Source organism: Macaca mulatta, chromosome 10, assembly GCF_049350105.2.
Source record: "Macaca mulatta isolate MMU2019108-1 chromosome 10, T2T-MMU8v2.0, whole genome shotgun sequence".
NCBI classification, from domain to species: Eukaryota; Metazoa; Chordata; class Mammalia; order Primates; family Cercopithecidae; genus Macaca; species Macaca mulatta.
In genome coordinates this window covers 955048-1176313 of record NC_133415.1, presented here as the reverse complement: position 1 = coordinate 1176313, position 221266 = coordinate 955048, and the positions used below count along the sequence as shown (strand labels likewise).

Sequence of the window (221266 nt, the reverse complement as noted above, 5' to 3'; positions counted from 1 at the left end):
GGCCAGGGAGGCGAGGCGGGGCGGGGGGGGGGCGCTCAGCGGGTCAGGTGAGCGTGTGTGTGGGGGGCGGGGGACAGGACCCTCTCCCCACTGAGCTGACCTGCCCCGGGCATTAGAGGTCCCACCCATGCGCCTACCGGGGACAGTGTGGGGTCGTGGCACTGCCGAGGAGTGACCACTGAGGAGTTTCGGGTGGTGCGAGGACCCGGAGGCTGCCTTCCAGTAGAGGCACCGTCAGAGCGCGGTGGGGGCCAGGGAAGCCCCCCTGGAGGGAGCTGCCAGTGGAGGACAGTCCCAGGCCCAGAGGGGAAGCAGGCTGGTGGTGACAGGACTGCCCTGGGTCAGGGGAGCCGGGAAGGGCAGGTGGCAGGGCAGGAGTGAGAGGCCCTGGGCCAGAGGCACCTCCTACCCAGCTGATTCACTGTGGTCCCTGAATACAGCAGACCACCCCTCCTCCGTGCTCATCCCCCCCATCCCACTGCCTGCTGGTCCTGGCTACCCCTCCTCACTGGAGGGGTGTGACAGCCCCTCTCTGATCCCCCAGTCCCTCCCAGCTGGCCTCTTCCTGCAGTCAGTGAACGTCCTAAAAGGCAAATCTGGCCTTGCTCACTGGGGGACCAGGTGATGGTGGGTGCGGAGCTGATTTAGCAGAGGACTTGTCCTGCCGGTAAGAAGCAAGCAGGATGTAGCCCTGGGCTGGTGAGCTACCCACTGCCTCTCCTCCCACCACTCTGGGAGGAAAATGGGACTTGGAAAGCACCAGGAAGGACAGGCCACCCCTCGTCTGTCCCCAGATGATCACTCCGGCCCACCCATGTGCACCCCAGCAGCTATGCCCGGGTTTTACCCATGCCGGCCCCCACCTGGGTGCTGGACTGCTGGGCCTGCAGCCTCTCCCCAGCCCCAAGTTTCACGTGTGTGGGGTCTCACTGAACCTTCCCTTCTTTCCTGACTGCCCAGTGAGACAGGGGTCTAGTACAGAAGCCAGGCCTCCAGGTCCCCAGCCCCCTGCACGATGGTCTGCAGGGGTCTAGTACAGAAGCCAGGCCTCCAGGTCCCCAGCCCCCTGCACGATGGTCTGCAGGGGTCGAGTACGGAAGCCAGGCCTCCAGGTTCCCAGCCCCCTGCACGATGGTCTGCAGGGGTCTAGTACGGAAGCCAGGCCTCCAGGTCCCCAGCCCCCTGCACGATGGTCTGCAGGGGTCGAGTACGGAAGCCAGGCCTCCAGGTTCCCAGCTCACTACCTGAGACCTGCCACTCAGCACTTCAGACTTCGGTCCACCCCCTTGCTCTGATCTTCTGACCAGCCATGTCTCTGGGAAGGGAGGAACCCAATGTCATTTCAGGGGTCCCTAGAGCAGGGGATGTCAGTTTGCCTTGTACCCCTTTCTCCTGTGGGGGAGAGAAGGCCACCCGTTTTTCATCGTGGCTTGAATGGAGGTGCCCCAGTCCAAAGGGGACTCGAGCAGTGGAGGCCTTGCCCATCAAGAGACCCTGGCCTTGATGTGCCCCAGTCGGGGAGACAGGCTGGGGCTGCCTGAGAACGGATCCTCGTGAGTGGGTCAGCAATCCAGACCAGCAGAACCTCAGGATGTGTGCCTAGATCCAGCCACATCTGAAGCTGGGCCTTCACTTTGTGTCTGGAGCACTGAATGCCCCTCTGCCTGGGCTGTCTGTATTCTTGGTGCACAGGGGAGGCTCCGAGCCCTGCCTGTCGTGGTTGTTGCTGTTCCTAACGCTCAAGACAGTGCATGCGTGGTGTGCAGTGGCCATTTGGTAAGAATGTGTTGCATGAAAGAAGCAGGAGGCCATGGAAGCCACCAGATGGCACCAGAAGCAGTCCTACCTTCCAGCACCCCCCACCTCCCCCAAGCACCCCTATTAGCCCCCTCCACCTCCCCCTAGCACCCCTCCCAGCCCCCTTCACCTCACACGAGCACCCCTTCCAGCCCCCTCCACCTCACCGCAGCTCCCCTCCCAGCAGGGCCCACAGAGCCCAGGGAAGGGGTGGTGAACAGGGGCACCGCAGCCCCAGTAGGAACTCAGCCAACCCACAGAGTGAAAAAGACGACTGTATTTGATTTACAATGAACAAGATTTACAAAAAGGGGTAGGGTGGTCTTGGTGGAACTGCTCCCAGTCCCACTGGACTGGGTGGGGCTCTAGGGCAGCCTGTCTGACAGACCAGGACCCCAGGATGTCTGGGCCCCGATGCTGGACTTGACCTACGACTCGACCTTTGACGTGGGGCCCAGCAGCCGAGTCCACCCAGAGTGCCGGCACCCTTGGGAGGCCGGTGAGGTCAGCAAGGCATCGTACCGCTTTTTCTCCTCCTCCCATCCCGAGGTGGACAGACGGACGCAGGATCTGGGAGCTTGCCCTGGGGGCCACAGGCCCTCAGATCCCCAGGGGCCCAACCCAGGGGCATGGAGGCGGCTGCTGGTGCGTGGGCGGAGGCGGAGGCCAGCTGCCCCCAGCGTGGCAGCGTAAGGCACATTTTCAAATCACTCGAGACTCGACAGTGAACACCCGATGCTGGTTCTGCCGCCGGAGGGAGCTGGGGCTGGGGCCGGGGCTGGTGCTGGTGCTGGTGCAGCGCCCAAGCGGTATTGCTCAGAGGAAGATGCTACAGTCTAGACGTTGGGTGGGTTCCTGCTGCACCCACTCCCGCATGGGGCGCGTTCTCCGGGGGAGGGTGGGGGCCTCAGCCACAGCCACTTGGCCTCCTCCCCTGAGGGGCTCTCAGGTACCTTGGGTACCTATGCCCCAAGGCAGCACTGGAGATTGGAGGTCAGAGGTCAGTGACCTTGTTCTCCAGCGCAGCCGCAATCTGCTGCAGGCGGAAGGCCAGCTGCATCTTCTGGGCGGCGGGGTCCTCCTCCAAGGCATTGATGATCTGAGGGAGAGTCCCATCAGAGCACATTGGGGGATCGCCCGGCCCCCCCCCGCCCCCAGGGGCCTGACCCTACCTCGTCATAGTACTTCTGTGTGTATTGGTAGAGCTGGTGTAGTGCCACGAGGGTGTTTAGGGAGTCCGTGTGTGCCTGCGGGGTGACGGGACGGTCAGGGCAGAAAAGGGGCTGTGGGAGCCCCAGGGCTGGCAGGGGTAGTGCAGGACGCCCAGGACAAGAGGCCTCCCCGGGGCAGCAGCTGGGGCCTTGGGCACAGGCAGCACTTAGGGCCCCCCATGTGGCGTGGCCTTAGACACCCACACAGACAGAATCCTGCACACACAACCATCTCAGTGTCTTCTTGTGTGATGCACGGCTGTGGGTGGAGTCACAGGGAGGGGGCGCTGTGGGCATGGCTGTGGATGGACCCACAGGGAGGGGGCGCTGTGGGCACGGCTGTGGGTGGTGGAGCCACAGGGAGGGGGCGCTGTGGGCACGGCTGTGGGTGGTGGAGCCACAGGGAGGGGGCGCTGTGGGCACAGCTGTGGATGGACCCACAGGGAGGGGGCGCTGTGGGCATGGCCGTGGGTTGAGCCACAGGGAGGGGGCGCTGTGGGCAGGGCTGTGGGTGGACCCACAGGGAGAGGCACTGTGGGCATGGCTGTGGGTGGACCCACAGGGAGGGGGCGCTGTGGGCATGGCTGTGGGTGGAGTCACAGGGAGGGGGCACTGTGGGCATGGCTGTGGGTGGAGCCACAGGGAGGGGGTGCTGTGGGCATGGCTGTGGGTGGAGCCACAGGGAGGGGGTGCTGTGGGCATGGCCGTGGGTTGAGCCACAGGGAGGGGGTGCTGTGGGCATGGCCTGGCTTCAAACAGCTCACACTCCCCACACACAGCACGCTCAATTCACATGGCTGGGCCCACCTCGAGGTCCCACCCCACCCTCTCTCCCCCTCAACACCATTTAACCCCTGCCCTGCAGCTCAGGGCCAGGCTCAGCACAGGTTAGTAGGAGCCAGGAGCAGGGGACGGCCGTGGGTGCGTCCCTGGTGGCCTCCTTACCCGGGAAATCTCTGCCAGGTGTGTGTTCATGTCCTGGTCGCTGACCTGCACCATCTGCCGGATGCCCTTGTAGTAACTGCAGGGGTGGGAGCATCACAGTGTGGGCAGCGGGGGACACAAAGGGGGTGGTGGGAGAAACCAAGGCCTGAACCTCCCCGCAGGGGGTCGAGGGTGGGCACGGGGGCCTGGCCTGGAGGGCGGGCAGCACTTACTCCTCCACCATCTTCTTGTAGGTGGAGATCTCCTTGGCATACAGCAGCTTGTTGCTGGGAGAGTCCTGTCGGGGAGAAAACCCAGTGATGCCTGGCCAAGGGGCCCAGGCTGGGGCCGCTCAGAGTCCCCCTGGGTAGCCTCCCCTGCCCTGAACTGACACTTTCATCAAGAAAAGTATAGGCCGGGCACAGTGGCTCATGCCTGTAATCCTAACACTTTAGGAGGCTGAGGCGGGCAGATCACCTGAGGTCAGGGGTTCAAGACCAGCCTGCCCAACATGGTGAAACCCCGTCTCCACTAAAAATACAAAAATTAGCCGGGTGTGGTGGTGGGCACCCGTAATCCCAGCTACTCGGGAGGCTGCGGCAGGAGAATCGCTCGAACCCAGGAGGCGGAGGTTGCAGTGAGCCCAGATCGCGCCACTGCACTCCAGCCTGGGCAACAGAGCAAAACTCTGTTTCAAAATAAAAAACAAACCAAAACAACTACTTATTTTGTGATCTGTAGTAAAACTCAGTTTCTCTGCTTGGGTACTGTGGGAGAGGGCAAGTGGTCTCGGGATCTCCCAGGCTCTGCTGGGCGCCTGTGCCCCCAGCCTCGGCCACGCGCCACCCCCTCATCAAGGGCTCCAGCCCAAGATGTGCAAATCCACACCCCAGACAAGCTCCCAGCTCACAAGATGCTCCTGGGGCAGACCCAGGCCTCCCTGCCCCGACCTGTCCCCACCCCACTCACGCGGCTCAGCTTATGCTCCGTGCGCGTGCAGGCGTCCATGAAGGTCTGGGCGATGACTGACAGCGAGGCGTCCACCACCTCGTGGACGTGCACGTCGAAGATGAAGTGGGGGTTCTTGAGGATGTTCACCCAGAACCGGAGCGGTAAGCTGAGGCAGAGCGGCGGGAATGAGAGCGGGGCTGGGCCTGGGGGGTGCGGAGCCTCCCAAGAGTGAGAAGTAGCGGAGCTGGGCTCGGCTGCGGGGGGGGGGGTGCGGAGCCTCCCAAGGGTGAGAAGTAGCGGAGCTGGGCTCGGCTGCGGGGGGTGCAGAGCCTCACCTGTTTGTCTTCCAGATGTGGATGGTGTCCTCATCCTGGATGTTGTGCTTCTCCGCCTGCTCGTCCAGGAAGTCGAAGAAGTACTTGACTGCGGGTGGCACCGCGTGCCCGGGCGCCAGCACGCTCTGGAAGAAGTTGTCCACAAACTGCTGCAGTGTGCCCTGTGGGGGTAGGGTCTCAGCGTGGCACCGTGGGCGCGGCCCCTGGGGGGGAGGGTCTCAGAGTGGTGCCGTGGGGGAGGAGGGTCTCAGCGTGGCGCCGTGGGGGGGAGGGTCTCAGCGTGGCGCCGTGGGGGGGAGGGTCTCAGCGTGGCGCCGTGGGGGGGAGGGTCTCAGCGTGGCGCCGTGGGGGGGAGGGTCTCAGCGTGACGCCGTGGGGGGGGAGGGTCTCAGCGTGGTGCCGTGGGGGGGAGGGTCTCAGCGTGACGCCGTGGGGGGGGAGGGTCTCAGCGTGGCGCCGTGGGGGGGAGGGTCTCAGCGTGGCGCCGTGGGGGGGGAGGGTCTCAGCGTGGCGCCGTGGGCCCAGCTCCTGGGGGGGTGGGTCTCAGCGCGGCGCCATGGTCCCAGCTCCTGGTGCCAACCCACACACCCACAGGGGCCCACCTTGACTGAGAGCAGCCGCGTCAGGTAGATCTCAGTGATGGCCTTCGTCCGCTCCTTCTCCTTCACGCTGCCTCGCTTGGACTTGCCCTCATCCACCTCGTCGGTCGGCCGCACCAGGTGCCACACCCGGTTCTCCTCCTCCAGGAGGGCATGGCCTGTGGGGAGCGGGCACTGAGACACCCCCACCCAGGTCTGGGGCATGGGTCCCACGGGGAGCAGTGGTGGCGGGGTGGGTGGGGGTACATGTTTCCACGGCGGACGTGGTCCATGCCGACCACCTGGGGCTGGAAGGAAACAGGCAAGAGGGAGGGACTCACGCTCCCCAGGCAGGTCCTGCTGGCTGTCCTCCGGCTGCTGGGAGACCCCCACCTTGGAAAGGATGAGGGTGGCTCCGTCCCGGACCTGGAGAACACGGTGGTGAGAGTGGGCTGTGCCCCGGAGTGCCCAGTTCTCGCCCGCCCCCGCCCACACGCTCACATTGTAGTGCATGAGGGTGTTGACGCGCTTCCACCGGCCCTCCCGCTGTGACGTCAGGTCCAGGTCCGACAGGATCTGGGCTGTGGAGCCCGGACGCCACTCTGGGAAGAGACAGCCCAGCTTGGGCCCCGGCCACCAAGGTTCCTCCCACTGCCCACCACTCCCACATGAGAAAGTCGGCCAGGCAGGATCCTGCCCCAGGACACGGGCCAGGCACATGGGCGCCTGTGTGCAGACGGGCAAGGACCGTGTGCAGACGGGCAGGGACCGGCACTCACCCAGGACCACGCTATCTGGCCTGGGCCAGCAGGAGCAGGGCTGCCCGCGGTACACCTGGTCAATGATCTTCTCCTTGACCTGGGAGATGGTGTCACAATTGAGGACCTTCACCGGGATGGCATCAACTCCCTCGTCCTGCACGATCACGCTCACCGTCTGCCGAGACATCCAGGATGAAGTCGGACGGGGAGGCCCTGCTCTCACCCGCACCACGTAGGAGCCACTGTCTGCCCCGCCAGCTCTGCCCACCACAGCGGCACCCTCGGACAGCAGGCCTCCGCCGGCAGGCTCCGAGCCCCCGAGGCTTCCCAGATGACCACACTCTGCCCTTCCCCTGCCTGCTCTGGCTCAGCAGAACAGAAAGACGGGGACAGTTCAGAACCGCTCACTCAGGCTGACATACAAGCTCACGGAAGCACATGCACACACACGGAATACACACGTCTCACGCGTGCACAGGCTCCTGCCACACCCACCGGTCACGTGTGTACGGAACCCCGGACACACCTGGTGTGCCAGGCCCCTCACATGGCCTCCAGGAGGTGGGGGTGCCCAGGAAGAGCTGACGGAGGGCCCGCACACTTAAAGCCTCCAGAGCCCACAGCCACCGGCACCCAGGCCCCTCCCCGAGCCCGAGTAAGAGCAGGCTGTAACTCGAATCCACAGAGGAGGTGGACGGCCTCTAGCCTGTGGGTCCCGTCTGTGGCCAGGGGATGCCCAAGCTCCTTAGCCCAGATCCGAGGCGCCCATGGCGGCCCCCACCCCAGGAGCTCACCAGAGGCGCATACTCCACATCGTCCCCCAGCAGCCCCGTGTCGTTGAGAGTGTACTTGGCCTTCTTCTGTACCGCATCCACCGGGCCCTTTTCCACCTGATGTTTGATGGCCTTGAAGAGCTTGTACAGGGGCTCGCCGGCACTGTCCTGGAGTAACATGGAGGGGAGGCTGGGAGGTCAGGGGACTTGAGGCCTGGAAGGGGCCCCCGGAGCCCTGGCCAGAGGCATGGACAGGGTTGACCGTGTCAGGGGCAGGAAGCAAACCTGTCCAGGCAGGGCCCACCTCAAGGTGCTGTACAAATAGGGGGGACACTGGAGGGAACGGCAGCAGTCTGCCTCGCCCCTCAACCCCCAGCCAGGCTGCAGTGTAACCCACCTTAAGATACTGGTACAAGCAGATGGACATCCAGTTGGACAGCATCCTCTCCACCACAGTCTCAGACCTGGGGGTGCAGGGAGGCCTTGTAGCAAGTGACCCCATAGTATTCCTGAGGCCCAACTGACTCCTCCAAGCACCTGGCCACGCTTGCGCCAGCGTCGCCCGTCCAGGCCTGGGTGTGGCCTGCAGTGAGGACTGCCCGGTGGCAGCACCAGCCCTTATGGGAAGTCCGCCACCTTTCTCCTGTTCTGCAGAGGACTTACGCTGTGACCAGCTGAAACCGCTGGACAGGAAGGGCTAGAGTCCGGCTTTGTGTTTGCTGCCAGGGACATCACCCCTAGGCTGCCCCCCACCACCACTGCTGGCTGGAACCTGCCGGCTCCTGGGTGCCCAATAGGCCTCTGTGCCACCCGCCACCAGCCCCTGTGGTCGCCCCGCTTGCGGTCCCGCCCATGTGCACCTGCGCAGCATCAGCTTAGGGTTCTTGGCCACCACATACTGCTCCAGGAGCTCCAGGAAGAGCGTGCGCATGATGTCGGTGTAGTACTCCAGCTTCCCGTGCAACGCCACCGTCAGCAGGGACGCGAAGTAGACCTTGGCGCGGGCCGAGAACTCCCGCTGGTTCTCCAGGGTGTGGATGAACTGTGGGGGCCGGCGGTCAGAGCCTGCCCAGCGCCGCCTGTGCGCCCTCCCGCCCGCCCGCTGGCCACCCGGCTCACGTTGATGAGGAAGGACTTGCTGTTCAGCAGGTTGGAGAACTGGTAGAGGGCCTGCTCCACCACCGGCCGCCGCGGCTCGGGGATGTCCAGCTTGCCAGTGATCATCACGTCCTTGTCGCCGTCCTTGGAGGGCAGGAAGAAGACGCGGTCGGTGTAGGTCTTGTAGTCCAGCACGGGGATGCCAGCCTCGTGCACGTCGTTGGTCTGGTCCTCCATCTCGATCATCAGGTCTAGGGGGAGGCTGGCGTGAGACGTCCCTGGCCACCTGGGGCCCTGATCCCCACACCACACACAGCATTCCCGCCGTAGGAGGAGCCCAAGCACCAGTCCCCGAGCGGCCGCCGCCGAGCGGCCCCTACCCGTGAATTCCTTCTTGCAGCGGTCCCGCACACTCTCCTCCAGGCCCTCCAGCTGGGACTTGATCTTCTCATACTCTCGTTCGGCCTGCTGGCTCTTCCTCCTGCGGGGCACAGGGAGGCTCCTGGGTCCTGCCGGGCCGACTGCTCAGCTACCCGGATGAGGAGGTGGATCTACACGCCTGCCTGTGCAGGGCGGCGGGTGAGGCCAGAGGGGCCGAGGCGGGAGGGCTGAGGGCTGGGGGTGTTGGCACAGCCGCGGGGCGGGCTCACCAGTAGCAGTAGACAGACACCGCGATGACAACCACCATGGGCACAATGACCAGCGGCAAGATGAGGCTGAGTGGCACATCGCTCACCCGTGTGTCATACTCCACGCGGCCCAGCACCCACTCGCGAGAGCCGAACTTCACCTGCATGGGGGGCCAGGTTCAGCGCGGTCCCGTGGGGGCGCCTCCCGCCCGCCCCGTGCACGCACAATGAACTCAGGCAGGTTGTGTGTGGTGTCCCGTTTCTGCCGCCGCTTGGGCGGGGGCTGCACCTCCGGGGGCTCGCAGTACAGGTCGGTCTCCGTCAGCGTCTTCATGGTGCAGCGCTCGGCACCCACAAAGGCCTCGGCCTCCTGCAGCGTCATCGCCTTGTTCAGATTGGTGCCCTGGGGAGGGGGCAGCGGCCAGGGTGAGCAGGAGGGAACTAGGGACGTGTGGACCAGCTCTGAGCCCAGACCCGAACGGGACCCAGAGCCCCGGGGCTGCACCATCCTCACCCGGGCGTGGATGAGCTTGTTGACCTGCTTCTTGACACCACCTGTGAAGTTCTCAAAGGTGGGGTCAGGCACGTACTCGAAGGCCCCGGCCTCCGTCCTGAGCAGGGCACGGTGCCCGTCCATCTCGATCAGCACCGTGAGGTTGTAGGCCTCTGGCTCCTCGGGGACAGCCGGGGACAGGAAGACAACCTTGGTGTCGTTGTGGAACACGTAGTCCATGCCCACCACCTGCGGGCAAGTCCCAGCCGTCAGCCCCCGGGTGAAGACCCTGCCCTTCCTGGCGCGATCCCATTGGCCGGTGCCAGAGCTGAGCCCACACCAGGACTGACCGTCACAGGCTGCAGGGATTCAGCCTCCCGCGGCGGCTGCCAGGACTGCAGGGGCTCCGCGATGACCACCATGGCAAACCTCTGGATCAGGCTGAAGCCCTGACCCGTGACGTTGATGCTGCGACCACCACTGGGGAGGGCAGTGCCGCTGTGGGCTCGGCCGGCAAGGGTGGTCCCTGCAGGCTTTGCCCTCCCGTCCCCGCCCACCCTGGCTCTGCCCACACAGGGCTTCCAGGTGCATGTGTGGGTCTGGGTGGGCAAAGGGGCAACACGGTGGGCCGTGCTGAGCACGGGACTGTGCCACCGTGGGCGGGGGGCACGCGGGGCCTGGTGAGCATGGAGCCCTGTGGTGTGCCCGTCTGGGTTTCTAGGAGGAAGTGGATCTGGGGTGCAGTGGGGTTTTCCAGAGGCTTCCTCCCGCTGCACAGACCAGCCCCACCACATTCCTTTCAGCACAGTCAGCCAAGGGCACTGAGGAGGCAGCTGGGTGTGGGCAGAGTGGGGCGGGGCGGGGCGCACCAGCCTCACCTGGCAAAGCTTCGCAGTGGCTCAAAGGCTCGCAGTACGGGGTTTTCACGGTAGGTGAAGAAGATGCTAGAGCTGGGCACCGGGGAGCCCCCATAGGAAACCTCCAGGGGCATCTGGCCCCGGGTCGCCTGGGGGCCTGTGACACACTGGAGCTGCGCCCCAAACTTCGTCCTGGGGAGGGAGGGTGCTAGTCTGCATCAACCCCTCCCCCGGGACCAGCCCCAGCCCAACCAGGCTGGCCCCGCCATCCCTTAGGGCCACTCAGGTCTCAGGAAGTGCCCCCCTCCATACCCAGGGCCAGGGCCAACCAGACTCAGCAGCTTGGCGGTGACACCCACACTTTACACGGGATGCCGTTGAGGGTCACCCGCACGTCCTCCTGGGAGCCCGTGTCCAGGTAGGTGCCGTGGATGGTCAGTGTGGTGCCGCCCGCCTGCGGTCCCTGCTGCGGCTCCACACTGAGAGGCTGGGGCTGCTGAAAGAGCCGCAGGGGCAGTCGGGTGAGGACGGGGCACAGGACACCCTTAGCCCTGGGCTGGATGGTAACTGTCGTGGGGAGGTGGCGGGCAGAGCCCTCCTCCCGGGTTCGGCAGGTCCCCGAGGCCAGGTGCTTACTTGGAAGGTGAACTGGACGTTGGGAGGCGAATGACCGAGTTTCCCAAAGACGTCCACCTCGACACCCCCAGTGAAGGGCGCCTCTGCAGCCTCAATCACACACACGATCCTGGCGGACGACAGGCAGGGTGGCCCAGGCCCTCCCGACCCACCCCTACCCTGACACCCTCACCCCCTCCGCCTCTCCACCCACCCCGTCACCTGAACCCCAGCGTGGGTACTGACACGGCCGACGGGGCCCGGGCCAGGGCCGTCCACTCACCGGGTGGACACGGAGTAACTTTCCGGCTGAAAGGCGCAGTTCCGGCCAGCCACGGAGATCCTCTGGATGTCCTCTGCTCGGACACCCAAATTGGACCCCAGGATGGTGATGCGGATGCCGCCACCGAGGGGGCCTGTCTCAGGCTGGATCTGAAACCGCAGAGCCGGGTGAGCAGAGAGGGGCTCAGGCCAGGGGCACGGGAGGGTGTGGGCCAGGCTGCGAGGGGCTCACCCTGGTGATGACGGGCGGCGGGCACTCGGAGGTGGCGTTGCACAGGGCCTCATACACGCACCTGCTCTGGCCCCCGCACCACGCACACCTGTAGTCAGGGTGAGCGGCCTGGCACAGGCTGCAGTCGCTGCGGCCAAAGGAGCAGTTGTAGAGGGTCACTGCGGGGAGAGCTGCCATCAGCGGTCACCCCGTGCCTGCCCGGCCCCCACCTGTCCCCACGGTGCCCACCTGTCCCCCTGCCCACCCCCCACTGCACCCGCCCGTGGCCCCCACCATGGAGCTTGCTGTCGATATTCTTGCCGTAAGACTTGACGTAGAGATGCAGAGGCAGCGTCTCGTTGGCATCGTGGGACAGCTGGGGAACACACAGAGGCACACTGCACTTCCCGCCCCCACAGAGGGGTGCGGGTCGGGGGTCACGAGGGCAACCACCCTGTGGCCACCGGGTCCCTTCCCAGCCAAGGGCAGCAGGGGAGGCCTTCAGGTGTCGGAAGTTGGGGAACCCCACGGACACTGCTCTGCGCCACTCTGTCCCCCGGAGGCAGAGGGCAGAGGGGGCTTCTCCAGCAGCGAAGGGCACGGCAAGCCCCTGGCTGGGTTCTGGTCCCTGGGGTCTCCCTGCTGCCCCTCCCCTCACAGTCCTGGAGGTAACCCGCCACCCCACCCTGGGCCCTAGGGTCCAGCAACTGAGCCGGCCTGCCCTGGAGCCATACCTTTGGGGTCCGAAAGACGAAGGTCCCGGATTCCTGCATGCTCACTGGCTCCATGAACTTGAGCAAGTCACTGCCCACGTGCAGGGAAGAACCCTGCAGACCAACCCATCAGGACCCTGGACGGGCGGCTCTGGTACCCTGGCCCTCCTCCCAGAACCCCCGCAGTCCCTCCTCAGTGTCTACAGTGTGAGCCCTCTCCTCACCCCACACGTGCCTGTCCCTCAGACTCTCCCATGCCAGCTGACCCCTCGGCCACTCCAGAGTCCAAACACCTGTGTCTGCAGAAGCCTCTGAACGTCCTGTGTGGGTGTCCCCTGGTCACCTCCACCACTCATCCACCTGAGGGCATCGCCCGGCCCACCCGGCATCGTGGCCCCCACAGCTCCCTCCTCGGGAGGTGGCACTGGCCCCTCAACCTCCGCACACCTGCCTCCTCCACCACCTCTGCTCAGTCCCATCCAAAGGCCCCCGCATGCTCCCTCCTGGCTTCTGTCCCCGATATATCCTATGCCCTCTACCTCATGTGGGGGTCCCGAGTTGGGGAGCACAGGTGGAGCTCAGGCTACCACACACCCATCAGCACCGGCCTGCCGCAGCCTCCCTCTGCACCTTAGCCTGCCTGTCGCTGGCCTGCCGCAGCCTCCCTCCGCACCTTAGCCTGTCGCCACCCGGCACCCCTCCCTCCGCACCTTAGCCTGTCGCCGCCTGGCACCCCTCCCTCCACACCTTCACAGTGTCCAGGTTCTTGCCCTGGAAGGTCACATCTGTCTCATGGTTCATGGGGATCACCAGGGGGCTGGGTTCCAGGAACTGGGGACAGCTGTCCTCCTGGGAGAGCAAAGCTGGTCAGGTGCTGCCTGGGCACAGCAGAGCAGCCGTGCCCTGAACAGTCCCCCGAGGCCCTGAGGCCCCTCACCATGTCCCCGAGGCCCCTCACCATGTGGGCACGGATGATGCCGTCCTCAGGGTTGGGCGAGGCCTCTCGGCACTCATGGTAGCGCAGGTCCCACTGGCAGGTCCAGCGGTTGCTCACGCAGGAGATGCACCTGAGTCCAGAGAAGGTTGTGAGCAGGGCTGGGTGCGTGGGTGGGGCGGGGTCGAGGGGCAGGAGACACTCACGGCAGGTTCTCCTCCAGGCTCATGGCCTGGCGGCAGTCGTAGAAGGGGTACTTGTAGGAAGTGAGGAAGATATTGTCTCGTCTGAGGAGGAGCTGGATGGTCACAGCCACGTGGTCTGCAGACAACAGAGGGGACGGCATCAAGGTGGAGGCTGCAGGGCCGAGGGCCGGGCTGAGCCTCCCCTGGGGCTGACTCTGGGGGCCGAGGTGGAGACGCCTGGTCTTCAGATGGCGCCTGCCAGGACGCCCCGCGCTCACGCTGGGCTGGGCCTGCCACCTGCTATCAGATCTCGAGTGGGGCTGCCAGGACGCCCGTTCACGCTGGGCTGGGCCTGCCACCTGCTATCAGATCTCGGTTCGGGTGTCGGGCCCAGTGCGGGGTTTGCCTTCCTCCCCAGGGCCAGGTTGCTTTCGTACCCTCTGTTCCCGCAGGCACTGAAGGCAGCGGCTCCTTGGAGTCTGGGTAGGACCTGCCAAGTCCCTGCCCACGTCACTGTGTGGCCCCACTGCCCCCAAAACTCAAGGGATATGGGCGTGACGCCTGCCCTGGCCCACATGTGAGGCCCTACAGCCTCTGGGAACCGCCCTGCTCTCTCAGGCTGGGCTGGACACGGCAGGGAGGGGTGAGGGGCGTCTGCCCAGACGACGGGGCCTGGCACCTGGCACCCAGATGCTGCTCTGGACGTGATGAGGAAGCAGGCTGAAGACAAGTCACCCTTGCTTCGGGCCTGGGGGGCGTGGCTGCAGACAGCCCTGGCGGCCCTGCAGCCTCTGGGAACAGCCCCTACTGTCTCAGGCTGGACAGGGCACCCGGATGCTGCTCTGGACGTGATGAGAGAACAGGCTGAAGACAAGTCACCTTTGCTACGGGCCTGGGGGCATGGCTGCAGACAGCCCTGGGGGCCAGAACCTTCCCCACCACGCACAGCAACCCCACCACAGGCTTCATTCAGGCTGGGCCCCCGGAGTGGCCGCAGAGTGTGCCTGTGCCCAGCTTGCACCCAGGGGCCAGCAGAGGCAAGAGCCCACGTGCACAGGGCCCCGTGTGACCGAGAAGGGCCACCTGGGGGCTTGGGAAGGGGCCTCACCCTGGCCTGGCGGCGTGATGGGGATGCTGCTTGGGGAGTTGCAGATGACGGTGCCGCCCTCCACACGGGCTGGGTGTGGCGGCGACTCCCCAAAGAGGCACAGCAACTCATCCTCCTTGCTCAGGGCGGGGAGGGGGCTGACGGTCAGCTGCACCTGAGGGAGGAGCCCTGCAGCTCACACTGGGAACCCCAAGTCCTGTCTGCCCACCTACCCGTGACTCGACCTCCCTGTGTGTGTGGGCGGACGTCCCAGAGGAGCCTCCAGAACCTGACTTCGCATCTTCCAACACAGGCCCCTCTGTGGTCACCCCGCCTGGGACAAGGCCTGGGTCTACCCTGGATAGGGACAAGCCCCACCCCTACCCACCCAGGTCACAGGGATCCAGGGAGCCAACGGAGGGCGGGCTCCATCACTAAGGCTCAGTGCCCGGAGCCCAGGCGGGGGAGACGTGGGGCCCTCCCCTGCCTGTCCCAACAGCTACTAGCCTGGGGGAGCCCCCACCTGGCCGAGCCTGGGTCCGAGGACCCCCACCCAAGCCCCACCACGCACCTCCCCCTGGGCCCGCCGGCTCATGTTCTGTGGCTGGGCGCTGGTGATGGCCACGCAAGACTTGCTCCGGCTCCACAGCCAGTGGCTGGCCTCCTCGGCCCGTGGACACTCGGCCTTCCGGGTGCATCTGCAGGCGCAGGGGGCGGCCTCAGCACTAGGACTCCCTCAGCCCAGGGTGGGGTCTTGTTCTCCTAGGACAGTGCAGTGTGTCCCCCGACCCAAGCCATGACCTACCAGGATCCCAGAGGCAGGCCGTGTCCCCAATCCCCCCCAGGCACTCACCGTCCCTCGACGACGCACCAGCCGCAGTAGGGGTCCTGCGAGTCGCGGCACTGGGTGCAGGTCGGGTAGCTCAGGCACTCCTGCACTGGCAACCGGAACACCTGGGGCAGCGGGGCCGAGAGTGGGACCGTGGCAGAGGCCACACGGGCCTTCCGCAGACCCTGGATGTTCCCAGACCGCCAGCTTGACCCAGCTTTGTCCCAGGGCCTCGAAAGCCTCAGAAACCTCAGGCTTGTTGTTAAACAGTTCTGGCTCTGTGTGGCCCTGGCCTGCTGGCCATGCCACGCCCAGGATCCCGATGGGAGCCCAGGGAAGCCAGGAGGTCTTGGCTGTGGGGTCTCCTGGGGCAGCTCCCCTCCTCTGTACTGGTTCCCTCCGAGGGGTACTCCTAGGCCCGGCCTGAGGGGCTCTTGCACCAACCCCCCACAAGCTTGGGGCCCAGGCCCACGTCCCCCACTGACTGAGCTCACAGAGGCTGTGCCGGGACCCCGTCTTGCCATCCACCCTCAGAACACCCAGGTCCCTTTCATCAGGACGGGGCACAGGCGGGGCCGGAGGGAGAGACCTGGTTGAGACCACACAGGACAGAAGGAGTGGCAGATACAGGGGCAGTGCCAGAGACACGGGATGGAGACGCTGCCCGGGACCCGTCCAGCCGCCCCTCTTCCAGCCCAAGGAGAAGGGCCTGGCTCTGCAGCACCCAGTCCTCCTCTGGCCCCCAGGCCTGTCATAAGGGCACACTTGGCCTGCAGTGCTCTCCGCGGTGCGTCCGGCTCACCTTGTCCTGGGTCATGGCGTACAGGCTGGCCAGGTCTCCAGACAGTACCAGGTCGCGCTTGACTCTCTTGTTTATCTCCACAAGGATAGAGTCGTACTCTGAGGAGGTGCCGTTTGGGGTGAGGTACACCTGTGTGCATGAGGGCAGGCTGGTGAGGGTAGGGGCCTCGTGCACAGACAGGCCCTCCAGAGCCTCCCTGCCCCAGCCTGGGCCAAACCTTGAGGATGCGGCCGTCAGAGGTGCCCAGAAAAGCCACAGTGTGGTTGTTCTCGGCGGTGACCGTCACGGCCGTCAGGTTCAGGCCTCCACGCTGCAGCACAGCCGTGGCTTTGAGCCCGTCGCGGCTGCCCAGTGGGTAGGGCAGGTGCTCCGAGCCACACGGGAAGCTCTGGCTGGAGCCCTGCGGACCGCAGCGTGTCAACGGCAGGCAGACCCCCCGTCCTGAAGGGCCCTCCCCACTCGGGCTCCAAGACTTGGGACAGGCCCTTCCCCTCGGCACATGTGCCCCACACACGTCCCGAGAACAGGGCCCACATGGCAGGGAGCCCCACCGTGCTGTTGTGTGACCCAGTGCCCGACACAGGCCTGGGACTGGTGCCGGCGTGAATGGCACTGAGACACGCAGCACCTACCCATGCGAGCACCCATGCTGGCGAGAACCACGGCCACATTGCTCACGTGCACCCTCCCCAGCAGGCTGGGACACGCAAACCCACACACGGACGCCTGCAGTCCGGGCCCCGCAAGAACACACAGAGGCCCGTACCGGCGCGTGGCCGCCGCACAGGATGTCGCCGTGGAAGGGCTTGTAGAAGATGTCACGGGATTCCCGTGGGGTTGTAGAAGATTCCCAGGTGCCTGTGTAGCAGGCGTTGCGGTTGGCCTCCATCTTGGCGTGCACCTCGTCCAGCGGGAACAGGCAGAGGCCCGCACCAGGCCCTCCACTGCTCCGGCCGTCTCTGCTGAAGGCAGCGTACAGCACCCTGCCAGAGCCAGGCGCGGCCACGGAGGCCGCCAGGCAGGTGCCAAAGGCCGCGGCATTGGCGTCGGGGTCCCGACACTGCAGGTCCATCTCCAGGTAGGAATAGTAGTTGGGGTCCTCTCTGCACATGCGGGCCAGCAGCGTGCGGTTCTGGGCCGGGTGCTTGTCCTGCTGGTTGAAGACAAAGAAGACGTAGGGGCCGTCCTCGAAGGCTGCCACGAACTGCTGTGTGTTGGTGGACAGGTAGCCGGCCTTGTAGGTGGCGTGGTCCGTGTAGGCTTCAAAGGCTTCCCTGCTGTCGGTCCGGTCCAGCAGCCGGGTGCTCACGATGATGCCGTTGTCGTGCGGCCCGTTGCCTTTGCCCACAAACAGCACGCGGTCACCGGGACCCGTGGAGCTCACCAGCCCCACCGTGGCCACGCCCTCGTCATTGCTGGCCACGAAGGACTTCTCGCCGCTGCCGTCCTCGTAGAACAGGCGGAGGGAGATGTTACTCAGGGCACGCAGGGCGCAGATGCCCTTGAAGAGGCTCCCGCACTCCACCAGGCGCTTCCTGGGAGGGTCGAGCAGCAGCAGCTGGTTGACATTGTCAGTCATCTCAGCCTCGTGGCACTGGCTGGCCTCGATGGGCGGCGTGCACTTCTTGTTGTCCAGGGCCGGGCCCGTGGCCACCTGCTGCTCCAGCTGCAGCTTGGCATCCAGCTGGTAGAGGGCATTCACCGCCCCCAGGTACACCACGCCTGAGGCCTCGTCCACAGCCAGGTGGTTCAGCTCTCTCTCGCTGCGGAAGAAGTCCAGCTTGCGGGACCTCAGGCTGCCCGCCGCACCCAGCAGGCCCAGCAGGGTCAGGGCCCAGAGCCGCAGTGCCATTGCCCCCGGCACCCTGTGGGAAGAGTGAAGGGTCAGGGGAGCCCCGGCCCAGAAGACCCCCCATCAAATCCCTCTCCGGGCCCTGCCCCAAACGTCAGAACATGGGACAGAGAGGATCATGCCACTCCACGAACTGAGGAACCCGGAGCTCCGCCCCTTCCTGCTTCACACCCCCGCCATCCTCAAGATCTTGCTGGAGACCACCTCCCAGCCCTCCTCAAGGCCACCTTGACCGACCACTGGGGCCAAGGCACTGCCACTGCCTACTACAGGATCCCTCCCGGAGGTGCTCACAACACCGGCAGGCCTAGTCCCGAGGCAAGGAGTCGACGCCCCCAGAAAGGCTCTCAGCTGCTCACACACATGCCCCCTGACCTGTGACCCCAAGCAGCTCCAGGTGGTCGGGAGGCACTGGCCCCAGCGCATAGGCTCAGGCTGACAGACCGACCCCTGGACGTTGGAACAGGCAGCTCACATATGGGGCGGAGGCGAAGTACACGGGAAATTGGAGGCTCGGGTGAGAGCGAGGGGTGAAGGACACAAGAAACTGGAGAATCGGGTGAGAGTGAGGGGTGAAGGACACGGGGAAACTGGAGAATCGGGTGAGAGCGAGGGGTGTACTGTGCATACCCCAGCAAGTGCACATGCTGTTTACAACTGTCCACCAGAGCCCCAGGCGGCCTGACCGCCTCCAGGCCCCCTGCCCTGGTGCAACAGTGGAAGCCAGCAATCACCCACCACTCCTCGCACTTGGCCCATGCCACCCCCCAGGGCAGAGCGTCTGATGGGGACACAGGGGAGGCAAGAAGGGGACCTGGGGAGCCGTGAGCAGCTCCAAATCCACCAGGTCTCAGAAGGGGAGGCCCCCAAGTGTTCGGGCTAGACAGGCTGTGTCCGTGTGTGTGTAACTGAGCACGTCTCGGTGTGGTGTCTGTGCCTGCGTCCGGCCTGGGTCTGGGTGGATGAGGGGGATGTGTGATGTGACAGGTGAGCTTCTGAGGACCAGGCTGAGTTAAGGGTCTCCCAACAGAAGGACGATCCAAGGCCACCCAGGACATGTGTGGTTCTCCCTCCTTCCTTCCCTACCAAACTCAGGTGGCATCTTGGGGGCTCAGATGCAAGTGGCAGACAGGGCCCTTCTGCCTCTGAGCTCTTCCTCAAGGTGGTCCGTCCCTCTCACGCTAGGGACCCTGCTCCATCCTGGCCAGTGATCCCTGCATCAGCCTCCCTGCCAGTGCCCCCGCCTCATGCTCCCAACCACCCCCACTCCTGGGCCCACTGTCATCTTCCCTGAGTGCACCAACCCTGGGGGCTCCCAGGTGTACAGGGCAGCCCTGACATGGCAGGTGCCAAGGGGGTCCAGACCTGATGGCAAAGGGTCACGAGGGATGCAGGCCCTGGCCTCCCCCACCTCCCTGTGCAGGCCCACGCCGTGCCTCCAGAGGGACTGCCACACCCTCTCGGGCCACCGCAAGTGTCACCTCCCTGCATACGTCTCATCCCCTCGAAACGCAATCCTCTTTCTCACCACCTATTTGAAAGTTCTGCTGGGCCTGGTGGCTCACGCCTGTAATGCCTGTAATCCCAGCACTTTTGGAGGCCGAGGCAGGCGGATCACGAGGTCAGGAGATTGAGACCAGCCTGGCCAACGTGGAAAAACCCCGTCTCTACTAAAAACACAAAAAATTAGCCGAGTATGCTGGCACCCGCCTGTAGTCTCAGCTACTCTGGAGGCTGAGGCAGGAGAATCACTTGAACCCGGGAGGTGGAGGTTGCAGTGAGCCGAGATTGCGCCACTGCACTCCAGCCTAGGTGACAGAGTGGAACTCTGTCTCAAAAAAAAAAAAAAAAAAAAGTTTTAAGTGTGGAAAGAACAAGTCACAAAATGCAAATGTTTCCACATCTCTGTCTCTGACGGCCAGGCTGAGCCATGACAGCCTTGTGACCCATTTCTCAAGTGAAGAAACTGAGGCACGGAGTGAAATTTGCCCAAAGCCACACTGCGGGCATGGGTGGGGCTAGGATTCTGACCTGCAGTGGGAGCAGCTTGGCCTCTGACCACTGCGTTTCTCCACCCTTTGACAGCCCCCGGTCCCTGTGGCCTCTCCTCCCAGGAGGGCAAGGAAGCCCGCTCTGTTGCTCTGTAGCCAGGGGAGGTGTTTCTCCCGAGCCTCAGCTTTGGGTGAAGCTGCATCTACTGGCACAGCCGCCCTCCACCTGCCCGTGGCACCCCGTTCGGATTGCCCTCACGCTTCCTGAAATCTCTTGAGGTGCGACCAAGATGCAACCAACCGACAACATCTGAACAACCCTAGGGCCCGCATGAGTGAGATGGGGCTGCACTGGCCTTCCTGCTCCCTGAGGACGTGCCCATCAGACAGGCAGCTCCTGCGCCACACAGAACCCCCTCCCTGCACCGGGGATTCAGTGCTCAGCTGCTGCCCAACCCCTGGAGCCCCCAGGTGCCCACGAGCGCAGCAGCCGCTGGGAGGGGTGACACCCACAGGCCAGGGAGTTCCTGGCCACTTGATGGCAGAGGCTGGGCAGGGCCAGGGGACCCCAGGCTTCACCCTGACAGGGGTGATCAGCCAGAAGATGCTGGTTTTAGTGAGACAGGAAGATTCTACGAGCCCACGGGAACCTCTGGGCGCGACCTTGGGGGAGGGGGGTCTATGCCCAGCTCAGCCAGGGTCCCCCGCTGTGGCTCAGTGGCCTGTCCAGGGGGAGAGGAGAGGAGGGTATGGAAGTCCCAGGCCTCCAGGAGACGCCCACAGGCGACAGCTCCAGCCCATGGCCCTACCAGGGAGGGGCAGCGCCTGCCCGAAGGCCCCCCAACCCCTGCCGCGCCCCCCTCCCACCCACGGCCATCCGGGGGCAGGTCCCGCAGGCCCCTGCCTTCTAAGTGCACCCAGTGGCGCCAGCGGGGGCAGGCAACAGGCAACAACCAGGCCCCTCGGCCCTGCGCCCAGGCCTGCTGCCCTCCCGTCCCGGCCCGGCTCATCCGGCCCAGCTCACCCGGCCCAGCTCGGCGGTGGCCTCGGCCCTGGCCCTGCACGGCTCCCGGGAATGAATGGAATGCGCCGCAGCCGGGAAGGAGGCGCGGGGGCGGCGCGGGGGCGGGGCCCACGGTCCCCTCGGATCTGACCCGGACTGAGGTGGGGCAGCTTGGAGAACCCTGCGGCGCCCCCAGCCCCAGGAAAAGCAATGGATCTGGGCCCCCACCGGCCACCCCTCACCCGTCCCCATCAGCTTCCACCCAGGGAAGCCACTCACCCACCCACCAGGGCTGTAGGGGCCCCGGTGCCGGAAGAAGGCTCTGCTGTCCCTGCCAGGGGCTGGCACACCCTAAGTGCTCAATAAACACCACCGTGTGCCACCAGGGAAAGCCTGACTCGGCCCGTGCTCCTAGGGCCCTGCCGGCCCAGGCCTTCCAGGGTGGCAGGCGACGCTGGGGTGACACCCTACAGGTAGCAGCTGCCTTCTCGTTCCTGGACAAACAAGGCCTCAGGTGACCTGCCTGCCCAGGCCCAGGAGCAAAGGGCAACCCACCGGACCAGCAGCAAAGCTCAGGCAGTGCAGGAGGCGCCCGGCACAGCCAGCTCCACTTCCTGCTGCCTGTGTTCCTGGAACAGGAGGGAGGGCGGGCGGCAGGCATTTCCTGTTCTGAAGCCCTCCTGGGACCCCCACTTATGGGGCTGGCGGGGATTTCCTCGGGCCCTCTGGTGCCTTCCTCCTGGCTGAAGCTCGGAGGGGCACTTTCAGGAGACCACACCAACTCTGGCTGCTGCTGGCCCACCAAGCGTCTGCACGGGCACCCCCATCACCACACCCCCAACGCCCAAATTCCCAGCCCTAATGTCCCAGAACCCGGTGCTCCAGTCTCACGGCAGACCACTCCACCTGAGCGAAAGCTTGGCCTCAGAGAACCGGGGGGCCTCACAGCGTGCTGTGGGCAGGGAAGCTCCCCACTTCCATCCAGGCCAGGCCATGGGAGGAGCAGCAGAGTGACACGTATGGTTGAAACCTGGCTGGACAGAGGCTTGCAGACACCACATGGCAGTTCTAGATACCTCCAGCCTCCCTGTCCACATGGCCCCAGCCACCCACTGCCTTTCCCAGGTGGGGTGCAGCCCCCTCACCGAGGCTCCAGTGATCCAGCTCAGTTTCTGCTCCAGGCCAGCATCGAGATTCTCTAGGAGGCAAAGGAGAGACGCCGGTCACAAGAGGAGCCCAGTCACAAGAGGAGCCCCCTACCTCTGTCCCATGCTGGTGGGGGCTGGGGGAAGAAATAACCCACAGGACCCTATCTGGCCTTTGCCTTCTTCCTCTGGCTCCTGCGCAGCCCCTTCCTCAGACACCTCCAGGGCTCCTGGCACTCCCCTCTGTCAGAGGCTTTCTGCCTGTTTAAATTAGGTATGGCTATTACTTTGCTTAAAATAAAAGTTGCTTTCTGAGGTCGGGCGCAGTGGCTCACGCCTGTAATCCCAGCACTTTAGGAGGCCGAGGCGGGTGGATCACGAGGTCAAGAGATGGAGACCATCCTGGCAAAGACAGTGAAACCCCGTCTCTACTAAAAATACAAAAAAATTAGCGAGGCGTGGTGGCGGGCGCCTGTAGTCCCAGTTATTCAGGAGGCTGAGTCAGGAGAATGGCGTGAACACGGGGGGTGGAGCTTGCAGTAAGCGGAGATCGCACCACTGCACTCCAGCCTGGGCGACAAAGTCAGACTCCATCTCAAAAACAACAACAAAAAAAGTTGCTTTCTGAAAAATATACACACCCATGACCCCGAAATTTCACTTACTAGCTGTGTGTGACCTTGGGCAAGTTACTTAACTTCTCTGTGCCTCATTCCCCATCTGTGGAATGGAGAATGAATAATGAGCTACCCCCAGGGGTTTATAAGGACTAAATGAATTCATTCACAAAAAAGTCTCAGAGTGTTACACTGTAGCATTCAGCAATGCTTGCTATTGTATCTTCCCTTGTTATTGTATCTTCTAGTTCTGGATAAACACCCACTCTACCCACAGGGAGGCACAGACCCAGGGTGCTTCTTGGCATGGTTGGCTTTAGCGAAAATGTGGCAGCCACCCAGCATCCCACCAGAGGATACTGTGCAAGACTACATGGTAGATGCACGTGCGTCTGTGCTGACTCTGATAGAGAAGTCTGAGTGCAGGGTTTGGCCCCATCCATCTCTGAGAGGCTCCAGAAGGCCTCAATCCAAATTCAAAATAGTGGCTGGCTGCGGTAGCTCACGCCTATAATCCCAGCACTTTGGGAGGCTGAGGCAGGCAGATCACGAGGTCAGGAGTTCAAGACCAGCCTGACCAACATGGTGAAACCCCATCTCTACTAAAAATACAAAAATTAGCCAGGCGTGGTGGCACGCGCCTGTAATCTCAGCTACTCAGGAGGCTGAGGCAGAAGAATCACTTGAACCAGGGAGGCAGAGGTTGCAGTGAGCAGAGATTACACCACTGCACTCCAGCCTAGGCAGCAGAGCGAGACTCCGTCTCAAAAAAAGAAAAGAAAATAGTGGTGAACTTTGGGAGCAAGGAGGAGGCCACTGCACTCCAGCCCGGGCCGGAGTGATACTGTCTTAAAATACATACACACACACAGACACACACGCACACCCCCCCCCCACAACAAAACAGTTCAAGGAACTTGGACTACACCATGAACTGGCCGGGTGTGGTGGTGCAGCCTGAAGTCCCAGGTACTGAGGAGGCTGAGGCAGGGTAGCTCGAGCCCAGGAGGTTTAGGCTCCAGTGAACCGTGATTGTGCCACTGCACTCCAGCCTGGGCAACAGAGCGAGACCCTGACTCTAAGATTAAAGCAGAACACAAGTTTAAGACTATATTTACATATTGCTTGTCTAAAGAAGAAGCTGAGCCAGGCACGGTGGCTCACACCTGTAATCCCAGCACTTTGGGAGGCTGAGGCAGGCGGATCACCTGAGGTTGCAGTGAGCCGAGATCGCGCCATTGCACTCCAGCCTAGGGAAAGAGCAAGACTCTGTCTCAAAAAAAAAAAAAAAAAAAAAAAGGAAAAGGAAAGAAAGAAAAAAAAAAGAAGGTAGGCTCCACTCTGCCTCAGGACGTGACTCTCCAGGCCCTCAACAGCCACCACCACAACCAAGGTTCGGCTACTGAATCCTGCTCAGGCCCCAGAGTCCACTCCAGCCTGGCCAGGTTGGGTGCCAGCAAAGCGCCTCCTCCGGCAGGGCCAGGCCCCGCTCTCCTCCCACCCCACCAGGATCCTCATGTGCCCTGTGCAGCAGGACCCAGGGTTGGACATGCAGTAACACCAGCAGCGGGGAGGCGGGAAGGGAGGTGAGCGTCACAGCTGTGCATGGATTGTGCTACCGTGCCGCACAGGTAAGGGTTAACCCGGCCAAAGGGCTGGGGGAGGATGAGGTTTGATGGGCAGAGAGTGTCCTTTCGACCTGAGACTCAACAGCGCCTTTGTGAAAAGGGCAAACTCCTCTGGCAAACTCAGAAGCCAAAGCACAGGGCAGCACCGGGCCTCCTGAGAAAGCCGGGACCCGCCGGGACTGGAGTGGAGACTGCAGCTCCTGAAGGAGGTGGCAGCCATGGCGGTGGCACAGTGGCCCCAGACCTGCCACCTTGAAGGGACACCATGCCAGCCTGTGTGCTCCTGTGCCCACTCCCTCAGCCTCCTGCAGCCCCCAAACTTCTCCCTGCAGCACACCCCCAGGCCCCAGCCTCCACCAGCCCAGGCCCTGGGGTTGGGGGGATCAGCCAAGGTCAGGGGAGGCTGGCCTCCTCCCTGCCCATCCCGCGCCCCCTAGAACGACCTCCCCCGAGAGATCGATCCACTCAGGAAGCCAGAGGCAGGGCCCATACTTCACTCTCCTGGAGGGGGCTTCCTGCTGTCCTCTCCCCTGGCCCTCACAGTGGAGGAAGGCCATGGATTACCCCTCCCAGAGAAGAACACCAGGATCCCTCCACCCTCAGCCTGGGGCCCTTCCTGGCCCAAGTCTACCTCCTCTGCTCCGCCTCTGGCTTCTCCCACCTCCATCCATCTTGCTCTCAATACTGAGCCAGGCTCCATCTCCCTCTCACAGGATTCCCGCTTAGCTATCCCAGAAAAAGGAGCTTCTTCCTTAGGTGGCTGTGGTCACACCCGAGGCTGTTGCACACACAGACCTCAAGGCCTGAACTCCGGAGCCACACCAGTGAGTTCACACCCCAGGTCTGTCACGTTCTGGCTGGCTCATGTGGGCCATTCAGAAAGGTGCTCTGTGCCTCAGTTTCCCCATAGGTAGTCTGGGGTCATTATGGCACCCACCTCAGAGGGCTGCCTTGAGGTTGAGTGGGTGTGGAAATCTTTACAGCTGTGCCCACTCAGAGAAGGCACCCAGGGAATGCTGCCTCACGGCATTCCCAAGTCTGTGTTCACCGTGCTCCCCAGAAAGCCCCTGCCCATCCTTTAGTCCCAGAGACACCCTCTCTAACCCAGCCCCTGAGGGACTGGCCTTCTCTGTGGTCTGTGGTCTTCACCCACAGGGCGTGGCCACACACCCCCACCCCCTGCCCCAACAAGTCTCAACACTGGATCTGGCCACTAGGCACCTGCCGGTCCAAACTCAGTGAGCCAGGAAGGGGTGGCGACATGCAGGGGTGGGAGCTAGAAAGTACACCTGCACCCTTAGGTCACCCCCAGGCCAACAGAGCAGAAGGGTCTCCTCACCCAATCAGAACTCTGATGGGGGCCAAGGGCAGCCCAGGGATGCTGGGCCTCCCCCCTCTGCCCTAGACAGTCTAGGAGGGAGCAGGAGCTGCTTGCTGGCTGGGCGCCTGTGGTCCCCTCCTCAGGTCCCCTTTTTTTTTCTGACCAGCAGCCCCAGGCCCCTTGCACAGGCTGAGTCTGTCTCCCACCCCCCTCACCAGGTAAAGGTAAACAAGAGGGGGCCGGGCGCGGTGGCTCAAGCCTGTAATCCCAGCACTTTGGGAGGCCGAGACGGGTGGATCACGAGGTCAGGAGATCGAGACCATCCTGGCTATCACGGTGAAACTCCGTCTCTACTAAGAAATACAAAAAACTAGCCGGGCGAGGTGGCGGGCGCCTGTAGTCCCAGCTACTCGGGAGGCTGAGGCCGGAGAATGGCGTGAACCCGGGAGGCGGAGCTTGCAGTGAGCTGAGATCCGGCCACTGCACTCCAGCCTGGGCAACAGAGCGAGACTCCGTCTCAAAAAAAAAAAAAAAAAAAAAAAAAAGGTAAACAACAGGCATCTAAAGGGGAAAGACAGAGCCCTACTCCAGATGAAGTCAAGAGTGGGGGCTGCCAGGTCCCCCAACTCCTGCCAGCCTTGGTTCTGAGACTGCCCCAAGTCTTGGCTGCACTGGGAGACGGTTCAGCAGGGGGGCTAAAATTGGGGGTTCTGCCTTTCAGTATTTTCAAGCAAACAGACTGAGCCATTCTTTTCTTTTCTTTTTTTTGAGACAGTCTCACTCTGTCACCCAGGCTGGAGTGCAGGGGCACGATCTTGGCTCACTGCAACCTCCGCCTCCCGGGTTCAAGCAATTAATCCTGCCTCAGCCTCCCGAGTAGCTGGGACTACAGGTGCACGCCACTACACCTGGCTAATTTTTTGTATTTTAGTAGACATGGGGTTTCACCATGCTGCCCAGGCTGGTCTCGAACTCCTGAGCTCAGGCAATCCGCCTGTCTCGGCCTCCCAAAGTGCTGGAATTACAGGCGTGAGCCACCACACCCAGCCAGACTAAGCTATTCTTAATGCTAAAATCAAACCAGCACAAAGCAGTCAGGCCCAGTGGGAGGAGGGGCCCAGCTTGGGGGTTGCTCTTGGCCAGGCCAGGCTGTGGGCTCTGGCAGGGGAACCAGAGAGGGCAGGGGCCAGAGGAGGGGGCAGAGGAGGTGGATGGGCAGCTGCCAGACCGGGGCCAAGATGGGGACCCAGGCAGCAGCAGCAGCCATGGAGAACTAGGACAGCTCAGGCCTAGGCCTGGGAGGACGGGAGGGGGTGGCATGAGCACAACCCTCCACTGCTGCGGTGCAGCACGCAGGGGTCCTAAGGCTGTGCGGCCCTCCGGGGCTCAAAGGACTGGGGTGGGCACAGGCCCTGCACTGGGGGACCCCGGTGCGGGGGCGGGTGAAGCAGCCTCGACAAAGTGAGCGATTGGCTGCCCCAAGGCCAAGACGCATCTGAGAGCTGCCGTCCGGGAACGGGGAGACAGGCGTCACAGAGAAGCCAGGGAGCCCCCGCAGCCAGCAGCCAGAGGGCCGGGCCAAGGCTAGCGACACACGCAAATCTGCAATTAGCCCAGAGCGCTAAACAAATCAGAGGAAACAAAACAGGAGCGCCGGCGAATCCCAGCCTCCGCCGTTTTCAAAACAAGCTCGAGGGGGGCGCCGCGGGGCGGGGGCCTGGGGGGTCGGCAAGGACCCCGGCCGCCCCTCCCCGCAGCACCGCGCCCGTGGGTAGACGCGGGAGGGACTGGTCCGAGAGCGCGCGGGAGACCCGGCGAGGGCGAGCCGGCGGCCCCGCCACCCAGCCTCACCCGCCGCTGACCCGGGCCAGAGTTCAGCCCAGGAGGCGGGGGCGGTCCCCCCGGAGCCAGCGGGGCGGGGAGGAGTGCCTCCTGGGTGGGTCTGCGAGCCCGGTACCCGGCCAGAGCCAAAGGCTGGCACCCCGGCCTGTGTGGAGCGCCCTGGACTGTTCCTCCCGGACAGACCCAGGTGGCACAGCCCCTCCCCCCGGCGCCGGCGCCGCCAGACTCCCCGGAGGGCGCAGAACGGTTGCCAGGGAGCCAGGGGCAAAGCGCGCCCGGGGCCAGGAAGCGCGGGGACTAGGCCCGGGCCTCCTCGGCGCCGCCCACTGCCCCCCGCAAGCCTGAGCTCCGCGGCCACCTCCCGGGGACTCCGGCGCCCCGTCCGCCCCTCGACCCCGCGCACCTGGCGCGCACCTGGCGGGAGCACGTGGCCGCCTCTGGGACAAACCTCACCAGGCCGGGAACCCAGGGGCGGGTGGGAGCCTGACCCGAGTAACAATGACGGTGGCGGCGACAGTCACAGGAGCGCAGGAGACATCGTCCCCGCGGGGCGCTCACCTGGCGTCAGGCACATCGGAGCGCGCGAACGGCCATTACCTAAGTCCTCCGGCCCGGGGAAGGGGCGCGGGGAGCGGCTCCGCCCTGCCGGTGGTGGCTCCGCCCGTGCCCCGGGTCGGTCTCAGGGCTCGGCCCCTCCCGGCCCAGCTGCCAATCATGCACGACCCTGCCCAGAACAGCCTCCCGCAGGACTCTGGACCCAGGGTCAAGGCCAGACTCACCCGGAGCAAAGGCCGAGCGCTCCCGGCGCAACCCGACCTAGGAGCTGGGGTGGGGCGGGGCGGGGCTCCAGGGACAGACTGACGTCGCGGCCTGAGCCTCGCGTCAGCGTCTACAGCGATCCCCGCTGGACTCTCGGCCGAGGACCCCTCCCAGGTGGAGGCCGTCGCGCCCCTTCCCCGCCAGCCTGGTTCCAGGGCGGGGCTCCTTCTTTGGGGCCAGCCTCCCCTGCAGTCTGGGCTCTGGGTCCCAGCAGGAAAAGTCACCCTGGCTGGCGGCAGCGACGGGGTCACCAGCCCAGGATCCTGGGGGTGCCTCAAGAAGCCCCAGCTCCTCCTGTCACCTGCTCCAGCCGGGCTGGTCACAGGCCCCACTGGTCCACACCTCCTGACGCACCCAGGCCACCTGGTACCCAGGCACTCTGTATCTAGCCCTGGCCCTCAGGCACCCCCTGAGCTCACCTGGCCATGCCCAAGGGGCCTGCCCCAGCCCCCTCCCTGCCTCACCCACCCCAGCCCCCTCCCCGCCTCGGTACCAAGTGAAGTCCCTGTATATGGTGGGTTCCCTAGACCCGGGCCGCAGGCTGCCCTCCCATCCTACACACAGCTTCGAGGCCCTCCTCAGCCTCCTCTCTGGCCACCGCCCACTGGCGCATCTGGAGGAGGGTCCTCGCCAGCCCTGACAGAAGGTGGGATCCAGTTGGCTATGGTGCCCTGTCCCCACATGCGCCAGGCCTGCAGAACCATTCTCCTCAGCCACCCCTTTTGGGGTCCCAGCCCCCATCCTGTCCAGCCTGGGCACAGCTGTAGCCCCCTCTTGCTACACAGCGGTCCTTCGGGTCAGAAATCTGGGCAGCGCAAGGCACCCACCGATGTCCCTGTGCTTCCTGAGGACCTCCTGCGGGAGGGGCGGGCACTGCCAGGTGCTCGGGGCACACACATGAAACCGGTGGCCACTGCAGGAACCACTAGCTCATCAGGACGGGACGTGTGGTCAGACAGCCGGCGGCCACGGAAGGACTCTCGTGGGATTCTGGGGCTCGGTCACTTGGAGTCTCTCCTGAAAGGAGGCCTCCGGGCCCACCGGTGCCCAGCCCCACCTGCAGGCTCTCCTCTGAGTGGCCCCCACGCATCTCCCCCTTTCCAGTTCAACCCCACAGCACCCAGCTGCTCAGAGACCAGGTCCTGCCTGGATGCAGCTGGCTCAGGACCAGCCCCCGCCCACAGCCCCCTTCTCACCCCCGGGGTGGGCGTGGGGGGTGGATGGGTGAGGCCCTAGCCAGTGAGCAGTAAGCAAGGCCTGTAATCTCCCCGTCAGCCTGTCAGAGCCTCAGCGGTCACCCCAGCCCCGCCTCTCCCATCACTGCTGAACCCCACAATTAGCTTGGGGCGCCGCGCCAAGCCTGTGTGCCAGACACCGCTTGCACACATGACCACACATGTGCAGACACACACGGCTGGGTGCTGCCGGAAGAGCTCTGCCAACAGGGTCTCACCCCAACACCCAGAACTCGCCCCCAGTACAAAGAGCCTGGGAGAGATGCCTCAGGCTGGGGCACTTGGGTTGAGAGAGGCAGTGGGTAGCTGGGATCTTGGCAGTGGGGGTCTCAGAGCCTGGCATGCCTGGAGCCCTGAGGGAGGGGCCGTGTGTGGCATGGGGGAAGGGGGCGGGGGCAGGGCCGTCTCAGCAGGGGAGAGGGGCTGCATCTGCCCAGGATGACTTGGGGGTGGCATGGGGGAAGGGAGGGCAGAGGCAGGGCCGTCTCAAAAGAGGAAAGGGGCTGTGTCTGCCCAGGATGAGTTGGGGGCTGGTGAGGCACAGGGTGTTGCGCAGGATCTGGGTCCAGGCCAAGAGTGAGGCGCCCCAGGATGTGGGCTGGGCCCCACAGGGGCAAACACTCAGGGCTTTGGGAAGCTAGAGGGACCGGGATTTCCCAATGAGGAAATGCCCATCTCAGAGTGGGGGCAGGTCAGTGAGTGGGAGGTGTGGCCCGTGGCCGGCGCTGTGTGGGGAGGTGGGTGCCCCTGGAGGCCAGGTCCAGCCCCTTGCTCCACGCGACGGCTTGCTCTGTTAGTGGTGGAGCTGAGGACTTCGAACCCCCCAGGGTCTGGTCAAGGGTCACTGGGCCCTAGGTCTAGATGCGGAACTGGGGGACCCTCCGGCGAGCTTTGCTGGGCCTGGGTGGCCTGCCCGGGGTGCCCCGCCTTCCCGCCCTCCTCCCTAACATCCTTTTCTCCTGAGGTCCCTCAGGGTGGTCACCAGATCAGGCCTGGTGCCAAGATGGGAGTGGGGAGGCCAAGCCCCTCAGCTCCCCTGGCCAATCTCTGAGGCTGAGAGGGACTGGGGGGCCATGCTGGAGCACCTCCCTCCCACCACCTGCCCCTCGCCCCTGTCAACTGCTGGCTCCACTTAAAATAGCTTCTCCCCCTCACTGGTGGGAGGGAGGCCCTGGTGTCAAGCCGGTGAGGCTAGAGCAGGGCTGGGCACGGGGCCTGGGCTCAGCAGTGTTCTGTGCCCTCCATCTCCTCCAAAGCAGGCCCCAGCTCTGAAAACACACCTGGCAGGGCCGGGATCCACAGTCCTCACCTCCTGCTGGTCCTCAAACCCCGTTCTCCATGGCTAGGTCTCTGAAAGACTTGGATTACCCCCAAGCCCCCCGCCATCCCGCCAAGCTGTGGCCCCCATGCCACCCTACCACCTCTGAGTCTCCCTTGCTTCCCCCAGGAGAGACCCCCCACGCTCCTGCTTCTGGCCTGTCCTCAGAGCCCCAGAACTCACCTAGGTTCAAAGCCAGACCCCAGCTGAGGACGGAGCCTGGGCCCCAGGCAGGTGCAGTGAAAATCACAGAGCAGGCTCCTACGCCGGCCACTCATGCGGCCTGAGGCATAGCCCCCTGGAAACTGCCTCAGCCTTTAGCACCCCGCCTCGGACCAGCAGGGCAGGGAGGTTCCTCCTCTGAGAAGCCCTCAAAGCTGCCTGGAAGGAGTGGGCAGTGCCCCCAGCCACCAATCTGACAGTGGTCCAATCTGTCTCTGAGCAGGTGGCATGCTGGCTCGGGGGTCCCAGACCACAGCAGAAGGTCACCTGGGAAGACAGCCCCACCCCTGCACAGGGCTTGTGGGCAGGAACCGTCCCAGCCACGGGGCAGACGCCCTTGCCTGGCCCCTCGGGGGGCCGTGTTCACACAGGAGGCCTCAGAGGTGGACACCAAGCATTTTCCTCTTTCTCACTCTTGCTGTGGGGCCCAGCTGGCGCAGCATCGGGCCCAGAGGTCGGTGCTGGACACTGTGACTCCACCCAGGGCCCCCCCAGGGAAGCTGCTGACCAGCTGTGCCAGAGGGGCCAGGGGCCCTACCCCCAGGAGCCCAGTCCCTGCCCCTGATGCTGCTGCTGCTGGCAGAGCTGGGGGTAGAACTGGGGCAGCACCTACCTCTCCTGCTCCAGGCCTGGGCCAGGACTCAGCGGGCACTGGAATGAGGAACTATTGGCTTTCAGAAGCCAGGAGACCTCAGGGGGCTGAGGAAGAGAGCTGGACCTGCCCCCAGGCACCCTGATCCCAGCCCAGGGCAGTCTCCTCCCTCACCTAGCCTGGGACACGAGGCAGCTCAGGTGTGGCCTCGGCCAGGCCTTGGGGGCCACCCCCAGGGAAGGCCACCAACCACAGTGGGCCCTCGGTGTGGGCCGGTCTCTGGATGTGAAGGGCTCCAGGATCTGGGCTGCAGAGGCAGGACTGTGGGAACTAGAACCCCCGGCTCCTCGGCCAGGCCAGCCCCAGTCTCCTCCCCAGACACAGACATCCCCAGGGGGTGGGGCAGACCTGCAGTACCACCAGGGGCAGCCTGCCCCACCATCCCTGGCTCCACTGGGCCTGGGGCCAGTCACTGTCACAGGTTCCTGAATTTCACAGAGCAGGGCAGACCCACGGCGGGGGGCAGGGTGCCAGCATTCAGGGCCAGACAGCAGGGGCCCAGCCAATCCCTTCACACACTTGGTCTTCAGAGAGGAGGCTTCTGAGCCAGGAGGGCCACTGTATTGGGGCCTGGCTTGAGGCCACACCTGTGGCTGGGGGAGCCCAGAACAGCACAGGCTCCTCCCCTGGTCCGCAGAGAGAGGCAGGGGTCCTTACAATCTGGGGGTATGCGAAGAAGCAGGCCCTGTGTCAAGGGATGTGAAACCACGGAAAGGAAGAAAGTGGAGGAACCTGTGTAGCTCAGAAAGAGGGAAGCGAGGGCAGCTGCCTTCCCTGGGGCCCCAGAGCCCGAGCACCCCCCACCAGCTGTAGGCTCTGACCCACCCTCCCCATCCTGTAATTAGTCAGAGACCCAGTCCCACCCCACCCACAGCCCCACCCCAAACACAAACAGCCACTACTCCTAAGGGAGGGAGGGGCTCGGCCCAGCCCCAACCCCACCGAATCCCCCACCCCCAGAGAACCTGGATCCGCCTCACAGAAGGGAGGTCAAGGCTGGGGGGCCCCTGGCTGGCCACTGGGTGAGTTCTGAGCAGCTCACCACCTCATCCCCAAACCGCATCCAAGGACGGCTCTGGGTACAAGAGGTTCCCCACCAACTTCCAAGGAGGGCGGCCAGGCTGCAGCCAGAGGGACAGAGGCATGAGCTGAGTGAGAACTCCCATCTCAGGGGAAGGCAGCCCTCGTGGCAGAGGCCTGGCATCCAAGTGCCTGCCTAGCTTAGAGAAGGCACAATATGAGGGGCCGGAAGACACAGTCTTTCCCAGCCAGTGCACCCCTGCCCACGCCCATGTCCCAGGGGGACCATCGGTTGTGGCTGGCACAGCATGAGGCAGGGGGCAGGACACAGTGAGAATGGACGACGTCCTGGGCTGGGAGGAGAACTGTGCCATATGGGCCCTCCCCAGCACCTTCCAATCCAATCTCTTCTGCTCCACTTCCCTGGGCCAGGGCCAAGCCCCTGGGCTTTCTGCACTTGGGGCCAGCTGCCGGCTCCACCTCCCCGATGTGGTCCCCATGCAGGCTGCTGGGCACACGCCCCGGGTGCACACACAGCATGGACCCAGAGCGCCCGGCAGCCACAGCCCTGGGCACACAGCGTCGCAGATGACTCCTTACACAGACCCATCTCTGGCTTCAGTCTCCCCACTTGTGGGATGGGCTCACAGGCGCCATATCCACCGGGGGTCGTAGGCGAGGCCTGGCTGTCGGAGGGGCTTGGAGGGAGGCTGATCCATTAGTCAGGAGCTGAACAGGGAGTCAGTTGGGGCAGGAGGGCCCCCTGAGGAAGACCCCAGTGCCGTCCCTAGCAGCCTGGCCTCGCTCCTGCCCGTTCCTCCCTGGCACGCATAGGTCACTGGCACAGGGTGTGTCCCTGAACTTGGGTCTGGAGGGTGCCTCAGAGGCTCTTCAGACTACCGTTGAGGCTTCTCGGGGCGAGGGGGTCCCTGGGTGGGCCCAGAGCTCCTCCCATCCCATGGTCTCCCCCAGAGGGGCCTGGGCCCACTGCAGGCTCAGCAGGGCCTGCTGGGGCCAACCTTGGGGCCTTCTTCAACCCAAAGGTGACGCATCTCCTCCCCGCCCAGTCTGGGCAGCTGCAGTAGAAAGTGGCAGAGCTGCCCGGACTTGCCTGTCCTCCTCCTGGGGCCCTCAACCCACGGCCCGGAAGTGGATCCCTCTCCCACGCTGCAGCCTCCCGCTTCGGGTGACTGGACACGGCTGGATAATCCAAAATAATTCCTTCTTGGCAGGCAGCCGGTGGGGGAGGGGGACTCACATTCCAAACCCTTGTTTTTCTCAGTAACTTCCCTCTACTGGGGCAAGGAACCCCTGGCAAGACCTCAGGCCTCCCAGACACCCCAGACAGAGGTGGGCCCCACATTGGAACCTTGAGAGGACTCAGATGTGCCAGGCCCACCTGCTTGCTCCTCAGTCAGCTCCGCGGATTTCTATGCAACATGTAAAAAGCTGACTCGCCACAAAAAAATGCCCGCTGGCCCTGCCCTCCGGGGGACCCTCACCTCTGGGCAGGAAAGGGAGGGCTCCTCCCACCAGCTGTTCAGCTGTTCCGTGCCAGGGTCATCTGGGCACGGGGCAGGCTGAGAGACCCCAGTTCCTGGCAGCCTCACTCTCCCACCCGCAAAGGGCTCCTGAGGAAGCTCAACTTTAAAGCCTGGCAGGCTGAGCGGAGCCTCCAAGCAAGGACCAAAGTCAGACATTAAGTGGGGGGCGGGGGGGTCCAGGGAAGGTGGGGCCCAGGGAGCCCTCCAGGCCCCCCGAGACCTGCCGGGTTTGGGGCCCACCCTCACCCCCGTCCTGACTCTGCCACAGCCCACAGTGGGCAGACAGACCCCTTTCTTCCTTTCCCAGGGAGCTTCGGGAAGAGAAATCAAGGGCCTGGCAGGAAGCTCCAGGGCTCCCGGGCTCTGAGACCCCCAGATGACAGCGGGAGGCGGGCTCCCCAGATCTGCCGAATAGCCCGACCAGGGGCGCTGGCAGGACAGGGGCTTCCTGCATGAGCAGGGTGCGGAGGGGCACGGTCAGCAGCGGGGAGGCAGGGCCCGCGCCACCGCTTCTAAGACTTTCTGTGTTTCGGGGTGTCCACCCAGACGCCACCCTGGGTACCGCGAGGAGGCCCGGGCCGTGGGGTCTCGCCAGGTGCGGGTGTTCTCCGCCCTGGTCCCCCCGAGCCAAGCAGGCCCCAGGGGTGCGGGGACGGCCCCCGGGAGCTCGGGCAGAGCCAGGCTCCTGTGCCGCTGAGCCTGGGGCCGGCCCGGAGCGCCTGCACCGCGGGACCATCTCCGCTCGGCGCACGGAGCTCGGCGGCTGAAGAGTGAGAGGCAGGCGCGGAGGAGGGATCCGACGCTGCTCCGGAGGGACGCGCAGCCCCCGCCGGCCGGGCCCGTCCCCCGAGTCCCCACCGGGAAGGGCGTGGGGCGGGAGCGGCCCGGGCCTCGCCGATGGACCGACGGACGGGGCTCAGGCCCCGGGAGCCCTCCGCGGAGCCGCAGCCGCCGCAGGTCCCCGGGCCCGAGCGCGGCAGGCCCGGGCGGAGCGGCGCTGACGGCGAAGCCCCCCGCGCCCAGCGCGACGTCCCCCGCAGCCCAGTCCCCCGAGCTCGGTACCTGCACGTCCGCCGCCAAGGCTCGATGGCGCCCGGGCCGCGCTCGGCGCTGCGCTCTGGCCCGCGCTGCTGCCATGGAGACGGGGCCTTTGTGTGGCCGAGGAGGGGCCGGAGCGCGCGGGAGCTGCCGGCCCCGCCCCCGACGAGGGAGAGGAGGGGAGGGCGGGGAGAACAGGAGAACGGGGGAGAGGGAGAGGAAAGCGGAGGGGGAGAGGGAGGGAGGAGGGGGAGGGGGAGAGGGAGGGAGGAGGGGGAGGGGGAGAGGGAGGGGGATGGGAGGGGGAGGGGTGGGAGGGGGAGGGGAGGGGGATGGGAGGGGGAGGGGAAGGGGAGGGGAGGAGGAAACGAGGGGAGGGGGAGGGGAGGGCAGAAGAGAACGGGAGGGGAGGGCACGGGAAAGGGAAAGGAGAACGGGAGGGGAGGGAACAGAGAGAGATGGGAAGGGAAGGGAGAATGGGACGGGAGGGGAGGGGCTGGGCCTGCGCCCCCTGTGCTGCCCCCATGTCTCCCCTGCCCCAGCAGCCACAGCATCGTTGGGTAGGTTTGGGCACCCCAGTTCAGACCCAGGTTCAGCCAGGGCAGCACCCTGCCCACCATGCCGCCGTCCAGGAAGGTCGAGTGCCCACAGAGGCCCCTTGGCCAGAGCACCCCCACAGGAACCCCACAGGTTTGAGGGGAGCCCAGGGCTTGGCGCTAGGGGAGGGCATTACGGGCGCACTTTTGCCTGGCCAGAGGAACAAGGGTCCCTGCCAGTCTTGAGATGGGTGGGCACCAGACCCTCGCCCCCAGACCAGGAGCAGACCAGTCACTCCCCGGCAGGTTTCAGGGGTGGGGGCTGCTGGGCTTTGGCCCTTTCCCAGGGGTCTCAGGCCCTCAACTTCCCAGGGTAAACCGGGCACCTGAGGATGGCCTCCCAGCACATCCCTGGCTTCCAGCAGCACCTCGGGACACTGCACCTGGGACCCCACATTGATCCTTCAGGGCCTGGAGGTGGGTGGCACGAGACCTCTTTCTGGGGTTATGGTTTCTGGGACAGAGCTGGCCCCACTTCTGGCATCCCAGGCCTCAAGTCCCAGCCCCAGTGCTCCTGGGGTCCGCTGCGCTTGAGAAAAGGTGGAGAACCCTCTGCAGGGCCAGACCTTGGAGCATGCCTCCACTGCCCTCCCAGGACTGGATGTGCTAAGCAGGAGACGGAAGCATTCCCCAAGCCCTCACCCTCGCCCCCACCCTGGGTCACCCCTCCCTGGGGCCGGCCTTCCACCCAGACCTGCCCCGTCCTTGCAGCTGGTCGGCTTCCTCCTGTCCCCAGCCAGGCATCCCCTCCTCCCCTGCTTCCCCCACTTGGGATCTGCCCTGCCACATCCTGACAAACTCTCCCAGCCTGACTTAGTTCTTTCGGTCTCTGCCTTCTCTCACCCTCAAGCAGCCAGGCCTTGTTCCTGCCCAAATCTTCCCTTGGGCCTTGAACCACAATCCACATTGCGGCCACCCTCCCCTTCACTGCAGAGGACCCCAAAATTACCAGGGTCTGACAAGGTTGCCAACATTTTATCAAAAAAGGAAAAGACAAGCCCTGTGTCACAAAAGGACATTTTAATACCAAAGCCGTGGGAAGGCCTCTGTTCTAGACCAAAAGGGAGTCTTTAAATAGCCAGCAGGAAGCTTGAGGCTGAGCAGCTGTCCTTCCTGTCCCTGAGCACGCCCTGTGTGCATCCTCAGCCCCCAGCCCCACTCCAGACCTGCTCCCAGCTCTCTCCACCCTCTGGGTTCTGTGGTCCCTGTCCTTCAGGAGGCCTGTAACCACAGCAGTCCTCACCCTTGCCAACAGTTCTGCCCAGCAAGCCCTCTTGCCTGCGGGGGCTGGCACTGTGGCCAGGGGTAGAGCTTTCTGGGCCTTCCTGTCTCTTCACTGCCTGCCCCTGGCCTGGTGTGCGTGGGGAGGGGAGGGCCATGGCCCAGCCCTGGACAGAGGCTCAGCCAACTCAGAGCGGCCTTGACACTGGGGGGCCACAAGAGGCATCGGGACAGATGGAGCTGGCAGATCTCCATGCCCAGCCCTCACCCATTCACCCCAGGCCACATTCCACCCCAGGCCTCTTCTGCATAGGTGGGGACAGGCCCTGAGGAAGAGGGGCTGGGACACTACCCTCCACCTTAGCCTTGGCTTCTGCCCAGGGCAATGCTGGCCGCCTGGCCCAGTGCCCCCCACCAAGTCTCCCACCCGCCCACCTATGTGGCCTTACCAGAGCCCTCCAGGGAAATCTGCTTGTGCGTTTCTGGACAGACAGTGGCCAGGGTCCCTGGGGGGTTCGGAGACTAGCCTGAAGCTCCTCCCTGCAGCCCTGTGGGTCTGCAGCCCTCTGTGCTGTGGGGCAGCCCTCAGAAAGCCATGAGGTGAGACTGTGGTGTGGGGAAGCACATGCCACCGTGGTCCTTGGGGTGCACTCCCCAAAGGGGGGCCACAGTTGTGAGAGGGGCGGATTGTCTTCCCAAGCTTCCTCGACACCTTGAAGTGGTGGTACTCAGGGGACGGGCCACCAGCACAAGGCTTTTGCAGAGGGCCCTGGTGGAGGGCAGCTGATGGCAGGGCCTATACTGGCCCCCAGGCCCCATCTTACGGAGGTCAGTGTTCAAGCTGGTCACACAGGAGGTGCCAGCATCTCTGCAGACCCTCTAGAGACCAAGCCCTCAGTAGGGAGGCTGGTCCCCCCATGCTACAGTTGGGAGGCCCAAGCAGAATTTGAGGCCGGGACCTTTCTCACCCTCAGGTCCCCGGCTTGCCCCGCCACAGAACAGGTTTGCCGCCTCAGCCTCTACGTGTTCTGTTTAACGTGGTCACGTCCTTGGACCCTGCACCAGACATCTGGGCTCGACAGCTCCCCTTTGTCACCCTCCCGGCTGCCTCTGTGTCCTTGTCTGTAGAATGGTGACAGGGACAGGCTGTCCTAGGCGCAGTCTGGCTGGACAAGTTGACATGTACCAAGTTCTGAGAACTACCTGTCGTCCAGACACCTGACCCCGCTGTCCTCGTGGCTCGGTCACGCCCTGCACTGAAGTGGCTGGCAGTGCTCACTCTACACCGCCTGGCTGGAGGATATGGTCCGAGACCACCAATGAGAACACAAACAGTACATTGCGCACGCGTGCTGAACGAAGGCTACCTTCTACAGACTGAATGGGGGCCTCAGAAGAAAAAGAAAAGTCCTTCCCCCAGCCCTGTGTCCCCTGGCCAGCACCTGCCCGGCTTCGCAGGGTACAAAGCCCATTCTCCATGAGTGACCCTCCCAGCACCATGTCGGGCATCTGCACTGCTGGGTCGCTCAGGCAAGGAGTCTGAGGGTCTGAGTGGTCAGGGGACCTATTCCTGGGCACACAGTGTGTGATGCTGAGCGGGGCTTGGCTGTCCGGAGCCCTGACAGTACCGTCACCGTGTGCTGCGCAGTGCCAACACCGTACCCATGGGCCTCAGTGCCTGCAGGTGTCACAGGGGGAGCACATGACCCAGAGGTGGCTCTTAGGGATCTTCACCCCTTACCAAGGAAAGGGAGACATGCAGGCTTCAGCCAAAGGCAGGGTCAAGCCGAAGTCCAGAGCCCCTTGGGCTGCATGTGGGGCATGGACGGACACACTTGGACGACAGGAGCCTTGTCCACCTCCCAGGAGGGACATATGGAGCTGGCGCATGGTGGGGGCTCCAGGACTGGGAACCAGGAAGGTGCTGTGGACCCTCTGAGGGCCAGGCTGAGCCAGCTCTCCTAGCAGAGGTGCTGGGCCCCACACCGCCCCCTGCCCAACCCCTACCTCCCAACAAACCACAGCCCCAAGCAGGTGGGGGCCCAGAGGGGCATCAGGGGTGGTGGGCAGAGCTCTTCACACTGCAAAGCAGTCTCTCTCCTTCTCAAGTTGATGACGGTGTGCAAAACAGCCTCCCATCCCCAGATAAGACGAATCGGTGGCTGGTCAGGAGAGGGTCCCTCCTGTCCTGGGCAGCCTGTTGGGCTGAAGGAACCACCACACACAGTGCAGGGGGCTTGGGGGCCAACAGATGGGCACCGGGAGGGGCAGACGGTAGACGCACCCACATCAGCGAGGGCTCCCAGCCTGTCCCCGCCCCAGTCCCAGCCTAAGGTCTGTGGAGGCCAGGTGGGGCCCAGGAGGAGGCAAGGCTCCGCCTGCACGGAATCCCTACGGTCAGGGCCATGCTGTGGTTCCAAATGTCGCCTTTACTGCTGAGACAATGGAGGAGCCTGCAGTCTGGGCGGGGGGCCAAGGAAGGGGAGCGTGTGCTTGGCCCAGTGCCGCCGCCACTGGGGAGCAGGAGGCTCAGGCAGACCTAGGACCCTGGGACCGTGGCCCTTGGCTCTGTCCTAGGGAGGGCACAGGACGGCCTGCAGGTCTTTGGGCAGGGAGCCGATGACCGTCTCGATGTACAGCTGGGCCCGCTGCAGCGTTGCCTCCTTCACAGGGAGCTGGTGGCCCTGAGCCCGCACCTGCAGGGGCAGCTGTGGTCAGGGCAGGCGCAGCTCCGTGCCAGGCTAGTGGTGCTGGGACAAGGCTGGGAGGCATCTTACCAGCTTCTCACGAAGTTTCAGGACCAGGTCCACGACCTCCACCTCGGACTTGTCTTTCATCCAGGTCTCGATGTTCTGCAGGGTAAGATGGGGTCTGCTGTCAGCAAGGCCCCCCACTGCCCTGGGCCTGTGCCCACCCCCACCATGTTCTGGCCCTCCCCAACCCCCAGCCTCCCTCACCGCCTCACAAATAGCCTCCAGGTGCAGGGCCTCCAGCTTCAGGGCCATCTCCTTGTGCCGTTGCCGGTACCAGCCGTCAAAATGGGGGGACTTGAAAAACCGCCTGTGGGGATTGACAGGCAGGGCCCCGGGGCTGACCCTGGGGACGGACAGGCAGGGCCACAGGGCTGACCCTGGGGACAGACAGGCAGGGCCGCGGGGCTGAGCCTGGAGACGGACAGGCAGGGCCACAGGGCTGACCCTGGGGACGGGCAGGCAGGGCCGCGGGGCTGACCCTGGGGACCAAGGAAGGCTGAGGCTGCACCCGCAGTCCACCCACCTGTAGAGACCCAGCCAGTCGCCCTTGAGGATGCAGGTGAGCTGGGGCCCGGCATGCTCCAGGCTACGCAGGAAGTCATCCTGGCTGAAGGGCCGGATCTGGGGGGGAGTCTGATTGGGGGTGGGTGAGCCAGCATGTGGGAACTCGGCCTCACAGGCCTGCACCCGGTACGCTGCCCAGACACGCTCCTCACCACTTCTGAATACCCCCAGCCCCCACCCTGCCTGGCACAGATCCCAGGATAGCCCTTCCCAGGGCGCAGACCCTGAGCCCCTCCAAGGGTCCCGCCAGCCACCTGCCCTGTGGCCCTCAGTTTCACAACATGATGGCCTTGAGCCCTGTGTCTCCTACACAGCCATGGCCTCCTGCTCCAGACCTTCCCTTCTCCGGGTGAGGAAGGGAACCCGCCCTCCATGGACCCCACAGGACCCCCACCTTCCAGGGCGTGATGCTCTTCTGCAGGGGCATGAGGCTGGCCATGTAGTGCTCCTGGGTGGGGAAGGGAGGGGAGTGAGCCCGGGGACCCATTCCCCCCAGCCCCGTGCCCCCGAGTCCCGTCCTCCCCTGTCCCATCTCCCCCAGCTCCGTTCCCCTCCAGCCCCTTCCCCCCCAGCCCCGTGCCTCACCAGAGGGATGATGAAGCTCTGGGTGAGCTCCAGGAGGTGCCGCCGCAGCAGGGCGCTCTGCACATCTGATGGCCGCTTCTTCTGCACGCCCTGCAGGGAAGGGGGGCCAGGCCCTTGCTGCACCTCACACCACCCCAGACTCCCTGCGTCCCCAGCCCCCTCCCGCCACAGCCCATACCTTGAGCAGCCGTTTAAGCAGCGCCTTGTCGCGGTGGAGGTGGGCTGTGTACGCGGTGTAGAGGCCTGGCGGGAGGGCACAGCTGGCGCCCCGCCCTTCAAGGGCCCCCCTCCCACACTCCTGCAGCCCCACAGAGGAGCCAGGGTGGGGGTCTCATCTGCCTGCAGCCCCATGCCCTTGGCTGCACCTGAAAATCTCACCCACCCCACCCCAGACACAGGGACCCACTGAAGAAGACAAGAAGGCGCCCCCTCCCCGAGGGTCCGAGGGTCCGAGCTCTGCTGCTGAGTCCTGGGAGAGCAGGGGTCGGGGGGCCGGACTGAGGGGTCCGGGCTCTGCTGCTGAGTCCTGGGAGAGGAGCAGGGGTCGGGGGGCCGGGCTGAGGGGTCCGGGCTCTGCTGCTGAGTCCTGGGAGAGGAGCAGGGGTCGGGGGCCGGGCTGAGGGGTCCGGGCTCTGCTGCTGAGTCCTGGGAGAGGAGCAGGGGTCGGGGGGCCGGGCTGAGGGGTCCGGGCTCTGCTGCTGAGTCCTGGGAGAGGAGCAGGGGTCGGGGGCCGGGCTGAGGGGTCCGGGCTCTGCTGCTGAGTCCTGGGAGAGGAGCAGGGGTCGGGGGGCCGGGCTGAGGGGTCCGGGCTCTGCTGCTGAGTCCTGGGAGAGGAGCAGGGGTCGGGGGGCTGGGCTGAGGGGGTCCGGGCTCTGCTGCTGAGTCCTGGGAGAGGAGCAGGGGTCGGGGGGCCGGGCTGAGGGGTCTGGGCTCTGCTGTTGGGTCCTGGGAGAGGAGCAGGGGTCAGGGGACCGGGCTGAGGGGTCCGGGCTCTGCTGCTGAGTCCTGGGAGAGGAGCAGGGGTCGGGAGGCTGGGCTGCCCCACCCGGGAGACCCACCAGGTACAAGACAGGCCCCTCCACCGTGGAGGGGCTCCAGGTCGAGGGGAACACAGACCTGGCTTAGTGTCCAGGGTCTTCAACCTTGAAGGCTTTTTCAGCTTGACTTGCTTAGGAAGGTCTCCTACGAGACATGCCCGGTGGCCAGGCCTCAATGCCCGCAGCTCTGGCCATGGGCTCTGAGGCAGCCCCACACTCAATGAGGCTTCTGAGCATCACCCCCTGCACCTCCCCGGGAGCCTGACCTGACATCTTGGGCTCCCCGACTCGGAGGATGTGGGGCCAGTGCTGGAGTGTTTTGATAAAGAAAGGGTTTGTGACTCCCAGGACCACGTTTGGTCTAGACAGAGAGAGAGAGAAGAGGCAGAGACAGAGGTCCAGGGAGGTGCAGCAAGGACGAGAGAGGTGGGGCGGAGGTGGCACTTACGGGGCCTGCGTGCGTGTGGTGAACTCCTTGAACTCGCTGTCATGGATGGTGAAGTAGGGACGGAAGTCGCAGCAGAACCTGAGGGGCTGCAGGCAGCTGTGGGCAGGAGCACAGGAAGCAGGTGAGGCACAGCCGCGATGGTCCAGTGACCCCAGCCAGGACCGAGCCAAGGTGGTACCTGGTCAAGGCCAGCACCATCTCTGAGGACACGTCGGGCGAGGGTGCCAGGACCAGCAGGGGCTCCCCAAGGAGCACAAGCTCCCACAGTGTCTGCACGTGAGTCAGCACGGGCCGGAAGCACCTGGGGCCGGGCAGGAAGGTCGGGGAGGTCAGGAAGGGGCTGAGACTCCTGGCCCTGGCCCTGCTCTCCCACGTGTTCACCCAGGTGCCGGTGAACACGGCACGCTGCGCCAGATGAAGACAGATCTGTCTGAAGATGTGAGTGTCTCGGGTTATCATGGCCACCCCGAGCTCCGACAGTCCACCTGTGCTGGGCCTGGGCCTGGGAATGGGGGACTCAACCTGGACCCACCTATGAGGGACCAGCTGTCCTAAAGTGGCCCCAGGGCCGGGGCAGGGGCTGCTGACCTGGGATGGGGGGTACCCGCCCGGACCCCTCTGGTCTCCCTGTGCCCATCCCAAGTGCAGCCCTGGCTCCTGTTGGGCCCTCCACAGAGCAGGATGGTCTCAAAGCCCAGCCTCCCTTGCAGACTCGCCCAGAGGCAGTGAAGGCAGACTCAGGCATCCGCTCCTAACAGCCTCTCCTGACACTGCCTTTCAGGACCTCCTGCCCACCGTGCCCATCTCCGCTGGCTGCAGCCACGTGGCACGTGCTTCCTCTTCTACACAGTTCTCCCTTCTTCCTTCCACAACTGTCCCAAGGGTTACTCAGGATGAGCGCTGCCTCCCTTGGGCAGTCCCCACATGGCGCTGGCCATACACACACACACGTGCACACACGCACTCACACACACACGCACACACGTACCTGCACGTGCACAGAGTGAGCTCCCCCAAAGCAGCATGCAGAACCCTAGGGGACTCACCTGAACAGGTCCAGCTCGTGGACGCTAGCAAGAACCATTGGGGCTGGCAGCAGGTTCTGAGAGGAGGGGAGTGTAGGTCAGGGCCAAGGGGGGCTGGCACCCCTTGGGCCCCAAGCAGCCCCTGCCTCACAGCGCAGGGGAGGGTGGAGAGCGCCCAGCCCTACACCAAGGCACAGGCTGTGGCTTTGCCTGGGTTTGACCACCCCGCAGGGTGGACCAGGGAGGCAGGTGTGGGACCACCCAGCCCAGGAGCAGGACTCAATCGGGTGAAGCCCTCTCAGCTCCGCCTCCACCTCAGCTCCCACCTCTTGATCACACTGCTTCGGAGGACTGGACTCGGACTTGTCCACCCTGGATGGGATGCGCACCTGGGAGAAGGAGGGAGCAGCTGCCAGAGGGAGTAAGGCCTCCCCACACACCTGCAGAGCCTGCTCCCCAGCCAGCTGACTCTCACCTGGACAACAACGCCCATGACAGGTAGGTTCAGGGTCTGCCCAGGTGCAGGCGCCGGCCACTGGTCGATCTCACTGCACACTGCGGATGCAGTAGCCGGCGTCAGGACCCTCCCCAAGGAGAAGCTGCTGTCAGGCCCACCAGGGGCCACAGCTGGGATGATGAGACCGCGATGGCCATACCTGATGGCCACTCACCTGCTTCCAGGCAGGGCGCCAGCTTGTCAAAGTACTCAGGGGCAATGAGGCTTAGCAGCGCCTGGAACAGCCGGACAAAGGGCAGGCGGGACACCAGCACCAAAGACTGCGGGGCCACGGGGCCAGTTAGAGGCCCCCAGCTCCAGGCCTCACTCACCCCAGCCACTCAGGAGCCCACGGGGACCCCTGAAGCCACGCTCACCTGGAGCTGGCCCAGGGTAGCATGTCCCACCAGCTCCGCAAGACAGCTGCCCCGGGAACGGCCTGACTCAGACCCCAGAATTATCAGACAGGAGAAAACCCAACCCTGAACTCCCCGGGTGGCGGCTGGGGCAGCTGGACCCTAGGGCCTTCGGAGGGAAACGCATGGTGGCCAGAATTTCTGGAATGATCTCCCCAGGGGCTGAGCAGCTTTTACTCTTGGCCTATGGCTTCCAGGCTGGGTTGTCCTGACCCTGACATGACCCTCCAGCCATCAGTGAGGGGCAGAAATGTCCTGGACCGGGACATAAGGGCCTCGGGTGCCACGCCAGGCAAGGACAGGGCAGAGGGGGCTGCAAGGAGAGCTGGACACAGCCCAGGTGGGGCTGCAGGAGGGGTGGGCACTGCTGGAGGCTCAGGACCCCTTGCCCGCCCCACAGTCCCTCCTGCTGCCTGCCAGCTCCTGCCTCTCTGAGGCGCCAGCCCAGAGTGACCAGGCAGCGCACCTTCTGGAAGTAGCCCCTCTTCACGGAGCGGTCCTTCACCTGTCTGAAGTACACGTAGCCAAAGTAGTGCGCCGGCTCCCTCTGGAAGGAGCAAGGGTTAGCCAGGCCATGCCCCACCCAGACCACCTGGCCAGCCCCAGGGCTGGGAGTGGCAAGAAGCATGCAGGGACGGCAGCAGATGGGAGCCTGGAGAACCAGAAGGCTCCTGGAGCTTCTGACCCTGCCCTCTGGCCACCAAGGCGGAGGCCAGGAGGTCCTGGGCTCAGAAGGTGGGTAACAGCCCTGCTGATACAGTAGGGAGTCTGCTGGTGTAGGGGAGAGGGGTTCAGGGTGCTGGGGACCCTGGGAGGTTCACGTGGGCCCCTGTTCAACTATGCAGATGCCCAGTCACGGATGTGTGGTGCCAAGGGAAAGCTCCAGGGACCCTGGGGAGACCCTGGAAGAGCTGGCCCATCCTCAGTTGGGACTGGTGCCTGGGACTGCAGGGTCAGCGGGGCATGGCCAGCTCCTCTCCTGCCACACAGTGCCCAGGCACTCCGAAGGGGCTTCTCCCACCAGCCTGACCCTGGCAGGACCCGTGGGGAGCAGGGGAAGAGAAGCAGGCCAGAGACGCAGCCCAGTGCTCACCTGCAGTGCCACGGGGGCCCTGCTGTTGTAGTGCCTATCGTCGGCATGCCAGGGGCTCCTCTGCCCTCCACACTGGCGCATGCGGAAGCTGAACTGAGTGTCTCCAAGGCAGCCTGAGAAGGGGGCAGCCCACCACACGTCAGGGCCGGGAGCTGGGGACCGGGGAGCAAGGGCCCTGCGAGCCTGGCCTCTGCTGTTAGCCAGAAACCAGCCTGGCCAACACAGTGAAACCCTGTCTCTACTAAAAAGACAAGAAGTAGCCAGGCATGGTGGCACACGCCTGTAATTCCAGCTACTTGGGAGGCTGAGGCGGGAGAATCACTTGAACACGAGAGGTGCAGGTTGCAGTGAGCTGAGACTGCGCCACTGCACTCTAGTCTGGGTGACAGAGTCAGACTCCATCTCAAAAATAAAAAAAAAAAGCCTCAGAAAGAATGCCCAGCTGAAGGGGCCTGTGTTTCCCAGTGGGCTCCTATTCTGACTCCTGCACACCCTGCACCTACAGGCCTTAGTATATGTTCGCACAGAAACGCACCTTCAGCCTATCTGGGAGATTGGCTCAACATGCTTGAGACAGAAACCAGGCACTAGAAAATGGTTACCCAGATGTCTATGCCCCAAGGCAGGAGCGAGAGGGAGGCCCAGCCCCTTGTGGCCACTGTGTGGGGTGTAGGAGACTGTTGGTCTCTGCAGAGAGACACCCTTTCCACGTGCATCTGGGGACCTGCCTGACCTGCTGCAACGCGGAGATCTGGGTGCCTCCACTGAGTGGGCATGGGGCTGGTGCTGCCCACCCCCTGTGGCACTCTGCACATGGGCAGCCTAGGCAGCCGTGATGCCCCTGGCCTGGGCTACAGGGACGCCCAGCTGGCTTCATGTCCAGCCCCAGTAAAGATGGGGTCACCTACCTGAGTGTGAGTCAGGAAAAGACAAGTAGCAGATGCTGCTTTTCTGAAACATACAAAACCCGGTGAGGGCCGACCCACTCCTGGGTCCCGTCCATTCCCAAGAGGGCCAGGACTCACCTCCTTGTCTGTGAGCCGGAAGTCATTTGGATACACCAGCTGCAGAGGAAGACAGAGCGCCTTGTGACGCCATCTGCCCAAGGAGGCAACACCCCTTGATGGCATCCACTGGACTGGGACCGCCCCAGCAGCTGCAGCATCTGTCTCTGGGGCGCAGGTCAGTGCCATGGTGCTGGCTCGCCCCCGGCTCCCTGCTCCAACAGCGTGCTGCGTCCTCCCCACACCATCTTCTCTGGCTACTGTGCCCAGCTCCTTGCTGACCCGCTCCTCTCTCTGACCTCCAGGCACCAGGCCCCAGGCAACTAACTCCCCTGCCAGCCGGAGGCTTCTCTACTCTCACCTCCCCAGGTCCCTCTCAGTAAGAGGCCAGCACAACGGGGTGGGCTTCCTGACCCCTTTCTCACACCCCTGGTCCTCACAGCCACTCAACCACCTCTTGCCCAGACTGTAGTTGGGCCCCCCTGCCCCTACACACCCAGACATCAGTTCACAGCATCAGACATCAGAAGGGTAGTGCTTCAGGGATCCAGAGGCCCCTCACCCGGGACGGTCACAGGGCCCTACCTGGCTGGTCCTCCATCTCCATCACCACCTGCCAAACCAGAGGGCCCCGGACATGCTGCTCCCCGAGCTTTTGCTCAGATGCAGGCCCGGAAGCACCCCTGCTCCATGATGGCAGCCTGCCGTCAGGCCCTCTCCCCATTGTGCTCAGTAGTCTTCACCCAGCCTCCCCCTGCCAGGGCCTGTGCCCCACCTGCAGTGCCCAGTGAGTGCCCAGCCGGACAAGCCCTGCACCCCCAGGAGTGGACAGTGGGGGAGAGCATGACACTAAGCAGGCGCTGAATGACCTGGAAGACAGGTGTGCACTGACAGAGGCAGCAGGTGGGGCAGGTGACCCTGGGAGCCCAGCCCAGCAGGTCCATGCACACGTGGACCACTTTCCGTCTAGGGACCTCCCAGGGCCCCCATTCCCAGTGGACCCTGCAGTGTCTCCTGGGCTGTCTGAAGCTTGCTGGGAGGGCCTCTGTACACTGTCCCCTCCTCATCCCATCTGCCCAACTTCTCCACTGAGTTGAATTTAGGCTATAATAAGGCTTCTTCCAAGATGTGCCCTGAGCCCCCAAACAGTGAGGAGCCAGGCCCTGGATGAAAGCATCTGCCAATTTTTTTTTTTTTTTTTTGAGACGGAGTCTCGCTCTGTCGCCCAGGCTGGAGTGCAGTGGCGCAATCTCGGCTCACTGCAAGCTCTGCCTCCCGGGTTCACGCCATTCTCCTGCCTCAGCCTCCCGAGTAGCTGGGACTACAGGCGCCCACCCCTGCGCCCGGCTAATTTTTTCTTTTTTTTTTTTTTTTTTTTTTTGAGACGGAGTCTCGCTCAGTCGCCCAGGCTGGAGTGCAGTGGCGCAATCTCGGCTCACTGCAAGCTCTGCCTCCCGGGTTCACGCCATTCTCCTGCCTCAGCCTCCCGAGTAGCTGGGACTACAGGCGCCCGCCCCTGCGCCCGGCTAATTTTTTCTTTTTTCTTTTTTTTTTTTTTTTTGAGACGGAGTCTCGCTCTGTCGCCCAGGCTGGAGTGCAGTGGCGCGATCTCGGCTCACTGCAAGCTCCGCCTCCCGGGTTCACGCCATTCTCCTGCCTCAGCCTCCCGAGTAGCTGGGACTACAGGCGCCCACAACCGCGCCCGGCTAATTTTTTCTATTTTTAGTAGAGACGGGGTTTCACCGTGGTCTCGATCTCCTGACCTTGTGATCCGCCCACCTCGGCCTCCCAAAGTGCTGGGATTACAGGCGTGAGCCACCGCGCCCGGCCAGCATCTGCCATTTTTTTTTGAGAGACGGGGTCTCACTCCGTCACCCAGGCTGGAGCGCAGCGGCGCAATCACAGCTCACTGCAGCCTTGAACTTCTAGGCTCAAGCAATCCTCCCACCTGAGCCTCCTGAAGTGCTGGGAGTACAGGCGTGAGCCACTGTGCCCCGCTTGCTCTGTGAAAATAGCTCTGCTTTTGTTTGCTCTGGGCTTGCTACTGTGGTCGGTCCTGCTTTGTCTCTTCCAACGCAGAGCAAATCTCTTTAAGGCAGGGACCCTGTCCTGGTTACTTCTGCCTCCCAACACCTGGCACAGAACAGACCCTCCCCAAATACAGTGTTTGTGGCATATGTGATGAGGTCTCTGAGGTCTACTAGGACAGGTGGGTGGAGGGGAGCTAAACAGGCACCAAGGAATGGTCAGGAGGAAGACGAAGGAGGAAGCTGGGAGTAGGCTGGACCCACAGGGGCGCCTCAGGATAGCTCCGTGAGGGGCTGGGGATATAGGGCCACTCAGTCTGAGCCTTCATGTGTCCGCACTGAGGAGGGCTGAGGAAAGGCAGGTACCCTCTGCCTCAGGTCAGGACTCTGTACCTGGTCTGCTGGTCACGGGGGCCTGTGGCCTCTGAGCTCCGTGCCCATGCCCGGGGGCCCTCAGCATGTCTGACCAGGGAAACCCACATTCTCAGGCTCATCATCTTTGGGAGTAGCCCTGGGGCCCAGTTACAGCCTGAAGCTGAGTACTGAGCCAGGGGTCAGGCTACCTGGGGTTGGGCATGCCAAGGTGAAGGGACACCTGGAGCTGATCCTGAGGGCATGCAGGCCTCCCAGGCCAGGCTGTGCCCTGCTCGGGCTTCCGCAAGGGTCTCGCCCTTTTCACCTGAGGCAGCCTGCACCGGTCTCTGCTCCTGGTGAGCAGTCACTGAGGAAGACTGCGGGTGGGAGCTTGGCTTAGAGAAGGCACATCCAGGGAGCAGTTCTGAAGGTATGGCCTGGCCACCCTCGGGATCCCCGGGGTCAAAGCTGTTCTCCTATGCGAGAGCCTCCTTGTCTCTCATCTTCACCCTCATGTACAGCATGGCTCCTGGAAGCCAGTGTGTCCTGTCCTGGTGGGCTGAATGCAGCGCTGATGAGAATCCATCTGTTTTCTATTTGGTTGGACTTTTTTTTTTTTTTTTTTGAGACGGAGTCTTGCTCTGTCACCAGTCTGGAGTGTAATGATGTGATCTCCGCTCACTGCAAGCTCCACTTTCCGGGTTCAAGCGATTCTCCTGCCTCAACCTCCTGAGTAGCTGGGACTACAGGCTCCTGCCACCATGCCCGGCTTTTTTTTTTTTTTTTTTTTGTATTTTTAGTAGAGACGGGGTTTCACTGTGTTAGCTAGGATGGTCTCGATATCCTGACCTCGTGATCCGCCCGCCTCGGCCTCCCAGAGTGCTGGGATTACAGGTGTGAGCCACTACACCCGGCTTGTTTTTTGTTTTTTAACAGACAGGCTCAACCTCCAACTCCTGGACTCAAGCAGTTCTCCCACCTCAGCCTCCTGAGTAGCTGAGACGACAGGTGTGTGCCACCATGCCTGGCTCTTTTACCATGCCTGGCTCTTTTTTCTTTTTTTTTTTTTTTTTTTTTTTTTTTGAGACGGAGTCTCGCTCTGTAGCCCAGGCTGGAGTGCAGTGGCCGGATCTCAGCTCACTGCAAGCTCCGCCTCCCGGGTTCACGCCATTCTCCGGCCTCAGCCTCCAGAGTAGCTGGGACTACAGGCGCCCGCCACCTCGCCCGGCTAGTTTTTTGTATTTCTTAGTAGAGACGGGGTTTCACCGTGTTAGCCAGGATGGTCTCGATCTCCTGACCTCGTGATCCGCCCGTCTCGGCCTCCCAAAGTGCTGGGATTACAGGCTTGAGCCACCGCGCCTGGCCGTTTTTTGTATTTTTTAGTAGAGACGGGGTTTCACCGTGTTAGCCAGGATGGTCTCGATCTCCTGACCTCGTGATCCGCCCGTCTCGGCCTCCCAAAGTGCTGGGATTACAGGCTTGATTTTTTTTTTTTTTTTTTTGAGAGCTGCGCTCCAGTTCCGTCACCCAGGCTGGAGTGCAGTGGCACGATCTCATCTCACTACAACTTCCACCTCCCGGGTTCAAGCAATTCTCCTAATTCAGCCTCCAGAGTAGCTGGGATTACAGGCATACAATGCCCGGCTAATCTTTTGTATTTTTAGTAGAGATGGGGTTTCACCATGTTGCCCAGGCTGGTCTCAAACTTCTGAGCTCACACGATCCCCCTGCCTCAGCCTCCTAAAGTGCTAAGATTACAGGCGTGAGCCACCACACCTGGCCTCATTTTGTATTTTTTTGTAGAGATGTGGGTCTTGCTATATTGACCAGGCTGCTCTAGAACTCCTGGCCTTAAGTGCTCCTCCCACCTTGGGCTTCCAAAGTGCTAGGATTACAGGCATAAGCCAGCAAGCCTAGCCTCTTTTTTTTCTTTTAATTTTGTTTTGAGACAGGTTCTCATAACCCAGGCTGGAGTGCAGTGATCATGGCTCACCACAGCCTTGAATTCCTGGGCTCAAGCAATCCTACAGCCTGAGCCTCCTGAGTAGCTGTAACTACAGGTGCACGCCACCACACCTGGCTAATTTATTTTTATTTTTGGTAGAGACAGGGTCTCACTATGTTTCCTAGGCTAGTCTGGAACACCTGGCCTCAAGTGATCCTCCCACCTCGGCCTCTGAAAGTACTGGGATTATAGGCAGGAACCACTGTGCCCGGCCCAAGAGGTGAGTTTTCAAAAGCTGAGAAGGCGGAGCCAGGCCCTTTCCTAAGCTGACCTGTACACTCCAGTCACTCCACAGTCCTGCCCAGCCCCTCTCAAGCCAGACCCCTTGTCACCACACAGCCCTGCTGACCCCTCTCAAGCTGGACGCCTCATCTCACAAGCAGGCTGCACTGCACTCATTTCCACGGTGCCCCCATGTGTACAGTTGCGAGGGTATCCTGTGAGCACTATGGACCCTGAACCACTTACTCTCCATATCACTGGCATATAGTGTGAACTCCTAGAGGGCTAGAGCCTTGTCTTCTCATGTGCTGGGCACCAGTATTGTGGGGCTGGGCTGGTGATAGCTGCTTAATGTGATTTACGGTTTTTTGTTTTGTTTTGTTTTTGTGAGATGGAGTTTTGCTCTTGTTGCCCGGGCTGGAGTGCAATGGTGCAATCTCAGCTCACCGCAACCTCTGTCTCCTGGGTTCAAGCGATTCTCCTGCCTCAGTTTCCTGAGTAGCTGGGATTACAGGCATGAGCCAACATGCCCGGCTAATTTTGCATTTTTAGTAGAAACAGGGTTTCTCCATGTTGGTCAGGCTGGTCTTAAACTCCTGAACGCAGGTGATCCGCCCACCTCGGCCTCCCAAAGTTCTGGGATTACAGGCGTGAGCCACTGCACTTGGCCTTCAAAGTGATTTACTGAATGAGTAACTGAATCACCAGCTCTTTGCCTTTTGCTTATGTTGCCATTTTGGGAGAGGGGTTACCTGAAACAGGACCCCCTCCCCTGTCTCTTCTCAGCATCCAAGACTTATTTACCTAAGCCCATTCCATCCTCTGAGCTGCATGCATCCCAACTAGGGTCTTCCTTCCACGTCGCAGGACCAAGCACAGCCCTGGGACTTTGCAGTGCTTAGCTGGGCTGAGCTGTGACTGAGTGCACAGTGGGTGCTCCCTAAAAGTCTGTAAGTGACTAAAACGACCTCAATCTTCCCTGTGACTTCCACGGGAGGGAGGAAAAGCAAGAGTCAGGCCCCATTGGATCCACTGCCAGGTTTCTGCACAGACCCAGTGATCTGTAGGTGTCCATGTCACTGCTATGGAGGCTTCGGACATGGACCTGGGTCCCCAGCACTCTGCCAGCTGACCATGCCCCCAGTCCGAGCTGGGTATCCCAAGCACATACAACCTTCAACAGCTCAGAAGTAACTTTTCAAATGGGGTTTAGAAAATAACACGAGAATGCCTTAAGGAACAGAGGAACTTCTTAACTTTTTTTTTTTTGAGATGGAGTCGCAGTTTGTCACCCAGACTGGAGTGTGGTGGTGTGATCTCAGCTCACTGCAACCTCCCCGTCCTGGGTTCAAGCGATTCTCCTGCCTCAGCCTCCCGAGTAGCTGGGACTACAGGAGCCTGCCACCACGCCCGGCTAATTTTTGTATTTTTAGTGGAGATGCGGTTTCACTGTGTTGGCCAGGATGGTCTCAAACTCCTGACCTTGTGATTCACCTGCCTCAGCCCCTCAAAGTGCTGGGATTACAGGCATGAGTCACCGCGCCGGGCCAGGAACTTCTTAACTTCTTTTTTTGTTTCTTTTTTGTTTTTTGAGATGAAGTCTCACTCTTGTCACCAGGCTTGAGTACAATGGTGCGATCTCGGCTCACTGTAACCTCCGCTTCCTGGGTTCAAGCGATTCTCCTTCCTCTGCCTCCCAAGTAGCTGGGATTACAGGCGCCCATCCTCACACCCAGCTAATTTTTGTATTTTTAGTAGAGACGGGGTTTCACCATGCTGGCCAGGCTGGTCTTGAACTCCTGACCTCAGGTAATCTGCCCGCCTCACAGAGTGCTGGGATGACAGGGGTGAGCCACCGCATCTGGCCGGAACCTCTTAACTTCTTTTGTGATTTTGTGGGTAACAATCTGGGCAACAGTATTGAACTAAGAAAGTGGGCTCTCAACCCTGGACAGGTCACCACAGTTCTTGGTACTCAGCCCCCACCCAGTGATGCTGTTCGAGACGGTGCACCTGCTGGGGACGTTGTGTGGTGGGAGGCGCTCCAGAGAGTGCTAGAGTTAGCGCTTTTCTGTTTTCTGTTTGGAAGATTATAGGCTTCTTACGGTTTCTTGAGAGTTCAGCAGGGCCTTAGAAAGCATCTCCCAACCACAGAGACACGCTGTCTGGCTTTCCTGATGATGACAATTTGGCCTCACCTTGGACACCTGCAGTAATGGAGCGCTCACTACCTCTCAGGAGGTTCCTCCGCCAGTGCGGGAAAGCCTCCCTCCACCTGCAAGTGGGCCTCCCCTGTGCTGGTCAGCTCTCCCGTGTGTGTCATACAGGACACAGAGGAGATCATCCCGCGGGGCCTCCCTGGAGGAAGGGAGGCTGCGTGCGTGGGTAGGTGAGTGGAGGCCTGCAGGCAGTAGGAAGACCACATCGAAAGCCCACGGGCACAGCCGATGAACAGACCCCCAAGAGCAAGAACACAAGACGCAGGTCGAGGGACAAGGGCCTATGGGGTCTGGATCGGATTCTAGGTGAACGAGGAGGCGCTGCAGGGTTTTAAGCAGGAGAGCAACAAAGATTAAACTCTGGGGTGCAGCTGGGGCGGGGATGACATCAGTGATGGCAGCAAAAGAACGGATCCGAGACCTTTGTTGCAGAAGGAGCCGTCAGCCTTGCCTATGCCCAGAGATGGGACGCGGAGCAGAGGGTAAGCCCGGGACTCTGGCAGGAGCCACTGCGGGGATGAAGGTGTCACTACTCTGGTGGGGAATGGAGTGGGGAGATGTGAGATATTTACTGAGAAAAATCGAAAGAGTGCCACTCAGGAGATGCAAAATTCTCCATCCCAATGTGAAGACAACATCCGACTCCGAGCGGCTGGCCTTGCCTCCTCGGCCTGGGAAGCGCTTTTGAGGCCCGGGGAAGAGGCCCCTCCAGGAGGCGGCGGCCGAAGGCCAGGGAGAGTGCGGGGCGGCCGAGGGCCCCGAGCGGCCCAGCCCTGCCCACCCGCCCGCGCCCGCTCACCTCCAGCGCCTGGCCCAGCTCCAGGTCGAAGGTGACCACGCACACGCACTCCAGCCAGGCGGAGAAGCGCGCCCAGGGCGCCGCCGGGGTCCGCGTCGCGCGGCCTGAAGACCTGGGTCCAGCCGCGCCCAGGCAGCCGCGAGCCCGGCGAGGCCCTGTGCCCAACAGCGCGTCCATGGCGGCGGCCGCAGGTTGCCGGGGGAACGCGGGCGGGGGCGGTGCGCGTCCGGACCGCGTCTCAGAGCAGTCGAGCGGCCGCCGCGGCCCAGTGCGGCTCCACCGCGGCCGCGCGCCCCCTAGCGCCGGAGAAGCGCCAGCGGCCGGGCGCCGCCCAGGGCACCAGCGAGCCGGGCGCGCGCGGGCCAGAGCGGCCGGAGCCCACTGGGGGACTTCCGGGGAAGAGGCCGCACCGGAGTTTTCCACGGCCCTCGCCGTCTGAGGCCCGAGAGAGTCGGGTCGGCCCCGGTGCTAGCGGGTGCCGGCTTGCGGGAGCCTCGCGGCCAGGCCGGGGAGGCAGAGCAAGGCCGCAGCCAGCCGGCGCCGAGCTCGTGGGGCTTCGCAGGTCCGGCCAGCCCGCCTCGCCCCACCGCGGAGCGGCGTCGCGGGCGTTTTCGTGGCGGAATGGCGTCTTCACTGAGCGCCCAGCCACCACCGCGGACTCGCGCTCCCGCCCCATGGACTCCCGCTAGTTTCCTCTGGGGCCGGTGCGGCCTGGGGTCGCGTCTGACCGCCGGTGTCCACGTGGCGCCTCTGCAGTTTCACTTTCCGGGGGAATCGCGGGAACCTGGAGCGCCTTCCCTCCCTCGCGAGGGCCACGGGCCCCGCCGTGGTCCACAGAGCACCTCGAGGCCTGGCGTGGAAGGGCGAGTTTGGGGCTATCGGTAACTTAATGGAGCACGCCTTTGAGTCGTGGGCCTCGTGACGTTTCGGTGGAAGGCGGGCCGCATATACTGTGGTGGTCCCTTCAGATTACCACGTGTTGGCCAGACGCGGGGGCTCACATCTGTCGTCCCACCACTTTGGGAGGCCGAGCGGGGGTGGCGGATCATGAATCCAGGAGTTCGAGACAAGCCTGACCAACATGGTGAAATCCCGTCTCTACTGAAAATACAAAAAGTAGCCGGGTGTGGTGGCTGGAGGGCGCCGTAATCCCAGCTACTCCGGAGGCTGAAGCAGGAGAATCGCTTCAACCCCGGAGGCAAAGGTTGCAGTGAGCCGAAATTGTGCCTCCAGCCTGGGCGACAGAGCGAGACTCCATCTCAAAAACAAATACATAAATAAATAAAAGATTACCACGTGTTGTTCGGATTATCTGGCCTAGGTGTGGGGTAGGCTGTCCCATCTAAGTTTATCACAACAAAATCGCCTAATGACACATTTCTCAGGACGTAGCTTCACCGTTGAGCAGCACATGAACGTGTTGTTTTTTTGAGACAGAGTTTTGCTCTTGTTGCCCAGGCTGGAGTGCAATGGCACGGTCTCAGCTCACTGCAACCTTCGCTTCCTGGGTTCAAGTGATTCTCCTGCCTCAGCCTCCCAAGTAGCTGGAATTACAGGCGTGCACCACCATGCCTGGCTAATTTCTGTATTTTTAGTTTTAGAAACAGGGTTTCACCATTTTGACCAGGCTGGTCTGGAACTCCTGAGCTCAGGTGATCTGCCCCCCAGGCCTCCCAGAGTGCTGGGATTACAGGCGTGAGCCATTGCGCCAGGCCAGACCGTGTTGCTTTTATTTTTATTTTTAGAGGAAAGGTCTCACTCTCTCTCAGGCTGGAGTGCAGTGGCCCATTGCAGCTCACTGCAGCCTCAATCCCCTGGCTCAAGCTGTCCTCCCACTCAGTCTCCTGGGTAGCTGAGGCTACAGGCACACGCTTCCATACCCCATTATTTTTAAAATTTTTTTTTCTTTTTGTGGAAATGGGGTCTCATGTTGCCCGGGCTTGTTTTCATTTCTCTTGGGCATATGTAGAAACCAAATTGCTGAGGCATAGCCTGGGTATATGTTTAGCGTTTCCCAAAGCAGCCATACATTTAAAAACATTCCTACCAGGCCAGGCGAGGTGGCTCATGCCTGTAATCCCAGCACTTTGGGAAGCCCAAGCGGGTGGATCACCTGAGGTCAGGAGTTTGAGACCAACCTGGCCAACATGGTGAAACCCATTTCTTTTTTTTTTTTTTCTTTTTTTTTTTTTTTTTTGAGACGGAGTTTCGCTTTGTGGTCCAGGCTGGAGTGCAGTGGCTGGATCTCAGCTCACTGCAAGCTCCGTCTCCCGGGTTTACGCCATTCTCCTGCCTCAGCCTCCGGAGTAGCTGGGGCTACAGGCACCCGCCACCTCGCCTGGCTAGTTTTTTTTTTTATTTTTTAGTAGAGACGGGGTATCACCGTGTTAGCCAGGATGGTCTCGATCTCCTGACCTCGTGATCCGCCCGTCTCGGCCTCCCAAAGTGCTGGGAATGAAACCCATTTCTTTTTTTTTTTTTTTTTTTTTTTTTTGAGACAGAGTCTCACGCTGTTGCCCAGGCTGGAGTGCAGTGGCGCGATCTCGGCTCACTGCAAGCTCCGCCTCCCGGGTTCCCGCCATTCTCCTGCCTCAGCCTCCTGAGTAGCTGGGACTACAGGCGCCCGCCACCGCGCCCGGCTAATTTTTTGTATTTTTAGTAGAGACGGGGTTTCACTGTGGTCTCGATCTCCTGACCTTGTGATCCGCCCGCCTCGGCCTCCCAAAGTGCTGGGATTACAGGCTTGAGCCACCGCGCCCGGCCTGAAACCCATTTCTACTAAAAGACACAAAAATTAGCCAGGCATAGTGGCAGGCGCCTGTAATCCTAGCTACTCGGGAGGCTGAGGCATGAGAGCGCTTGAACCTGGGAGGCGGAGGTTGCAGTGAGCCGAAATCGAGTCATTGCACTCCAGGCTGTGTGACAGAGCAAGACTTTGTCTCAAAAAAAATAAAAATAATAATAATAATAAAAAGTCCTACTAACAGTGTATAAGTGTTTCATTTACTTCACATCCTTCCCAACATTTGGTGTTGCCAAGCGTCTTCATTGTAGCCAATGAGTGGGTAGTGGTATCTCGTGATTTTTTTAATTTTATATATATTTTTAGAGAAGAGATCTCATCCTGTCACCCAGGCTGGAGTGCAGTGATGTGATCATGGCTCACTGCAGCCTGGAACTCCCAGGCTCAAGGGATCCTCCCGCATCAGCCCCCCCAGGTAGCTGTAACTACAGGCATGTGCCAGTGTACCTGTGTATTCTTGTGACTTGAATTTGCATTTTCCTGATTACTAATGGTCTTACGCATTTTTTTTCCCTGTGGTTACTGCACTGTCATTGTAAGATGTATTCTGGTATGACTAATGGTCTTGAGCATTTTTCCCCCCTGTGGTTACTGTATGCCATCATTGTAAGATGTATTCCGATTTTTTTTTTTTTGAGACAGAGTCTGGCTCTGTCGCCCAGGCTGGAGTGCAGTGGCCGGATCTCAGCTCACTGCAAGCTCCGCCTCCCGGGTTTACGCCATTCTCCTGCCTCAGCCTCCAAAGTAGCTGGGACTACAGGCGCCCGCCACCTCGCCCGGCTAGTTTTTCGTATATTTTTTGTAGAGACGGGGTTTCACCGTGTTCGCCAGGATGGTCTCGATCTCCTGACCTCGTGATCTGCCCGTCTCGGCCTCCCAAAGTGCTGGGATTACAGGCTTGAGCCACCGCGCCCGGCCGATGTATTCCGATTTTGAAGTAGGAGGCCAAACTTTATTCCAGACCAGATTAAAGACTGGCTGAAGGCCGGGCGCGGTGGCTCACGCCTGTAATCCCAGCATTTTGGGAGGCGGAAAAGGCAGGCAGATCATGAGGTCAGGAGATCGAGACCATCCTGGCTAACACGGTGAAAACCCATCTGTACTAAAAATACAAAAATTAGCCAGGTGTGGTGGTGCACACCTGTAGTCCCAGCTACTCGGGAGGCTGAGGCAGGAGAATCGCTTGAACCCAGGAGGCAGAGGTTGCAGTGAGCTGAGATCACGCCACTGCAGTACAGCCTGGGTGACAGAGGGAGACTGTGTCTCAAAAAAAAACCCAAAAAACAAAAAAGACTGGCTGCAACTGGGAAGAGGCAAAAGCACCTCTCCGTGAGACACGCCTGCCAGTACCATCTGTTTCCATTGCCATGGCAATGCCCACAAGTTACTGCCCCTTCCCATGATAACTACCCTAAAGTTAACGCCCTTTTTCTAAAACTTTCTGAATAACTTGCACCTTAATTTGTATATAATTAAAAGTAGTTGGCCGGGTGTGGTGGCTCACACCTGTAATCCCAGCACTTTGGGAGGCTGAGGCGGGCAGATCATGAGGTCAGTAGATCGAGACCATCCTGGCTAGATGGAGACCATCCTGGCTAACACGGTGAAACCCTGTCTCTACTAAAAATACAGAAATTAGCCAGTCATGGTGGTGGGTGCCTGTAATCCCAGCTACTCAGGAAGCTGAGGTATGAGAATCGCTTGAACCCAGGAGGCAGAGGTTGCAGTGAGCCGAGGTCACACCATTGCACTCCAGCCTGGGCGACAGAGGGAGACTCTGTCTCCGGAAAAAAAGAAAGAGAGAGAGAGAGAGAGAGAGGTAGGAGGCTTAGAGTCAGAGAAGTCAATGTGATGCTAGGATCTGAGAAAAAGAACCTGGAAGATGTTCAGCTGCTGGCTTTAAAGATGGAGGAAGACACTATGAACCAAGGGATGCAGGGCAAGCTGGAAAAAGCGAAGATACGGATTTTCCCTGGAGCTTCCCAAAGGAAGCCAACACCTGGATTTTAGTCCTGTAAGACTCATCTCAGATTTGTGAGCTACAGGACTGTAAGGTAATAAATGTGTGTGGTTATCAGCCACGATGTGTGTGGGGACCTGTGTTGGCAGCAACTGGAAACTAATGCATAGACTAGTTTATTCTGCCTGGTTTCTTGCACCTCACATTATGTTTTTGAGCTCATGCATATTGTTGCATGTACTAGTAGTTCATTCCTTCTCATGAATGGTATTTTTATATAACGTTTTCTTGTCCATTTACCATTTGAAGGACATTTGGATTGTTTCCAGTGTTTACTTATTATGACTCATGCTGCTGTGACATTTGTGTCCAAGTCTCTGTGGGGACACACATTTCCACTTTTGGGGGGTAGATACGTAGGAGTGAAAGTGTTGGGCTGTATGGTAAGTTTATGTTCAAACTTTGGAGAAATTATCAAACTTTTCTGAACAGTTTTACATTCCCACTAGGAATGTATAAAGGTTCCAGTTCTCCACATCCTCCCCGATGCTTAGTATTGTTCTAGCCATTCAAGGGGGCGGTCTGCAGCCGTACTTTATTGTGGATGAGTTTGGCATTTCCCTGAAGATTATTGATGTTGAGCATCTTATCATGTGCTTCTAAGTCATTCGTGTTAGCTTCTTTAAATAAATGTTTATGCAGATCTTTTGCCTATTTGTTTATTTATTTTTGAGACGGAGTCTGGCTCTGTCGCCCAGGCTGGAGTGCAGTGGAACGATCTCGGCTCACTGCAAGCTCCGCCTCCCGGGTTCACGCCATTCTCCTGCCTCAGCCTCTCGAGTAGCTGGGACTACAGATGCTGCCACCACACCTGGCTAATTTTTTTTTTTTTTTGTATTTTTAGTAGAGACGGGGTTTCACTGAGTTAGCAGGATGGTCTTGATCTCCTGACTTCGTGATCCGCCCGCCTCGGCTTCCCAAAGTGCTGGGATTACAGACATGAGCCACTGCGCTCGGCCTATTTATTTATTTATTTATTTGAGATGGAGTCTTGCTCTGTTGCCCAGGCTGGAATGCAGTGGTGTGATCTCGGCTCACTGCAACCTCCACCTCCTGGGTTCAAGCAATTCTCCTGCCTCAGTCTCCCAAGTAGCTGGGACTACAGCCGTGTGCCACCATGCCCAGCTAATTTTTGTATTTTTAGTAGAGAATTTTTTTTTTTTTTTTTTTTTTTTTAGAGACTGGGTCTCACCGTGTTGTCCAGGCTGGTCTCAAACTCCTGGCCTCAAGTGATCCTCCTGTGTCAGCCTCACAAAGTGCTGGGATTATAGGTGTGAGCCACCATACCTGGCCTGTTCCTTCTTTATTTTAATTGATTAATTTAGAGACAGGGTCTTGCTCTGTCACCCACATTGGAGTACAGTGGCATGGTCACAGCTCATTGCAGCCCCGACCTCCAGGGCTCAAGCAATCCTCCCACCTCAGCCTCCAGAGTAGCTGGGACTACAGCTGTGCACCACCATGCCTAGCTAATTTTAAAAATTTTTGTAGAGACAGGCTCTCGCTGTGTTGCCCAAGCTAGACTGTCCTTTCTTGAACACAAACTTAACTTTATTACTTTATAATTAATCCCCTTTTGTTGATAATATATTATATATATATGTGTATTTTTTTTTTTTTTTTTTTTGAGATGGAGTCTCACTCTGTCACCCGGGCTGGAGTGCAGTGACGTGATCTCGGCTCACTGTAAGCTCCGCCTCCTGGGTTCACACTATTCTCCTGCCTCAGCCTCCTGAGTAGCTGGGACTACAGGCGCCTGCTACCACGCCCGGCTAATTTTTTGTATTTTTAGTAGAGACGGGGTTTCACCGTGTTAGCCAGAATGGTCTCGATCTCCTGACCTCGTGATCCGCCCACCTTGGCCTCTCAGAGTGCTGGGATTACAGGCGTGAGCCACCGCGCCCGGCCGTTGATAATATTTTATATCAGACTTTCCCTGTTGAAACCATTGTGTGGTTTCTGTCCCTTTATTTTTTTTATTTTTTATTTTTTTTATTTTTTTTGAGACGGAGTCTCGCTCTGTCGCCCAGGCTGAAGTGCAGTGGCCGGATCTCAGCTCACTGCAAGCTCCGCCTCCCGGGTTTGCGCCATTCTCCTGCCTCAGCCTCCTGAGTAGCTGGGACTACAGGCGCCCGCCACCTCGCCCGGCTATTTTTTTGTATTTTTTAGTAGAGACGGAGTTTCACTGTGTTAGCCAGGATGGTCTCGATCTCCTGGCCTCGTGATCCGCCCGTCTCGGCCTCCCAAAGTGCTGGGATTACAGGCTTGAGCCACCGCGCCCGGCTTCTGTCCCTTTATTGAACTGTGACTAGTGATACAATTTTGAAGGAGGAAAAACCAAGCGGGGAAGGTGGTGATGAAGTGTGTGTGCGCGCATGCATGTGCACGTGTGTGGTGTGTGTGCGATGTGTGGTGTGTGTGTGGAATGTGTGTGTGGTGTGTGTGCTGTGTGGGTATAGTGTGTGTGGGGGTATGTGTGTGGTGTGTTGGTGTATGTGTCTGTGTGTATGCTGTGTGTGTGGTGTATGTGTGGTGTGTAGTGTGTGGTATGTGGGGTGTGTGTGTACATGCATGTGCGTGTGGTATATGTGTGTGGTGTGTATGTGGTGTATGTGTGTGGTGTGTGCGGTGTGTGCGATGTGTGTGGTGTGTGTGCGCTGTGTGGGGTGTGTGTGCTGTGTGGGTATAGTGTCTGTGGGGTGTGTGGTGTGTTGGTGTGTGTGTGTGGTGTGTGTGTGTGGTGTGTGTGGTGTGTGGTGTGTGTGTGCGTGCACTTGCATGTGTGTAGTGTGTGTGTGTCTGTGTGTGGCATGTGTGTGCGATGTGTGTGGTGTGTCTGTGTGTGTGGTGTGTGTGTGTGTCTGTGGTATGTGTGCAGTGCACTTGCATGTGTGTAGTGTGTGTGTGTCTGTGTGTGGTATGTGTGTGCGATGTGTGTGGTGTGTCTGTGTGTGTGGTGTGTGTGTCTGTGGTATGTGTGCAGTGTGTGTGGTGTGTGGTGTGTGGTATGTGGTGTGTATGGTGTGCAGTGTGTGGTATGTAGTGTGTGTGGTGTGTGGTGTGTTTGTGGTATATGTATGGTGTGTAGTGTGTGTAGTGTGTGGTATGTGGTATGTGTGGTGTATGGTGTGTTTGGTGTGTGGTGTGTGTGTGGTATGTAGTGTGTGTGGTATGTGGTGTGCATGGTGTGTGGTATGTACTGTGTGTGGCAAGTGGTGTGTGGTGTGTGTATGTGGGGTGTGTGTGTGTGTGGTATGTGGTGTGTGTGTGTAGGGTGTGTGGTGTGTGTGTGGTATGTAGTGTGTGTGGTATGTAGTGTGTGTGGTAAGTGGTGTGTGTGGTGTGTGTGTGTGGTATGTGGTGTGTGTGTGTGTGTAGGGTGTGTGGTGTGTGTGGTATGTAGTGTGTGTGGTATGTAGTGTGTGTGGTATGTGGTGTGTGTGGTATGTGGTGTGTGTGTGTATGGTGTGTGGTGTGTGTGTGTAGTGTGTGTGGTGTGTGAGTGTGGTATGTGGTGTGTGTGTGGTGTGTCTGTGGTATGTCGTGTGTGTGGTATGTGGTACACGTGGTGTGTGGTATGTAGTGTGTGTGGTAAGTGGTGTGTGTATGTGGTGTGTGTGTGTGGTGTGTGGTATGTAGTGTGTGTGGTAAGTGGTGTGTGTGTAGGGTGTGTGGTGTGTGTGGTATGTAGTGTGTGTGTATGTAGTAAGTGTGGTATGTAGTGTGTGGTATGTGGTGTGTGTACGGTGTGTGGTGTGTGTGGGTAGTGTGTGTGGTATGTGGTGTGTGGTGTGTGTGTGGTATGTTGTGGTATGTGGTGTGTGTGTGTACAGTGTGTGGTGTGTGTGTGGTATGTGGTGTGTGTGGTATGTGGTGTGTGTGTATGGTGTGTGGTGTGTGTAGCGTGTGTGGTGTGTCTGTGGTATGTCGTGTGTGTGGTATGTGGTGTGTGGTATGTGTGGTATGTGGTGTGTGTGTGTACAGTGTGTGGTGTGTGTGTGTGGTGTGTGTGTGGTATGTGGTGTGTGTGGTATGTGGTGTGTGTGTATGGTGTGTGGTGTGTGTAGCGTGTGTGGTGTGTCTGTGGTATGTCATGTGTGTGGTATGTGGTGTGTGGTGTGTGTGGTGTGTGGTGCGTGTAGTATGTAATGTGTGTGGTATGTGGTTGTGTGGTATGTGGTGTGCGTGTAGGGTGTATGGCGTGTGTGTATAGGGTGTGTGGTGTGTGTGGGGTATGTAGTGTGTGTGGTATGTGGTATGTGTGTTACAGGTATGTGGTGTGTGTGTGTAGGGTGTGTGGTGTGTGTGTGGTGTGTGTGGTATGTAATGTGTGTGGTATGTGGTGCGTGTGTGTGGTATATAGTGTGTGTGGTATGTGGTGTGTGTGTGGTGTGTGGTGTGTGTGGTATGTGGTGTGTGTGTGTAGGGTGTGTAGGGTGTGTGGTGTGTGTGTAGGGTGTGTGGTGTGTATGGTATGCAATGTATGTGGTATGTAATGTGTGTGGTATGTGGTGTGTGTGTGGTATTTGGGTGTGTGGTATGTGGGGTGTGTGTGGAGGGTGTGTGTGGTATATAGTGTGTGTGGTATGTGGTATATGGTGTGTGTGTGGTATGTGGGGTGTGTGTGGAGGGTGTGTGTGGTATATAGTGTGTGTGGTATGTGGTGTGTGTGTGGTATGTGGGGTGTGTGTGGAGGGTGTGTGGGGTGTGTGTGGTATGTGGTGTGTGTGGTATGTAGTGTGTGTGGTACGTGGTGTGTGGTGTGTGTGTGTATGATTGTGAGTTGAAACACAGTGGCCAGGGAAACCCCCACAGGGAAGGGCACAGTGCAGTCAAGATCCCGGAGGACAGTCCCAAGCACAGCAATGACCGAGGATGTCCCTGCGGGGATGCAGGGACATCACCAGCCAACCATCTGTGGCAGGCAGTCGTGATGGGAGCCATGAGCAAGGGGAGTAGGAGAGGTGAGCTCAGGTCATGTAGGGCGCTGTGGGCAACAGCAGGGACTTTGTCGTTCAGCCTGTGAGGCAAGAGCTCCTGGGGGTAGGGAAGATGTGATCTGACCTATTTCATTTCATTTCACATATTTATTTAGAGACAGAGTCTCGCTCTGTCGCCCAGGCTGGAGTGCAGTGGCGCGATCTTGGCTCACTGCAAGCTCCGCCTCCCGGGTTCACGCCATTCTCCTGCCTCAGCCTCCCGAGTAGCTGGGGCTACAGGTGCCCGCCACCACGTCTGGCTAATGTTTTTGTATTTTTAGTAAGAGACGGGGTTTCACCGTGTTAGTCAGGATGGTCTCGATCTCTTGACCTTGTGATCCGCCCGTCTTGGCCTCCCAAAGTGCTGGGATTACAGGCGTGAGCCACCGTGCCCAGCCAATCGGATCTATTTTAACTGGACCCCTCTGGGTGCTTTGCTGATTACAACAAGCTGACCTACAGCAAGTACTCCAGGATGGAAGCAGGGGCCCCGTAGGAGACTATTGGGAGTCAGGAGAAAGAAACTGGTTTCAAACCAGAATGTTGGTAGTGGAGCTACCACATGTTGCCGTGGAGGGAACACATTTGCTGATGAATCCAGTGTGGGTGAGAGAGGAGGAGAGGGGCTCTTGCTGACCCCAGGTGCACTGGCTGGGCACAGGAGGGGTATCAAGATCAGGCAGAGAGTTGAACGTGCTTAGGGCAGCAAAAGGGAGGTTGGAGCATCTCCCGCATCTGGTGCCCCTGGCCCCAGTCCCCATTCCGCAGCTCAACTCAGCAGCGCCTCCCGCTCCTGCAAAGGAGACCATGGCGAGGGCATGAGAAGGGCACAGCCTACTGAACGCAGGACGTCTCTCCTCTAGGTTGTGAGGCTGAGGCTTCTTTACCCCCACTTCCTGGAAGTTCTCTCAACGGAAATCTGCCAGAAATCTGACCCTTAGGATGCTAGGGGAAAAGCTTTGCTGGGGAAAGGCTCGCTGGAGACATCTGCTATAAAACCGCCGAGGAGGGTGCTTCTGACCAGGGGAGGGGACAGGCGTCGGGGAAGCCCGGGGCCACCAGCCGCAAGGCCAAGCCCTTTTCTCCTGCAACGTCTCTCTGGCGCCCCCTACCGACAAAGCCTAGCAGCGCCAGCTGGCAAAGGAGAAATACCGAATATTTGAGCCGCCCAGATCCGCTTTCCCTGAGAGCATCGGTGAATACTGGGCAATACACTGACAACTGGAAACAACGTTTAGAGATCCCTGAAGTGAGCCATGTTTTCCCAACATTTACCCACAGCTCGCTCTGACATCTGAAATAATAGTGATCATTTTTTGAGATTAGTTTGATGGAATTAAACAATTCCAGCACCTGTTAAATAGGCACATACTTAATTTCCAAAACGCCGAGCAAGAAGTCGTAGGGCACCTGGAGAAAACAGTGTCTGGAGGCGGCTCAGGCGTTCCGGATCCAGGCAGGACGCGAGACGGGGAGGGGCCAGGCCTGGAGCCGGGGACCGAGCCTGCTCCTGCTGCTCTGGGCGTCCATGCCCCGCGGCCTCTGGGAGGGGCCTGTGGCAGGAGGGAGGCCCGGGAGAACAGGCCCTTTCCTGGGCCACGGGGAAACCCCTGCCCCAGGTGTGTGGCTCTCAAACTGCGTAGGGCCTCTCGAGGATTGTTTTGTGGCTACAACAAAATTAACTATGCTTGCACAAAACTTTAGCCATACCTCAAAGGGGAACGTAAAAGAGGAAAGACGGACTCTTACCCCACCCACTCCAAGACAGTGGACACCCCTCCGAGGCCGGGAGCCTAGTGCTTCCACGCGGGCTGCACAGAGTGCTCCGGCTCCAGGGGGCCCGAAGAGCTGGCCCAGGTCCCGGTCCCGCCCACCCGCGCGGCCCCGCCCCCGGCCGCGAGCGTGCGCGCCCCACGCGGAGACCCCGCCCCCTGAGCGCGCGCCCGTGTGCCGCCGCCGCCATTTTGGAGCGATCCGAGTGCCGCCCGCGGCCCCGAGTCGGTCTCGAGCCGCCGGCCGGCCGCGCCGGTGTCCGCAGGCGCTGCGCCCCGGGCCGGGCCCATGTGTGTGCGGCCCTCCCGAGGCCGCCCGGGCTTTGCCTCCACCAGCGCCCTGGCCTCCGCTCGGGCCTCCACACGGGCCTCCGAGGAGCTGCCGCGACGCCCGGCCCGCAGGGCAGGTGAGTGCGGCCGCCCGCCGCTCGGACCCGGCCCCCAGTCAGCCATTGCCTCCCAAGTCACTTCCCCCGCGTCAGTCAGTTCCCCCTCCAGTCAGTTCCCCCAGTCAGTCGGTGCCCCCCTGTCAGTTCCCCCCCAAGTCAGTCATTTCCCCCCAGTCACTGCCCCCTCCAGTCAGTCAGTGCCCCTCCAGTCATTGCTCCCTCCAGTCAGTTCCCCCCCAGTCACTGCCCCCTCCAGTCATTTCCCCCCAGTCAGTGCCCTCTCCAGTCATTTCCCCCCAGTCACTGCCCCCTCCAGTCAGTCAGTGCCCCTCCAGTCATTGCTCCCTCCAGTCAGTTCCCCCCCAGTCAGTCAGTGCCCCTCCAGTCATTGCTCCCTCCAGTCACTTTTCCCCAGTCACTGCCCCCTCCAGTCATTTCCCCCCAGTCAGTGCCCCCTCCAGTCATTTCCCCCCAGTCACTGCCCCCTCCAGTCATTTCCCCCCAGTCAGTGCCCCCTCCAGTCATTTCCCCCCAGTCACTGCCCCCTCCAGTCAGTCAGTGCCCCTCCAGTCATTGCTCCCTCCAGTCAGTTCCCCCCCCAGTCAGTCAATGCCCCTCCAGTCATTGCTCCCTCCAGTCAGTTCCCCCCCAGTCAGTCAGTGCCCCTCCAGTCAGTTCCCCCCAGTCAGTGCCCCCTCCAATCATTTCCCCCCAGTCACTGCCCCCTCCAGTCAGTTCCCCCCAGTCAGTGCCCCCTCCAATCATTTCCCCCCAGTCACTGCCCCCTCCAGTCAGTTCCCCCCAGTCGGTGCCCCTCCAGTCATTGCTCCCTCCAGTCAGTTCCCCCCCCGTCAGTCAGTGCCCCTCCAGTCATTTCCCCCCAGTCACTGCCCCTCCAGTCAGTCAGTGCCCCTCCAGTCATTGCTCCCTCCAGTCAGTTCCCCCCAGTCAGTGCCCCTCCAATCATTTCCCCCCAGTCAATGCCCCCTCCAGTCAGTTCCCCCCAGTCACTGCCCCCTCCAGTCAGTTCCCCCCAGTCAGTGCCCCCTCCAGTCAGTTCCCCCGGTCAGTGCCCCTCAAGTCAGTCAGTGCCCCTCCAGTCACTGCCTCCTCTAGTCAGTTCCCCCCAGTCAGTCGGTGTCCCCCAGTCAGTGTCCCCCTAAGTCCGTCAGTGCCCCCTCCAGTCAGTGACCCCCAGTCAATGCCCCCTCCAGTCATTTCCCCCCAGTCACTGCCCCCTCCAGTCAGTTCCCCCGGTCAGTGCCCCTCAAGTCAGTCAGTGCCCCTCCAGTCACTGCCTTCTCTAGTCCCCCCCAGTCAGTCGGTGCCCCCCAGTCAGTGTCCCCCTAAGTCCGTCAGTGCCCCCTCCAGTCAGTGACCCCCAGTCAGTTCCCCCCAAGTAAGTTCCCCCAAGTCAGTGCCCCCTCCAATCAGTTTCCCCCAAGTCAGTTTCCCCCAAGTCAGTTGGTTCCCCCAGTCAGTGCCCCCTTCAGTCAGTGTCCCCCATGTCAGTCAGTGCCCCCCCAGTCAGTGTCCCCCTCAGTCAGTTCTTCCCATCAGTGCCCCCTCCAGTCAGTGCCCCCCAAATCAATGCCCACTCCAGTCAGTTCCCCGAAGTCAAGGCCCCCCAAGTCAGTTCTCTCTCCAGTCAGTTCCCTGCAAGTCAAGGCCCCCTCTGGTCAGTTCCCTCCCAGTCAGTTCCCCCCGCAGTCGGTTCCCTCCCAGTCAGTCAGTGCCCCCCCCAGTCAGTGCTCTCCTTCTGTTCCCCCACCCTACACCAGTCAGTGTTCCCTGCTAGCCAGTCATTGCACCTCACCCATCAGTCCCCACCCCACCCATCAGTGCCCCCCACCGTCAGTGCCCCTTGCAAGTCATGCCCCTCCCTTCGGTCAGTGCCTCCACACTGGTGAGTGCCTCCACTGTTGGTCAGTGCTCCCCCACCGTCAGTCCAGTCTGCCACCCATCAGTGTTCCCCAGTCAGAGTCCCGCATCCCTGTCCCCCATCAGCCAGTGCCCCCGCCAGTCAGTTATTTTCTTTCTGTCACATCCCCCCCATCAGTGTCTGCACCCCCACCTGTACCCATCAGTCACTGACTGCATAATCCCTCCCCTGCCAGTGCCCTTCCTTGTCAGTCCCAGTGCTCTGTGACCCCTTCTGTCAGCGGTGCCCCCACCTGTCATTGATCTTCTCTGTCAGTGCCCCCCATCAGTGCCGGTGCCTCTGTCGGTGAGCCCCATTGTCAGTAAGTTTCCCTCATAAGTGTGTCCCCCGTCCTGCCTGTTGTGGCCTTTCCCCTCTTTGCTGTCAGCCCGTGTTAGTGCCTGTCAGCCTGTGTTAGTGCCTGTCAGATGTTCCCCATGAGTTCTCCCCTATTGTCAGCGCCTGTCCCCTCTTTCATGCTTCCTCTTTTCTCCCTTGTCTATCAGGGACCCATTAGTACCCTGCCCTGCTGTTAGGGACCCCGCCTGTCAGTGTCTCCCCACTGCTTCTCTCCCGCCTGTCAGTGGGAGAACTTTCAGTGCCCGCTGTCATCACCCCTCTTGTCCAATCACTGACTCCCCTTTCCGTCATTTCCCCCTCTTTCCAACACCACTCCTCTTTCCTGCCACGTTCCCCGTCACTGCGTCAGATATCACCAGTCATCTGCGACCTCACCTTACCCTGCACTGTCCTATTCCTTCCATCCCCATCATCTCTTCCCTCACACCTGTCACCTTCCCCATGCACCTTACTGTCCTCCCACCTGCCACTCTGCGTACTCGCAGCTTCCCTATCTGCTTCGTCCACTCTCTTGTTACTGACGCCTCCCAATTTGCTGCTTATTCCCTGATCTGTCAGCACCGGCTCCCCCAAGTCTGTCACTTCCATTTATTTAGTCCCTGCCTCTCACTGCAGCCCCCCCTTTGTCACTGATTTTGTTCTAGACCCTTCTCCTGTGTCTTGTTCTTTCATCCACCCTTTCCTCATGGCCTCTCTGCCACGCTGTTGGCTTCTCCGTGCCCCGGCAATTGCTGACACTATCGGCTGTTCACCTCTTTTTGATGTCCCTTCCTTTCTGGTTTATCTTCCCGTTGTTTTTATTTTTTACTTTGAAATGTTGTGGGTACACAATCAGTGTATGTATCTCACCCCTTTGACTTTTCTAGCTCATTTCAGTTAATCTCTGGAATGTGAGAGGCAGCTAGCTTTTGAGACAAGTTGGGGGACAGAGTCTCCCAGGCTGAGAGGACAGCACATGCAAAGGCCCTGAGGTGGGAAATTTCGGGTGTGATATCCCCCAGGAACCCAGATAAGACTGATGTGCTTACGGTAAGGGGAGAGAGAGGCAGGAGCCGGGGCTAGAAAGTTGGTCTTCTCATTAAGCCGTTCCTTGCAGCTGTTAGTAGCGGGTTGAACCTTGAATCTGAGTTGTAGGAGAAACCTGGCCTGGAGGTTGAGTTGGAGAGTGCCATGATCATATGGACACTGGCACGTGAACAGGAGGCGGGGGTGAGATGAAATGTTGGGAGGTGGGTGTAGTGATTGTAATGGTTTAGACCTTGGTGGTGGATTTAGGGAGATATTTTGGAGGTAGAGATGTTGGGACTTGTTGATAGATGAGAAGAGAGGTGTGAGAGAACGAGTGGACTCAGGGTAATTTCTGGGCTTCTTTTTTCCTCCCAGCCCCGTCAACCCTTCTAGGCTTTTTGATGGAACAAATGGGTGGATAGTAGCACTGTTTATTGAAATAGGGAAGCTGAATTAGTCAGGGCTGGGGGTGTTATTACAGTTTGGAAGTAGAAAGCAAGGCTTTCTCTTGGCTGAAAGTAGTGGACGTCTGAGAAGTCCAAGGGTCACTAGGGAGAAAGGGATCTGGAACCCAGAGGAGAGGTCAAGCTGTAGGTGTACAACGTCATCATGGAGATAAGGTTTAAAGCCTTGGGAATGGGTATTTGTTAAAAAGCACATGGGCTGGGTGCAGTGGTCCACGTCTGTAATCCCAGCACTTTGGGAGGCTGAAGTGGGAGCATCACTTAAGGCCAGAGCAGTCTGGGCAACATGACAAAATCCTATCTCTACAAAAACAAAAAACAGGGCCTCGTATGGTGGCTCACGCCTGTAATCCCAGCACTTTGGGAGGCCGAGGCAGGTGGATCACCTGAGGTCAGGAGTTCTAGACCAGCCTGGCCAACATAGTGAAACTCCGTCTTTACTGAAAATACAGTAGGTGGCGGGCGCCTGTAATCCCAGCTACTCAGGAGGTTGAGGCAGGAGAATCGCTTGAACCCGGGAGGTGGAGATTGCAGTGAGCCAAGATTGCGCCATTGCACTCCAGCCTGGGCGACAAGAGTGAGACTTCCTCTCAAAAAAAAAAAAAAAAAAAAAAAAAGCTGGGCCTGGTGGTGTGCACCTATAGTCCCAGCTACTCGGACACCGAGGTGGGAGGATCACCTGAGCCTGGGGAGGTCAAGGCTGCAGTGAGCTGTGATCACTCCACTGCACTCCAGCCTGGGCGACAGTGTGAGACCCTGTCTCAAAAAAAAAAAACAATGAAACACAGACTGGGCGTGGTGACTGGTGCCTGTAATCCCAGCACTTCGGGAGGCTGAGGTGGGAGGAACACTTGAGGCCAGGAATTCTAGGCCAGCCTGAGCAACATAATGAGGCCCCATCTATGCCAAAAATAAATAAAAGCACACCCACAAAAGCAGAATGTGGCCAGGCATAGTGGCTCACGTCTGTAATCCCAGCACTTTGGGAGGCTGAGGCAGGTGGATCACCTGAGGTCAGAAGTTCGAGACCAGCCTGGCCAACATGTTGAAATCCCGTCTTCACTAAAAATACAAAAAATTAGCCAGGCGTGGTGGCAGGTGCCTGTAATCTCAGCTATTCGGGAGGCTAAGGCAGGAGAATTGCTTGAACCTGGGAGGTGTAGGTTGCAGTGAGCCGAGATCACGCTGTTGCATTCCAGCCTGGGCAACACGAGCGAAACTACATCTCAAGAAAGAAAGAAAGAAAGAAAAAAAGCAGCTGGGCGCAGTGGCCCACCCCTGTAAGCACTTTGGGAGGCCAAGGTGGGTGGATCACCTGAGGTCAGGAGTTGGAGACCAGCCTGAACAACGTGGTGAAACTCCATCTCTACTAAAAACACAAAAATTAGCCGGGCGTGGTGGTGCATATCTGTAATCCCAGCTATTCGGGAGGCTGAGGCAGGAGAATTGCTTGAACCCAGGAGGTGGAGGTTGCAGTGAGCCAAGATCGTGCCACTGGGTGACTCCATCTCAAAAAAAAAAAAAAAGAAACCGTTTTCTTTGCTCATTCATTAGAAGCAACTCCTCATGTCTTTTATCCTGAGATTGCAGCAATTCAGTCACATCTTCAGGCTCTACTTCTAGTTCTGTTACTATTTTTTTTTTTTTTTTGAGACAGAGTTTTCCTCTTGTTTCCTGGGCTGGAGTGCACTGGTGTGATCTTGGCTCACTGCAACCTCTGCCTCCCAGGTTCAAGCGATTCTCCTGCCTCAGCCTCCTGAGTAGCTGGGATTACAGGTGCCCACCACCATGCCCGGCTAATTTTTGCATTTTCAATAGAGACGGGGTTTCACCATGTTGGCCAGTCTGGTCTCAAACTCCTGACTTCAGGTGATCCACCTGCCTTGGCCTCCCAAAGTTGCTGGGATTACAGGCGTGAACCACTGTACCCGACCTGAAATGTATTTTTCTTTTTTTTTTTTTTTTGAGACAGAGTCTCGCTCTGCCGCCCAGGCTGGAGTGCAGTGGCCGGATCTCAGCTCACTGCAAGCTCTGCCTCCCGGGTTTACGCCATTCTCCTGCCTCAGCCTCCCGACTAGCTGGGACTACAGGCGCACGCCACCTCGCCTGGCTAGTTTTTTGTATTTTTTTAGTAGAGATGGGGTTTCACCATGTTAGCCAGGATGGTCTCGATCTCCTGACCTCGTGATCCGCCCGTCTCGGCCTCCCAAAGTGCTGGGATTACGGGCTTGAGCCACCGCGCCCGGCCTGAAATGTATTTCTTAAATTATAAGACTTAAGAGTCAGAATTACTCCTTGATCCACGGGCTGCAGTATGGAGTATGTTAGCAGGTATGACAACATTAATCTCCTTGTACATCTTTATCAGAGCTCTTGGGTGACTAGGTGCATTGTCAGCAGTAATATTTTGAAGGGAATCTTTTTCTGAGCAGTAGGTCTTAACAGTGGGTTTTTTTGTTTCTTTGTTTGTTTGTTTGTTTTGAGATGGAGTTTTGCTCTTGTTGCCCAGGCTGGAGTGCAGTGGTGTGATCTCGGCTGACCGCAACCTCCGCCTCCCAGGTTCAAGCGATTCTCCTGCCTCAGCCTCCCTAGTAGCTGAGATTACAGCTGAGATTCTCAGCTGAGATTACTGAGATTACAAAGTAATGTAATCCCAGTGCTTTGGCAAGCCGAGAGGGGCGGATCATGAGGTCAGGAGATTGAGACCATCCTGGCTAACACGGTGAAACCCCATCTTTACTAAAAATACAACCTGGGAGCCACCACGCCCAGCCACCGTTTGCTGTTTCACCTTGCATTTTATTATGCTAATAGAGTGGCTTCTTAAGCCTCATGAACCAATCTCTGCTAGCTTCCAGCTTTTCTTCCGCAGCTTTGTCATCTCTGTCATCCTTTGTAGAATTGAAGAGAGTGAGGGCCTTGCTGTAGGCTATTGAAGCCTGGTTTGGTCTTCTCTCTAAACCATTAAAACTTTCTGCAGGCCCTGGGTGTGGTGTCTGACACCTGTAATCCCAGCACCATGTGAGGCTGAGGCAGGTGGATCACGAGGTCAGGAGGAGACCATCCTGGCCAACGTGGTGAAACACCTTCTCTACTAAAAATACAAAAATTAGCTGGGTATGGTGGCACGTGCCTGTAGTCCCAGCTACTTTGGGAAGCCGAAGCACGAGAATTGCTTGAACGGAGGAGGCAGAAGTTGCAGTGAGCCGAGATCGTGCCACTGCACTCCAGCCTGGTGACAGAGCGAGACTCTGTCCCACAAAAAAAAAAAAAAAAACTTTCTGCAGGCTAGGCACGGTTGCTCACACCTCTAGTCCCAGCACTTTGGGAGGCTGAGTGGGGAGGATTGCTTGAGCTCGGGAGTTTGAGACCATCCTGGGTAATATAGTGAAACCTCATCTCTACAAAATATCAAATGTTTAGCTGAGTGTAGTGGTGCTACACCAGCTACTGGGGAGGCTGAGGCAGGAGGATGGCTTGAGTCTGGGACATCAGAGCTGCAGTGAGCTATGATTGTGCCACTGCATTCCAGCCTGGGCAACAGAGTAAGACCGTGTCTCCAAACAGAAAGCAACCTTCTCCATATCAGCAGTAAAGCTGTTTTGCTTTATTATTATTTGTGTGTTCACTGGAGTAGCAGTTTTAATTTCCTTCAAGAACCTTTCTTTGGGCTTCACAACATGGCAAACTGGTGTAGGAGGGCTAGCTTTTGGCCTGTCGGCTTTTGACATGCCTTCCTCGCTAAGCTTAAGCGTTTCTAGCTTTTAATTGAAATGAGAGACATGTGACTCTTCCTTTCGTACAGGATTAATTGACCTAATTTTATTACTGTTGTGTCTCAGGGAGTAGGGAACCTTGAGGAAAGGGAGAGACTCAGGGAAATGGCCGGTCAGAGCATACGTGGCATTGGCTGGACGCGGGGGCTCACGCTTGTAATCCCAGCACTTTGGGAGGCCGAGGCAGGCAGATCCTGAGGTCAGGAGATCGAGACCATCCTGGCTAACACGGTGAAACCCCGTCTCTACTAAAAATACAAAAAAAAATTAACCAGGCATGGTGGCGGGCACCTGTAGTCCAGCTACTCGGGAGGCTGAGACGGGAGAATGGCGTGAACCCCGGAGGCGGAACTTGCAGTGAGCCAAGATCACGCCACTACAGCCTATGCGACAGAGCAAGACTCCGTCTCAAAGAAAAAAAAAAAAACGCAACATTTATTAAGTTTGCCGTCCTATATGGGCACGGTTTGTAGTTCCCCAAAACAATTACAATAGTAACATCAAACATCACTGATCACAGGTCTCCGTAACAGATAAAATAATAACGAAAAATTTTCAAATATTGTGAGAATTACCAGAATGCAACACAGAGACACGAAGTAAGCACATGCTGTTGGCAGAATGGTGCCTGTAGACTTGCTCGACACAAGGTTGCTACTGACCTTTAATTTGTAAAAAACCTGTGAAGCACAATGAAGGGAAGCACGTTAGACAAAGTACACCTGTATTGTTTTGTTTCATAGATGAGGAAACGGAGATAAACAGCAAGTATGTGATAGAGGCAAGATTTGTACCCCAGGTAGTTTGATTCAAAAGCCTCTCCCCCCCCTTTTTTTTTTGTTAAGGAAAAGGCTAACTTAAAATATTTTTTAAAAATTTTAATAGATTCCGCCGGGCGCGGTGGCTGAAGCCTGTAATCCCAGCACTTTGGGAGGCCGAGACGGGCGGATCACGAGGACAGGAGATCGAGTCCATCCTGGCTAATCCGGTGAAACCCCGTCTCTACTAAAAAAATACAAAAGGCCGGGCGCGGTGGCTCAAGCCTGTAATCCCAGCACTTTGGGAGGCCGAGGCGGGTGGATCACGAGGTCAGGAGATCGAGACTATCCTGGCTAACATGGTGAAACCCCGTCTCTACTAAAAATACAAAAAACTAGCCGGGCGTGGTGGCGGGTGCCTGTAGTCTCAGCTACTTGGGAGGCTGAGGCGGGAGAATGGCGTGAACCCGGGAGGCGGAGCTTGCAGTGAGCCGAGATCACGCCACTGCACTCCAACCTGGGAGACACAGCGAGACTCCGTCTCAAAAAAAAAAAAAAAAAATACAAAAAACTAGCCGGGCGAGGTGGCGGGCGCCTGTAGTCCCAGCTACTCGGGAGGCTGAGGCAGGAGAATGGCGTAAACCTGGGAGGCAGAGCTTGCAGTGAGCTGAGATCCGGCCACTGCACTCCAGCCTGGGCGACAGAGCGAGACTCCGTCTCAAAAAAAACAAAAAAAAAAAACAAAAAAAAAATTTTAATAGATTCCCTAGAAGAATAGAGGAAGAATAAAGAAAAGCGAATAAATTTTGGAATCATAACGATAACTGATTATGTATCAGGCATTTGTGTGTGTGTTCCTGTTTATGTTCCAACACAATTTTATTTAGAAAAGCTGACTGGGAGGCTGGGCGTGGTGGCTCACGCCTGTAATCTCAGCACTTTGGGAGGCTAAGGTGGGCAGATCACCTGAGGTCAGGAGTTTGAGACCACCGTGGCCAACATGGTGAAACCTTGTCTCTACTGAAAGTACAGAAATTAGTGGGGCATGGTGGCACATGGCTGTAATTCCGGCTACTCAGGAGGCTGAGGCAGGGGAATCGCTTGAACCCAGAAGGCAGAGATTGTAGTGAGCCAAGATCACGCCACTGCACTCCAGCCTGGGCTACGGAGTGAGACTTTATCTCAAAATAAATAAATAATAAATAAAATAAAATACTTGGGACTAGAGGAGTTTCTGATTTCAGATTTTCTCAGATTTACCAGTGGAACATCCCAAATACGGAATCTGAAATGCTCCAGTGAGCGTGTCCTTTGAGCACCATGTAGATGCCCAACAAGTTTTGGGTTGGAGTGTTTTTTTTGTTTTGTTTTTGTTTGTGTTTTTGTTTTGCCTAGTCAAGTGAAATACTGGGAGTCTGGGAGTGGAGAAGTAACAAAAACATCTGTAGCCAGGCACGGTGCCTCACGCCTGTAATCCCAGCACTTTGAGAGGCTGAGGTGGGTGGATCACCTGAGGTCAGGAATTTGAGACCAGGCTGGCCAACATGGTTAAACCCCGTCTGTACTAATAATACAAAAATTAGCTGGGCATGGTGGCAGGCACCTGTGATCCCAGCTACTCGGGAGGCTGAGGTAGGAGAATCGCTTGAGCCTGGGAGGCAGGGGTTGCAGTCAGTCGATATCATGCCACTGCACTCCAGCCTGGATGACAGTGAGACTCTCTCTCATACACATACACATACACATACCATACAAATCTGTAACTGGTTTTGATCAATTAGTTGTAAAAGCCACTGCACCTGGATCAGCCTTTGTTTTTTTTCTTTGTTTTGTTTTGTTTTTTTTTGAGATGGTCTCATTCCATGTCACCTAGGCTGAGTGCAGTGGCACAATCACGGGTCACCACAGCCTTGACCTGCCAGGCTCCTGAGTAGCTGAGACTACAGGTGCCTGCCACCATGCCTGGCTAATTTTTTATTTTTTGCAGAGACAGGGCCTTGCTCTGTTGCCCAGACTGATCTTGAACTCCTGGACTCAAGCGATCCTTCCACCTCAGCCTCCCAAAGTACTGGGATTACAGGCGTGAGCCACTGTGCCTGGTCCAGGATTTCAGTTTCACGATTTTTGGATTAGAGATACTCCTTCTATATTGGAAATCATGTTATATCCACATACAGCAAGCAGCGTTTTTTGAGACGGAGTCTCACTCTGTCGCCCAGGCTGGAGTGCAGTGACGTGATCTTGGCTCACTGCAAGCTCCGCCTTCCAGGTTCACACCATTCTCCTGCCTCAGCCTCCCGAGTAGCTGGGATTACAGGCGCCTGCCGCCATACCCAGCTAATTTTTTTCTTTTTTTTAGTAGAGACGGGGTTTCACTGTGTTAGCCAGGATGGTCTCGATCTCTTGACCTAGTGATCTGCCCTGCTTGGCCTCCCAAAGTGCTGCGAGTAGAGGCGTCAGCCACCGCGCCCTGCCCTCTTCTTTAAAATGAAAAAAAAAAAAGAAAAAAAGAGGCCGGGCGCGGTGGCTCAAGCCTGTAATCCCAGCACTTTGGGAGGCCGAGGCGGGTGGATCACGAGGTCAGGAGATCGAGACTATCCTGGCTAACATGGTGAAACCCCGTCTCTACTAAAAAAAAATACAAAAAACTAGCCGGGCGTGGTGGCGGGTGCCTGTAGTCTCAGCTACTTGGGAGGCTGAGGCGGGAGAATGGCGTGAACCCGGGAGGCGGAGCTTGCAGTGAGCCGAGATCACGCCACTGCACTCCAGCCTGGGAGACACAGCGAGACTCCGTCTCAAAAAAAAAAAAAAAAAAAAAAGAAAAAAAGAAAAACACCTTTTTGAAAAATTTTTTCTTTTTAAAAAAATATACACATAACACATAATAATTGTACATATTTATGGGGTACATAGTGGTGTTTAATACCTGTAGTGTATGTCCCTCTTTTTAGCACAGAATGTACAGTCTTTCTTTTTTTTTTTTTTTTTTTTTGAGACAGGGTGTCACTCTTTCACCTACTCTGGAATGCAGTGGAGTGATCATTGTTCACAGCAGTCTTAACCTTCCCAGGCTCAGGCAGTCATCACACCTCAGCCCCCCAAGTAGCTAAGACTGCAGGCACACACCACCATGTCCAGCTAATTTTTTGGTATTTTTAGTAGAGACGAGGTTTTGCCATGTTAGCCAGGCTGGTGAAAATTCTTACATTAATACAAGTCTTTTCTGTGGACATATGTTATTTCTTTTGAGTAAATAGGAATAGAAGTGCTGGGTTATAATATAGATGTATGTTTCCCTTTTTTAAGAAACTGCCAGTTTTCGGCTGGTTGTGGTGACTCACCTGTAATCCCAGCACTTTAAAGGAGGCTGAGGAGGGTGGATCACAAGGTTGGGAGTTCGAGACCAGCCTGACCAACATGGTGAAACTCCGTCTCTGCTAAAAATACAAAAATTAGCTGGCTGTGGTGGCCGGCGCCGTAATCCCAGCTACTCCAGAGGCTGAGGCAGGAGAACTGCTTTAACCCGGGAGGCAGAGGTTGCAGTGAGCCAAGATTGCGCCACTGCACTCCAGCTCGGGCAACAGAGGGAGACTCCGTCTCAAACAAAACAAAAACAAACCTTCCTGTTTTCCAAACTGGTGCCGTTTTACACTCCTACCAGATGTGCGAGAGTTCCTTTTCTTCTTGTCTATGACAGCACTTAGTCTTTTTAATTTTAGCCGTTCAGGCAGTGGTGGTATCTTACTGGGGTTTTAATTTGCATTTGTCTGATGAATTATGATGGTGAACAACTTTTCAGGTGCTTACGGGCCATTTGTGTATTTTTTTGTGAAGTATTAATATCCACGCTTTTACCCACTGTTTATTGGATTGTCCTTTTATTCATTTTTAGGAGTTTACAAAAATAAATTCTGGTTACAAGTCCTTTGTGGTGTGTGCATGTGTGTATGTATATACATACATAGTGAGGGGAGGAAGAGGAACGGGGTTAATTTTTTTTGTAATACGAGTTGCCTATTTATTTTCTTTTTCTTTCTCTCTCATCTCTTTTTTTCCCTCCCTCCCTCCCGCCTTTCTTTCTTCTTTTCCTTTCTTTTCTTTTTTCTCTCTGTTTCCCTCCCTCCCTCCCTGCCTCCCTCCCTCCCTCCCTGCCTCCCTCCCTCCCTCCCTTTCCTTCCTTCCTTCCTTCCTTCCTTCCTTCCTTCCTTCCTTCCTTCCCTCTCTTGCTCCCTTTCTGTGTCTCTCTCTCTCTCTCTCTCTCTCTCTCTCTATGAGGTGTCACTCTGTCACCCAGGCTGGAGTGCAATAGTACAGTAATGTCATCATAGCTCACTGCAGCCTCAAACTCCGAGGATCGAGCAGTCTTCCCACCTCGGCCTCCCTGGCTAATTTTTTTTTTTTTTTTTTTTGAGACAGAGTCTCGCAGTGTCACCCAGGCTGGAGTGCAGTGGCACGATCTCCACTGTGACCTCCGCCTCCCAGGTTCAAGCAATTCTCCTGCCTCAGCCTCCCAAGTAGCTGGGATTACAGGCTCCCGGCACCACGCCCCGCTAATTTTTTTGTATTTTTAGTAGAGACGGGGTTTCACTATGTTGGCCAGGGTGGTCTTCAACTCCTGACCTTGTGATTTGTCCTCCTTGGCCTCCCAAAGTGCTGAGATTACAGATGTGAGCCACCGTATCTGGCCCCTGGCTAATTTTTTAAATTTTAATTTTTTGAGACAGGGTCGCACTTTGTTGTCTAGACTGGATTGCAGTGGCGTGATCATGGCTCACTGCAGCTTTGACCTCCAGAAGCAGTCCTCCCACCTCAGCCTTCCAAGTAGCTAGGACCATAGGCACAAGCCACCACACCTGGATAATTAAAAAAAAAAAAAAAAAATTGCCAGGCGCGGTGGCTCACGCCTGTAATCCCAGCACTTTGGGAGGCCGAGGCAGGCGGATTACAAGGTCAGGAGATCGAGACCACGGTGAAACCCCGTCTCTACTAAAAATACAAAAAATTAGCCGGGCGCGGTGGCGGGCGCCTATAGTCCCAGCTACTCGGGAGGCTGAGGCAGGAGAATGGCGTGAACCCGGGAGGCGGAGCTTGCAGTGAGCCGAGGTCGCGCCACTGCACTCCAGCCTGGGCGACAGAGCGAGACTCTGTCTCAAAAAAAATAAATAAAATAAAAAATAAAAAAATTATTGGTAGAGATGGGGGGGTCTTTAACTCCTGACCTCAAGTGATCCTCCACCTTTAGCCTCCTGAGTCGCTCAGATTACAGGTGTGAACCACTGTACCCAGCTTCTATTTATTTTGTTTTCTTTTTTCTTTTTTTTTTTTTTTGAGACAGAGTCTGGCTCTGTCGCCCAGGCTAGAGTGCAGTGGCGCGATCTCGGCTCACTGCAAGCTCCACCTCCCTGGTTCACGCCATTCTCCTGCCTCAGCCTCCCGAGTAGCTGGGACTACAGGCGCCCGCCACTTTGCCCGCTTGTTTTTTGTATTTTTTTTTTTTCCCCAAGACGGAGTCTGGCTCTGTCGTCCAGGCTGGAGTGCAGTGGCCGGATCTCAGCTCACTGCAAGCTCCGCCTCCCGGGTTTACGCCATTCTCCTGCCTCAGCCTCCCGAGTAGCTGGGACTACAGGCGCCTGCCACCTCGCCCGGCTAGTTTTTTTTTGTATTTTTTAGTAGAGACGGGGTTTCACCGTGTTAGCCAGGATGGTCTCGATCTCCTGACCTCGTGATTCGCCCGTCTCGGCCTCCCAAAGTGCTGGGATTACAGGCTTGAGCCACCGCGCCCGGCCGTTTTTTGTATTTTTAGTAGAGACGGGGTTTCACCGTGTTAGCCAGGATGGTCTCCATCTCCTGACTTTGTGATCCGCCCGTCTCGGCCTCCCAAAGTGCTGGGATTACAGGCGTGAGCCACCGCGCCCGGCCCATTTTTTCTTATTTCTTAATGGTATCTTTTGATGAACAGAGCATTTTAAATTTGGATAAAGTAAAACTTTACCAATTTTTTCTGTTATGATTATTTTGTGTCTTAAGAAAATTTTGCCCGCACCAGGTTGTGTAGATGCTGCCCTGTGTTTTTTTGTAGCTTTACAGCGGTAGCTTTTGTATTTAGGTCTGTCATCCATCTTTTTCTTTTTAACAGTTTTATTGAGATAAAATTAACAGATGATACACTATACATGCTTAAAGTATAAAATTTGATAAGTTTTGGCATATGTATACATTTGTGAAATCATCACTATAGTCAGGATAGTAAATGTATTCACTGTCCCCCAAATTTCCTCATGGGCCATTAGGAGTCTTTCCTTCCACTGTTTCCTTTCCCTCTTTCTCTGAGCAACTGCTGGTCTCTTTTCTGTGTGATCCATCTTGCTTTCATTTTTGTGTGTGATGTGAGGTGGGGTTGGGATACATTTTTCTCCGTATGGATAAGCAATTGTTCTACCATCATTTGTTGAAAGGACTCTCTTCTCTGTTTAATTCCATTGGAACTGTTGTTACAAATTAATTAAACGTGTCTATAGGCTTATTTCTGTTTTTTTGTGTTCCATTGGTTTGTTTTTCTATCCTGTGCCAACACCACAGTGTCTTGATTATTGTAACTTAATGGTGTATCTTGAAACCAAGTAGTGTAAAGCACCGCTCACCCCTCCTCCCCACTTTTTTTGAGCCAGAGTCTCGCTCTCTTGCCGGGCTTGAGTGCAGTGGCGCCGTCTCCGCTCACTGCAACCTCCACCTCCTGGGTTCAAGCGATTTTCCTGCCTCAGCCTCTGAGTAGCTGAGATTACAGACGCCAGCCACCACACCCAGCTAATGTTTGTATTTTAGTAGAGATACGGTTTCGTCCTGTTGGCCAGGCTGGTCTTTTTTTTTTTGGGCGGGGGAATGGAGTCTTGCTCTGTTGCCCAACCTGGAGTACAGTGGTGCTATCTCGGCTCACTGCAAGCTCCGCCTCCTGGATTCACGCCATTCGCCTGCCTCAGCCTCCCGACTAGCTGGGACTACAGGTGCCCGCCGCCATGCCTGGCTAATTTTTTGTATTAGTAGAGACGGGGTTCCACCGTGTTAGCCAGGATGGTCTCCTGACCTCATGATCCGCCCTCCTCGGCCTCCCAAAGTTCTGGGATGACAGGCGTGAGTCACTGCACCTGGCCTGTGGAGTGTTTTTTTGTTTTTGTTTTTTTTTGTCATGAAAGAGTGTTAGATTTTGTCAAATGGTTTTTCTGGTCACTTGGTTTTCGTCCTTTATCCACATGTGATATGTTAAATTAATTGATTTTCAGGTGTTAAAGCAACCTTGCATTCTTGGAATTAACTCCCCCATGGTGTGGTGTATAATCCTTCTATATGGTTGGATTTGGTTTGCTAGTGTTTTGTTGAAGCTTTTTACATCTGCCTTCTTGAGAAAGATTTGTGTGTGACTTTCTTTTCTTTTGATGTCTTTGGTTTTGATATCAGGGTAATACTGGGACCTGTGGAATGAGTTGGGAAATTTTTCATTTCTTTTACAGACCAGATTTCTCTCCGGGATCATTTTCCTTCAGCTTGAAGCACTTCCTTCAGGATTTCTTGTAATGTGGGAATGATGAGGACAAATTCCCTCAGCTTTTGTTTGTCTTAAAATGTTTTTATTTATATTTCTGGTTTCAAAGGATATTTTTGCTTGATACAGAATTATAGGTTAACAGCTTTTTTTCCTTTCAGCACTGTTTTTTTTTTTTTTTGAGATAGAATCTTGCTCTGTCATGGAGGCTGGAGTGCAATGGCACAATCTCGGCTCACTTCTACCTCCACCTCCCAGGTTCAAGCAATTCTGCCTCAGCCTCCCAAGTAGCTGGGACTACAGGTGCGTGCCACCACACCCGGCTGGTTTTTGTGTTTTTAGAGAGATGTGGTTTCACTATGTTGGCCAGGATGGTCTTGATCTCTTGACCTCATGATCTGCCTGCCTTGGCCTCCTAAAGTGCTGGGATTATAGGTGTGAGCCACCATGCCTGGCCCTTTTTTTTTTTTTTTTTTTTTTTTTTTTTAAGGAGAGACAGGGTCTCCTCTGCCGCCCAGGTTGAAGTTCCAGTGGTAGGAACACATGATCATAGCTCACTGCAATCTTGAACTCTCAGGCACAAGAGACCCTCCTGCCTTAGTTTCCTGAATAGCTAGGACTCCAGGTACACGCTACCGCACCTGACTAATTTAAAAAAAGGTTTTTAGAGATGGGGTGTCTCTGTGTTGTCCAGGCTGGTCTTGAACTCCTGGCTTCAAGCAGTCCTCCTGCCTGGGCCTCCCAAAGCACAGGGACTATAGGTGTGAGCCACCATGCCTGCCCTGTTTTAACCCCTGTTCACCAAGGAGCTGCAGAGAAGCTGGCAGTCAGCTGCATCGTTAGAACCCGCCTGGCACCTGTTGGGCGTGAGCCAGGGAGCTGGCCTGTGCTGCTGCCCACTGCTGCTGCTCACGCCAGTCTTTCTCAGGTCCAGCACTGTGTGGAGTCTATCAGTGTCTGTTTTCTCTGATAGACGTCAGCTTCCTTGGGGCGTGACTAGGTTTGTCCCACTATTAGCTACATTTGTTGCTGAATGAACTGACTGATGCCCAGTGTCCTCTCTCTCGGCTACTATGGACAGTCAAACCTTTAGGAGCGCTTCAGGAATTTGACTGTCACTCATCCCGTTGACTGCTCTACTTCAAAGACTTCTCTCTCCTCGTGATCCCACCATCTCTAAGCCTATGGAACTCTGCTCTGACCCTTTCTTAGCTCTTGGCTGTGATGTCCTTCTTGGACTAGTTCGGTCGTGGGTGGTGCCTTCCTGTCATCACCCTCAATCTTGGTCATTCCTTTTGGATTTCCTTTGATAACTCCTTTTTTTCTTCATTGACTCAGCCAGAATCTGGTTATCACATGGAGACTGAGAACAGGGACTTTGCTGTCATCCAAACCTGGGTTCAAGTTCTAGAACGGATACTTACTAGCCCATGACGTTGGGCCAGTCGTGTAACTACTGAGACCTCTGCTTTTTGCTTGTGAACTGAGGTTGGTGGGAAACTATCTGCTGCATTAGGCTTTGAGCTTTAGGTGTGCGGATGAAGCCAGCTACTGCCGCTCTCTTCCTGTGGCTGCTGGAATCCTAAAGGCAGTTTCTAGGCTCTTGGTTCTTCTCTGCGTCTTGCTTGGACTTGAGCTTTGTTCACTGCCCCAGTTTCCTCCCTGCTGCTTTTTGCTGCTGTTTTCTGCTTGTTTGACAATGCTTTTTATCTAGCTTGTCTTCAGCTATTTTTCCTTCAAGAGTCTCAGCCCAGAGTATGCCCTGCCCATCTGCCCTTGACCCAGTGACTGTTTGTTCTGGTTCGTGTTTTCCCAGGAGTATATTATTGACAATAAATATAACACAGGCAGTCTGTCTGTCTGTTGTGATGCGGATAGGCGCAGACTAGGGTCTTGCTATGGTTTCCTACAGTTGATTGTTTTTCTCTCTAGGCCCCTTGGAGGCATCTGGTATTAGCCACTGTCCTAGGGCAGTGGTGGCAGACATGAGTGCTGTCTTGGAGTCACACTTTTACCTGCAGTGTACATGCAGCAGGCACTTGCCCAAGGTTCCAGAGCTGCTCAGTGATGGAAACTGGACGTTATGCCCGGACCTTTGTGGTCGGGGAGTGTCCTGATGTGGCCAGGGCTGCCTGTCTCAAGAGGTTCTCTGGCTGCTTGTGGGGGGGTCTGCGTTGGGCTCCAGGAAGGGGAGGAGTGGGGGCCGGGGCCCTTAGCACTGGTGATGAGGAAGGTGCATCCTCAGAATGCTGGCCATCTCTGTCCTTAACTGGGAGAGCTGCCATGGTTGCTAGTGGTGAGCAGATGGAGGTTTTCAGTTTTCTCTTCAGCCTTCATCCTCTGTAACAGCCAGGAGGATACTCTTCTGAATGCCAGGAGACACTGAGAGCCTGGTGTGGGCCTGACAGCCGTCTGGTGGGGCTGTGTGTTAAAGTCACCTTTCTGAGACTTTGGTGGGAGACCAGCTGGGCCTCCACTGCTGGGAGGAGAATTGCTACCTTGGGAGCTTGAAGACTCTTGGAATGTGCAGCGACATAAGCAGGCTGTTCTCGGCCCGTCGCTGGGTCCTCACTGTGTTCCTGTTGCAGAGCACATGCTTTACGTGGAGGCCTCATCCCGTGCTCAGTTACTGGAAGGGCTCAAAGGCAGACAGGGTGCTATGGACTGAATTGTGTCGTGTCCACCCCACATTCCTAACTTCCATTTAGTGGTATTTGGAGGGAGGCCTTTAGGAGATGATTAGGTTCCGTGAGGTCACCAGGTGGGGCTCTCAAGATGGGACTGGCACCCTCATACAGAGATACACCCGAGAGCGTGCTCTCACCCTCCCTGCTGTGAGGACACGGTGAGAAGGCAGTGGTCTGCAAGCGGGGAAGACGGGCTTTCTCAGAAACCTCACTGGCCAGCACCTTGACCTTGGACTTCTAGGCCCCAGAACTGTGAGAAATAATTGTCTGCTGTTTAAGGTGTTGTGTTCTGGCCACCTAAGCATAGGAAGACACCGGGTCAGTGGAGGGCGAGAAGGCGGCTGGCTCTCTGGCAGAGCAGTCATTGCAGACTGGCTCCTCAGCCACTGGTGGCCTGAGGATGTATTTGGCTTGTCCTGCATAGTATTGGCCCACATAGTGTTAAAAAGTTAAATTAATTATAAACGTGAAGATTTGGGATTTACAAAAAAATTAGAATTTTTGTCATTTCTTGTAGAAGCAGACGTGTGCTGGTGCCCTGTGTCCTTGCACAGCTGTGATTGCTGGGGTGGGCCTGTCTCTGCTCCCTTCAGCGGGCACATGCCCGCTGGTGCTGCAGCCTTCACTCGCTGCTGTCTTTTCAGCCAGCCTCCTTCCTTACGCTTAGTGTCTTGCCTTGTTCTGCAGGCCTTTACGTTGCAATCTGTGGTTTAGGATGTGGCAGGAGAATCAGCAGTCGGGTGACTGGGCACCTCTCCATTGCCTCAGTTAAGAAAAGCCTTTACTTCAGAGGTATAATGCTTTAGTATGTTCATCTCTGAGTAGAGCAAGCTTCCTTTTTTCCCTTTCATATTCCTGGTGTCTGGAATTAGCCTAGGCCTGAGTGCTTCCAGTGCTCATGCAAAGCTTTTTCCTGAGGAAGATTCTCCACCTTTTCACTGTGTTTCTTGGCTCTTCTTCTTGAGGGCATATGGTAGAGTCAGGAGCTGGCAACCTGCAGAATGGAGAAGCTAGCTCCACTGTCCACAGCTGCTGCTCATGAGCCTGTCGATCTCTCTCCTGCTTCTGTTCTTGCAGAAGGACCTGGAGCCCTGCTAGAGCTGGGCTCATCTGACCATTCAGCGTGCTCCACGGGAGCCAGACTCGGGGAAGGAACCCGACCATTCGGCTCCACAGGAACTTGTCTCACGATCCAGTCTCTGCTGTTTCCTCATCGGTTTGGTTCCATTTACTTACTTTACTAGAAAATTTTTAAGGGTGAAGAATAACCAAGACAAGTGTGAAAAAGAATAAGAAGGAAGTTGCCATAACAGATTTTCAAACTTTTTTTGTGTTTTTTTTTTTGAGACGGAGTTTTTGCTCTTGTTGCCCAGGCTGGAGTGCAGTGGCGTAATCTTGGTCCGCTGCAACCTTTGCAACCTTTGCCTCCCGGGTTCAGGTGATTCTCCTGCCTAAGCCTCCTGAGTAGCTGGGATTACAGGCATGTGTCACCACTTCTGGCTAATTTTTTTGTATTTTTAGTAGAGACAGGGTTGCACCATGTTAACCAGGCTGATTTCAAACTCCTGACCTCAGGTGATCTGCCCACCTCGGCCTCCCAAAGTGCTGGGATTGGAGGCATGAGTCACTGTGCCTGGCCCAGATTTTCAAACTTATTGTGAGGCCAGTGGAATGGATGACCTGGAAAAGGACCCTGTATAAATGGGAACTTGATATATGAGAGAAGTATCGTACTTGAAATATGTATTTAAAGCAATGTGCCTTTTTTGGGAATATAAGTCGTAAAATAATGAAATTATGGATACTGCAAGTTAGTGATTGTCTCTGAAGAAGGGGATTGCTTGAGTTGCTGCGTATCTCAATGTCCTAGAAACATTAAGAAAGAGGCACATACAAACAAATGTTAGTGTTTGTTAAGTCTCATCACATGGATATTATGCCCTTCTCTAGACTTCAATGTATTTAAAAATTTCATAATTAAAAATATTTAAAACTGAGTTATTTTAATTCTCTAGAAGGTATAAGTAGTCTTGTGAGAGCACTGAGGAGGGACTCAGAAAGTTGACAAAGGTAGATGTAGATGAACTTCAGATAGGAAGATCAGGCACAAGTTTGTCAAATAGAGAAAGTGGGAAGAGGGCATTCCAGTCAGAGGGACTGTATGTGCCAGGGTGTTAGCTGGGAGAGACACTCAGCCTATTTAGATGGTGGGTTTTGGTTACAGAGTCGAGTGGGGATGAGGAAGGAGTACCAAAGTTATATTGTGTGGAGGTCCTATGTAGTTGTCGTCGTGTAGAGGCTTACAGGAGAAGTACAGTGTATTCTTTGTTCGCTGTTTGTCTTTTTCTACCTTCTTTTGGATTAAGAATGTTTTTATGTGTGATGGTATTAGAAGGTGGTGCATAAAAAGAAAAAACATCTTCTGTGATTCTCTTTAGGTCTTTGTATATCTTCCATGTCTCTACTTAATCTTTCCTTTAGGTTTTTGAACATATGAGATACATTTTTTTTTTTTTTTTGAGATGGAGTTTTGTTGCCCAGGCTGGATTGTAATGGCGCAATCTCGGCTCCCTGCAACCTCCGCCTCCCGGGTTCAAGTGATTCTCCTGCCTCAGCCTCCCCAGTAGCTGGGATTACAGGCATGCGCCACCACACCCAACTAATTTTATATTTTTAGTAGAGACGGGGTTTCTCCATGTTGGACAGGCTGGTCTTGAACTCCCGATCTCAGGCAGTCCGCCTGCCTCGGCCTCCCAAAGTGCTGGGATTGATTACAGGCGTGAGCCACCATGCCCGGCGTGAGATAACGTTTATAAGAACTATTTAAATGTCCTTATCAATTCTTTCTTTCTTTATTTTTTTTAGAGACAAGGTTCCGCTTGCTCTGTCACTCAGGCTGGATTGCAGTGGTGCGATCCTGGCTCACTGCAACCTCAAACTCCAGGCCTCAAGTGATTCTCCCACCTTGCTCCTGAGTAGCTGGGATTATAGGCATGAACCCCTGGACCAGCGTTATCTGTTAACTCATCTGTGTCGTTTCTGGGTTGGTTTTATGTTTTTCTCCTCATTGTGGTTTATGATTTTTCTTTTCCTGCTCCCTTGCATGCCTAGCACTTTTTGATCAGATGCCCAGACATTGTGAATTTTATCTTGTTGGATACGGAGCATTTTTGTGTTCCTGTAAATATTCTTGACCTTTGTTCTGGGATGAGGTTCAATTACTTGCAAACAGTTTGATTCTGATAGGTCTTGCATTTCAGCTTTGTTAGGTGGAACCCGGCTAATTTTTAGTCTAGGGCTAATTTTGCCCCGCCACTGAGGCAAACGTCTTCTGAGCATTATGTCCAAAGCCTTGTGAATTACGAGGTTTTCCACTGGGACTGGCAGGAAGAGGAAGTATCCTTGGCTCTGTGTGAGCTCTGAGGATTGTTCCCTCTCATTTTTTTTTTTTTTTTTTTGAAATGGAGTCTCGCTCTGTTGCCCAGGCTAGAGTGCAGTGGTGCGATCTTAGCTCACTGCAACCTCCGCCTCCCAGGTTCAAGCAATTCTCCTTCCTCAGCCTCCCGAGTAGCTGGGATTACAGGTGCCCGCCACCATTCCCAGCTAATTTTTGTATTTTTAGTAGAGATGGGGTTTCACCATGTTGTTCAGGCTGGTCTTGAACTCCTGACCTCAGGTCATCCACCCGCCTCGGCCTCCCAAAGTGCTGGGATTACAGGCGTGAGCCACCGCACCCGGCCCCTCTCGTCTTCTTGAGTGATGCTTTCCCTGGCTTGAACACCTTGCTTACACACGTGCACTGATCAGTGCTTGGCTGGAGACCGGAGCGGGAGGTGTCCTCTGTAGATCTTCAGCATTTGCTGTGAGCTTTGCCCTCTCTGGTGTTCTGTCTGTGAACTCTAGCTACCTTGGACTGCCTGGACTCCCAGCTTTGAGTTTCCAAGTCAGGAGACTGCCATCCTCCCCCTGGTGTTTCTTCCTTGGGCTGTGGCCTGGCTTTTCAGGCTGAGGCTAGACGATTACAGGGCTCCCTCCTGTCATTTGTCTCCCTGTTTTCAGGGACCATTTACTGCCAGTGTCGAGTGTCTTGAAAACCATTTGCTTCCCTGTGTTTTCTTTTTTCTTTTTTTTTTTTTTTAGTTGTTGCAGATGGGAAGGTAAATCTGGTCTGTTGGTCCATCTTGGCCAGAAGCAAAAGTATAAAAAACAGAGGTTTTGGCCGGGCGCGGTGGCTCAAGCCTGTAATCCCAGCACTTTGGGAGGCCGAGACGGGCGGATCACGAGGTCAGGAGATCGAGACCATCCTGGCTAACACGGTGAAACCCCGTCTCTACTAAAAAATACAAAAAACTAGCCGGGCGAGGTGGCGGGCGCCTGTAGTCCCAGCTACTCGGGAGGCTGAGGCAGGAGAATGGCGTAAACCCGGGAGGCGGAGCTTGCAGTGAGCTGAGATCCGGCCACTGGGCGGCAGAGCGAGACTCCGTCTCAAAAAAAAAAAAAAAAAAAAAAAAACAGAGGTTTTTAGTGAAAGCTTAAGTTTGTGTAGAAATACTCATGGGCACCTAGAAGAATGCTGACCCACTTCCTGGCTGGGATGTGGGATGCCTGGACGGGAGAGCAGAAGTCGGGATGCCTGGATGGGAGAGCAGAGGTCGGGATGCCTGGACGGGAGAGCAGAGGTGGCTTTTTCCTGGGTAGACATCAAAGCATTTGGTGTATTGAGTGAAGATGGTGGGGATAGGGCTTGGAAGAAGTTTCCCTAGAAAAATCAAGGGCTGTAGAATGAGCTGCTGAGGGAATGATGAGAAGAAAGTGATTGAAGTCTCCCCTCCTGAGACAGAATCTTGGCTGGAGGGTACGGGCGAAAGAAGGCTTGTAGCCTGCAATAGGAGAGTGTAGGAGGCTGTGATGTTGCCGGGGAAGCAGTGAGCAGAGGATGGGGGGTGGATGCTTAGGATGTACCTGTTAAGGAGTGGGCCTGGAGCTGCCCATCTCTCCTACGCTGTTACAGTTGCCATTCAAGGCACACAGTTAAGTAGAAGACGAAAAAGGGAGGGAATGGACCTTTGCTTCCAGCATTATTAGATGCTCTCACCAGGCTCTCCCATTACAGTCCAATTAAATGCTGGATAAATTACAATAAATATAATTTCTTTATTTTTTTTTATTTTTGAGACAATATGGGGTCCAGCCCTACAGGGCCTGTGGGTTTTTCTCTTCGTGTGTGGACATGAGATCATAGAAATAAAGATGCAAAACAAAGAGATAGAAGAAAAGACAGCTGGGCCTGGGGGACCACTACCACCAAGACGCGGAGACTGGTAGTGGCCCCGAATGCCTGGCTGCGCTATTATTTGTTGGATACAAGGCAAGGGGGCAGTGTAAGGAGTGTGAGCCATCTCCAGTGATAGGTAACGTCACATGAGTCACGTGTCCACTGGACAGGGGGCTCTTCCCTGTTTGGTAGCTGAGGTGGAGAGAGAGAGAGAGAGAGAGCAGCTTACGTCATTATTTCTTCTATGCATTTCAAAGACTTTAGTACTTTCACTAATTCTGCTACAGCTCTCCAGAAGGCGGAGCCAGGTGTACAGGGCGGAACGTGAAAGCAGACCAGGAGTGTGACCACGGAAGCACAGCATCTCAGGGAGACGGTCAGGCCTGCGGATAACTGCAGGCGGGCCTGACTGATGGCAGGCCCTCCATAAGAGGTGGTGCAGCAGAGTCTTCTCTAACTCCCCGGGGGGAAAGGGAGACTCCCTTTCCCGGTCTGCTAAGTAACGGGTGCCTTCCCAGGCCCTGGTGCTACCGCTAGACCAAGGAGCCCTCTAGTGGCCCTGTCTGGGCGTAACAGAGGCTCACACTCGTCTTCCAGTCACTTCTCACCGTATCCCTTCATTTCCTATCTCTATATGGCCTGGTTTTTCCTAGGTTATAATCGTAGAACAAAGATTATTACAATATTGAAAGAGTAATGCTACAAACTAATGATTAATAATATTCATATATAATCATATCTGTAGTCTATTTCTGGTATAACTCTTCTTCTGTATATTTATTTATTGTACTGGAACAGCTTGTGCCCTCGGTCTCTTGCCTTGGCACCTGGGTGGCTTGCTGCCCACAAGACAAGGTCTCACTTTGTCACCCAGGCTGGAGTGCAGTGGTGTGATCATAGCTCACCATAACCATGCACACCTAGGCTGCAGGGATCCTCCCACTCAGTCCTGAGCAGCTGGGACTGCAGGCGTGCACTGCCACGCCTGGCTAATGCTGGTGCTGTTTAGGGACACAGACAGCCATTCTTCCCCCAGCTCACACTGAGTAGAATTTGTTAAGAAGATGCATGCTACAAAATCATTGACTCAAGATTAGAATAAACAGGCCCAAGGTCAACATTGTGAAAACTTTTCCTTATTTTGAAAACTGTGTATAAAATTTTAGAAAAGTGGGCTGAGAAGCCTATTTTGAGTTACTTAGCTTAATAATTTTTATCATGAAATGTTAGGTATAAAAAAGTATTACCTGTTTTAGAAGGTGGTAACTGGGCTACTGGCACCACTTTGAGTACCTTTTTGTTTGATTTTTATTTTTTGTTTTTTAGAGATGGGGTCTCACTCTGTTACCCAGGCTGCAGGGCAGTAGTGTGATTGTGGCTCACTGCAGCCTTTTATTTTATTTTTTGAGACTGAGTCTTACTCTGTCGCCCAGGCTGGAGTGGCTGACTGCAACCTCTGTCTCCAGGGTTCAGGCAGTTCTCTTGCCTCAGCTTCCTGAGTATCTGGGATTACAGGCATGCGTCCGGCTAATTTTTTGCGTTTTTAGTAGAGACAGGGTTTCACCAAGTTGGCCAGGCTGGTCTTGAACTCCTGACCTCAAGTGATCGCCCACCTTGGCCTCCCAAAGTACTGGGATTACAGGTGTGAGCCACTGCGCCTGGCCTTTCACTGCAGCCTTGAACTCCTGGGCTCAAGCATTCCTCCCACTCAGCCTCCTGAGTAGCTGGGACCACAGGTGCGTGCCACCACACTCAGCTAACTGAAAATTGTTTTTTGAATAGAGACAAGGTCTGAATGTGTTGCCCAAGCTGGTCTTAAACTCCAGCACTTAAGTGATCCTCCTGCCTTGGCTTCCCAAAGTGTTGGGATTACAGATGTGAGCCACCACATTCTGCCTTTTGTTTGATTTTTATGAAATGTAAAAATATGCAAAAGTAGAGAAAAAATAATTAACATCTATGTACTCATCACCCAACTTCAACAGTGACTGACACTTTTTTTTTACTTTGAAAGATCTGATTTTATGTTCTGAATCAAAAAGAAGTGTATTCATGTTAAGTTTAGAATGTTTAGCTTTCCATTGATCTCTCAAAATGCTTTCCAGATACTAACAGTGCACAGAACTATGCGCCACGTCTTGTTTGTTTGTTTTTGAGATGGAGTCTTGCACTGTCGCCAGGGCTAGAGTGCAGTGGCGCGATCTCGGCTCACTGCAGCCTTCTGGGTTCAAGCAATTCTCCTGCTTCAGCCTCCCCAGTAGCTGGGATTACAGGTGCCTGCCACCATGCCCAGTTAATTTTTTGTATTTTTAGCAGAGATGGAGTTTCACTGTGTTGGTCAGGCTGGCCTCGTATGCCTGACCTCATGATCCACCCGCCTCGGCCTCCCAAAGTGCTGGGATTACAGGCATAAGCCACCACGTCCAACCACACCATGTTTTAAAGAACAAAGTTTGAATGTAAGACCTATTTCTTTTTTCTTTTTTTTTTTTTGAGATGGAGGAGTCTTACTCTGTTGCCTAGGCTGGAGTGCGGTGGTGCGATCTCGGCTCACTGCAACCTCCACCTCCCGGGTTCAAGTGATTCTCCTGCCCTAGCCTCCCGAGTAGCTGGGATTACAGGCGCCTGCAACCAAGCCCAGCTAATTTTTTGTATTTTTAATAGAGACGGGGTTTCACTATGTTGGCCAGGCTGGTCTCGAATGCCTGACCTCGTCGTGATCCACTCACCTCAGTCTCCCAAAGTGCTGGGATTACAGGTGTGAGCCACCACATCCAGCCACACCATGTTTTAAAGAAAAAAGTTTAAATGTAGGACCTATTTCTTTTTTTTCTTTTTTCTTTTCTTTTCTTTCTTTCTTTTTTTTTCTTCTTTGAGATGGAGTCTCACTCTGGCCCAGGCTGGAGTGCAGTGGTGCGATCTTGGCTCACTGCAACCTCCGCCTCCTGGGTTTAAGTGATTCTCCTGCCTCAGCCCCCCGAGTAGCTGGGATTGCAGGCGCCTGCCATTTAGCCTAGCTAGTTTTTGTATTTTTAGTAGAGACAGGGTTTTACTGTGTTGGCCAGGCTGATCTTGAACTCCTGACCTCATGTTCCACCTGCCTCGGCCTCCCAAAATGCTGGGATTATGGGCGTGAGCCACTGCGCCCAGCCACAAATGTAGGACCTATTTCTAAGAAATCCTTTTTAAAGGTCAGGGTATTGGCAATCCTGATTTTAAAATATTTTTAATCATTATTGGAAATTTAAGTGACGGTGGGCTCAAGAGCTAAAAATCAGAACTTTTAAAACAAATTTTATTTTCTGAGGGACTTCATACCTGACAACACCAATTAAACATAATACTCCACCCATCCCACAAATTATTAAATACATTATTTCACTTGGGACTAGGATAATTATAAAATGGAGTTTTAAAGTTATAATATAGGCAGGGACAGTGGTTTGTGCTTGTAATTCCTGCTACTCAGCAGGCTGAGGCAGGAGGATCACTTGAAGGCTGTAATGTGCTGTGTGAACTGGGTGTCCGCACTAAGTTCGTCATCAGTTTGGTGACCTCCCGGAAAAGGAAGACTGCCAGGTTGCCTAAGGAGGCGTGAACCAGCTCAAGTTGGAAATGGAGCACATCGGAAACTACCATGCTGATTAGTAGTGGGACTGGAACTGTGAATAGCTACTGCTTTCCACCCTGGGCAACATAGTGAGACCCCATCTCTGGAAAAAAAAAAAAAAAACTACCTTAATATATCATTTAAGTGTCATGTTTGTTAGTTGAATTATGAAATCAAAGACAACATTTATATTCAAGGGACAGATGATAAATGCTCTTCCATTGCTCTGTTTTTTAAATTTTGTAATTATTATTATTTTTTGAGATGGGGTCAGTCTCTGGTCACGGAGGCTGGAGTGCAGTGGCATGATCTCAGTTCACTGCAACCTCTGCCTCCCAGGCTCAAGTGATCTGCCTCAGCCTCCCAAGTAGCTGGGACTACAGGCGTGCACCACCACACCTGGCTAATTTTTGTATTTTTTGGTAGAAATGGGGTTTTTCCATGTCACCCAAGCTAGTCTTGAACTCGTGGACTCAAGTGATCTGCCACCTTGGCCTCCCATAGTGTTGCGATTATAGGTGTGAGCCACAGCGCCCTGCCTCCTTTTCCTGTTGTCTGCCATTTTGATAAGTTAACTTTACCAAGGAAGAACTTAAAATAAGATTTTTCCTCTTATTTTTCAGGTAAAGAGATTATCAATCTTCCACTGAATGAAAAAAATTTTCTTAAAGCTGCATATACTCCAAGAAAAAAACCACAAATGTTTTTCTATTTTGCCTGAATACATGATTTAAACAAGAGATTTCCATAGAAGGTAAGCTAAGTTTCTTTTTCAATTTGATTCTGTTTTATTGTGTAATTTATACAAAAGGTCTGTATAGGTGGAAGTTCGAAGATGGGTCACAGCAAAAAATGTAGTTTAGAAGATGTGCTGGCCGGGCGTGGTGGCTCACGCCTGTAATCCCAGCACTTTAGGAGGCTGAGGCGGGCGGATCACGAGATCAGGAGTTCGAGACCAGCCTGACCAACATGGTGAAACCCCATCTCTACTAAAAATACAAAAATCAGCTGGGCGTGATGGTGTGTACCTGTAATCCCACCTACTCAGAAGGCTGAGGCAGGAGAATCGCTTGAACCCGGGAGGTGGAGGTTGCAGTAAGCCAAGATTGTGTCACTGCACTGTAGCCTGGGCGACAGAGCGAGACTCTGTTTAAAAAAAAAAGAAAAAAAATAGAAGATGTATTCATGGTCTCTTTTGGTGTTTTTTGATCCTCCTGTGTCTAGTTTTGAGATGCTCTGTGTGTTTTTGAGCAAGTTACTTGGTCTTTCCAAGCCCAAGTTTAATTCTTTTTTTTTTTTGAGACGGAGTCTCGCTCTGTTGCCCGGGCAGGAATGCAGTGCTGTGATCTCGGCTCACTGCAACCTCCGCCTCCCAGGATCAAGCAATTCTTCTGCCTCAGCCTCCCAAGTAGCTGGGACTACAGGCGCGTACCACCACGCCCAGCTAATTTTTGTAATTTTAGTAGAGATGGAGTTTCACCATATTGCCCAGGGTGATCTCAAACTCCTGACCTTGTGATCCGCCCTCCTTGGCCTCCCAAAGTGCTAGGATTACAGGTGTGAGCCACTGCGCCCGGCCCAAAGTTTAATTCTGACAAAATGGGAACAGTTTTGCACGTATGTAATGAGGTATATATTCTGTCTCATTTGTGGGGAACATGTGAGATACAGCATATACACGGTCACAGCTGCCATTCAAGCCACACAGTTATGTAGAAAATGAAAAAGGGAGGGAAGGACCTCTGCTTCCAGCAGTATTAGATACTCTTACGAGGCTTCTCCATTGCAGTTCAGTTAGATGCTGGATAAATTAGAATAAATATAATTTCTTTATTTTATATGTATTTGTCACCCAGGCTGGAGTGCAGTGGTGTGATTGTAGCCCACCACAGCCATGTACACCCAGGCTGAAAGGATCCTCCCACTTAAGCCTCCTGAGTAGCTGGGACTATAGGAATGCACCACCATGGCTAATTTATTTATTTTATACATATATATATATTTTTGTGTGTGTGTGTGTGTGTGAGAGAGAGATGGAGTCTCGTTCTGTTGCTCATGCTGGAGTGCAATGGCACGACCTTGACTCACTGCACCCTCCGCCTCCTGGGTTCAAGTGATTCTCCTGTGTCAGCCTCCCAAGTAGCTGGGATTACAGGCACCAGCCACCATGACCTGCTAATTTTTGTGTTTTTAGTAGTGGCGGGGTTTCACCACATTGGTCAGGGTGGTCTTGAATTCCTGACCTCAAGCAATCCAGCCGCCTCAGCCTCCCAAAGTGCTGGGATTATAGGCGTGAGCCACCGCACCCAGCCCACCACGGCTAATTAAAAAAACTTTTTTAGAGATGGGGTCTCACTGTGTTGTCCAGACTGGCCTTGAACTCCTGGGCTGAAGTGATCCTCCTGCCTTGGCCTCCCAAAGTGCTGAGATTATAGGTGTGAGTTACCGTGCTTGGCCAAGTATAGTTTCTGTGAACACTTTGATGCATTAAGGCTGGGCGGATGGCTGGCTTGAGTCTGAAAGGTGGAGGCTGCAGCGAGACAAGGTCGTGCCACTGCCCTCCAGCCTGGGTGACAGAGCCAGACCCTGTCTCAAAAAAAACCCACCAAAATTCAATATATGGATTAAACAGATTAAACATAGATGAAGATGGAATTAGTAAAGTGAAACATAGTGGAAGACATTATCCAAAGTGCAGCCCTGAGAGATCAGTGATGGTAGTAAATACGTAGTTGGAATTCTCGAATGAAAAATTCGGGAATACTGAAGAGAGGTATTATTCAAAGTATTAATAACTTTGAACTTTCAGAAACTAATAAAAGACATAAATTCATAGGTTTAAGAATCACAGTATGTTCCAATCAGTATTTTTAGAAAAAAACAAACCCAGCCGGGCGTGGTGGCTCACGCCTGTAATCCCAGCACTTTGGGAGGCCAAGGTGGGCGGATCACAAGGTCAGGAGATCGAGACCATCCTGGCTAACACGGTGAAACCTCGTCTCTACTAAAAATACAAAAATTAGCCGGGCGTGGTGGTAAGCACTTGTAGTCCCAGCTACTCCGGAGGCTGAGGCAGGAGAATTGCTTGAAGGTGGGAGGTGGAGGTTGCAGTGAGCTGAGATTAAGCCACTGCACTCCAGCCTGGGCGAGAGCAAGACTCTGTCTCAAAAAAAAAAAAAAATCAGAAAGAAAAAGAAAAAAACAAACCCACACCCACACACTGAAGTGGTATAGCACCAAAGACAAAAAGAAGAAGATATTAAGGTAAAAGTTAAAAAATAGATTACCTAAAATGGAACATTAGCTAGGTTGACATCATGTCTCATCAGCATGAATGGAAGCCAGTAAAGAGTAGAATAATTCCTCAAAGTGACGAGAGCACATAAGTTTCATTATAGAATCGTGTTATCAAATACATTTTGCAAGAAAAATGGCAAGGTTTTATGTTTTTGGGAATGTTAGGCTAGGTTATTTAGACTACCTTCTACTCCCCCACCCCACCCCAGAAAAACAACCACAATTGTTAGATTAAAAAAAATAAATAAAAGAACTGACAAAAAAGCAAGGAACTTTTCGATCAAAATCTGACTGAAAATAAGGTAGAAAGGTAATTTAAACACCTTTAAACACGGTAGAATGGAGTCTGCTTTTGCCTTGAGGGCGTTTGCTGATGTAGACAAAGTGGGGCTTTGAGTTTAGAGGATTTGCAGGGTGAAAAGAACAGTAGTTAAGCTCGATTCCTCTCAAGGTAAATAACCTAAAGGAAACCCTCCCCACACTGGTGGAGCTCTGAAGGGCTGTATCCTCAAGGTGTGAGGGCAGACTGGAGACACATGTGCCTCACACCATTCCGTGTCCCCGCCTGGTTGTCTTTTTACTAAATGTAGCACAAAAAAGATGAAAAGGGAAAAAACCTGTGTCTGAGAATTGTGGCTATATATTGGCCTTTGTGAGGTTTTTTAGCCCAGGTTACATTGCCTGGTGGTTAAGGGAAATCAGGCATGAATTTAATTCAAGGTGTTTCTACCTTGTCATCTGACAGAAACAGAGATAAAACCTCGCTGGAAGAAGTTACCTTCATCCTAAGATACAAAGAATCCCTGCAGATTTCTTTTTCTTTTCTTTTTTTTTTTTTTTTTTTGAGGTGGAGTCTTGCTTTGTAACCCAGGCTGGAGTGCAGTGGCACAATCTCGGTTCACTGCAACCTCTGCCTCCCAGGTTGAAGTGATTCTCCTACTTCAGCCTCCCAAGTAGCTGGGACTGTAGGCGTGTGTCTGTCTAATTTTTGTATTTTTAGTAAGGACGGGATTTCTTTTTTTTTTTTTTTTTTTTTTGAGACGGAGTCTCGCTCTGCCGCCCAGGCTGGAGTGCAGTGGCCGGATCTCAGCTCACTGCAAGCTCCGCCTCCCGGGTTCACGCCATTCTCCTGCCTCAGCCTCCCGAGTAGCTGGGATTACAGGCGCCCGCCACCTCGCCCGGCTAGTTTTTTGTATTTTTTAGTAGAGACGGGGTTTCACCGTGTCAGCCAGGATGGTCTCGATCTCCTGACCTTGTGATCCGCCCGTCTCGGCCTCCCAAAGTGCTGGGATTACAGGCTTGAGCCACCGCGCCCGGCCTAAGGACGGGATTTCACTGTGTTGGCCAGGCTGGTCTTGAACTCCTGACCTCAGGTGATCCGCCTGCAGTTATTTTTTAAGGACAGTGATTAATAGTACACAGACGAAAATGACTAAGCACACAAGGAAATAAGCCACCCTGAGTTAAACCAGTACAGTTCAGGCATGGTGGCTCATGCCTGTAATCCCAGCAGACTGAGAGGCTGAGGCAGGAGGATGGCTTGAGTCCATGAGTTGGAGGCTGCAGTGAGCTGTGATTGCACCGCTGCACTCCAGCCTGAGTGACAAAGTGAAACCTTGTCTCAAAAAACCCCCCAGAAGCCGGGCGCGGTGGCTCACGCCTGTAATCCCAGCACTTTGGGAGGCTGAGGCGGGTGGATCACAAGGTCAGGAGATGGAGACCATCCTGGCTTAACACGGTGAAACCCCGTCTCTACTAAAAATACAAAAAATTAGCCTGGCGCGGAGGCGGGCGCCTGTGGTCCCAGCTACTCGGGAGGCTGAGGCAGGAGAATGGCGTGAACCCGGGAGGCGGAGCTTGCAGTGAGCCGAGATCGCGCCACTGCACTCAAAACAGAAAAACCAGTAGAAACGCTTTCTCAAAGACTTCAGGTATTGGAATTATTAGAAACAGACCATTAAAATGTGTGCTTTTTGTGTGTGCGTGAGAAGATCTTACTCTATCACCTAGGCTGGAGTTGGAGTACAGTGGTGTGATCTTGGCTCACTGCAACCTCTGCCTCCTGGGCTCAAGTGATCCTTCTGTCTCAGCCTTCCGAGTGGCTGGGACTATAGGCACACACCACCACACCTGGCTAATTCTTTGTATTTTTTGTAAAAATAGGTTTTTGCCATGTGGCCCAGGCTGGTCTCGAATTCCTGGCTTCAAGCCATCTGCCCACCTTGGCCTCCTAAAGTGCTGGAATTACAGGTGTGATCCAGCATGCTGGCTGAGTGTGCTTCTTATTTTTATTTTATTTTTTGAGATGGAGTGTCACTCTGTTGCCCAGGCTGGAGTTCAGTGGCATGATCTTGGCCCACTGCAAGCTCTGCCTCCCGGGTTCACGCCATCTTCCTGCCTCAGCCTCCCGAGTAGCTGGGACTACAGGCGCCTGCCACCACGCCCAGCTAATTTTGTGTATTTTTAGTAGAGATGGGGTTTCACTGTGTTAGCCAGGTTGGTCTCGATCTCATGACCTCGTGATTTGCCCGCCTCGGCCTCCCAAAGTGCTGGGATTGCAGGCGTGAGCCACCGCACCTGGCCTATTTTTAAAGAAATAAATATTTAATAACATAAAAATATTTGTAGGAAACAATAGAAGGTGATCTAGAATATTTGAAAAAGGAGCAAATAGAACGTCTAGAAATAAAGAATAAAATATCCAATATCACGAATTCAGGCCAGGTATGGTTGCTCATGCCTATAATCCCAGTACTTTGGGAGGTAGAGGCAGAGAGATCAGTTGAGCCCAGAAGTTCAAGACCAGCCTGGGAAACATGGTGAAAACCTGTCTCTACAAAGAATTTTAAAAATTAGCCAGCTGTGGTGGTGCACATCTGTAGTCCCAGCTGCTTGAAAGGCTGAGGTGGGAGGATCACTAGAGCCCAGGAGGCCAAGCCATTAATGTGCAAGTGCACTCCGGCCTGGGTGACAGAACGAGACCCTCTCTCAATAATAATAATAATTCAGTGTGTAGGGGTTTAATAAAAAAAATATGTACAGTGAAGTGAAAATCACTGAACCAGAAAACAGGTCAGAAGGAATTACCCAGAATGAAGCACAGAGAAAATGATGGGAAACTGACTAGAACATGGGACATCGAGGGGGAATGTCTAATGAGTGTTTACTTAATGTTCTGTAAAGAGAAATGAGAGAACGAGGCAGATTTATTATTAGGAAAGATAAAGACTAAAATTTCTCAGAATCAGTGAAAGAAATCTACAGATTTAGGCCAGGCGGGAGGATCACAAGGTCAGGAGTTTGAGACCAGCCTGGCCAGCATGGCAAAACTCCATCTCTACTAAAAATACAAAAATTAGCTGGGCGTGGTGGCGCATGCCTGTAATCCCAGCTACTCGGGAGGCTGAAGTAGGAGAATCACTTGACCCTGGGAGGCAGAGGTTGCAGTGAGCCGAGCTTGCACCACTGCATTCTAGCCTGGGTGACAGAGCGAGACTGTCTCAAAAGAAGTCTACAGATTTGAGAAGACAACTGAATGGTAAGCAGGATAAATAAAAAGAAAATTTATAGCTAGCCGAAGGAGAGTAAAACTGTAAAGCACCAAAGACAAAGAGGGATCTTAAAATAAACTAATAAGACAGATCAACTTTATCTGAGCAGCAGTAAGAATGATGGCTGACTTCTTAAGTGCCACAATGGAAACCAGAAACCAGTGGAGTAATATTTTCATTGTGCTGAAAGTAAAATAATTCCTGACTTCTAACTTTATATCAGGAAAAATTATCTTTCAAAAAAATTATCTGCTGTAGGCTGGCGTGGTGGGTCACACCTGTAATCCCAGCACTTTGGGAGGCCGAGGCAGGTGGATCACCTGAGGTCAGGAGTTCAAGACCAGCCTGACCAATATGGAGAAACCCCATCTCTATTAAAAATACAAAATTAGCCGGGCATGGTGGTGCGTGCCTGTAATCCCAGCTACTTGGGAGGCTGAGGCAGGAGAATTGCTTGAACCTGGGAGGTGGAAGTTGTGTTGAGCTGAGACTGGCGCCACTGCACTCCAGCCTGGGCAACAAGAGCAAAACTCTGTCTCCAAAAAAAAAAAAAAAAAAAATTATCTGCTGTAGTTGAATGTTTGTGTCCCTCCAGAATTCATATTGAAACTTAATCCCCAATGCAATAGTCTTAAGAGGTGGGGCCTACCAGCCTGAGCAACATGGTGAAACTCTCTCTCTCTAAAGAAAAAAAATTAGCTGGGCATGGTGGAGCCTGCCTGTAGACCCACCTACTTGGGTGGCTGAGGCAGGAGGATCACTTGAACCCAGGAGATTGAGACACCATGATTGCACCACTGCACTCCTGCCTGAGCAAGAGTTAAACCCTGTCCCAATTAATAATAAAAAAAAATGGTGAGGCCTAGAAGATGATAAGGTTGTGAGGGCCACTCTCATGAATGGGATTAGTGCCTTGTAGAAGGGCTTGAGGGAGTCTGTTAGTCCCTTTTGCCATGTGAGGACACAGTGGAGGCACCATCTATGAAAATTAGGTCCTTATCACACTCTGAATCTGCTGCTGCCTTGGTTTTGGATTTCCCATCCCCCAGAGCTTTGAGAAATAATTTTCTGTCATTTATAAATTACCCAGTCTAAGATACTTTGTTATAGCAGAGAAACAGGGTAAGACACAGTCCTTTACTAAATATAATTCTCAAGAACGGGCCAGGCGCGGTGACTCAGGCCCGTAATCCCAGCACTCTGGGAGGCTGAGAAGGGTGGCTTGCTCGAGTCCAGAAGCTTGAGACCAGCCTGGGTGACATGGTGAAACCCTGTCTCTACAAAAAAAAAAAAAACACAAAAGTTAGCCAGGAGCGGTGGTGCACACCTGTAGTCCCAGCTACTTGGGAGGCTGAGGTGGGAGGATCACTTGAGCCTGGAGGTGGAGGTTGTAGTAAGTTAAGATCACACCACTGCACTCCAGCCTGAGTGACAGAATGAGACCCTGTCTCAAAATAAAATAAGAAATAGAATGGACTTTAGGCGGAAAACTGATCCTAAATGGAAGAACTGAGATTCAAAGAAGAATGCAAAGCAAATATGTGAGAAAATTCAAATTAACATTGGCTGGGTGCAGTGTCTTCTGCCGGTAATTCCAGCACTTTGGGAGGGTCACTTGAGCCCAGGAGTTTGAGACCAACCTGGACCACATAGGGAGACCTTGTCTCTACCAATAATAAAAAAAAATCCTGGGCATGGTGGCACATTCCTGTGGTCCCAGATACTTAGGAGGCTGAGATGGGAGGATCATGTGAGTCCTGGAAGTTGACGTTGCCGTAATCACACCACCATACTCCAGCCTGGCTGACAGACCAAAACCCTGTCCCCTCCAAAACACCCCACTAATTTGTTAGTAATGTAATAATATCTATGGGGTAAAATCAAGGTAGAATTGCATCATATATGAAAATAGTAACATGCAAGTCATGAAGGAGAGTAAATGAAGTTAAAACATTCCAGTCTTTGTAGTAGCTGTGTCTTAGTCCATTTGTGTTGTTATAAAGGAACCAGAGGGTGGGTAATTTATAAGGAAAAGAGGTTTATTTGACACAGTTCTGGTTCTGGTAAGAGTTTCAGACTGCTTCTGCTCATGGCGGAAGTTCAAGGGGAGCCAAAGGAAAGCTAGCTTGTAGAGACCCCGTGGTGATAAAGAGGGAGAGAGAGAAAGAGAAGGTGCCAAACTCTTTCAACAACCAGTTCTCTTGGGAACTAAGAATGATAACTGGCCGGGCATGGTGGCTCACGCCTGTAATCGCAGCACTCTGGGAGGCCGAGGCGGGTGGATCACCTGAGGTCAGGAGTTCGAGACCAGCCTGGCCAACATGGTGAAACCCCATCTCTACTAAAAACATAAAAATTAGCTGGACGAGGCAGCAGAATCGCTTGAACCTGGGAGGTGGATGTTGCAGTGAGCCAAGATCATGCCATTGCACTCCAGCCTGGGTGACAAGAATGAAACCCTGTCTCAAAAAAAAAAAAAAAAGAGTGAGAACTCGGTTACTCCCTCAAGAATGGTACCAAACCATTCACAAGGGATCTGCCCCAGTACCCTAAACACCTCCTACCAGGCCCCACCTCAGCACTGGGCATCACAGTTTAACATGAGGCCTGGTGGGGCCAAAGAAACCATATCCAAACCACAGCAAACTAGGATAGGGATTAGCTGTAGATTTTAATAAGTGCAGTTTACAAGTTCTAAGGAATTATTGTAAGAATAGAAACAGTGTACGATTTCCAAATTAGTGAAGAGAAAATAGTGGACCTTTATTCTTGTGAGGAAAAGTTGCAACAGTTTTTTTTTAGCAACCATTAAATAATAATATATTGAAAACTTAACCTGTGAAAATGGAAAGAAGACAGGGCACGTGCTTTTACCACTTGAGAATAGTGAAGGAAGTCTTAGCCCAATAAATCAGAAAAAGAGGATAAAGAGATAAAATAATTAAAAAGGAAGAAACTATTATTCATTGATGATACTATTGTATATGTAGAAAATCCAAAATGATCCAAAGCTACAATACAGTCAATTCTTTTTTTTTTTTTTCTTGAGATGGAGTCTCACTCTGTCACCCAGACTGGAGTGCGGTGGCGCGATCTCGGCTCACTGCAAGCTCCGCCTCCTGGGTTCACGCCATTCTCCTGCCTCAGCCTCCTGACTAGCTGGGACTACAGGCGCCTGCCACCACGCCCGGCACATATTTTGTATTTTTAGTAGAGATGGGATTTCACCATGTTAGCCAGGATGGTCTCGATCTCTTAACCTTGTGATCTGCCTGCCTCAGCCTCCCAGAGTGCTGGGATTACAGGCATGAGCCACTGCGCCTGGCCTTTTTTTTTGTTGTTTTGTTTTTGTTTTTGTTTTTGTTTTTGAGATAGAGTCTCACTCTGTCACCCAGACTGGAGTGCAGTGTCACAATCTCAGCTCAATGCAACCTCTGCCTCCCAGGCTCAAGTGATTCTCTTGCCTCAGCCTGCCAAGTAGCTGGGATTACAGGGATGTGCCACCACACCTGGCTAATTTTTGTGTTTTTAGTAGAAATGGCCAGGGTGGTCTCAAACTTCTGACCTCATGTGATCTATCTGCCCTGGCCTCCCAAAGTGCTGGGATTACAGGCATGAACCACCGCACCCAGCCTGATTTTGAAATTATATGAAAACGAAGGGGTCCACGAATTCTCAAGATATGACTGAAGGATTCCAATTCATTCCACGTGTCAAACATCTTAAGTTGCTGGTATTTTCGTATTGGTAGGTGCCCATCAGCCCTGGTTTGCCCAAGTGTGCTGGTTTTTCCGGTGGTCCTGGTCTCGTTGAGAATGTGTTTACATCATGAGTCCTTTTGGAAGTCTTATTCTGCTGTTTGGGTAAAGAATTGACTGTATTTTTTAGTTTTTAATTTTTGTTTTTAGGATTGCCCACGTTTTCCCAAATATAGAATTCCACACCAGAGAATAGCATCTTACCATAGTAGAGAGATTGCTTCTCTTTTGGTAAGTGGTGGCCAGGAAGGAGCGCCAGGTAGAATTAAGTCCTGACCCCCAGGCGTGTCTTGTTCCCTCTCTCTTTGCTTTCTGTGAGTTCCTTGGGCCTTCTTGTTTATGATGGAGAATATATAGGACTTAGCCTCCTCAGCTTCCTTCTTTCTTGCAGCCATATGGGGCTGTTATCTTTCTGCCTCTGGGAAATGAGAGGGTGGGTGTTAAAAATTAACTTAAAAAGGAGAAGGATGAGGCCGGGTGCGGTGGCTCTGACTATAATCCCAGCACTTTGGGAGGCCGAGGTGGGCGGATCCCCTGAGGTCAGGAGTTCAAGACCAGCCTGGCCAATGTGGTGAAACCCTGTTTCTACTAAAATACAAAAATTTAGCCGGGCATGATGGCGGGTGCCTGTAATCCAAGCTACTCGGGAGGCTGAGACAGGAGAATTGCTTCAACCCGGGAGATGGTGGTTGTGGTGAGCTGAGATCACACCACTGCACTCCAGCCTGGCGGCTAAGCGAGACTCCATCTCAAAAAAAAAGGAGAAGGATGAACACTTTTGAGCTCATGCGTATTAGTGACATCACATCCCTTCTTTCACTCATTTAGTGAATTCAAGTATGATTTGATGGGCACTGAAAATATGCCAGGTGCGTTATGTAACTCCTGTAGCCTTTTGAAGAAAATATTATTTTATATGAAGCCCAGTGTCTTAACCTGTTTTCTGCTGTTTAGAATACCCGAAACTGGTTAATTTATAAAGAAAATAAATTTCTTTCTTTCTTTCTTTTTTTTTTTTTTTTTGAGACGGAGTCTTGCTCTGTCACCCAGGCTGGAGTGCAGTGGTGTGATCTCGGCTCACTGCAAGCTCCGCCTCCCAGGTTCATGCCTTTCTCCTGCCTCAGCCTCCCAAGTAGCTGGGACTATAGGCGCTCACCACCACGCCCGGCTAATTTTATTTTGTATTTTTAGTAGAGACGGGGTTTCACTGTGTTAGCCAGGATGGTCTCGATCTCCTGACCTCGTGATCCACCCACCTCGGCCTCCCAAGGTGCTGGGATTACAGGCGTGAGCCACTGCGCCTGGCCAGAAATTTCTTTCATATAGTTATGGAGGCTGAGAAGTCCGAGGTTGAGAGGCATATCTGGTGGGGGCCTTCTTGTTGCTGGGGACACTGTGGTGGCCCAGAGTGGCGTGTCTCGTGGCAAGGGAGCTGAGTGTGTTCATGTACTAGCTCAGGTCTTTATTCCTTTTTTTTTTTTTTTTTTTTAAGAGATGAGGTGTCACTCTGTTGCCCAAGCTGGAAGTGCAGTGGCACAATCACGGCTCACTGCGGCCTCAACCTCCTGGGCTCAAGCGATCCTCCCCGCTCAGCCTCCTGAGTAGCTGGGACTATAGGTGCGCAGCACCATGCTCAGCTAATTTTGTTTTGTTTTGTTTTCCATAGAGACAGGGTCTTGCCATGTCTAGCAGGTCTCAAACTCCTTACCTCAAGTGAGCCTCCTGCCTTTAGCCTTGCAAAGTTCTGGGATCACAGGCCTGAGCTACCGTACCTAACCTCTTCTTTTGATAAAGCCACCAGTTCCACTCCCATGATAACTCATTAATTCACGAATGGATTAATCCATTCTTGAGGGCAGAGCTCTCACGATCCAATTACCTCTTAAAGGCCCTACCTTTCAATACTGCCACACTTGGATTAAGTTTTGTTTTGTTTTGGAGACAGAATCTCACTCTGTCACCCAGGCTGGAGAGCAGTGGTGCAATCTAGACTCACAGCAGCCTCTCTCTCCCAGGTTCAAGTGATTCGTGTGCCTCAGCCTCCCGAGTAGCTGGGATTACAGGCGTGCACCGCCATCACGTCTGGCTGATTTTTATTTTTAGTAGAGACAGAGTTTCACCATGTTGGTCAGGGTGGTCTCAAACTGCTGACTCAGGTGATCCACCCACCTCGGCCTCCTAAAATGCTGAGATTACAGGCATGAGCCACCACACCCAGCCAGGGATTTTTTTTTTTTTTTTTTTTTTTTGAGACGGAGTCTCGCTCTGTCCCCCAGGCTGGAGTGCAGTGGCCAGATCTCAGCTCACTGCAAGCTCCGCCTCCCGGGTTCACGCCATTCTCCTGCCTCAGCCTCCCGAGTAGTTGGGACTACAGGCGCCCGCCACCGCGCCCGGCTAGTTTTCTGTATTTTTTAGTAGAGACGGGGTTTCACCGTGTTAGCCAGGATGGTCTCGATCTCCTGACCTCGTGATCCGCCCGTCTCGGCCTCCCAAGGTGCTGGGATTACAGGCTTGAGCCACCGCGCCTGGCCTTTTTTTTCTTTCTTGAGACAAAGTCTCGCTCTTGTCCCCTAGGCTGGAGTGCAATGGCACAGCGACTCACTGCAACCTCTGCCTCCCGGGTTCAAGCAGTTCTCCTGCCTCAGCCTCCCGAGTAGCTGGGATTACCATGCCCAGCTAATTTTTGTATTTTTAGTAGAGACAGGGTTTCACCATGTTGACCAGTCTGGTCTTGAACTCCTGACCGCAGGTGAGCCGTCTGCCTCGGCCTCCCAGAGTGCCGGAATTATAGGCATGAGCCACCGCGCCCAGCTTTTTTTTTTTTTTGAGACAGAGTCTTGCTCTGTCTCCCAGGCTGGAGTGCAGTGGCTCGATCTAGGCTCACTGCAAGCTCCACTTCCTGGGTTCATGCCATTCTCCTGCCTCAGCCTCCTCAGTAGCTGGGGCTACAGGTGCTTGCCACCATGCCCGGCTAATTTTTTGTATTTTTAGCTGAAATGGGGTTTCACCGTGTTAGCCAGGATGGTCCCGATCTCCTGACCTTGTGATCCACCCGCCTCGGCCTCCCAGAGGGCTAGGATTACAGGCTTGAGCCTCCGTGCCTGGCCAAGTTTTTTGTTTTGTTTTGTTTTGTTTTTTGAGATGGAGTCTTGCTCTGTCTCCTAGGCTGGAGTGCAATGGTACGATCTCGGCTCACTGCAACTTCTGCATCCTGGGTTCAAGCGATTCTCCTGCCTCAGCCTCCTGTGTAGCTGGGATTACAGGTACCCGCCACCACACCCAGCTAATTTTGCATTTTTAGTAGAGATGGGGTTTTACCACGTTGGCCAGGCTGGTCTCAAACTCCGGACCTCAGGTGATCCACCTGCCTCGGCCTCCCAAAGTGCTGGGATTACAGGCGTGAGCCCCTACGGCTGGCCTTAAGTTTTTTTTTTTTTTTTTCAGATGGAGTCTCGCTCTGTCGCCCAGGCTGGAGTGCAGTGGCACGATCTCGGCTCACTGCAACCTCTGCCTCCCGGGTTCACACCATTCTCCTGCCTCAGCCTCCTGAGGAGCTGGGACTACAGGCGCCGCCACCACGCCCGGCTTATTTTTTGTATTTTTTAGTAGAGACGGGGTTTCTCCGTGTTAGCCAGGATGGTCTCGATCTCCTGAACCATGTGATCCACCCGCCTCAGCCTCCCAAAGTGCTGGGATTACAGGCTTGAGCCACCGCGCCCGGCCAGCCTTAAGTGTTAACATGAGTTTTGAAGTGGTTGTTTATTCAAGCCATAGACTCAGGGAGGTAAAGAACCTTGCTCAAATTGTAATAAGGTACAAACCGAGCTTCTGCAGAAAGGAGGTCCCAAAGAACAGCGGCTTGAGCAAGATGCAAGCACATTTCTTTCTCCTCTAACAGTTTGGTCAACCAGGTGGCCTTCCTCAGCTTGTGGCTTCCCCTCGTGGATCTAAAAGGGTCTTTATGGTTTTTGGTTTCCCGCCAGGTAGAAAAATCAGAACCAAGGAAGCTCACAACAGTAAGAGCTTGAGGTTCCAGTGTCAGTTCTACTCCCAACCCACTGACCAGAGTTTAATCACATGACGATAATTGGCTGTAAGGAAGGCTGGAAAAGTTAGGCTGAAGGAGGGTGGCCATGTACCCAGCTGACCTCCATTCTGTTGAAGAAACAGAGACTGGAAACTGGAGACAAGTAGAATTTCTCCCACACATGCCTGCAGTCAGACAGGTGGAGGGTGTGGATCCAGGCCCTCTCTTCCTATCTGCCCTGCTCTTCCGCAGTACCTTGCTACTGGTTTTGGGAAGAAGCAGCCTTTGAGAACTTTATTTATGTATTTTTTTTTTTTTTTTTTTTTTGAGACTGAGTCTGGCTCTGTCGCCCGGGCTGGAGTGCAGTGGCCGGATCTCAGCTCACTGCAAGCTCCGCCTCCCGGGTTTACGCCATTCTCCTGCCTCAGCCTCCCGAGTAGCTGGGACTACAGGCGCCGCCACCTCGCCCGGCTAGTTTTTTGTATTTTTTAGTAGAGACGGGGTTTCACCATGTTCACCAGGATGGTCTCGATCTCCTGACCTCGTGATCCACCCGTCTCGGCCTCCCAAAGTGCTGGGATTACAGGCTTGAGCCACCGCGCCCGGCCTTTATTTATGTATTAAATTAAAATCATTTATTTATTTTTGAGACAGGGTCTTGCTGTATCACCGAGGCTGGAGTGAAGGGGTACGATCATAGCTCACTGCAGCCTCAGCCTCCTGGGCTCAAGCAATCCCCCTGCCTCAGCCTCCCGAGTAGCTGAGACTATAGGTGCACACCACCATGCCCAGCTGATTTTTTAAACGTTTTTTCATAGAGCTGGAGTCTTGCTGTGTCGCCCAGGCTTGTGTTGAACTCCTGGGCTCAAGTGAACCTCCTCACCTCGGCCTCCTAAGTTGTTGGGATTTTACAAGCATGAGCCATGTGCCTGGCCTCTTTTCACTTCTGATTTTGGATTTTTATTTAACCTGTTTGCCCCACTCCACCCCCTTTTTAAAGTTAGACTTTTTTCCCTGGTCTTTTTTCAGTGGACTGTGCCCAGGATCGACATAGTCTTGTTTGTTCCTTGGTTGTACAAATATTCATTGTGCTTCATGGGCTCACGTTGCCATTTTTTTTTCAGGCCAAATGGAAATCAGGCATCCAGCCTGTCCAGTGGTATGTTGGTAAATGTTTAACAACGGGCTTTCTGGGGAGGACAAACCCTCCTGGTTTGTAGCACTTGCTGATTTCCATGGTGTTAATTCTCCCACCACGTTGCAGTTGAGCTGACAGTGTGATGTCCTGAAGGTGGAAGAGGGACGAGAGGTATGAGGGCACAGGTTGGGCCACCACGGAGCATGCCCTCTGTGGGCACAGTGACCTTATCTCTGTTTCCATCTCTACACTGAGGGTCTTTGATAATGAAATGTGCTGGAACTGCTCGAGAGCCTTTATGTGGCATAACTTAGTAATCCTCACCACAGGGGATGTTGATTGCTGCATTTTATAGGTGAGGAAATCAAGGCATGAGAGATCATGTAAGTAGCCTCAGGTCACACTGCAGAGCTAGGACTTTGATCATAAATCTTTAAAAGAAAAACAGTGGCCAGGTGCCAGTGGCTCATGCTGTAATCCCAGCACCTTGGGAGGCTGAGGCAGGTGGATTGCTTGAGCCCAGGTGTTCAAGACCAGCCTGGGCAATATGGCAAGATATGGTCTCTACAAAAAAATTTTTTAGGATTAAAAAAAGAAAACAAACAAACAGCCAACTTGGGTAACATGGAAAAACTTTGTCTCTACCAATAAAAGTACAAAAATTAGCTGGGTGTGGCAGCGCATGCCTGTAGTCCCAGCTATTTGGGAGGCTGAGGAGGGAGGATCACTTAAGCCCAGGAAGTTGAGGCTGCAGTGCGCCAAAATCCCACCACTGCACTCCAGCCTTGGCAATAGAGCGAGACCCTATCTCAAAAAAAAAGCCAAAATACTGGAGGTAGCTCATGCCTGTAATTTCAGCACTTTGAGAGGCTGAGACGGGAGGGTCACTTAAGCCCAGGAGTTTGCTTTGAGAGGCTGAGACGGGAGGGTAACTTAAGCCCAGGAGTTTGAGACGGTTGTGGCTGCGTTCAGGCCTCTGCCTTCCAGTCTGGCTCACAGAGTAGGAACCTGTCTCAAAAATAGACATACATTTTTTAAAAAGGGCCGGCCACGGTGGCTCACACCTGTAATCCCAGCACCTTGGGAGGCTGAGGCGGGCAGATCACAAGGTCAGGAGTTCAAGACCAGCCTGGCCAACATGGTGAAACCCCGTCTCTAATAAAAATACAAAAATTAGCCAGATGTGGTGGCAGGTGCCTGTATTCCCAGCTACTCAGGAGGCCGAGGCAGGAAAATTGCTTGAACCTGGGAGGTGGAGGTTGCGACGAGCCAAGATTGCGCCTCTGCACTCCAGCCTGGGGACAGAGTGAGACTCCATCTCAAAAAACAAAAACAAAAACACAATCGATTTGTGGCCAGTGAATAGGGCATTTCAGATTCTGATTTTCTCTTAGCAACAGTCTCTATCACAGAATGTTGTTTTTTAAAGGGCTCTTTCATGGAACTGTATGGTCATGTGGGCAACATTTCTGTTGAAATCTACCTTCTGTCTGACGGATATGCCATCCTGAAAAAGTAAAGAAGCTGAACTTCAAGTTCCTTTCGTTTAGCATTGGGTAAGAATCTAGAAGATGTTGATCATACTGTGCTTGACATCCCAGACGGACCACTGAGGATGGGAGTCAGGATGTGAGAGGAATCCTTACGCTCTGTGGAGACTCCCGGTGTAACCAGAAATGCCTTAAACCGACAAGCCATTGGCCATGACCACTTGTTTGTTCTGAAGATGCTGCCGGTGCTGACCTTGGGGTCATGTAGGGAAGGAAAGGAAAGGTCTTCCCTGTAGGTAGGGCCAACCAGGAAGATGCTGGCATCTCTTTGGAGGATAGATAGGGTGTGGTTGTGCAGATAGGAGAAAAATTGGAAAAAAGAAGTCTGCCATATTATCTTAGTAAATGTTCTGGAGTCTGTTTCTTCGACAGTGAAATTAGCTGTAACTGAACCAGTGCCATTGCAGGGAGCTCTTAAAGGACGCCTCTTACGGAGTCTCGCTCTGTTGCCCAGGCTGGAGTGTAGTGGCGCAATCTTGGCTCACTGCAACCTCCACCTCCTGGGTTCCAGTGATTTTTCTGCCTCAGCCTCCCGAGTAGCTGAGATTAACAGATGTGCGCCCCCATGCCTGGCTAAGTTTTGTATTTTTAGTAGAGATGGGGCTGGCCAGGCTGGGCTCAAACTCCTGACCTCAAGTGATCCGCCCACCTTCCGCAAAGTGCTGGGATTACAGGCGTAAGCCACTGTGCCCAGCCTGATGTGATCATTTTTGAGTGTTTCTTATAATGTGGGGAGAGGTGATGGAAACATAGAAGTGTTCTTGTTATGCAGAGATTTTTTTTTTCTTTTCTTTTTTTTTTTTTTGAGATGGAGTCTCACTGTCACCCAGGCCAGAGTACAGTGGTGTAATATTGGCTCACTACAACCTCTGCCGCCTCGGGTTCAGACGATTCTCCTGCCTCAGTCTCCCACGTAGCTGGGATTACAGGCATGCACCACCACACCCGGCTAATTTTTGTGTTTTCAGTAGAGATGGGGTTTCACCATGTTGGTCAGGCTGGTCTCAAACTCCTGACCTCAAGTGATCCACCTGCCTCGTCCTCCCAAAGTGTTGGGATTACAGGCGTGAGCCACTGCGCCTGGCCCATATGCTGTTTTTCAAGAGAAACATTTTAAATATAAAGACACAAGTAGGTTGAAAGTCAAAGGATGTTAAAGGACATATACCAAGCATGAGTCACAAGAATGGTGAGAATGGTGTACTATGTTAACATCAGACAAAGCCAACTTCAAAACAAGGTATATTGCCAGAGATCATGAAGGACATTTCAAAATGATCGAAGAATTAATCATCAAGAAGACATAACAGGCCAGGCGTGGTGGTTTACACCTGTATTCCCAGCACTTTGGGAGGCTGAGGCAGGTGGATCGCCTGAGGTTAGGAGTTCCAAGACCAGCCTGGCTAACATGTTGAAACCCTGTCTCTACTAAATACAAAAAGTTAGCTGGGCATGGTGACACATGCTTGTAATCCCAGCTACCTGGGAGGCTGAGGCAGGAGAATCGCTTGAACTCAGGAGGCAGAGGTTGCAGTGAGCCAGTTGCACCATTGCACTCCAGCCTGGGCAACAAGAGCAAAACTCTGTCTCAAAAAAAAAAAAAAAAAAAAAAGACATAACAATCCTAAATATATGTCAACTAATAAAAGAAATTCAGGGCCGGGTGTGGTGGTTCACACCTGTAATCCCAGCACTTTGGGAGGCCAAGGCAGACAGATAACGAAGTCAGGAGTTCCAGACCAGCCTGACCAACATGATGAAACTCCATCTCTACTAAAAACACAAAAATTAGCCGGGCGTGGTGGCACGTGTCTGTTATCCCAGCTACCCAGGAAGGTGAGGCAGGAGAATCGCTTGACCCTGGGAGACGGAGATTGCAGTGAGCCAAGATCGTGCCACTGCACTCCAGCCTGGGTGACAGAGTGAAACTCTGTCTCAAAAAAAAAAAAAAAAGAAATTCGGGCTGGATGCAGTGGCTCACATCTGAAATCCTGACACTTTGGGAGGCCAAGGCGCTTGAGACCAAGAGTTCAAGACCAGCCTGGGCAACATAGCAAGACCCCATCTCTATAAAAAATTTAAACATTAGCCGGTCATGGTGTTGCTTGGTTGTACTCCTAGCTACTTGGGAGGCTGAGATGGGAGGACTGCTTGAGCCTGCTATGATTGTGGCACTGCACTCCAGCCTGGGCAACATGGCGAAACACCATCTTTAAAAATAAAATCCCATCTGACAATGTTTGTCTTTAATTGAAATGACTATTTGCATTTAATGCACTTACTGAAATGGTTGAATTTATGTCTGGTATCTTGCTGGTTTTTTAAATTTATCTCCTCTGTTTTTGTTGCTTATCTCCTTGTATTTTTATTTTTAGCTTTGGTCTTTTGGATTAATCTGGTTGTTTTAAATGATCCTACTAGAAAAACTCTTCTAACAGGATCCTATTTCGTTGATGGTCTCTGGTAATCCACCCAGCCTTCCGTCTTCTCTGTGGCTAGAAACAGGACTGTCCACAAGTCACCTCTAACTGCCCTATCTTGCAAGTTCTGATTTTGGAGGAAAAAAAAAAAAAACAGCCTTGACAAGGTGGGATTCGCTTCTTTTCCTGGGTTGTGTGTCATCCAGGTATGTGAGACGTAGTGCATTTCGGAGAGAGGAGCATTCCATATGTGTTTGGAGGCAGCCATCTTTTCCTGAAAGTCCTTTTAGGAATCATTATTTCTGGTCCTCTGAAGTTTGCTGCTACCACTCATAAATATCTATCCACACCCCTTACAAGAAGAATAAGGAAGATCTTAAGACCCAGAAGGAAAACTGAATGCAGACCAGGTGTGGTGACTCAACGCCTGTAATCCCAGCATTTTGGGAGGCCAAGGCGGGCAGATCGCTTGAGCTCAGCCGTTCAAGGCCAACCTGGGCAACATAGTGAATCCCTGTCTCTACCAAAAAAAAAAAAAAAAAAATGAACTCCCCCACACCCCAGAATCAAAACTGAGTGTAGTATCAGTGTATATATGGAGTCCCTTGTGCTGAAAGTCAAAGCAGCTTCATTTTGGGCCCTTAAGAGCTCCACCTCTGGGCTCTTCACATCTAAGTCCATGAGAAGGGCCTACCCCAGTGGTGTGGATAGGTTGGGGGCTGCAGGGCCACACCCTTAGCTGCAGCTGGTTCCGGAACCAGTGCAGAAGGATACAAGTAGGAAAGTGCAGTTTGCATGGGAAGAAAAATGCAGTGTCCTTGTAGTGCAGATGGGGTCCAGGAGACCCAGGAGGTGCCCAGAGGACCTGGTGGCATGCTGTAGAAAGTAGCCTAGTGGGCATCTGGGACCAGGAGAGGTTTTGAAGCTGAGATGAGAAGATGTGCAGACATCAAGTGAGTTTGAATTAGCAAAAGCCAGAGGCTGTGGGAGTATGGCTGGACGGTGGAGGCTCCCATGTCAGGGGTCCTAGAGCAGCACTGGCTTTACAGACAGACAAACCTGGGCATTTACATCTGTGGTCAGCCTTTTATTTTTCTAAGTAAAAATATTAGATAAGATAAATTCTACCTACTATTTATAATTTTAAAAATAATGTTTCATGTAACATTGAAAAGATTTATAATCACATAAAGTTTTAACTTTGTTAAAGATGTGGGCTTTATGTTTTCACTTTCTATCAGAATAGTGAAAACTTCATTGCTAACCAGCCCTGGCCCACAGAGTGACATGTAAGACCCTAGTGACATTGACCCACAGAGTGACGTGTAAGACCCTAGTGACATTGTCTGACCCACAGAGTGACACGTAAGACCCTAGTGACATTGTCTGACCCACAGAGTGACACGTAAGACCCTAGTGACATTGTCTGACCCCCAGAGTGACACGTAAGACCGTAGTGACATTGTCTGACCCACAGAGTGACACGTAAGACCCTAGTGACATTGTCTGACCCACAGTGTGACATGTAAGACCCTAGTGACATTGTCTGACCCACAGAGTGACATGTAAGACCCTAGGGACATTGACCCACAGAGTGACATGTAAGACCCTAGTGACATTGTCTGACCCACAGAGTGACAGACAAACCCTGTCTGTCCAGACAAAGACAGCAAGAGCCAGGATGTCTGGGAAGCAGAGGAGAGGCTGGATCAGTGGTGATTCCTCAGGTGCCTGTGGCAAGACCTAGTGCCCGGTTGGTGTTCGTGTGAGGAGGTGCCTGCTTCAGAGATAACCCTGGGTGTGATTCAGCAAGATGGGGACGATGAGTGGAGGGGCCGGTGGCTGGGGGGTGGCAGAGGAGTGAGCGCAGGGTCGGGCAGCATCGTCTGTCTTGATTTTGACTTGCTGAGTTTGCTCACAAATGTGAGACTTTTGGAGGGGAGGTGTCCAGTGTTCACTCAGGACAGAAGGCATCCCTGACACGTGGGAGAGACACCGGGGTGCATTCGCTGAACAGAACTACAGAGCAAGAAAGAACCCTGAGGAGCGTGTTGAGCATGCTTTTGGATGGGGGACAGTGTGGGGAGTGAGGGCAAAGGAGGGGCTTAGCCCAGAGGAGAACCTGGAGAGGCAGGTCCTGGAGCTGGGGTGCAGCCTCAGAGCTGCTGAGCAGCTGGGAAGTCTGTGCAAACTTTGTGAGCCCAGACCATTCCTGATGGGCATCACCATCCTGAGCCCTGGGAATCGTGTGTGTTCATGCTGCGGGTGGACTTCTGGGTCTTGGGTCTAGTGCTGCTGAAGCTGGATTTGCAGAGGTGAGAGAAGTGACCCCTTTGCCCTCGCTTGCAGCTCCGCGGCCGTCACGATGTTCTGGAAGTTTGACTTGAACACCACGTCCCACGTTGACAAGCTGCTGGACAAGGAGCATGTGACGCTGCAGGAGTTAATGGATGAAGATGACATCTTGCAGGAGTGTAAGGCTCAGAACCAGAAGCTGCTGGACTTCCTGTGCAGGCAGCAGTGCATGGAGGAGCTGGTGAGCCTCATCACACAGGATCCGCCCCTGGACATGGAGGAGAAGGTCCGCTTCAAGTATGTACCAAAGCTGTGATGGGCCAGTACGCCAGACAGTACTGCAGGGATGCCGCGGGCAGTGTCTGAGGATGGCCAGAGTTGGGGATTTCTGGTGAAGAAGCGAGCCATAAAAATCCACCTCATGTGAGAAGTGAGGAGGGCACTCCCATGGGGTGTGATGTTGAGGAGTTTGCAGGTTGGGGGTGGTGGCTCACTCCTGTAATCCCAGCACTTTGGGAAGCTGAGGTGGGTGGATCAGTTGAGCCCAGGAATTTGAGACCAGCCTGGGCAACATAGTGAGACCCTGTCTCTATTAAAATTTTTTTAAAAATTAGCCGGATGTGGTGTTGTACACCTATGGTTCCAGCTACTTGGGAGGCTGAGGTAGGAGGATCACTTGAACTTGGGAGGTTGAGTCTGCAGTGAGCCATGATTGTGCCACTGCACTCCAGCCTGGGTGACAAGAGTGAGATCCTGTCTTTAAAAAAAAAAAAAAAAAAGGCTGGGCGCAGTGGCTCACACCTGTAATCTCAGCACTTTGAGAGGCCAAAGCAGGCAGATCACTAGGTCAGGAGGTCGAGACCATCCTGGCTAATACGGTGAAACCCATCTCTACTAAAAATACAAAACATTAGCTGGGCGTGGTGGCGGGCACCCATAGTCCTGGAGGCTACTGTACTCAGGAGGCTGAGGCAGGAGGATGGCGTGAACCCGGTAGGCGGAGCTTGCAGTGAGCTGAGATCATGTGACTGCACTGCAGCCTGGGCGACAGAGCGAGACTCCATCTCAAAAAAAAAAAAGAGTTTTGGCTGTCTTGTGCCTGCATTTTCTCATTCTGAATTATAAGTAAATTTTAGGTTGGTATATGTCAGTGTTTTGAGTGGCAGTATGTTGGGGAAAAAAGACGGATCCCATGCTAGAGATGCGGGTGGCATTGCAGCATGAGGCAGCACTGTCAGCAGGGTTGGCTCCAGGCCACAGAACGGCCAGGCAGGAGAGATGTGCAGTGTCTGACCCACAGTCCTGGGACATGCTTCACTTTAGGTCTTCAGCTTGAAGGACTTACATGATTGTCATTCGTGGTACTGTCCGTTCTCAAAGGTTTCCCTGAAACGTTCATTCAGCCCTGGCCAGGATGCTAGGAGATGACACAGAGGAAGGGGGCAGTGTGGTGAGATGGCTGGAGCTTCAGGGCCTTGAGTCAGGACAGAAGGGTGAGCAAGGATGGGCCTGGGGCAAGAGGGAGGACGGGGCGGAGCCAGCCTCCCAGCTTCTCACAGTGCAGCTCTGCGAGGAGCACATGGCCCGCTGTGTCCCCAGGTGACGCCTCAGGAGGTGGGAGATCCATTCAGGTCAGCAAACCTCAACCTGCAGGTCATGTCCTGTTTCTCTGTGGCCTGTGAGTGAAGAATGGTTTTATATTCTTTTTTATTTTAGTTTTTTGAGACAAGGTCTCACTCTATCGCCCGGGCTGGAGCGCAGCGGCATGATCTCAACTCACTGGAGTCTCTGCCTCCCGGTCCCAAGTGATCCTCCCGCCTTAGCCTCCCAAGTAGCTGGCACTACAGGTGCATGCTACCATGCCTGGCCAATTTATTTTTATATTTCTTTTGTAGAGATGGGGTTTCACCATGTTACCCAGGCTGGTTTCAAACTCCTGGGCTCAAGCAATCCACCCACCTTGGCCTCCCAAAGTGCTGAGATTATAGGTGTGAACCACTGTGTCCAGCTGGTTTTACCTTTACCTTTTTAAATGGTTGGGGGAAAAAAATCAAAGGAAGCTCGGGCATGGTGGCTCACGCCTGTAATCCCAGCACTTTGGTAGGCCAACGGGGGTGGATCACCTCAGGTCAGGAGTTTGAAAGCAGCCTGGCCAACATGGTGAAACCCCGTCTCTACTAAAAATACAAAAATTAGCCGGGTGTAGTGGTGCATGCCTGTACTCCCAGCTACTCAGGAAGACTGAAGCAGGAGAATGACTTGAACCCGGGAGGTGGAGATTGCAGTGAGCTGAGATCGTGCCACTGCACTCCAGCCTGGGCGACAGAGCGAGACTCCGTCTCAAAAAAAAAATCAAAAGAAGAATATTTTATTACACACATGAAAACGACATGAAACTCGTGTGTCAGTGTCCACCAATAAAGTCTTATTAGACACATCCACACTCATCCACATCTCATGTAGCATTGAGCAGCTGCAGCAGGGGCCATGGGAAATAATTCCTCCCTGGCCGTTTACAGAAACTCTTTGATGGTCTTACAAGGAAAATAAAGCAGGATAGGGAGCCAGGGTGTCCTTGTATCAGGGGGTGGTCAGTACTTCATTTAGGGTAGTCAGGCAGGTCCTCTCAGGTAAGGGGAGCAGTGCTGGGATGGGGAGGAGAGTTCTAGCCTGAGCAGGGCCTTGCCTGTAAGGAACCGAGGGCTTAGGGTGGGGTGGCTACACCAGAAGCTGCTGTGGCTTCTGGTGTGCCGGTCACACCTGCTGTGTCAGCATCACTGTTGATAGCCCCATCCCTCCCACTCCCAAATGTGGCCCAGTCTGGTGACAAATTAGAGCTGAGAGACAGGTATGGGGCGAGGAGAGTGGGGAGGCGTCTTCTGGGTCAGGACAGGAATCCCAGAGTAGCAGCAGTGAGCCAGGAGAGTCTCATAGAGTTTGGGAGAAATCAGTAGTAGGTAAGTGCAGAACCGAGCAAACAGCAAGAGGACTGTGAGCTTGGAGGAGACGTCCATAAGTAAGCAGAGATGCCCGAGTGAGCAGTCCGCTCAGCTGTAGGCAGAGATGCCCTGAGTGAACGGTCCGCTCAGCTGTAGGCAGAGATGCCCTGAGTGAACGGTCCGCTCAGCTGTAGGCAGAGATGCCCTGAGTGAACGGTCCGCTCAGCTGTAGGCAGTACACGCAGGATATCCCTTAAATTACCCTGTAACTTCGGAGGGAGGGAAAGGGAGAGGGAAGTTGGATGGTGGGAAAGCTTTGCCTTCCATTGTAGGAAGTTAATTCATAATGTCTAAAATTGATGAAAAAGAAATGTACGTATGTATTATTTAGAAACATGGAGGTTAACATTGGAGAAAACTGCTGAAAGAGTCCAGTCGTTGCCTCTGAGGAGCGTGACTTGGGAAGGGGGGAGCCTTTCCTTACCAGCCCTGTCAGCTCTCTGAGTTTTCCTCTGAGTCACCAACCCTGTCTTCTGTCTTGAGTTTTCAAAGCGCATGCACATATCACTTGTATAAAAAACATTGAAGTCAGGTGTGGTGGCTCACGCTGGTAATCCCAGCACTTTGGGAGGATGAGGTGGGAGGATCACTTAAGCCCAGGAGTTGAAGACCAGCTTGGGCAATATAGTGAGACCCCATCTCTTTTTTTTTTTTTTTGAGACGGAGTCTCACTCTGCCGTCCAGGCTGGAGTGCGATGGCACGATCTCGGCTCACTGCAACCTCTGCATCCCAGGTTCAAGCGATTCTCCTGCCTCAGCCTCACAAGTAGCTGGGATTACAGACACGCATCACCATGCCCAGCTAATTTTTTGTATTTTTAGTAGAGACGGGGTTTCACCATTTTGGCCAGACTGGTCTCGAATTCCCGACCTCAGGTGATCCACCTGCCTCAGCCTCCCAAAGTGCTGAGATTACAGGCGTGAGCCACTGCACCCGGCCCCCATCTCTATTTTTATTTAAAAAAAAATTTTTTTTTTGAAACATATTAAGGCTTTTTTTTCCGGAAACAGTCTCTTTCTGTCAACCATGCTGGAGTGCAGTGGTGCAATCTTGGCTCACTGCAACCTCCGCCTCCTGGTTCAAGCAGTTCTCCTGCCTCAGCCTCCTGAGTAGCTGGGACGACAGGTGCACATCACCGTGCCTGGGTAATTTTTTGTATTTTTAGAAGAGACGGGGTTACCATGTTGGCCAGGCTGGTCTTGAACTCTTGAGCTCAGGCAGTCTGCCTGCTTCAGTCTCCCAAAGTGCTAGGATAGTGCTAGGATTACAGAAGACACTTTTTTTGAGGCTAGTCCAAGTGCAGCAGTATTTACACCTAATTGGTCACAACCGGTTAAGATTTCTTTCTTCCTTCTCCAGTCTGTCTGCGTCACATGACTACCATTGTAAACAAAATGAAACAAAAAACACCTTTTTTGAGAAATGGAATAGGACAGATGGATGGGTGGATGGAGTGAGTGGTAGCTGAAGGAAGAAGAAAGGTCAAGATTATTTTTCAGTGATGGGGAAGATCCAGGCGTGGTGACACATGCTTGTGGTCCCAGCTGCTTGGGAGGCTGAGGTGGGAGTTGAGATCCCGGAGTCTGGGGACTCGTGTGTGCTGTGATCATGCCTGCGAAGAGTAAGTGCACTCCAGCCTGCGTGACACAGCGGGACTATCATCTCTCTAAAAAATAAACAAAGATGGAGAAGATATAAGTATGCGTGTAGACCAGGATTCGGCAGTCTGTATCTGTGAAAAGTCAGAGAGTAAATACTTTAGGCTTTGTAGGCCGTAAGGTCTCTGTTGGAAGGACTCAAGTTGTAGCATGAAAGCAGCTACAGAAAATAGTAAACAAATGGATGTGGCTACATTCCAAGAATGTAGCAGCGCCTGTGCTTCTGAGACTCTGCTATCCCTGCCTCGGTGGCACTGCCAGGTTAAACACCTCCTCCCGCAACCTGTTAGCCTTGGAGGTCAGGGTTCTGCAGACCTGGCAGGACACCTCCATGACCACAGGCTGAATTATGGGAGGACTCTTCTTGAAAGTGGATAATTTGCCTGAGCTGTCCATGCTCAAGAGAAGCTGTACTTGGTTTGAGTGGTTTGGGATCAGGTAGCAGCCACTGACCCTGGTTAATTAAAGCCAGGGACTGCTCCAGGCAGGTGAGGCCCATATGCTGCCTCTTCTGAGGCCTACATGCTGCCTCTTCTGAGGCCTGACGTGCAGCTCCCCTACCTCTATGAAGCAGCCCTTGGCTGAAAAACCACTGTGGCCGTAAGACGGCTGGTCACCTTCCAGAGTCAGAGTGCTGCCTGCCCAGGCCACAGCAGAGGGTGCCACCCGAGGCTGGAGGCAGCAGCAGTCACATGGTCAGCCCTAGAGCCTGTGGGTGCTCCTGGTCTCTTCGTGAGCTCTTGTCCGAGATCTGGATTATTTGAGAAATAAGACAGAAGAGCCAGTAAGAGACACCAAGCTGTCGCTTTCATTACTCATAAAGCAGTGTCATTAGTAACTCTGAGCTGTGGGCTTCCTGATTCCTGATTGCAGAATTAGAACTGCTCACCCAGTGGGAAGCAGCAGTGGGTAACAACAGGCCCCCAGGAAGCACCCCGCCCCAGAGAGACTTGCTGCACTCGGCAGAACTGAAAGAAAGACGGCATCTCCACTAAAGGAAACACTGGGAGGAAGGGAACTTCACCGTAGCAGTTCATGGGCCACTGTCCATCTCCTCCACATCCACTGCCCAACTGTCCATCCCCTCCACATCCACTGCCCACCTCCTGTGATGGCTTCTTCCTCTTCTTTGGTTGACTTCCTGTGGTAAATTGTACTCTGTTAAAACAGCTTCCTGAGACGGAGTTCGTGGGCAGTGATGTTTAGGTCATCAGGCCTGCGTGTTTGAGACCCTCTGATTAGAAGTTCAGACTGGGCATCACCCCCTGGGCTTTGGGAGCCTCCGTGTTGTCCTCTAGTCTCACAAGTCTGGTGTAACAAGCTCCCAGCTCACGTGTGTCACCTGTTTTCTCCTCTCTGAGGGCATTTAGGTTCTTTTCTAAGACCTGTTGTTCCTGAATTTCCCAGTAATGTGGAATTATTCTCTTGAGTCAGGACCGAGGATCCCAGAACAGCATCATTGAGCCAAGAGAGTTTCATGAAAGTCAGAGCTTGGGAGAATTTAGTAACAGATAAGTACGAAATCAAGCAAACAGAGCAATGAGAAAAACTAACTCTAAGGGAAGAGTTTTATAAGTAAGCAGATATACCCCAAGTAAACAAATCAGCTCAGCAGTAGACAATATGTGCATATTCACACTGAGGTCCACAGTGGATATCCATTTCCTTCATATGTCGTGCTGGGCTCCCTGAACCGTTTTAGTCTGTACATTTATGACGTTAGCTGAGGGAAATTTCTCATATTATTTCTTTGATATTTTCCCTCTTTTCTCTTTCTGGGACTTCTAATCAGGTGTTAGATCACTCAAATTAATGCTTTCCTTATTTTTGCTTTTAATGTTTTGTACTTTGCCTTTTTGATCTACATCTGAGAGATTTCTTCATCTTTTAAGTTCTCGTCCTTTTATTGACTTTTCAAAGTTCTACCATTATTTTGTGTTTGTGTTTTAGACATGAGGTCTTGCTATGTTGCCCAGTCTGGACTCAAACTCCTGGGCTCAGGTGATCCTCCCATCTCAGCCTCCCAAGCAGTTGGAACCACAGGCGCTCGCCACCATGCTTAACATCTGTCATATTTTTAATCTTTTTTTTTTTTTTCTGAGATAGAGTGTCTCGCTCTCTTGCCCAGGCTGGAGTGCAGTGGCACAATCTCGGCTCACTGCAAGCTCCGCCTCCCGGGTTCATGCCATTCTCCTGCCTCAGCCTCCCAAGTAGCTGGGACAACAGGCGCCCGCCACCACACCCAGCTAATTTTTGTTTTTGTTTTTGTTTTTTTTTTTTTGAGACGGAGTCTCGCTCTGTCGCCCGGGCTGGAGTGCAGTGGCCGGATCTCAGCTCGCTGCAAGCTCCGCCTCCCGGGTTTACACCATTCTCCTGCCTCAGCCTCCCGAGTAGCTGGGACTACAGACGCCCGCCACCTCGCCGGGCTAGTTCTTTGTATTTTTTAGTAGAGACGGTGTTTCACTGTGTTAGCCAGGATGGTCTCGATCTCCTGACCTCATGATCCGCCCGCCTCGGCCTCCCAAAGTGCTGGGATTACAGGCGTGAGCCACCGCGATTGGCCCATATTTTTAATTTCTAAGAGCTGTTTCTTATTCTCAGATATTTTAATAAAAGCTTCCAGTTCTTATTCATGTATACACAGTCTCAATGTGTCATCTCTGAGAACGTTATAGTTTAAAAGAGTTTCCTTCTGTTCTCTACACTCGCTGTCCTCTGCGTGCCTCGTCTTCTGTTCTCTACGCTCACTCTCCTCCTTGTCACTCGCTCTCCTCTGCCTTGTTTTCTGCTTGGTCAGCACCATGCTGCTTTCCTGAGTGGGGCCCTAAATCCTGCACAGAGTTTGGGATCTGCCTGGGGCTTACTCACCACAAGCTTAGAGGCCACTAGTTGACTTTTCTCTTTGTCTCATTATTTTTCCCAGAAAAGAATCCTAGCTCCCCCCTGTGGGGCATGGACCTGTTAGTATCAGGAGCTGAGTTGGGGAGAGGGTTGGGGGCACCCCAGTGTTGTTTTTTTTTTTTCCAAGTCCCCTATTTCTGGATGGTGTCTGATCACCCTGCGGCTGTGCCTGTCGTCCCTGGCCCACCGATCCCAGGAGGCCATAAGGGAGGGACATGTCCCACTGCCCTGGCCTGTGAGTTTTCAGCCCACCCTGCCCTTGCTGACCGCCAAATCAATGTCCAGGCCTCTCTGGAGTTCTGTGGCCTGAATTCTCATCTCTAGTTGGTGCCCCTTCTGTGGGCTCCTGAAGCTCAGCCTTCCCTGTGCCAAGGCCGTCTTCACGTGGCCGGCTGGTTCGGGCCTCCGGGCCTGGTTTGTCGTTTCTGCCTCTCTTTTCTTGTCTTTTTAATTCTTCATGTTGTTTGAGATGGAGTTTCAGAGGGAGTATCAACAAGCCTGTGTGCTCCATATGCTGTGGAATTTCTGTACCTTGTGTAAGTTTTTAAACTACTAGAGCAGCACCTGTTATTTGAAGAATAATTGTAAAATGTTGATAAAGGAAAAAAGGAGAAAATCTTAGTCCCTCCATCTAGAGAATCAGCGTCTTCTAGCTTGGTTTGTGCCATGTGTGCATACGTTTGTCCGTGTGTAGACAAGATGAGTTTGGAGCTGGGCTTGGTGGCTCACGCCTGTAATCCCAGCACTTCGGGAGGCCGAGGCAGGCAGATCACTTGAAGTTAGGAATTCGAGACCAGCCTGACCAACATGGTGAAACCCCGTCTCTACCAAAAATACAAAAGTTAGCCGAGCATGGTAGTGCCTGTCTGTAATCCCAGCTATGCAGGAGGCTGAGACAGGATGTGAACCCGGGAGGCAGAGGTTGCAGTGAGCTGAGATAGCACCATTGCACTCCAGCCTTGGTAACAGAGCAAGACTCTATCTCAAAAAAAAAAAAAAATCAATTTGTTCCCTATAGTATTGAGATACTTCTTCAAGGAATGATTTGGACGTTCTCTGCTTCCTCACTTTTGATCTTCTTCCTCACCCCATGGGATGTGACTTCTTCCCCCTGCCCAGCACACCGGTCTTAGTGTTAGAGATCTGGTAGACCTGGGGCCTCGCTGTGGCCTTTGAGGCTGCCAGCCCGGCCCTCCTCTCCTGCTCTCTGGTCCTTCTGCCCTGAGGGGCCGTGTGTTGTCCACTGTGCCAGGCACTTGTTGGCCAGCCCCTATGACATCCCACAAGGTGGGTACTGCCTGCCTTAATTAACAGACAAGGAAACTAAAGGCCAGAAAGGTCGGCTAATGAGGGGATGAGCCCAGGCCTGCCCCAGCCCCCCTGCGCCCACCTCTCAGGCCCCCTATCTGCCCACACATCCAGCCTGCAGCGCCCCTGTGCCCTGATGCCCTACTCCATCAGGCCCCAACCAGGTCCTGTCTCCCCAACCCATGCCTGCTGGGCCACTCTTTGACCCTCTACATTCCACCTGCCCTTACAGACGCTGTTCTTCAGAGCTCTAAAAGTGGCACTTTCTTGTCTGGGCTGATGAGGAACACCCACCCTGCAGCCAGCCGAGGTCATTGCGTTTCTTCCCCTTCCACACTTGGTCGGCCGCCAGGCCTGGCCAGCTGTTTCCTATAGAGTCTCTCAAACCCAAACCCCTCTAGCCAGTCACAGCGACCACCTTGGCTTAGGTCCAGTGCTAAGGCTGCCTCTGCACCTGGCACCAGCCACATGTTGGCAAGAGAAGGAAGGTCATAGCAGCTGACCTTGAGCACACACTTGCTGTGCGACAGGCATGGGCAGGCACTGTCACCTGCACGTTATTTTTTTATTTTTATTTTTGGAAACAGTCTTGCTCTGTCACCCAGACTGGAGTACAGTGGCACGATCTCATCTCACTACAACCTCCGCCTCCCAGGTTCAAGTGATTCTCCTGCCTCAGCCTCCCAAGTAGCTGGGACTACAGGCGTGCACCACCACACCTGGCTAATTTTTGTATTTTTAGTAGAGATGGCGTTTCACCATGTTGGCCAGGATGGTGTCGATCTCCTGACCTCAGGTGATCCACCTGCCTCAGCCTCTCAAAGTGCTGGGATTACAGGTGTGAGCCACCGCGCCCGGCATTGTTTTTTTTTTTAAGTCAGGGTCTTCCTCTGCCACCCAGGCTGGAGTGCAGTGGTGTGTTCTTAGCTCACTGCAAACTCTGCCTCCCGGGCTCAAGCTATCCTGCCACCTCAGTCTCCCCTGTAGCTGGGACCACAGGCACGCGCTGCCTCGCCTGGCTAATTTTTCCTTTCTTTTCTTTTTCTTTTTTTGGAGAGACAGGGTTTCACCATGTTGCCCAGGCTGGTCTCCCACTCCTGAGCTCAGGTGATCCACCCGCCTCGGCTTCCCAAAGTGCTGGGATTACAGATGTGAGCCACTGCGCCTGTCCTCACCTGCACGTTCAGATGGGAAAACCTAGACACAGAGAGGACAGGTCACTTCCTGGTGTTGGGACAGGCCTGTTCTGAGACAGCCATTCCTACGGGATGTTCCCACTGGGTTCCTGCCTGCTGGGCCCTGTGCTTCTCTCCAGCATTCCCAGAGGCAGGGTCACCTGCCAGGCCTTGCTGTGGGGGCTGCTGTTGAGGGCTGTGTGGGCTGTGGGGTGTGCCTTTCCTAGGGCGATGGCCATCACCCACCTCTGTCTACCAGGTGCAAAAGAGGGAGCACAGTGATGTCATCATGGGATCATATGCACTGGGCTATGGATTGTTTTGTATCTGGTCATTTTAATCAGATGAAAAGTGCATTATTCACAGGTGTTGGTATTTCCTAGTCATAAAGTTCTTGCACAGTGCCTCGTCCCTCACGCTGCTTCCCGAGTGCATAGTGCCTCGTCCCTCATGCTGCTTCCTGACCTGCTGAGGGGGTGTGTCTCCCGTCTGGGGATGGATTGGGCCTGTGTTTGTTGATGGAAGAGTCACGGCTTAGAGGGAGAGGAGAGGCTCAGTGGAGGGGAAGATGGAAATGGTCACAGACGTGTCCTCACGGAAACAGTGTGATCAGACAGGAGGTGAGAGACCTGGCAGGTGAGTGTGAAGGCCTGGAGAGGAGAAGCCAGAAGACTGAGAGAAGTTATTTAAAGAATGGGAGAAGGGTCAGAAAATGTCGGATATCAGCATATAGGGCATGAGGAGCATAGAAGGTATGTTAAAAAACTTCTAGCTGGTCACAGGTAGTCATGTTTTTATTCTGTTCTGAGGTCTATAGTTTTTATCACGTGGGTCTGCTTCCTAAGAAACAGACTATGTAAGCAGCTTCCTAAGAGTTGGAGAAGTCTAATTTCACCTCCAGTGCTTGGACTGTGCCCTTTTAGATATCCAAACACAGCCTGTGAGCTTCTGACTTGTGATGTGCCACAGATCAGCGACCGCCTCGGTGGGGACGAGAGCCTGCTGAGCCTCCTGTATGACTTCCTGGACCATGAGCCGCCTCTCAATCCTCTGCTCGCCAGTTTTTTCAGCAAGACCATTGGCAATCTCATTGCAAGAAAAACTGAACAGGTAAATGTGCAAAGCCCATGTGATTTGGGGCACTGTCATGGTGGATACTGATGTGTCCTGCTGTGGGCCTGGCTGTGTGACTCATCCGCAGGCCGTGGGAACAGCATTTGTGACTCTTCTGTGCAACACATGTGGAGCAGTGGGGTTTTGCCAGTCTGAGAACTGGAATTTGAAGGAGTGTTTCTGGCCGGGTATAGTGGCTCATGCCTGTAATCCCAGCACTTTGGGAGGCCGAGCTGGGCAGATCACTTGAGGTTAGGAGTTCAAGACCAGCCTGGCCAACATGACAAAACCCTGTCTCTACTAAAAATACAAAAATTAGCTGAGCGTGGTGGTGTGCATCTGTAATCCCAGCTACTTGGGAAGCTGAGGCAGGAGAATTGCTTGAACCTGGGAGGCAGAGGTTGCAGTGAGCTGAGATTGTACCACTGTACTCCAGACTGGGCGACAGAGTGAGACTCTGTCCCAAAAAAAAAAAAAAAAAGAAGGAGGAGGTTGTAACTGGCTCTGGAATAAGCACCACTTCCCGCCATCCCTGGGAGCTGCACGGGGCCCCAAAGTAGGCCGTCTTGTGCTGTCACCTACCAGGTGGAGGTATGAGGTCCTGGGGCTTCATGGCAAGACGTTGGACATCCACCTTCTCAGGTCTGCAGCTTTGTCTGTGTGGGTGGCGTGTCTGTCTGTCCAGAGCATTTATTCTTTCAAAACAAAGGTAACTTCTCACATTAGACTTCTGCAAAAGCAGTTAGTGAATTCATCTCAGCCAGCTGTAGCGGGGTCTTCCTGGAGTCCATCCTTGCTCCTGCCTCACATGTGACCTGACCCGGGCGTCTGCCCCTCCAGGCTGTGGACACACAGGTAGAGAGGGGTGGTGGCCCCTGTGCCTGCACCCCGTGGTCCGCCTTGCCCAGTCTTCTTCCTGTGTCATGCCCCACCTGCCCGTCCCCGACAAGAGTATTTTAAAACAAATCCTAGACACCAGATTATTTCTTATATAAAGATTTCAGTATGTGTATATATTTATTTATTTTTGAGACAGGGTCTCACTCTGCCCAGGCTGGAGTCCACTGGCTGCATCACAGCCCACTGCAGTCTCAACCTCCTCAAGCTCAGGGGATCCTCCCACCTCGGCCTCCTGAGTAGCTGGGACTACAGGCACGTACCACCGCACCTGGCTAATTTTTTTAAATGTTTTTTGTAGAGATGGGGTTTCCGCATGTTACCCAGGCTGGTCTTGAACTCCTGGGCTCAAGTGATCTGCCTGCCCAGGCCTCCCAAAGTTCTGGGACTACAAGTGTGAGCCACGTTGCCCAGCTATGTATCTCTAAAATAAAGACTTTTTTCTTTTAAATATAATCAGAATTTTATAATCACACTCCAAAAATAGTAACCATAATTGTTTCATACCATCAAACATTCAGTCAGGGCACAAACTGTTATCTCACATCTGCTTTGAGCTCTGAGAAAGTGCAGCCCCAGGAAGGCCGCCGTTCACCTTGACGACATTCAGTGTGCATGTGAGTGTATAGTGGAATGCCGTTTTCCCTTGTGCCATAAATCTGAGAGTTGCAAGGGCCCCCAGGGGACTGCCTCACCTCAGCTCCTTCTGAAGCTGTGTGTAAGTGAAGGGCACCAGCAGCAGTGGGTGGTGCTGGGTGGGAGGCTGCTGGCAGAATGGGAGTGGGAGTGGGAGTGGAGGCGGCGGGGAGCTGTGGTGTGGGCCGGGGGTTGTCGAGGCTGTGGGGTGGTAGTAGAAGTTGTAAAAACCTTGATGACCTGGCCCTTGCAGCCCAGTGACTAGATGCATGTATCTCGTAATTTGCCATAAGCTGATCTTATTCCTCTGCCACTTTCAGATATTTTCTTAATAATTTTACTACTTCATATAATATTTTTCTCCCATTCCCTTACCCAGTACTTAAGGCGTTAAAGTAATATGAACTGAACTGTTACAATTTTATTCTATTGGCCGGGCGCAGTGGCTCACGCATGTAATCCCAGCACTTTGGGAGGCCGAGGCAAGCGGATCACCTGAGGTTGGGAGTTTGAGACCAGCCTGACCAACGTGGAGAAACCCCGTCTCTACTAAAAATACAAAATTAGCCGGGCATGGTGGTGCATGCCTGTAATCCCAGCTACTCAGGAGGCTGAGGCAGGAGAATCGCTTGAACCCGGGAGGCAGAGGTTGTGGTGAGCCAAGATCGTGCCCCTGCACTCCGCCTGGGCAACAAGAGCGAAACTTCCCATCACCCAGCAGCTGGTTTGTTCTCAGGGCCAGCCGTGAGGCAGGGATGCCACGAGCCTTCCTCCTGTGTTTCCTGGAACTGTGGGAGTAGCCCAGAGGCGGGGCTTCCGGGAGACGACCGTCCGCATTTTCCCCGTCCTTCGTTACGAATTCTTTCAAATGTGTACAAATTAGAGAAAATATTTCACGAACCCCCATGTCTCTGTCAGTCAGATTCCACGTCATTTGTTCATGGCTAATCACATTTCTTCTGTATCTCTTTATTTTTCTTCAAGATTGTTTTTATGATTCTTTGCCTTTTGATTATTATTATTAATTTTTTTTTTTTTTTTGAGGCAGAGTCTTGCTCTGTTGCCAGGCTGGAGTGCAGTGGTGCAATCTCAGCTCACCACAACCTCCACCTCCCGGGCTCAAGCGATTCTTCTGCCTCAGCCTCCCCAGTAGCTGGGTCTACAGGCGTGCGCCCCCACGTCCAACTAATTTTTGTATTTTTAGTAGAGATGGGGTTTCACCATGTTGGCCAGGATGGTCTCGATCCCTTGACCTTGTGATCCGCCCGCCTCGGCCTCCCAAAGTGCTGGGATTACAGATGTGAGCCACCGCACCCGGCCAATGATGATGATGATGATTTTTGAGACGGAGTTTTGCTCTGTTGCCCAGGCTGGAGTGCAATGGCATGACCTCAGCTCACTGCAACCTCTGCCTCCGGGGTTCAAGCAATTCTCCTGCCTCCGTCTCCTGGGTAGCTGGGATTACAGGCGCCCGCCACCACGCTGGGGTAATTTTTGTATTTTTAGTAGAGACAGAGTTTCATCATGTTTGCCAGACTGGTCCCGAACTCCTGACCTCAGGTGATCCGCCTGCTTCGGCCTCCCAAAGTGCTGGATTATAGGCGTGAGCCACCGCACATGGCCTATTTTGTTTTTTGTTTTTATTTTTTTCTTTTCTATTTTGTATTTTTTTTCTTTTTCTTGATTGTTTTAGAATCAGCACATTTTAGAGTTTGTCAGTTTCTACATTCTCCCTCTCCATACCCTGCCCCCCAAAAAATAAACCTACTGAAATTTTGATGAGGTTTGCGTTGGCTGTAGTTGGGTCTGGCAAAGTGTGAACAGGCCAAAAGCAGCCACTGATGGTGTGAGCGAAGCAGCCACTGATGGTGCGAGCAAGGCAGCCACGGAGGGTGCGAGCGAGGCAGCCACGGAGGGTGTGAGTGAGGCCTTACTGTAGCACAGCCACTTCTATTTCACACCATAGCAGCACAGCTGGTAGCTCAGGCTGCTTTGATTTCTCAGAAATACACTGCAGTTCTCTGTCTGGCAGTCTTGAGCATCTTTCACTGGATTTATTCTTAGGTATTTGATATCTTTGTATTATTCTAAGTGTTTTTTTTTGTTTTGTTTTGTTTTTTTTTTTGAGACAGAGTCTTGCTCTGTCATCCAGGCTGGAGTGCAGTGGTGCGATCTTGGCTCACTGCAACCTCCACCTCCTGGGTTCAAGCGATTCTTGTGATTCTCGTGCCTCAGCCTCCCTCCCGCCTGGGGGATAGAGTGAGATTCTGTCTCCAACAAAAGAAAAAAGAACCTCTATTTTTCTCAAGCTTATAATGATCAATGTATCATACTCATATACATCAATATTCTAGTTGTGATATTATGCTGGTGTTTTAGAAAATGTCACCATTGGAAGAAACATGTCAATGCATACAAGGATTTTGTTTTTGTTTGAGGCAATTCCCCTTTTGTCTCCCAGGCTGGAGTGTAGGGGCACAATCTCAGCTCACTGCAGCCTCCGCCCCTGGGTTCAAGTGATTCTTCTGCCTCAGCCTCCCAAGTAGCTGGGATTACAGGTGCCCACCACCACGCCTGGCTAATTTTTGTATTTTTGGTAGAGACGGGGTTTCACCATGTTGGCCAGGCAGTCTTGAACTCCTGACCTCAGGTGATCCACCTACCTGGGCCTCCCAAAGTGCTGGGATTACAGGCATGAGCCCCTACCCCCGGCCTTTAAATGGTATCTTTTTAATTGAAATTTTGATTGAGATTATTGTATTTGCATGAGGTTGTATGAAATAATATGAAGAAAATCCTTGGCCAAGAGCAGTGGCTCACTCCTCCCATCACTTTGGGAGGCCAAGGTGAGTGGATCACTTGAGCCCATGAGTTTGAGAGCAGCTGGCCAACATGCCAAAAGCCTGTCTCTACTAAAAATATAAAAATTAACTGGGTGTGATGGCACATGCCTGTAATCCCAGCTACTTGGTGGGGCTGAGACAGGAGAATCACTTGAACCTGAAGGCAGAGGTTGCAGTGAGCCGAGATCGTGCCACTGCACTCCAGCCTAGGTGACAGAGCGAGACTCCGTCTCAAAAAAAAAAAAAAAAAGAAAAAGGAAAGGCCAGGCACGGTGGCTCACGCCTGTAATCCCAGCACTTTGGGAGGCCGAGGCAGGTGGATCACTAGGTCAGGAGATCGAGACCATCCTGGCTAACATGGTGAAACCCTGTCTCTAGTAAAAATAAAAAAATTAGCCAGGCGCAGTGGCAGGCGCCTGTAGTCCCAGTTACTCGGGAGGCTGAGGCAGGAGAATGGCGTGAACCTGGGAGGCAGAGCTTGCAGTGAGCTGAGATCTGGCCACTGCACTCCAGCCTGGGTGACAGAGCGAGACCCCGTCTCAAAAAAAAAAAATCCTTTTATGCTCTGACATGTTTCTTCCAGTGGTGACATTTTCTAAAACACTAGTAGAATATCACAACTAGAATATTGATGTGAATATGTGAATATGATCCATTGATCATTATGGGCTCAAAAAAAATAGAGGTTCTTTTTTCTTTTTTTGGAGTTAGAATCTCACTCTGTCCCCCAGGCTGGAGTGCTGTGGTGCGATCTTGGCCCATTGCAACCTCTGCTTCCTAGGTTCAAGCAATTCTCATGCCTCAGCCTCCCGAGTAGCTGGGATTAACAGGCACCCACCACCACATCTGGCTAATTTTTACATTGTTAGTAGAGACCACGTTGGCCAGGCTGGTCTTGAATTCCTGAGATCAAGTGATCCGCCTGCCTTGACCTCCCACAAGTGCCATGATCACAGGCGTGAGCCACCACGCCCAGCCTAGGGTTATTTTTTCTTAAATGTTTGGAAGAATTTATTGGTAAGGCCGTTAAACCTTCTCTGTATAGAAAGCCTATTAATTATAGATTTTGTGGGGTTTTATTATGTTCTGGAATTGATTTTGTTTCTTGTCAGTTTAGATAAGTACTTTTTTTAAGGAAGTTTCTTTTCTAAATTTACAAAAACTGGCATAAAATTGTTTCTGTTAATTTCTCATAGTACATCAGGTGTGGTGGCTCCTGCGTGTTACCACAGCATTTTGGGAGGCTGAGGTGGGAGGATCACTTGAGCTCAGAAGATGGAGGCTGCAGTGAGCTATGATCGCACCACTGCACTCCAGCCTGGGCGACAGAGTGAGACCCTGTCTCAAAAAAAAAAAGAAAAAAAAAACTACAAACCTCTCATCGTAGTTTTTATTTCTGTAGGATCTTTAGTGATGTCCCTTGTTTCATTCTTGATATTGTTATTTGCATCTTCTGTTTTGTCCTTAGTCTTTCTAGAAGTTTAATCATCCTTTTCGAAGAGCCATCCTCCTCTCCTCCTCCCCTGCCCCCTCCTTCCCCTCCTCTTCCTTCTTCCCTTCTCTTTTCCCACCGATCCTTTTCCTACTCTCCTTCCTCGTCGCAGCACTGGGGAGTGAGGCTGAGGCCCTGCAGCCAGGTGGGCCTTCTCTGTGTTCCCATTGTTTCCAGTGGAGGGCTGGGTCTACCCCAGCCCCCAGCCCAGTAGCCTGGACATAGCAGACACTTATCTCTGGAGGCTGAGTTGAGCTGAATTTGCAGCAAGCCCAGCCTTCAACTCTCCACTGTTACCTCAGATCCACCATCTGAGCAGCTCACTGCGTCTGTGATGTGCCTCCCCGTGGCCTCACGCTTAGCTGTCTACACTTCGTTGGTACTGGTCATCAGCCAGCCACAGAAGGCCTCTTTTTCTTTTCTAAAACCTCAGTCTTCTTTCCCCTTCAGCTGCTCACTGGTTTTGGTCAGCAGCTGGCATCTTGTGCACTCTGTGCTCCCTGGGTGTGTGTTCTAGGCCTGGGGCTGCCAGCGATGGCCATCAGCTCAGCTCAGCTCTGTCTACACCATTCGTTTCTGTTGGAAAAACCCGAACCAGTAGGTATTGAATGGCAGCTTCTCACGCAGCCTGTGGTGCCCCGCCTGGGACAGCTGTGTCCTGTCAGTGCAGAGCCACAGCTGTCCCTGTGCAGCGGCCTCCCCCTGCCAGGCCCTCACATACACCACTGCCTGGTAGAATTCTCTGCCTGTCCCTTGAGAGAGCTTTCTTACAGTCTTGTCTGGGTCTGTCCGTTATTTCTGCATGATATAATTAACAGTTCAACTTTCCCATGAGAGTTTTTGAAGGAGGAGTCTCATGGTTGTCAGGGTCAGCCCTGCCTGCCTCTCAGGTGTGTGTGATTTCAGGTGATTACATTTTTGAAGAAGAAGGACAAGTTCATCAGCCTGGTGTTGAAGCACATCGGCACCTCAGCGCTTATGGACCTGCTGCTGCGCCTGGTCAGCTGTGTGGAGCCAGCCGGGCTCCGGCAGGAAGTCCTGCATGTGAGTCCAGGAGTCCCCCCGGTTCCCGAGGGCGGGGGTGCTGCAGGAAGCCAGCTGGTTAAGTGCAGGAGCTCACAGCACCAGGGCGCCCGGCCCTCATCTCTTCACCCAGCGTGCACTTCTCCATGGGGCTGTTAGGGGTTCTTGTCGAGGATTGTGGCCTGCACCTTTCCCACTGTTGTGACTCAACTTGCTCAGAAGCGCGGAGCAGAGCGGTCCCTTCTCTCTGCAGTCTCAGCCTCCTGCTCTGTGAAGAGGCTGAAACGGACTTATCTTGCCTGCCCCTTTTCCCCTGCCGGCGCCCACCCCTGTGGCTTAGAGCAGGAGGTCAGTGAGGTGCTGGCCCTGCGTCCAGGCCTGTGCCTGCCAGGAGAGCCCTGGTGGACAGCAGTTACCTGCAGAGCCCCATTGTTTACCCTGGAGTGTGCATGCGTCTGTTCTGATGGTGTTTAGTCAGTGAGAGCAGGTGCTATAGTTCCCGAAAAGAGGAGGATGCCCCCCAGAGAAGTCCAGGAAATCCATGCCGCACAAACTTCCACTCACTGTTTGGCCGGCTTTGTTTATGGTGAGATTTAAAATAGAGTAGAGGCCGGGCGCGGTGGCTCTCACCTGTCATCCCAGCACTTTGGGAGGCGGAGGTGGGCGGGTCATGAGGTCAGGAGATGGAGACCATCCTGGCTAATATGGTGAAACCCTGTCTCTACTAAAAATACAAAAAATAGCCAGGTGTGGTGGCGGCCCCTGTAGTCCCAGCTACTCGGGAGGCTGAGGCAGGAGAATGGTGTGAACCTGGGAGGCGGAGCTTGCAGTGAGCCGAGATCGCACCACTGCACTCCAGCCTGGGTGACAGAGCGAGACTCCGTCTCAAAAAAAAATAAATAAATAAAATAGAGTAAACTGTGAGGCCCTCTCCCTGTTTCCCAGCTCCTAGAATCTGGACTCATCCAGGTGGTCACTGTCACTCTGAGGTTAGTAATGCTTCCTCAGGGAGCAGCTTCTCACTGGGCATGACCGACCATCACCCACCTTTGCACAGTGGACGCAGGGAATGACTGACCGTCACCCACCTTTGCACAGTGGACGCAGGATCAGTACTAGCTGTGGTCATAGCCGTTAGTGGGAAGCCTGCAGAACTGTACATCAGGCAGCCTTTTAGCTGCTTTACTTGATTCACTTCACAAAGTAGCCACGTGGGGACAGGTCATCCCATTCTGGGATAAGGAATTTAGGCACAGGGCACAGCAGTGCGGTGTGGGAGCCAGATGTGGCCCAGACCTGCCGGACCCCGACACTCACACTGGGCCCCCGTTGCCCATGAGCTTGACCCCACAGTGTTCCTGTGGCCTCGCCAGGGTGGATTTACTCTTCCTCATCCTGGGAAGGCCCCAGTGCTGCAGGGAACAGCTGAGGCTTCTCTGGCTTCAGCATCCAGCAGGTTCCTGAGCTGTGGCCTGTGTGGCTCATTTGCACCCTGGTCCTTAGAGAGAAATCCTGAAGACAGAGCTTACATGTGCACCGTTAGGGCAGAGGCATGGTGGTCACCCCTTATTATCTTTTCAACTACTTCCAGGACCTCCCAAAACTCAGTCATTGTGTGTTATTTGTGTTCTTTCTGGGTCTGGGGCGTGTCAGGCAGGGTCTGTTCTAGAAAACGGGTGCAGTGCTGCGCTGAAGGGGAAAGGTTCCTGCTGTTAACTTAGACGTGAGCAGCGACACTGAAAGGCCTCTTTTTCTCTTTCAGTGGCTGAATGAAGAGAAAGTCATCCAGAGGCTTGTGGAGTTGATCCACCCGAGCCAGGATGAAGATGTGAGTGTGCTGCTTACCAAGCTTCGTGCATGCTAGCCCAGGCCTGTGGCTGCTGGGCCATCTACTGCTGCCGGCCAAGGGAGCGAGGGAGGGGCAAGTCATCCCTTTCCTAAGATGAGGATCTGTTGAGTACTTTTCTCTCTTTAATCAAGCACTGACTTCTAGGCTGTTTTTTTTTTGGTTTTTTTTGTTTTTTGTTTTTTGTTTTTTGAGGTGGAGTTTCGCTCTTGTTGCCCAGGCTAGAGTGCAATGAGGCGATCTTGGCTCACTGCAGCCTCCGCCTCTCGGGTTCAAGCGATTCTCCTGCTCACCCAGGCAGGTAAGCCACCACACCTGGCCTCTAGGCTGTTTTCTTGTTGTTTAAATAGAGAGGAGGTCTCACTACATTGCTCAGGCTGTTCTCAAACACCTGGCCTCAAGTGATCCTCCTACCTCAGCCTCCTAAAGTGCCGTGGTTACAGGAGTGAGCCACCATGCCTGGCCTAGGCTTTTTTTCCTTAACTGAAAAATAATATATGTGTATCATAAAAACAATTCTAGGACAGGCGCGGTGGCTCATGCCTGTAATTCCAGCACTTTGGGAGGCTGAGGCAGGCTGATCACTTGAGGTGATGAGTTTTGAGACCAGCCTGGCCAACATGGCGAAACCCTGTCTCTACTAAAAATTAGCCAGGCGTGGTGGAGGGTGCCTATAATCCCAGCCACTCAGGAGGCTGAGGCACGAGAATCACTCGAACCCGGGAAGGGGAGCTTGTAGTGAGTCGAGATCGCACGGCTGCACTCCAGCCTGGGCAACAGCGAGATTCTGTCTCAACAGACAAACAAAAGAACAATTCTAATAGAATTGTATTGGTCGTCTGCGACTGAATAGCAAATTACCCTGAAACGTAGTTGCTTATGGCAAGTATTTTTACCTGTAGCAGCATCAGTTTCTGTGGATCAGGCATCTGAATGTGGCTTAGTGGCTCTTCTGCTCATTCTCTCACAAAGTGCAGTCATCTCAGAGCTCCCCTGGGGTAGAGGCCAGCTCCATGGTCACAGATGGCTTGGCAGCATACAGTTCCTCAGGGCTGTGGGCCGAGGCCACCCTCGTCATTGTACCACGTGGGCCTCTCCACAGGGCAGCACACGACGTGGAGCTGAGCTTTCCCCTCACTCTTACTGTATTTGGCTCTTTAGAGCTGGGTGGCTGGGTCCAGCCCTCACTAAAAGAGATGGGGGCTATAGGGGCATGAACTCCAGGAGGGGATTGTTAGGGGCCCCCTAGAAACCACCCACCCTGGAAGCACCTAAGGTGACAATGGGGCTCCCTGTGGTGATGCCTGTTCAGAGTTTGGGGTACATCCCAGCAGACCTTTTCCTAGCATTACACGTATCTATCTATACATACAACCACGCGTCCTTGGCACATTGGAAAACAGTGGTGCTGACTCGTGTCTGAGGCCTTCACCGCTGCCTGGCCAATCACCCTGCTTCGTTCTCTGTCAGCCCACAGGGCTGATCAGACAGATGGGAGAGGCCACACTGGCGTCTGTAGGAAGCGAGGAGGCCACCCTGCCTGAGAACCAGAGTCCACCCATGCACGTGGGTGTTGTGGACTGATGGCCTGTCCTGGGTCCCAAAGGCAGAGCTCAGGGCTAATCTGGCTGCTTTCTTTTCTCCCTAAAACACTCCTGTGAGTGTTTGCCCCTCCGTCTTCCCACAGCGTGTGAGCCAATGCTGCAAGGAGTCGGGTTGTTTCTCTCTGAATCACATTTGTCTTCCCTAGAGAACAACCCCGGCATTGTCAGCAGGGGCAGGTTCCCATCAGGGATTGTGTTTTAATGTTTCCCTAGAAAAGTTGAGTCCTCTGTTTTCTTGGTAGCAACTTCCCTATTTTCATCAGCTTACAGGACTCATTCTGAATAACAGCAGCTACTTATTACCACATTTAAAATACAGTATCAATAACATGGCCACATATTCAGTATATTTCAAAACGTGGATCACAGGTATAGCCCAGTATCTGCATTGCATATCTGACCATTATTAGCCCTGTTTTGAATTCCTAAAGATAGTTCAATGCAGCTTAAAAAAAAGAAAAATCTAACCAGATCTACATTTTGACAACAGAAAAGGCATACTCGAGCTTCTTTGAAATGAAGCTGTTGTCTGGAATCTTTGTAGAAAACTGGTTTAGAGAAAGTCCCACATCCTTTTTTTTTTTTTGGAGACGGAGTCTCGCTCTGTTGCCCAGGCTGGAGTGCAGTGGCGCGATCTCGGCTCACTGCAGGCTCCACCTCCCGGGTTCACGCCATTCTCCTGCCTCAACCTCCCGAGTAGCTGGGACTACAGGCGCCTGCCACCTTGCCCGGCTAATTTTTTGTATTTTTAGTAGAGATGGCGTTTCACTGTGTTAGCCAGGATGGTCTTGATCTCCTGACCTGATGATCCGCCCGCCTCGGCCTCCCAAAGTGCTGGGATTACAGGCCAGAGCCATTACACCCGGGCAAAAGTCCCACATCTTTTTAAAAAAAGAAAGAAAGAATTTAACATCACAGTGGTATTGAATAACAACACAAGTCTAGCATCTGCCAGAGAAGCAGCAGGACTCGTGCCCTGTGTGCCTGCCAGGGCTGGTCCTGCTGTTTCTTCTCCACACTGAGGGGCTCTGTGTTTCCCTTGTCTTTTCAGAGGCAGTCAAATGCTTCTCAGACTCTCTGTGACATAGTTAGGCTGGGCAGAGACCAGGGCAGTCAGCTGCAAGAGGCTCTGGAGCCAGACCCCCTCCTCACAGCGCTGGAGTCGTGAGTGCTGGTGGGCCGTGGTGCTGGTGGGCCTCCCTTCCTGGGTCATGGGGACATCACTGAGCCTCGCTCTGAGCACCAGGACATGCTGCACCTCCTCTGATTCACATTCGAATGAACCCCAGGTTCAGAGCCCGTGTTAACTGGGGGCCTATTTCCAGAGGGAGGGGTCTCCAGAGGAGTCACCTGGCGGGTCTAGAGAGTGGGCCAGCAGCAGCAGGAGTGTCCTGAGAACCCTGGCGCCTGGCCTTGAGCCTGAGCAGGTTTAGGGTTTTGCTGGGGTCCTCCACGGGGAGCAAGGAGCATCCTTGCATCCTTTGTGTGTGTGTCTGCTCTGCCAGGCAGTGACCTCTGTGTGTGTCTCTTGTGTGTGTGTCTGATCTGCCAGGCAGTGACCTCTGTGTGTGTCCAGCAGGCAGGACTGTGTGGAGCAGCTTCTGAAGAACATGTTTGATGGAGACCGGACGGAGAGTTGCCTCGTTAGCGGGACTCAGGTGTTACTCACCTTGCTGGAAACCAGGCGGGTTGGGTGAGTCTCATGAGGAGAAATCGTATGGAGCTGAACTTGGTGCTTCAGTGACTGGCAGCCCACATGAGCAGTCTGGATTATGTCATTTGTGTTTTTAATTTTTGATTATGCAAGTAATAACACAGATAGATTTCCCTTGTTGAAGGCTTGACTTTATGGCTGCGGCCAAGTCCCCTTGGACCCTCATCATCACTGGTGCTTCCTCTCCAGCCTGAAGCTGCTCGTCGTGACCAGTTGGCGATGCAGGTGTCGACATGTGTAGAGCAGGTGTGGTTGGCAGGTTTTCCCCGAGGACTGTTGTGACAAGTCCCCACAGCTCCTGTGTGTGCGTGTGTGTGTGGCAGGGTTTCCACAGCTCCTGTGTGTGTGTGTGTGTGTGTGTGTGTGTGGCAGGGTTTCCACAGCTCCTGTGTGTGCGTGTGTGTGTGTGGCAGGGTTTCCACAGCTCCTGTGTGTGTGTGTGTGTGTGTGTGTGGCAGGGTTTCCACAGCTCCTGTGTGTGTGTGTGTGTGTGTGTGGCAGGGTTTCCACAGCTCCTGTGTGTGTGTGCGTGTGTGTGTGGCAGGGTTTCCACAGCTCCTGTGTGTGTGCGCGTGTGTGTGTGGCAGGGTTTCCACAGCTCCTGTGTGTGTGTGCGTGTGTGTGTGGCAGGGTTTCCACAGCTCCTGTGTGTGCGCGTGTGTGTGTGTGGCAGGGTTTCCACAGCTCCTGTGTGTGCGTGTGTGTGTGGCAGGGTTTCCACAGCTCCTGTGTGTGTGCGTGTGTGTGTGTGGCAGGGTTTCCACAGCTCCTGTGTGTGTGTGTGTGTGGCAGGGTTTCCACAGCTCCTCTGTGTGTGTGTGTGTGGCAGGGTTTCCACCGCGACGCACAGTTATATATACATGTGTTTATCTCCCAGGCAGACACTGGCCCTCACAGGGTGGGGCTGTGGCATTAGCACTTGGTTCCCAGGCGACTGTCCTCCGTTGCACTTTCTCGTTCATCAGGTGTCATTTCTGTACCCACTGTGCACTAACACAGGCCCAAGGAGTCAGAGAACTGAGACACAGCCCCTTCCCTTTAATTGCTCCCATCTGGCACAGGAGGCCAGTGTGTGGACAGCCGGGGTGATGCAGAGTGGCGAGTGCCGTAGACGTGCACCCTGTGCCTCAGGGCTCACAAGAAGGGACCCACATGGGGCTGGTGGGTGGAGCCTCGCAGTCAGGCACGTTTTCCCTGAGAGGCCGCATCTGGCAGAGACCACCTGGGATGAGGCGGTGAGGGGGTCCCAGTGTGGACACAAGCATGGGGCAATATGTGGCAGAGGAGAGTGGAGCTTGCTTGGAGGAGCTCCTTTGCTGTGAGCCCACACCGCTATCCTCAGTTGCAGCTGTTGGAGGCCTGTTGAGGCACGACAGTGAATAGGCAGAGACAGAGGAGTCAGCAGCAGAAGTGAGTTCAGGTGAAAGTTGAATTGGTTTGAGGATATAGGTGCTGGAGACCCTTCTCTGACCCCAGGTAGAAATTTCAGGAAGTGTTTGAAACTGTTTCTCTGGATCACAGTGTGGCCTAGAAGGCCCTCAGGTCACAGAAGGCTGGGCAGTGCCAAAGCCTTTCAAGCAGTTGAAACTCCGAGGAGGACGCCCATCAGGCGCAAATGGAAAGACAGTCGAGTGGAGAGTCTGTGAGGGAGGCATTGGGACAGGGGGGTGTGGTTGGCCTGCCAGATGCCCAGGAGATCCTATAGTGTATGTCTCGAAAGGGCCGTATCAGTGTTCTCTGGGCATTTCCCCTCCTGGCCTGCCCCTGGCCCTTGAACCCCATCTGTGGATTCAGGTTCCCCACATGCCAGCGGGAACCTGATATCTCCAGGACATTTCCGTCGTCTCCATTCCATCACACGCGACGATGTCTAACTCTCCCAAGGTGACTGTAGCTCCCTTATTTCCGCATTCTGGGGAGGACGTAATTCAGCCCCCAGCACTGATAGCCTGTGCTTTTTTAAAGTGAAAGAAAAAGGAACAATAAGAAAATGACAAGAAATTGACTTAACCTTGGTAGTGAGGTTGTTAGGACTGTCTCTGTCTCTCTTGTACTACCTAATACTTATTTGTTTATTAACCAAAAATAGTGTTAAAATGTTGTCGTTTTTCTCTAGTTAGGCAAGTGGAATATTGATATTTTAATCTTCATAAATCCAGGAAAGCTGAGCCACTTCTGAGGCCCAGGCTCAACCCTACATGTGATGGAGGGGACTGTGTAAAAATCAGGAAAACAGAGAGAAGCCAGCTGTTTCTCTTTGATTCTTGTGCTGCTGCTGCTGCTGATTTTCAGACGGTGTCTTGCTCTGTCCCCCAGGTGGGAGTGCGGTGCCACGACCGTATCTCAGTGCGGCCTCAGAGTCCTGAGCTCAAGCCATCCTCCCGCCTGTCCCTTGCAAAGTGCTGGGATTATAGGTGTGAGCCACTGCACCTCGCTCTCTGATTTTTGAAATTCTTTTGCTTATTACTTTAAAAAATATATGATTATGTATTATTTTTACAACTGGAAAGAGTGTTTAAATAAATATCTCAGACTTGCTTGAAAACACCACAGGGGCTAGGCATGGTGGCTCACACTTGTAATCCCAGCACTTTGGGAGGCAAGGCGGGCGATCACCTGAGGTCAGGTGATTTGAGACCAGCCTGGCCAACATGGCGAAATCCTGTCTCTACTAAAAATACAAAAATTATCCGGGTGTGGTGGTCCATGCCTGTGGTGGTCCATGCCTGTAGTCCCAGCTACTCGGGAGGCTGAGGCAGGAGAATCACTTGAACCCAAGAGGTGGAGGTTGCAGTGAACTGAGATCGCATCATTGCACTCCAGCCTGGGTGACCAAGTGAGACTCCGGCTAAAAGTAAAAAAAAGAAGGTCCACACAGGAACAGTGTGAAAGATACAGGGGTAGCAGTGAAGGTTTTCAAAGCAGGAGGACAGAGCAGCACCCCACCGGTGCTGGGGGCAGTGAGTCCTGTGTCACTTGCCCTTTCTCCATGTTCTCGGATGTCACAAGCAATCATCTTCCTGAAGGTCTTTAGTGCCTTTCTCTTCTATCTGTACCAGTCACCAGATCACGTGTGGAGACCTTGGGTAGCTGCACTCCTCTAGGATTTATTTTTGGGAAGTTAAAGAGGGTTCTTTCTGGAAGAAGAGGATGCACTGAGTTGCTGGTGAGGTTGGACAGGGCCCTGGTGTCCCCGGTCTCCATCTGCTTTCCTCATCCACAGGACAGAGGGCTTGGTGGACTCCTTTTCTCAGGGACTGGAAAGGTCATACACTGTCAGCAGCAGTGTACTACACGGCATCGAGCCTCGGCTGAAGGACTTCCACCAGCTCCTGCTCAACCCCCCCAAGGTAAATGGCCGTGGCGACTGCTGAGTGCCTTTGGAGGCCTCGCAGGGGAGGTTGATTTGCAGGGAGGAGAACCCACAGCCTGTCCCATAGGAAGCAGAGTGTGGAGTGAATGTGTTCTAAGACAGCCGTTCCCACCCCCCCACTTGAGAAGCACCGGGTAGGTGCCAAAACACATTTTCAGGACTGCTCTCCCAGATCTGCAAGTGCTCTTCTCTGCCTCCGCAGCTGACCTGGAGGTCACCACAGGCCTGGCCTCCAAGTTGGGGGCACCTAGCTAAGGGATGCTGGGCTCCTGAGAGAGGGGACCGGGGGTGGCAGGGGAGGCCCCTTGCCCCGCTCAGCAGCACTGGGCAGTGCGTGGGTCATGTTGAGGAGGGTGAAGCACACAAAGGCTCCTCCCGGCTCAGACTGCCAGCCAGGCGACTGCCCATCCCGTCTCACCCTCCCCAGACACAACGCCCCCCACCCCGCGCTGCGTAGCGCCCTCCTGACCTACAGCTCAGTTCCTCTCACTCGCCACCTTGGTAAGATCCACCTGCCCCCCTAGCGAGCCCTGTGGGGGCTGGGATTCTGTTTTGTCAGCCTGGAGCCTTCAGTGAAGAGAAGGCAGATGCATTATGCTGAGTGTAGGGGATCAGAAAAGACCTGCGGCCCATCTGAGGAGGCATTTCCGTCCGTCTCCCCAAAGTGTGTTCATGGGACACTTGTTAACTTGGTGTTCTGAGGTTGTGTCCGCAGAGGCAGCCCCACTGGGCATCCTCAGCGAGGCATCATGCCAAGGGCTCTGACCTCAGACTGGTGCTGCTGGCCCCATCTTGGACATCTCACCCGCTGAGGTGCACGGCTCTCTGGCCCCACAGGCTCAGACTGGAGTGCCCGTGAGCCATCCTGGGAGCACTCTTCTGAGGCCCTGAGGGGAGCAGCAGCCTCTTCACCCCACTGATCCCTTCATTTCTTCTGGCAGACAGCCCTCCCTGAGGAACCCCCGCCATGCACCTCACCGCCCTGGGCGGGGTCCCGGCGTGGACCCCCGCCATGCACCTCACCGCCCTGGGCGGGGTCCCGGCGTGGACCCCCGCCATGCACCTCACCGCCCTGGGCGGGGTCCCGGCGTGGACCCCCGCCATGCACCTCACCGCCCTGGGCGGGGTCCCGGCGTGGACCCCCGCCATGCACCTCACCGCCCTGGGCGGGGTCCCGGCATGAGCCCAGAGACTCCAGCAGTGGCCTCATTGCTCACAGGGCCTAACTGGGTGGTACCTTCTGTGTTTGCAGAAGAAAGCGATCCTGACCACCATTGGTGTGCTGGAGGAGCCCCTGGGGAATGCCCGTCTGCATGGCGCCCGCCTCATGGCAGCACTGCTGCACACAAACACACCCAGCATCAACCAGGAGCTCTGCCGGCTCAACACCATGGACTTACTGCTGGTAAGTGGGCCCCTCAGCCCCGCTGCGTGTCTGTGAGCGTGCCGGGCCTGGCCTGTGGACTTGTCGGGAGCCGCAGAGTGGGGCCCCAGCATTTGGACAAAGCTCTGCCAAGGGGAGGTGCCAGTCCCAAGGCTGGACCACAGGTCTCTGGTGGGGCACAGAGCAACAGTGAGGCGTGTCTCAGCTGCAGGCTCACGGGAAGTGACAAGTCTACTGCAGAATTGCCCTGAAAGCAGAAGGCGGATTTCTAGCCCTGTTTGACGGAATGGAGTGACATGTCTACCTCCTTTGTCATGTTCTGACTGAACAACGTAGAACTTACATGGTGGTTATTAAGTATAAAATGTGCTAAAAGAGAAGCTTCCGTCTTCCACAATAGAAGGTCAACCTGGCAGTTTTTGTCAAAGCCAGCGGGCAGTGCTTCTCCATCCTGCAGACGGCCTGCATGATGCTCCAGGTGTCTGGGGAGAGGAAAGGGCAGGCGGTGCTGGTGGGCAGTGCCAGTGAGCAGCCCTGGCTGTGGGCAGCAGGCTCCTCTGCAGAGAGCACAGGGCTGCTCCCCTGAGGGCGAGGGGCACTGCCCTAGTGGGTCCTGTTGGCAGACACAGCCTCCCCTCTTCTGCCTGGCTCTGGTGCTCTGCTGGAATCTCCCTGCAATCTTAGTCCCAGGATGAGCCGGTCTCAGAACTGGGCTGGAAGTGCTGTCTGGCTCAGAAGTTCTGTCAGCATGTAGAAGTTCTGGGGCACTGCTTTGGCTGTGAGATCCCAGGCTGCTTCAGGGAAGCAATTACAAAAGACCTATTTTCCTTTTCCCTCTTCTTTTTTTTTTTTGACACAGTCTTGCTCTACCGCCAGGCTGGAGTGCAGTGGCGCGACCTTGGCTCACTGCAATCTCTGCCTCCTGGGTTCAAGCGATTTTCCTGCCTCAGCCTCCCGACTAGCTGGGATTACAGGCACGCGCCACCACGCCCAGCTAATTTTTTTTGTATTTTTGGTAGAGACAGGGTTTCACCATGTTAGCCAGGATGGTCTCAAACTCCTGACCTCATGATCCACCCGCCTCGGCCTCCCAAAGTGCTGGGATTACAGGCGTGAGCCACTGTGCCCGGTCCCTTCTCCCTCTTTAAAATAATTCTCTCTTCCACTTTCTTCCTGTCTTTTATATTTACTGTGGTAAAATATCATAACATGAACTTGGCTGTTTTAATTATTTTAAGGTGTGTAACTCAGTGCATTCACCATCTTGTACAGCCATTGCCATTATCCATATCTAGAAGTTTTTCATTTTTCCAAACAGAAACTCTCTCTCTGTTAAACACTAACTCCCCATTCATTCTCCCTCTCCACAGCCTCTGGCAAAGCACCTTTCTCTTTGTCTCTGACTTGACTATTCTAGGTACAGTTTATGAGTGGAATCGTCAAGTATTCTCTTTTTGTGACTGACTGATTTCACTTAGCATTATGTGCCCAAAGCTCATTCAGTACTGTAGTGTATGTCCAAATTTCCTTCGTTTTTAAGGTTGAATAATTACTGTGTGGGGCCCACGTTCTGTCCGTGCATCCATCGGTGGACAGCTGGGTTGCTTCCAGCCTTGGCTGTTGAGAATAAGGCTGCTGTGTATGTGGGTGTGCAAATACGTGTTTGAGTCCTTCCTTTCAGTTCTTTTGGATAAATACCTACGAGGCCAGGTCATGTGACAGTTCCATGGTTAATTTTTGAGGCCAGACCTTTCCACAGTGGCTGCACCATTTTATCCTCCTGTCAGCAAAGGCTCCCCTTTCTCCACATCCTCACCCTCATCCCGCCGACACTTGTCTTCCTTCTCATGATGGTCATCTGATGTGGATGTGAAATGGTGTGTCCGGGCCGGGCACGGTGGCTCAAGCCTGTAATCCCAGCACTTTGGGAGGCCGAGACGGGCAGATCACGAGGTCAGGAGATCGAGACCATCCTGGCTAACACAGTGAAACCCCGTCTCTACTAAAAATACAAAAACTTAGCCGGGCGAGGTGGCAGGCGCCTGTAGTCCCAGCTACTCGGGAGGCTGAGGCAGGAGAATGGCGTGAACCCGGGAGGCGGAGCTTGCAGTGAGCTGAGATCCGGCCACTGCACTCCAGCCTGGGTGACAGAGCGAGACTCCGTCTCAAAAAAAAAAAAAGGAATGGTGTGTCCGTGTGGCTGATGCTCGTCATCTGATGTGCGTGTGGAGCGGTGTCTCCGTGTGGTGCGTGTGGAGCGGTGTCTCCGTGTGGTGCGTGTGGAGCGGTGTCTCCGTGTGGCTGATGCTCGTCATCTGATGTGCATGTGGAACGGTGTCTCCGTGTGATGAGTGATGTTGAACATCTTCTGCTCGTTGGCCATGTGAATAGCTTTGTTGGAGAAATGTCTATTCAACCTTCCTTTGACCATTTTTGAATTGAGTTGTTTTTTTTTGTTTGTTTGTTTGTTTTAGAAGTTCTTTACATATCCTGGATATTAATCCTTTATCAGATATACCCAAATATTTTCTTTGGGTTATCTTTTTACATAAAAAAAATTTTTTAGACATAGGGTCTTGCGGTACAGTGATCGTAGCTCCCTGTAACCCTGAACTCTTGGGTTCAAGTGATCCTCCCACCTCAGCCTCCTGCGTAGCTAGAACTGCAGGTGTGCGTCACCACATCCAGCTAATTTATATATTTTTTGTGGAGATGGGGGCCTCACTGTGTTGATCAGGCTGTTTTTGAACTCCTGACTTACAGAGTGCTGGAATTAATAGGCGTGAGCCACCAGCCCCCTGCCTTTACTCCTTTGACACACAAGTTTTAAATTTTGGTGAAATGCAATTTTCTTTTTTTTCTTTGTTGCCTGTGATTTCGGTGTCATATCCAAAAAAGTCATTTCCAAATCAGTATCATGAAACTTTTCTTCTGTGCTTCCTTCGAAAAGTTTTATGTTTTCTCTCTGATGTTTAGGTCTTTGATCCATTTTGAATTAATTTTTGTATCTGGTATAAGATAAGGGTCCAGCTTCATTCTTTTACATGGGGTTATCGAGTTTTCCCAGCACTTGTTGAAGATGGTCCTAGGCCAGGCACGGTGGCTCACGCCTATAATCTCAGCACTTTGGGAGGCCAAGGCAGGCAGATCACCTGAGGTCAGGAGTTTGAGACCATCCTGGCTAACATGGTGAAAACCCATCTCTACTAAAAATTCAAAAATTAGCCGGGCCTGGTGGCCGACGCCTGTAATCCCAGCTACTCGTGAGGCTGAGTCATGAGAATTGCTTGAACTTGGGAAGTGGAGGTTGTGGTGAACTGAGATCATGCCACTGCACTCCAGCCTGGGTGACAGAGTAAGTTTCCGTTTCAAAAAAAAAGAAACACTGTCCTTTCTCGCATGAATGGTCTTGGCCTAATTGTTAAAAAACCAGCTGGCTGGCCGGGCGCGGTGGCTCACGCCTGTAATCCCAGTACTTTGGGAGGCTGAGGCAGGTGGATCATGAGGTCGGGCGATCGAAACCATCCTGTAACATGGTAGTTTACCATGAAACCTCATCTCTACTAAAAATACAAAAAAAGTAGCCAGACGTGGTGATGGGCGCCTGTAGTCCCAGCTACTCGGGAGGCTGAGGCGGGAGAATGGCATGAACCCGGGAGGTGGAGCTTGCAGTGAGCTGAGATCGCGCCACTGCATTCCATCCAGCCTGGGCAACAGAGCGAGACTCCGTCTCAAAAAAACAAACAAAAAAAAACCAGCTGGCCGTGTGTGCAGTGGTTTCTTTCTGGACTCTCTGTTCTATTTTGTTGTTTTATATGTCTGTCCTTATGCCAGTGCCCCACTGTTTTGGTGACTGTAGCTTTGTAGTAAGTCATAAGTGTGAGTTTTCCAACTTTGTTCTTTTTCAAGATTGTTTTGGCTATTCAAAGTCGTCCCTTGAGATTCTGTATGAATTTGGGGATGGGTTTTTCGATTTTTGCAAAAATACTGTTGAGATTTTGGGAGGGATTGCATTGAATTCATAGATCACTTTGGGTAATACTGTCTTCTTAACAATATTAAGTCTTCAATCCATGAACACAGATGTCTTCCTATTTATTTATTTATATTTTTGAGACAGAATCTCACTCTGTTGCCCAGACTGGAGTGCAGTGGTGCAATCTCGACTCATCGCAACCTCCGCCTCCTGGGTTCAAACAAGGCTCTTGCCTCAGCCTCCCGAGTAGCTGGGACTACAGGCGCCCCCCACCACGCCCGGCTAATTTTTTGTATTTTTAGTAGAGATGGGGTTTCACCGTGTTAGCCAGGATGGTCTTGATCTCCTGACCTTGTGATCCACCTGCCTCAGCCTCCCAAAGTGCTGGGATTACAGGCATGAGCTACCGTGTCCGGCCTAGGTCTTTAAATTCTTGTAGCAGTGTTTTGTAGTTTGCAGTATACGAATCTTTTATCTCCTTGACTTCATTCTTTTGGATGCTATCATATATAAAATTGTTTTCTTACCTTCCTTTTTGGATTATTCAGTGCTAGTGTATGGAAATGCAACTGCTTTTTTGTGTGTCAATTTTGTATCCTAGAACTTTGCTGAATTTGTTTATTATCTTTAGCAATTTATGTGGAATATTTAGAATTTTCTGTGTGTAAGATCATATCAGGCCGGGTGTGGTGGCTCACGTCTGTAATCCCAGCACTTTGGGAGGCCTAGATGGGAGGATTGCTTGAACCCAGGAGTTTAAGACCAGCCTGGGCAACATAGTGAGACCTTGTCTCTACAGAATAAATGGGAATAAAAATTAGGCAGGTGTGGTGGCACAGATCTGTAGTCCCAGCTATTCAGGAGACTGAAGAGGGAGGATCGCTTGAGTCTGGGAGGTCAGGGCTGCAGAGCCAAGATCACGCCACTGTGTGCACTTCAGCCAGGACAACAGAGCAAAACCCTTGCTAAAAAAAATCATGTCATTTGGGAACAAAGATAATTTTACTTCTGCCTTTACCATTTGGATGCCTTTTCTTTCTATTTCTTGCCTAATTGCTCTGGCTAAGACTTCTAAGAGAAGATTGAATAGAAGTGGTGAGAGGGGGCATCCTTGCCTTGCTCCTGATCTTAGAGAAGTTTTCAGTCCTTCAGTATTGAATGTGTTGTCAGCTGTGAGCTTCTCATAGGTGCCTTTATCATACTGAAGATAGTTCCTTCTATTCCTTTATCATACTGAAGATGGTTCCTTCTATTCCTTTATCATACTGAAGATGGTTCCTTCTATTCCTTTATCATACTGAAGATGTTTCCTTCTATTTCTAGTTTGAGTGTTTGATCAAGAAAGTACGTTGATTTTTTTTTTTTTTTTTTGAGACAAAGTTTCACTCCTGTTGCCCAGGCTGGAGTGTGGTGGCGTGATCTCGGCTCACTGCAGCCTCTGCCTCCTGGGCTCAAGCGATTCTCCTGCTTCAGCCTCCTGAGTAGCTGAGATTACAGGTGCCCACCACCACGCCCGGCTAATTTTTGTATTTTCAGTAAAGACGGGTGTCACCACGTTGGCCAGGCTGGTCTTGAACTCCTCACCTCAGGTGATCCACCCTCCTCAGCTTCCCAAAGTGCTGGGATTACAGGCGTGAGCCACCGCACCCGGCCGTATGTGGAATTTTATCAGATTTTGTTTGTATGAGTTGAGGTATCATTTGGCTTCTGTCCTTTACCCTGTTAATGTCGTATATCGATTGATATTCATATGTGGATCCATCTTTGCATTTGAGGAGCAAATCCCACTTTATCCTGGTATATAATTTTTTGTTTGTTTGTTTGTTTTGTTTTGTTTTGTTTTGTTTTTGAGACGGAGTCTCATTGTCGCCCAGGCTGGAGAGCAGTGGCCGGATCTCGGCTCACTGCAAGCTCCGCCTCCCAGGTTTACACCGTTCTCCTGCCTCAGCCTCCGGAGTAGCTGGGACTACAGGCGCCCGCCACCTCGCCCGGCTAGTTTTTTGTATTTTTTAGTAGAGACGGGGTTTCACCATATTGGCCAGGCTGGTCTCGATCTCCTGATCTCGTGATCCGCCCGTCTCGGCCTCCCGAAGTGCTGGGATTACAGGCTTGAGCCACCGCGCCCGGCCTGTAATTATTTTGATAAGATGCTAAGTTTGGTTTGCTGGTATTTTGCATCCATGTTCATACGGAATATTGGTTTGTAGTTTTCTTTTCTTGTAGTGTCCTTGTCTGGCTTTGGCATCGGGGTAATGCTGTCCTCACAGAATGAATTAGAAAATGTTCTCTCCTCTTCAGTGTGTTTGAAGAGTTTGAGAAGGATTGGTGTTAGTTCTTCTTTAAACGTGTGGTAGAACTCATCGCCAGGACATGAAAAACAAGCGGCAGCAAAATAAATGTTCGGTAGAACTTCCCAGCAAAGTCATCTTGTCTGGGCTTTTCTTTCTTGAGAGGTAGGTCTGACCCCATGTTATAGATGAGGTAACACAGTCAAGCCTTCTCCAGAGTTGCTCAAGGTCACGTGGGCAGAGAAGGTGAAGCTGAGATTTAGGAGCGTGTTCCTGTGGAGAAGAACATGAAGCAAATGAGCCTCCCGCCTTTCTCTAGCTCCAACCCCACTGTGTGGAACCAGGGGCTCAAGCTCGAATCCTGGTGTGGAATATATACCTCCCCCCATTCCCCTCCCCACACAGTCCTCCTCCTCCTCCATGGAGGCGGAAGAGGGTCTGGGACACAGGCTGCCGTGGCCCCTGGAATGTAAGAGGCAACAGTGGGGGGTGAGTGGGTCAGACCTATGTCCCCCTCTCTGTCCTCGTCTGGAAGGGGCTACATGGGAGGTGAGAGACAGCAGCTGTCCTCGCTCTGCCACCTCTGTCCCCAGGGGAGTGCCTAGGTGGCCGGAGCCTCCTCTGGGCTTCAGCCCATGCTGCTTAGGTCTGGGCTCCCTTAAGGGGTGTCTGGATATGCCCCTCCCAGTCTCATGTTTGTGTGGTGGACGATGTGCACACGCCTGCCCATCCTGGGTGGAATCCTCATGTGCTCGAGAGTCTAACACACTTCCGGTAACTCACAAGAAAGGCAGAATCATAAAGGAACTTTTCACATACTTAGAACTGAAGAAGAATAAAAATACTACTCAGCAAAATGTGTAGAATGTAGTTAAAGTTGATTGTATACGGGGAAATGTAGCCTTTAAAGACAGACTGGAAAAGAAGAAAGGCTGCAAATTAATGAGTTAAGCTTCCAACTTAAGGACAAAAGAAGCTCACGCCTGTCATCCCAGCACTTTGGGAGGCTGAGGCGGGCAAATCACCTGAGGTTGGAAGTTCAAGACCAGCCTGACCAACATGGCAAAACCCTGTCTCTACTAAAAATAGAAAAATTAGCTGGACATGGTGGCGGGCACCTGTAATCCCAGCTACTCGGGAGGCTGAGGCAGGAGAATCACTTGAACCCAGGAGGCAGGGGTTGCAGTGAGCCGAGATCGCGCCACTGCACTCCAGCCTGGGAATAGAGCAAGACTCCGTCTCAAAAAAAAAAAAAAAAAGAATAAACCCGCAGAAAGTAGAAAGAAGGTGATGACTCAGATCGGAGCAGAGGCCGATGGACACCCACAGGCAGGAGACAGACGTGCCCGTGGCTACCACAGGCAGGAGACGGAAGTGCCCGTGGCTATTTGAATTTGAAGAAGCTCCTTAACAGAGAGATGAGCCTCAGGAAAACGCCTAAAACTCCTTCCTGGCTGCCCAGAGACTACTCGTGAGGAGTTAGGACGCCACCTTTAGGAAGGGTTTCCCTCCCCTTTGTGGTGTAGCTGGCAGGAGAAAACCGACCTAAGAACTGTCTTCTGTCCTCTTTACCCAGGACTTGTTCTTTAAGTACACCTGGAATAACTTTCTGCACTTCCAAGTGGAACTCTGCATAGCCGCTATTCTCTCCCACGCTGCCCGCGAGGATAGGACAGAAGCCAGCGGGTCTGAGAGCAGGGCGGAGCCTCTGCATGAGAACGGGAACCGGAGCCTGGAGACCCCCCAGCCTCCTGCCAGCCTCCCTGACAACACAATGGTGACCCACGTGAGTCCAAGCAGCATCCAGCTTATCAGCGCCAGCTGCGCCCCACTCAGACCGCGTCCACGTCAGCGCTGACGTGTGCCGGACCTTGCTGTGCAGCTGACACGGGGGCAGGGCTTGGAAAAGGGTCCCCAGGTGTCGGTCAGAGGCTCGGAGACAGTGGGCTTTGGGTTTGAGTGGGGCTTGCAGGTCTCATTGCCACCTGCTTTCAGCAGGGCACTGGTGCCTTCTGTGTGCAGGCCTGGCAGGGGTTAGCAATGGATAAGATGAGTCCAGTCTGGCCTCCAGCTGGAGGCCCAGAGAATAAATGCCCAGGAGGCAGCAGTGTCAGTGATGAGGAATAAATGCCCTGGGGCCAGCAGTGTCAGTGATGGGAACCGCATGGTGGGGAGAGGGTGTTGAGGGATCTGCAGGCCAACCAGGGACCGTCACCCAGATAGCAGGGCCACGGGTATATCGTAGTGTGAGGTGGAGCCCAGGAAAAACATCTCAGGTACAAGAAGTGATCTGTGTCAGGGCCTGGAGGTGAGAGAAAGTGCTGAGGACAAACAGCCCTATTGTTCCCTCTGGACACGGAGGAAGAGGGTAGGAGAGTGACCGAAGTCGGGGGCAATTGAGAGACGGGGAGAAGGCCCAGGGGAAGGCAAGGGTCAGGGGGCAATTCCAGGAGTCAGAGGAGAAGGGAGAGGGTCCTTTTCTCAGGCTTCATCTTCAGGGCGCTCAGCAGTATGAGCTGCTGAATAGCACCCTCCTCTGGTGTTTGGTGAGGACCACGGAGGCTGAGGCTGTGCGTGTGCAGCAGTTAAGGGCCTGCAAAGTCCACACAGACGTGGTGTCCGCCAGCCAGCCCTGCCCAGTCCAGGGATGGGTGGAGGGGTGCATGCCTCCTTCAGACCCTGACTCACTCTGCCCCCCACCCCACCCACCAGCTGTTCCAGAAGTGCTGCCTGGTGCAGAGGATCCTGGAGGCCTGGGAAGCCAATGACCACACACAGTAAGAGCCACTCGGACATGGAGGGACCCAGCCTGGCCAGTCAGGGATGCAGAGACGCACCTCACTCAAGCCCTGGCGGCACTGCGTGCAGGACTGCAGGATCGGGCGGAGTGTCGGGTGTGCGATGCGGCCCCACACTCTGGGGCTGCCGTGCAAGGGGCCCTCCTACTGGGTGGACAGCTGCAAATACTACTTGGGGAGGGGACACGGGGAGCTGACAGGAAGCGGTGCCGTCCCCACCAGGCACCTGCTCTGGCCCCCGCCCAACCTGGTTTGCCTAGGCTTTGCCAAACTCTTGCGGGTCCCCTGTCCATTCCTGATCTTCCCCAAGAACTCAGGCCCTCCGTCAGCATTCACACACGGGGACACATTATTTTGGTCTTTCCGTGTCTGCTGCTTAATGGGTGCTCCCTCTGGTCAGAACACATGTCTTGCTTATTGTCCTGGGCCCAGAGCCATCTCCACCCATTGGTTGTCCTGCTGGGAGCTTTCTGGCTCTGGGCGATGTGAGGAGGGACTCACGGAAGCTGGGAGGGGTCTGAGTGCAGCTGTGGGGAAGCAGAGGCTGAGCTGGGCTGCACAGCATGGAGGTCCTGCCTGCCCCTCCCTGCAGGGTGCTGAGCCTGAGCTTTGTAGCTGACAGGGTGCGCTCACCTCCTGTGCCACTGCTGCCACCAGCGGGGCTTAGGCCATGCCACGGCCTTTCTGCTTCCATTTCCCTGTCTGTAAAATGGGGTGAGAGCAGTGTCTGTCTCCTCGTCTGTCTCGGGCACTTTTGGTGGTGAGGTTGGGGTGAGCCTCTGCATGTGGCAGGTGCTGCTCAAACAGAAGTGTCCTGGAGGCAGGGCCAGGGGCGCGAGCGCTGGGCAGAGGCCAGGCACTTGCTCTGGAAGTGAACCTGGAGGCCTCTGCCACTTGGTTCTCTGGGTCGTGGGTCTGGCAAGGTCAGGACTAGGAGGCCGCCCTGATGGTGCCTGTTGCTTTCAGGGCAGCGGGTGGCATGAGACGTGGGAACATGGGCCACCTCACGCGGATCGCCAACGCGGTGGTACAGAACCTGGAGCGGGGCCCTGTGCAGACGCACATCAGCGAGGTCATCCGAGGTGAGCCCCCAAGCCGGTCATCCTGCTGGTCATGGGCACCGGGGCCCCAAAGGAGCTGCCGCCTGAGGCTGCCCTCTGCCCGTCAGCAGGTGCTGACTGCACTGACAGTGAGAGACCCCGCCGCCACCTCTGTGCTCTCACTTCACACATCAGATATCTCCTCGGGGGGCCTGGGTCTCATGTGTCAGTTCTGTTGGGCGGACTGTGGAGACCCTGCCAGGCGTCAGCATGTGGCACAAGAGACAGTCCTGCCGGGGCAGTTGGTGACTCCGGAGCTGGTGCTCAGAAGCCATTAGCACTGCCAGGCTCCTTGCATCTGATGGAGCCCTGCCTGGCTGGGCTGTCCTGGCCGTGTGCTCTGCACTCAGGTGATTGGAGAGTCTCATTCTCACTCAGGTGTGAGACTTCCTAGCACAAGTCTCAGGGGAGCAGGTAGCAGCCTGTTTCTTAAGAACACAGTGGGGGCCGGGCGCGGTGGCTCAAGCCTGTAATCCCAGCACTTTGGGAGGCCGAGACGGGCGGATCACGAGGTCAGGAGATCGAGACCATCCTGGCTAATATGGTGAAACCCCGTCTCTACTAAAAATACAAAAAACTAGCCGGGCGAGGTGGTGGGCGCCTGTAGTCCCAGCTACTCGGGAGGCTGAGGCAGGAGAATGGCGTAAACCCGGGAGGCGGAGCTTGCAGTGAGCTGAGATCCGGCCACTGCACTCCAGCCTGGGCGACAAAGCGAGACTCCGTCTCAAAAAAAAAAAAAAAAAAAAAAAAAAACACAGTGGGTTAGATGGGCACAGGCACAGCACATGTGTGGCAGAGGCGGGCCCAGCTGTGGCCCCTCCTCCCTATACCTGTGTAAGGTGAAGAAGCTCTGGATAGTCCTCCCTGCACCCCAGGACCATAGTGAGGGGTCTCCTGGGTTGGGCTCCATTAGGCCCTGGCGAGGTCAGGCCCACCGGCTGCCGTCATAAATAATAAAAGGGCAGGAGGAGCTTCCCCACATCCTGGAGGGCAAAGCACATGGGTAGAGGTCGAGGCCAGGGACGGCTCCCCGGGGCAGAGGCAGTTTAGGGAGGCGAGGGGCAAGCAGGAAGCCCTTGGGTCATCCCACACGATCTCCAGATGTGAGTCCTTCCAGGGCTCTGACCTCCCCGGAAAAACAGACAGGACACGTGCCTCGGCCTGTGGGCTGCTGCTGAGTTTGGGCCTGTGAGGCCGGGAGGAGGAGGCCGGCGTGGGGCCGGGAGGAGGAGGCCGGCGTGGGGCGGGGAGGAGGAGGCCGGCGTGGGGCCGGGAGGAGGAGGCCGGCGTGGGGCGGGGAGGAGGAGGCCGGCGTGGGGCCGGGAGGAGGAGGCCGGCGTGGGGCGGGGAGGAGGAGGCCGGCGTGGGGCCGGGAGGAGGAGGCTGGCTGCTTTCTTAGATTCTGTTCCGCGGCTTCTCATTTCTGGGAGTTCCTCACCGTGGGCTTCCGCACCAACAGACTTGGAACTCGGATGCCCATTGGGGTCTCGGTAGGAGCAGATGTACCCACCACCCTGCCCACAGTTGCTGCACCTCAATCTCAGTGTGGCCCCAGGTCCCTCCAGACACGCGGCTGTGCTGCCTCCTTCCCATCCAGCAAAGCCCGTGCTTCAGGCCCTCAGACGGACTGACCGCGGTAGCAGCGCCCCATCCTCCTGGACCCACGATGCACCTGCTGTAGCTCCTGGGTGCCTTGCGCCATCTGCACGGGGTCTCCCAGGGCTCACCAGGCAGCACTTCCCTTGCAGGGCTCCCTGCGGATTGCCGTGGCCGCTGGGAGAGCTTCGTGGAGGAGACACTGACGGAGACGAACCGCAGGAACACTGTGGACCTGGTGAGGAGGCTCGAGGCTGCCCCCTCGGCATGTGCACGGTGCTGGGACGCCGTCCGACGCTCCTGCCTTTGCCCTGAGGCAGAGGCCAAGGGAGGCACAAGGGCCGCACACCTGCCTGCTCCTGTTGCACGCGGCGCCCCTGCGTAGCCCGCAAGTGTGCAGTGTGTCCTCTGGGCTGGTGTCCATAACAGAGACCCTGTCCTGTGCCACACCAGGGCTGGGTCTCTGAGGACCTCTGTGCAGAGCCGGTGTTGGCCTCAGTTCCCTTCCCTCCCACTCCAGGAGCTGTAGCTTATTGGCAGAGGGCTCCTTTTGCCTGAGACCCACAACCTGCCCCCTGCACATGGAGGTTGGGCTGTCACGGGGCCTTGGCCTCACCTGGGCACCTTACACAACACGGCCTCTGGGGCCCAGAGATCTGACGAGTGACGTGCTGGGCGGGGTCTGGGAGCCCTGGGCTGGGCAGGGTCCTGGGCGCTGGGCTGGGTGGGATCTGGGGCGCTGGGCTGGCTCACACGCCCACCCCATCTGGCCTGTGTTTTAGGTGAGCACTCACCACCTTCACTCCTCGAGTGAGGACGAGGACATTGAGGGTGCTTTCCCTAACGAGCTGTCCCTTCAGCAGGTGAGGGCGTGGCCGGCACCTGTGTGCGCTGCGCTTGGTCCTCCAGACGAGTCTGATGGCATCTCACTAGCAAAGGGGAGAGGGGGCTCGTCTCCGAGCACGTATGGGGCGGGGTGGGTCTGAGGGGAGAACCCCAAAGTCACTCCACCTTGATGAGAGCGCTGAGAACACAGCAGATGGACTCCAAAGTCAGAATATGGGGCGTATCTCAGATGTGACCGCAGCGGGCGCGCAGCCTGAGTTTCGGTAGAATCGTGAGCCCTGAACGGTCAGAGTTTACTGCCGGCTTTTGCTGGAGGAGAAGCTCCTGAACAACTAGAGAGCCTGTGGTTCCAAAGAACAGCCTCCAGGCCTGAGGCTGCTCCATGACTGGTGTCCCTGCCTCCCTCCCTCCCAGGCCTTCTCTGACTACCAGATCCAGCAGATGGCAGCCAGCTTCGTGGATCAGTTTGGCTTCAATGATGAGGAGTTTGCAGACCAGGACGACAACATCAAGTGAGTCTGCTTGGACGCCCGTCCTTGATGCTGGGGTCCCACGGGGGCAGCTCCCTGAGGCCTTGCCAGGAGTGCGGCCTGATGTCCCTAGTGAGCACCAGGGGAGAAGAACTGCGGCCCCAGATGAGCAGTGAGGGGGCAGGAGCGCTGAGACCACCCTCCTTGCTCTTGCAGTGCCCCGTTTGACAGGATTGCAGAGATTAACTTCAACATCGACGCTGACGAGGACAGTGTGAGCCAGCGGGGCTGTGTGGCACTGTGCGGGGCTGTGTGGCGTGCGGGGCTGTGTGGCGTGCGGGCACCCTTTTCCCAGGCAGCTCAGGCCGCGCCCATGGCTCGGTCTGCCGTGGGCCTGTGTGGTGGGGCTGGTGGAGGCCCCTCTGTGGAGCTCGGAACAGTCGCTTTCCTTGCCCCTCCCCATCCTGCCCTCCAGCCCGGGGCTCCCACATCCTGAACTAAGCCCCTCTGGGAGCCCTTTGGGGAGAGCACCTCCTGTCTCCCCCAGACCCTCTGGAAACTGACCTTGGCGTTTTACTCGGCAGCCCAGCGCAGCTCTGTTTGAGGCCTGCTGCAGCGACCGCATCCAGCCCTTTGATGACGATGAGGACGAGGACATCTGGGAGGACAGTGACACTCGCTGTGCCACCCGGGTGATGGCCAGAGCCAGGTGCGGGGCCCGCCCATCCCCCAGAGCCTCTGCCGAGGAGGTGCAGCCACCAGAACACCTGTCAGACGCCCCGACGCCCTGCTGCTTGTTAACTCTGACTCGCAGAGCAGGCTCACCTGTCCTGCAAGTTCTGGGGCCCAACGCAGCGGGTGACCCTGAGGAGCCCGGAGCTGAGGCCTAGAGCCACTCCTGCTCCTCTCTCGAGATGATCTGTGCTCACTCTCAGCCCCGAGCTTGGGGCCGTCACTAACCCTCAACGTTAGGCGTCCATCCTGGGCCACCAGGCATCTGACTCTGAGTCTCCCCCAGGTTTGGAGCCCCCCATGCTTCAGACAGCTGCTCAAAGAATGGCCCAGAGCGCGGAGGCCAGGACGGGAAGGCGAGCTCAGAAGCACACGGAGATGCACCTGGGGCAGGTGCCCCCCTGGCCCCTGGGAAGAAGGAAGCCCCCACTGTGGAGGGTGACTCAGAAGGTGGCGCTGGGGGCCGGGGCTGTGGGTGTTGGGGACAGGACATGGTACCCTGGCCTGGGTGTTGTGGAAGCTTCATTTGGGGCTCACTGTGGCCCGGAGCCTGCATCCCCAGCTCTTTCCCAGCCATCCTGAGTAGGGGTCTGTGCTGCCCTGTGCCCGGCACAAGGTGGTCTCCTGGCCCTGCCTCTTGATTGTGGTCACTCAGCCACGTTGCCAAGGCTGGTGGGTGGTGTCCACCTAGTCTTCATCGTCCACCCGGCCCCCACAAAATTGGGCACGGGCCTGACGCCCTCCCCAGCACAGCAGCTCAGGCCGGCCGCCACCCTCACAGCCTACGTCTGTGGCAGGAGCTGGTCCACCTCACAGGCCGCATGGCTGATAAGACCCCTCTCCTTACCCCTGCCCTGGAGGCAGCACTGAGGCACTCAGGACTGTGGGCGGGGGGGACCGGAATCTGTGCGGCACTCAGGACTGTGGGCGGGGGGGACAGGAATCTGTGCGGCACTCAGGACTGTGGGCGGGGGGGACAGGAATCTGTGCGGCACTCAGGACTGTGGGCGGGGGGGACAGGAATCTGTGCGGCACTCAGGACTGTGGGCAGGGGGGACCGGAATCTGTGCGGCACTCAGGACTGTGGGCGGGGGGGACAGGAATCTGTGCGGCACTCAGGACTTTGCGGGGGGACAGGAATCTCTGTTAGGAGGTGCTGAGCTCTTAGCTGAGGCTGACGGAGCAAGGGTGACATCCTGGGGAAGCACGAACATCCCAGATAGGAGGGAGGCACCCCATCCTCGAGGCCAGGGAGGGGCCAGTGGTGCTCGGTGAGCTGCCGTCTCTGTCGGTTGCGTTCCTGGCTAGGGCAGGGCAGTGGTGTCACCTCCACGGTCAGTTCAGCCCTGCTGGAGGCCTGGGGCCCCTCAGGCGCCTCCCTGAGCCTCGGGTCACATGCCCCATGGGTGTTGGCAGCTTGTCAGGACCCTCAAGCTGCCCCGTTGCTCTCTGAGGGGCTGATGCGCACTGCCCAGCCCTCCCTCCTGGATCAGCTCCATGTTCCTGTCAACCTCTGTGGGGCCCCTGGGGTGGGGGTGCTGCCTTCCCTTTGCCTGCAGCACCCTAGGCAGGCCTGCCCACACCTGACCCGTGTCTCCCCCAGCAGGCGCCATGTGGACGGCAGTGTTTGATGAGCCAGTGAACTCGACACCCACAGCCCCAGGAGTGGTGAGGGACGTGGGTGCCAGCGTGTGGGCAGCTGGCACCTCAGCTCCAGAGGAGAAAGGCTGGGCCAAGTTCACCGACTTCCAGCCCTTCTGCTGGTAACAAATGCGCTGGCAGGAGGGGGCCGTGCCAGGAAGTGCCCGTCAGGGTCAGGAGGCGCCCGTCCCCCGGGACTGACCCTGTCCTCGTGCTTGCCTGCAGCTCCGAGTCAGGGCCCAGGTGCAGCTCTCCAGTGGACACAGAACGCAGCCGGGCTGAGGGCAGCCGGAGCCAAGGCCCTGAGAAAGCCTGTGAGTAGGAGTAGTGCAGGCAGCACCCAGGCTCCTGCAGAGGCCCAGCCTTGCCCAGTTTAAGGCCTGAGGCCAGCTGGCCGCCCTCCTTGGGGGCAGTGGGAGGTGGTGGCCAGGGCCCCGCATGCTGCTGGGCCTCTGGTGACGTTGGGGTTTGATACAGCAGTGGGACTGGAGCAGCCACGTGCAGATGGGGAGGCCCCCAGGGGGAGGCAGCAAGGCCATCGGGCTGGCCCTGAGTCCGGTCTGAGTAGGTGGCACAGCCCAGGCCTGCACCCCAGGTTCCGGCGAGCAGCCCCGGGACCCCAGTATTGAGATGTATGTGGGTGGGGTGCTGGCAGGAAGCCGTTCTGGGGCCTGATCAGAGCCCCTGGCCCCCAGCCCCCTAGTCAGGCTCAGAAGCTGCCCCAGATAAGGCTGAGAGCTCCAGGAGAGTGACAGCTGGCTGCCAACACTGGTGTCCCAGGTGCTTGAAGGAGCTGTGGCAGGACCATATGAGGCGGAGCGGGCCCCTCCCTGAGCCTGTGTCTTCCTGTGAGACCAAGGCGTGTTGCCCTGTATCATGGGGGAGGCAACAGGGTTGCTTGTGTGGAGACCCCATGGCAGGTGCGTGAGCGTGTCTGCCTCATCATGCGGCTCTCACACAGGCACACGTGTGCAGGCAACAGGTGCATGTGAGAGGCCACATGTATGGGGGCCCTATGGCCAGGGTGGCCGTGCCCTGTGGCCCCTCCTGCCTCACTGGACAGCACAGGCCTCCTCCTTTGCAGTCAGCCCAGCTTCTCCATGTGCCTGGAACGTATGTGTCACCAGGAAGGCCCCCCTGCTGGCCTCTGACAGCAGCTCCTCTGGGGGCTCCGACAGCGAGGACTACCAGAAGGCAGCGAGTGCCGTGGATGCCGTGAGCAGGAGTCCTGGCCGGGAGGCCCCCCCGCGGCCCACAGGGGCCAGGACAGAGGAGGCTGTCGGCAGGTGTGTGGGGCGTGGGGAGCGGGGCGGGCCTGCCCAAGTGCAAAGGGTGCGGCTTCCAGGCCGTCTCCAGGTCTCAGCTCCCCGCAGAGCAGGCCGAGGCCAGGCCAGAGGTCTTCCCCACACTGCTTCCCCCATGGCCCTGTGGCCCTCAGAGGCTGGCTCGGGGTGGTGGTGCCTGTGACCCTCAGAGGCTGGCTCGGGGGGTGATGCTCAGGGTGATGCTGCACATTAAGTGGAGCCAGATGGGAGGAGGGTGGGGCTCGTTTCTTGGACAGAACATCTGTGTTCTCCGTTGTGAGTGGTTAAGACAAGAAGACAGGGCCTGGGTGTCCCAGACAGTCCTCCAGGGACGTGGGGGAGCAGCCCCTACCCCAGATCCCGGTTGGAGAGAACAGCCCAGCTCTTGGGGCTCTGGGCCTGGCTGAGCCGCCTGGGATCTGGGTACCCTGGTGGTCAGGGAGGGGCACAGAATTTAAGTCCGGCAGGCGAGCGGGCATCTGTGGAGCTCACACAGACCTCGCCCGCTGCTCCCCTTCCACGGGAGGCCTGTGATTCCCAGACGCCTCAGAAGCAGGACAGTAGAATGGGGGCGGGGGCCTCAGGACTGCATTTGGGGGGTCCAGACCCTGAGAGTTGGAGGCAGCTTGCAGGTGGGCAGAGGCCCAGGCTCCCTTGAGCCCCCAAGAGCCATTCCTGGGGAGAGAGTGGAGAGGGAGGCACTCCCTGTGAGGAGGCTGGCGTCTGGCCGGCCCCTCCAGCAAGCTGAACCCCATCCATCCCTCCACAGGAAGAAGGTCCCTGGCATTCTTCAGTGAACAGATACCTCTCTGGCCTCTGGGGTCAGGGGGTGGGAGATTAGCAGGAGGGCAGGACAGATGGGGTAGATGCCAGGGCCAGGTAAACCTAAGGGGGAGGGTAGGACTGGGCTTGACGGGGGGACGAGGGTGCACCCGGCAAGGGTACAGCTGTGCAAAGGCCCTGGGGCCTGAGCTCCCAGTAGGTCCAGGCAACAGTGGGGAAGTCCTTGGACTGGATTCCTCTAGGAGGGGACGAGGTGCCTGTCGCCTGGTGGTACATCCCAGTCCCTCCTGGCTCCGTGGTTGTGAAGGGCCTCAGCCTGCATGCGTCTCCCCTGTGCTGCCCTCCCCTCACATGTGGAGCAGGTCTGACACCTCAGAGGGTCCTGCTCGCTGACCCCCAGCAGTCCTGGAAGGTCTGTGTGGTACTGGGGCTCCAGGCATCTCCCCCAGCCAAGCTGCAAGCTCAGCGCCGGGCTGGTCTCCCCGCCCTGTTGACCGGCAGGCCCCGTCTGTGCTCACAGCTTCTCCCCTTGTTTGGCCACCCTGTCCTCAGGGCATCTGCAGCAAGTGGGGGGCACAGCACGGGAAACGGGGCCAACGCCACAGCAGTGGATGTCCCGATGCCAAAGTCACTGGGAAGCCCAGGCCAGAGCCCCTCAGGTTGAAAGTCATACAGAGTTCCTGCGTGGGCTTCATTCCTTCTTAAAAGTTTAGTCAGTGAAAATAATTACTTGTTTGTGTTTTTGTTTTTGAGATGGAGTCTTGCGCTGTTGCGCTGAGCAGTGACCGCACTCAGCCTAGTCACTGAAATTCTTAACAGTCTTTACCCAGCCAGGCACAGTAGCTCACGCCTGTAATCCCAGCACTTTAGGAGGCCGGGGCAGGTGGATCACGAGGTCAGGAGTTCCAGACCAGTCTGGCCAATATGGTGAAACCCGTCTCTACTAAAAATACAAAAATTAGCCGGGCGTGGTGGCGGGCGCCTGTAGTCCCAGCTACTCGGAAGGCTGAGGCAGGAGAATCGCTTGAACCAGTGAGCCGAGATCGCACCACTGCACTCCGGCCTGGGCGTCAGAGACTGTCAACCAAAACAAACCTTTACACACTTTTCCTAAACAACCCGTAAAAAGCTTTGTTCTGAAAAGTGGGGAATATCATTGTGCAAAGTAAGTTGCTTTTTTCCACGGGGCTGTCTGCATAAAACTTGACACTTAGAGCTGTGCCTGCACTGTCCTGGCGGCCCAGCCTGCAGGTGAGCTCCTTGCACCCCCGCCCGGCCTGAGCGCCCCTCGCTGGGTCAGACACTCAGTGTCCTCGCCGTGCAGGAGGCCAGAGGGCTCATCTGCTGCTCGTGGCCAGGCTGGGCCTTGGGGTGCCTGACTCCCTCCAGAGCAAGCCCCTTAGATGCCCAGCAGGATCCTCTTTCCCCTCCCATCCCGCCGGCGGTTTCCCCACACTGCCCAGTGTAAGGCTCAGCACAGGATCTGAGCGCTGCCTGGAAGGAGGTTTGAGGTCATCCGTGGACAGGCAACTTGTCCCAGTACTTGGAACTCGGGGCCGCAGAGCTGCCTAGCTGGGCACAACCTGGCCCACCCCACAGAGGGCAGGAGTGGGAGGGGCCAAAGATGGTGCTCCAGGCCACCTGGACCTTTTTGTCCAGCTGGTCCTTTGGCATGAGGTGGAGTGGCACTGAGGGTGGGGGTGCCCGTAACCGGAACCCGTGTCTGCCACACAGGGCCGTGTGTGCCAACAGCCGGCTGTTAGACCCTGCCTGCCCCGCGCCAAAGGAAGTGACCGCTGCCCCAGCCATGGCTCCGCCCCCCGAGGCTGCTGTGGCCATCACCACAGCACTGAGCAAGGCTGGCCCCGCCATACCCAGCCCAGCAGTCTCTTCTGCAGTGGCCGTGGCAGTCCCCCTAGGGCCCATCATGGCAGTCACAACAGCCCCAGCCATGGTGGCCACCCTGGGGACAGTGACAAAGGACGGGTGAGCAGGTTGAATGTGGGGGTAGGGGGTGCGGACAGGGCCCGCAGCCCGCACGGCTCCAACCCCCCCATTCCTGCAGGAAGAGAGATGCCCCGCCGGAAGGAGCTGCCTTAAATGGCCCAGTGTGATGCTGCTGCCGCCCGGCCACGGCCCGCCCTGGTCAGGCTGCATCCTTAATCGAGAAAACTACCTGGTGATGCAATCTTTTTTTTTTTTAATTTAATTTAATTTTAAAATAAATGCTGCATTGGTAAAGCTGGCAGTTGAAACCAGTTGGACGGCCCAGCTTGCGTCTCTTCTGCCTGAGTGGGCCTCTCAGGTCACTCGTGCCCTGCTGGAGGACAGAGGGGCACCTCAGCCGCCCCCAGGCCCGGAGCACAGCAATAAGGTCTGCCTGCAGGAGCCGGGGTGGGGGTGGGGGCAGGACCCTGAGATGCCACCAGGACCTGATGGGCCAGGAAGGGCATGGACTTGGAGGCTGTTTTTAGAGACTTTTTTAAAAAAGAATACAGAAGGAGCCAAGCTTTTTTGCACTTTGTATCCAGCTGCAAGCTCAGGGCAGAGTCAAGGGCCTGGGTTGGGGACACCCGACTCACAGGAATGCATAAGGGCCTCAGAGCCTTGCAGCTGCCCAGTAGCCCTTGGAGCTGGCACTGAACCAGGCTGTGAGATTTGACTGCCTTAAAATCACAAGGCCCTCTGGGCCTGGCAGGGGAGACCACAGGTGTGCAAGTGGGGGCCATGGCTTGGCACTGGGGGCTTGAAGACTGGTTTCTAGCACTACTGGTCATGGCCATGTCCTAGAAGGGTCCAGAAGATTATTTTACGTTGAGTCCATTTTTAATGTTCTGATCACCTGACAGGGCACCCAAAACCCCCAACTCCCAATAAAAGCCGTGACGTTCGGACAAACCGCGTATTGTGAACCTTCTGGCCCCAAAGCCCCAGTCCGGCCAGGGTGGGAGTGTCTCCTCCTGCGTCTCTTGTGGCCCCCCATCCCCCAGGATCATCCCCGTGTAATGGGTGGAGGTGGAACAGGCCACGTCACAACAGCAGGTCTCTATCTCTGAGCAAATACTGAGCTTTTTCCTGTTTGGGGGATGGGGGGGGCCACTTCACCTGACGCTCAAACACACCAACCCCAGGCCTTGCTTTTGTGCCAGCTCCCCCTCCCCCTCCCGGAAGCCTGGGCCCCACCTTGGCCTCACTGAGTGGGAACCCCTGCCCGGGGGCTCGTCTGAAAAATGACTCAAGGGTCTGCTTCCACCACGGTTGGCGAGGACCTGCTCAGCTCCCCAGAGCCGGCTCCGCCCCAGCTACACACACTGCCTTGTTCTCACCCCCTGCCCTGTGCCTGGCATTTGTTCTCTCCCCCCACAAACGTGGAATAGGGAGGGCAGGGTCCCTTCTCCCCTTACTCTGACCTGTGGGTTTCCCAGGTGCCAGGAACTTTGGTCAGGCTCCATCTGCCTGGCCTGAGGGAAGACCTGGCTGGTTTCAGTGGCTCAAGTGAGCCCGACCACGTCTCCCCCGCCCCCCCGGTGTCCCAGCACCACCTGTTTGGTGGGGGAGGTGGTGGCATCATGCTGGGCCTGACAGGGTCCAACGCTGTCCTTGGCTTCAACGTCCCCCCAGGGGAGGGTCTTGGCCCCCCCCACCTGCCAGCACCAGGCCCCACCTCTGCAGTGATCACCAGAACCCTCCCCTCACCCCCACCTGCTCACCTCCCACCTGAGAAGGGCCTCTCGCTGGGGCCTCTCCCTGTCCCCCACCACCCCTCTGGCCAGGTCACCAGGTACCACTCTCAGATGTTCTCTGGGCCTTGGCAGCACCTACACCCCTCCCCACCTTCTGCTCCCACACCCCTGGCCAGGCCTCGCCACAGGCAAGGACACAGCAGCTCAGCAGGCGAAGCCCTGGGCCGGGTGGGACTCAGGTTTGAATGGGAAGAGCAGTGAGGGGCCACAGTGACACCAAAAAGGGAAGGACCGGGGCCCTCTGAGACCCCAGAATTCCCAAGAACAGGGTCTATCCCCCACGGGCACTGCCCCCTCACTCTGCCAGGTGCCGCCTGCTGCCTGAAGAGGGCCAGATGTGGTCGACCCGCATTCCCCTGGGCGCCTGCTGTACCCTCTCCTGGGTCTGGCCTCCATCCCTTCAGCTCAGAGGGTCTAACCAGAAGCTGCCGTCCACCTCAAGTGTCCTCTGGACTTGCAACAGCCTCCTGAGGGCAAATGACCACCCACCCTTTCACCCCCCAAGCCTCCGTGATGCCAGCTTCTGCACCCCCTGGGGAGGGATGGCAGCTTCCTCTCCAGCTGTGCCGGCCCCTAGACCAGCCCTGAGGCCTGGGGGGAATCAAGCAAGGTCCCAGTGAAGCCTCCTGCTCGATCTGCCCCCAGAGCAAAGCCACTCCCAGGGACGTGCAGGCTGAGCTGGGTGGACCCAGGCACCAGGAAAGGCTCATGAGAAAGATGCCAGCCTCCCACTAGGTGGGCCTGGATAGGGGCAGACGGGACCCTCTGGGTAGGCTGAGAACAGGCAGCTGGGACGTGGGTAAGGCAGGCACAGGAGCATGGCGTTAGTTCTCTCTTTATATAGACTCTGGTTCTAGAAACTCGCCTGCAGCCGCTGGCTGGACTATTTACAGGCCCATTGCGGGCTGTACCTTGGCCACCTCCCGGCACGGTGCTCAGCTGTGATGCCAAAATAAGTTAGGGCCGGCCGGGCGGGGCGGGGCAGGGACGGGGGCTGTACACACAAGTGCTGGGGGCTCGGGGCCTCAATACTGTCGAGGGCCGGGGCTGTAAACATGGCCGGGGCGGCCCTGCCCACCCCTAGTGGTCGGTAACGACTGGAAGCAGAGCAGCCGGGCAGGGCCGGGAGGCTCAGGCATCCGACAGGCAGCTCTGGATCCGGTCCACCCACTGCTGGGCCGAGGGCACGTCCTGGGCACAGAAGTTGTAAACGCGACGCGTTGTCTTCACCTGGGGAAGGGCAGGTTACTGACTCCGCAGCCCCCACACCCCAGAGCCCCTCCCTCCCCTCTCCCAAGCCCCGGCCAAGGCTCACGTCAAAGAAGGCCTTCTCGTCCACAGTCTTAGGGGCACCCATGGTGGGCGTGCCAGGTGCCACAGCCTCCACCTCCGCCAGGTCGATGACACCCTTGCACTCTGTGTCCACACGGTGGTCATAGTAACGCAGCTGGAGGAGGCCACAGAGTCAGCGCAGCCCCTTCCCCCGAGTCCCCCCGACCACCTGATCACTCACCTGGTGCTTGGTCTTGTCCAACACGAACCAGCGGGCCTTCCAAGGCTTCATGAAGGCCCCCTTCTTGTACAGAGTGCCCTCGTAGGACCTGCATTTGCAGCAGAACCAGGGCCAGGTTGGCTGTCATGGCCCAGCCAAGCCCAGGCCCCAGCAGTTGTCCCCACCTGCTGTCCCAGCCCAGGAGGTAAGACCAGGCTCCCTGTCCCCAGAACTGACCTACGCCCAGAGCGCTGGCCAGGGGGCCACAAAGCAGCCTCGGGGCTGCACGCCCAGGAAGACGGCCCAGAAAGGAGACAGTGAAGGATGCCCCACCCCCTCGACTCCAGGGAGCATCCCCACAGCAGAGCCTCAGGGTCTTGGGAAAGCAGCCCCCCCACACAGGGCAGTCGCCCTGACGAGGAGAGGGATGCCGGGCAGGTAGATCTGTGGAAGCAGCCGTGGCAGCAGCTGCCCAGGATGGATCCTGTCAGGCTCCAGACTCATGCGGGCCCCACTACCTCCCTCTTTCTGCTTCTCCCTCAGCCGTTGCAGGCTGTGGTCGGCTGCGGTCACCAGTTCCACACCCCAAACCCCTCCCGATGGTAGCGTATACTTAGGCCATCACTGTGGCCTTCCCAACAAATCCTTCTAACCTAAGAAATGACAAGCTCCTCAAAAGCACCTGCATCTCCCACCAGAGGACTGCCTGGGACCCCAGAACACCAGCTCAGAGGTTTCCGTGCAGCAGTGGGAGGGCCCCTCATACCTGTTCTCACTCTCAGCTGTCTGGAACTGGCTGTACAGGGTGCTGGTGCTGCGGCGGGCAGCCTGGCGGGAGCCGGATGCGGTTGAGCCACTACTCTGGTCGCTGTCCAGGCTGAGGCTCAGGGTGGAGCCCACGGGCCCCTCCTGCAGGTACACACCCAGCGAGCGGCGGTGGTGGGGTGCGGTGGACACCAGGAGGGAGCTAGGGGTGCCCTGGAAACAGGAGGTTGGGACTTGGGTCAGGGCTGGGCAGACGCCACTTTCTCCCAGCAACAAGCCCACCGTGGCCGCTCACACTGGCCCTCACTCACACGTCCGTCTGGCCGGCCTTCGAGGCGCTGTGCAGCCTTCACCCGGTCCCAGGTGTCCTTCCAGCGCTCAGCGGGTCGGCCCAACTCTGTCTCCAGCCTCTGCAGCTCCTGGCGGGGAGAATTAGTGAAAAGTTTGTTCAAAAGGAAATATCCAGACTACAGCATGAAAAGACAAAAGGATGGAAAATACAGGAAAGAGATACAATGGAAAGGCCTAACACGTGTGTAACTGGATCACAGGGGGAGATGGCAAAGGGAGGGAAGAAATATGCAAAGTGAATATTTGGGGACAACAGTTGAAAAATTTCCCAAACTAACCAGAGGCATCAAACAACATAAGCACCACAAACCCCAACAGGGTAAGTTAAAAACACACACCCCCTGGCCAGGCGCGGTGGCTCCCGCCTGTAATCCCAGCACTTTGGAAGGCCGAGGCGGGTGGATCATCTGAGGTCAGGAGTTCGAGACCAGCCTGGCAAACATGGCGAAACCTCGTCTCTACTAAAAATACAAAAATTAGCCGGGCATGGTGGTGGGCACCTGTAATCCCAGCTACTCGGGAGGCTGCAGTGAGCCAAGAGTGCGCCATTGCACTCCAGCCTGGTCGACAAAGCGAGACTCTGCCTCAAAAAAAAAAAAAAAAAAAAAAGCTATGAGCCGAGTCCAAACTCTAGAGGTTAAGCAATGCTGAAAGACGCTGGACTTCCAAAAAGCCAGTGTGGCAAGACCTCACCGGAGACACAGACACACAAAACTCCAACTGAAGCCCTGGAGAGGCCACACACCTTAGGCTGCTTTATCCCTGCAGCTTCTCTAGAGGTGCTGGAGAGCTGCCCAAACAAAGCTTAGAAACAAGCTTCAAACAGATCAAGCTGACCCACAAGCTCATTACCTACTGGCAAGAATAAAACCCAAGACTCCTTAAAGAAAGACAACACAGGCAGGGCACAGTGGCTCACGCCTGTAATCCCAACAGTTTGGGAGGCTGAGGAGGGAGAATCACTTGACCCAAGGAGTGTGAGAACAGCCTGGGCAACATCAGGGCAAGACCCCATCTTTGTATATATTTTTAAGTTATAAATATGTTTCAAGATTTAAAAGAAAAGATGGACATAACGGTTTATCAGATGGGGAATCTCTATAATGAAGAGAGTTAAATTCATTAGATGGGGCCAGGTGCGGTGGCTCACACCTGTAATCCCAGCACTTTGGGAGGCCAAGGTGACAGGACTGCTTGAGCCCAGGAGTTTATGAGACCTGTCTGGGTAACACAGGGAGACCCTGTCTCTACAAAAAAAAAAAAAAAAAAAAAAGCCGGCATGTGGCACAGGCCTGTAGTCTCGGCAACTCGAGAGGCTGAATGAACATGAGGATTGCTTGAGCCTGGGAGGTCCAGGCTGCAGTGAGCCATGACTGTGCCACTGCACTCCAGTCTGGGCAACAGAGCAAAACCCTGTCTCAAGAAATTTAAAAAAAAAAAAAAATTCATTTGATGGGCTTGAGTATATTAAAAACAAAGAAAAGAGTAGTGAACTTGAAGATAGGACCACAGAAATCATCCAAAATGAATTGCAAAGATAAAAACTGAGAAAAAAAAAGCAGAGCCTCAGCAACATACAGGACAAGAAAGTCCCAGAAAGAAAGGGAGAGATTATGCAGAAAAAGTAATTTATAGAAGCAGTGGCTTAAAATGTATTAAATTTGACGAAAATGATCATCCCACAGACCCCAAGCAGGATGAAAGCAAAAACCATGATGGTCAAATTGCTGAAGCCAAAAATGAACGCAAAATCTTAAGGCAGAGGATGAAAGGGCACCATTATACACAGTTTATAAGGATAAGAATGAACACCAACTTCTAAGCAGAAACAATACAGGCCAGAAAACAAAGTAATTTTTTTTTTCTTTTTTTTTTGAGGCAGAGTCTCACTGTTGTCGCCTAGGCTGGAGTGCACTAGCGCGATCTTAGCTCAATGCAGCCTCCACCTCCCAGGTTGAAGCGATTCTCCTGCCTCAGCCTCCTGAGTAGCTGGGATTCCAGGCGCCACCATGCCCGGCTAATTTTTATATTTAGTAGAGATGGGGTTTCACCATATTGGCCAGGTTGGTCTCGAACTCCTGACCTCAGGTGATCCAACCTGCCTCAGCCTCCCAAAGTGCTGGAATTACAGGCGTGAGCCACCGTGCCCGGCGCAGTAATGATATCTTTTAAAGTGACATCAGTTTAGCTGCTGAATGTTAAAAAAAAAAAAAAAAAAAAAAAAAAAAAAAAAAAAAAGAAGCTGTCAACCTAGAATTGTATATCCAGAGAAAACACCCTTTGCATAATAAAGGCCCAAAGATGTTTTCAGATCAACAAAAGCTGAGGGAACTTGTGACTGGCAGATCTGTATTACCAGAAATATTAAAAATTCTTCAGGTTGAAGAGAAATAATAACCAGACCTGATCATACTGAAGAATGAAGAATGTTAAAACGGCAAAAATAGAAGACGCTTTCCTTCTTTCTTAACTTCCTTAAAACAAAGTTGACTGTTTAAAACAAAAACAGGCCGGGCGCGGTGGCTCACGCTTGTAATCCCAGCACTTTGGGAGGCCGAGACGGGCGGATCACGAGGTCAGGAGATCGAGACCATCCTGGCTAACACGGTGAAACCCCGTCTCTACTAAAAATACAAAAAACTAGCCGGGCGAGGTGGCGGCGCCTGTAGTCCCAGCTACTCGGGAGGCTGAGGCAGGAGAATGGCGTGAACCCGGGAGGCGGAGCTTGCAGTGAGCTGAGATCCGGCCACAGCACTCCAGCCTGGGCGACAGAGCGAGACTCCGTCTCAAAAAAAAAAAACCACCACGCTGGGTGTTTATGTCATATGTAAAAGTAAAATGTGTGACAGTGACAGGAGGACAGGAAAGGCGTGAATGGACATACACCACTGTAAGGCTCTTCTGGTGTGAACGGGGCAATGTAATTTCAAGTCAGATGATTATAGCCCTGGCAACTCCTGAAACATAACACAGAGAGATACAGCTCAACTCACAGTAGACAGAATACTAAAAACCTATTTTTTAAAAAAAGAAAAGCAAGAAAGGAAAAAAAATCAAAGGGACAAAGAGAAAACAAACAGCGAGACGCCAGACTTAAAGCCAGCCACATCAATAGTAACAGTAAATTAAAATGGGCTAAAAATTCCAATTAAAAAAAACCATTAGACTGGGTAACAGGAAGACCCAACTACATCTACATCCTGTGTCCAAGAAACTCACCTTAAACATAAACACACAGACCAGTAAAAAACACAAGTATAGAAAATCACAGAGCAAGCTGATGCTGGTCACCACAAAGCTGAGTGACTCGTCAGCACCAATCGGACAGCGCCAACCTAAGACAATGAGCTTCGCTTGAGAGAAAAAGGGACCGCTGTCTGTGTGTGGATCACCTCCGTCGCAAACCATGACTCCCGTGCTCCCCCAAACCTGGTGCCCCATGCTAAGTCACTGAAATAAATGACTCATTTCAGCCTCACCACTTCCCTGTAAGGCAGGAATCAGCATTTCCACTTTCTGCACGAGGAAACAGAAGCTCTAAGATGCTCAGATAACCTCTAAGGCCACGCAGCCAACAGTGGGGAGCTGAGTACAGGTCCCCCCATGGCCTAGCTCTGAAGTCCTACACACCAACCTAGCCGCCACCCCTCAGTCTCCTTTCTCCCTCAGTCCAGGCCCACCAGGGATGGCACAGTGAGGGGTGAGAGAGGCCTAAATGTCAACCCCAAGCTTTCAGGGCAAGAACCCAGAGCTGCTCACTTTAGGGTAGGTGGGGCAGGCAGTCTGGCAGAGGGAGTAAAACACCGTCATCTCTAAGGGCTGACTCCTCAAGAGTTGCCTGAGCTGCTCAAAGCCACGTCAGGGAAAACACGCGGGCCCAGAGTGGAGGCTGTGTACTGAGACCTGGGGGTCTCAGGTCACTGTCTGGAAGCATCCACTGAGTGGGGCGGGGCCCTGGGGAGCCACAGCCACCCCCAGGGGTAACCGGACTTACGTGCGTGTACAAGTGCACACACAAGCACAACCCTGGAGTCTGAGCAAGAGGAGGGGGTGCCAGGCCAGACCCTGCTCCGGGACCACACGCACCTCCAGCAGGCGTGAGATGGCGTCAGGCTGGGCCCGCGGGCAGCTGTCGTAGCAGGGCCACACCACACGGCGCCGGCTCTGGGGAGCGCCTCCGTCAGATCGTTCTTCCTCTGGGGGCTCGGGGGGCCCCTGGGCCAGTTCCCAATCATAGGGAGGGCCCTCGGCCAGCGTCTCCTCAGTGTAGAAGTCCCACACCTTCAGGTTGGACACATTGCTGTAGGGCCGCAGGACCTGGGGGTGGGCCTGCAGTTGAGGACCTGGGTCAGGCAGGAGCTGCCTACCCGACCCAGGCCCCAGCTTACCTCCGTGTCCTCGGGCGCATACATGTAATTGTAGAACACAGGCGTCCTCTTGCTCAGTCGGTCCACGTACTCCCACACAGACCTGCATGGCAGCTGGCCCCTGCGTTCCCCTTTCTCCTCGTACAGCAGCCCTGCACAGGCCAGCAGTGAGCCTGGGCCCTCCTGACCCGTGGCTGTCCCAGCCCCGACTCCCCACATACCCAGCTCAATGCGCTCATAGTCAGAGTCGAGCAGGAAGGTCCGGAAACGGCGGGACACGTGGTGGTAGCCGAGGAACTTGAGGTAGAACTGGCTGAACTCAAACTCCATGGGGAACTGCAGGTGGACCTGCACGCCATGTGGGTCAGGGGCCAGGGGTCAGCAGTCAGGGTGCACAGCCCCGGCCCACCCACACAGCAGCCTGCCCACCTGATGTACGCAGTCCAGGAACTGCAGGAAGACGGGTGTGAAGCCGCTGCTCTGCCCAGCCAGGGTGTGGGCCCCACGGTGGCTGAAGCGGTGACCGAAGGACAGCCACTCCTTCTCCAGCAGCAGGCGGAAGCCCTCCAGCGTGCGGTAAAAGGGGTCTGAGAGCAGCTGCACCAAAGATACCACCTGCCAGCACCGCCGGAGGGTCAGTGAGGAGCCCGGGAGCCTGGCCCACCCCAGCCCCATGCGCCACACACCTGGGTGGTGATGTCCCAGCCGTCCTCCAGGCCCACCAGCACAGAGGAGCCTGAATCCAGGAGCTCCACCACCAGCACAGACACCTGCAGCAGCTTGTGGATCTGCAGGGACAGGCGGCCTCAGCACCTCTGGGACCCCCCGCCCTCCCGCCTCACCACTCATCAGGCTACAGACCCGCACGTCCACAAGCACCGGGGAGGCAGGCCCTGTCCACAGCCCTCTGAGCCCTGTATGTGGGCACAGTACTGGACCGACACAGCTTGCTCTGGGCATGCCAACCACCGCCGCCTCCAGCCTGCTGGCCACAGCCCACCCCCTTCCAAGCTCTCTAGGACTGAGGGACGTCCCTGTCCCTCAAGATGCCCAGTGGCCTCATCTTCAGTGTTCACCGAGCCAGCGTCCTGTCAGTACCCACCCCCACAAGAATGCAGCAGAGGCCCAGAACCATAAACCGCATCCCCCGTGTGGTCATCGGCCCACCTGGACCCAGCAAGCTGCTCCGACGCACCCATGCCCAGGCCCTGGCCACTCTCACTGCCAGCTGCCTTCCGGCCCCAGAGCCGGGGTGGGAAGTGGCCGTCACTTCCTCCTTCCAGCGTTCCACACACTCAGACAAGCAAACCTAGACCCGTCCACTTGGCTCTAGCCAAGGGGTAGGCCCAGCACCAAGGTGGGCAGAGGGACAGGGGCAGTGCAGAGACCTGGATCAGCCACTCCGAGTCCTCCAGCGAGCGCAGGAAGGAGGCTGGGCTGGGCTCAGCAGCAGGGCAGCCTGGGACACACGCCTTCAGCAGCTTCTTGAAGCTGGCCTTCACCTGCCGTGCCTCAAATACCTCAATGGGCACCAGCTCCCACTGCTGCAGGGGGTCTGGCCGCACACCCTGAAAAGAACCCGGCCGAGCACCGTGAGACACGTGAGGCCCCAAGCCCCCTGCCCAGTCCCACCCCCACCCCCCAGCCCAATCACCTTAAGCTGGGCTTTGTCCCCGAGGATGTAGAGGGCTGCTCGCTGCGGCCGCAGGAAGCCCGGGTCGGGAGGGCCCCCGTTGGCCTGGGGTGGGGCCAGCGTGTCTCTGCCAGCCAGCCGGGAGCCCACCTCGGTGCCAAGGCCACTGCTGCGCCCACTGGTCCGGACACTGCCCCACTTACCTGTGGAGAAGACGCCAGGTAAGCACCCGAGGGGGGCCAGGGCACCACTTACCTGGGGCTGGCTGGGCCTGGCCTCCAGGGAGGGGGTTGAGCTCCCAGGGCAGGGGTGGTTGGCAGGACCCCGGCAGGGCCGTGCGAGAGGGCTGGAACACATAGATGCTGAGACGTGGGGTGGCAGCCAGTGTTAGTTTCTAGGGCAGGACTCGCGGGTCAGGTAGGTAAGGACTGGGGCTCGGGAGACAGGTCGTTAGTGTCAGGCGTGGAGGGAGACATTAGTGCCCGCAATAACTCAGTGCACACTAGAGGCCACCAGCACCAAGTAAGGGCTGGCCTGTGCAGGCTCGGTACGGTACCTCGGGGTGCGGTCCGTCTGGAGGCCGAGGCCGCCATGGGGTTGGACAGCGTGGTGACCCTGGCTCTGGGGCTGGGAACTGGGGGCACAGCAGAGAGAAGGCTCAGGCCTAGCCCCAGGCCTGGGCGTGCCCAGCTTGGGGGGTGCCTACAGGCCGGAGGGTCCCACCAAGCCCCCAGGGAGCCTGGAGGTAGCAGCCGTCAGCCCCAAGTCCCTGATCTCAGGAGAGTGGGAAGAGCCATCCTGGTGCGGGCCTCTCTGCCAGGGCAGGGCAGTCCGCAGAGCACTCTGTGGCAGCAGAAGGGCTGTGTGGTGGGGATCCCGGGCTCTCCCCCGAACACCTCCTCTCTTCCCACTTAAATCAGCTCAGGGCAAGTCTGTCTCTGAGTCCCTCCTCCACACCCTGGCCCTTTGTCCTCCACTCAGGGGACCAGGGCTTGTGATGGGCACAGCTCAGAACTCGCAACAGACGGGCATGCAGAGGCCTCTGTTCAGGGCATAGCAACAGGAGGTGCCCAAGAGGTGTGGCCTGGAGAACAGGCGAGCGACCTGGAGGCTTCCCAAAGAGGGGAGAGGGTGGGCTCAGAGCCTGAGCCCAGTCCAAAAGGATGGAGAGCAGCTCAGTCCAGGACACAGGCAGGTCTGAGTCCTAGGCTGAGGCTTACAGTCTGGACGATGTGGCCTGAAGGCACAGGGGAGGCCACAAGAGGAAGTGGCAGCCCAAAGGGCTGGGAGATGCCTGGGTCCACAGTGGGTCTCTGGGCGCCTGGCCCTGCCTCAGGCTCACCAGCTTCTGTAGAGCCCGAGGGTGGGACTGAGAGAGGAAACGTCTCCTCGCCCACCAAGTCACCAGGGGCCAAGCACAATGCCGGCCCAACACACCCTGCATCCTCTGACGGTGGCCACACTGCAGGCACCCAGCTCACAGTGAGGACGCAGCACCAGCCCGCTTTGGATGCCAACCAGGGCCCAGTGGGTCCTTATAAAGAGGTCAGAGCTGGGACTAGAAGCCACAACTACAGCTGAGGGAAGCTGAGCCCGAGTGTTGCTAGGCACTGAGAGGGACACTGGGAGGCAGCAGCCACGGGCACCGGGGATGGTCGGAGACGCAAAAGGGACTCCACGGGAGGCACACACATGGTGATGGAGGGGTGGGCCGGGCCGGGCCGGGCCGGGCCCACCCGCAAGCGCCACTCAGGGTTTCTGGCAGGGGTGGGAAGGCAGGAAGACAGGGTGAGTGTAAAACAGAACCATGTAACGTGGTATCTGGAAAAACAAAACCACTTCTGCACTAGAGAACAGGTGCTCCAGACAGTGAGTGCGGGGCATACCTGCCACCCCGTCCAGGGGCCAGTCTACCTCAGTGTGTGTACGGCGCCTGTAAAGTGTGCGAGGCGGTGGGGACAGAGACAGCAGGGCCAGCTCGGGCAAGGCCCAAGGAACCAAGACACACGAGGACAGAGGCCAAGCAGCAGGCAGAGCCAGGCCAGAGGCCCCACAGACAGTCTGGATAGGGGGATGTGGGGAGGGCGGAGGCTGGGGCATGAGGAGAAACAGTGACACTGGGAGGGAACAGGACAGAGGAGCATCTGGGATGTTTCCAGGCTGTGGGAAATTATAAGACAGAGCCACGTAGAGGCAGCACCCAGAGGCCCCTGCAGGAAGCTGCAGCAGACACAGAGGTGGACAGCGGGGCAGTCAGAGCAGGCAGGATGTCAGGGAGGGCAGGACGTCAGGGCGGACGGAGGTCGGGGCGGACGGAGGTTGGGGCGGACGGAGGTCGGGGCGGACAGAGGTCAGGGCACACACCTGGTCTGGGCAGGCTTCCCGCCCCTGCCCCACGGCACCCCAAGGGCATGCTCCTCATCCCATACCCAAACATCCATGATCAACGCCGTTTCTGCCCCTCCGTGGCCTGCCTGCCAAACCACAAATGCCACCACAGCCCCGCAAAGTGCCCCCGGCCCCACCGTCTGCCCACAAGCACCCTCACCGTGACTGCCCATGTGGGCTGAGGAGAAGCCGCTAAGCGTGTTGCGTCCCGACGCGTCGGCGTAGCGGGGCATGGAGCTGACCACGGCCTGCAGGTACTTCTCCTGCTCCAGGCTGCTCGAGTCCGCCTGGGACTGGCCTAGGGTAGGACGTGGAGCTGAGGCAGGGGAGGGTGGGATAGGGCAGAGCAGGCACAGGGCAGGACGCAGGAGGTACCTGGAGAAGGTGCATTCTGGGCCTTGAAGAGGCCGACGACACCTTTGCCATGCAGGCCGCCAGAGCGCAGCAGTACGGCCTTAGACCGCCCGCTGCGCCAGCAGACCACGGGGAAGCGGTTCTGGCGGTAGCAGCGGGACACGCGCTGCAGGGCGTTGTCCTGGACGCTCTGGGGTACGATCAGCAGCCCTGGGTAGCTGTGGGGAGGCAGAGGCGTGAAGGCGGCCGGCCCCACCCACTCTGGGCTCATGCCCCAAGCAGGGCAAGAGGAGCCAGCCCGTGGCTCCCAACAGAAGGGGGCCCTCCAGCCCACGCCCCAGCCCTGTGGCCCGTCCCTCCGCCCTCTCCCCCTCCACATTCCTTACGTGACCAGGAGCCGTGGCCCAGGCCCACAGGAGGAAGGAAAGACACTCGGTCACCTGCCGACCCCCCCGGCCAGCCCCGGCCGGCCTCACCTGCGGCAGATGGCGTACATGCGGTTGACCGGAGAGATGCGGAAGGGCTCAGACTTGGCCCGGCTCAGGCTGCTGCTCAGGGTGCCCAGGCCGAGGCGCTGGTAGTCGCGGCAGCAAGCCCTTTCCACCAGGCTGCTCATGGTCATGCGGTCGGAGGGCTTCAGGGCTGAGGACGGGGTCAGCGTGCTGGGCTCCAGCTCCTCCGACACTGTGCAGGCCAGGCACACGGGGTCATCACCCAGAGGCCACTCCACCTGTCCTGATCCTCCCTGGCGAGTGTCAGCATCCAGAGACCACCCAGGACTCCCCCCACCCTTCCACCTGAGATCTCGTCCTCCTGGTCCTCGGGGGGCGGCTGGCCCCGGTGCTCCCAGCTGGGGGGGTTGTACTTCTTACGAGTGACATGCTGCCGCCCGATGGTCTTCTTGGCGTTCTTGACCAGGTTCCGGGACAGGGTTCTGGGGCACACAGAGTCACCAAGGTGAGAGGAAGAGGGACAAAGACGGGCACAGGGGCCCAGGAGGGTTGGAGCGGAAACTCATGGCTGAGGCCCAGCTGCCCCGGCCTGGGACCCAGATCCATACCTGAGGGAAGGACCCTTGTCCTTGGTGACTCGCGGGGGCCGGCCGGGTGTGTGGGCAGAGCCCAGGGTGAACGCGAAGGTGGCCCTGACGTCCGGCGGGTACCGCAGCTTATGCAGCTGCTTGCGGAAGAGCTCGGCACTGTCAGACCCCACCTCCTCATCAAAGGCCATTTTCAGCAGCTGCGTCAGAAAAAGCAACCCTTAGGAGTCTGGGTGGCCCCCAGCCCCTCCCCCAACTCTGACGCTGCCAGGTGCCAGGCTCCCCTTCCCCCCGCAGCCGTAACACAGAGAGAAGCAAGGCACAGGCAAAGGCCTGTGCCCGTGTCACAAAAAGGCAAGCATTTGTGTAAACTTGACATCTCAGTGGCTGTGAGGTAAGGCCCGGGCTTGCAAGGCACACCCAAGACATGCACTTGAGGGTCGGCGCCCCAAGGAAAGGACAAGGACCCAAAGACTGCATATCAAACAGTGGACGTCAACTCGAGCCACGGTGAGGGCCCCAGACACGCAGGCCTAACAGCAGGGCCACTGGTGGAAACTGGCTTAAAAATGGTTCATACGAGAAAGACCGGTTCGCACGAGAAAGACCAGGGTGGGGACGAGAGCCCCACCCGTGCACCACGCCCCACCTGGAATGTGCAGGAGCGCAGCTGCAGCCCGTCCTGCAGGAGCTGGTCCACAGGGGTCTGGACGCTGATGCGCTTCTCCTTGGTCAGCGCAGCCACCGGGAAGGAACGGACCACCACCTGCTCCCCAACTTAGGACAGGCCAGGCAGAGTCAGAAGCAAGGAAGATAAGGCAGGGGGGTCCCAGAATCTCAGGGTACCACAGTTATGGGGGATCCCAAGTGGGTGGGGAAGGAGCAGACAAAGGCCCATTTCCCATGGGGATCCACAACCCCCAAGAAGAGGGCGGGAGAAACAGGGAAAGTCCTTTCACCCCAAAGACCTGGCGGGAGGGGGCGACAGGGCCAGGGGGTCTGCAGGCTCACCCAGGGGGTCTGTGGGCATCCCTGTGAAGATGACCCGGTACGTGGTGAGGAAGACGGCGCCCTCAGCTGGCAGCAATGCTGGTCCCCCGGCACTGCCCCCCGCACCCTCCTCACGCCCATCTGGCAGCAGGTAGACGCGCAGGCCGTCCAGCACACACTCCTCCCCAGGCAGCAGGCGCGGCCGCAGCAGCTTGGGCTACTCGAAAACAAGAGCAGGAGCTCAGGATGCAGCCCCGGCCTTGGGCGCCCGTGGCCCTGCTGGCCCCCACAAACCTTCTGGATGGGCGGCAGCCTCCGGCTCTCCCGCTGCACGGCCTCCAGGGTCTCGATGTGCATCTGGACGATGTCTGGGGGAAGGCAGTTCTCACACTCTGCGTCCAGCCCTGCCCATCCAAGGGGGTGTCACCAGCCCAGACCCCCGTACCTGGCACCATGACATGCAGCCCCTTGAGGTGGTCGCTGGTGACCCCGCTCTCCGTGCAGACCTTGTCCACGAAGCGGTTGATGAAGCGGACCACGGCCCCAGCCACATCGCAGGTCTCTGCATCCTCAAAGCCACTCTCCGTGTCATAGCTCTCAGCCACGCTGCCAGCCATGCTGGGCCAGGGAAGAGACTGTGGGCATGGGCCCCGCCCACTCCACTGGGCCCAACCCCCAGTCCCCGCCTCACCTGTTGGTGACCAGGCTGTTGCTGGCGCTCTCCAGGTCGCCCAGCCCAGCGCGCTCCCGAAGGAGGCGGCTCTTGCTGCTGTCCAGGGGCAGGAGGAGGTAGCTCATGCGGTTGGCGTAGTGGATGGCCTGGCTGAACACCGTGCTCTCCTCCTTCTGCACCAGCTCCTGCTGCTTCTCACGGCTCAGGGTTGGCCACAGGCGCCGCTGCTCAGAAGCCACATCCAGGGCAGAGCGCTCGTCCTCCTGGGAAGGTGCCTCCCCAACCTCCTGCCACAGCACCACAGGCATGAGCTGGGGCCACACTGCCCCCAGCCCCCAGTCCCCAGCCCCAGGACTCCCTGCGCACCTGGGCGGGGGCCAGGTCCTCGGTGGGCTCCAGGTAGAGGGCCCGGATGTGAGTCTGCACATCCCCATAGAACATGGCCTCCCAGAACTGTGGCGTGCTCCACACCACGTGCTCCTGCACACAGCTGTACGCGAACTGCGTCACCCCCGGGCTCAGCTTCTGCAGAAGCCAGGGGAGAAGGTCAGCGGGATGCAGCCAGGAAGGGGCTGGGAAGGAGACCTCAGCCATGCCACCACTCACCCGGCAGAAGGCTGTGACCAGAGGCAGCAGAGCAGCTGCGATGCCATGCTCATCCAGAGAAGTGCAGTCCTGCAGGCAAAGCGAGAGCCTGTGAGGACATCTCCCCTCCCAGGCAGCATTCACCTCCCACCATGCCCCCACCACCCCCGTAGCCACCGTGGACCAGCACCTGACACCGTGGCTCCAGCTCCCCAGGGCTGCCTCAGAGGCTCTACATCAGGAAACCCCAGGCCCCAGCACCTGCCCCCAAAAACGGTTCTCTCCACTGTGTTCCCTGCAGACCCAGGACCCCTGCCCACTGGCACAGGAGTCTCTCGCACCCTCTCTACTCTCACCCGCAGACCAGGGTCTCCCCGCCTGTTCCCGCTCATGCGCCCCTGGCAGGATGGGAGACCTGGCCTCACCTGCAGGCAGCAGTTCATCATACGGACGACAAAGTCAAACTGCTGGTGGTCCAGGACCGCACGGTTCTGCTGCACATGCAGGTGCAGCTCCTGGGCAAGGCAGCGGCGGGCAGCTCGCCCCTTCAGGGCCCTCAACACAGCTGGGAGCAGCTGCAGGTGGGGAAAGGAGACACGGGCTGAGGGCACAGAAAAGACCCACTGGGGGCCCAGGCAGGGAGGGCAGCAGGAGTCCAGGAGACCCAAATGCCTTTCAGGTGGGATGTCCCAGACTCTGGGGCTTTGCTGACCAATAAAGACTAAAACCTCCAGTGGGCCCAGCAGCTCCACAAGTACAAGTTCACCAGGCCAGACACGAGGACACAGACGCTGCACCTGTGAGCCGGCAGGGAGGTGCGCTCCAGAGAGAGGCCTTGTGGCCCAGGCCCCCCGGCTCATAGGCTCAGAGCTGCCTGGCTGGCCAGGGCTCAGTGACTCGCCTGGCACAGAAAGGCTTGGAGTTTGTATTCTATTGCTACATCGTTCATCACAAAACTGGCCGCCCCAAAGGGACACCACACAGCCAATGAAAAACAAGAGACAGGCCGGGCGCGGTGGCTCAAGCCTGTAACCCCAGCACTTTGGGAGGCCGAGACGGGCGGATCACGAGGTCAGGAGATCGAGACCATCCTGGCTAACACGGTGAAACCCCGTCTCTACTAAAAAAATACAAAAAACTAGCCGGGCAAGGCGGTGGGCGCCTGTAGTCCCAGCTACTTGGGAGGCTGAGGCAGGAGAATGGCGTAAACCCGAGAGGCGGAGCTTGCAGTGAGTTGAGATCCAGCCACTGCACGCCAGCCTGGGTGAAAGAGCGAGACTCCGTCTCCTAAAAAAAAAAAAAAAAAAAAAGAAAAACAAGAGACTCCAACTGGCCATGATGAAAGACCCCAGAGGTGTGAAGTGAGCATCACAGAGGGTAAAACAGCAGGGAGCAACCTCTGTTTCCATAAAGTACGAGGAGCAGGTCGTGTACGGCCCAATTTAAGGGGAAGGATACAGAAGAAACATAATAGTGAAACCTTCTGATTTCTAAAAATGGAAGTAAATCTCCCTTGCTGGGCCTCCCACGCAGGCCTGACCCACCACTCACTGCGGTCGAGAGGAGAGCCGGCGCCCACCTGCCCTCAGGCCGGCCCAGCCACCCCCAGCTGTCTGTTAGACAGAGGAGGCCCCGGGGCAGGGTCAGCACCCACGAGGGCGAAGCGTGCCCTAGGTCTCCTCTGAAACCCACTGCCCTGGCCCGGCTGGAGCCTGCACAGCCCTCACCTTCTTGGCCTCAAGCATTTTCCCCTCAAACACATAGGAGATGCAGTTGCGCACGACCTCCAGACGCCGGGCGCTGTTGACATGCAGCCCGCTGCACCGCTCCAGTATGGCAGCTGTGGGGAGAGAACACGCACACTCGGACCCCTGACCCCATGCCCGTCCTGGGCCACGCCCGGGACCTGCCTCCCTGTCCCTCCTCATTACGCACTCATGGGGGGCCCTGAGGGCACAGTGGTCCTCCTCTCGGCCTTCACAGCTGGGGGTGCACCCTGCATCTTGGCCGCAGCCTGGTCCACGATCCACTGCACGGTGCCCTCATCCAGCCGGGGGAAGGGCCGGGGCACCCGTCGCAGGTGGCTGCTCTCGCCGGGCCTCTGTACCTTGTGCATCGCCACGGCTGGGTACGGGTTCTCCTGCGGGGAGATGGGAAGTGTGGAGCAGGGGCCGAGGGACCGAGGTGGTGCGATGCCCTCCCATCCTGCCACCCTCGGAGCAGGGCCGAGGGACCGAGGTGGTGCGATGCCCTCCCATCCTGCCACCCTCGGAGCAGGGCCGAGGGAGCGAGGTGGTGCGACGCCTCCCATCCTGCCACCCTCGTACGTTCTTGTAGAGCTGCTCTGCCAGTTCCTGGACGTGACGCAGGACACGCTGGGGGTGGTTCTCATCTGCCCGCATCCGTGCCACCTCGTGGGCCACCAGCTAGCGGGGTGGGCAGGAGGTTAGGTAAGCCATGGTCAGGCAGAGCCAGGGCAGGGGGCTGGGCGGGCAGGGTGGGGGTGCACCTCATCGAACAGGTCTGTGGGGCGGTACGGGACCCCACGCTCTGACACGAAGCCAGCAAAGGCCATGCCCTCCAGCACTTTCATCAGGAAATCATCCTCCACCAGCCCACGCTGGCCCAGGAAGGCTGCCTGGGGGACACAAGCAGGTCGGTCCCTCAGGGGTCTCCACCAGGCACTTATCTCCCACTCCACCCCCAGCCACCAGGTGCCCCACCTTATGGAAGCGGATGACAGGCTCTGGGTGGACGCGCACGACGTGCAGGCACCAGCGATAGCCCTGCAGCAGCTGAGCGAAGAGCCGCAGAAAGACAGCTCGCAGCTCCTTGTCCTGGGAGGAAAGCTGATTGCAGGCGAAAGCCAGCCCTGCCGACCCCCACGCCAGGTCCCTCAGGGGCTCCTCCACCCCCCCACCCCAAGCTGGGATGGGGCCTCCCCAGGCTGCCTTGCTCCCGTTCTTCTGCCCCTCCCACCATTCTGCACACAGGGCCACCAGCAACTCTGAAACTGTCTGGATGAGGCACTCCTGCTCAGCACCCTCAAGGGCTCCTGTGACCAGAGGCTGAGTTCCAGCCCCTTGCTGGGCCCCTGCCGCCTCACCCGCACCGCTCACGACCACCACACCTAACTGCTGGCAGCTGCTTTGCTCCCAGGCTCCTTCCTGCTTATGCTACAGGAGCCGGGGCTAGCCTGGGGGTGGTGCCTTGTGTGTCAGTGGCAGCAGACCTGAGCGGGGCAGCCTGAGTGCCCCGGGGTCTCCATGCAGGAGCAGCAATGACACCCACCTGCATCTTCAGGGAGGAGGTGGACGTCGTGGGTGGAGGGAAGGCGAGGTCAGCCAACTCCAGTTCCGGGTCCAGGACCTGCCAGCACAGAACGGAGCAGGCAGCTGCACGCTGGCCCCAGCTCTAGGCTCCCCGTGCTGCCAGGCGGCCACATCCCAAAGGCCCCCAAGGCTCCCGCTTGCCCGTGGTGTCCCTCACCATGCTCAGCACACTGTGTGTCTGACTCTGCAGCGGCTCTGGCAAGGGTGGAATGTGCACACACTCAGGGATGGCCACCGTTCCTCCATCCAGATCAGCAACGATCACGTCGAGCTGCGGGCCGAGGGAGCCGGCAGTCAGGGACCCGCAGGCTTAGGCCGAGGTGGACACAAAGCACAACCCTTACCAGTTCCTGGGTCTCTGCCTGGAAGGCCGCGTTGACCCCGATGATGAAGGGCGTGGGTGTGCTGAGGACCTCCAGCAGCTGAGCCGGCAGGATGGGCACATAGGTGAAGCTGTGCAGGCCCCAAAGGACGCAGTGAGCCAGGGGATGTGGCTGGGCAAAGGGGCCAGGAGGAGGGGCTGGGAGGGCCGGGCAGGGTCACCTGTATCTGAGAGGAAACAGCAGTGCCAGGAGGCCCCTACAGGCATCGGCGAGCCGCTGGTAGCTCCGGGACAGGAAGAGAACCTTGTGCTCCGTCAGGGCGGCACAGAACAAAGACAGCACGTTGGTGATGCCTAAAAGAAGAGGAGAAGCTTGGAGAGGACCCTGGGCCCCTACCCAGGCAGAGCGAGAACCCACATCCCTGACCACCAGCCCCTGAGGGGAAGCCATGCAGGGTGGGACAGACAGGCTCACCCAGCTGGCGGAAAAGCAGGGCCACGCTGCAGCGGCTGACGGGCAGCGAGTCAGCCAGTGGAGTTTGGATGACCTGCCGGTCACCAGCCCCCAAAGAGATCGTCCTCTGCAAAAAAAGAATGATCGGGACTCAGTAGCTTGACCAGATCTAAGTCAGCCCAGAGCACCGTGGCCCCAGGCACACCCTGGTGGACAGACAGACCCGAGGTGGGACTGGCTGGGATGGGCAACATGGCAAGAGGGAAATGCCATGCCCTGCCTCTGTTGTCCCAAGCAGCTGCAGAGAAAACTCAGGACAGGAGTGGCTGCTTTTGACTGGGGGTAGGGATGGGGCCTAGGTGGGCAGAAGAAACAAAGAATCCATACCGCTCCTTCCTCAACAGAGTCCAGCTGCACAGGACAGACGGGCAGAAAGACACGGTTAGACACCCCAACACACCCAGGCACAGGGCAGGAAGCAGACAAACAAGCTGACACCAACATCCAGAGACAGGCACACACCACTGAAGGAGCGGACAGAGAGGCTGAAGGACACAGGCCCAAAGCACAGGTGCAAAGGCCAGGTGAGCAGGCCAGGACTGTCGGGGGCAACGGTGGCACAAGGACACAGGAGGGAGCATCCAAGGCCTCCAGCTGTGTGTGGCTCTGGCTGGGCTCCAAATACCTACAAGGGCCCCAGCAGGAGGGCCTGTGGCTGTGCAGACACCAGTTGCCCCCAAAACCCACCTGTGAGCCCCCAGCCAGGGGCACAGTGCACGTCAGCAGGTTCCCAATCACGTTTTCCAGGCACACATTCAGGCCCTCCACGTGGATGGCATAGATGAGGCCGAGGCTGTTCTGCAATGACCAGAGCGGGGAGTGGCGGGACAGCCGACGGAAGCACCCTCGTCCTGCCTCGCCACCCCGGCTGCCCGCCTCACCCTGAACACCTCCGCGTGGTCAAGTCGAGACACCAGCACCAGCGTCTTCGGTGCAAACAGCTGGGCGGATGGGGCAGGCGCTGTGGGAGACAGGTGGGTCTGGCCTCCCTCATCCTCCTCTTCTTCCCTCTCTGGGGCATCCTCCTCACGCGTCGTTTCCTGCTAGGGGTCGGGGGAGATGGGGGCAGGGGGAGTTGGCCATGGCCCAAGGATGCAGCTTTGTTCATGCCATACCCAGAGGCCCCAAGCTGACCTGTGAAGGCTCCACTGGCTCCCAGAAGGTCAAGCAGGCGCAGTAGTGGCGCTCGGAGTTGATGTCAGTGAGGACAGCAACAAAGAAGGTCGGTGGATTCCTCTCGGGACACAGCTGCCACCCGCTAGGCTGGCAAAACTGCAGGGAGGGCTCAGCAGTCAGCTCCTCCCCCTACACCTGGGGCAAGAACCAGCCCACCTGCCCCAGCGTCTGCACTGCCAGGCCTGGAGGCTCCAACACACACAGGCAGCTCCTTGCTTGGAGACCCTGGGGACACGTGGCCTCCTGGGCGTCAGTGTCTCCGACTGAAAGGAGTAACAGCCTCTGACCTCCCCACCTGGGGCAAGGACCAGAAGATGGGAACAGTCCCCACCATCATGTTTGAGTGACAACATGACACAGTGACATGAGCACCGAGCAGTTTGCCGGCCAAGCCGGCCACACCCCCCAACAGCGGCTCTGCTGTCTGGTCCCTCACTCAGCGGTAAGCCGGGCACTGCAGAGGCCCCTCAGTCAGGGACGAGGGCAGGGCTGTGCCCACCTGCCCTCCCCACCTGCCACCCCCTCCACCTGCCAGCACCGTCTCAGCACGCCCCCCACTTACCAGCTCGATGCCCTGGGGGAATGGGTTGTCTTCCCAGTCCTTCTCCGGAAAGCGCTGCAGAATCTGGCCCTGGCCTTCCCCACTCCCTGAGGACAAGAACAGGTGGTCAGAGCACCCGACCCGCCCCCCATCCACCAGGAGGCTTGAGGATCCCAGTGTGGAAACATTCCCACCCACCAGGCCCGCATCTGGCACCAGATCAGCCTCAGTTCCCTAAAAATAGTTCTGTATGCAGAGTCTGCTGGGCAGCCGCAGACCCCAAGGCTACCTGAGAGTAGAGAAGCCCCTGCCACTACCATCCCCATTCCCCGATCCCATCCCAGAGACCTCCTTCAGCCTGACCAGCCCAGCTTCACACAGCACAGCAGCCCTCCATCGAAGGTCAACAGTTCAGGACTGTTCCACAGCCCCCACAGCATCTGCCACCACAGCCAGGCCCCCACTTAGGCTCTCAGCCCCCCAACAGTGGGCATCCCCCAGAGCTCCCTGTCACCCACCAGCCCTGGGCCCAGCCAGGCATGTGGAGGACTCATGTCTGTTGTCTGTGTGGGATTCAAGAAGCCTCAGCCCCACCAGGCTAGGGGACATCCCCTGCGCCCACAGCCCCAGACTCCTCCCTGTCCCAGCTGCCTCAGAGACAGGACCCCGTACAGGTCCCAGAAGGTGGAGTTTGGCAGCTGCCTGGTAGAACACCATCCCCACAGCCAGCAGGACCCAGAGGGGCAGCAGCCAGACGGGAAGGATGGAGACTTGGTCCAGGACGACCACTGAAGGATACCCAGACAGCCTCCTGAGCACTGGGATCCAGCAGCTCTCAGAGGAGAGTGGGACGGTGGTCGCATCAAGGCCTGCTCCCTGTCTCCAAATCTCCCTGCACAAAGGCCATAGGATGGGTGCTGAGCACAGCCTAAGCTCCCCTGGGCCAGGAGGAGGCTTTCAGGGCAGGGGAAGCCAAGAGGCCTACATCTCCTCAAGAGATCCCTCCTCTCCTTCTACTCTGTTCCCCCGACAACCACACCCGGGCACTCTTTCCAGGCCCAGTCCACACTGCTGGGCTACAGGTGCCTGCCTGTGGCTCACCCCTAGAGAGCCAAACTAGGAGGCCTGGTGGTCAGGACCACAGCGGGATACTCAGGGTGTGGCTCCCGCTGCAGGACGGCTCCACAGGCCTCCCAGGGCTTGTGGAGGACGGAGCAGGTGCAGCAAGAAAGACGAAAGCCTCCCTGCCTCCTCCACACAACCCACAGGTCCCCAGGGCCTGTGCCCATCCTCCGCTTGGACAGGCCTCAACACCGCCACCCACCTGGCGGAGGCAGCAGAGCCAGACGGGCAAGGGGGGGTCCTACACAACACAGATCGCCTCGTGTACCCCCACCCCGATCCCCAGGAAGCTGCAGCCCCACATCCAGCGTGCCTGGTCCTCCTGGGAACAGATGAGCAACCCTGGCAGCCCAATGGCACACACTCCACAGGTCCCCCACAGGCAGGGAGACCACCCGCCCTCCAGGGTTACAGAGGCAGAGCCAAGGAAGTCGGCAGTGGGCAGGTTGCTGCTAAGTGGGAGATGGTGGGGCGGTGAGGGGCCAATTCTGACTCACAAAACCTCAGCTTCCTGCTCCCCTCCCCCTCCCACCACTGACACCCTGCAGAGGACAGGCGGCAGACTGATGGGGGCCCAGGTGTCTGCGGGTGCCACACCTACCTCCACACCCCCAAGCACAGCTCACTCAGGCACAGGCCCTGAGCTGCGGCTCCTCCCCCACTCCACCCACTCCCCCAAAGGCCTCCTTGTGCTCGGCCCCAAACCACCATCTGGGCCCAGCCCTGGCTGGCACCCAGGACTCACCCAGTTCTTGCCACGAGGCAGCAGGCGGAGGAAGGAAGAGGGGTTTATGAACAGAGACAGCAGTCCCTGCACTGCAGCCTCCCCCAGGCCAGGCAGGAAAGGCAGTCTTCCCCAGGAGGATGGGCAAAGTGGCAGGTCACTGTCTACCTTGACCCTCTCCACCCCATTTGTCTTGTGAAGCACCAACTCACTCAGCCTTAAGTCCTCTGCAGGGCTCTACCCTCCAAAGAGCCAGCCCTGAGCTCCACTCTCCTTGGGCTGGCCCAGCAGGCCCAGCAGGCGTCTCTCCCTGAGCTCCTCTGTGCCATGACGACCCCAGACTGGCCCTTCAGGTCTCAGAGCAGCCTTCAGGTCTCAGCCCACAGAGCACCCCCTCCCCTGGGACGCTCTGCCCCAGCCTGGGGCCTACAGGGATCCTAGGACCGACCTCCCTCCACCACACCCCAGTGACTGCTAGTGCACCTGTTAGCTTGGCTGGGACGGACCACAGACTAATTAAGGCTTGTAGAACACATACAGTCGGCTACACGACCATCCTCCCCACACCCAACGCACTCACACCCCACAAACAAACAGGTTCCTCAATCAGAAGTACAGGGCACCTTCCGGAGCCCCAGGGAATGACAGAACACAGCTGGCCCCTGGAAAAGCAGGCCATGGAGGGCCCTGCAGCCCTGGGCTGTGAGCAGCTCTCCTCCTCCCCGTTCTGAGGTCCCAGCCTGCACCTCAGCTCTGTGCTGTCTGGGGCCAGGCCACATCTTGGCCTCCAGGGGCATGGGGGGGTTTGCCATGTCTCTCCGGGGTCCCCACCCACCCCACCTGAGCCCTATTGCCACAGGAGTGACCTCCAGCAGCTGAGCCCACCAGAGTGCTGCCTTTACCTCAGATCAGAGAGGAAGGAGGGTATCCTCCCCGCTCCTCCCCTCAGCAACAGGACGAATCCAAACAGTGTGCCGTGTGGCACAGGGCACCAAGGTTTTCTTGCCCCTCCACCTTTGAACATGGGGCCGAGGGGGCCACCCAAGGACAACATTAGGGCTCCTGTCCTGAAAGCTCCTCAAAAAGCGCTTCCTCCTGCACCAGTGTCCCCGCAGCCAGCCCCACACAGACTGCAGGCCTGAAAGGCGGGCGGGCAGGCAGGCGAACACAGACCTCGCGTTCTGTCATCTGCTGGCAGCACCCCATCACTAGTGCCAGGCTCTGACGCCTGGAGGGCTGGCCCAGGCCAGCGTGTGCTGTAGGGAGGCAAAGAACGATGGCAGCCTCTCCTGTTCCCCCACCACACTCCCCACCGTGCACGAAGACCAGCCCTGGCCAGCTCTGCTGCTCTGGGGGGAACCCAGCTATAGGAAAAGAGAAGAAAAGAAGGAAGGACAGCACCTTCCTGCGACACCACCCACCGAACCCCAACATGCACATGGCTCCCTCAGCCACAGCGGCAGGCCATGTGCAGGGCCCCTGCAGCTTCCTCAGCCATCCCCCCAACCTCCCCTGCCCATCAGACCAGAGCAGCTCTGACCCAAGGCCTTGGACCCCTTCCGGCTCCCAGGGTGGAGGTTGGGAGGCAGCTGAGGCCGTCCCAAACAGCCCCGGCCCGCTCCAGAGGGCGGGAAGGAACGTGGGTGGGGACAGTAGATGGGGCTCAAGAATGCAGCCAGCTCATCACAGTCAGGATGAGGCGAGGCCATGGAGTAAAAGGTCTTTTTCTCAGATGCAAGGGGTCCAGCCCCTCCTCCCAGGCAGATGCACACTTGGCTGCTGGAGCTGGAAGGCCGCTGGCCAGGTCAGGGCCAGATCAAATGTGTCTCCTGCTCCCAAAGACACCTCAGCACTGGCCATGCTGTGATCAGGGCCCTTCTGGGCGAAGAGCCGGGCAGAGGTCTGTCTAGTCCTGATGCTGGCCCCAGGGCACAGAAGGTGATCCCTGACTCACCAGGTGAGGGACCTGCAGATGGGCCGGCGCCGGCCACCATCACTCTCCGAGGTGAAAGAGTCACGGCCAGCACAGGCATTTACCTTCTCAGGGCCCCTCCCCACCTTTCCTGAGAGGTTTCCAGCTGGTGACCACTAGCAACTGGGATGCTGCCTCAGGCAGGACTCGTGCACCCTCAGCACCCTGGTCCTGCACCCAGCAGCTCCAGACAGGATGTCCAGATCCAGGCAAGACAAGCTATCCGCCCTCCTAATCCCCAACCCAAGAGACCCTGCATCCGGCCCTGAAGTCATACTCAGCCTGACAGAACAGAGGGGGTCCTCTACCCACTTAGAAGTGTCTGTTGTATCTGTGCCTAGAGAATCCACACACCTGCTGCTCAGTCACTAAAGATACTCATCATTTCCAGGGCCCTCCTGTGTGCCACCGCTTCACACGTGTGCATTCACTGCATCCTCACGGCAGCCTGGGAGGTTAGCATGACTCACTCCATCCCCAGATGAGGAAACTGAGGCACAGAGAGCCAAACGACTGGCTCCAAGTCACAAGGCTCTCAAGGGGCAAAGCAGAGATAAGTGATCCCCACGCCATGCTCCTCTGCCTCTTCCGCCCCCGACCTGCCCTGGTACCTGGTTCTATCCTCAGTCCATGACCAGAGTCCCAGTCTATAGGCTTGTTCCCCTCAAGGATAAACAAGTCCTTCAAAGGCGCTGCGAGGCCAGCAAGCAGCTGACCAGCTCAACCCCAGAAGGTAGTGGGCACAGGGCTCCACGGTCCCCCAACCCTACTACAGTGGACCACTTATCACTCCTCCCTGCCACTTAGGGGAAGGGCGAGGGGGGCACTTCAGGCTCTAGCCTTCTACCCTGTCCTGCGCAAAGGACACACACACACACAGGTGCCTGCACTACATGTGGCTCCAGCAGTGAGCACACACATGTCACGGCCAGCTTGTCGTGGAGCCCACTCTGCCTCTTCTCTGTGCCCACCTTCAACTCCTCACCCCACGGCCACCAAGCCTCCCACCTGGCCTTTGCCTGCAGTCTCTGCCAACCGAAACCCTCTCCACACTGCCCTTAGGATCATCAGAGTCATCATCAGCTGTTCCTGCAGCCCCTGTTCCGACCCCCAGCCCAAGGCCCCTCACGCCAGGGCAGCCCTCAGCCAGCCTTGCTTCCCTCAGGCACTCTCTGCCCCAGGTGGTACGGCCTCCTCTTTGCCCCTCACAGGTGCCTCAGCACAGACAGCTCCCTCTGTGGGTCAAGGCAACACTGACAGCCAGCCTGCACCCGGGGGATGAGGACTGTGTGCTCCTAGCAAGCGAGAACTCCCTCTCTAAAGAAAAAGGCAGATGCTCACGACTGACGGTGCCGTTAGACACACACTTGGATAGGACGGTGCCATAAGACACACATTTGGATAGACGGTAACAGGGAAGAGCGTGTGCTGCGTAAGAGGCTACTAGGAGGGGCTGGAGATGAAGAAGACGCTAAAGAGGCTTCAGGAAGTGTGTGGGGGGTCCAGCAGAAGAAACACAAAGAAAAGAGAAGTCCAGGTCCTGGGTGGGGACAGCGACAGCTGGACTGACAAAAAAAACACGGTAACTGGGAAGGTAACCTCAACCCCACCTCAACATCCAGCCCCTGCCTGACCACACAGCCATCCCCACTTACTGCCCATCTGCAGCTAGGATTTGACTGCCTGGGTGCCAGTCCCAGCCCCTCTGAGCCGGCCCAGGCCAGGCAGTCAACTTATCCCCGCCTGACTTCTCTACAGATGGGGGCAACAGCAGGGCAACCCCGGTGGGCTGCTGGGAGGAAGAGGTGAGATCATGCACACAAAGGGCTGTGCGGGGCCTGGCACACCGAGCACGCTCGCCAGCGCTGCTGTCTCCAGGCTGCTGCTGATGTCATCGTCAGGCTCCGTTTTCTCCTACCCCCTGGGCTGAAGGGCTCTCAGACACGGGCGCTGACCCCAGACACAGACCTCCTGGGCATAGGCACCCATTGCCACGCTGATCCCCCACCCAGGGCTTGGCGTGCAGGGCCTGGCCCGTCAGGCGAGTCGCCAGGAATACTCCTCTCTACTCTCGACGCTTCCTCCTGAAATCCTCCCAGTTTCAAGTCAAACACCGCTTCTCCATGCACCAACCCGAACTCCACCCCCTCTTTGCACCCCGCCAAGACCGCCAGGGGCTTCAGACGCAGCACCAAGGTCAGGGGCGGGCTGGTGAGCCGCGGGTCCGCGCCCCTGGAGCCACTAGAGCCACAGCCGCCGGCAGCCGGCCAAGGGGAGAGCCCGTCCCACCCCACAGAGGCCGGGCAGGCCGGGCCCAGGCTTCCCTCCCGGCCGCCACCAGGCCCGCGCGGCCACGCCGCCCCCAGCGGACGCCCATTCTCCCCACGGGCTGTCAGGCCGCCCCGACCTTCAGCCCCCACCCGGGCCCCGGTCCCCGTCCCCGTCCCCGGCCCTCAGCCCTCGGCCCCCCGACCCCGGCCCTCAGCGCCCAGCCCCCGGTCCTCAGCCCTCAGTGCCCGGCCCTCAGTTCTCGGCCCCCCGACCTGGTCCCCAGCCCCCAGCCCTCGACCCCCGACCCCCGACCCTCAAACCCAGCCCCCGACCCTCAGCGCTTAGCCTCGGCACTCACCGCGCGGGTGCGGCCCGAACGCCACCAGCACGAAGTAGTCCGCGAGCCGCGCCATGGCGAGGGACGCGGGGCGGCCCGAGGGGCGCGGGCGGGCTCCGCGGCTCGGGGACTCGAGGGCGGCGCGCTCATGGCCCGGCCCCGGCGCTGGACCGCGCACCCCGGACACCCCGGGTTCGCTCTGCGGCGGCGGCGGCGGCCCGGGCTCCCGCCGCCATCTTCCCAGCCAGCCGGCCCGCCCGGGCGCGCCGTGCGCCTGCGTGCTGTCGTCCCGCCCTGAGTGGGCGGGGCCTTCAACCGCGCATCTCCATTGGTCCAGAAGGTACGAGGGCGGCTCCCCGCCCATCGCTGCCCACTCTGGGGCCCGGGCACCGCCCCTCGAGCCGGGAACCCGGACTGCGGCTCCGGCGGGTCTGACGTCCCCACCCGGGTGGGCCGTGGTGTCGGCGGGAGGCAGGGGCCAGGACCACAGCTGCCCTCGCGGTTGGGACTCCCCGCACAGGGGCCCGAACCCCACTCCTGGGCCCTCCCAATCTGGGGATCGGGTCCCCAGACGCCCCGTCCCCCGCCCCTCGCTGTCCAACTGGAGGAAGGCGGGAGGAGCCTGGGCGCTGCCCACCGGGCCCCCCAAACTAGAAGTCAGAGGAGGCGCAGGGCCGTCACCTCAGGGGCTGCCAGCCTGGCGATAGGGAATGGAGAGAATCAGGCCCTGCCCTTGGGGGTCCCAGGCTGAAGAGCCCCCATCTGTAAGGCGAAGTGAGACATTTAACACATTAGCTTAAAAACGGCACGCTCATGTCCCCCTGTAAAAGAGCAAGTGTTCTAAGCGTGTGAGGCACATGAGGCCACGGAGCAGGGGGCTCTAGGAAAGCTGCATCACCCAGGATCCCTGACAGTACCCACCCCTCTCAAGGGCAGGGCTGGCCAGGGCCACCCCTGAAGTGGCTCAGGGATGAGCATGAGCCTACAGCAGAACATGCTGGGAGAGAAGGTGCAGGAGCCAGCCTGGTGCAGCAGGGAAATCCCTCTGAGCATAGCAGGCCAAGGTCTGTTTTTTGTTGTTTTGTTTTTGAGGCAGAGTCTCAATCTGTTACTCAGGCTTAAGTTCAGTGGCACGATCTTGGCTCACTGGAACATCCGTCTCTCCTGGGTTCAAGCGATTCTCCCACCTTGGCCTCCTGCATAGCTGGGATTACAGGTGTGCGCCACCATGCCTAATTTTTGTATTTTAGTAGAGACGGGGTCTCACCATGTTGGCCAGGCTGGTTTCGAAGTCCTGACCTCAGGCCATCCACCCACCTCGGTCCCCCAAAATGCTGGGATTACTGGCGTGAGCCACTGCGCCTGGCCCACCTGAAGGTCTATTTTTTGTTTGTTTTTGTTTGTTTTGAGACAAAGTCTCGCTCTGTCGCCTAGGCTGGAGTGCAGTGGTGTGATCTCAGCTCACTGCAAGCTCCACCTCCCAGGTTCACACCATTCTCCTGCCTCAGCCTCCTGAGTAGCTAGGACTACAGGCACCTGCCACCACGCCCGGCTAATTTTTTGTATTTTTAGTAGCGACGGGATTTCACCGTGTTAGCCAGGATGGTCTCGATCTTCTGACCTCGAGATCTGCCTATCTCAGCCTCCCAAAGTGCTGGGATTACAGGCGTGAGCCACTGTGCCTGGCTGGCCTTGAAGATCTGCTTTTAAATGAGTTTGGCTGCTGCAAGAACTAGCCAAATGACTGGCATCCACGCTCCCTCCATGGGCAGGATCCAGACCAAGAGAATGAATGGAATCAAACTGAGAGACCCCACCAGGGCCCCCTCCCTGCCCTCAGGCATGGGCCACACTACACCTCTCCTCTACCACTGTTGGTTTTCACAGGTTGAGAAGTCCTCTGTTTAAAATTTAATTTTTTTGTAGAGACAGGGTCTTGACATGTTGCCTAGGCTTGTCTTGAACTCCTGTCCTCAAATGATCCTCCTGCATCTGCCTCGAGAAGTGTTGGGATTACAGGTGTGAGAAACTGTGCCCTGCCAGAAATCCTCCTTTTTGCTCCAGCTGGCTCAAGCTGGTTTCTGTCACTTGCACCCAAAAAGGTCCTCAGCACCACATTACCACACCATTGAGCTTGTGTACAGGCTGGCAGTCTCCCTGGGCAAGTCTGGGCTAGTGCTTGAGCCCAGGGCTGGCTCTCTTCTGAAAGACTCTGGGGACCCTGCATCGTACTCTCCACTCTCACGCTTCCACCAGGCCCTTGGGAACAACCATCCATAGTGGCTCGGCGGCTCAGATGGATGGACGCCCTTCGCTACCACCTGGCCTGCTGATTTCTGGTCAGCTGTCTTGCAGTCTGCACTCTCCTCAAACCTCCCACCCCACTTCCAGTGTCTCTGAGATGATTGGCTGCTCCTCACAGAGCAAACAGAAGCTATGAGGTGGGAGCACCAAGCCCCCATCTTACACCCCTCACACCACCCCTCCCTCCATTACCACAGGTTCTGTCCCCCTGCCCATCCCTCATCTCAGGCCATCATTCACTGTCAGTGCCCACTGCCAAACTCCATCATTCCCTGTCTATGGATTCTTTGCTATCAGAGTCAAACTTACCTCTGCCATCATAAAACACTCAAAACAAAAACCCCCAAAGCCCAGGCGTGGTGGCTTACACCTGTAAATCCCAGCACTTTGGGAGGCCAAGGTGGGTGGATCACTTGGCATCAGGAGTTTGAGACCAGCCTAGTAAACATGGTGAAGCCCTGTCTCTACTAAAAATACAAAAATTAGCCAGGTGTGGTGGCTCACACCTGCAGTCCCAGCGACTCGGGAGGCTGAGGCAGGAGAGTTGCTTGAACCCAGGAGGTGGAAGTTGCAGTGAGCCGAGATTGCACCACTGCACGCCAGCCTGGGCGACAGAGCACAACTCCATCTCAAAAAAAAAAAAAAAAGGAAAAAACCAAAGATGCTTTGTCCAGCCAGTTACCACCCTAGCTTGTTTAGATTCTCACAAGCATTCTCCAGTGCCACCGCCCCCCTCCTATGGTCCAGCCCTGGCACATTTGGCAACTCGTGTCTTCTCTTCACCTGTGTCCATCATAAGCAGTGCTGGGGCCCCATCACTCCCCAGAAGCAGCTCCTCCAACTAAGAATGGAGTCACATGAAACAAGTGCCAGGGGCCCTGGGATCACAGAGGGGGACTCCTCTCTGGTGGGCAGGGCAGGTGCAGAAGCAGCAGCCAGGCTGATGCCTGAGGGCAGAGGACACACCCTCCCCACAGGCGGCGGGAGGTAGGACTGTGGCTCACAGGGGCAGCAACTGTCCTGTCATCCCAGGGTCTGAAACGCAGCCCCTCACTGGGGCTGACCTCCACCTGTCCCAGATTTAAAACCTTGTGAGGACAGGGAATTGTCACTGATTTTTCTTTATTGGTGGGGCGAATGATTTGATTGCACTTATATTTTGAAAGGACGGAGCTGGTGGTGGTGTGGAAGGCTGAGGGCCGAGTCGGGAGGCAGCAGAAGCCGCAGCAGCAAGACTTGGGAACCTGGGGGATCCTCTGCTCAGGCCCTTCCCTCCCTGGCCCTCCAGAGCTGGCGCTGAGCTCTATTCTTGGCCGGCCTCTCCGCATTCTCTGTGGACCAGGCTCACCATATCCTCCATGGCCGCGCCATCCCTGAGATCTCCAAAACTGTTCTCGACCTGCCTTCTCTCAGTCCCATGCCTGCCAGGCTGGGGAGCAGCCAGACCCCCTCCCTGGACTACCCTCAAGCATCTCGGCCTCAGCATGTCTAGGCCCCAACCTCTTCCCACCCCCTCAGCAGCTGCCACATCAGCAAACAGAAGGGCTTCGCCGGGAACTGTGAGCCCCTCATTTACCATCCTGCCCTGCTATATTTCTCCCACTCATCCACTCTGTCCCCTCAAGCTCTTTCTGCCTGCCTCCTCAGCACCTGCCTTCTTGGCTGCCACTCCGCCTTTCAACATAAATGTGACACTTGGCTGGGCTTTGTGGCTCACACCTGTAATCCTAGCAGTTTGGGAGTCAGAGGTGGGTGGGTTGCTTGAGGTCAAGAGTTTAAGACCAGCCTGGCTAGCATGGTGAAACCCCATCTCTACTAAAAATACAAAAATTAGCTGGGTGTGGTGGCAGGCGTCTGTAATCCCAGCTACTAGGGAGGCTGAGGCAGGAGAATTACTTGAACTTGGGAGGCAGAGGTTGCAGTGAGCCAAGATTGTGCCACTGCACTCCAGCCTGGGCGACAGAGTGAGACTCCATCTCAAAAACCAAAAACAAAACAAACCACTGGGTGCAGTGGCTCAAATCAAAACTGAAATCACAGCACTTTGGGAGGCTGAGGTGGGTGGATCACCTGAGGTCAGGAATTTAAGACCAGCCTGGCCAACATGGTGAGATCTTGTCTCAAATACAGAAATTATCCGGGCGTGGTGGTAGGCACCTGTAATTCCAGCCACTTGGGAGGCTGAGGCAGGAGAATCGCTGGAACCTGGGAGGGGAGGCTGCAGTGAGCTGAGATTTCACCACTGCACTCCAGCCTGGGTGACAGAGTGGGACTCCATCTCAAAAAAAAAAAAAAAAAAAAAAGCCGGGCGCGGTGGCTCAAGCCTGTAATCCCAGCACTTTGGGAGGCCGAGATGGGTGGATCATGAGGTCAGGAGATCGAGACCATCCTGGCTAACACGGTGAAACCCCGTCTCTACTAAAAAAAAATACAAAAAACTAGCCGGGCGAGGTGGCGGCGTCTGTAGTCCCAGCTACTCGGGAGGCTGAGGCAGGAGAATGGCGTGAACCCGGGAGGTGGAGCTTGCAGTGAGCTGAGATCCGGCCACTGCACTCCAGCCTGGGCGACAGAACGAGACTCCGTCTCAAAAAAAAAACCTATAAATGTGACACTCCTTGCCCCTTAACTGGTCAAAATAAGTAAATAATACCTGCAGGGTATCCCCGCCCTCCCAGAACGGCCTGTGTGGTGTGTGCTCGGCACTCCTCGACTTATTCATCCAGCAGATGTTGACTGTGTTCCCAGGCTGGGGGCACAGCAGGGGGTTACAGGGTGAGTGCAGGGGTTGGGGAGACAGAAGGGGAAGCACAAACAGACGCAGAGATCCTCAGCTAACCCAAGAGAGAGGCCAGTCTCAGCAGCTTGGAGCCCATGACACCAAGTCCAGGACTCGTGGACGGTGGGTAGGCGAAAACTGTGGAGAACAGTGAACCATCTATCAACACCAACACGCACTCACCTTCAACCAGAATTTCTACTTCCAGGAAGGTGTCGTACAGACACGTCTGTGAGCTCGAGGCAGCAACTCACAAAAAGACTGGTGGTCACCTAATTTCACGTTAATCGCAGGTGAAGTGAATCATGCAACACCTATATGCTGGAGTAGGTCCAACCATAGGAAAGAATGGGGTCTCTGATGTGAGGACGGTCAGGCTGTGAGGCCTGTCACCCCACTGGTCACCAGGGTTGATTCGGCTGATGTGGTTGGCTCAGAGGTAGGTGTCCCCTCCTTCCCCACCGTTCCCTGTGTGTCCCTCTGAAGCTGTGTGCTTCGTCAAAGAGGATGAAGGATCAGGCTTCCAGTAGCTGTGCTCCTCTGCCAGGACCTACAAACAAGCTCTCAGTAAAGAATGGGGTCTCAGTCCTATTGCAGGTCTGCACACATGGATGTGTGTGCCTCACACGGCCGCACCTTGGTGTGCCCAGGGCGGGTCAGGAGAGGGCTCCCACCCAGACCGGGGTAGGGGTACCCAGTGGGTGGTAATGATGAGGAGAGTCTCACGTTTCACTTGTTTAAATTTCTTTTTTTTTTTAATTTTTGAGACGGAGTCTCACTCTGTCGCCCAAGCTGGAGTGCAATGGCACGATCTCAGCTCACTGTAACCTCCACCGCCTGGGTTCAAGCCTCAGCCTTTCCTGCCTCAGCCTCCCAAGTGGCTGAGATTACAGGGACCCGCCACCAAGCCCAGCTAATTTTTTTTGGGGGGGGGGTTCGGAGGCGGAGTCTAGCTGTGTCCCCCAGGCTGGAGTGCAGTGGCTCCGCCTCCCGGGTTCACACCATTCTCCTGCCTCAGCTTCCCGAGTAGCTGGGACTACAGGCGCCTGCCACCACGCCCGGCACATGTTTTGTATTTTTAATAGAGAGGGAGTTTCACCGTGTTAGCCAGGATGGTCTTGATCTCCTGACCTCGTGATCCACTCGCCTCGGCCTCCCACAGTGCTGGGATTACAGGCGTGAGCCTCCGCGCCCCACCGGCCCATGACCAGCTAATTTTATTTTTAGTAGAGACGGGTTTCTCCATGTTGGCCAGGCTAGTCTCAAACTCCAGGCCTCAGGTGATCCGCCCGCCTCGGCTTCCCAAATTGCTGGAATTACCGGAGTGAGCCACCGCGCCCGGACACTTGTTTAGATTTGTTACAGAAACCGTGCAATACTTTGGTCTGGGGTTGGAGCGGCTGGCGGTAGGTAGAGCTTTTTAGGAGCGCAGCCCCGGGTTTGGGGACACCGCGTCAGACGATAGCGGAATCCCGCAGACTCCCTGGTCAGGCCCGGGTCCGGGGTCCACCGGATCAGACCCTGGAGGGTGGGACCGCCAGGACCCACCAATCGGGAGGTGGTTGACAGGGTGAGAGTCCGCCCCAGCCGTGGGATCAGCTTGGACTACGGCTCGCCCCCTAGAACCCCGCTTCAGCCTGGGGAAGTCCGGCCCCCCCAGGCTCGGGGCTGCGTCCCCACTAGAAGGCGCCTGGAGTGAGGCTGGCAGCCCCGCGGTCCCGGGCCGGTCGCCGAGCGCTCCCGGCGGGAACAGCCCCCTCCCCGCCCCGGAGCGTGGCTTAGCCCGGGGCAGGGGCGCCCCGCCCCGTCCGTGCACCCGGCTCCGCCCCTTGCTGGAAAGGCTACGTATTCAGCTCCAGAGGTGCCATCCCGGCCGCGACTCTGCTCCAGACAGGACCCCCAACCCGCCCAGCCCGCTCCGCCTTGCGCTCTGGACCCGCGGCCGACCCCAGACCCGCTGCCCGCTTCGCACCCGAGGCCTGCGCCCCGACGGACGCCCGTGCCCAGCTTGCCATACCCACGCCCGGTGCCCCGACCGCGGAGGGCTCCCCGAGGTGCCGGCGGAGGGGGTGGCTCGCGGCTCAGGCTGCCCCCGACCTGCCCGGCTCACCGCTCCCTCCCCTGCAGCGCCGCCCGCCATGGCCCGGATCCCGACGGCCGCCCTGGGTTGCATCAGCCTCCTCTGCCTGCAGCTCCCTGGCGTGCTGTCCCGCAGCCTGGGCGGGGACCCGCGTCCCGTCAAACCCAGGTGAGTCCAGGTCTTGGGCCAGCCAGCCCCTCTGGCCCCCACAGGGAAGCAGAGTACCGGGGGCCGCCCTCCCTCCAACCGCCACCTGCTGCTAGGGCTCCCGTCCCAAACCAAGGCCCCTGCCCCAGGCTCAGCAGCGCCTGAGCAGGGCCAGAGGACCCTCTTCCTCTGCCTCCCTGCACAGGGCAGTTGCTTCTCCCCACACAGGTGGACACAGCAGCCCCTTTTCTGGGGGTGTCTGCTGGGGGAGGGACGGCTGGCGGTATCCCCAGGCCCACCTGTGACCAAAGGGAGGGCAGAAGCTGAGTCACCCTGAGCCCTGAGAGTGGTGACCCGCAGAGGCTGGGCCGCGGGGGTGCCCTTTGCTCAAGGAGGTGCCGGTTCCCAGGACACGTGACCCGGGCCACTGAGATGGTCCCAGGCCCCAAGCCCAGAGGGGACGCGTGGGCTTCCCCTGGCTATGCTCCAGGCTGTGTGGGTGGGGGCCGTGGGCTTCCCCTGGCAGTGACCCAGGCCTGTGTAGAGGCAAAAGTGGGTAGGTGTGAGGTCTCTGAAAGGCTGAGCCATCCAGTTGACATTCTCCATCTGCCTCTGCAGGGAGCCCCCAGCCCGGACCCCTTCCAGCAACCTGCAGCCCAGGCACCCCGCACCCCGACCTGTGGTTTGGAAGCTTCACCAGGCCCTCCAGCCACAGAGGGGTGCTGGCCTGGCCCCTGCTATGGGTCAGCCTCTCCGGGATGGTGGCCGCCAACACTCGGGCCCCCGAAGACACTCGGGCTCCCGCAGGACCCAAGCCCAGCTCCTGCGAGTGGGCTGTGTGCTGGGCACCTGTCAGGTGCAGAATCTCAGCCACCGCCTGTGGCAACTCATGGGACCGGCTGGCCGGCAGGACTCAGCTCCTGTGGACCCCAGCAGCCCCCACAGCTATGGCTGAAGTGGGGCTGGGCCACACCCCTGGCCATCCCAGCCAGGGTGCTGTGCCCCCGTCCAGAGCTGCAGCTGAGTCCCCTCCGCAGCCCAGTCCCGCGGAGCTGCAGACAGCAGGTCCTGCAGCAACAATGCCTGCACGGCGTTGCACACGTAAACCCTTGCACACCTGTAGACCGAGGCTGGTCTATATGCAGTGCTGGTATGTCAAGGAGCCTAAACACCCTGAAATTGTAAACCCTTGGGGGATGGCTGCCAGACCCAGCTGGTGGCAGCACCAGATGCTAAAAAGCGTTTTAAAAAGGAGGCATCTGCCAGGGACGTGGAGCAGAAGCTGGGCCCTGAACCCACAGGGCCACGTCTGGACGAACAGGGGAGAGGGGCTGAATTGGCCGGAAGCGGCCCCTCCGCTGCTGGTCCAGTCAGACTGAAGCCCGGCCTTGTGCCTGGGCTGTTCCTGCTGTCGTGCACAACCAGCCCTTCCACGTGCCTGCCTGGCCGGGGGTCCCAGCCTCTCCCTCCCCATGCCTTTGGGACAGGACAGGGAGTGTGGGATGCTATAGCCCCCTGGGGTTGGGCAAGGGAAGGATGGTGGCCCTCCAGAGGTCATGAAGGGACCTCTGTGGCTCCAGCTGCCAACCCTGGAGCCCAGACTGAGGTAGCCATGGGGACTCCATCTGGATGCCCTGTGGGAGGCCGGGGAGGGGAACTCAGCAGTTCAGAAGCCACCCCAAACCATTCTGGGACAGGGACACCCCTTCCTACCCCAGGACAGGGCAGGGCTGGGTGGGGCAAGACCCCCAGCCCAAATAGACCCACCCCACCTCAAGGGGGTGAGACCCTTGTTGGCAGCCAGACAAGGGTGGGGCTCCACAGGCAACCCAGGCGCCCCACCACCACCCAGTGTGGGGGCCCAGTGGAACCAGGTGTGGGGGCAGCAGGTGACTCGCCAAGAGCCCGGGAGGGCAGCCCAGCCCCAAATGACAAGAACAAGAACCACTGCCAGTGTGCACGGACTTGGTGTGTGTTCTTCCCCGGGGAGATGGGGGCTCATGTGCGTGTGCCACTCGAGGCTCCCAGTCGTCCAGCAGAACGCGGGGTTCAGAAAGGGTTCCTTCCGCTACTTAGCAAACACTCAGCATTTAATTTGCAAATGTTTGCTAGGGTCACCCTCTCAGCCACCCCATGAGGGTCACCATGATCACCCCAACTCTAGAGGCTACAGCAGAGCTCAGGACATTCCCCCACAGCCTGCCCCTCAGTGACTACTTCCAAAGGGGAGGGTCCTGGAAGCGCCCACCCAGGCGCCGCCTCTGTGCTTGCTCCCTGAGCTCAGGGATCGCCGGGTCCAGGTAACTGACCTGTGCTCCATGAGGCCCTGTGGGAACAGTCCAGGCTGATCCTGCCCTGTGGAGGCCTCCATGCACTGGGAGATGGACTAGGGTTGCAGCAGAGGTGGTCAGGGTGGTGGCCCGCACAGCAAGGCAGTCAAGGCCGGCTCCCTGGGAGAAGCACTGGATCAGTGAGGTCTGAGGACAACAGGCCTTCCCTAGGGGAAGGAGCTGGGAGTGCCAAGTCCCCAGGTGCACAGGAGGCTTGGCTGCTGAGAGGCTGCAGGGTGGAGGGGCCTCGGCCTCTGAGTCATGTGTCCTGTGGTCACTGAAGGGTGTCAGCAGAGCACAGGGCATGAGGACAGAGGGTGGGGACCCCGGGGCAAGGCTGGGGGGTCAGGAGCTCAGTGTCCGCTACTCAACCCAGCCAAAACCCTCCCAGATGCCTCCTCTCCTGCCTAGGCAAAGTCCAGCTTGGCACCCCGTCTGGGGCCTGCCTGTGGTCAGGGCCAAGTGTTCCCTCCTCCAGGAAAGCCTTCACCCTCCTCATGCCCTGTAGTCAGGAGGCCGCCTTCCGTGACCCTCTGCATCGCCTCAGGTGTGAAGCCAGACCCACCTGACACCCTCACGCACAGGCCCAGCAGCACCTGCACTCACCCCCACCTTCGCCAGCAACCACTTCCCGCTGCTCTGGCCAAAACCTCCTCTAGGCCGGGCCCGGCGGCTCACGCCTATAATCCCAGCACTTTGGGAGGCCAAGTCAGGCAGATCACCTGAGGTCAGGAGTTCAAGACCAGCCTGGCCAACATGGTGAAACCCCGTCTCTACTAAAAATACAAAAATTACAAAATTAAATACAAATACAATAAAATATACAATATTAAAATATTAAATATTAAATAAAAAATACAAAATTTATCAGGCACGGTGGCACATGACTGTAATCCCAGCTACTCAGGAGACTAAGGCAGGAGGATCACTTGAACCTGGAGGTTGCAGTGAGCTGAGATTGTGCCAGTGCACTCCAGCCTGGGTAACAAGAGCAAAGTTCTGTCTCAAAAAAAAAAAAATAGTAATAATACAAAAACTAGCTGGGTGTGGTGGCACACGCTAGTAATCACATCTACTCAGGGGGCTGAGGCAGGAGGCTCGTCTGAGCCCGGGAGGTGGAGGTTGCAGTGAGCTGAGATTACACTGCTGCACTCAAGCCTGGACGACAGAGCAAGACTCTGTTTCAAAAAAAACAAAAACAAAAAACCCCCTCTCTTCCCTTGCACCTTCCTATGCATCCCGCCTGGTCCCACTTCCTGAACCTATCCAGACACCTTCTCCTGACCCAGGCACCACCTGCTGTGGGGGCAATGGCCGTAGCCTCCTCCCAGTGCCTGTCTCCATCCCTCTGGCTAGTGCATGCTGAGCACGTGACCCACGCTTGTTGGGACACTTGAGGATACAGCCTTGCCCCCGGGGGCTGACGTTCTAGGGGGAGACAGAAGGAGACAAACATAGAAGGTAGAGTAAGTGGGTGGTGGAGAGGCCGGGAGTGCTGAGTGCCACGGGAAGTCAGACAAGGAGAGTGCGGGGCAGGTGCCATTTAAATGGGGGCGCTGGGGTCTCCTCACAGCTCCGTTTCAGCTCAGCTGTGCCAGAATCTTGTTGAGTCAGGTCAGCTCCCCACAGCCCTCACCTGACACCTGAAGCCCAGAACTGTGATCTGCACAGCCCTAGGTATGGCCCCAGCAAACCACTGCCCTCTCCCCTGCCCCAGCTGACTGCTGTTCCCAGACGCTTCCCTGGCCACGCTCCAAGATGCCAGCTCTGCTGCGGGCACTTTGTTCTCCCAGTGTCCTCCGTGCCTGCAGGGCCCATGCATGGGAAGTTGCATTGGCAGCCCGGGTGCTGGCGATTCCATTTCTGCTCCCCACTCTCCATGAGGCCCCTCTCCCAGAGCCGGACACATTCTGTGGCCGAACTCTAGGCAGGTGCTCCTGAGTCCTTTCCTCGACGAGGCTTGACCTCATCCCCATCCTCTCTGGGCCCACCGACCCCGGTGTTAGCAAGAATCCTGGTAAATCAGTTTATGGAGAATTACCCACCCTCGATATCTGATCCAGTTCCTCATCTCCCACCCGTGATCTCGTCACCCTGCCGGCCTCCTGCAAGACCCCCGTTGAGCCGCTCTGGTGAGAATCCCCTACCCTCAAAGGCTCCCCTAGCAACTTCCCATCCGCTGATCCCTCCGACGCCATCAATCTCCAGCGGTCGTTGAATTCGGAGGTGAGCTCCTCTCACCACGCTCTCGAATAAAGCTCTTCTCACCATTTTAACAAGTCCTCAGAATCATCTTTTCTTAACTAGCCCCTGCCCCACCTAGAATCATGAGGGGCCTGGGGCAAGTTTTCTCCTCCTGAGATCCAGTGGGGCAGCCGGGGCAGGGGTGGTGCAGAGGAGGTGTGTGCTTGAGGGTGGGGTCTTGGGTCTGCCCCTACTTGCGGGACCCCACAGAGGGGTCTAAAGCCAGAGTCAAGCGGGAGGCTGGGCCCACAGACAACCCTAAGCAGGTCAGCGGCTCAGGACAGGAGGGAGGCCGAGTCAGGGCAAGAGGATGTAGGACTGCTGGGGGCTGCTCGTGTGCTGACACATTAACTCCCTGAGGCCAGGAGGAGGGTGGATGGTCACTCATTACCACAGTCACTTATGTAACCTGGGGTGTATATAGGAGCCCGGCTGAGGACACACTCACCAGCCTACACTTTGCCACCTGAGCGCCGCTTCCTCTCAGGATGAAGGTGACGGTGGTGAGTACCCAGACCCCATGCAGAGAGGCCCCGCTGACTGCTCTCCTGCTGGCCAGCTGCTCCTGCCCTCTTCTAGCTGGCGCTGGCCAGCCCTGCTGCTCCGTCCAGCTGGGGAAGAGCCAGTGGCTGCCAACCCCCAGGCTCCCTGCGGACTCAGTCTCCTCCCAAGGCCGCTTCCACCCCGCAAGGGTGGCCATGGGTGCCGCTCAGGCGTGGTGTCCCCTGCACCCGGAAGCAGACGTCTGCTGACATTCACTTTGCAGATAAGGACCTGGGAGTGAGAGCTCCTGGGACTCGCTGAGGCCAGGGCAGGGGCCGGGATGATGGTGCAGGAGAGGCTGTGCCCTCTCGTGTCCCCCACCAGCTCTCGAGCGGAGGCAGGCTTGGAGTCTGCAGCCATGCTGGGAGTGTCTGTGCTTCCTCGTGGAGCTGACATGATGGTGAAATAGGTTCAATCCTCCACCTGCCCAGGGCCCAGACCCTTCCCTGGTCTACCGACCTGATGTGGACCCAGAGGTGGCCAAAGACAAGGCCAGCTTCCGGAACTACACAGTGAGTACCTTGACGTCCCACCCCCCGACTCCCCATCCACACCCTGGGGAACAGCACCTGCCCCTCACACAGCTCCAGGAGGTGCCCTGTGGGAACCCTCACCCCCATCACACCCTGTGGGGCTGCCTGGGAGAGGGGAGGCACGGTGCCTTGTGTGCAGGGTGGGGGTAGTGCCAGCCTCCACTGACCCTCCGGCCTGCAGTCGGGTCCCCTCCTGGACCGTGTCTTCACCACCTACAAGCTCATGCACACGCACCAGACGGTGGACTTCGTCAGGGGCAAGGTAGGCGTTTCCTGCCACCCTGTGCAAACGCGGAGGACCCTTGCCCTCAACCCCATGAGCCCACCAGGCACCAAGAGGATGGAGAGGACTGTGTGGTGGGCCTGCTGACCCTGGGCCACGCTGCCTTCTCCTTCCCCACCAGCATGCCCAGTTTGGGGGCTTCTCCTACAAAAAAATGACAGTCATGGAGGCTGTGGACCTGCTGGATGGGCTGGTGGACGAGTCGGACCCAGATGTAGATTTCCCCAACTCCTTCCATGCCTTCCAGACAGCGGAGGGCATCCGGAAGGCCCACCCAGACAAGGGTGAGCCCCAGCTCTGCTGCAGGGGGGCAGGTGCTGCCTCCAAGGGGCAGAATGCAGCGGCCTATAGGGTGGAAGGGGGCAGTGGTGGGCCCAGGCCTCCAGCAGCCCTGCCTGGGTTGGGGAGCAGGCCCTGGGCCCCGCCTGGCTCTCAGCCCCGCAAGCCTGCTCATCCTCTGCCTTGGCCTCTGCAGTCCCCAACCTACCCTGTCCATCCCCCTCCCAGACTGGTTCCACCTTGTTGGGCTCCTGCACGACCTGGGGAAGGTCCTGGCCCTGTTCGGGGAGCCCCAGGTAAGGGCTGGTGGTTGTGGGTGAGGAGGTCTGCATGTTGAGGCAAGGTGGGGGGAGCGGAGTGGCTTCAGTGCTTGGCCTGGGATACTACCTGCGGGGCAGTCCAGTGCACCCCCCACGGCCCCCCCACGGCTGCCTGTCCCTCTGGTGGCCTCAGTGCTCGGCCTAGGATACTACCTGCAGGGCAGGCCAGTGCACCCCCCACGGCCCCCCCACGGCTGCCTGTCCCTCTGGTGGCCTCAGTGCTCGGCCTAGGGGACCGGCCAGTGCACCCCCCACGGCCCCCCCACGGCTGCCTGTCCCTCTGGTGGCCTCAGTGCTCGGCCTAGGGGACCGGCCAGTGCACCCCCCACGGCCCCCCCACGGCTGCCTGTCCCTCTGGTGGCCTCAGTGCTCGGCCTAGGGGACCGGCCAGTGCACCCCCCACGGCCCCCCAACGGCTGCCTGTCCCTCTGGTGGCCTCGGTGCTCAGCCTAGGGGACCGGCCAGTGCACCCCCACGGCCCCCCACACCCCCACAACTGCCTGTCCCTCTGCAGTGGGCGGTCGTCGGAGACACCTTCCCTGTCGGATGCCGTCCCCAGGCTTCCGTGGTTTTCCGCGACTCCACCTTCCAGGACAACCCTGACCTCCAGGATCCTCGATACAGGTGCTTCCCGCTGCCCAGGGCTGGGCTCCCCTCCCTGGGCGGCTCCTGAGCCCCCCTCACCCTGGCATCTCACTGCAGCACAGAACTCGGCATGTATCAGCCCCACTGCGGGCTCGACAGGGTCCTCATGTCCTGGGGCCACGATGGTGAGGCCAGACTGGGGCAGTGGGGGACGGTGGGGCAGAGGTGGTGCCTGGTGGTGACACCCTCTCCCCACAGAGTACATGTACCAGGTGATGAAGTTTAACAAGTTCTCACTGCCCCCGGAGGTAGGTGGGGGGAGGGGCAGCCCGGCCCCGGCCACCAGGCCCTGTCCCGCAGCCGAGACAGCTGCTGGGTATGGCTTGCCCACAGGCTTTCTACATGATCCGGTTCCACTCCTTCTACCCCTGGCACACGGGCAGCGACTACCAGCAGCTGTGCAGCCAGCAGGACCTGGCCATGCTGCCCTGGGTACAGGAGTTCAAGTACGGCCCTCCCCGCCGAGGGGGCTTGTGGGAGTGAAGCGGCGGGGGTGGGACCTGGGGGTTCTTCACGGGGCTCACCGCCTCTCCCTGCTGCAGCAAGTTCGACCTCTACACCAAGTGCCCGGACCTGCCGGATGTGGACAAGCTGCGGCCCTACTACCAGGGGCTCATTGACAAGTACTGCCCTGGCATCCTGAGCTGGTGACCCTCCTGCCACCCAAGCTGCTGCTGGACCCAGGCCTGGCCCTCCGCCTGTCTGGAGAGGTCTGGCCCTGGGCAGACAGCCGCCATCAGGATTCACCTTGGTGGGGGACCCCACTCACCCCCTTAGGGTCGCCACCCCTCGTGGCAACTTGTGCCTGGCGGCAATAAAGACCTGGAAGGACATTGTGCTTCTGAAGCCTCACTGGGTGTTACTGCAGCAGGGGGTGGCCCAGGCCGAGTGACCCTGCCAGCAGGGTGGAGGCCAACTCCCAGGCTGAGACGTGTGTGTCCCACCTCACTGGTCGTGGTAAACATCCGCTCATACTCCCAGCTCCCATGTCAGAGCCTGGGGGACAAGTCATCCAGCTCACCCCCACAAGCTCAAAACAGTCACCAAGTCCCCCGGGCTCCGTCCCCTTAAAAAATAGCCCAATAGCTAAAATAATGCATCATAGAAAACAACAAAAAAAACAATGCAGGCCGGGCACAGCGGCTCACACCTAAAATCCCAGCACTTTGGGAGGCCGAGGCGGGTGGATCACCTGAGGTCAGGGGTTCAAGACCAGCCTGGTCGAAACGGTGAAACCCAGTCTCTACTAAAAATATAAAAATTAGCCAGGCATGGTGGCAGGCACCTGTAATCCCAGCTATTCAGGAGGCTGAGGCAGGAGAATCGCTTGAACCCGGGAGAAGGAGGTTGCCGTGAGCCAAGATTGCACCACTGCACTCCAGCCTGGGTACCAAGAGTAAAATTCCATCTCAAAAATAAAAAATAAAATAATAAAATAAAATAAAACAAGTGCACAGTTTAAATGCTATAAAGCAAACACCTGTGGCCACCACCCCTGAACCGACCCTCCAGGACCCTCCGCGTGCCCTGGGTGCAGCTCCCGTGCAGAGCAGCCCCTCCGCGGCTCTGAAGGCACCGTCCCTCCTCTCTACATGGTTTTGTCACTCAGGCATGCAGCCCTTGTTGCCAACCAGTGGCCGCCCCTCCATCTTCTCCGAAATTCATCTCTGAAGAAAGTAAATTGTCCCAGGGAATTCATCTTTGTGGAGATTCTGTACCTGTTTTGTTTTTTGTTTTTTTTTTTTGAGACGGAGTCTCGCTCTGTGGCCCAGGCTGGAGTGCAGTGGTGCCATCTCTGCTCACTGCAAGCTCCGCCTCCCGGGTTCACGCCATTCTCCTGCCTCAGCCTCCCGAGTAGCTGGGACTAGAGGCACCGCCACTACGCCCGGCTCATTTTTTGCATTTTTAGTAGAGACGGGGTTTCACCGTGTTAGCCAGGATGGTCTCGATCTCCTGACCTTGTGATCCGCCCGTCTCGGCCTCCCAGAGTGCTGGGATTACAGGCTCGAGCCACCGCCCCGGCTGATTCTGTACCTGTTAACCTTTTCCTCTGACCTTCTGCCAATCGGTGCCCGGATTTAGAGGCTTCCCCAGATTCCGTTTGGTTGGTGGGGGGCACGAGTGCTTTCAGGAGTGGTGGGGGCCTGTCCTCAGTGTTGTCAGACGGCAGCTGTGGGTGTTCAAGCTCATCCGGATCCTTCACTCCCCGGGCATGGAACAGCCGGGTTGCTCTCTGTCCCCGGCCGCGCAGGGAACGCTTCCGGTCTCTCCTCGGCCGCGCAGGGAACGCTTCTGGTCTGTCCTCGGCCACCGTAGGGAACGTTTCAGGAAGCGGAAGTTGCCTCCCACGTGCTCTTTGGCTCCACAGTGGTCCTGTTTGTATGGAAAGGTAGATCGATGTTTCAGTCCTTCCCTTAATTATTATTATTTTTTTGAGACCGTTTCACTCTGTCGCCCAGGCTGGAGTGCAGTGGTGCGATCTCACCTCACTGCAACCTCCGCCCCCCAGGTTCAGGCGATTCTCTTGCTTCAGCCTCCCGAGTAGCTGGGATTACAGATGCGCGCCACCACACCTGGCTAATTTTTTGTACTTTTAGTAGAAACGAGGTTGGCCGGGCACGGTGGCTCACGCCTGTAATCCCAGCGCTTTGGGAGGCCGAGGCGGGTGGATCACGAGGTGAAGAGATCGAGACCATCCTGGCTAACACGGTGAAACCCCGTCTCTACTAATAACTCAAAAAATTAGCCGGGCGTGGTGAGGGGTGCCTGTAGTCCCAGCTTCTCGGGAGGCTGTGGCAGGAGAATGGCGTGAACCCGGGAGGTGGAGCTTGCAGTGAGCCAAGATTGCGCCACTGCACTCCAGCCTGGGCCACAGAGTAAGACTCCGTCTCAACAAAAAAAAAAAAAAAAAAAAAAGGCCGGGCGCGGTGGCTCAAGCCTGTAATCCCAGCACTTTGGGAGGCCGAGATGGGCAGATCACGAGGTCAGGAGATCGAGACCACCCTGGCTAACACGGTGAAACCCCGTCTCTACTGAAAAATAGAAAAAACTAGCCAGGCGAGGTGGCGGGCGCCTGTAGTCCCAGCTGCTCGGGAGGCTGAGGCAGGAGAATGGCGGGAACCCGGGAGGCGGAGCTTGCAGTGAGCTAAGATCCGGCCACTGCACTCCAGCCTGGGCGACAGAGCGAGACTCCGTCTCAAAAAAAAAAAAAAAGAAAAAAACAGAAAAAAGAAAAAAAAGAAACGAGGTTTCATCGTGTTAGCCAGGCTGGTCTCGAACTCCTAACCTCAGGTGATCCACCTGCCTTGGCCTCCCAGAGTGCTGGGATTACAGGCATGAGCCACTGTGCCTGGCCCCCTTAATTTTTTTTTTTTTTTGGAGACAGGGTCTCGCTTTGTCACCCAGGGCTGAAATATGGTGGCACGATCTCGGCTCCACCTCCTGGGTTCAAGCGATTCTCCTGCCTCAGCCTCCCGAGTAGTGGGGATTACAGGCACCTGCCAACACGCCTGGGTAATTTGTTATGTTTTTAGTAGAGATGCGGTTTCGCCATGTTGGCCAGGCTGGTCTCAAATTCCTGACCCCAAGTGATCTGCCCAGGCCTCCCAAAGTGCTAGGATTACAAGCATGAGCCACCGTGCCTGGCCTCTTCCCTTAATTTACCAGCGTGCCTCAGAGCTGGTTCCCTGGCATCCTTCGGGGCAGTCAGCTTCTGTTTGTAGGAAGAGCAACAGATCTCACCATATTTAACAGCTCTGTTCCTCGAGGGATCCTTCCTAGGGCTCAGTTGTTCCATCCTTGGCGGGGACGGGTGAGGGTCTTCCAGGCTAACTCCCGGCTCCTTCCGACATGACGGCCACACTCTGTGATGTGCAACTTGCCATCTGGAGTGACGAGATCCCCAGACTGTTCCCTATGGCTGCCATAACAAGTTACTACAAATTGAGTGGCTTAAAACAACAGAAATTCCACCAAAAAATGTTAAAACTAGTTAATAGATTCTGTACAGTTGCAGCATACAAAATCAACATACAAAAATCAGTAGTGTTTCTATACAGTAACAACAATCCAAAAAATCAAGAAAATAATCACAGTTACAACAGCTACAAAAACTTCAAACATTTAGAAATAAATTTAACCGGCCAGGTGCGGTGACTCACACCTGTAATCCCAGCACTTTGGGAGGCTGAGGTGGGCGGGTCACCCTGTCCCACCAAGGAAAACAATGACAGCATTTCCTGTAAATGATAAAATTGAACTTTCGAGCAAACATCAGGATTTAGGTAAACCTGTGTCCACCACTGTGAACTTTGAAGCTTTCTGACAGGGTTTTTTTTTTTTTTTTTTTTGAGATGGAGTCTTACTCTGTCACCAGGCTGGAGTGCAGTGGCGTGATCTCAGCTCACTGCAACCTCCACCTCCCAGATTCAAGAGATTCTCCTGCCTCAGCCTCCTGAGTAGCTGGGACTACAGGCATGTGACACCATGCCCAGCTAATTTTTGTATTTTTAGTAGAAACGGGGTTTCTTCATGTTGGCCAGGCTAGTCTCAAACTCCTGACCTCAGGTGACCCACCCTTACAGGCGAGAGCCACCATACCTGGCATAACACTTAAAAATTTTGGCCAGGCGCGGTGGCTCACGCCTGTAATCCCAGCACTTTGGGAGGCCGAGGCAGGTGGATCACAAGCTCAGGAGTTCGAGACCAGCCTGGCCAACATGATGAAACCCCATCTCTACTAAAAATACAAAAATTAGCCGGGCGTGGTGGCGGGTGCCTGTAATTCCAGCCACTCGGGAGGCTGAGGCAGAAGAACTGCTTGAACCTGGGAGGTGGAGGTTGCAGTGAGCTGAGATCACGACCCTGCACTCCAGCCTGGGTGACAGAGTGAGACTCTGTCTCAAAAAAAAAAAAAAAGACAAAACACAGTGTGGCACTGGCTTAAAGACAGACACAGAGACCAATGGGGTTAAATAGAGAGCCCAGAAATAAACCCTTCAATATATGGTCAAATGGTTTTCAACAAGGGTGCCAGAATTATTCAACAGTAGACAGAATGACCTTTTCAACAAATGAGGCCAGGAGCAGTGGCTCACGCCTGTAATCCCAGCACTTTGGCAGGGCAAGGCGGGCAGATCACCTGAGGTCAGGAGTTTAAGACCAGCCTGGCCAACGTGGTGAAATCCTGTCTTGACTGAAAATACAAAAATTAGCTGGGCATGGTGGTGCATGCCTGTAACTCCAGCTAATGGGGAGGCTGAGGCAGGAGAGTCATCTGAGCCCAGGAGGCAGAGGTTACAGTGAGCCAAGATCTCGCCACTGCACTCAAGTTTGGACAACAGAGCCAGACTCCGTCTCAAAAAACAAACAAACAAACAAACAAACACAAATGGTTCTGGACAAATAGAATAGTCATATGCAGAAAAATGAAGTTGGGCCAGGTATGGTGGCTCACGCCTGTAATCCCAGCACTTTGGGAGGCCGAGGCAGGTGGATCACCTGAGGTCAGGAGTTTGAGACAATCCTGGCTAACACAGTGAAACCCTGTCTCTACTAAAAATACAAAAACTAGCTGGGCATGGTAGCGGGCACCTGTAATCCCAGCTACTCCTGAGGCTGAGGCAGAAGAATCACTTGAACCTGGGAGGCGGAGGTTGCAGTGAGCTGAGTTCGCGCCACTGCACTCCAGCCTGGGCGACAGAATGAGACTCTGTCTCAAAAAAAAAAAAAAAAAAAAAAAGAAAAAAGATAAATGAAGTTGGATCCTTACCTTATATCATATACAAAAATTAAATAAAAATGGATCAATGAACTAAACTTTTTTTGCTTTGAGACAGGGTCTTGTTCTGTCACCCAGGCTGGAGTGAAGTGGTGTGATCACAGCTAACTGCAACCTCGACCTCCTGGGCTCAAGTAATCCTCCCACCTTGGCCTCCAAAGTAGTAGCAGGGACCAGAGGCGCACATCACCACACTTGGCTAATTTTTATTTTTTGTAGAGACAAGGTTTCTCCATGTTACCCAGGCTAGTGTCAAACTCCTGGGCTATAGCGATCCTCCCATCTTGGCCTCCCAAAGTGCTGGAATAACAGACGTGAACCACAGCGCCCGGCTGACCTAAAGTTAAGAGCTAAAATGGCCAGGCGCAATGACTCACGCCTGTAATCCCAGCACTCTGGGAGGCCAAGGTGGACGGATCATGAGATCAGAAATTCAAGACCATCCTGGCCAACATGGTGAAACACTGTCTCTGCTAAAAATACAAAAATTAGCTGGGCATGGTGGCACTTGCCTGTAATCCCAGCTACTCAGGAGGCTGAGGCAGGAGAATCACTTGAATCTGGTAGATGGAGTTTGCAGTGAGCTGAGATTGCACCACCACCTTCCAGCCTGGGCGACTGAGTGAGGCTCCGTCTCAAAAAAAAAAAAAAAGAGCTAAAACTATAACCTTCAGAAGAAAACAGAGGACAAGCTCCTTGACATTGGATTAGGCAATAATTCCTTGGATATGACACTAAAAGCACAGACAACAAAAGAAAACAGGTAAGTTGGCCGGGCGCGGTGGCTCAGGCCTGTAATCCCAGCGCTTTGGGAGGCCAAGGCCAGTGGATCACGAGGTCAGGAGTTCAAGACCATCCTGGCTAACACGGTGAAACCCCATCTCTACTAAAAATACAAAAATTCGCCGGCGTGGTGGCGCATGTTTGTAGTCCCAGCTACTCGGGAGGCTGAGGTAAGAGAATTGCTTAAATCAGGGAAGTGGAGGTTGCAGTGAGCCGAGATCGCACCACTGTACTCCAGCCTGGCAATAGAGTGAGACTCCATCTCAAAAAAAAAAAAAAAAAGAAAATAGATACGTTTATTTTTCTAATTTTTCTTTCTTTTTTTTTTTTTTTTTTTGAGAGAGTTTCGCTCTTGTTGCCCAGCCTGGAGTGCAATGACGCAATCTTGGTTCACTGCAACCTCCACCTCCTGCATTCAAGTGATTCTCCTGCCTCACCCTCCCGAGTTCCTGGGATTACAGGCACCTGCCACCACGCCCGGCTAATTTTTTGTATTTTTAGTAGAGATGGGGTTTCACCTGTTGGTCAGGCTGGTCCTGAACTCCTGACCTCAGGTGATCCGCCCACCTCGGCCTCCCAAAGGGTTGGAATTACAGGTGTGAGCCACCGTGCTCGGCTCTAATTTTTCAAAATAACTTTATTAAGAAACAGGATGGGCCGGGCGCGGTGGCTCACGCCTGTAATCCCAGCACTTTGGGAGGCCGAGGCAGGTGGATCACCAAATCAGATCAAGACCATCCTGGCTAACACAGTGAAACCCCATGGCTACTAAAAAAAATTAGCTGGGCGTGGTGGCGGGCGCCTGTAGTCCCAGCTACTTGGGAGGCTGAGGCAGGAAAATGGCGTCAACCCAGGAGGCGGAGCTTGCAGTGAGCCAAGATCGCGCCACTGTACACTGCAGCCTGGGTGACACAGCGAGACTCTGCCTCAAAAAAAAAAAAAAAGAGAGAGGAGTCTGGGTGAGGTGGCTCATGCCTGTAATCCCAGCACTTTGGGAGGCCGAGGCAGCAGGATCGCTTGAGGTCAGGAATTCGAAACCAGGCTGGCCAACATGTTGAAACCTGTCTCTACTAAAAATATAAAAATTAGCCGGTGTGGTGGCATGCACCTGCAACCCCAGCTACTCGGGAGGCTGAGGCAGGAGAATCACTTGAACCTGGGAGGCAGAGTTTACAGTGAGCAGAGATTGCGCCAGTGCACTCCTGCCTGGGCAACAGAGGGAGACTCAGTCTCAAAAAACAAAACAAAATAAAAAAAAAAAACGGCCAATTGTGGTGGCTCACGCTTGTAATCCCAGCACTTTGGGAGGTTGAAGCCGGTGGATCATGAGGTCAGGAGATAGAGACCATCCTGGTTAACACAGTGAAACCCTGTCTCTACTAAAAATACAAAAAAATTAGTTGGGCCTGTAGTCCCAGCTACTGGGGAGGCTGAGGCAGGAGAATGGCGTGAACCTGGAAGGCGGAGCTTTCAGTGAGCCAAGATCGTGCCACTGCACTCCAGCCTGGGCGACAGAGCAAGACTCTGTCTCAAACAAACAAACAAAAAACAAAGAAGATACATAATTCATAACCAAAGGAATGGAAGAGTTTACAGCACGTTTGTTATACCCCATGGCAACTTAGAGAAATGGGCTGGGCTGGTACCCGTGACAAGGCAACAGCGCCGTGATTCCTCATTTTCAATCCAGTCTCTCTTGGCCACTAAGCCAACTAGTTCCAGCTTTTTCTGGAGACAAGTCAGGTTGCCCTCCCAAACCTTCCCTCTTCATACAGGAGCCCTCTTCTACCTGACCTCTGAGATTTCTCGCCCAGCACCTCAGCGAGGGCTTGTCTGATGCTGCTGTACTTTGTCTACCCCCCCAATCACAGGAGTCCGTAGTTCCTAGAAAATCTATTTTTGCTCCAGTCCCAATCCATTTAATAAACTGTATACAAAATCCAGGTATGGAATCTCATGTTGCTACCTTTGGTTGTTACCTATTTTCCCAAACCTGCACTAAGCTTGATCTTTCTCCTGCTAAAAACATCTTGGGCCCAGTGTGGTGGCTCACGCCTGTAATCTCAGCACTTTGGGAGGCCAAGGTGGGCGGATCACCTGAGGTCAGGAGTTTGAAACCAGCCTGACCAACATGAAGAAACCCCGTCTCTACTAAAAAATACAAAATTAGCCGGGTGTGGTGGCACATGCCTGTAATCCCAGCTACTCGGGAGGCTGAGGCAGGAGGATCACCTGAACCCGGGAGGCGGAGGTTGCGGTGAGCCAAGGTCATCGCACCATTGCACTCCAGCCTGGCCAACAAGAGTGAAACTCCGTCTCAAAAACAAACAAAATACAAAAATTAGCTAGGCATGGTGGTGCATGCCTGTAGTCCCAGCTACTCAGGAGGCTGAGGCAGGAGAATTGCTTGAACCCGGGAGGCGGAGGTTGCAATGAGCCAAGATCATGCCACTGCACTCCAGCCTGGCGACAGAGCGAGACGCCATCTCAGAAAAAAAAAAAAAAAAAAAAATCTTCCTGGGCCAGGTGTGGTGGCTCACACCTGTAATCTCAGCACTGTGGGAGGCCGAGGTGAGGGGATCACGTGAGGTCAGGAGTTGGAGAACAGCCTGGCCAACATGGGGAAACCCCGTCTTTACTAATAAATAATTAATTAATAAACAAAGTAGCTGAGCATGGTGGCACGGCCTGTAATCCCAGCTACTTCAGAGGCTGAGGCAGGAAAATCAGTTGAACCCAGGAGACAGAGGTTGCAGTGAGCTGAGATCGCACCACTGCACCGTAGCCTGGGCGACAGAACAAGACTCCATCTCAAAAAAAAAAATATATATATATATATATATATATATTTCTGGGTATTTGGGTGTTCTCTCTGCCAGCTCACTGCCCAGCTTGTCCACGACCTTCTCCTCAATACACAAGTCTGCAACTCTGTCCAGTCTCCCACTTAATTCACAGGACAGCTCTAGATCTCTGCTTACCTGCCAGAGACAGTCAGACACCTGGACTGTGGCACCCATCTGTCCAACCTCGCCCAGCTCAGATGACCAACCTCATCGATTTCCTTGCAAAACTTTTGACTTCCGCCTTGGACTTTGGCCCCTTAAAATTTTCTCTCTGCAGATTTAGAACATGACGTTGCTTTGTAGATACCGTAAGGTTACAGTAAAGGGATAGCTATTCCCTCCCAAATTACATTTTCTCTAGATTGGGCCACTCTTGCCATTTTTAACGTTTATTTATTTTTTATTATTATTATTTTGAGACGGAATCTCACTCTGTCACCCGGGCTGGAGTGCAGTGGTGTGATCTCAACTCACTGCAAGCTCCGCCTCCCAGGTTCAAGCGATTCTCCTGCCTCAGCCTCCTGAGTAGCTGGGATTACAGGTGTGCACCACGATGCCCGGGTAATTGTTGTATTTTTAGTAGAGACGGGGTTTCACCATGTTGGCCAGGATGGTCTCAAACTCCTGACCACCCGCCTCAGCCTTCCAAAGTCCTGGGATTATAGGCATGAGCCACTGTGCCCGGCCTCATTTCTGGTCTCTGTTCCTGCTTTTCCCGCTGGGCGGGCCACATGGCTAGAATCATCTCAGCAGCCAGGGCCTCTGCCCGTGGTTTCCGTGCAGCTCTGGAGAGCTGCTCTTCCCGTCCAAAGGTGTGCGATCCCCTACAGTCCACAGTTCCCAGTTCTCCCCTCCACATGCCTGGAAGCAGGACACCCCAATCTCATCTCTTTTTTTAAGAAACCAGGTCTTGCTGTTGCCACGCTGGGGTGCAGTGGTGCAATCAGAGCTCACTGCAGCCTTGAACTCCTGATTCAAGTGATCCTCCTGCCTCAGACTCCTGAGTAGCTGGGACTACAGGTTCAGGCCACCACATCTGGCTACATTTAAAATTTTTTTTTGTAGAGAGAAGCTCCTGCTATGTTACCCAAGTGGTCTTGAACTCCTGGCCTCAAGTGATCCTTCTGTGGCCTCCCAAAGTGCTAGGATTACAGGAGTGACCGCTGTGCCCCGTCGTCTCACCTTCTTTTGACATGGAGCCCCAGCCTTGGGAGGCAGATACTGAACCGCGTCCACAGTGCCCCCTTCTGGAAATTCTCCACAAGCCAAGGTTTTGGACAGCTCCAGTGCCTGGGGCGATGGCATTTCAGGGGGGAAGTCTCTGCAAAGAGCTGTACCTGTCTTCCTCCCCTCCTAGATATTAATTCACTTCAGACACATATTGAGCAGCTACTGTGAGCTATTACAGTGATGGCTCTGCAGACAGAGCTGCAGTGAAGACAGACGCCAACCCCACCCTCACACAGCCAATCCTATGCTAGTTGGTTCTGTAGAACCACCACTGGGTTTCCAGTTGGTCTGAGTTATCTGGTGAACTCAGACTTTCCCTGTCTTCTGGGCACTCCACAACAATCCAATCACCTGGGGGGGCCCTGACCTCTGCAAACCTCCGTGGGGGTGGTTCCTTGGTTGGCCGCCCTCCGATGGCCCTGCCTCCCTGCCGAGCCCTGGCCACCTGGGATCCTCCTCCCTGGCTCCTGCCTCCTCTCTCATAGGACAATCTCATTTGTTCTAACACATTCATTCTCAAGCCCAGTAGCTACTCTTGAATATCACTTATAGAGGTGTGTTTCCTTGAAGTAAATATTCAAGCATATATGTTATGTAACGGGTAATAATAACTAAAGTAGAAATGTGCATATATCAATCAGCACAAAATAACTAAAAAAACCCTATCTCCAAACTCACTGACTATTGACAAATTCTGGACCTATTTCCCCTTGGTAACTAGACAGAAGTTTCTCTTGTGGGTATCATTATGTGATCAAAATTCCAGATCCTCTTATTTATTTATTTTTATTTTCTCTTTTTTTTTTTTTTTTTTTTTTTTTTGAGACGGAGTCTCGCTCTGTCGCCCAGGCTGGAGTGCAGTGGCGCGATCTCGGCTCACTGCAAGCTCCGCCTCCCGGGTTCACGCCATTCTCCTGCCTCAGCCTCCCGAGTAGCTGGGACTACAGGCGCCCGCCACCGCGCCCGGCTAATTTTTTGTATTTTTAGTAGAGACGGGGTTTCACCGTGGTCTCGATCTCCTGACCTTGTGATCCGCCCGCCTCGGCCTCCCAAAGTGCTGGGATTACAGGCGTGAGCCACCGCGCCCGGCCATTTTTATTTTCTCTTGAGACGGAGTCTCGCTCTGTTGCCCGGAGTGCAGTGGCACGATCTTGGCTCACTGCAAACTCCACCTCCCAGGTTCAAGTGATTCTCCTGCCTCAGCCTCCCGAGTAGCTGGGCTTACAGGTACACACCACCATGCCTGGCTAATTTTTTTGTACTTTTAGTGGAGACAGTGTCTTGCCATGTTGGCCAGGCTGGTCTTGAACTCCTGACCTCAGGTGATTTGCCTGCCTTGGCCTCCCAAAGTGCTGGGATTACAGGCGTGAGCCACCGTGCCTGGTCCAGATTCTCTTTTTAAAATTATGATGGTATCACATAACTATTTCTTCTCAATAGTTGTTATACACGAAGGCAATAGCTCATTCTCCTAATCGACCCCCTACTTAGCTATCACCTCATAAACAGTTTCCAGCTAATGACTGTAATATACAGAGCAGCCACAAATGTCTCTATGCAAATTTTTTTTTTTCTTTTTTAGACGGAGTTTAAAAAACTTGTTGCCCAGGCTGGAGTGCAGTGGCACGACGTCAGCTCACTGCAAGCTCCGCCTCCCAGGTTCAAGCCATTCTCCTGCCTCAGCCTCCTGAGTAGCTGGATTACAGGCGCCCACCATGCCCAGCTAATTTTTGTACTTTTTTTTTTTTTTTTTTTTTTTTGTTGAGACAGAGTCTCGCTCTGTCGCCCAGGCTGGAGTGCAGTGGCCGGATCTCAGCTCACTGCAAGCTCCGCCTCCCGGGTTTATGCCATTCTCTTGCCTCAGCCTCCTGAGTAGCTGGGACTACAGGCGCCCGCCACCTCGCCCGGCTAGTTTTTTGTATTTTTTTAGTAGAGATGGGGTTTCACTGTGTCAGCCAGGATGGTCTCTATCTCCTGACCTTGTGATCCACCTGTCTCGGCCTCCCAAAGTGCTGGGATTACAGGCTTGAGCCACCGCGCCCGGCCAATTTTTGTACTTTTAGTAAAGATTGGGTTTCACTGTGTTAGCCAGGATGGTCTTGAAAGTGCTCCGATTACAGGCGTGAGCCACCGCGCCCAGCCTAAAATTTTATTTTTGACAAATGCAAGTGGTTTTATTTATTTATTTATTTTGCATTTTACCAGTGCCAGCCTGTGTGTGTTTCTTCCTGGTGCACAGCCTATGTGGTTCTTTGACCCAATAGTGTCCTAGTCACTGCATCTGTTAGAGACTCAGCTTCTCATCAAATCAGTTCTACATAGGCTGGGCGCGGTGGCTCACATCTGTAATCCCAGCACTTTGGGAGGATCAGGCGGGTGGATCACTTGAGGTCCGGAGTTCAAGACCAGCCTGGCCAACATGGTGAAACCCCATTTCTACTAAAAATACAAAAATTAGCCAGATGTGGTAGCGCACATCTGTAATCCCACACAAAAACTTGCATACCCAATGTTCACAGCAGCACTACTCACCCAAGAGCGGTGGAAGCCATCCAAGCATCCATCGATACCTGAATGAATAAGGACAGGGAGAATGTGGTCCCTGCGTACACTGGACTGACTCACTCCTAAGGGAACACGGCGCTGATATGTGCTATGATGTGGATGTGCCTTGAAAACATCGTGCTGAGTGAAAGCAGCCAGACACAAAAGGTCCCACGTTACAGGAAATGTCCAGAATAGGTAAATCCACAAAGAAAAAAGGTAGATGAATAGTTGTTTATGGCTTGGTGGGGAGGGGTCAGAGGGCAACAGCTAAACAGTTCGGAGTTTCTTCCGGAGGAGATGAAAGGTTCTAAAATGGCCTCTGGGCCGGGCGCCGTGGCTCAGGCCTATAATCGCAGCACTTTGGGAGGCCAAAGTGGGCGGATCTCCTGAGGTCAGGAGTTCGAGACCAGCCTGGCCAACATGGTGAAAACCCATCTCTACTAAACTACAAAAATTAGCCGGGTGTGGTGGTTCACGCCTGTAATCACAGCTACTTGTGAGGCTGAGGCAGGAGAATCGCTTGAACCCAGGAGGTGGAGGTTGCAGTGAGCTGAGATTGTGCCACAGCCCTCCAGCCTGGGCAACAGTGAGACTGTGTCTCTAAATAAATAAATAAATAAAATGAACTCTGGTGATGGATGTGCAACTCTGTGAATATACTGAAAGCCACTGAGTTGTGCATTTGCAATGGGTGAGTTGTATAGCATGTGACTTACCAAGAAAGCTGTTACAGAAAACAAAAACACAGAAGACATTCATAAAGTGAGCTTAAAAGCTTAGGAACATCAGGTCGGACGCATGCCAGTGAGCCGAGATCGCGCCACTGCACTCCAGCCTGGGCGACAGAGCGAGACTCCGTCTCAAAAAAAAAAAAAAAGCTTAGGAACATCAGCCTGGGCAACATGGGGAGTGTGTGTGGTGGTGGGAGCCTGAGGCAGGAGGACCATTTGAGCTCAGGAGTCTGAGGCTGCAGTGAGCCACAACTGCACCACTGCTCCAGCCTGGGCAACAGAGTGAGAGAGACCCTGTCCAGAAAACAAAGAAGCCTAGGAACAGGTTTTTGAGTTTTAAACAGATTACCTTTTTTTTTTGAGACGGAGTCTCACTCTGTTGTCTAGGCTGAAGTGCAGTGGCACGATCTCGGCTCCCCGCAACCTCCGCTTCCCAGGTTCAAGCAACTCTCCTGCTTCAGCCTGTGAAGTAGCCGGCATTACAGGCACCCGCCACCACACGCGGCTAATTTTTGTATTTTTAGTAGAGATCGGGTTTCACCATGTTGGCCAAGCTGGTCTCGAACTCTGACCTCAGGTGATCTATCTCCCCCTCAGCCTCTCAAAGAGTTGGGATTACAGGCATAAGCCACCGTGCACGGCCTATTACTAAGCCAAGGCTGACTTCTCGATTGTTTATTCCATGTATAGGAGCCCCTGAAGGCATCTGAGAGTTCACGCCACCGGCTGTGTTTGAGCATGGAGCTCTGTCTGGGTGGGCCAGATGGAGGTCAGCGACGTGAGGGAGCTGGGTATAGTGGGAGCTGCCCAGGGGTCTGGCGGGAGAGCAGGAGATGGGGACTGTACCAAGGACGGGCCAGAGGCAGAGGGAGCTGTGCTGTGAGTTTCCAGGGTGGGCGGTGACCTCCAATTGATAACCTGACCCCAAACGGAAACCTGGACGGTGCCCTGACTGCTTTCTCTGCTGCTGTCTTCTTCCTAGGATCGAGGTTGGGGGCGTCAGATGCACCTTCCCTCCTCCGTCCCAACCCAGGGCCTCCAGCTCCCCTCCCCCTGGCTTCACTCTGCAGAGGAGCCTCTATTAACTCGCCCACCTCATCTCT

At 56.0% G+C, this 221266-nt stretch overlaps 6 protein-coding genes and 1 long non-coding RNA gene across 97 annotated transcripts; 3 read left to right on the top strand and 4 right to left on the bottom strand.

Moving 5' to 3' along the window:
- Window positions 1-2059: 2059 nt before the first annotated feature.
- On the bottom strand, window positions 2060-35430 carry PLXNB2 (plexin B2). 20 transcript variants are annotated; one of them, XM_077949203.1, is made up of 38 exons: window positions 35337-35430; window positions 22722-22776; window positions 22057-22109; window positions 16832-17930; window positions 16283-16465; window positions 16066-16194; window positions 15288-15388; window positions 15006-15132; window positions 14456-14609; window positions 13369-13483; window positions 13187-13295; window positions 12976-13077; window positions 12250-12342; window positions 11810-11891; window positions 11537-11694; window positions 11306-11454; window positions 11044-11152; window positions 10767-10903; window positions 10429-10599; window positions 9901-10030; window positions 9572-9799; window positions 9284-9460; window positions 9079-9218; window positions 8809-8909; window positions 8450-8679; window positions 8191-8372; window positions 7728-7794; window positions 7352-7498; window positions 6576-6732; window positions 6298-6398; window positions 6138-6222; window positions 5821-5975; window positions 5219-5379; window positions 4902-5049; window positions 4166-4230; window positions 3954-4029; window positions 2970-3044; window positions 2060-2896 (listed from the first exon to the last, which is right to left on the bottom strand). In XM_077949203.1, exons 4-38 carry the CDS (start codon window positions 17915-17917, stop codon window positions 2792-2794), a joined length of 5535 nt encoding a protein of 1844 aa, XP_077805329.1. In that variant the 5' UTR covers window positions 17918-17930; window positions 22057-22109; window positions 22722-22776; window positions 35337-35430; the 3' UTR covers window positions 2060-2791. The 20 variants fall into 20 exon arrangements, with proteins under 20 accessions (XP_077805329.1, XP_077805340.1, XP_077805333.1 ...); XM_077949214.1 differs by lacking the exons at window positions 22722-22776; window positions 35337-35430 and adding exons at window positions 30799-30868; window positions 31020-31220; XM_077949207.1 differs by lacking the exon at window positions 35337-35430 and adding an exon at window positions 28023-28257.
- A 4108-nt stretch (window positions 35431-39538) lies between these two features.
- On the bottom strand, window positions 39539-54419 carry DENND6B (DENN domain containing 6B). 18 transcript variants are annotated; one of them, XR_013398735.1, is made up of 20 exons: window positions 54177-54381; window positions 46572-46610; window positions 46455-46497; window positions 45547-45659; window positions 44920-45000; window positions 44213-44318; window positions 44017-44096; window positions 43868-43930; window positions 43563-43618; window positions 42695-42817; window positions 42517-42612; window positions 42335-42429; window positions 42148-42213; window positions 41210-42036; window positions 41032-41121; window positions 40841-40894; window positions 40406-40515; window positions 40087-40189; window positions 39907-39981; window positions 39539-39825 (listed from the first exon to the last, which is right to left on the bottom strand). XR_013398735.1 is itself a non-coding variant. In NM_001194565.2 (20 exon segments), coding segments are annotated over 20 exon segments (1758 nt in total). In that variant the 5' UTR covers window positions 54354-54419; the 3' UTR covers window positions 39539-39702.
- Window positions 54420-65933: 11514 nt separating this feature from the next.
- PPP6R2 (protein phosphatase 6 regulatory subunit 2) lies at window positions 65934-163970 on the top strand. 50 transcript variants are annotated; one of them, XM_077949194.1, is made up of 25 exons: window positions 65934-66157; window positions 94159-94289; window positions 113295-113443; window positions 115626-115868; window positions 126583-126723; window positions 133501-133638; window positions 135380-135445; window positions 138119-138231; window positions 138647-138760; window positions 142005-142131; window positions 143407-143559; window positions 151379-151588; window positions 152515-152579; window positions 153567-153682; window positions 155449-155534; window positions 156079-156159; window positions 156557-156654; window positions 156829-156886; window positions 157197-157321; window positions 157631-157794; window positions 158951-159107; window positions 159211-159299; window positions 160070-160271; window positions 162807-163058; window positions 163138-163970. In XM_077949194.1, the coding sequence occupies exons 6-25, from the start codon at window positions 133573-133575 to the stop codon at window positions 163184-163186; spliced, it is 2391 nt and encodes a 796-aa protein (XP_077805320.1). In that variant the 5' UTR covers window positions 65934-66157; window positions 94159-94289; window positions 113295-113443; window positions 115626-115868; window positions 126583-126723; window positions 133501-133572; the 3' UTR covers window positions 163187-163970. The 50 variants fall into 50 exon arrangements, with proteins under 50 accessions (XP_077805320.1, XP_077805315.1, XP_077805290.1 ...); XM_077949189.1 differs by having other exon boundaries at window positions 158948-159107; XM_077949164.1 differs by having other exon boundaries at window positions 126537-126723.
- Window positions 163971-165634: 1664 nt separating this feature from the next.
- On the bottom strand, window positions 165635-192022 carry SBF1 (SET binding factor 1). 4 transcript variants are annotated; one of them, XM_077949155.1, is made up of 41 exons: window positions 191785-192022; window positions 185359-185444; window positions 184755-184892; window positions 184502-184663; window positions 184308-184418; window positions 183582-183687; window positions 183328-183460; window positions 183129-183237; window positions 182942-183055; window positions 182744-182821; window positions 182176-182289; window positions 181962-182090; window positions 181780-181878; window positions 181388-181592; window positions 181180-181292; window positions 179878-180027; window positions 179474-179542; window positions 179234-179392; window positions 178886-179154; window positions 178640-178812; window positions 178489-178562; window positions 178216-178411; window positions 177854-177981; window positions 177226-177404; window positions 176963-177099; window positions 176642-176849; window positions 176187-176383; window positions 175972-176109; window positions 173980-174057; window positions 173445-173626; window positions 173179-173358; window positions 172477-172578; window positions 172220-172405; window positions 172012-172138; window positions 171812-171942; window positions 171510-171740; window positions 167384-167491; window positions 167074-167285; window positions 166329-166416; window positions 166131-166262; window positions 165635-166045 (listed from the first exon to the last, which is right to left on the bottom strand). In XM_077949155.1, the coding sequence occupies exons 1-41, from the start codon at window positions 191837-191839 to the stop codon at window positions 165947-165949; spliced, it is 5685 nt and encodes a 1894-aa protein (XP_077805281.1). In that variant the 5' UTR covers window positions 191840-192022; the 3' UTR covers window positions 165635-165946. The 4 variants fall into 4 exon arrangements, with proteins under 4 accessions (XP_077805281.1, XP_015006142.2, XP_028683351.1 ...); XM_015150656.3 differs by having other exon boundaries at window positions 184502-184660; XM_028827518.2 differs by lacking the exon at window positions 173980-174057.
- A 6843-nt stretch (window positions 192023-198865) lies between these two features.
- Window positions 198866-200168, top strand: ADM2 (adrenomedullin 2). Its single transcript, NM_001194708.2, is given in 3 exon segments — window positions 198866-198897; window positions 198971-199091; window positions 199689-200168. Coding segments are annotated over 2 exon segments (447 nt in total). The 5' UTR covers window positions 198866-198897; window positions 198971-198981; the 3' UTR covers window positions 200026-200168.
- Window positions 200169-203183: 3015 nt separating this feature from the next.
- On the top strand, window positions 203184-207080 carry MIOX (myo-inositol oxygenase). Of its 3 annotated transcripts, none has more exons than XM_028827551.2 (11): window positions 203184-203626; window positions 204069-204147; window positions 204619-204699; window positions 204902-204982; window positions 205125-205287; window positions 205511-205578; window positions 206117-206226; window positions 206305-206372; window positions 206446-206495; window positions 206581-206679; window positions 206790-207080. In XM_028827551.2, the coding sequence occupies exons 2-11, from the start codon at window positions 204133-204135 to the stop codon at window positions 206865-206867; spliced, it is 813 nt and encodes a 270-aa protein (XP_028683384.1). In that variant the 5' UTR covers window positions 203184-203626; window positions 204069-204132; the 3' UTR covers window positions 206868-207080. The 3 variants fall into 3 exon arrangements, with proteins under 3 accessions (XP_028683384.1, XP_077805279.1, XP_015006172.1); XM_077949153.1 differs by having other exon boundaries at window positions 206581-206693; XM_015150686.3 differs by lacking the exon at window positions 203184-203626 and having other exon boundaries at window positions 203979-204147; window positions 206581-206693.
- A 608-nt stretch (window positions 207081-207688) lies between these two features.
- LOC144331588 (uncharacterized) lies at window positions 207689-216966 on the bottom strand. Its single transcript, XR_013398862.1, has 4 exons — window positions 216838-216966; window positions 215791-215926; window positions 209989-210131; window positions 207689-208620 (listed from the first exon to the last, which is right to left on the bottom strand). It is a non-coding gene; the product is annotated as an uncharacterized LOC144331588 (long non-coding RNA).
- Window positions 216967-221266: the final 4300 nt, after the last annotated feature.

Excerpts from the sequence above, each read along its gene's own strand:
- MIOX (XM_077949153.1), top strand. Across the intron at positions 205,579-206,116 it reads CCCTGTTCGGGGAGCCCCAG|TGGGCGGTCGTCGGAGACAC; the intron begins GTAAGGGCTGGT and ends GTCCCTCTGCAG. Across the intron at positions 206,694-206,789 it reads CCCTGGGTACAGGAGTTCAA|CAAGTTCGACCTCTACACCA; the intron begins GTACGGCCCTCC and ends TCCCTGCTGCAG.
- PPP6R2 (XM_028827536.2), top strand. The coding sequence starts at position 115,642 with ATGTTCTGGAAGTTTGACTTGAACACCACGTCCCACGTTGACAAGCTG. Across the intron at positions 138,761-142,004 it reads CTGGAAACCAGGCGGGTTGG|GACAGAGGGCTTGGTGGACT; the intron begins GTGAGTCTCATG and ends CCTCATCCACAG. Across the intron at positions 142,132-143,406 it reads TCCTGCTCAACCCCCCCAAG|AAGAAAGCGATCCTGACCAC; the intron begins GTAAATGGCCGT and ends CTGTGTTTGCAG.
- SBF1 (XM_077949155.1), bottom strand. The coding sequence starts at position 191,839 with ATGGCGCGGCTCGCGGACTACTTCGTGCTGGTGGCGTTCGGGCCGCAC. Across the intron at positions 166,263-166,328 it reads TGGACAAGACCAAGCACCAG|CTGCGTTACTATGACCACCG; the intron begins GTGAGTGATCAG and ends GGCCTCCTCCAG. Across the intron at positions 166,046-166,130 it reads ACGAGAAGGCCTTCTTTGAC|GTGAAGACAACGCGTCGCGT; the intron begins GTGAGCCTTGGC and ends GCCCTTCCCCAG.
- PLXNB2 (XM_077949203.1), bottom strand. The coding sequence starts at position 17,917 with ATGGCACTGCGGCTCTGGGCCCTGACCCTGCTGGGCCTGCTGGGTGCG. Across the intron at positions 16,466-16,831 it reads TGTGCGGCGGCCACGCGCCG|GGCTCCAGCCAGAGCTTCCC; the intron begins GTACGGGCCTCT and ends TGCGGTCCGCAG. Across the intron at positions 15,133-15,287 it reads TGGTGCGTCGTCGAGGGACG|ATGCACCCGGAAGGCCGAGT; the intron begins GTGAGTGCCTGG and ends CTGCGCCTGCAG.
- DENND6B (XM_077948807.1), bottom strand. The coding sequence starts at position 54,353 with ATGGACGCGCTGTTGGGCACAGGGCCTCGCCGGGCTCGCGGCTGCCTG. Across the intron at positions 43,619-43,867 it reads CGAAGCAGTGTGATCAAGAG|AACCTGCTGCCAGCCCCAAT; the intron begins GTGGGAGCTGAG and ends CCCTCCTCTCAG. Across the intron at positions 40,260-40,405 it reads GACTGGCTGGGTCTCTACAG|GGTCAGCCCTGTGGCCCTGC; the intron begins GTGGGTGGACTG and ends GTCTGTCCCCAG.